We start from the raw sequence: 288358 nt of genomic DNA on the forward strand, positions 1-288358 counted from the left end.
GGCAAGTCTTAAGAGGTATCCTCACACTAAAACAAGTGAGCAGAGAATGAGAGACACTCCGATTTCTATTTCTGTACAAAACTATTTCTGTTTTCCATTCAAAGTTGTAGGCCAATGGTTTTCCATACAGATTTTCATACTGAGTTCTGCAGTGTCATTCAGTACCATCATGACAGTACGCCCATGGCACGTCAACACGACTTCCTCTTCTCAGTCAGATGGAACAGTGAAATTGTTGTCTGACATGAATAACGCAAACCAGAGTCAAAGCAGAGTTACTAATACAGGTCCTAATAGGGATATAAAAAAACAGGGACCACCCTATAATATAGTTCAACACTGGGTAAGGTTTATCTGTACACACTGTTGACGACAAGTCTAAAGGATGGCAGAAGAGCTGCATTATTCTTCCGTGGTTTTCAAGAATCCCATCGTTTCTTCGCCGAAAGGTGGGTCTTGGCCTTTCTTTCTCATCTCTTCATCAATGTCACTGTCTTCTTTTAGTTCATTTCTATCGGTTTACAAAAATGTTATAGACGGAAGACTATAACAACCACAATTATTTGCGAAAATTCAAATTGGAGGGTGCTTAAAGAAAGTGAGCCAGATATGGCAGCTATTTATGCTGAATCACGTTCATGTTTTTTTTGTCTTTGTTGGCAAATCTACTCTGCCATTATGTGTTAATCAAATATCTTTGATTAAATCAAGTAAAAAAAACGATTTCATCCATTTTAGATTGAGGCTGTAAAGTAACAAAACGTGGTTAAAGTCAAGAGGTCTGAAAACTTCCAGAATGTACTGTATAAACTGAATTAGCGTAATAACTGAACAAATATTTAATGTCATTGTCTCTTGCACAATGATATTTCTTCGTATAGGTATTTGGGCTGAGATGCATGTAGATCTGGAATGGAATGGAAGAATGACGCCAGAGGGGATGGCTGATGTTTTCCTGTGTGTTTTTTCGCATCGTAGCTTATTTTGTACCTAATGTTGATGCTACCGTCTCTAATGACCAAAAGAGCTTCTGGATATCAGAACAGAGATTACTCACCACGAACTGGATGAAGAGTTTTCTTTAATGAGTCTGACGCAAAAGATATAATGCTGCTCCCGGACAAGGCCCAAATCCCCGTCATTCGCATGAAGGGAATAAGGAAATACAGGGGGTGCGGACCAAGGTGCCTTGTGAGAATTCGCTTGCGAGTGGGTAACCGGCCTCTACCATCCGTTCTATTGGCCAACGTTTAATCACTGGAGAATAAACTGGATGAGCCCAGTTCAAGACTATCCTACCGACAGGACATTAAAAACTGTAATATCTCATGTTTCACTGTGTCGTGGCTGAACGACACAGATAATATACAGTTGGCTGGGTTTTCTGTGCATTGGCAGGACAGAACGGCTATGTCCGGGAAGACGAGGTGGGGGTGGGGGTGAGGGTGTGTGTCTATTTGTCAATAACAGCTAGTGAGCGATGTCTAATAGAGAGTAGCTCATGAGTACCTCATGATAAACTACCTACCAAGAGAGTTTTCATCTACATTTTTCATAGCTGTTTATTTACCACCACAAACCGACGCTGGCACTAAGGCGGCACTCAACAAGCTGTAAAAGGCTGTAAGCAAAAAAGAAAATGCTCATCCAGAATTGTCGCTCCTAGTAGCCATGGACTTTAATGAAGGCAAACCTATATCTGTTTTACCTCATTTCTACCAGCATGTCATATGTGCAACCAGAGGAAAAAACTCTAGACCACCTTTACTCCACAAACAGAGACGTGTACAAAGCTCTCCCTCGTCCTCCATTTGGCAAATCTGACCATAATTCCATCCTCCAAATTCCTGCTTACAAGCAAAAACTAAAGCAGGAAGTACCAGTGACTCGCTCAATACGGAAGTGGTCAGATGACACGAATGCTACGGGACTGTTTTGCTACCATAGACTGGAATATGTTCCGGGATTCATCCAATGGCATTGAGGAGTATACCACCTCAGTCACCATCTTCATCAATAAGTGTATCGACGACGTCATCGCCACAGGTATCGTATGTACATATCCCAACCAGAAGCCACGCAACATCTGCACCGAGCTAAAGGCTAGAGTCATCAGACTCTGATGTTCGTCTGATGTGGCAGGGCTTGCAAACTATTGCGGACTACAAAGGGAAACCCAGCCACAAGCTGCCCAGTGACACGAGCCTACCAGATGGGATAAATGCCTTTTATGCTCGCTTTGAGGCAAGCAACACTGAAGCATGCACGAGAGCACCAGCTGTTCTGGACGACTGTGTGATCACGCTTTCCGTTGACTCACTTCATCCACGACTACGTGGCCAAGCACAACTCCAACACCATCATTAAGTTTGCTGACGACACAACGGTGTCGTCAGCAAAAAGAGTCCTAGAAGTGTGGTGCCAGGACAACAACCTCTCCCTCAACGTGAGAAAAACAAAGGAGATGATCGTGGACTACAGGAAAAGGAGGGCCAAACACACCCCCATTCACATCGATGGGGCTATAGTGGAGCGAGTCGAGAGCTTCAAGCTCCTTGGTGTTCACATCACGAACAAACTATCATTGTCCAAACACACCAAGAAAGTCATGAAGAGGGCCTTTTCCTACTCAGAAGACTGAAGAGATTTGCCATGGGTCCCCAGATTCTCAAAAAGTTATACAGCTGCACCATTGAGAGCATCCTGACCAGTTGCATCACTGCCTGGTATGGCAACTGCTCGGCATCCCACCATAAGGCGCTACAGAGGGTAGTGCGTATGATCCAGTACATCACTGGGGCCAAGCTTCCTACCATCCAGGACCTATATACTAGCCAGTGTCAGAGGAAGGCCCAAAAATTTGTCCAGCCACCCAAGTCATAGACTGTTCTCTCTGCTACCGCAGAGCAAGCGGTACCGGAGCACCAAGTCTAGGTCCAAAAGGCTTCTTATCAGCTTCTACCCCCAAGCCATAAGACTGCTGAACAATTAATAAAATGGCCACCCGGACTATTTGCATTGACCCACCCCCCCTTTGTTTTTACACTGCTGCTACTCGCTGTTTATTGTCTATTCATAGTCACTTTACCCCTACCAGTGTTATACCACTGCACTGTGAGTTTATCTATGAAATGATTAAGTGATTACAGGTCAGAGGTCACATGACTAAGATATGCAAATAACAGGGTTGAGATGTGCAGCAAGTGGCTGGATATAGGTTACTGTTGGTGACTTGGGTTAATACAGGACTAGGCAAAGTGAGTAACAGGGCTGAGATAGTAAGGCTACAGGGATGAGGAGTTTTGGCAAAGAAACTGGGGTCTATGACTAACAAATAGGGCAATTAAGGCTAGGATATGGGTGTATCGGTAGTTGATTGTATGAATATTAGGGTACTGACATGTGTATGTTAGGGTTAGGGGATGGGGGTAACTGGGCTGGTGTGTGTGGGTAATTGGGTTTAGGTGTGTTGGTAAGTGGACTGAGGTACTGTATGTGTATTCCTTTCTATTCCCCACAGAGAAAAAAGAGGAAGAACCAGCATATGCTGAAGTAAAGGCTAAGGGAAGTGCAGTCACTCAACAAAATCCTGCCACAGCAGGTGTGTTTGAGAGAGAGAGCTAGATTAAATCCGGACTGTGGAAGATCTGAGTTATAGCATGATTAGTCTCTCTAGAGATCCAGGTTGCCTCCTACAATTTTCAAATGTTCCGGCTTAACACCGTCTGTCTGTACGTAATAGAACGTCAGTTTGGCATAGAGGAACTACGTCACTGCCTAGGTCACTACCTTATCCGCTTGAATAAAATACAAAATAGTAGCTAGCAAGATGGAGATCACAGAGGTTATTTTTAATGATAGCATTTTGCAAGTGGCTAGTCATTTGTTTCAAAGTGCAACGTTCTGACACGCCTGTCTCGTGATTTGTTGGGAGAGTTGTCTGTTTATCCTTTATTGAAATTGCTGAAAGATTCTGTCATTGACACCAGACCTTAGTCACTGCTGTTGCCAGACTTACGAGACTATAGTGCAATAGAAATATTAAGGTAATTTCTGAATGACCCGACATATGCAGCGTTTACTGTGAATGCAGTCTCCACAAATGTCTTTCAAATTTCAATCGCGCTATAGCACAAATCTTCCATGGTCCGGATTGAATCTACGCCATAATCAAATTATCCACCTTTTATTGTTCAATTATTAGATTTCATCAGCTGATGGAATAATGCTTACCATTAAATGTATATTCTTATGCTTTATGCTTTATCTTGGCCAGGTCGCAATTGTAAATGAGAACTTGTTCTCAACTTGCCTACCTGGTTAAATAAAGGTGAAATAAATAAATAAAAATGCTAACAGTATGGTTATAATAACATGACTCTTATCTTTGCTATTCCTAGTGGATGAGAAGTCTGCTCTCCACTCTCAACCATTTCGAGGAGCGGCAGTGTGTTTGGGGCTTCTTTGTGCCCTCTTAGTTTCAGCCATTATAGGCCTCTGTGTCTACTGTGAGTATGTGGATCATAAAGTATTATGGATTTTGGAGAGGTGTAGAATGACATCGTAGAGTAAACATGTCCTTCTCTCTCCATAGTCAGCACTGCTCTCTCAAAGCACAACAGAAAGTTAGTGGGGGAACTGGCGGCCAATCAGGACCTAATGAATCTCAATAGCAATCTGAGTACAGCCAATCACATTTTGCAGAGTGATTACACCAATGTCAGCACTACAAACCGACGTTTAGCGGCAGAGAAAGAACATGTGTCAAGAGAGAGGGATAGACTGAACTGGAATCTTCAGTTCATATTTCAGTTTGATGACTTTCCGGTCCAGAAATATTGTTCACAAAACGTTGGCACAGGAGGTAATCCCCTTTCTTGTACATTAAAATACATTGCTTATTAGATATTACACTTAAAATGAATATACAGTATTAACAAAACTAATTTTGTTTATATTGTAGCGTTAATACTGTAAATGTTTTATTGTTGTAGAGAGAGTGTGTAACTCTTGCCAAGATGGCTGGATTTTGTTCCAATCTAGTTGTTACCTGATTGTGCAATATGACACTCCATGGAAGACCTGGACGGAAAGCCAACAAAATTGCAAACAAGAGAAGGCTGATTTGCCCGTCATTGGCAGCCGAGCAGAACAGGTGGGACACTGGTGCAAACAAGAGTTTAGAGCAGTGGTGTAAAGTACTTAAGTAAAAAATACTTTACTGTACTACTTAAGTCGTTTACTTTACTTTGAGATTTACTTCACTACATTCCATTCGAGAATATTATACTTTTTACTCCATACATTTTCCTTGACACCCAAACGTACTCATTACATTTACATTTAGCAGGACAGGAAAATGGTCCAATTCACACACTTATCAACAGAACATCCCTGGTCATCCCTACTGCCTCTGATCCGGCGAACTCCCAAAGCACACATGCTTCGTTTGTAAATTATGTCTGAATGTTGGAGTGTGTCTTTGGCTAGCCGTAAATTTAAAAAAACAACAACAAAATGGTACCGTCTGGTTTGCTAAATAAGGAATTTGAAATGACTTCCACTTTTACTTTAACTTTTGATACTTAAATGTATTTTAGTAATTACATTTACTTTTGATACTTATGTATATTTTAAACCAAATACCTTTAGACTTTTAGTCAACTAGAATTTTACTGGGTGACTTTTACTTTTACTTGAGTCATTTTCTATTAAGGTGTTAGGTTGAAATGACCAGAGTAAGAACTCGACAGACAGTATGAAAGCTTAACCCAAGTTTATTCTTCCCAAAGGATGGAACAGCTGAATCGACAAAAACATGTCAACAATAGTAGTGGTATTTGTACCTCGCTTTGGGTGGAGTCTCCTCCTTCTCGCTAAACATTGTATCTTTATTGCTAGGCAGGAAACTAAGTGATATGGGCAATAAACTTTTCTTTCTCCCTTAAAGTGACCTGACCTGACCTCGACCCCCTTCATCACTAATCCATGGCCCTCTCCCCTTATCAATGCCTGGCACATGTGATCACCTTCCCTACACTCAGTACATTCCAAGATTAAATGCACCCACCATATATATACCTTCCCCCTACTGCCCCTCGGCTATGGCACCCCTCAGGTATCTAGTATAACTAATGATAAATAACATTTCAAGTTCAGAAATCCAAACCCATCAAAGGTATCTTCACTTGTACTCAAGTATGATAATTGGGTACTTTTTCCACCACGGGTTTAGAGGGACAAATTCACTCAACCTTTAAGTCAATCAAACAAAGAAAATGAATGAAAAGTGAAATAGGAACTAGATTAAAATGTGTGATAGCTATGAGCTCAGGGTAAAGCAGTCATAACTAAAAGACAAAAGGACAAAGCCCATTACAATGCTACTTCCTGTTGTGCTCTTTGTTATTTCTCATTTGGACTTGATTACATTCATGAGATACAACATTTACACACTGCCTCCCGAAAATGTGGATATGACTATAAAATGTACCTTTTCCCTAACACTTCATTTGTGGTTTCACTCACTTCTCATTAAGGAATTCATTCATAGCCACACTAAAGAATACTATGATAAGTACCATGGGTATTGGATCGGTTTGACGGACAAAGCTGAAGACGGCAAATGGCTCTGGGTTAATGGAGGTCATCAGAATCTGACTGATGGGTAAGGACGTTTTATTCAGTGTAAACACAACAAAGAAACCTTGTTAAATCATTATTTGACTCTGTAATTTGTTTTCATTAATGGGGGTGTTCTTTTTTCACAGGTTTTGGAACAGTCAAACTGGGGGTGATTGCGTGTTAACTGTCCCAAACAATGCACCATTGGCTAATTGGAATGCTGTACGGTGTGATATGCAGAACAGTTGGATCTGTGAGAGTAGAGCATTAATATGGTCAGATTAAATTGCAGGGACACTCTCTTCAGAGGTATTCTCACATACTGAGCTCATATATTATTGCATCTTCCTTTGAGAATTCAATTAAGTTGTATTCTTCTCATTGAAGGACCCCTGCATCTGCTTGTTGGGGTCAAATCAGATTCACTCAATTCAGGAATTGATTTTAATATAGAATTCACAAAGGAAAACCTTAATTGGCTGACGCAAACACAGGTCTGTTTTGTACGTTTTTGAAATGTTAACAATCAACGATCTGTTTTAATGTAGCTTTGGTGAATTGAAAAAATAATGTTTAGTTTTGAGCTCTCATATAAATCAGGCACATTTTCTTTCACATCAATTACTTCATTATGACAATGAATTAGTGCTCTTATATTGTCTTATTGTATTATGTTTTATACAGTTGTTTCTATGTTCACAATCAAAGATCAACTGTATGTATAGTAGTGTTTTAGAATAACATTTGTTTTGGCCTTTCATAGATCAGAAATCATATAATATTCAGTTTACAAAGTAAAGCTGGACTTGCCATCCAAGATTTTCTTCCTTCAATTTTTAAACTTCTTAGCATAAGAAGTACAAGTTTATGATGATGCTGTCACCACCATACTCCACCGTAGGGATGGTGCCAGGTTTCCTCCAGACGTGACTCTTGGCATTCAGGTCAAACAGTTCAATCTTGGTTTCATCAGACCAGAGAATCTTGTTTCGCATGGTCTGTGAGTCCTTTTGGCAAACTCCAAGCTTGCTGTCATGTGCCTTTTATTGAGGAGTGGCTTCTGTCTGGCCACTCTACCATAAAGGCCTGATTGGTGGAGTGCTGCAGAGATGTTTGTCCTGGAAGTTCTTCCATCTCAACAGAGGAAATGTTAAGCTTTGTCAGATTGACCATCGCATTATTGGTCACCTCCCTGACCAAGGCCCTTCTCCCCCGACTGCTCTGTTTGGCCGGGTGGCCAGCTCTCTGTCTTGGTGGTTCCAAACTTCTTCCATTTCAGATTGATGGAGGCCACTGTATTCTTGGGGACCTTCAATGCTGCAGACATTTTTGGTACCCTTCCCCAGATTTGTGCCTCGACACAGTCCTGTCTCGGAGCTCTACGGACAATTCCTTCGACCTCATGGCCTGGTTTTTGCTCTGACAAGCACTGTCAACTGTGGGACCTTATATACACAGGTGTGTGCCTTTCCAAATCATGTCCAATCAATTGAATTTATGACAAGTGGACTGCAATCAAGTTGTAGAAGCATCTCAAGGATGATCAATGGAAACAGGATGCACCTGAGCTCAATTTCGGGCCTCATAGCAATACTGAATACTTATGTAAATATGGTATTTCAAATTTATTTATAAAGTCCTTCTTACATCAGCTGATATCTCAAAGTGCTGTACAGAAACCCATCCTAAAACCCCAAACAGCAAGCAATGCAGGTGTAGAAGCACGGTGGCTAGGAAAAACTACCTAGAATGGCCAAAACCTAGGATGAAACCTAGAGAGGAACCAGGCTATGTGGGGTGGCCAGTCCTCTTCTGGCTGTGCCGGGTGGAGATTATTACAGAACATGGCCAAGATGTTCAAATGTTCATAGATGACCAACAGGGTCAAATAATAATAATCACAGTGGTTGTCGAGGGTGCAACAGGTCAGCACCTCAGGAGTAAATGTCAGTTGGCTTTTCATAGCCGATCATTCAGAGTATCTCTACCGCTCCTGCTGTCTCTACAGAGTTGAAAACAGCAGGTCTGGGACAGGGAGCACGTCCGGTGAACAGGTCAGGGTTCCATAGCCGCAGGCAGAAAAGTTGAAACTGGAGCAGCAGCACGGCCAGGTGGACTGGGGACAGCAAGGAGTCAACAAGCCAGGCATGGTCCTAGGGCTCAGGTCCTCCGAGAGAGAGAAAGAAATAAAGAATTAGAGAGAGCATACTTAAATTCACACAGGACACCGGATAAGACAGGAGAAATACTCCAGATATAACAGACTGACCCTAGCCCCCCGACACATAAACTACTGCAGCATAAATACTGGAGGCTAAGAAAAGAGGGGTCGGGAGACACTGTGGCCCTTTCCGATGATACCCCCGGACAGGCCCAAACAGGCCCTTTAGGTTATTTATGTTTCTTATTTTTAATACATTTGCTTGGGGGGATTTGTGTGTAGATTGATGAAAAAAATACATATAAATCCAAAATGTGGAAGAAGTCAAGGGGTCTGAATGCTTTCCGAATGCACTGTATAAGTTATATTCTTCAAGAATCAATGGGTACATATCATTAATTTATAAGTCCAAAAAATGATGCCCCTTTAAGCATCATGCAAATGTCTGACATCACAGAGTGTAGTAGGGAAAGCTCATTGAGCAAAAAATACATGGACATTACTGTGCTCATATCTAGCAACCTCATATATATTGATATCACATTGTTTAAAACATCCATGTTGAGAATATCAACAATACAGAACACTGTACAATAATCGGCATATAAACACCAGTTTAAAAAAGGATTTCTAATATCAATTCCACTATAAACCTCTATTGTTGAATTGTCTATTGTCTATTGAGTCTATTGTTGACAGGAAACAAAACGCCCTTTTTTTCATGGTTTTGCAAAAATTTCAGTTGAGTCCAGATGAAATGTACCGTATTTAATTTGATGGTTTCATTTGTGTATGTGATGAACTGAACATTGGAGCTCTGCCACAAGCTCATCAATGGCTGATCTCTTTGCCTCTCCAACAATCTTGGGCAAGTCCTCATCAATCTTGTTCCAAATTATTATTTTTTTTTTTAGAGGTATGGACTCAATGTGTAACCTGTCCTCTACTGTCTGCTTGTCCTCTTTGCATTTGTTTTGTATCTTTTATTTTAGGTTCCTCCTACACTGTTCTCCCTTCCTTTCTCTTCTCTATTGCTGCATCCTGTTTCGTTTTTATTTTTTGGAGGAGAGTCCTCCACAGTTTCTGATTGGTTGGTTTCTTGACATTAGTGTGTTCCATCTCCACTGGATCCTCCTCTTTGTTCTAGGATGACTTCTTCTTTTTGATATTGGTGTCTGAGTCAGTCACTTGGAGAAACTCACGATTTGACTGACATTAATGTTTTGTAGAAGATGGTCTCTGCAAATACATTTGCAATTATTTTAGTAAATGTGTACACAATGTTTTTAGTTTATCTGATACACACATATCATGAGACTATTTTGTGTACAAAGTAAACAGATCAAATTCATCTTATTGGATAATTGATGGACTGAATAAAGGTTTGGTAATAACAAGTTGTGTAGCTATTTTCTCTGATCCATTATGACCTCACTACTACCCTCTGGTGACAGTATTTCAACATTACAGCAGCCCACATCCACATTGTAGCAACCCTGCATCCATTCAATCTCTTAGTGTTCGCTCAATAGTGTACTGAAGATCTATTGCATTCATATGGGAGATTAAGGGAGATTCACACAGCCTTCACACAGCCTTTAAATGGTTACTCAAGCAATACAAATGTACAAAAAGTGAAATAGGAACCATATTAAAATATGTGATACAGTTGAAGTCAGAAGTTTACATGCACCTTAGCCAAATACATTTAAACTCAGTTTTTCACAGTTCCTGACATTTAATCCCAGTAACAATTCCATTTTAGGTCAGTTAGGATCACCACATTATTTTAAGAATGTGAAATGTCAGAATAATAGTAGAGAGTGATTTAGTTCAGCTTTTATTTCTTTCATAACATTCCCAGTGGGTCAGAAGTTCACATACACTCAATTAGTATTTGGTAGCATTGCCTTTCAATTGTTTAACTTGGGTCAAACGTTTCGGGTAGCCTTCCACAAGCTTCCCACAATAAGAATTTTGTCCCATTCCTCCTGACAGAGCTGGTGTAACAGTCAGGTTGGTAGGCCTCCTTGCTCGCACACGCTTTTTCAGTTCTGTCCACACATTTTCTATGGGATTGAGGTCAGGACCTTCTGATGGCCACTCCAATACCTTGACTTTGTTGTCCTTAAGCCATGTTGCCACAAAATTGCAAGTATGCTTGGGGTCAATGTCCATTTGGAAGACCCATTTGCGACCAAGCTTTAACTTCCTGACTGATGTCTTGAGATGTTGCTTCAATATATCCGCATAATTTTCCACCCTCATGATGCCATCTATTTTGTGAAGTGCATCAGTCCCTCCTGCAGCAAAGCACCTCCACAACATGATGCTGCCATCCTGTGCTTCACGGTTGGGATTTTGTTCTTTGGCTTGCAAGCCTACCCCGTTTTCCTCCAAACATAACGATGGTCATTATGGCCTAATAGTTCTATTTTTGTTTCATCGGGCCAGAGAACATTTCTCCAAAAAGTACGATCTTTGTCCCCATGTGCAGTTGCAAACCACAGTCTGGCTTTTTAATGGAGTATTTGGAGCAGTGGCTTCTTCCTTGCTGAGCGGCCTTTCAGGTTATGTCGATTTAGTACTCGTTTTACTGTGGATATAGATACTTTTGTACCTGTTTCCTCCAGCATTTTCACAAGGTCCTTTGCGGTTGTTCTGAGATTGATTTGCACTTTTCGCACCAAAGTACGTTCATCTCTAGGAGACAGAACGCTTCTCCTTCCTGAGCGGTATGACGGCTGCGTGGTCGCATGATGTTTATACTTGCGTACTATTGTTTATACAGATGAACGTGGTACCTTCAGGTGTTTGAAAATTTCTCCCAAGGATGAATCAGACTTGTGGAGGTCTACAATTTTTTTTTCTGAGGTCTTGGCTTATTTATTTTGATTTCCCCATGATGTCAAGTAAAGAGGCAGTGAGTTTGAAGGTAGGCCTTGAAATACATCCACAGGTACACCTCCAATTGACTCAAATGATGTCAATGAGCTTATCAGAAGCTTCTAAAGCCATGACATAATTTTCTGGAATTTTCCAAGCTGTTTAAAGGCACAGTCAACAGAGTGTATGTAAACTTCTGACCCACTGGAATTGTGATACAGTGAATTATAAGTGAAATAATCTGTCTGTAAACAATTGTTGGAAAAATTACTTGTGTCATGCACAAAGTAGGTGTCCTAACCCACTTGCCAAAACTATAATTTGATAATAAGAGATTTGTGGAGTGGTTGAAAAACGAGTTTTAATGACTCCAACCTAAGTTTATGTAAACTTCCGACTTCAACTGTTTATAGCTACTGTATGTTCAAGGAAACTCCCTCACAACAAGACATTCATTAACACTGCTACATCTGTGCTCTTTGTTATACAGTATGAAAGTGGTACTTCCTGTTGTCTCGTTTTGTAGGCTAAGAATGGGCTTCAAATAAGACCTTTCTAACTTTCGGCGATGTGTCTTACTTCTTGAGTGTCAAATATGTTGATAAAAGGAATCGGGTATGAGCAAATCAATACACGAATACGAATAGAATTGTATATATATCTTATACACTGAGTGTACAAAACATTAGGAACCTCAGTTTGTCAGGGTGTGGACTCTACAAGGTGTTCGAAGGTGTACCACAGGGATGCTGGCCCCATGTTGACAATGCTTCCCACAGTTGTGTCAAGTTGTCTGGATGTCCTTTGGTTGGTGGACCATTCTTGATACACACAGGAAGCTGTTGAGTATTCAAAAAAGAAGCAGCTTTGCAGTTCTTGACACACTCAAGCTGGTGCACCTGGCACCTACTACCATATCCCATTCAAAGGCACTTCAAAAAATAATGTCTCGCCCATTCACCCTCTGAATGGCACTCACTGTCCATGACTCAAAGCTCAACATCCTTCTTTAACCTGTCTCCTCCCCTTCATCTAAAGTGGATTTACCAAGTGACATCAATAAGTGATCATAGCTTTCACCTGGTCAGTCTGTCATGGAAAGAGCATGTGTTCCTAATGTTGTGTACACTCAGTGCAGAACTGCCTTTTCATTAATTTGATTATGTAAACTTGAAGCACATTCAAAAAAAGTAGGGGACTGACTACAGGAAGTAGGAAGTACTTTCATACCGTAATCTCTTTCATTTGGACCAGATAAAATGCATATATCCATAACGTTTAGACACTGTCACGCTGGCTCACAGAACTGCGGCTAACTGTTAAATGTAGCCTATTTACTCATTTGTATCGACTTGGGGTTTCTTAATTTCTCATTCAGGAATTCATTCTCAACTCTCAAACCTACTATGACGATCATGGGTACTGGATTGGCCCGACTGACATAGCGGAAGACAGTTAATGGCTTTGGGTTGATGGACGTAATCAGAATCTGACTGATGTGTAAGGACATTCCAATCTGTATAAATACAACAAAGAAGCATGTTGCCTACAACTCTCCACCAAGGGCTGGATTCAATCGGTACCGTCGAAGGTCTCCATGGTAGCTCGATGGAAATTTAAAATCAGTGTTCCCACGTTCGCAGACTGCATTCACGGTAAACGCTGCATGCCGGACCAATCGGAAACCATTACCTTCAAATCTTAACGTGGATCTTCCTCGACAGATTGAATTCAGCCCCAAATCATTCTTTTATTCAGTTTTTTCATTCATTGTATTCTTTTCATAGGTTTTGGATGCATCAACCTGTGGGGTCATGATTGTGCTTTAACTAACCCAAACAATGCACCTTCGGCTAATTGGAATGCTGAATCATATGGTCAGGGTAAATTAAGCCACGTTCACACAGTCAAAGATCTATTATAAAGAGTATATAAAAAAATAAACACTCATTTGTGTAGGGCTTTCATAGGTTCCGCTTTTAATAAAATCACTGTTTTATAAACAATGTAATACTTCTAAATCTGCAGCTTTAATTGGCACTTGTACCTCATCACACAAAGTAGTAAGGAAAGTTTGAGAAAAGAAAATACATTACTGTGCTCATACATAGCAACCTCATATCTGATGTTGATATCACATTGTTTAAAACATCCATGTTGAGAATATGAACAATACAAGACCACCATACAAGAAGCTGTATAAAAACACTAGTTGACGACTAAACATATATTTTCTTAATAGTCTGTAGTTGAATCTTTCCATACAAATAAATATGTTGACAAGAAACAAAACATCCTTTTTGCATGGTGTTGCAATAAGCGTTAATTAAAAATATACTGCATTTCATTCGATGGTTTCATGTGTCTATAAGATGTATTAGAGCGCTGACCCAAATCCCTGACCTGTTTCCTTTCCAACAAGGCAACCACGAGTCCTCATCAAACTGGTTCCTGTTGTTTAGCTTTCTTCTTTTTCTTTTTTAGAGGTATGGAGTCTAATACATCGTGCAAACTGTCCTCTACGGTCTGCTTGACCACTTTGCATTTATTTTTTTTACCTTTTATTTTAGGTTCCTCCTCCACTGTTCTCTCTATTGCTCCATCCCGTTTCTTTTTCTTTTTTGGAGGGGAGTCCTCCACAGTTTCTGATTGGTTAGTTTCTCTATCTTTAGAGTGTTCCATCTCCTCAGCCACCTTTTTGTTCTTGGAGGACTTCTTCTTCTTGGTAGTAGTGTAGGAGTCCGTCTGTTGCCGAGTGGCACATTCTCCCTCCGAAGCGTCTTCACAGCCTCCTCCGGCTTCACTCTCTATAGAAATGATATCAGTTTCACACGCCTCTCCATTTAGATGACAGCTCTCGCCCTCTTCCAACACCTTCCTCTGTTTTGAACGTTTCCTCTTGGTTGGCTGAGCATTGTCTGCTGTATTATTGTCCTCCTCTACAGGAACCACCGCCACCGCCCCAGTGTTCTCCTTTAAACTTTCCTTCTTTTTCTTCTTTTTCACCTTTATTTTCATGTTGGTACTTCTGGAGACAACAGCAGAATCAGCGTTCTCTTCAGCCACATTCTCACGGGTATCCTCTGAGTGATTCTTCCTCTTTTTCTTTTTGGTCTTCTTCCCCGGGGTCTCATGGGTCAGTTCATCCTCAGGGATCTGGGCAGCTGGCTGGGTAGTGACGCTATCTGGTGTTGCAGCCGCTAGTTGGTTTTTCTTGCCATACTTTGCCATGAACTCTTGCTCCTGCTGCTCCAGTCTGGCTAGCTTGGCACTCATGGTAAGGCCGTGTCTGGCTCCTCTGTTGTGAACAGGAATAGGGACAAACGATGTTTAGCTTCCTAATTAAGACCAGGTTCAAGCCCTTCACCAACAGCATGCACCAAGATAGAACACACATTCATGTTTATGGTTTATTACAAAAGTATTGGTGACAAGCAACTTACTTGTGGGCGGTGCGTCCTCCACAAGCCTTCACCAGGTCAGCGTCTGATAGCCTATACAAAGGGAGAGGGAAACAGCATTTATTATTTAAACCTATGAGTACATAAAACCACTGTCATTAACAATGTTTGGGTTTAATCTTCACATTGACATGAAAACAAAATAACCTTCACAAACTGATATCAATCCCTGCATGTTGGTGGATGGTATTGGGCAGTGAGGTTCTTACTTGGTGGTGCTGGAGAGGTCCAGTCTCTGGTCCTCATCGTCAGAGCTGCTGCTGCTGTCATCTGTACTGGAGGACGTCTGCTCTGGCTGCTCCAGTCCTGCCAGGAGGGTGGCAGACTATGAGGAAGAGAAATAAAACCGTTCCAGTCCAACCAGTCTGCGTAAGTGCAGTATCTTTCTGTACTATCAAGAGTGGTCATTGGTACAAATATGGGTGTGTTCCATTTGAATTTGTTTTTCTGTACCTTCACAAAGCATCCATAAAGTTTGTCTCTTCCCAACATGGCTTTCGTTGGCTTCTTGTTGGAGATCATTCCTTCCTCTTCCTCCTCCACCAACTTCTTCACCTGCACACCATTCTAGAACAGAAAGGTGGAGATGTAGCCTAGGCCCAATGTAAGTGTGTGAATGTGTGCATGCGTGTGTGGCCTAGTGGTAAAATAATCTTTCATTTCACCCCCCTCTGAGGACTTACCTCGCCAGATTCCACTTCCAGGCTAGAAGATGCTTTGTTGAAGACATGGTCCCACCAATGGAAGGTGAACTGCTCCCCTTGACGATGTCCCACTCCTCCCTTGTCACATTTCACTTTGACTTTGATAGCCTCAGATATACCATTCTCCTGCCGACCAAGACCTTTACCTGTGAACAGTGAGGGGTCTTCTATTAGTGGTAGACTAAGAACATTAGATCTAGTTACCATTCATAAAACTACAGAATTAGTTACAACTGGCAACTACTACTAGTAGGGACATCAAACATTCAGGCTGCTGCACAGACACTACGGAGGCTCTAGTCTAGAGCACCCGGTTAAATTGTGTTTGAGGGCATTTTTTACACTCTAAATCGTTAAATTAGTGAGAAATAGATGTCATTGTTGCAATAGTTTGTGAGTGGGCAACATAGACAATCATCTTAAATTGGCATGTTTAATTATTTTGCCATATTGAATTGAATATAGCGCTAATTTCACTAATGTGGACAGTTACTCACAAGCTTGCATTTTCAAACCATAACATTTTGTGGAATTACATATCCTTTAACCTCAGATTGGTGATGTTAGTATAAAAGAATAGTCATCACGATGACATAAGATTTATTGCTCAAAACAGATCAATATCTTTGGTTTTGGACCGTTGATTGTCACACATGCTGGGATGTGCAGAACACGGCGTTAATGAAATGGCACAAAAAAAGTTGGGTCAGTCTCTCTTTAAAAGTTGCTGGCCGGCCTCTCGGGTGGCGCAGTGGTTTAGAGCACGGCACTGCAACGCTAGCTGTGCCACCAGAGACTCTGGGTTCACGCCCAGGCTCTGACGCAGCCGACCTTTTGGCTTATTTCTTTTGATTTCCCCATGATGTCAAGTAAAGAGGCAGTGAGTTTGAAGGTAGGCCTTGAAATACATCCACAGGTACACCTCCAATTGACTCAAATGATGTCAATGAGCTTATCAGAAGCTTCTAAAGCCATGACATAATTTTCTGGAATTTTCCAAGCTGTTTAAAGGCACAGTCAACAGAGTGTATGTAAACTTCTGACCCACTGGAATTGTGATACAGTGAATTATAAGTGAAATAATCTGTCTGTAAACAATTGTTGGAAAAATTACTTGTGTCATGCACAAAGTAGGTGTCCTAACCCACTTGCCAAAACTATAATTTGATAATAAGAGATTTGTGGAGTGGTTGAAAAACGAGTTTTAATGACTCCAACCTAAGTTTATGTAAACTTCCGACTTCAACTGTTTATAGCTACTGTATGTTCAAGGAAACTCCCTCACAACAAGACATTCATTAACACTGCTACATCTGTGCTCTTTGTTATACAGTATGAAAGTGGTACTTCCTGTTGTCTCGTTTTGTAGGCTAAGAATGGGCTTCAAATAAGACCTTTCTAACTTTCGGCGATGTGTCTTACTTCTTGAGTGTCAAATATGTTGATAAAAGGAATCGGGTATGAGCAAATCAATACACGAATACGAATAGAATTGTATATATATATCTTATACACTGAGTGTACAAAACATTAGGAACCTCAGTTTGTCAGGGTGTGGACTCTACAAGGTGTTCGAAGGTGTACCACAGGAATGCTGGCCCCATGTTGACAATGCTTCCCACAGTTGTGTCAAGTTGTCTGGATGTCCTTTGGTTGGTGGACCATTCTTGATACACACAGGAAGCTGTTGAGTATTCAAAAAAGAAGCAGCTTTGCAGTTCTTGACACACTCAAGCTGGTGCACCTGGCACCTACTACCATATCCCATTCAAAGGCACTTCAAAAAATAATGTCTCGCCCATTCACCCTCTGAATGGCACTCACTGTCCATGACTCAAAGCTCAACATCCTTCTTTAACCTGTCTCCTCCCCTTCATCTAAAGTGGATTTACCAAGTGACATCAATAAGTGATCATAGCTTTCACCTGGTCAGTCTGTCATGGAAAGAGCATGTGTTCCTAATGTTGTGTACACTCAGTGCAGAACTGCCTTTTCATTAATTTGATTATGTAAACTTGAAGCACATTCAAAAAAAGTAGGGGACTGACTACAGGAAGTAGGAAGTACTTTCATACCGTAATCTCTTTCATTTGGACCAGATAAAATGCATATATCCATAACGTTTAGACACTGTCACGCTGGCTCACAGAACTGCGGCTAACTGTTAAATGTAGCCTATTTACTCATTTGTATCGACTTGGGGTTTCTTAATTTCTCATTCAGGAATTCATTCTCAACTCTCAAACCTACTATGACGATCATGGGTACTGGATTGGCCCGACTGACATAGCGGAAGACAGTTAATGGCTTTGGGTTGATGGACGTAATCAGAATCTGACTGATGTGTAAGGACATTCCAATCTGTATAAATACAACAAAGAAGCATGTTGCCTACAACTCTCCACCAAGGGCTGGATTCAATCGGTACCGTCGAAGGTCTCCATGGTAGCTCGATGGAAATTTAAAATCAGTGTTCCCACGTTCGCAGACTGCATTCACGGTAAACGCTGCATGCCGGACCAATCGGAAACCATTACCTTCAAATCTTAACGTGGATCTTCCTCGACAGATTGAATTCAGCCCCAAATCATTCTTTTATTCAGTTTTTTCATTCATTGTATTCTTTTCATAGGTTTTGGATGCATCAACCTGTGGGGTCATGATTGTGCTTTAACTAACCCAAACAATGCACCTTCGGCTAATTGGAATGCTGAATCATATGGTCAGGGTAAATTAAGCCACGTTCACACAGTCAAAGATCTATTATAAAGAGTATATAAAAAAATAAACACTCATTTGTGTAGGGCTTTCATAGGTTCCGCTTTTAATAAAATCACTGTTTTATAAACAATGTAATACTTCTAAATCTGCAGCTTTAATTGGCACTTGTACCTCATCACACAAAGTAGTAAGGAAAGTTTGAGAAAAGAAAATACATTACTGTGCTCATACATAGCAACCTCATATCTGATGTTGATATCACATTGTTTAAAACATCCATGTTGAGAATATGAACAATACAAGACCACCATACAAGAAGCTGTATAAAAACACTAGTTGACGACTAAACATATATTTTCTTAATAGTCTGTAGTTGAATCTTTCCATACAAATAAATATGTTGACAAGAAACAAAACATCCTTTTTGCATGGTGTTGCAATAAGCGTTAATTAAAAATATACTGCATTTCATTCGATGGTTTCATGTGTCTATAAGATGTATTAGAGCGCTGACCCAAATCCCTGACCTGTTTCCTTTCCAACAAGGCAACCACGAGTCCTCATCAAACTGGTTCCTGTTGTTTAGCTTTCTTCTTTTTCTTTTTTAGAGGTATGGAGTCTAATACATCGTGCAAACTGTCCTCTACGGTCTGCTTGACCACTTTGCATTTATTTTTTTTACCTTTTATTTTAGGTTCCTCCTCCACTGTTCTCTCTATTGCTCCATCCCGTTTCTTTTTCTTTTTTGGAGGGGAGTCCTCCACAGTTTCTGATTGGTTAGTTTCTCTATCTTTAGAGTGTTCCATCTCCTCAGCCACCTTTTTGTTCTTGGAGGACTTCTTCTTCTTGGTAGTAGTGTAGGAGTCCGTCTGTTGCCGAGTGGCACATTCTCCCTCCGAAGCGTCTTCACAGCCTCCTCCGGCTTCACTCTCTATAGAAATGATATCAGTTTCACACGCCTCTCCATTTAGATGACAGCTCTCGCCCTCTTCCAACACCTTCCTCTGTTTTGAACGTTTCCTCTTGGTTGGCTGAGCATTGTCTGCTGTATTATTGTCCTCCTCTACAGGAACCACCGCCACCGCCCCAGTGTTCTCCTTTAAACTTTCCTTCTTTTTCTTCTTTTTCACCTTTATTTTCATGTTGGTACTTCTGGAGACAACAGCAGAATCAGCGTTCTCTTCAGCCACATTCTCACGGGTATCCTCTGAGTGATTCTTCCTCTTTTTCTTTTTGGTCTTCTTCCCCGGGGTCTCATGGGTCAGTTCATCCTCAGGGATCTGGGCAGCTGGCTGGGTAGTGACGCTATCTGGTGTTGCAGCCGCTAGTTGGTTTTTCTTGCCATACTTTGCCATGAACTCTTGCTCCTGCTGCTCCAGTCTGGCTAGCTTGGCACTCATGGTAAGGCCGTGTCTGGCTCCTCTGTTGTGAACAGGAATAGGGACAAACAATGTTTAGCTTCCTAATTAAGACCAGGTTCAAGCCCTTCACCAACAGCATGCACCAAGATAGAACACACATTCATGTTTATGGTTTATTACAAAAGTATTGGTGACAAGCAACTTACTTGTGGGCGGTGCGTCCTCCACAAGCCTTCACCAGGTCAGCGTCTGATAGCCTATACAAAGGGAGAGGGAAACAGCATTTATTATTTAAACCTGTGAGTACATAAAACCACTGTCATTAACAATGTATGGGTTTAATCTTCACATTGACATGAAAACAAAATAACCTTCACAAACTGATATCAATCCCTGCATGTTGGTGGATGGTATTGGGCAGTGAGGTTCTTACTTGGTGGTGCTGGAGAGGTCCAGTCTCTGGTCCTCATCGTCAGAGCTGCTGCTGCTGTCATCTGTACTGGAGGACTTCTGCTCTGGCTGCTCCAGTCCTGCCAGGAGGGTGGCAGACTATGAGGAAGAGAAATAAAACCGTTCCAGTCCATCCAGTCTGCGTAAGTGCAGTATCTTTCTGTACTATCAAGAGCGCTCATTGGTACAGATATGGGTGTGTTCCATTTGAATTTGTTTTTCTGTACCTTCACAAAGCATCCATAAAGTTTGTCTCTTCCCAACATGGCTTTCGTTGGCTTCTTGTTGGAGATCATTCCTTCCTCTTCCTCCTCCACCAACTTCTTCACCTGCACACCATTCTAGAACAGAAAGGTGGAGATGTAGCCTAGGCCCAATGTAAGTGTGTGAATGTGTGCATGCGTGTGTGGCCTAGTGGTAAAATAATCTTTCATTTCACCCCCCCTCTGAGGACTTACCTCGCCAGATTCCACTTCCAGGCTAGAAGATGCTTTGTTGAAGACATGGTCCCACCAATGGAAGGTGAACTGCTCCCCTTGACGATGTCCCACTCCTCCCTTGTCACATTTCACTTTGACTTTGATAGCCTCAGATATACCATTCTCCTGCCGACCAAGACCTTTACCTGTGAACAGTGAGGGGTCTTCTATTAGTGGTAGACTAAGAACATTAGATCTAGTTACCATTCATAAAATCACAGAATTAGTTACAACTGGCAACTACTACTAGTAGGGACATCAAACATTCAGGCTGCTGCACAGACACTACGGAGGCTCTAGTCTAGAGCGCCCGGTTAAATTGTGTTTGAGGGCATTTTTTACACTCTAAATCGTTCAATTAATAAGAAATAGATGTCATTGTTGCAAAATTGACATGTTTAATTATTTTGCCATATTGAATTGAATATAGCGCTAATTTCACTAATGTGGACAGTTTGTTACTACCTTACTCACAAGCTTGCATTTTCAAACCATAACATTTTGTGGAATTACATATCCTTTAACCTCAGATTGGTGATGTTAGTATAAAAGAATAGTCATCACGATGACATAAGATTTATTGCTCAAAACAGATCAATATCTTTGGTTTTGGACCGTTGATTGTCACACATGCTGGGATGTGCAGAACACGGCGTTAATGAAATGGCACAAAAAAAGTTGGGTCAGTCTCTCTTTAAAAGTTGCTGGCCGGCCTCTCGGGTGGCGCAGTGGTTTAGAGCACGGCACTGCAACGCTAGCTGTGCCACCAGAGACTCTGGGTTCACGCCCAGGCTCTGACGCAGCCAACCACGACCGGGAGGTCCGTGGGGTGATGCAGAATTGGCCTAGCGTCGTCCGGGTTAGGGAGGTTTTGGCCGGTAGGGATATCCTCGCGCACCAGCGACTCCTGTGGCGGGCCGGGCGCAGTGCACGCTAACCAAGGTTGCCAGGTGCACGGTGTTTCCTCCGACACATTGGTGCAGCTTCCGGGTTGGATGCGCAGTGCGGCTTGGTTGGTTTGTGTTTCAGAGGAAGCATGACTTTTGACCTTCGTCTCTCCCGAGCCCGTACAGCATCATTTAACACAAGTTTCAGGAATACAAATTGAACTTTCAACATTCATTTCCAATGGTATGTAAAAACTGCTGAATGAGTCCAAAAACATGCTCTGATGGATTTAAATCACCAAAACTGGTTTGCCCTGCCTACTAATGTAATTTACAAGCAAGTTCAAGCTGACATATGTATAACGTTACACTTGCTATATAAACTCCTGCCTGTAATCTTAAAATGTTCATTAGCTAGCATATTGCCCATCATTAAATGACTATGCTGTTACTAAATACCTTTCTGAAAATCTAACATTAACTTTACCTTGTTCCCAGCCATGACGCAGTAGCTGTTGCTCTGCAAACTTCAGTCCACGGCTCTTTTCCTGAACAGTTTCTGCCATTTTTTTCTAAAGAAATGAACATGTTAGCTAGCTAACGTTAGCTATATTACACTGCATTTGACAGGTCTTCAGTATCAGATGTCAATATTTATGTATTAGATAGTTTAACAGTAATGCACAAAGAACACTATTTTCTCAAATATAATATACAAATTCTGTTTTAAAAGTCCGCAAAAAAAAGACTGCTCAGTCAAAGTTCAGTTTGGGTTTAGCTAACAAGCTAGCTAGCTAGTTTTAAGAGAACATTTACACTTCAATGCAAGTCATTGCTGTGCTAATAAGGGCTGGCTATAAAATAATAAACAACGACCGGGGTAATAGTACTAATTATTTTACCTCATCTGGTTATCTAGACTCACATTGTTGTTCAAAAGGGATAAATAAAAACGGTTCACAGTTCGACTGGAACCATGAGGTAAATTCAGCAGGCTGACACAGCACCGGAAAAGACTACGCTTCTTATTCTTCTTCGATGAAGTTTAACGGCGGTTGGCATCCAATAAATTTTGCATTACCGCCACCTACTAGACTGGAGTATAACTCCCTTATACTTTGCTTGTAATTACAAAATGTTTTTAAAAAATCACCAAATACCCTACCATCTAACCCTACACTCACCACCCTATTCCACTATTTAAATATATCTAGGCCTACCTAGGGGTGGCAGGGTAGCCTAGTGGTTAGAGCATTGGACTAACCGGAAGGTTGTAAGTTCAAATCCCCGAGCTGACAAGGTCGTTCTGCCCCTGAACAGGCAGTTAACCCACTGTTCCTAGGCCGTCATTGAAAATAAGAATTTGTTCTTAACTGACTTGCCTAGTTAAATAAAGGTTAAAAAAAATAAGAATAAAAAATATAGGTTGGCCTAGTCACCACAACACACCCTGTAACTCTTCTGACGTTAAGTCTCATACACCCAAATACCTCTCTGTAGCGTCCACCACAACCTTAATTTTCTGTAGTACCGTTGAAAACCATTGCTATAAATGCAAAAAATCCATACAGTACCAGTCGAAAGTTTGGACACACCTACTCATTCAAGGGTTTTTATTTGTACTATTCTCTACATCATAGAATAATAGTGAAGAAATCAAAACTATGAAATTACACATATTTTTTTATTTATTTTTTATTTTACCTTTATTTAACCAGGTAGGCAAGTTGAGAACAAGTTCTCATTTACAATTGCGACCTGGCCAAGATAAAGCAAAGCAGTTCGACAGATACAACAACACAGAGTTACACATGGAGTAAAACAAACATACAGTCAATAATAAAGTATAAACAAGTCTATATACAATGTGAGCAAATGAGGTGAGAAGGGAGGTAAAGGCAAAAAAGGCCTTGGTGGCAAGGTAAATACAATATAGCAAGTAAAACACTGGAATGGTAGTTTTGCAATGGAAGAATGTGCAAAGTAGAAATACAAATAATGGGGTGCAAAGGAGCAAAATAAATAAATAAATGAAATACAGTTGGGAAGAGGTAGTTGATAGGGCTAAATTATAGTTGGGCTATGTACAGGTGCAGTAATCTGTGAGCTGCTCTGACAGTTGGTGCTTAAAGCTAGTGAGGGAGATAAGTGTTTCCAGTTTCAGAGATTTTTGTAGTTCGTTCCAGTCATTGGCAGCAGAGAACTGGAAAGAGAGGCGGCCAAAGAAAGAATTGGTTTTGGGGGTGACTAGAGAGATATACCTGCTGGAGCGTGTGCTACAGGTGGGAGATGCTATGGTGACCAGCGAGCTGAGATAAGGGGGAACTTTACCTAGCAGGGTCTTGTAGATGACATGGAGCCAGTGGGTTTGGCGACGAGTATGAAGCGAGGGCCAGCCAACGAGAGCGTACAGGTCGCAATGGTGGGTAGTATATGGGGCTTTGGTGACAAAACGGATTGCACTGTGATAGACTGCATCCAATTTGTTGAGTAGGGTATTGGAGGCTATTTTGTAAATTACATCGCCAAAGTCGAGGATTGGTAGGATGGTCAGTTTTACAAGGGTATGTTTGGCAGCATGAGTGAAGGATGCTTTGTTGCGAAATAGGAAGCCAATTCTAGATTTAACTTTGGACTGGAGATGTTTGATATGGGTCTGGAAGGAGAGTTTACAGTCTAACCAGACACCTAAGTATTTGTAGTTGTCCACGTATTCTAAGTCAGAGCCGTCCAGAGTAGTGATGTTGGACAGGCGGGTAGGTGCAGGTAGCGATCGGTTGAAGAGCATGCATTTAGTTTTACTTGTATTTAAGAGCAATTGGAGGCCACGGAAGGAGAGTTGTATGGCATTGAAGCTTGCCTGGAGGGTTGTTAACACAGTGTCCAAAGAAGGGCCGGAAGTATACAGAATGGTGTCGTCTGCATAGAGGTGGATCAGAGACTCACCAGCAGCAAGAGCGACCTCATTGATGTATACAGAGAAATGAAGAAATATGGAATCATGTAGTAACCAAAAGAGTGTTAAACAAATCAAAATGTATTTTATATTTGAGATTCTTCAAAGTAGCCACCCTTTGCCTTGACAACTTTGCACACCCTTGGCATTCTCTCAACCAGCTTCACCTGGAATGCTTTTTCAACAGTCTTGAAAGAGTTACCACATACGCTGAGCACTTGTTGGCTGCTTTTTCTTCACTCTGCGGTCCAACTCATCCCAAACCATCTCAATTGGGTTGAGGTTGGGTGATTGTGGAGGCCAGGTCATCTGATGCAGCACTCTATCACTCTTGTTATTTGTGGTCAAATAGCCCTCACACAGCCTGGAGGTATGTTGGGTCATTGTTCTGTTGAAAAACAAATGATAGTCCCACTAAGCGCAAACCAGATGGGATTGAGTATCACTGCAGAAAGCTGTGGTAGCCATGCTGGTTAAGTGTGCCTTGAATTCTAAATAAATCACTGACAATGTCACCAGCAAAGCACCCCAACACCATCACACCTCCTCCATGCTTCACGGTGGGAACCACACATGCAGAGATCATTCGTTCACCTGCTCTGTGTCTAACAAAAACACGGCTGTTGGAACCAAAAATCTAAAAATTCAGACTCATCAGACCAAAGGACATATTTCCACCAGTCTAATGTCCATTGCTCGTGTTTATTGGCCCAAGCAAGTCTTTTCTTATTATTGGTATCCTTTAGAAGTGGTTTCTTTGCATCAATTCGACCATGAAGGCCTGTTTCATGCAGTCTCCTCTGAACAGTTGATGTTGAGATGTGTCTGTTACAAGAACTTTGTGAAGCATTTATTTGGGCTGCAATCTCTGAGGTGCAGTTAACTCTAATTAATTTATCCTCTGCAGTAGAGGTAACTTTGGGTCTTTCTTTCCTGTGGCAGTCCTCACGAGTGCCAGTTTCATCATAGTGCTAGATGGTTTTTGCAACTGCACTTGAAGAAACTGGAATTTTCCCGGATTGACTGACCATGACTTAAAGTAATGATGGACTGTCATTTCTCTTTGCTTATTTGAGCTGTTCTTGCCATAATATGGACTTGGTCTTTTACCAAATAGGGTTATCTTCTGTATACCAGCCCTACCTTGTCACAACACAACTAATTGATTCAAACGCATTAAAGGAGGAAATAAATTCCACAAAATAGCTTTTAACAAGGCACACCTGTTAATTGAAATGCATTCCAGATGACTACCACATGAAGCTGGTTGAGAGAATGCCAAGATTGTGAAAAGCTGTCACCAAGGCAATGAGTGGCTATTTTGAAGAATCTCAAATATATTCGGATTAGTTTGACACTTTTTTGATTACTACATGATTCCATATGTGTTATTTCATAGTGTTGATGTCTTCACTATTATTCTACAATGTAGAAAATAGTAAAAAAAAAAATATTAAAAACTGGAATGAGTAGGTGTATCCAAACTGGTACTGTATATCACTTGTTGGCCTATCCCTGTGTACTGGTACAGATCTACTACAGTACTCACACCACTCCTCTCACAGTCCCTCCCCCTTGACCCATCTTCCTCTACTTTCCTCACTGCCTCAGAATATGATAACTTCTGCACTACTCTAGCCCTGAAAAGCTCAACCTGCCTCTTCTGCACTGGACATTTCTGATCCACAGTCCCATGGGCACCCCTATAATTAACACAGATCCTGTGGTGTAAAGTACTTCAGTAAAAATACTTGAAAGTACTACTTTAGACGTTTTTCGGGGTATCTGTACTTTACTTTACTATTTTTGACAACTTTTACTTCACTACATTCCTAAAGAAAAGAGTGTACTTTTTACTCCATACATTTTCCTTGACACCCAAAAGTACTTGTTACATTTTGAATGCTTAGCAGGACAGGAACATTGTCTAATTCACACACTTATCAAGAGAACACCCCTGGTCACCCTACTGCCTCTGATCTGGCGGACTCACTAAACACACATGCTTCGTCTGTAAATTATGTCAGTGTTGGAGTGTGTCACTGGCTATCCGTACATTAAAATAACAAGAAAATTGTGCCGTCCGGTTTGCTTAATATAAGGAATTTGACATTTTAATTTACCTTTTGATACAAATGTATATTTTAGCAATTACATTTAGTTTTGATACTTAAGTATATTTTAAACCAAATACTTTTAGACTTTTACCCAAGTAGTATTAAACTGGATAACTTTCACTTTTACTTGAGTCATTTTCTATTAAGGTATCTTTACTTTTGCTCAAGTTTGACAATTGGATAATTTTTCCACCACTGCACATATCCCTACTTTCCCCAATGCTACACATGCCTTTGTCTCATGCCCGTATGCACACTTCTCACACAAACACCGTGAATCTCCCCCTTCATTTGAAGTGACTAAACACTGGGGTGTATTTTTTGTCATGTATTGTCATGTTGTGTCTTGTTTCTGTCCTTTCCCTTCACCCTGTCTCCCTCTGCTGGTCGTTATTAGGTTACCTTTTCTCCCCCTCTTTCCCCCAGCTGTTCCTTGTCTCCTCCTAACTACCTCGTCACCCCTTTTCCCACCTGTTCCCTTTTTCCCTCTGATTAGTCCTCTATATCGCATACTTGTTTTTGTTCCTGTCTTTGTCGGATTCTTGTTTGTGTTTTTCATGCCTGAACCAGACTATCGTCATGTTTGCTGCAACCTTGTCCTGTCCTGTCGGAATCTGCCGGTCCATCTGAGCCTACCTATGTTTTGTTATTAAAGAAGTTCTGTTTACGTTAATTCGCTTTTGGGTCCTCATTCACGCACCGTGACAGAAGAATCCGACCAAGAATGGACCCAGCGACTTCGGATCCTCTCCACTCTGCCGTCGAGATCCAGGGAGCGATGCTAGGCAGACACGAGCAGGAAGTGTCTGCTGCTCGACATGCCGTTGAGACCCTGGCCGCCCAAGTCTCCAACCTCACAGAACAGGTTCACCATCTCCGCCTCGATCCACCGGCCACTTCCAGGGCTTTCGAATCTCCGGAGCCCAGAATCAATAACCCGCCGTGTTACTCTGGGAAGCCCACTGAATGCCGCTCGTTCCTCACCCAGTGTGATATTGTGTTTTCTCTCCAGCCCAACACTTACTCCAGGAGCACAGCTCGTATCGCCTACGTCATATCTCTCCTTACTGGACGGGCTCGTGAGTGGGGCACGGCAATCTGGGAGGCAAGGGCTGAGTGTACTAACCAGTATCAGGACTTTAAGGAGGAGATGATACGGGTTTTTGATCGTTCTGTTTTTGGGGAGGAAGCTTCCAGGGTCCTGTCTTCCCTATGTCAAGGTAATCGATCCATAACAGACTACTCTATTGAGTTTCGCACTCTTGCTGCCTCCAGTGACTGGAACGAGCCGGCTTTGCTCGCTCGTTTTCTGGAGGGTCTCCGCGCGGAGGTAAAGGATGAGATTCTCTCCCGGGAGGTTCCTTCCAGCGTGGATTCCTTGATTGAACTCGCTATTCGCATAGAGCGACGGGTTGATCTTCGTCACCGAGCTCGTGGAAAGGAGCTCACGTTCTCCGTTGCCCCCCTCTCCGCATCACTACCATCTTCCTCTGCCGGCTCGGGTGCTGAGCCTATGCAGCTGGGAGGTATCCGCATCTCGACTAAGGAGAGGGAACGGAGAATCACCAACCGCCTCTGTCTCTATTGCGGTTCCGCTGGTCATTTTGTCACTTCATGTCCAGTAAAAGCCAAGAGCTCATCAGTAAGCGGAGGGCTACTGGTGAGCGCTACTACTCCTGTCTCTCCTTCAAGATCCTGCACTACCTTGTCGGTCCATCTACGCTGGACCGGTTCGTCAGCTTCCTGCAGTGCCTTAATAGACTCTGGGGCGGAGGGCTGTTTTATGGACGAGACCTGGGCTCGGGAACATAACATTCCTCTCAGACAGTTAAGGGAGCCCACGGCCTTGTTCGCTTTGGATGGTAGTCCTCTCCCCAGGATTCAGCGTGAGACGCTACCTTTAACCCTCACTGTCTCTGGTAATCATAGCGAAACCATTTCTTTTTAAATTTTTCGTTCACCTTTTACACCTGTTGTTTTGGGCCATCCCTGGCTAGTTTGTCATAATCCTTCTATTAATTGGTCTAGTAATTCTATCCTCTCCTGGAACGTCTCTTGTCATGTGAAATGTTTAATGTCTGCTATCCCTCCTGTTTCCTCTGTCTCTTCTTCACAGGAGGAGCCTGGTGATTTGACAGGGGTGCCGGAGGAATATCACGATCTGCGCACGGTGTTCAGTCGGTCCAGGGCCACCTCTCTTCCTCCACACCGGTCGTATGATTGTAGTATTGATCTCCTTCCGGGAACCACTCCCCCCCGGGGTAGACTATACTCTCTGTCGGCTCCCGAACGTAAGGCTCTCGAAGATTATTTGTCTGTAGCTCTTGACGCCGGTACCATAGTCCCCTCCTCCTCTCCCGCCGGAGCGGGGGTTTTTTTTGTCAAGAAGAAGGACGGGTCTCTGCGCCCCTGCATAGATTATCGAGGGCTGAATGACATAACAGTGAAGAATCGTTATCCGCTTCCTCTTATGTCTTCAGCCTTCGAGATCCTGCAGGGAGCCAGGTTTTTCACTAAGTTGGACCTTCGTAACGCTTACCATCTCGTGCGCATCAGGGAGGGGGACGAGTGGAAGACGGCGTTTAACACTCCGTTAGGGCACTTTGAATACCGGGTTCTTCCTTTCGGCCTCGCTAACGCTCCAGCTGTCTTTCAGGCATTAGTCAATGATGTCCTGAGAGACATGCTGAACATCTTTGTTTTCGTTTACCTTGACGATATCCTGATTTTTTCACCGTCACTCCAGATTCATGTTCAGCACGTTCGACGTGTCCTCCAGCGCCTCTTAGAGAATTGTCTTTTTGTGAAGGCTGAGAAGTGCACTTTTCATGCCTCCTCCGTCACATTTCTCGGTTCTGTTATTTCCGCTGAAGGCATTAAGATGGATCCCGCTAAGGTCCAAGCTGTCATTGATTGGCCCGTCCCTAAGTCACGCGTCGAGCTGCAGCGCTTTCTCGGCTTCGCGAACTTCTATCGTCGTTTCATCCGTAATTTCGGTCAGGTGGCAGCTCCTCTCACAGCCCTTACTTCTGTCAAGACGTGCTTTAAGTGGTCCGTTTCCGCCCAGGGAGCTTTTGATCTCCTCAAGAATCGTTTTACATCCGCTCCTATCCTTGTTACACCTGACGTCTCTAGACAGTTCGTTGTCGAGGTTGACGCGTCAGAGGTGGGCGTGGGAGCCATTCTTTCTCAGCGCTCCTTCTCTGACGACAAGGTCCACCCATGCGCGTATTTTTCTCATCGCCTGTCGCCGTCGGAACGTAACTATGATGTGGGAAACCGCGAACTGCTCGCCATCCGCTTAGCCCTAGGCGAATGGCGACAGTGGTTGGAGGGGGCGACCGTTCCTTTTGTCGTTTGGACTGACCATAGGAACCTTGAGTACATCCGTTCTGCCAAACGACTTAATGCGCGTCAGGCGCGTTGGGCGCTGTTTTTCGCTCGTTTCGAGTTCGTGATTTCTTATCGTCCGGGCTCTAAGAACACCAAGCCTGATGCTTTATCTCGTCTCTTCAGTTCTTCAGTAGCCTCCACTGACCCCGAGGGGATTCTCCCTGAGGGGCGTGTTGTCGGGTTGACTGTCTGGGGAATTGAGAGGCAGGTAAAGCAAGCACTCACTCACACTCTGTCGCCGCGCGCTTGTCCTAGGAACCTTCTTTTCGTTCCCGTTCCTACTCGTCTGGCCGTTCTTCAGTGGGCTCACTCTGCCAAGTTAGCCGGCCACCCTGGCGTTCGGGGTACGCTTGCTTCCATTCGCCAGCGTTTTTGGTGGCCCACCCGGGAGCATGACACGCGTCGTTTCGTGGCTGCTTGTTCGGTCTGCGCGCAGACTAAGTCCGGTAACTCCCCTCCTGCCGGCCGTCTCAGGCCGCTTCCCATTCCCTCTCGACCGTGGTCTCACATCGCCTTAGATTTTGTCACCGGACTGCCTTCGTCAGCGGGGAAGACTGTTATTCTTACGGTTGTCGACAGGTTCTCTAAGGCGGCTCATTTTATTCCCCTTGCTAAGCTTCCTTCTGCTAAAGAGACGGCACAAATCATCATCGAGAATGTTTTCAGAATTCATGGCCTTCCGTCAGACGTCGTTTCGGACAGAGGTCCGCAATTCACGTCTCAATTTTGGAGGGAGTTTTGCCGTTTGATTGGGGCTTCCGTCAGTCTCTCTTCCGGCTTTCACCCCCAGTCTAACGGTCAAGCAGAACGGGCCAATCAGACTATTGGTCGCATCTTACGCAGTCTTTCTTTTCGCAACCCTGCGTCTTGGTCAGAACAGCTCCCCTGGGCAGAATACGCCCACAACTCGCTTCCTTCGTCTGCGACCGGGCTATCTCCTTTTCAGAGTAGCCTCGGGTACCAGCCTCCGCTGTTCTCATCTCAGTTCGCCGAGTCCAGCGTCCCCTCCGCTCAGGCTTTTGTCCAACGTTGCGAGCGCACCTGGAAGAGGGTCAGGTCTGCACTTTGCCGTCATAGGGGGCAGACTGTGAGAGCTGCTAATAAGCGTAGAACTAAGAGTCCTAGATATTGTCGCGGTCAGAGAGTTTGGCTCTCCACTCAGAACCTTCCCCTTAAGACCGCTTCTCGCAAGTTGACCCCGCGGTTCATTGGTCCGTTCCGTATTTCTCGGATCATTAATCCTGTCGCAGTGCGACTTCTTCTTCCGCGATATCTTCGTCGCGTCCACCCGGTCTTCCATGTCTCCTGTGTCAAGCCCGTTCTTCGCGCCCCCGCTCGTCTTCCCCCCCCCCCCCATCCTTGTCGAGGGCGCACCCATCTACAGGGTCCGTAGGATTTTGGACATGCGTCCTCGGGGCCGTGGTCATCAGTACCTAGTAGATTGGGAGGGGTACGGTCCTGAGGAGAGGAGTTGGGTTCCCTCTCGGGACGTGCTGGACCGTGCGCTGATCGATGATTTCCTCCGTTGCCGCCAGGTTTCCTCCTCGAGTGCGCCAGGAGGCGCTCGGTGAGTGGGGGGGTACTGTCATGTATTGTCATGTTGTGTCTTGTTTCTGTCCTTTCCCTTCACCCTGTCTCCCTCTGCTGGTCGTTATTAGGTTACCTTTTCTCCCCCTCTTTCCCCCAGCTGTTCCTTGTCTCCTCCTAACTACCTCGTCACCCCTTTTCCCACCTGTTCCCTTTTTCCCTCTGATTAGTCCTCTATATCGCTCTCTGTTTTTGTTCCTGTCTTTGTCGGATTCTTGTTTGTGTTTTTCATGCCTGAACCAGACTATCGTCATGTTTGCTGCAACCTTGTCCTGTCCTGTCGGAATCTGCCGGTCCATCTGAGCCTACCTATGTTTTGTTATTAAAGAAGTTCTGTTTACGTTAATTCGCTTTTGGGTCCTCATTCACGCACCGTGACATTTTTTATGTTTCTTAAACAGAAACAAACTGAACGAAACGGGGAGGGACCTAGTGGAATTTGTCCAATTGTAACTCTCGTTTGGTGGCACGTTGGTGGCACCTTAATTGGGGTGGACGGTCTCGTGGTAATGGTTGGAGTGGAATTAGTGGAATGGTATCAAATACATCAAACACATGGTTTCCATGTGTTTGATGCCATTGTATTTACTTCCTTCCAGACATTATTATGAGCCGTCCTTCCCTCAGCAGTCTCCACTGGTTTGGACAAATGATTACACCCCCTACGAGCACAATCGGCAACGTTCTGAACTTGTTTTCAGTTTTAGTTGATTAGAAGTGGTTTTGAATTTGCAAATAATCCTTAATTGCTAAATGTTGTACTTGCGAGCCAAACTGAACATTGCCATTGTCATTCCAATACCAACCCTTACCCAATACATACGTGAAAGTCCGCAGAAGGCTGTTGAGGGAAGGACGGATCATAATAACGGCTGGAATGGACCTAATGTAATGGCTTGAAACACATGGAAACCATGTGTTTGATACCATTCCACCTATTCTGCTCCAATCAAGGTACCACAAACCTCCTGTGTTGAAACTACAGTAATTTGAAACAAATGTGCCCTATATCCTTCCAATAGTGGACTCTTGATTAGCCTGTCACAGTTCTGACAGTGGGCCTACCTGCCCCCTTGTTCTTGCAAACCTGCCTCCTAGGGTCCCAATGGAGAATCCCAATGTTGGGGCCCCAGAGAAAATTGCATTGTGATAACGTTTTCATCAACAGCTGTTTCCCCAATCTTTCCAACTTATACCCATCCTGTTTGTAACATTTTTACACGTTTCATTATAATTATGGAGCCTATGGGAAGCTATCTAGACATTGTAATTGTTTTACTTATCATGCTTTGAAAATGTCAATGATTCATAATTAATATCGTATTTTATCACAATATGTTTATATTTTAAAGCAGCAGCTTGCCACATGAGTAAAGCTTTCATAATCCACCAGGGGTCATATGAGATAGAGAGAGAGCAATCTGCAAATCAACAGATGGGCCAGGGTCAAGCACATCTTTACATAATATGTAATTAGTCTTATTCCATGATTTTCTGCAGCTCAATTGATTTTAACTTTGCTTTTGAGTTTGTGTAGAGACATAGGCTACAGTTCCATTCTAACTGCATCCCCAGGCTCAATTAGCGCATGGCAGGCAGGTGGACAGGATTAGTTCCACCAGTCAGGCTTTGTCTCAGAGGACCCTGGTAGGGCACTCTAGCCTACAGGAAACCATTTTATGTTTTCTGTGGGCTCTTGGTTTCCTCATGACAAGGATGTGTGTGCCATTAACCCACCATGCAGGGCTGTTTATCTGTGTAAACACTCAGCGGGCAGGAAAAACACACGTCCTGAAGTCCCCAGTTATCATCACCAGCCTACTGTTTACCAGGAAACTCTTCTCTTGTTGCTGCCTTACAGTCCCTATAAACCACCCAGACACACAGTTATCACAGCAGTCACAATATATATTGTGAGCCAGAAATAACCAGAAATAAGCCTATACAACACCAGGCCTACTATGTTGAATTATTGGTTCTGTACAGTGGTGAAAAATGATTTAAACATTGCATCTACATGATGTCACTGATGCACTAGGTATGTCTACCTGCACTGAAGGCCTAATCTAGCATGCAATGAGTTCTTCTGTTTTCCATCAAGTAGTCATTGCCGATTGGTCCTTATTTCTTACAATCTGAACCACAAATTCCTGACCATATCTCCCCATCCACTTCTTCAGATCTTAAACTAGGCTACTGTAATGGATAGCGATCATGTATGACAACGAGTTGATAAAAACGTGCACTTTGACATCACCTATTAGTTCAATCCCACTTAAACTGTATCAACCATATACTTCAGGCCTCCGACAAGATAATACATACATTTGACAATTTAGTTTTTGTTTATTGTGAAAAGTCTAATTATAATCAAATGTTTACTATTATATAATTATATATCTCACTCTCTCCGCCCCCCCCCCCTCTCTCTCTCTCTCTCTCTCTATCTCTCTCTCGTTCTCCTTTCCTGTTAATTTTTCAATTCGCTACTTGCCTCTCCTCCTCTCAATCCACAATCTGCGACTAACAGACCCTCCCCCCGATGGATGCGGCAGAAACCAATGCACTGAAATTGTGAAGTTATACAACTGCTCTTTCTTCACTGACTTCATCTGGAAATAATTTTCCACCGCTGGAAATTTGTTATAATATCGTGAGGTAGTTTACTTGGAGATTTTTCGTCGCATAAATAGACTATCGCCGCAAATATAGTGGATTAACAACAAATGCTTTTCACCCAGGTGAGTGCAGAAAACGTATGCGTTTAGAAAACAAACGATAAAGTCTCTATTGTAAAATGATTATGCCTGATTATTCGCAGATTATTCAAACTGTAACCGCCATATTTAGATCTGTATGTCTTTTATTTGATTCTCTCCCATACTGTTGTCTTGCTCTTTTCTCTGAAGTACAGCACATACAGTAAGTAGTACATCCTGACATGCCTGCATATTACCATATATATCAGTAGATAGAAAATAACACGTGAATACTGAACATTTGTATTTGGAATGCTGTTTTTGTGAGTATTTCTTGTAATGAGTGTTTTCTGGGGCATAGCCATATCCTAAATCTTCATAACTAAACTGGGTCAATTCATATTTTTCTAGAAGGATTAGTCTACAGTCTTGATATGCAAAACATGATCTGGCTATCGTAGAGTGCCATCTTAATGTGTATTGTTTGTTCAAGCTTGCAGTTGTTTAGGTTTAGGGTTCAAGTCTTTCAAAGATGCTTCCACTTGCCTGCCCCCCCCCCCCCCCCCCCTCCATCTGAAGTCAGGAGGACTGCAAGATGTCATCCACGCAAAAGTGCCTCACTCATGTGAACCTCAACCTGCATATTGTTACAAATATATAACGTTTTTCATCTTTATTACTGATGTTTATTTTCATCACATCGAGTATAGTAACTGTAATTATATTAGCAATAAAGAATATAGGTGCATTAATGTTACTGTATCTTAACTAGGCCTAGGTGTTTGTTTTTTCAAGACTTACTCTTAAATATCTAGGTACGGTATAATGACTGTAATGACAAAACAGTAGAACTCAACTCATAGTAGAGATGTGGGCTAGAACACACTCATTTCTGGGCCTCCAGATTGGTTTATTGACTAGTCATAACTAGGACAGCTCTTGTCTAAGGCTGCTGTCCTGCTATCTGTGACACACAAACCTTTGATGTACAGGCGGTATGTCCTCCATTAGAGAATGTAGAGCAGAGGAAGTCAGTGGGAGTAGGTCGGTTGGGAGTAGGTCTGCTGTTGTTTCCTTACGCCAAACGGCCAGCCTCCGCCTCTGTTGTCTTTTCATTTTATTAAGCACCTCTTGGGTATTCCAAGATCTTAATTGACCTGGAGGCCTATGTTGTGGCAAGGCAAGATTCATGACTAATGGCAACGAAGCGTGGGGATGAGGTGGCTGTCACCTCTAGCAGTGTGCGACACATTGTGACACGGTCTGAGTGACTGAGTCAACTTTCATAACTTCAAGTTGAAAACATACCAAATGGGACAATCATATTGAGTCCTCTGGTGGATCTGACACACCCAGTGGTTTTCATATCTATGTGTAGCTCATTTCCTCTTTGGATGACACATATACTCTTTCTATGGCTATTTCTTATTGTTTTCACCCAGCTTTACCTTAGGACTGCAAACTGGTCTAAAATCCTCTAGTATAGTACCCAAAGAGAACTTGCGAATGGAGGCTCTTGGGAGAACCTGGTGCTGTTGCACATAGAAACACTTTAGCACTCAACACCTGGAAAGGAAAGATAGGATATGTGATTTACACAGTAAGCCGCTGCCAGCTGGACCTGACAGCACCTAAACTCCCATCTACTGTGCTCTCCAAGACAGCTCACCAAAATCCTCAGGAAAACACATTGATATCCGTCTGTAGTCAGCTGACCTCTTTACAAAAGTAGATACCCACTGGGCACAGACGTGAATTCAACATCTATTCCAAGTTAGTTCAATGTAATTTAATTGAAATAATGTGGAAACATCATTAATTCAACCAGCGTGTGCCCAGTGGGTAAATCGAGATTCCGTGTGGATTTTTCTGTCTAAGGTCCATACATACTGCTCTGCACATCTACAGTACACCTCTTGGATATGTGTCTGTTCGTCTACAGACTGTTACTGCCATCAGTGAGTACTGTATGCCGATTTGGGGATCTCTTTTCTGCCTGTGGTCTAACTACAGATTCCTCTCTTAAACCAAACAGCTGGAGTTTATCCATTGCTCTCCTCTGACTGGCCTTCTACGACCGTCTGTTTCTCCATCCACGAGGTGAAGTATGGAGGTCTGGTGAGCCATCGGACATGTTTTGGTTTGGGATGACACTGGCCAGACACACCAGAGCCGAGGTAGAAATAGAACGAGTAGAGATGATGTAAATGTAGTTACAGTATATTAGCTTCATTTTGTCTTCCAAATGGCAGACACCCTCTGTTTATAAAGGTTTATTGTAATGCCACATAGTACACCCGGTCTCTATGGGTTTTCTTTTGAAAGCCATGGCTTTTCATGAAAGGTTTATACCAGGTCACAGACAATTTGTGTGTTGTTATTGAGTTTAGATCGTAGTTGTGGATCCTTGCTTGTTTTCTATCCAAACATGTCACTTTATGGACTCAGAACATTGTTTATATAGAAGGTGGATTAATGGTTATGCTATTCAGAGGGTGTGAGAGGTTCTTACGAGGTTTTTTGACATCGTAGTCTGGCAAATGTAGTGTTGTCAAATCTACAAAGCAATCTCCCAATTGATACAAAATATTTAAAAAAATCCCCAGCCAAAGTGATTGTCAATATTAAAATGAATACTTGAATGATTCGATGATTGGTCAATCTCGTCTTTTCAGTCTTTTGTGCAGATAAATCATCGTAATGGAAAACAGCAAAGAGCAATGGCACGTTCAAAAGAAGGTGACAGAGATGTAATATTCCTGCCACATGCTTGTATAATTCTCTCAACCCCATATGCTCTGCAGCCGTGCAGATCATTTGGAGCAGATACGACTGCAGCCGTGCAGATCATTTGGAGCAGATATGACTGCAGCCGTGCAGATCATTTGGAGCAGATACGACTGCAGCCGTGTGAGACGTGGGTTTGGACCGGTTCTGCTGTGGGACATGGACAGTTACTATAGGCTCGGGCTCAGATAAACCTTCATAAAGAACAACTGGTTTGGATAGAGGATCGGGGGGGAGGGGACTGGAAGGGGTTAATGGAGTGACCACAAAGTACTTGTACTGTGATAAGTGTCTTTGGAGCTGCTTGTGTTGATGGTTGTTTGGATGGGTGGGTGAAGTTGGGTAGGAAGGGTGGTATTGTGGGGGCGTGGTGGAGACATGTGTAATTAAGATTTGGGGTCCTGTTCTGGTGCCTCTCGTTTCATGCGGTGTTTATAGAGGAAGGCTGTAACAAACAGAAACCTGAGCTGTAGAGGGAGGAAATGTATCCCCTTTAATGTCTCATTGCTTTCTCAGGCCGTCTTGAGAAAATGGTTGTTTTTTCCACTCTTCGTTGCTTTCAGCAGCTGGTGTGAGGTCATTTATGTAAATGAAGCAAGAGCCATTTATATTCTCAAATGTTGGATAAGATGTCATATTTACAATATAATGGGAATTCTGAATGTTAAAATAAATAACTGTTATGTCATGCTTGGCACCCCCATTGACATGTATTGGTAGAGCCCCACTTGATGTTTTTCCCAGTTCCCAACCTACAGCCAAACCAGTCGTCCACCAGCTGTGTGGAGCAGTGATTCCATTGCTCTCCATCATGCATTTTATGAGATCCCCTCCCCTCACAAACATTTCCATTATTCAGGTTAGGTAATAAAAGGGAGAGTTAGTCACAGAGAAATGCAGAATGAGAGAGTATCCCTCGTCACCATCATCGTTATTCAAAACAACAGTCTATGTTAGCATCCCAATGGATTTGCTCTTGGAAACTCTGGGTACAGCAATGCCAGGATGGGTATGATGGTGTTGGTAGAGGATCGTTTTTATTTTACCCGCCAGAATCCCTCCTCAATTGTGTTTACTTGTCAGAGGAAGGGAAGGTTGGGATGCAGACCTGGGTTTACAGGCAAGATGTTTCCTATCCGCTTCCTATTGTTTGTCCTAGTTCTGTCTCCCTGCGCTCCACAGCGATGAGCGAGGGGAAGAGCTAGGAGAATGTGGACTTGTGGGGGTTTGGGAGACTGGGATGTTTTAACTTAGTTTTCTTTTTGCACCATGGGAGATAAACAGAGAAGTAAACTATCAAAATAAAGAAAGTCGCACACTCCGTGTCCGTGTATAAACTCCCAGCAATTTAATGGGTATTTACCATCGTTTTGGCATCACCGTGCCTTCCTCGGGGTCCTTCCTCACCATGAGGAAGGCTCAGGGATGCCGAAATGTTGGTAAATACCCATTAAATTGCTGGGAGATTATTCATGGACTGTGCGACTTTCTTTATTTTGATAGTTTATAGTTTATTCGCCGTTAGTCAGCACCTCCACACAAACTATTATTCTGCGTGTGCGCCAGCTCATGTTCTTTATCAGATAAACAGAGCAGAACAAACAAACTATTTGGGTCAAGAGACAGCTTGGCCCCTGTGTTTTATAAGAAGTGAGCGAGCACATGAGTTAGTAGAGTCCATATTGAGCCATCTTTTTTAAATGGTAGAATGACCCATATGATCAAGATGACCCCATTTAAAGGATGCTTTTGGAGTGGTGCTGAAGGAAAGGAAGAAGCATTAACACTCACTTTTACAGTGTGTTAACTACAAGGAAATTACTGACTACCTACTCACAGCTATAGCAATTTATAGTTATTAGTTGTGAGGCTACCATTAGAGAACGCCGAATTTCCACTCCAACTTATTTTTTATTTTTTTTTACATCAGTTCAGATCTCTGGTTCCCACTTTGCACACAGAAAAATAAAATGTTACATTCATTTGCCATTTCCTTGATTGGCGAAGATCATACCCAAAGAGGAAGGGATGCTCCTGGCCCCTCTCCTTCCTCGCCTGCCCCCCGTGTTATTTGCCCAGGACGTCCTGTGTGGTGGCGGTGGTGTGCATCTGGCCCTTGTCTCCAGTTGCCCCCTGCCTTCCTGTTCTGTCGAGCAGACCTGCAGGTGTGACACCAAACATTTGTTTTACCATATCTTTACATTTGGCATGCATAACGCCCACACGGCTGCCACCTATAGGTCTCAAAATAGGTTACAGCACCACTGCTGTGAAAGCACAGTCGCAAAGACAAAGCATAGGAACATTTCTAAGGGTTCACCTTCAGGGTAGCACACGTGGCTCAAGTTCTAAAGTGAGAAAAAAAAAGGAGTTTGGTCTTTAACTTCCAAATGCTCAGAACCAGGCCCATCTGGAAAGGGAGATATTTTGGTTCTGTGAAGAAAAAGCTGCGATAAAGGATCACATTAATAAGGAGCAGATTTCCTCCTCGCCCTCCAAAGGCAGCGCACTGAAGGCCAGAGGCAGGCCAGTAAATCAATTGGGTTTAACTGAGAGGAATTTACTGGCCCAGACTGAACTTCCTGGAAAAACAGAGAGGTAGTAGAGATAGAGAAAGAAAGAGACAAATACCTTATGATACACATCCCCCTCTTAGTTCTACCCCTGGTTACTGTCCCATTGAGTTATTTTTGCTAGCATGTCACAGAACCTTTCTAATGTGCAGTCATTCATCCATAATACAGAGGGACGAGTCTCTAGATGCACATCTGCCTGCACGTGTTTAGGTCTATGTTTCTTCATGCATTGTGCATAATGACCTAACCACATACCCTGCAGGCTTTTTACATTTAGGGAGGTACATGAGGTAAATAAATGCCCAGATGGGACACCATTATTACTCCCCAAACAGGAAATGATGCCCAGAACTCATCCTGTAAATTTAAAGAAGATGAACAACAACAACAACAACAGAGAAAATATATACCAACAGCTACCCAAATGGGTTCACCTCGAGCCTATCTCACTGACTGCAAATAAACTGGCCAGCTAGTTACATTAGAAGGCATGTCTTAATCGAAAGCAGATGCTGCATGGTCGTAGTCTGTTATCGTAATTTGCTCTCAGTTTCATAGAACTGTGAAGTAAAAAACAATGTAAAGGCCCAGTGCAGTCAAAATTCAGTTTTTCCTGTGTTTTGTATCATGTAATACAACAGCTGATGAAACTAACACTGTAAAAGTATGAACAAATGTGAGCTGGTTGAAAATACAATATACACAGGACCTTATAATCAGCAGATTTGCATGGGAGGGAGTTTTGGTGTTCCATGGTGACATGGGGTAAATTGGTTAATAGACGAATAACAAACAGCGTTCCAAACCTCTCTGCCAATAACAGCTAGTTTTCAGTTTTTCCCTTCCCACTCAGACCACTCCCAGACAGTCCTAGCAATTTTTTTATTTGAGAGATATAATTTTTTGATAAAACGCAATTTTTGCCCATTTGAATGGAAATCTATTCCAGTAAGGTACTTAATTGTTACCAAGAAATGTGATATTGATGTAAAAACGGCTTCATTGGGCATTGGCATTCATTGGGCCCATGGCATGAAATGTCTGGTGCTTGAACCATGTGTTATTGAAGAAGACACTGAATCAGATACTCATTCACGGGATACTGAAGGATTGGTGTATGAATGTACATGTTACACTAAATGTGGAAAATCTTTGTTTATTCCTTGGGTTGTCTTTAGTCTTTCTAAAAGTTTTGCATTGTACCGAAACCTATATATTAGGAATGATCATGCCTGTATTGGAGAAATACTTCAACTAAGGTATACTGTAACATCCAAATCTGTGTTACTGTAACCTATCAGGACCGCTGTGGGTCCTGTTGAGACCATGGTTCCGTTAGCCTTCGTGTTAGCCAAGGCAGAGGGGGTTTGACACCACACCCTGCCGCTGGAGAGGGGACTGCAGCTAACATCTGGGACTACAGTAGTACGCAATATGCATGGGATTCAGCCAAGGGAAAGGGGATAGTGGCTAGAGATGGAAAGTGTGAGTGCACACGCTTGTTGTGGGGGAGGGCATGTGAGGCCTCAATGAAGTCACTGTAGGTCTCTGTATGTGCCCATCTGTGTTTATGTGGATGTGTGATGGAAGTTTTTTTAGATGACCAGGCAATTTTTGCTGTCCACATCAGTTCAGCATTTCCTTTTGTTAGAGTACATTCTGCTTGGCTGTTTCCCTTAGTGAGAAAATACAGAACAAAACATTATTGGAATACTGTACTAGTGCTGCTCTACGGCCGATGATTAATTGGGTAATGATTGACAGACCGCAAAATTGAGGAAGTACGAGAGGCAGAGAGTGTTTTTGAATTTGCCACCGCCAGTGTAGTAAATCCAGATGTGCACAGTGCACAGACTACAGTGTGGTCATAAAACAGGCATGGCTTTTCTAGACTTGGATGATCATAAGGAGGAGGATTGATTTCGTAACAAAAGTGAAGTGCCTATAGAAAAACCAAACGTCATTTGAGGACCATAGAAGCAGGTCAAGATAACATTATTACTCTCTTTTGGTCTTTTTATCTTTTGACATAAAGGTTGAATTAGTGGCCAGTTGATGAACTTAGACACAAGTGCTGTTGTCAGTTGTTAGTCATTGGTCAAAGTGTTTAGCTGGGTTTTTTTGTATTCTGATGGTCCACTAAAGATTTAAAAGGCTTGTGACCTCTTGGCCTTGTTGTGTATGTTGGAAGAACCCAGAGGAAAACAATCATGGATGAAAAGCTGAGTTTTGTGTCTGGTAGTGTCATGAGAAAATCAGCCGAGGACGATACACATCATCTAGAATAATTCACTAGAGGTTCCCACAATACTCTGGGCCGCTGAAAAGGACAGAGAAGTTGAGTGAAAGTGACAGCATGAAGGAAAAGAGCACGGAGAACAAAATCAGGGTTGAGGAAATTAGATTGACGTTGTTGTGGTGGAAATGATGGAAAAATAGATACGATGTGGGACAGACTGGTAGAGGACATTTTCGAGGAATATTGAAAGACTGCAATCTGCAGTGTCTAGCTCAAATTGGCAATGGTCATGGTAGCTATATTATTGTGGTCACTGGCTGTCCATCCAGTGTGTTTGTGTAAGTACGCTAAGCTGTTCTTTGTCTGTGCTTGACGTCCGGCCTTGTGCGACGGTCACTTGTGTTTAGAAAGTACCATACACATTATGATGTTATTTATATATATTTATGATGAAGTCCACTTTTGTTCATAGAATTATGTACATTTACATGTGAAGTGTGACATCATGAGGAGGGTGATGTGTTGAGGTGTGACTGGTGTCTTGAGTTTATAACCCCTCTTTCTTGTACACAAACAACCTTGACACCTTACAGACTCATATCTCTTCACTGTCACGCGCCAAGGCCCTTTTCTAACTTTCCTCCCAATGACTTGGACGAGCATCATGATCATGGCATCATGTGTGAAGTGATTCAAGGGGTAGTATAACAATAGAATTGTGGGGTCCAGGGCAGCACAGGGTGACTCACAGAGACCTTCAGACTATAGGGAACTTCCTGTTGTAATGCCACCACCCTATTGTAGTAGGAGAGGTGATTTCACTACAGGGTATGACAGGAAGAGCAAAGGAAGGGGTAGTTCTGAACAAACAAGCTTCTGATGATGATTCATACTACAACACCAGAACAATCAACATTCCTGTGAATGTTTCAATGGTCATGGTTATCAGGATGTCTAGAAAGTCATAACACAAATTGTGTAATTGTGAAATTCTCAAATGATGTAGTCATTTATCGTTTCAATATTCAAGACCTGTATGTCAGGATGTTACAGTATTTATTGAGGATAATTATGGTAAATATTAATCTACAGCTGAGGATTCGGTTATAATGATGGGGTTATAGGATTAGTGGATTGTTCTTTTATACCAACTAAACTGTACTAAACAGCTTGTCTCCAGCATGGAGGTACATTCACTATGAAAGCTCACTGTACACGCATGTGGTCTCTAGAATAATACCACTTGAGTCTATGGTAATTACATATCCAGAATCCTGAACTGTTGCTGGAGCCATCTCTGCGATGGTCTCACAATAATGCTAATGGTGTGGTCTGTCGACCGTGTTCTTGCTGTGTGCGTTTACAATCAAGCCTGTGTTTTCTGGTTATGGTTTGTGGAAAGCCTCTCTTTTTTTATAACAAGAAGCGTATGTGTCTCCGCACACATTATGATCCCCAGGACATTACGGCACATATAATTACTGCTCTGTATGGTCATGTCCCTCCAAAACCTCAGCCAGGGCCTCCATTTTAGGTTTTCCACCATTTCATATAGTTAAGCTTGCATAAAAAAATACTATTAAGACCCAAACTATGCTTTTTAATCTGAGGTGAGTGTTTTGGGGTGTACTGTACATATGTATGTGTTTTTATTCTGGCTAGAGTACTCCGGAGTGTTTGTGTTTGTGAGGACCCCTACACTTTCCCTGACCGACGAAACCACAGTCACTCTGCCTGTGGTTATGGTCTGGAGTGTGCCGGCCCTAGAGGTAGTTTACACTGTGTGGCTAGCTGGTTGCAGACGAGAACACACAAGCCCTCACTGTGGAGCGACGCAACTTGGAGAGAGAGGCCTCAACTTGGCCAAACGCCCAACACAACAAGAGAGAATGTGTTCCCAGAGTGTCAGTACAACACGTTTCAGTTGGCCAGGCATTCATACCGACCTCATCATATGGATATATTAGGTCTGAATGACCGTGCATGAACTAGCTTCAAGTATTACCTTAACAACACCATAGGGCACATATTCCATGGCTGACTGTTCGGCCATGTGTAGAGCTCATGTTGATGTTCTCATAAGGCCCAAAACAACAGCATTACCATGGTACCCTTATCAACCCTACCTCCGTTATCTATTTCAGTCTGTTCAGTGTCACCCTATTGACAGTGCCTATGACATAAGCTTCCTACACCAGAACCACATGACCAACATCACAGGGATAGAGTCTAACACATACACCCCAACTCTGGTTTATCAGACTGCTAGAGCTGCTCTCTAGGAGTAGAGGAAAAGGTGTGACCATCATGTAGACCTCCTGACCCAATCATCTGGTATTTGGGGGCCCCTCGACCTCCAGGTCTGGGGCCCGTCAACCTTTTTCTTTTTGGGGGGTTGGGCCCCCCTGGATGTTGGGGACCCCCACATAGCATATGTTAGCAAAATATGTACCCTGCATGCCCGTTCGGTAATCTGTCCCTGCTCACACACAGGCCCTGGACCACAAAAGAATAGGGTGCGTGTTCCTCATTTCCCCCAGATAGCATATGATAGCAACATGTGTAGAATTGCTGTAAATTAGCTGTAAATTAGCTGCAAAATGTTCTCTCAGACTCATGACAAAATGTTTAGAATAGTATTATAAAACTGCACATTTTTCTCTCTGAACCGTGGCTCATTTCCCCTGGAGGACGGTGGCCCGGGGCCCCAAATGCGGTAGTCCGGCCCTGTGTGTTAGGCAGAAGAAGAGAAGAGGTGTGAGGTAATAGAGTTGACATACAGACATACTGAAGGTTATTTTTATTTTTCCATAGCAACTACCCTGATTTAATGAAGTGTTAGAGAAGTATTTTATGACTCAAACCGTAGCATAGATTGGCAGACACCATTAAGCGTACAGCATGTCACTGTATTGAAGAGGCTGTTGCTGAGAAGGGTTGTGTTGAATCGAGTTCAAAATCTTGACCGCATCAAACCGATTCCCTGAGGTTCAATAACATTTTTAAAGAAACAGACATCCAAAAGTGATATATCAAAAGTTAAAAACAGGTCAAGTTCAATAAATTACTTTTCGTCTTTTATTTTTTGACATAAAAGTTGAACTAGTGGCCAGTTGATAAACTTTGACCAGGGATGGGCAACTTTGATTGGGGTGGGGGCCACCAAAAATCTGAACTCAATGTGAGGGGTCGCAGTGGCTCGCGGTTCTGCGTACCCACATCCATACTCACACGTGCAGTCAGAGCCAGCCCTAGCCTTTTGGGGAGCCCTAAGTGACATTTTGTTGGGGCCCTAAGGGACATTTTGTTGGGGCCCTAAGTGACATTTTTTTGCCTTAGGGTGGAGACAAATGTTTGCAGTTTTTAATATAATATCAGAGTGAGAGTGACTAATACCATCAATGGGGGCTCCCCGGGTCTGTAATTCGACCATGATTACTACTAGTTTAGATAACTGGCTAGACTAATTTACCAATCTAATAGTTTTTAGATGACATGGGCTAAATGAGTGACTGTCAGTGACTGACTGGCATCAAATGATGCGCGCCGAAATCGAAACGTGGTGATTTCTACGATTCTACTCATTCTCAACAGTAAGTTGAGACCCCGACTGAGTTTAAAATATATATTTTTTTAGGTTGGTCCATGGGCCTACAAAAACGGGCCTCTAGTTGCCCATCCCTGACTTAGACACGAGTGCTTTTGTCAGTTGTTAATCATTGGTCATCAAAGTGTTTAGCTGGGGTTGTTTTTGTTTTCTGATGATCCACTAAAGATTTCAAAGGCTTGTGACCTCTCGGCCTTGTTGTGTATGTGTAAAAGCTGAGTGTAGGGCCTCCCGGGTGGCACAGTGGTTAAGGGCGCTGGGTTCGCGCCCAGACTCTGTCGTAACCGGCCGCGACCGGGAGGTCCGTGGGGCGACGCACAATTGGCCTAGCGTCGTCCGGGTTAGGGAGGGTTTGGCGGGTAGGGAAATCTTTGTTTCAATGCGCACCAGCGACTCCTGTGGCGGGCCGGGCGCAGTGCGCGCTAACCAAGGTTGCCAGGTGCACGGTGTCCGACGCATTGGTGCGGCTGGCTTCCGGGTTGGATGGCGCTGTGTTAAGAAGCAGTGCGGCTTGGTTGGGTTGTGTATCGGAGGACGCATGACTTTCAACCTTCGTCTCTCCCGAGCCCGTACGGGAGTTGTAGCGATGAGACAAGATAGTAGCTACTAAACAATTGGATACCACGAAATTGGGGAGAAAAATGGGTAAAATAAATAAAAAATAAGTAAATAAATAAATAAATAAATAAAAATAAATAAAATAAAAAATAAGCTGAGTGTTATGTCTGGTAGTGTCATGAGAAGATCAGCTGAGGACGATACACATCATCTAGAATACTTCATTCAAGTAGAGGTTCCCACAATAATCTGATCCCAAAGCAAGACAGAAGTTGAGTTAAAGAGCCAACATGAATAAAATAAGAAAAGAGCATGAAGTACAACATTATGATTGAGGAAATTAGACATAGGGATGACATACAATTGACATAGGGACCATTTGATTTGTTTTTCCATAGCAACTACCCTGATTTAACAAAGTATTAGAGAGATGTTCTATGACTCAAACTCTAGCATAGATTGGCGGACACCATTAAGCATATGTCACTGAATTGAAGAGGCTGTGTTGAATTGCATCCAAAATGTTTACGTCTGTGCTTTTCCGAGAACATTCAGTAAAACGAAAGCATCAAACAGATCTGCTGAGATACAATAACACATTTAACTTGTCTGCAAACGGAAGACAAAAGAAGCAGGCACCCAAAAGTTAAAGGTGTCTTTTTTTCTCTCAGGTCAAAGGTCAAAGTTCAAGAACTCATAGTTCATTCGCATGAATCCTACAGAAGACAGCACACCCTGCAGCTCCAAGCTCACTCAGCAAAATACAGCCTTCCGAGAAGTAACTCTCCAAAAGACGAACCCCTCCTCATCCCGTTGTCACGCAAATCCTACGACAGCCATCAACAGCATATGAGCTGCCAAGACTTCCACTCAGAATGTTCCAGTGTGTGGGGGATGAGACTTGTGGTCCGGTACCACCCTTAATGTACAAAGCCTCACTGTAAACACCCGCAAAATGTGTCATGTTCAAGAAACAATAAAAGATGTTATGGATAAATCTGAGAAATTTACCAAATCAACAGTTACACACCACATATATTTCTGATTTGCAAAAAAACATTAATGTTTCTGAAAGTATGAATTTGAAAGATTGGGTGTGGGGTGGTGTGTAGTTCTTCCATCAAGTTCCTATTCTCCCAAAGGGTTGCTGATGGTGCCTACTCCCTTTGCCCCCACACCCATCCATCCAACATGTGGCATTACAGCGTCTAAGGGAGTGTGTGCCAGCCTAGCTGTGGTCGAAGGAGCCAAATCTCTCATGCGCACCATGAAGAAATCCCAGATGCAAAGGATTATGGGTTTTAAATCCAGTTTACAGTAACTGTGTTTTAATGGAGGGTAGAGGGGCTGGGGGCTAATGCTGCAGAGTCTGGGCTATAGGCTGTGGTTAGAGTGACACATCAAGCTCTCCATTTTATTCACTCCAGCTGGCAATCCTTGTCAAATTGAGAGCACTTTTATGGATTTGTTATTCTTAAAGTTCATATGTAAATTGATGACACAAAGTCTAAAGTTTGAAATGGTTATATTTTTCCTAAAAAGGCTCTTGATATCACTAATCAGGGGAATTGATCATCAGAAGCGCTCAGCCAGTTATATCGCGTTGACAAGTTTTGGTTGTTACATTACCTAAGTGATATGCATTGAAAATCATATACTGTACCTGTATGATTTAGCTGATGCTTTTTTAAATCATATTTTCTGAATAATGTTCAACTACAATCTATCATGAAAACAGTGCAGCTGGTGACATTGACCTTTGATTGGTTGTTGTTACCTTCTAAGTATCATAGAATCATATATAGGAGTTGGCTGTTGAATGGATATTGCCCTCATTACAAAGTGTTGACGCTTAACCCATCGTTTTTGCACAGTGCACACGTGGCGAATGCAATACTGAAGTGAGTAAACTGTTTTCCTGTGTTATTTTTCTCTCTTTGGCTTCAATAATTTGGAACATTTGGACATTTAGAAATGATATTCATATTATTGATCATGTAACACTGTTATAGCATTTTACACTGCCAGGAGATTCCCAGGAGAAACTTTGAGAAATTACTATGAACTTGAGACTTCATATTGTGTAGCTTAGTGTCTTAGTCTGGTTTAGATATTGCACCCCTCTACATGAAAATCAAGTTGTCCTTGGCATCCCTCTCTCTCTCTCTCTCTCTCTCTCTTTCTCTCTCTCTCTCTCTCTCTCTCTCTCTCTCTCTCTCTCTCTCTCTCTCTCTCTCTCTCTCTCTCTCCCTCTGTCTTTCTCTCTCTCTCTCTCTCTCTCTCTTTCTCTCTCTCTCTCTCTCTCTCTCTCTCTCTCTCTCTCTCTTTCTCTCTCTCTCTGTCTCTTTTCTCCTTTTCTATTTTCTCTTTCTCTCTCTCGTTCTGTCATCAATCCACACCAATGTGTTTTTCTCTCAATTTTATTTTCCTTTACAACGCTCCGTTCCAAAGAGTGACTAATATTTTCTACCTCAATTAACAGTTCAACCCCAAAGAGAGAGGAGTAGAGGGGAGGGAAACAGGCAAGCAGCATTTAAATAGTGCCATGTGCAGTGTCTAGAATTTCACCATTTACTGACAGAATGAAAAAAAGTCTCTACTCTTATTTAAGAAGCTTGTTATCCAATATTGACCGTTAAGACCCCATGCCACTCAAGACTGGATTGTCTTGGAAGACAAGAAGCTTTAGGATACTCAGTAAATGTGAATGAATCGCTATAGCATGCATATTGCATGGTTCAAATGAAATAATAAAGATGAAATAATAATAATAATAATAATAATAATAATAAAGGACGAGCATGGAGTTTCAGTAAATATATGTGAGTAGCCTCCAGAGCTGTCATTAAATGAAAACTGAATGCAATGGTTTCAGATGTGTGAAACCAAATCAAATGTTTTTCCTTAGTCTCATTTCTGAGTCTTTTGCAAGACTGAAATTGAATGGTAACAACATGCATAAGAGTGTCTCGGTTTTGCAAGATTAATGTGACACGAGTACATCTGTTTTCATTTGGGCCTTGTTTTCATTGAAATCCCTGTGCAGTTCTAGAAAGAGCATTGTGGGGCCCTTTTAAACATTAGGGCATTCTCCAGTTGGTACGATCTGCACACGCCTGGGCCACTTGTTCAGTTCTGGGGCGCTTGACATTGTGAGCCAAGACAAGTCCAATGAATTAGCGAATATACTCAGATACTATGAATTGTTTCTCTGTACTCGTTTCAACGTGTGGGACTCATTTTGTGCATAGAACGTTTTAAGAACATGAAAAACAAATGAGCTATCGATGAAAGTATTAGAAAGTGTGTGTGTGTGTGTGTGTGTGTGTGTGTGTGTGTGTGTGTGTGTGTGTGTGTGCGCGTGTGTGTGTTGGGCTGCATGAAAGTCCAGTTGAGATGGTCTGCTTTGCTCATTGAAACTAACCCAAAAGCCTTCTAGTGCAGGCAGCAGCGTTAGAGGTCCAGAACCATCTCTGTACCATTCAAGGCACATACTGTAGAGAGGTACAGTAGCTCTGGTACAGAATACACCCTGGACCAGAGCTAAAATATATGTAGAGCCAAATCTGGTGCCCATCTGCACTTATCACTTGTAACATCATAAATATATTTTGTCATCTGTGTGTGTTTTTATTTTATGTTGGTTGCATAAAGCAACACAGAAGAAGAATCTTGATTTTTATAAAGATTATAGAAAAAAGATGATAAGTTAAAAGATAATAAACTGTAGGTTGAGATTAATAAGAGTGTACTCTCAGCAGCAAAGGCTTGGGCAGGATTCTATAATCAACCCACATGTATGGGTGGAGTAGAGAATAAAAGCCTACTTTTGGTGGAGAGAGGACCTGAACCCCTTGATCTCCCTGAGCAGGGGTATGCTACCTACGTACCAGTTGAATCTACCGACCTACCGTTCAATTTAAAGGTAACCCAAACATGTAATGTGAACTGCCGCTGAAATTCATTTCAAGGCAGAGCTTTCTCTCTTCAGGTCTGCACCCATTAAACCTACACTCTCTTTCTCAGCACTTAAGAATTCCCATGCGGTTTCAATACTTTGTCTAATGAAGCTCAATTAAAAATAAAAAAGCAAGTGAAAAATATTTACTCCAGTCCAATGAAGTGGCTGCTAAAGTCGATTGCTCCTCTTAATAAAAACCATATGCCTTTTCTTATAAAATCCTGTTTTTGTGGTGCAGCTTTTTAAGGCGTTAGAGTGTGTGCCAGAATGTGTATTATCTCCTGACACAGAGAACAGGAGGGTTGTGAGGGGTGATATATCAAAAGCAGCAGATCGTGAATGTACTTGATTTATGTTACAGGGAGCATTGTGCCAAATCAACTCATAACTACAGCTGTAGATTTAGGTTTAGTGTGACTGCTGGGCTGTGGCTGCAGTTTGTTTGTTACTCTGATTAGGAAAATGCTTAGGCTGAAGCCCCTAAAAGGGATCCTAACATGGCATTATTGAAAAACCACAACCTTACGTTGTAAGGGGAGGAGGAAACCTTGTGATGGGCTAGACCTAGACTTAGTTAAGTGCCTTGTTGTTCCTCTCTTTGCTTGACTGAAATAAATGCTGAATATCTCCTTTGGAATAGTCATAGAAATAGTTTAATACCCCAAGCTCTTTAATTCATCCTCGTTGGTGACCTGAGAAGCAGCACACTAACTTTGTCAGGGGGACTTATTAGAAAAACAGAAGGGAATAAATAGCCTTGACCAATATTATGTCAACATGAGTCCATCCTCCAAAGACTGTCCCTTTCCCACGATGAGGGGAATGGCCCTTCAGTCGACCCATGCTATAGTGTTGCTGAACTTACCAAAATGTCCATGGGAGTTTTGGGGGAAAAAGACCACTTTCTCTGCCGCTCCCTGAGAGCCTGCTCTGGTCCTCATCACTGGGCGTTCCCCTGGGTCTGCGTTTTGATTGGATCCAGATGGTGTGAGTGTGGAAGGGGACATGGCGGAAGAGTGTGGAGTTTTCTCTCCTGCTCTGATTGATAATAGCTAGGATGGTAGCTGGAGTCGCATTCCTCCCCCCAATCCATTTCTGTCTCGCTCGCTCGCTATTTCTCGCTCTCTCAGATTCAGTGGTGGAAAAAAGTACCCAATTGTCACACTTGAGAGTAAGAGTAAAGATACCTTCATAGAAAATGACTATAGAAAAAGTGAAAGTCACCCAGTAAAATACTACTTGAGTAAAAGTCTAAATATATTTGATTTTAAATATGCTTAAGTATCTTTTTTTTTTTTTACGGATAGCCAGGGCACCCTCCAACACTCAGACATAATTTATAAACGTAGCATTTGTGTTTAGTGAGTCCGCCAGATCAGAGGCAGTAGGGATGACCAGGGATCTTGATAAGTGTGTGAATTGGACCATTTTCCTGTCCTGCAAAGCATTCAAAATGTAAGTAGTTTTGGGTGTCAGGGAAAATGTACGGAGAAAAGTACATACTTTTCTTTAGGAAGGTAGTGAAGTAAAAGTAAAAGTTGTCAAAAATATAAATAGTATAGTACAGATACCTCAAAAAACGACTTAAGTAGGACCTTAAAGTATTTTTACTTTACACCACCGTTCAGATTCCTCTGTTCTAAGTTGCCATATGGGGAGAGTAGGGAGCGCGACGGGGAGGGTTTGGGTAAACGGCTCAATGCTGGCCCGCTGCCTTACCTCTGCTTAGTGTTTAATGAACTCTTTTACAAGGGGTGATACTGCTTTAAACTACAGGAAGGTTTCAGATAAATGTTCATATTCTTTACATTGTGAAGTGTTTGATATCTTTGTAACTCAGATGGCGGGCTAAAAGCAGTGCCAAACAAAAAACTGACAAGTATCAGTTTAACATAGACAGTATGATTTGATGTGCTGTTTAATGAGAATAGAAAAAAGATAGGTATTTGATTATCCCCTTTCCTGCTCATAACCTGATCCTTAATAACTAACCCTCTCCTCAAATGTTGGTCCTCATGCTTTCAATGTGTAGCCTATTATCACTGCCATTGCTCCCATGGATAGGCATTATAAATATCCTCCACAACCTTTTTCCTCCCTTTCTCTCCTCAGGACCATGCAGTCACTGCAGACCTGTACCGTCCTGCTGGTTCTGAGCGTTCTGATTGGCCAGTCCTGGTCTCTGAACCCCAGGGACCCCAACGTGTGTAGCGTATGGGAGAGGTAAGTCAGTGTAGCTCATCTCATTTCATAGTACCAGAATAGAAGAGAGCACATTTTAATGTGTGAGAAAGAAATAGAAGTAGCAGCAGGTTTAATTGTAGCTAACTTATTGTTTGTTGTTGCACTTATCATTGAAGATGTAACACTTGGCTCAAAATATGAACTTCACGTTGTCTCAACTCTAGACCACGATGGGTTCGTTCTGTCAGTGTATTATCATGTCTGAGTCCATTTTGTCCTTTCATACAGCTTCCCAACCTCAGTGAAGGAGTCGTATGCCCACCCTTATGACCAGGTGACAGAGGAACCTTGCTCTGAGCCACGCACCTCCTACAGATGCACCCATCACAGGTAACACAGCCTGCCGACTCACTTCCTGTTTACTTCCTGGTTGTGTCCATAAGGTCAGAGGGTAACAGGAAGTATTCTCTATTTGACTTTGTGTTGGCCAGGATCACCTATAAGACAGCATACAGACAGGCGGTGAAGATGGACTACCGCCGGAGGTACCAGTGTTGCCCTGGCTACTACGAGAGCAGAGACAACTGTGTCCGTAAGTTTAACGTCATGGCTTTTCTTTATTAGCATATCAAAACAAACGTAGAAGATTCACTTGGATTCATCAGTAGCATTTCAATGAATTACATTTCTACATATTTTACCATCGATTTCTAGAATTCATCCAATTTTGTTCTTGGTTGCTGAGTTGGTTACATTCTGGAGAGTTGACATGCATGCGTTACATAATATATATATAATATCTCCACCAACCTTCTAGTCTACTTAAGAGTGTGTTTGTGTGTGTTTTTCATCACTAGCCCGCTGTACTAAGGAGTGTGTCCATGGGAGATGTGTTGCTCCAGACCGCTGCCAGTGTGAGGGAGGCTGGCGTGGCGACGACTGTTCCAGTGGTGCGTTACATCAACATACACACACACACACACACACACACACACACACACACACACTCTGCAGGAAATGACAAGTGACCATTATTCAAAAACTGATCCTCACACACAACACTCAATCACACATAGGGCTTTCCAATGGAAACAGCAAGGGACCAAATAAACAATTATGCATCATTGAAGTAAGCCACAGTCCAGAAAACAGTTTATTAGACCAGGAGGACACTATGTCTATCCCCTTCCTGGCACTTGACATTTTATGCTACATCAAGTATGTAACATCCCCAAAGCTCCCCAACCTATACTGCATGCTTAGACCCAGGGCCCGGGATGGAAATCCATATTTTCCGTATTTTGCAAGTATACACTTTTGGAATCATATGCTAAAAAATGTATAGTTTGCATATGAATTCAAATAGCTCCATCTCAGCACAGGATTAATGTTTGACATTTTATTTATCCCAGAAACTCCTAGTTAATCAATGCCAGTGTTATTCTGAACTCAACCAGGTCCCTAGTACAGTGCTGAATGGAGGGCTTAACATAAGCTGGTGGAGTATGATGCCTTCAGAGGGGATGATGGGAAGGGGAAATGGAAAATGTTACCCCTTTCCCACTTTGTCTCTCTCTCCTTCTCTCTCTGGGCAAACGAGTGCTGGCCTCGGGCCCCATACTGCTGAGTCCTATAATAAAGCCCACTGGCAGAATGAGAGCTGACACTTTCTGGAATAGATACCTGTGTTTTGAGCTAGCTGTGGGAAATGAGAGAGAGAGGCTGAGGTTTAGCACTGAGAGCTGAGAGAAAGACCGAGGAAGAGGGAGAGAGAGAGAAGGACCAAGAGAGAGGGGGAGAAGGGGGGCCAGAGGCAGCGAGAGAGAGAAGTGGACAGAGAGAATGAGAGAGGAAGAAAGAGAGAAATAAATACATGTATGTTAATAAGAGACTGTTGGGGAAGAGAGATTGTGATGGAATAATTCATATTGGGTGAGGTTGGGGGGGTTGGGTACAGAAAAGAAGACTGGTTGAGTTTTGATACTTAAGAATAGAGTGATATACTCTAGAAGGGTGTGTGAGAAAGAAGGGTATGGGGGAGAGAAGGATGTGGTTCAGTTAGATATGTGGGAGATAATGCTGTGGTTGGATGTAGACGAGATCTCCACCACCACTCGGACAATACACTTGGGGAAAGAGAGGAATTTTCCCACCATATCTTAATGCATTCCATTTACAGTACAATGGAGACTTGCCGTTTTTTAAAGAGCGCATCAATTGAAAAAATGTAACTTTTGAACCCTGATCAGATGTAAACAAACATATGGACAATTTATGTGAGAACAGGTCTGGGTTCTGTTATAAATTGGGTAAGTGCAGAGGCTTGGGCACAGCCAGCTGGTCCTAGCACAGCTCTTCAAAGCCTATGTGTCCAATCCATCACGTTCACCTGCCCACACTCATGGCTAGCCTTGTCAGGCCTGGACGATGATAGCAGATAGTAGAAGGCTTAGTACCCTGCAGGTCCTTCACTAAATCTCCATTGGCGTCCTGGAGAACGCCTGTGTAAACATTATTGCTGCTCCAGCTGAGCTTCCCATAACTCAATGTGACACACGCTCCAACTGCAGTCTCTCAGCATCTCTCGCATGCCCACACAGGGAATGAGTAAACGTTTGATTCATTTAAACAAAGAAAAGAGAAAAAGGTCCTGTTCGGAGTTAGATTAATAAACATTTCTAAGCTATGTGGTAGTTTTCGCTCCAAACCCTAATTTGGCCATTCTGTACCCTCCATTTAACATGTCAAATAAGTTCTGCTTGAAACTGTGACACAGTACATACTGTATGTGACTGAAGGAAAGAGAGGTGGGTGGAAGACCTCATTATAAACTACATAGAAAAGGAACAGTTGCGGTAGAAAATGCGTGTGCTTCAGCTGTCTAGAAGTATTTTTCTCATCGTGGAAGAACTAGTAGTTTTTACTGCAGTAGTAGTTGTGACTGAAGCAAGCACAACTAGAGTCCATATAGAACAGTAGGATTTGTTTGTGATCATTCACACTGTATGTCATTCCCCACAAACCTCAATGAGACAAGTATAAATCCATCATTGAATGGTTGTCATCATGATAGTTAGTGAGATCATCACTTGTGTGCAAAGCATCAGTTACGTCACCTGTATTGGGATATCTTTTTTTCCTTTGAATAGGGTTTGTGCCCCAGTCAGTCTGCGTTATTGATGAGACATTGGAGGAGTCAGTGTGTGTCCATGTGGGATCCTGGTTCGCATGGAATCCGGAATGATCCCCCTGACGCTCCTTAACTCTGTTTGAAATCCAAACCCTGTGCGAATCACCGGTTGGCGGTAACTGCCAGAGCCATCCCGAAAGGCCGCTGTAAAATTCCCAATTTTAACCTCATCCATTTTGTTGGCTCCATGCAAATCGCCCTGTCAATCGTAAATCACAAGTCAGTAACATTGGATTCTGGAGCTATTAGGGCTAGAGTTGGACATAGACTATGTCTCTTTTTGTTGGAAATTCATGACTATACATGGATAGATGTATTGTCCCTGGGGGAGTGATCTTTACCATTGTCTTCTACTAAGGTTATTGTGCTGTTGTTGTTGTTGTTGTTGTTGGGTTGAAACATGACGGTCCCAGTGACATCACGTATAGTATACGGTGTAACACCATACAACTACATCAGGTTAAGTTAATAGAAAGAAAACCCTTTCAGAGATATCAGATGGAAAACGTTGTACACTGGTCCACTAGTCCACTGGTTTATGCACATATTTATATGATTACATATATTTTGTTGTATGGGGTTTATTTTTTTATGTGTCTGTAATCATCTGTCTGTGTGCGTCTTCCAGCCTGCGATGACAAACACTGGGGTCCAGGTTGTGGTCAGCTGTGTAAGTGTGCGAACGGTGGCCTGTGCAATCCTGTGACCGGTACCTGCCAGTGTCCTCCAGGCTACATTGGGCACCGCTGCGAGGACCCCTGCCCACCAGTCACCTTTGGCAAGGGCTGTCTTCAGAAGTGCCAGTGTGGAACTGGGGGTTCCTGCAATAAAGTGACCGGAGAGTGCCTGTGTCGAGAAAATTTCACTGGTACATTGTGAGTAGTAGAAGTAACACTCTCTCAAATAGGCCTACAGCTATATGTATCAATATAAAGTAAATAGTATGTTAAGGTTGGAAAGACAAAATGGAGAGGCAGTACACTAATTGTTCTACCATATCCTATGGCCTTATTCCATCCTACCAATGCAGCAAAAGAGCCCCTCTTGAAACACTAGGTTAGAGCATGAGTCATTAGTTACACCCTGTGTTTTAGATGCCTCTGAGGATGAGTAGAGAACCACTAGGAATTAGTGGAAAGTCTTTATATGAGGCAACTGCCAATGTCAGAAAACAGCACAGCACTCTAATAGCCCAAGGGCCAACCACAAAGCATATGTTGATCCATGACCCAGGAAACAAACGGCAAAATGTCAACAACTAGGTAGATAATGATATGAATATGAATACTGTGTGGTTCAAAACTTGTAAAAGTTGCATGTTAATTTGTTATTTTTAGTACAAGTTACGTCTTTAGCATCAGAATCATAGCGCATCTTGGATAATATCCCTAGCAACGCTCCGACATTGCTATGTTTCACATTGGTTACTTTTATTGCACACTGGCCCACAGAACTATTTGTGCGTTCGGTGTTTGTCCACGCATAAGCTCAAGCAACACGTTACCGGTCCTTCACTGATCCAGATGAACCCGTACAGGATGTTTTGTCAGCTTTATTTAGCCATCATTGCCTTTGCGTTCTAGCCAAACTAAAGACAGCACAACATTTGCTAGCTAACACAGATATGAAAACATTCCAAGGTCCCGACAACTACATAATGCGCTGTTCGGGCATCTGAGAGAGAATCTATTTAGGACCTTTCAACAGCTTCTTATCTCGAAATAGTCCATGATTTCTCCGGTCCGGTACATAAGTTGCTTTCTGCAAGCATGGACAACGGAAAGTGTGTTACAAATGTAACCGAGGTGAAACATGCCAACCTTATTATGTTGCTAGGGGAAATTACCCAAAATGCTATCTTTGATTCATAATATTTAAGCAATGCGCAACTTTTACAAGTTTTGAACCACACAGTGTTCATACAATTATCTACATAATGATGTTGAAACCTTGCAATTTTGTTTCCTGGGTCATGGAAGGCCTTTTCTGAAGCCTTTTTTGGTGGGTGGCCCTTTGACTATAAGCACCAGTAGGCAATGTACCACTAGTAGGCAATGTGCCACTATTGATGAATTCTACTGTGTACAGTTGAGTATTTGTTGCAAGTGCAATCATTTTATTTGTCCTTAAACAACTTTTCCTGTATGTTTATGCACTGAATAACAAAGAGATTCCACTAAATTGAAAAAGATAGGAACTCGTGAACTTGTACCCTACATTTCAATCTCTACACAATCTGAGTCGAGCTGCCACTCAGAGTTCTTTCCTCCATGTTCCTCAGCTGTGAGAAGGCATGCCCAAAGATTCGATGCCCGCCGCGATGCTCGTGCCAGAACGGGGGCATTTGCCAAGGGAAAGGAATCTGTGCGTGCCCCCCTGGGTGGACGGTACGTTTCCTGAATCTTACACTGACTCAAACACAGCATCAGGGGGTCAACATGGGAAATCTTTGTATTTTGAGGTTATCAATCCCCAATTGTGTTTTATTGTCGTCGTACCATGTACGCTTTCTTTCTCTCTCTCTCTCCACTTTTTTTCTCTCTCTATTTCTCTCTATCTTTCTCTCTCTCCCTCAGGGTGAGGTGTGTACAGAGCGCTGTGCAGAGGGCAGGTTTGGTCCTAACTGTGCCCAAGAGTGTGTATGTCACAACCGGGGCCACTGCAACCCTGAGACAGGCCAGTGCGATTGTGCTGAAGGCTTCACTGGAAACAGGTGTGTGTTTGTCAAACTACCTGCAGTGGAGACAGATACTGTACATGTGCCATATACTCAACCTGCACCCATGGTTGGGTAGAAGTTGTTTATATCATACAGTTCATGTATCTTTCATACAGGATATTAAATAGGATACATAAAGTTGAAGTCAGACGTTTACATACACCTTAGCCAAATACATTTAAACTCAGTTTTTCACAATTCCTGACATTTATTCCAAGTAACAATTGCCTGTCTTAGGTCAGGTAGGATCACCACTTTATTTAAAAAATGTGAAATGTCAGAATAATAGTAGAGAGAATGATTTATTTCAGCTTTTATTTATTTCATCACATTCCCAGTGGGTCAGAAGTTAACATACACTCATTTAGTATTTGGTAGCATTGCCTTTAAATAGTTTAACTTGGGTCAAAAATGTTGGGTAGCCTTCCACAAGCTTCCCACAATAAGTTGGGTGAATTTTGACCCATTCCTCCTGGCAGAGCTGGTGTAACTGAGTCAGGTTTGTAGGCCTCCTTGCTGGCACATGCTTTTTCAGTTCTGCCCACAAATGTTCTATAGGATTGAGGTCAGGGCTTTGTGATGGCCACTCCAATACCTTGACTTTGTTGTCCTTAAGCCATTTTGCCACAACTTTGGAAGTATGCTTGGGGTCATTGTCCATTTGGAAGACCCATTTGTGACCAAGCTTTAACTTCCTGACGGATGTCTTGATGTTGCTTCAATATATCCCCATAATTTTCCCATAATGATGCCATCTATTTTGTTAAGTGCACCAGTCCCTCCTGCAGCAAAGCACCCCCACAATATGATGCTGCCACCCCCGTGCTTCACGTTTGGGAAGCACAGCCTCCCTCACACTGCTCTCGGCTTGCAAGCCTCCCCTTTTTCCTTCAAACATAATGGTCATTATGGCCAAACAGTTCTATTTTTGTTTCATCAGACCAGAGGATATTTCTCCAAAAAGTACGATCTTTGTCCCCATGTGCAGTTGCAAACCGTAGTCTGGCTTTTTTATGGCGGTTTTGGAACAGTGGCTTCTTCCTTGCTGAGCAGCCTTTCAGGTTTTTTCGATATAGGACTCGTTTTAATGTGGATATAGATAGATACTTTTGTCCTTTCCTGTTGTTCTGTGATTTGCACTTTTTGCACCAAAGTACATCTCATCTCTATTGTACTATTGTTTGTACAGATGAATGTGGTACCTTCAGGTGTTTGGAAATTGCTCCCAAGGATGAACCAGATGTGTGGAGGTCTACAATGTTTTTTCTTAGGTCTTGGCTGATTTATTTTGATTTCCCTTTGATATCAAGCAAAGAGGCACTGAGTTTGAAAGTAGGCCTTGAAATACATCCACAGGTACACCTCCAATTGACTCAAATGATGTCAATTAGCCTATCAGAAGCTTCTAAAGCCATGACATCATTTTCTGGAATTTTCCAAGCTGTTTAAAGGCACAGTCAACTTAGTGTATGTGAACTTCTAACCCACTGGAATTGTGTTTCAGTGAATTATAAGTGAAATAGCCAGTCTGTAAACAATTGTTGGAAAAATGACTTGTGAAAGGCACAAAGTAGATGTCCTAACTGACTTGCCAAAACTATAGTTTGTTAACAAGAAATTTGTGGAATGGTTGAAAAACGAGTTTTAATGACTCCAACCTAAGTGTTTGTAAACCTCCGACTTCAAGAATAGTTTCTGATTCAGAGATATGTTATTCCACTTTGGTTGTGGAGCATGTCCTGATTTGTGTGTATGTGTTGTATCTCCACAGGTGCAGCGAGGAGTGTCAGGTGGGTAGTTATGGTCGGGACTGTAAGGGTGTGTGCGACTGTGCCAACGGGGCTCGCTGCTTTAACATCGACGGAGGCTGTCTGTGTGAGCCTGGCTTCAGTGGACCCCAGTGCAGAGAGAGAATGTGTAGGCACGGCACCTACGGCCTTCACTGTGAACACACCTGCCTCTGCCACGACACACACACACTCAGGTATGGATCAACAAAGGGTACACACACATACTGCCACACATTACAATTCACACACACACAGGCCCATAATAGTTTTTAAATTATTCTGTTGTTTATAACTCTTAGATTTGTTTAATTGTGCTCACCCATGTGACCATGTTCTCCTCTGTCCATTGGCTAGCTGTCACCCACTGAAAGGCGAGTGCACGTGCCAGCCTGGCTGGGCGGGGCTTTACTGCAACGAGACCTGCGCCCGTGGTTACTACGGCCATGGTTGCCTGGAGCCCTGCCTGTGTGTCAACGGAGGGGTGTGTGACAGTGTGAGCGGGCGCTGCCACTGTGCCCCTGGGTACACGGTGAGTGATTAGGACAGACAGCACTGAATGGGGCACAGGATGGCACTGACAATAACTAAAATATAATTTATTTGGGTTATTTACTTAAGATAATAAACATGCATGCAAAAATGTATACTCATATTTCATATATTCTGTTTTTCTGCTGTTGTGAACTGTTATAACCTGCTTATGTCTGTTGCGTAGGGTGCTCACTGTGAGAGTCCCTGTAAGAGTGGTACCTATGGGATGGACTGTTCTCTGGAGTGCTCCTGTTCCAACTCAGTGGACTGCTCTCCCATTGATGGGACCTGCTTCTGCAAAGAGGGTGAGTCACTGATAAGAGACAGTCTGACTGAGAGAGAATAGTCATAATATCTCTACTCCGATGGGACAAGCAGACACGCAGACGTTGCTCAGCGCTGTGAGTGTGTCTGTGAACAAGTCAGTTAGGGCGCGATTCCATCGGTGTCGCTGAAGCGTTACAGATTGCGCTATCTGACAGGATAGGAAACAGGATTTCCTATTGAGCCGACATGTGCAGCGTTTACCGTGAATGCAGTCACCGCTAACGCGGGAACATTGCCTTTACATTTCAATCATGCTGTAACGCTGAACTTCAGCGATACAGATTGAATCAAGTCATAGGTCTCAGAAGCATACCTGTATTTTGTTCCAAAATGGCTGCTCCTCTTTACAGAAAGACGTTTAGACAAACATACAGACTGACAGACACAGACATGTATGATTCCTTTACAAAATGTCCTTCTCTGTCTCTCTCCAGGCTGGCGAGGGCGGTACTGCTCCATACCCTGTTCTAAGGACACCTGGGGCCTGGGTTGCAACGCCACGTGCCAGTGTGCCAATGTGGCTTTGTGTAACCCAGCAGACGGATCCTGCACTTGCTCTCCAGGCTGGCAGGGGCCCCTGTGCGACCAACCATGCCCCGTAAGTGCCAGTATAATACTGTAGCTATAACATTTGTTAAAAGGTAACATAATCTTAACGTAACATAGGCCTGATGTGATTTTTAATAGATTAGAAATGTTACTCATACTATAATCACCATCTTTATCTCTCTACTGTAGCTCATTCTGTGCATCCATAAGCCTATATTCTGGACTTCCCCTTATCTTCAGTCCTCCTTTTCCTCAATAATGCTAATCTGCCAACTATGATGTATTTACAGTGTATCTTGCCAAAGTACAGTTTGCTTGACTCTGACTGTGCTGGCCAAATGGTTCAGGGATTCCCTTGACGATGCTTTCGCTGTTGGCATGTGTTTACTGTACAGATGGGCACGTTCGGGCCAGGCTGCCTGAAGAGGTGTGACTGCCTCAACGCAGACAGCTGCCAGGGTGCCAGCGGGCAGTGCCAGTGTCTGCCAGGGTGGACTGGTAAGCACCGACGCCCCCGTTGAGTTTGTGTCAGCTTGGATGTGGTCCTGGAAATTAGTCAGTCCAATGTGATCTACAGGTTTTAACCTCTCTATGTGTCTCTCTCTCTCTGTGTCTCTCTGTCTCTCTGTCTCTGTGTCTCTCTGTCTCTGTGTCTCTCTGTCTCTCTCTGCCTCTGTGTCTCTGTGTCTCTCTCTCTGTATCTCTCTGTCTCTGTGTCTCTCTGTCTCTGTGTCTCTCTCTCTTGGTTTCTCTCTCTCTCGCTCCCTCTGTGTCTCTCTGTCTCTGTGTCTCTCTGTCTCTGTCTCTCTCTCTCTGTGTCTCTCTCTCTCTGTGTCTCTCTCTTTCTGTGTGTCTCTCTGTCTTGTGTGTGCTTCTCTCTCCTAGGTGCTCGCTGTGCCCAGACATGCCCAGAGGGTACATGGGGACGTCACTGTAACCAGAGCTGCTTCTGTCAGAACAGCGCCACCTGTCTGCCACACAGCGGTGCCTGCGTTTGTCGCCAAGGTTACTGGGGACCCACCTGTCAGCATAGTGAGTACAGAAAATGCTTGATATTGATGCCTATATAAATAAGTAGAAAATGTCACTATCACCATCAGTCTTATTCGTATGCAAAATTGTATGTCTTGCTAAATTGTTATGCATCATCATCAATCTCTCTTTCAGTGTGCAGTGCGGGTGTGTATGGTGACCAGTGCAGTATAACATGCCCGTCCTGTGCCCACTCCTCCTCCTGCCACCATGTCACAGGCCAGTGTGTGTGTACCCTCGGGTACACTGGAGTCCTTTGTGAACAAGGTCAGCACTAACCCATATCTTACCTATAGTCAAACTAGCATATATATATATAGAAAACCCGCAGCATCTTGGCATACTTTAATGCTTGACATGTTGAATATTTTATGTGTGTATTATATTTGACCTTGACGTGTGTTTTGGTGTAATTCCTAGCCTGTCCAGTGGGTTTCTATGGTAAGCAGTGTACTGGAGTGTGTAGATGTGCCCACAACTCAACGTGCAACCATCAAGATGGGTCCTGCCTCTGCCCCCCAGGATGGACAGGCCCTGACTGTACTTCACGTAAGTCTGGCTCAATGAATTTTTAAAATAAAATATACTGTATCACACATGCCTTTACTGATTGAAATCAATTACATTTTTTTTTTATAAAGAGTTCAAATACATGAGTCATACTTTGAATCTCACCCTGTGCCTCTAGAATGCCGTCCTGGGATGTTTGGCCTTAACTGTGCCCAAGTCTGCTCCTGCCCACCCAACTTCTACTGTGACCCACAGACAGGGGAGTGTGTGTGTGAATCAGGACCAGGGATCGACTGCAAAAAAGGTATGGTATGGTCTCTCCTTTACCCAATGAACAGTTACGAACCACACATCTGTTTACAAGCTAGTCATGACATATTGTTGCCCATAGCTACCAGACTATAATTGTTGTCTATTGAATCTGCTACAATCCAGTTAAATGAGACGGTAATGAAACTTTGGTTATTGTCTACCTAAGGCCATTCAGCATTGTTACAGTGATGACTGGAGGGCCTGTGACGGTGATGACCCTTGTTCTCTGTGCTCCACAGAACGCTTTGTGAGCATGATGGTGCCCGTGTCCCCGGGGGAGAGGGACTCCTGGGGGGCCATCGTGGGTATCGTGGTGCTGGTCATCCTGGTGGTGCTGCTGCTGGCCCTGCTACTGCTCTACCGCCGCCGGCAGAAAGACAAGCAAGCCAACACACCGACAGTCTCCTTCTCCACCTCACGCACCGTCAACTCCGAATACGCAATACCAGGTACTGTATTGATACAGCATTGTTTTAAAAGATGTTAAAGAACAAATGTTTGCGAACAGTTTGACCACGTAATGTATCCATACTATAGCGGTTATAATTTTTGGTTATTATTCATACACAGTCATGTATTTTATATACAGTGCTGGTTATTGATGTCATGTCCCTTCTTGCTCCTCAGATGTACCTCACAGCTACCACCACTACTACAACCCCAGCTACCACACACTGACTGGGGGCAGACCCCCTCTACCACACGTTCCCAACAACCAGGACCGCGCCATCAAGGCAAGTGTCATTACCGTCACCTCGAGTCAACTCTGTTACACCCCTGTGTCCTTTATACTGGATATACTTGTTTGAGAGGAGCTGCATGATGTCCGATTGGTTAATATTGGTGTCTTTCAAACAGAACACCAATAACCAGCTCTTCTGTAACGTGAAGAACATGGAGAGGGAGAGAGGGCGAGGCCTGTTTGGGGTGGAGAGCAATGCCACTTTGCCTGCAGATTGGAAACACCATGAGGCTGGCAAAGAACCAGGTCTGTCTTTATTACTGCCTGTTTCAAACTGCCCGTTCTTCACCAACTTTCATCTTCAGCCATTTCATCACCTGGTATTGATTTAATACCAAGACAGGCTATTTGTCGTTTATGAGTTTGCTATAAATAAAATAGATTATACCAAATGTGTGTTTAATGTTTACAGGAGCTTTTGGCATTGACCGCAGTTATAGCTACAGTGCCAGCCTTTATTACAACAAAGGTAGTTTTCCATGCTTCCTATATCCCTTTTCTCCTTCATTTCCAGCAACTCCAAGTTAACATGAAATATGCTTGCTTTTCTCTAGAACTACTCTAGGCAACATTTCCATCAATCCATTTTCACACCTGCCTTCCTTTTGTGGCATATTTAACATAAATAATGCCTGAACTGTCAACCCATCACCAGATTACAAGCTACATGTGACCTGGCTGACCCAGAGCCAGTCAGCTCCTCTGTTAACTTTTTACGCTCTGCCCCTTGTTTGTGACAGAGCTGAAGGACACTGTGGTGGCAGCTAGCAGCAGTTCTCTGAACAGTGAGAACCCCTACGCCACCATTAAAGACCTGCCCGGCCTGCCCTTCGGCCCTCCTGAGAGCAGCTACATGGAGATGAGGACGACCGTGCCCCATGAGAGGTCCTACACGGAGATCAGCCCTCCACCATTCAGCACAGCAACATTACGCAGAGGTGGGTTACTCTACTGTTGTTCAGGACCCTTCCAATTTAAATCGGTAGTATACATGCAATATCTGGCTATGCTAGCATGTAAAACAGCAAAACAACAGACAATTCTCTATCACTATGTAAAACGTTTAGGTTTCACATAGCATACTCAAGAGAAAATGAATAAACGTTAGCCTGTGCAAATAGACAAGGGTTTGTGGGCTGGGTTGACAAATGAGATGGATGGGTTTCCGTAACACATGGTTGACTGAGCAGAACTGTTTTCATGGAAATGAAACAGAGGTCATGTGAGGAAAGGGAGAGGGGAGGAAACCACAGGAGTGGATTGGAAAGTCTCAGTATGAGGGCTGGAGAATGGATTGACCATAGCAATAACCTCATTCCTATGCCAGGGGAATCATACGGTATATTTTTTTAGTATGATCCTGAATTTAGCATTCACATTATTTTAGTAAACACAAGACAATCAGAAATATAAACTCCAGTAGATGGGTAATTACAATATGATTATTTCACATTTTTCAGAGCGCAGTTCCCTTGGCCAGGTCCCAGAGCAGGAGCCCCAGAATCACTATGACCTACCTGTGAACAGCCACATCCCAGGACACTATGACCTGCCACCTGTCCGACGCCCACCCTCTCCCACATGCAGGAGACTGCCCCAATGACACCAGCCCTACTCTGAACATCACAATCAGAAGAAAAACTTTACTGCCATTCAAAAACTTTGGTAGGAAATTGTCTTGGGGTTATTCAAGGCTACAAAACAGTCAGTTGCACCAGTGACAGTCAGGGCAACCTGACAAAGTGGGTTTACATAGTAACACTGTCCTCTGGTGGATTAAAGTGGCATTTTCTCCACCGTTAAACACTTGTGATCCAGACTCGAGGGCCAAGGCATGCAGGGATAGGCTTTGAGGATGCCAATATCACAGTCTGAGGGCATACATTTGAATTTGACCAAACTTGGGATTCCTTCAAATGTTATTGTCACACTGCAGATGAAGGGACTTGGCTTGGAGCACATGCTTTGGCATACAAGCCTTTTAACCAGAATGACAAACTGGGACAGCAATCGAAATACATTTTTATATCTCCATGATGTCAGTAGTTCAGTACAATGTCCTCTCAAACCCCTTTCCCCTCCCCTATATTCCATAGAATGTCAGCTTCCAATTTGGGGAAATCCAGAGCACGTTTGTACAGCTAGCTCCTCAATGTTTTTCAATGTAATCATGCAATATGTTGTATATAATGTACATAAAATGGCAGAACATTGTATACACTTGTTTATAAGTATTTTGTACTCAAGTAGCTACTTGAAATCTAATATCACACATCAATCCACGGATACAATTTTATTAAGAAGTCAACCACAAGACAGCATGTGTTGGGAAAATAAGTTTACTGGTCTCGAACATAAAAGGCAAAACATTGTAAATCACTACTACATTCTACCTGGATTGCATGGATTTTCCATATTAGGCATAATCATTTCTTACAAATTCAATTGAGCATTATGTACCAGGACAATTTCCGTACAAATATGCAAGTATAGCCAACATACTCTGTAAATCTATCATTTCCATTGTCTTTAAAGACAATAACGCATATCTTTGGAATTGACACTTCATAGTGCAAAAAGAATACAATTTTCAATGATCACTAGCCGGTATCAATAAGGCACTTGAGACATGATGAGAAAAGAAATAATCATTTTTTACTTGGACAGTTTGAGCTTCTCTAAGGTTTTTCGGTTAACAGTGAGAATAAGCACCTTTTCTCCTATTTGGTAGTGATAGAAATGTGTATGAAGTACAAAAAAAACACAATGTTGCAAAAACTATCAAGTATTCTCAGAAAATCTTTACTGCTTATACATTCTATAAAAAAGGCTGCCAGACTAGTACATGCCTCTAATATGAAGTGGATAAAGCTTTGTAGATGATTATAGCTCATTTTTGACATAGTTGTAAAGAAATAAGAAGCCCCCCCCACCCCCCCAAAAAATACCCAAAAGCAAAGCCACTAAGCTCAGAAAAACACAGCCATTATAATCCTTTAGTGGGAGAGAGGACAATAGTCTCAAGACTACAATACAAGAATACAGAGGATTGGCATCATATCATGAGGAATTGATGTTAAGTCTCATTTAGGTTTCCTTCTCAAGTAAATACTCTTTCTGACCTTGTCAAAGCGAGTTCTTATGCACCATTTAAATGTAAACACAGTAATTGATTACACTGAAAATATGGCACCAACATACTGTGTAGTTCATTAATAAAGTAAACTTTTGGCCAGATAATACCATATAGTCCAACTACCCCTATGGGCCATTCAGGCTCATGCTTACTATCTTTAACTATCTGTACCCATTCTTTCTGACACTACACCTGATACAAAAGGTACAGAATGTACACATTGTTGCAATGCTGTCCTGAGAAGGTAAGCATTGTACTTTCATTTAAATCAACACACTTCCAACTCAGACAAGTTCTGTCTTTAGAGTCTGACAAACCAGAACATCTATTTCTCAAGCTGCCACATTCCCTCAACCCTAAAAATGCAAAACCATAATAGAATGTTACAGTAACATTACTATAATCCATCTGGCAAAGAAATCATATGTGTGTCTAGATCTGATGAGTTGCCCTACAGTAACTGTTGTTTTTTCATACAAGACAAAAGGTGAGGTCAGAGGTCAAGTCAGACAACGTTAGAGGTAATCCTCTAAGAGGAAACTATTTCTAGAGGTCAGTCATGTCAAGACCTTACAATACAGTACTACTTTGTCTTCCCCATATCTGTGTGCTCATCTCGTTTTGGTATCCTTTCTTTAACAACTACATACCTCTTTCAAGCCTGAGAAAACAAGTCACAATTTGGAACCTATATCCATATCACCATAGTAGTCTGACTGATTCATGAGTAATAATTTACATGTCATTCCACAAAAAACTACTGTCTTGTGTTCAGAAATATAAACACCTTGATGACAGTGTCAAGTTTGAGCTCCTCTTTGTAACTATGGCTTTAGAATGACCAATCCCATCGCTCAGTCTAATACAAACCCCCATAATCCTCCAGGAGTCAGAGGGGGTTAACTCCATCTCTATTTAGTGACATTTAGGACATTCTATGGTAGTGTATGTGGAATACCAGGGCAGAGAACCCTGATTCCAGCCCTCATGTCCACAGATTCATAGCAGGATTTGCGGCTGTGCGTGTTTACGGTTGACAGCTTAGACATGAGACGTGAAAGCCCACTATGGATCAAAGTCCACTGTAATGGTAAAGGTGCTTTCTGGTCCTCTCTCCCTAGATATGGCCCAAGACAGTGGAAGTATCTGCCCAGTCCACATGCAATATACCTAGAATATACAAGCTCATATATCTGAAGTGAATAGGCAGCTCCTAAGCCCTTCGCCAAACACCAAAGTCAATCTAACCTGCCGATTATGGCATACAAAATAAGACGGATCATATATGAAACAAAGCAAATAAAGAGTAAGAAAGTATCTCCCATCCATGTGTGGGAGGTTGATGTCTTAGGTAAGGTGGTGCCTGTCTGGCTTTACATGATGGAGCAGTTCTCCGGTCTGGGACCTCCCTGAGAAAGACAGGAAGTGACATAGGGGGGGTTAGAGGAAGTGAAGGAGCCGGGAAGGGGATGTTGTCATAACAGCAGGAGAAACAGGAAAACTGGGATAAGTGTTGCTGTGTGCATGATTCAGAGTCAGAGAATGAGGGGTGTTTGTGCTTTGACACAGAAAGAGTGTGTGTTAAGGGTCTTAAAATGTGTGTTAAAACGATATACATGATACATGATCAAAAAGATGGAGTCCTACAGTACCTGTCTGGGTGAGTTGCTGCCCATTATGAAGAGAGGAGACATCAGGCCCTCAGGCAGACCTCCTCCACTGCTGACGGAGCAGGAGCCGCTGGACACCCCTGAGGTGGCACAGCTCTTATCAGACGGCTGGCCACACGAGCCACAGACCACCGTGCGGCTCCGCAGGTTGTACTCACTGTCCACACCGCACGCACTGTGGTTGCCCTGCAGAGGGAGACAGAACAGAAGGTTCCAACATTACTGGTAAATACCAACTGTAGCCACTGTGGCTCCTACAAGTTTTGAGCTCTGGGACCAAGTGAAGTTAAATAAAAGTCTTTCCATTTTTCTTGTCCCTTTAGAGAAGGTTTTAAGTGTCGCACACCCCTGGCCTTGTTCGGTGACTAAATAAGTACTCTGCATTAACATATTTTCATCTGAAACAGGGGATCATGAACAACATTTTGGCTCAATAGCCTTCCTCACAGTGCAAGTATATTATGAGTACTTTATTTATCCTGAGCCTGCGGCTTTCATAAACAGTGAGACTCACGTCATCGTCATCATCTTCCTGGAACAGGGTGCGTGTAACCTTCCTCTGTGCCATTTCCTGTGGGAAAGAGGCGCAGAACAGTCCATTTGTCAACCGGCTATGCCGTGAGTAAGGTAATTTACCTAATCTCACATGCATTCAAATATGTAGGAAGTGGGATGATGTTGCCAAGAGCAAAACTGAACAGTCAAAGGGACAATGGGAAGGTACAACTACAAACATGTGACGCGTGTGTGTGTGTGTGTGTGTGTGTGTGCCTCACCTCCCCATTGGCGCTGATCAGGGTGGTTTGGAACAGGTCTCCGCTGCCCCATGAGTTCTGGGTCTTCCACACCAGGTCTGAGGGGGGGTTGTGGGTGCCACCTGCTCCTGAAGCCCAAATCTACAGAGGGAAGAGGTACAGGACTGTCTGTTATAACCTGATCACATACTATAGATACTTTACACAGTGGCCCACATTGTGACAAACATGCTGATCACTGTTAGAATACACACTTCTCTCAACATGGTGACTAAAAACTGAACACAAACATAGTTGATGACAGTGCAGACATGACGAAGGTTTTACTCACTGTGACAGTCTGTCCTGCCTTGAGGTTGAACTTGGGGGGGAACTTGTAGACAATGGGAGTGCTGCTGCCCACCTGTCTCTTCACCTGCCAGTGGCCCAGGAGCTGGTCCTGAAGGAAAACAGATAAGCATCGTCTGTTTCAGCCAACTAAAATCACTAAGTAGAAAAGAGATATTGTCCTTTTACAACATCACCCAACATGGTGTTTTTACGACAGTAGCTTCCTTACAAAACCTGTGCATTTGATCATAACAGAAAGCCTGCGACGCATCGTAGCAGAAAGCACCCATTGTATGTCAAGCTGACAGATGAACTTCATACCTCGTTGGCCTTGTTGCTGAGGCGGACAAACTTCCCCTCCAGGTCCACCTCGTCCACGGTGACGCGGCCGCTCGCGGAGGCCTGCTGGGCGATGCGTGTACGCGTCACGGCACCCCCCGCCAGGCTGGAGGTCTCACTGTCGTTGTCATTGAGACGCCTCTTCTTGGCGCTGGCCGTGCCTGAGGAGTTGCGGCTGCCACTGGTGGACTGGATCATGCGACCGCTGTGGCTGTGTCCTGAGCCCGAGGTACGGGTGGTAAGTGTGTGTCCTGAGCCCGAGGTACGGGTGGTAAGTGTGTGTCCTGAGCCCGAGCCGGTGGTACGGGACACGGTGACTCGGGTTTGGGGAGGGCTGGGGGACAGACGCAGTCTGGGGGGGCAGAGAATAAGATTGTTGATACTAATCTAGTGAGGTTGTGTAGGTTACATGAGTTCATTTAGTTCAGTCTGTGAGTGGCTTTCAGTGTGTGTGTACACATGATGTGCATTGTGCATATCTGTCATGTCTCCTCACCTCTCCTCCTCTCCCTCCAGCAGTTTACGGTAGGCGCTGATCTCCATGTCCAGGGCCAGTTTGATGTCCAGCAGCTCCTGGTATTCATCCAGCTGTTGCTGCATCCGCATGCGCATGTCCCCCATCTCCCTCTCCTTGTCCTCCAGGCGCCGGCGCATCATGTCCCGCTCCCGGGCCAGAGACTCCTCCAGCTCACGCACCCTGGCCTCACTCGCCGCCAGCTAACACACAGAGGGTTGATACGTGGGTTAGACCAATCAAAGGGCCATATTTGATGAGATGAACTGTGCTAATACGTTGTATTAGAGCCAACACTAGAGCTAAGATTACAGCTGTCAGAGCTCCACAGTATGGAGATACACGGTAAGAGGATTCTGTGATTGACAGGTGGACAGGGTGCAGCCGTACCCGTTTCTGCAGCTGGCTGAGCTGAGAGGACATGCCCTCCATCCGCACGCGAGTCTGCTGCAGCTCCTCGTGGGCCGCCCCCACCAGGGTACTGTTCCTGTCTGCAGAGTGACGGGCGTTCTCCAGCTGAGACACACACAGGGTCAGAACGAAACCATATGCGGTATGTGTCTGTGCTAGTTTGGCACTGGGCCAGTGAAAAGATATTGAATGATGCATGGACAGTACTACCGATTTCAACTGGATGGACAGCTTAGTGAAATGAAATAACACTACCGTTTTGAACTGATTTACTTCTAGTCCACGTTTGAGCTGGCAGTGTGGACCCGTGGGTTGTGCTCCCTACCTTGGAGGTGTAGGTCTTCTCGATCTCCTCCTTGTAGATGCGGACCTGCTCCTCGTGCTGGGCTCTCAGCTCTATCAGGGCCTCGGCCAGCTTACTCTCGTAATCCTGCTTTGTTCCTGCACTGTCAATCTCCACCATGCGAGACTCGTGCCTGCGCTTGGACTCCCTCAGCTCCTGCAGGGAGATAGATGGTACAGGCATACTTGAGCTATGGAAGAGGGGGTGAAGGAGTAACCTCATAAAACAGACTGATCTCGGGGTTCCATCAGTCTGGTTTACAAGGCTAGTGAAGAGGACAGAAGAGGAAACAAAAGAAGGGAGAGAAAAAGAGTGAGATAGATGAGGAGCAGATCAGAGGGAAAAAAGGAAAAGAGACTAAATAAAGTCTGAGGTAAAAAGAGAGAGTGAAGGGTCAAGGGAGAAAAGGAGAGATAAAAGAGGGAGTGTCTCACCTCTCCGTAGATGTTCTTCTGGAACTGCAGTTCCTCCTTGATGGTCTGCAGGCGGTTCTCAGCGTCCACTCTCCTCAGCATCTCATCCTGAAGCTGCTTCTTAGCGTCGCTCAGACCGGTCTCCAGCTAAAGGGACAGAGTTTAAAGTTTGATGTTTAACTTTGGGGTTCTGTTAGATTAGATCAAATGTGACTAATTTGTTGATCTGAAATCAACTGTCTAGTTATCAAAATTGCTTTGGCGAGGAGGAATAGAGGAGCTGCATGTAACATGTCAATACATGACTGGGTGAAACTATAGTTCACCGATGTGCCCAGAAGGTGGCGTAGGAATATTATTCATTGAGAACGATCCACGGTGATGCACTGACCCTGACCCAGCACTAGCCCCAAAAGTCATATTCACAATTGACAGTTCTTTAAAAGTAAGTCAATATTTTTTCTTTATATACACTGGATATTTTGTATATTTTTTTTAGCAATCATATGCAGTTTGAACCCTGTACCTGAGGAGAGAGTACACAGTATGTGTAGGTTTCAGAGTTGTCAACGCTATCCATTAGGCCTGGTCTCTTACCTTGGCTAGCTGGGCCTTCAGGTCCCTGACCTCAGCATCTAGAGAGCGTTTCTCCCCCAGGGCGGTGGACAGAGAGGCATCTTTAGAGTTCAACAGAGCCTCTAGATCCCTCAGCCGGGCCAGAGCTGCCTCCAGGTCCGACTCCTTCTTCCCATTTCTGTTCAGACAGGTAGGCAAATACATCAGTTTCCTGTTTCACTAACACGGTCCGTGTTTGAGCAACTTATGTCTAAAGCAGTATGATTAACATTAAAGCTATTATGCATTTAGGCTCTTACAAAAAAAAAGTCAAACTGTTTAGTAACCTCTGTACATAAACTTCCCATTGACAAACATTATCCACATAGGTTCCGATTCTGGGATAACATACTCACTACCTGTGAAAGACTCATGAATAACTTGAGCTGTCCTTAACTGAACTCCCATCATATTGAATAAATTCATTGACAGGAACAAAATTGAATCAAGCTCACCGTGTTCTAAATTAAGGCCAACATAGGCACTCCTGAGGGAATCTCAGTTAAATCAAACACTGGCTGCAGATCCAACTTTTTCCTGGACTAAAAAGTCCTGAAGCTTCAGCGCATGCGTTTCTTTACTCACACATGTTTGTGGTCTCCTTCCCTTCACATGATAATTCTGATAAGTGTTAATGGTGAAACGCCCATGCAGCATCTGCATTCCAACCATGAGCTCAATCAGTTACATTTGAGTCATTTAGCAGACACTCTTGTCCAGAGTGATTTACAGGAGCATTTAGGGTTAAGTGCCTTGCTCAAAGGCACATCAACAGATTTTTCACCTATTCAGCTCAGGGATTTCAACCAGCTACCTTTCGGTTACCTGGCCCAATGCCCTTAACCGCTAGGCTACCCTCCCATTTCAAGGGGATATGCAATTAGATCTTGAGTTACGAAGTTGTCTACAGTGTTGTTTTGAATGATAAACAGTGAGCAGATTTGAGAGCAGATGGTGTTAAACTGTAGCATAGCCTGCTTGTGTATTGCTCACGTTTAGGCCACGAGAGAAAACTGCGGTGGTGTTTTGTCCTTACAGTAACGTTATACTATGCTATTATATTCAGTTATGTTGAATACTATCATTATGTGATCTTGCAGACATTGATTCAGCTTTGATCTAACTTTATTAAAACGAGCACAAGTCGCTGGAGTAGTCGGACCGCAGCCACGGCCTAAATCAAAAACGTTCACATTTGTTTGCAGTTGCGTGTTTTTTGTGTCGGACCTCTAAAGCAGCCATCAATTTGCAGTAGAGGTAAAAAAAAAACTGAAACTTGGACGCGGACCGGGAAAAACTATATAGCCAAACAGAAGAGGATGGGGAAGTGGTAGCTTGAGCTTCATACCAGTTTGGCTAGCGCTCAGTGAAAGCCGAGCAGGAAATAGATTCCCCGTTATTACATTTGGCCGCTGCAGTTCAATGTTCATGGTCACTAATGACGCCCATCTGCTTGGGAGACGGCTTCCAGACCACTAACCCACCACTCAGCCCTCATGCTCCCCCAGCCACTGCCAGCCTACAACAACCCTCTCTACTTCCAAATGTATGCATGAATTCAATAAAAAGACACACACAAAATCGGGACCATATGTACACGCCCTACACCCGCACCAGAACACACAGTCTACAATGGAGTAGAAATATGCTCTGGCACACGCTGAGTAGCCCTCGTCCCATCTCAGATTTCACAAAGGCCCAGAGAGCACTCCTGTTCAGCAGGGTGAGTGATTGACGGACTAATAGGTGCCATCCAACCGTATTTACCGGCACCATCACGGCCACCCACACTTGCATAAAAACAAAGACCCAACACATCATCCTTCGTGCACAGGAACACAAACACCCACACGATATTACAGTGATAATGGACAAGATCCAGCAATTAAAGTGTACAGAGGCATTAGTCTGTAGATAAGGGTCCATTAAAAACATTGTCTGCATTTTTAAATCAAAATTAGCTTAGCAATATATGTGGCAGTAGGACTGCCTAGTCTGATCTGAATTAATTCAACCAGTATCCTTGATTTGTAGAGGCTTAAGGAAACTCTACTCCTGTCTAGATTTGATTGGGCTCTACTCATTAGACTTTGACAGACACCGGGGTCATAATTAGCGTATTTTCCACCTGTGTGGATGGAGAGGATCAGTCTAACAGCTTGTACTGATAAGCCTGACTGACAGCGACACACAGGAGAGCTCAGTGGGATGTGAACAAGGAGTCATGTGAGGAATGTGCTGGTACTGTAGCCGGACACGGCCAGGCAGGGAGAGATGGAAGGTTGTTTTTTTTCCTGGAGAGTGGGCTAAGAAGAAAGGAATTATTTCCGGTCGGCTCCTGTGCTGAAATATTTCCACTGAACTGCAACAAGAGTCACTGTTTTAGCTAGGCTTAGCTCTTATGTCCCAGACGCGCACACATACACAGGCCCAGGTACTTGGAGGGCATGAGACAAGGTAGTGTGAAGACATGTCCCACTAAATAGCAACCTCTCAACCAAAAACAAGCTAATCAAGAAGGACAGCTTTAGTGACTGGGAGCAAATGAAACAGCAGTTATTGTACTGTTGTCATTTTTACAACTATGTTCAACAATATTTGTTACGTTTAACTGTGCCTCTAATGAAGTTCTCACTGTTCCAGTGGTTGGGAGGGTGCTGTTTGTGTGGAATATTTTATAATAGTCATTCAAATATAATAGACATAGGAGAACCCAGAATAACCCAACGTAGGGCTGATAGTCCTGTGTTATGAGGTATGAGTGTGTCTGCATGCACACAGAGTTGGAACAGTAAAGCACTTGACATTCAGACATCCAGACATTCAGTGTTTAAATAAGACATGGAAACATTTCGTGCTGGGGCTACATTAATACCTCCAGAACTGTAGCTTGTGTGTGGGTGGTGGGCCACTTATTATGACTAAATGGGCTATGTGGATCAGCTCTGGTACTGAATCTATGGTGATATAGAATGTAAATAATAAGCATGTATGTGATATTATCTCATGTGAATTAGAGGTTGACCGATTAATCAGCACGGCCGATTATAAGTTGTCATAACAATCGGTAATCGACATTTTTGGATGCCAATTATGGCCGATTACATTGCATTCCACGAGGAAACTGCTTGGCAAGCTGACCACCTGATACGCGAGTACAGCAAGGAGCCAAGGTAAGTTGTTAGCTAGCATTATCTTTAAAAAAACAATCTTAACATAATCAATATTTAACTACACATATTTGATTATATTACTAGGTTAACTAGCTTGTCCTGCGTTGCATATAATCAATGCGGTGCCTGTTAATTTATCATCAAATCACAGCCTACTTCGCTAAACGGGTGATGATTTAACAAAGGCGCACTTGCAAAAAAAGCACAATCGTTCCACCAATGTACCCAACCATAAACATCTTTTGCCTTTCTTAAAATCAATACACAAGTATATATTTTTTAAACCTGCATATTTAGTTGAAAGAAATTCATGTTAGCAGGCAATAATAACTAGGAAAATTGTGTCACTTCTCTTGCATTCATTGCACGCAGAGTCACGGTATATGCAACAGTTTGGCTCATTGCGAACTAATTTGTCAGAATTTTACATAATTATGACATAACATTGAAGGTTGTGCAATGTAACAGGAATATTTAGACAGATGGATGCCACCCGTTCGATAAAGTACAGAACGATCCGTATTTCACTGAAAGAATAAACGTTTTGTTTTCAAAATGATAGTTTCCAGATTTGACCATATTAATGACTAAAGGCTCGTATTTGTGTTTATTATATTATAATTAAGTCTATGATTTGATATTTGATAGAGCAGTCTGACTGAGTGGTGGTAGGCAGCAGCAGGCTCATAAGCATTCATTCAAACTTTACTGTGTTTGCCAGCAGCTCTTAGCAATGCTTGATCACAGGGCTGTTTATGACTTCAAGCCTATCAACTCCTGAGATTAGGCTGGCAATACTAAAGTGCCTATTAGAACATCCAATAGTCAAAGGTATATGAAATACAAATGGTATAGAGAGAAATAGTCAACACGTCATAATTCCTATAATACCTGCAACCTAATATTTCTTTACTGGGAATATTGAAGAACTGGGAATATTGAACCACCAGCTTTCACATGTTCTGAGCAACCTGCAACCTAATATTTCTTTACTGGGAATATTGAAGAACTGGGAATATTGAACCACGTTCTGAGCAAGGAACTTAAATGTTCGCTTTTTTACATGGCACATATTGCACTTTTACTTTCTTCTCCAACACAGTTTTTGCATTAATTAAACCAAATTGAGCATGTTTCATTATTTATTTGAGACTAAATAGATTTTATTTCTGTATTATATTAAGCTAAAATAAAAGTGTTCATTGAGTATTGTTGTAATTGTCATATAAATAAAATAAAACATTTTTTTTTTTAAATCAGCTGATTAATCAGTATCGGCTTTTTTTGGTCCTCCAATAAATCGGTATCGGCGTTGAAAAATCATAATCGGTCGATCTCTAATGTGAATGGCTGGTCGCTCCAGAGTGGAGCAGCGGTCTAAGGCACTGCATCTCAGCGCTAGAGGCTTCACTACAGACTCTGGTTCAATTCCAGGCTGTATCACAACCGGCCGTGATTGGGAGTCCTATAGTGCAGCGAACAATTGGCCCAGTATCGTCCGGGTTATGGCCGTCAGTATAAATACGAATTTGTTCTTAACGGACTTGCCTAGTTAAATAAAAAAAAATAATCTAATAGCTTTAAGAAGACGATATAGGTCATAGTAATACAGGAGGCCTGGCTGTGATGACATAGAATGTGAATGACCTGAGTATGGCAATATTGGATGTGATGTGTGTCAGTAACTTTGTTCATCAGCTGTAGTGCTGAGGATATAGGTGATAATGAATGGCATTGTTGATCTGCCAGTAAGCCTGCAATGCGTTTGTTTGCTCCAGGATGTCAACCTAATGGAATTGCATGCCCTGTAAACAATGGGAGGACATGGCAGAACATCATGCCTGAGCGTGAATGGGCGAGAATGTGTGTGTGCAAACTAAATACATTTGTAGAGCAAAATGAACTTTGAGTTAAGTTTACATTTGAATCCATGCAAACTTGGACCACACCTCAGAAACCGGTGTGGATGGAAGTCTGTTTTGATAAACAGCATGTGTTGGATGTGGACAGTTTATACAACAGAATTTTAGGAGATAAAGAACCAAACCAGTGAACTGTATTTATAGCATATAGGGTGTGATGTGTTCCATTTTCACAATTACTCATAGGCCATTGATCCAGGCATCTAGATACCATGTAAAGAAAAGGAGTTAAGGAAGCCTACAGTTAACAGTCTGATTTAGATAAGCGATGATGCTTCGAACACACTGCAGCCCGACTTTCTCCTGTGCACATTCATTTTGTGATCATCTCGGTTACCCAGAAGTAAAATTGTCTTTCGTAAGTCTGTCAATTACTTTCTAACATCTGGAGGGAATGGCGTTAACAAATGTGATTACCTTTGTGCAAAGGAAGCAAAAGCTCCTCCCTCGGAAACTCTTGGCCAAACCCCTCCCTTCTAATTTCCATAGTGTTTCTCATGGCCAAAATGCACATTTTAGTTTAGATTATTTTTAATTACAGACAATTTTGACTTTTGTAGCTGTAGAATCTAGTGGAAACTATTTATCATCCGCACATGGGCTTGAAAGGCGACCGCACCAGTTTAAGCACCGCCTTCACCCAATCCTGATTCGTCCAAGTAATCAACGATGAATACCTAAAACCAGTAACTACTGCTGCTGGTAATCAAATAATTATGTGATCCTTGACAGATCCACGCCGTTTCATCTGTCCACCAGAATTTGTCTACGAGAGATTGTTGTTGTGACAACAGTGTTATATCAAAGCCCACACAACTGTAAAAAGGGCAACAAGCTCTGTCTCTAAATGTTTTCCAGTATACATAGAGAGCAGCAGAGCTACTCCCGAAAGAGTTTGGTGAGAGAGTGTGTGTGTGTGTGTGTGTGTGTGTGTGTGTGTGTGTGTGTGTTTGAGAGAGAGAGCAAGAGAGAGTGAGGGGAGGAATTATAAAACAGAGGAATGTGTTGGTTCAGCCTCCACTGACTCACTGCTATCTTTGTCCCCGTCATTGACGAGAATTGAGCTAGCCCGCCTAAATTTTTTTTTAAAAAAACACGGAATCGACGGAAAACCCACAATCCTGGCTGTTTTGCTGTGCCGTTGCTATGACAACAGAGGCCTACTCATCAGGCCTAAAGTATGGCATTTCCCCACATTTTGGATGGAATGGATAAACACACAGAATTTTCACTGCCAATGCTTACTTTGAGCATATTTTCCTTTATAGGCCTATTTGGAAAAGCTTTCCTGCTAGGCTCCTGGTGGAAAATCTAGCCTATAATTACTACAACATGACAGATGCATCATGCAGAATACCCCCAAAGTCTTAAAGGCTGTTTCCCATGAAGTTGATGTTAAACAGATCATTCATTGTATGCACCTGATACCATATTTTAAAAACGTAGACGCTTCATTGGAAACTAACAATACTAGACACTTTACTTTAACCAGGGATACATATAGTTCACATCCAAATGACTTTTTACACATAACTACTACAGCGGCATGAATATAGACAGCTATGAACGCTCCTATACTGTGTGTTTGTGTGTGCGCGTGCACCCATCCTCTGGTCCTCTCACTATATTACCACACCCACTTTGACTCTTTATTTTACCTTTATTTAACTAGGCAAGTCAGCTAAAGAACAAATTCTTATTTTCAATGACGGCCTAGGAACAGCCTTGTTCAGGGGCAGAACAACAGATTTTTACCTTGTCAGCTCGGGGATTCGATCTTGCAACATTTCGGTTACAAGTCCAACACTCCACTCTCACTCTTTTACGCACAGTAAATTACTTTCCCCAGTTCCCCCACCTTGTAAACACAGCCATTTCCCTATCAGTGCACCGTAGTGAAGCGGTCAATGCTAAATCACCCCACGAATGGGAAAGGACAAATCACAATGGAGTCGCACAGTCAATCAGGCAGTGCAAAAAGCCCTCTGGCCTCTCTGTGCTATTAGGGGGTCTGTTAGGAATGAGAACGTAATCACCCCCTCCGGTGTTACTACAGTCTTCCACTCCACAGAGTTGTAATTGTTGATTGATCTGTTACGGTGAGCTACTAAGGAGCGAAACCCCGCCCGTCTGGCTGACATGTGTGAACACGTGTGGGTGGGGTTCCTTGGAAGTTGGAAATTACCGGGGGGGTCCTCCGTCCCTAAAGCCCATCTTTGGGCTCCCATCTCTATTAATAGCTATCCTTTCCAATCCCATTTTCCCAATCCCAAAGTGGTAAGTTTATGATACAGAGAACACAGAGGGGGAAAATGAAGGCTGTTGAATAATGGGGTCTTAGTGCAAACAAGGTCCATAAATAGCAGTAGAGAGTTTTTCCAAGACCAACAGCCAGACTATAGAATGTGTCAGAGTTTCATGAGAACTCTGAAAACAGCATTGATTAAAATGAAAAATGTACGTTTCGCATTTAAAGTTCAGTATTCAGACCATGGATTGGTTCAACTGTTACTTCTGTATTGATTCAACTAAATGCTTAAGTATGTCATGGTATTCTTTCAACTAAAAAGTTTGTTTATGTGCACATCATTTAGAAGCACTGTTAAGAGAACATGGAGATCTGACATTCAAATAAAAATAATACAAAATAGAAAGTACAGGCTGGCACATGATCAGGTCTCTTCTGGGATCAAAAACACACTGGAAGGGATTGTTTTCATTCCGTGTGTGTGTGTGTGTGAGAAAGAGAGATAATTCACAAGGGGAAAACAACCCAGCCATAGCCAGAAGCCACCCACTCACCATCTCCATATGGTGCAGATGGGAAAAGAATTCCTAGTATTTCACCACCAACATCATGGTGCTCAAGACTGCTATCTTCCTTTGTGTTTCAAATAGACAAGCAGCGAGAGGGGGGATATGGAGAGGAGGCCATTTCGTGTCACATAAACATCCTACACATGGGTCGTGCTCAGTAGGTACAAAATGTTTAGAAACAGAAAAATACCCCCCCCCCATTTCAAAATGTTTTTTTCCCCCTTGTCATGTCCATTGAACATGTCCCTGCTTGTGCCTCCCATAATATCCCAATTCAAACACATGGCCAGCAATGAGGAAAAGAAAGCATCTCTCCCACAGATAAGGCCTTCTTTGTAGCACTGGCTCTGTGTGTAAGTGACACAGGCCTGGTTCCACTTTTTATGATTAATTAGTGATTCACCATGACATGAGTCAGAAGCCTGCTGCCCTTTCATTCAGCATGTTAGCTATTGTTGTTTGATTATCTCGCCCTGATAAGGTAGATTACTAGAGGACACAGGTTAGCCAGTTTGTTTTTTTACCACTCGTTTTAGAATTCTTCAACTGTCAGGAGTGTTACGTACACAGAAAATGATGTAGCTATGTTTATCAATTCTTACACCTCTAAAGGTCTTTTAAAAACATGTAGTCTGTGTCACGTGTTTCAGTCAAGTTTCAGTAGGTAGAACTCTATGCTCCATGTAGATGAACAACAAAAAGTGTGTAACCGGTTTTGACAGAGCAAACAGAGCCAGCAGTGTGCACCCCCCCACCCCCCCCCTGAAATCTGGTTGGCCACCCCAATTGCCCCCCCCCAGAAATTCTGAGATCTGATAGGTCTTCTCTGAATATATTGATATGACACACACCGAGCATATCACGGGAAACAGCACCCCTCTGCCAAAAAGAGTATGACATGTCCAGACAGCATCAGATACATGGGTTACAGATAATGAGACAGAGGGGCGCTGTTCGCTATCATAATTATTATTATTATTTTTTACATGTAAAAAAAATATTCAGGTTCAAAATGGTATGGTCCCCCTAAACTGGGTCTGTGTCCAACCTTGGCCACTCCATTCAAAATGTTCTGGAAATGCCACTGAACAGAATCAGAGCTTAACTGATCTGAGGCCTATTACCCCATGCAGCTGCATTGAGTTACAATGAAAGCTCTGCTGTGGTGCCATGTGAATAGACGGGGAGTGGTGCTAACGTTAGCATTATGGAACTAATACAGCAGACTGTGTGGCGCCTGAGGAGGAGCAGTGTTAGCTTTAACATTCCTGGTTGCTAAAATTCTAATAGTTTGCCAAATTTCAGTTTGTGACAAAACAAGCAAGTATAGTGTAGAGAATCATTGTCCATCTAAACCGCTGTGAAATATATTTTCTATAAACAAAAATATTGTATTTTCAGCTGTCTGAATCTGGTGTACAAACCTGAAAAGTAAAAGATTCAAAAACTAAACTTAACAGGGAGCATAGAAATATGCACATAGAACAGATCTATCACTTCTTAGACTTGCTTTCAATGAAAATGACAGATCTATAACCCACATTTCTATGTGAATTTGGTCAGGTCGACCAAAAAAAGTTACATAATCCAACTTTAATAGGTAAAGATTAGTTCCTTTCTGCTCTACGGTATGTAAACGTCCGTAAACATATCCCTAAGTGAGCACTTGCATTGAGGAGTAGTCTATAACAGTGCATCGGTCAACATTGGCCTGCATCTGGTTAAACATCACAATAATCCTTTTAAAGCTTGGATTGTATAGGCGCCAGTAAAGAAGAGTGATGGTTAGTGACACAAAATGCTAAACATCTGGAGGTATTCCTGAATGTTCAAAATGCTCCATGCAAACATCAAACTCTGTTGAATGAAACGAAAACGCTTCAGACATATTGATCATTTCAAATGTACTTTGAGCATTCAGAGTTGTGGTAATCCACATTACTGATCAGATTAGAACATTTGGGGTCGCACACACCTCATCCACTACCAAATGGGAACATCCCAGTGTGTTGAGTGTAACTTACTTTTGAGATGTGCGTTTCTGTGTGTGTTTTAATTTGCATTTGTGTACATGCAATGTGTGCAACTAAGTATGATGTGTGTTTGTGTGGTGTGAGCATGTGTGCAGAGGCCCAGTATCTTAAAGTGATTTACCTTGTTAGCGAGCGGATGACTCATTCAGCTTGGCTGGGTCTTGAAAAGAATCAAAGTGCCATGGAAACTCTCATACACTCATTCCAGCCCACCAATGTCTTCCCCGAACACAGCACTGGTCTACTGAAAAGGCCAAACACTCCTCTTTAATTCTAAAAACTCCATTTAGCCCAACAAAGAGAGCTCTTTTTAGCAGACATCACATTCACAGTCTTAGCACATCTGTTTTCCATTGCCATGTACTTTGTTAGGGCTAGTGGAGCGAGTAGCCACGCGACTAGGCTAGGTATACTCCCACTAGCCCCACTCACGCCTATGGAGAGCCCTAGAGCCTAGGGGACACTAAGTTGAAAGACAAAACAATGTATGAAAATAGCCATCAATTGTAGAACCTTCATAACAGACTTACTATTAACAACCTTTCATGTTGTATAACCGCATCCATTGGAACAGTCAGCCTTCAAGCTCCCTATGCATTACTGGTGAAAAAACGAGCTGCTGAACTAACTACTAATGACACAGTAAACACTCAAATGCTCTCAATGATAATCAACGACATGAAAACAAAGAGTACTGGTTGTTCACGAAGACAAACAACTTCGCTATAACACTCGCTCTGCGTATTTGAACAGCGCCGGTACATCATCGTTCATTGGCGGGGAGACCATGTTTGCTCTTGTCCAGTTTAGGACAGATTGACTTCATTCAAACACTTCGGACTTCAATGGGTTCCTCCTGTTGTCCGGCTGTGTGTCGGCCAGGCAGAACATTCACATGATTAAATGGAAGTAGAGTGCATTCATTACACGTCAAATAATTGTTTAGAGTTTCCCTGAGCTAAAAGTAGCAGTATAGTCCTTGGTTACTAGTGGAAACCAAACTGTGTTTAGAAAATATTTGGGCTGCCTTGGTAGCCTCCTTGTAATTACTATCCTTGTGGGTACTGTAAATCCCCAAAACAAGGAAAATTCTCCCCGCCAGGACAAAGGCTATTTGAAGTTTATGGGTTAGGTTTAGGGTTGCGGGTTAAGGTTAGGTTTAGAGAAAATAGGACTTTGAATGGAAATCTATTTTAGGTCCCCACAAAGATAGTAAAACATATGCTGTGTGTGAGCGAGCGCAGAAAAGAAAGGAACTTTCTTAATGAAGGAAATGTGTTTGTGCTATATGATAAGTGTACTTCCTGCCGTGTTCTCTGATAGCCCCAAAGTGCTACAAGTTGGCATGGCAGCCACTCCAACGCAAAACGACTTCACATCAGATTTCCATCATTCATGTCATCGGCATGAAATGACAAGGAAATATGTTGGAACACTTCACACTGTAACCATATTAATTCTAATGAACATTTACCCTGCATACCGTACCCTCAATAAACAGACAAAACATCATAGGCCTGCGTGTGTCAGAAGATCTTATCAAAATATCTATTGTCCTGTCCCACCCTTAGCCATCTGTTCTGTTACTCAGTGTCAACAGGTGTGGCACACAGCAACCTTGGAAAGGAGTCAGGATATACGGAAATGGGCACGGCTATTGACTTTTCAAATCCCTCAATTGTATAACCTATTCCGCCACCTTTGATCATGAATGCCTACAAATCTTGACAAAATCAGTTAATTGCTTTACAGTCTGCAATAGATTAGTGAACCATCTTTACTTCCAGGGAGTGAAGAAAAAGTCAAAAAGCAAAAGGTTTTAACAATATAATTCACATTGTAAACTGGACAGAATTTAAAGTGGCATTTTTTCAAATAGGTGAACCGACAATAAGATCTAGAGAGAACACCGTATCTGCAGAGTCGGCATGGGTCTCCCTGTATATTGTCAACACAAAGCAGTCTATTCATCCAGACGTCTATTCATCGTCTGGAGGGGTGACAGGGGGTTGTTCTGCCAATGACGACCAGCAGCAGGTTCCCCCACACATGCTCCTGTTTCACAGCCACTGGCACAGATGGAAGGCACTGTGGCACGAGACTAGCGTCCGCCGCCCCTCTTATATTCTAGAGGAGGAGAATCCACAGTGGATGACTAGACCTTGACGAATGTGGGAGTGTGGGCCAAGCCTTGGGGCTTATGTTGTAGCTCAGCAAATCATATTGCAGCGTCTTAGTTGAGCAGTCAATATTTTAGGCTAGCCCGATTGTGTTCTAGCATAGGGATTCTTACACTATCCAAACAGTGGAACATGCTTTAGCCAAACAAGGTTCGTTTTTACCCCCCCCCCCAGCAAATAATTTACAAGCTAGACTGGGTTGTAGACGAGCAGTTTACATCCTAGTAGCCCAATGGCGGCGGTCTGCCCTCAGGGGAGTTGCATGGGTCTGTTGCGACACAAAGACGAACGACTGTGTGGCGTGGCCCAATGGCATGTCTATGAACAGGTGTGTGTGTGTACATGTCTATGTCAAAGAACAGGTGTGTACAGTCACAGGCCAGGGTAAGTGACAGTTACATATGTTGCAGCACACATCAAAACAGGGCTAGAGGGCTTGGCACTGTATATTGTAGGGCCTACAGCAATGGGGTATTATAATATTTGAATGACTAAGAATATTGTTGAAAGGAATATGCACACTTTGTATTTATTTGTTGGGACAGTAATATGTATGTATATATGATAAGAAAGTTGTATTTACTTGCATTATTCTAGCAAGCCCTCACAGGGCACCAGCTAGTGGTAATAACATGGTGTTGATAGGGAACTAGCTGATACATATTAAATATTAATAAAGCTGCACTGCCGCAAAGGTCCAGACCTAAGGATAGGCCACAGCCACAGCCCCTTCCCTTTCCACAATCCCAGGGCCCTGAAAAACCTCTGAGTCACCACCCTGTCACACACCAATGCCAAGACTCCTTGGCTACCATGGCAACCAAACACTGGCAAACACTCCGGCTGCAGGGTAAGAGACCGAGCCTGCCCACGCAGGCCTGAGTGATACATTTCCACTACGCGTGTAACAAATGATTGGTTTCCTTTGGAAAACAATATAGTTATAGGCGATGTTGCTATTCTTCACTCAGCTAGGGACCTTACGGCACAATGGGAAAGAGAAGAGAAGTGAACTGTAAAATTCCATTCACTCACCAAATAGATTTGGTTTTTAAGAGTCACTACTCTCTGAAATGCATCTACTTCTTCAGACCGCCTAACTCACTCAACATCCTCAAGTCAAGATCCATAAGTCCACACCCTGACCAAGGCCGGCACTCATACACAAACCCACCGCAGAGCCACACCCTCACCTGCAACGTTGGGCACACCAGATACTGCACATTTTGTCTTGACGAATACACTGCAAACATGAATTGAAACATTAAGCCAGCAAAAACAACCAAGACTCCACCCTCACGTCTCTGTACAGACGCTGTTGCTTCAACATTGCAATTGCACGGTGTTGAAACTCACTGAGGCATGTCAATGAGAAGCTGTTGAAGACAGTGCTTGCAGTTGAAAATATTCCTATTCTCTGTTTGCTACTCCCTTCGGAGGGAAGCCCCATGCATAAACAAGGGTACATTAAAGAAACAAAGTAAAAAGAGTAAAATAACGAGTAAATACAACTAATTCTTTCAACCGTCTTTCATTTCCTCAGACGCACTCCAAACCGATTTGCACTTTGCCAAGACTTTCAAACATTCCTGTGGAGTCATTGCAGGCTGTTGCCTGCTAGTAGGAGAGAGTTGTGCCATTTTCTGTCTGTGGACACATTTACCGACTGAACTCTGGTAGACAGATCCCTTTAACATTCTCCCCAAGGTCTAAGCCTAACCTACCCAGCCAGTTCAGATTGCTCAGTTAGTTTGAGAATGATGCTTACAACACCAGAGTTTGGATTAAAGCATGTTTTATCTTAACCTGGAAACCCGCTTACAGGATTTGATTGAAAAGTGTTGTGTAACAACACATTGCATGCATGGGATCATGGGAGTGTTAACTTACGAGTGTAATGACACAGTCAAGCGAAAAAGGAGCGATCTGTTTGTCAGGGGTGTGGCCCCGTGGCTGGGCCCTTAGTAATGACATTGTGGGGGAATACAGTATTCCTACCCAACCTGCTGCAAACCACCAGGAATGTACTCAACTAATGTCTGGCATGTCGCTCTCCACACCTCTGTCTAAAGGATTTTAGAAGTCAGAGTTTAACTAATAGGTGGTGTGCATTCTGGTGTAAAATGGATGTTGCATCACCCAGATGTGGATTAGAAGCACTAGCACTCACACCCTCAGTGGCAAACTGCCTTGGAATTAAAGGTTGCAATGGGTTAAATTCAATTATTTATTACTAAAGGCTTATCTGATCAATGCTCTGACAAATGTGGCAGCATACTAGGTATCCAGTCCAGGGTGATAATGGTTCCAGGGTGAAAATGGTTTCAGGGCTGGTGTGCTTATGGTTTGGAAGAGAGAGCAAAACCTGCTGTAGTAGTGGAAATCTACTTCACTGAGAATGACCGTAGTGAAGGACTGGAGTAAGAGCAGACCTGCACTGGTTGATGAGTCAGAGCCACTACAGGGAAATAACACCACCACAAATGATGTGTAATGAAATGAGATGGTGTCTCGTACTCTGGTTTGAATATGCCCCTCCCTATCATGTAGGAGGTTGTAAGCAGGTACATTTGTGTCAGTGAGATTACATGCTGAAGCACAATCACTTCCATATTCAGGCTAAATTAATTAGTCCCTTGGCCAAAACCCAACATGTCCTGCAGTCAGAAACTTACAACAGGGAGCATGGCAATAGACTAACTTTATGACACCACATTCAGATACAGGATTACCCATAAACCTCCTGCCTTTCTGTCCCCATCCCAGCGTTTCCCCTAATAATACTCATGCCACCCAATCTTCTCAAGCTCTCTTGCCCCCCACCTAGAACATTTGGCCTCAATTCAATTGAACATTTGTGTTTGCAGCCTTTGCATGCTGCCTACGAAGAAATGACCTATAGAGGAAACACTGTCAACCCAATGTGTCCTACCTGACTTTGAGCTCCTTGTACTCCTCCTTGACTTTTCCTAGCTCCAGCTGCAGTCGGGCGCGCTCCTTGGCCACCGAGTCGAGGGTCTTTCGGGCGTCGGCAAGCTCCGTTTCATAGGCCGCCTTCATGCCCGTCACCTCACGGCTGATCTCGGTGTCGGACTCAGTGATGCGCATCCGCAGCCCAGCATTCTCTATCTCCAGCGAGCGCACCTTGTCGATGTAGACGGCCAGCCGGTCGTTGAGGTTGCACAGGTCGTCCTTCTCCTGCAGGCGGGAAATGCGAGTTGGGGTGAGCTGGGTGGTGGCTCCGCCGCGGCTGGTTCGTTTCTGACCCGTTTCCATAGTGGACATCCAGTAAGTGGTTCAGGTGGTTGGCTGAGAGACAGGCTGTGGAGGGAAGGATTAATTCATTAACATCAGATAGAGCAAATGTTAGAACAAGTATAGCGAAAGAATGATGGCACCATGTGACTTTACATGTGCCCAAATAGAAAATAGTAAAGGAGGTGGGGGGGTGGGGCTTAGGCGTGTAACAGCTATGCATCTCTCTCACTATTATAAGCCTTATTAAAATGCTGTTTGGGTGGTTAAGCAACTTTGACTCTCTCCTGAGCAAGTCAAATGACCACCGTCTGGCGTCTGCACAGTGAACAGGCAATTACGATAATATACAAAATATGTATTCAAGAACTACAGAAGCATACAAAACAATGGACAAACATTATACAAGTAAAGAATAGCTGCATCATCTCCCTTGTCGGCCAACTGCTTGTTGAGACAGAGTGAAGTATTAACAGCCTGCTAATTATGCCAGAGTCATTCATTTTGAGAAATCTGTCCAATGGTTGTCTCCCTCCACTTACATTCGTCTTGCCTAAACCTCAGTCATTATACCACGGCCTTGACTCACTACATAAATAAAACACAGCAGGATACCCTGATTAGGAGATGAAGAACCACTTTCTCAATGTTTAGAAGGGCAGAGGCAGCAGTGAAATGACTGTCAGAAAGTACTGGATAAAAGGCTTTCAAAGCCCAAAAAAACTAGCTGAGATTCCACTCTGGAACTTTGATATGCCAGTTGAGTATCTTATGTTTTCACAATATATTGACAATTAGCCATTTATATATTTTCTATATCCATAAATTCATGTAGAAAAAGAATATTGAAATCTAAATACTACAGAGCAAGCTGTGACGCTTCATGTGCCACCAATTTTTGCTTTGTAGCATCTACAGATGAAACACTGAGGTCTTATAGGAGGCCTTGGTAAGCCCAAAATGTCATAAATATGCCAACTTTGATTATTTCTCAATTATGCTTTTAGATACAAATTTCAAATACACACTGAATGTACCAAACATTAGGAGCACCTTCCTAATATTGAGTTGCAACCCCTTTTGTCCTCAGAACAGCCTCAATTCGTCAGGGCTCTACAAGGTGTTAAATGTTCCACAGGGATGCTAGGCCCATGTCGACTCCAATGCTTTCCACAGTTGTGTGAAGTTAGCTGGATGTCCTTTGGGTGGTGGGCCGTTCTTGATACACTTAGAAAACTTGAGCGTGAAAAACCCAGCAGCGTTGCAGTTTAACACACTCAAAACCGGTGCGCCTGGCACCTACTACCATACCCTGTTCAAAGGAACTTAAATATTTTGTCTTGCCCATTCAATTGTCACGAGGCTTAAAAATCCTTCTAACTAGTCTCCTCCCCTTCAACTACACTGATTGAAGATTTAACATGTGACATCAATAAGGGATCATAGCTGTCACCTGGTCAGTCTGTCATGGAAAGAGCAGGTGTTCCTAATGTTTTGTAAAATCTGTGTGGGTCAACAACCCTTCGTCCAAAGGACTATTGTATGGATTACATTTTGTGATAATCATGGTCTTTTTAGACTGGGTTTCGTGAGGAATCACTCAATAACGGATAGATGACATCTATTTCATTACTTGTGCAATAAAACAGTACATATGATAAATAAGTAACTGATAAATGTGAACATGTTAACACTCCATATAATGTATGTGTCAAGCCCTTTCCATAGATAACGAGGTACTTTTGGAAAGAGTAACTACTACATTACTTTCCCCAATAACCATACATTAAAGTAACTTACACTGAATGACATATACTTTAAAAGGTCACAGCCGAGTTGTTATCCCACGCCCTCAACTGGTCAACAACGAAAGTGAAATTGGAATGAAATGAAATTTGAACTGTACACTGTAGCCGTCAAGATCAAAGTACAAGCAGGAACCTACTCTCACATCTCTGTTAGTGTGGGCTGACATTCACAACAGTCAGTCAAAGTGCAACCAGAGCCAAAACGTCTTTATCTTACCTTAGTGAGAGTGTGAGGTTGTGAGTGGAAGCCTCCTGGTGGAGCAGTGCGTGTGTCTGCACAGCCGGACCTCTCTGGAAGTTCAGCTGCCGCTGTGTGTTGTAGATAGGTGTTCTTCTCTGGGTCTGGGGTGCCCCTGTGGAGTATAGGGAGGAGGATCAGTGCTGTCTGTGTGCCTTTGGCTCACGCTCTGGAATGGCTGCGTCACAGTCTCTCCCTGCACATGTATCGCTGAAGAGAGAAAGACAGCAGGAAGGAGGGAGAGGTAGGGACAGGGAGGAGCCAGGCTGGACTAGTACAGACAGAGCCCACACACAGCACACCAACTACTCAGCTCCCTGGTGTCTCGATCTTACTCTCTTTTCCTTTCTCTTTCATTCACAGTGGGCTCACAGACACAGTGATCCCAACTGCTTGCACGTGTGGCCTGTCAGTGAAAGCTCCACTTTCAAGTGCAAACAGACAGAGAAAAATGGTTGGATGGAAAATCCGCCCTGATCCATTCTTTAACTGTACGGAGCTGTACAAATTAGTCTGTAATTGCAAATCATCACCTTACTGTCAGCTCACAAAAAAAGATTGCGCTTGCACCATTTAAAAAAAATCTAAAGACCAAAAATCCCAAAGAAAAGTCTGTGTTACTCCTATATTTCCAATGAAGGGTACAGCACAGTACACCAATACAGTAATTCCCATGGGTCATCTTCAAGCTCCCAGGTCACTTTATCATCTCTGCTGGAAGATGGATCTTGTATTTATTGCCTCGGGGTGGAGTTAATGAAAGAACAGGTCCAATCAAGTCCAATGTCAGGAGAGGATGGTTATTCTGGGGTGTGTGTGCGTGCATGCGTCGTGGATGGAGAGTGTGGGCATGGCATTGGACAGGCCCAGTGGCTAAGGGAGTACCCTGGCGAGGCCCTAGCAGTGGAAAGGACCTGTAATTCTGTGGCCTTCTCTCTCTCTCTGAGTCACACATACCAGCACAAACAGCTCACTGTGTTCAGTGGTGCCCCCCTCTTATTTTACCCCTCCCTCTCTCCCTCCCGCTCACTGTTCTTGCTCCTTAGGCATTCCCTTAACAAGTGGTGGAAAAAGTACCTAATTGTCATACTTGAGTACTATTTAAATAGTAAAGTAAAGATACCACCCCCAAAAAACAACTTAAGTAGTACTTTAAAGTATTCTTATATAAGTACTTTACACCATTGCCCCTAACAAACAACAAGCTTGTTCCAAATGAAATATTTACCTCAAACTCTTATACTGGACATTGGACTATACTAACAAGCAGCAAATAGCCAAGTCTTTGACAGGACTGCATCTGTACCTGAACTATAAAGGACTAAAAAAAACTAGTCCTAAGAAGCCACTGGGTTTGCTTCAATTCATTTTGGTACACACACACACACACAAAGCACATAACCAAAGGATTTTATGGTTAACAATGGTAGGAACGGGACGATACCAGTATCGCGATACTCATTAGTATTGTGGCAAGGAAATCAAACACAAAGCGGATTTTACTTCTTTAGGAAAACAGCCCTAATTTTGGAAACAAACATTATGTCATCCAGAATCACATTTATTTATTTTCCAAACTATATTTTACATATATCAGGTTTTAAAGGACCAAAGACTTGTCTGCTTCGTGCTCTCATTTTTGCATTTGAAAAAAATATTATGATACCGGTATCCTCACAGCCGCAAACAATTAGAGATCGGACTTCATTTCAGGGTTTGGATGAAGGCAGTTGCTTGATGTAAAAGCAACACACAAAGTGGGTCCGCTGAAACCCAGGGCCAGGAGTGAATGCTCCAACTCTCTGAGGCACTCCTCCAGTCAACAGGCAGGATGCAACTTTACGAGACATAACAGGAAACAAAAGGCATGTTAACTCTGCAGTCAGCCCTTTCTTTTTCATCCTCTTTCACTATTTATTTCCATGCCCCTATAGCATTCCAAGAGGGCAGCAAAAAACCCAAGGCACTCTGTTGAGCAATTTTTTATTTTATTTATTTATTTTACAAATGAATGCTGTGGCACTACATACAATAATGAGGGTTAAGAATTTTGCCTTGAACAATTAATGGAAGAGGGGACTTGAAGGGTTTACAGGCAAGTATTCAAGACATCCCCTACAGTAACATTCCTGTTTCAAAACCAAAGAAACATAAAATGACTTCCTTTCCTCATCTCGTTTCCTTCATGGCCTCTCATTTAAGGGCTTGAGTAAATGCTGCAATAATTCTCATATCACAGCATAATCATTCAGAGACTATATTTGGCTGGGTATGGTACATTTACAGTTACTTTCATATCACAGTTGCTATGACCTGCAGGTATACTGTACTCACACCTGCTCTTGCTTTGTCCTTGTATCATTCTTAAAACGCTCTGTCAGACACTGGCCACCGTGTCAACTCTTTCAACAAAATGAACAGCCTTTGCACTATGGAGAATACAGCATGAACAATGGGCTGTTAAGTCATCAAATCGTTAATAAGCGACCTGTAGAGAATGCTGGGAAATCTACTGTACATGTTGTTCGTATCTTCTAAGGCCACAGTAAACCTGAAAATAGCAATCACATAGTATGGAATATTCACCCGAATCATGATTACAGTATCATTTGATGTTACCCTTAACAGTAGTATCACTTGTTACATTTCTCACTGCAAGGCATATCCTGCATGGCATATCCTAGTCTATTTCATAATTCCACCTAGGTTTATTTTGTTAGCTTGAAAAATGAACAAACAGCTATAGAGAATCATTTTTTTGACATGCAGTTGAAACAGGTTGCTGTAGGCTGTTTGCTTTGGTGTAGCCCATCTATCTGCCTCAGTTTATTGAGTGTGAATTGTGAATGTACTATTGAGCAACCAAAGCTGCAAACATATCCATCTCGCAAACCTTTTTAATCAAATGTGGTTTTGTGACCCAGATCAATCTCTACAAAGTTTTTTTTTTTTAATAATGTAACTTATTAAATATACATTAGCCTACATTGTATTAAAGTTGAGTGTATGCTAGGGTGGTTTATACTGCATGGTGTATGAATGGCGTTTGATGCATTGTCCGACTAGTATTGACTGTAAATCCTTTACCCTCGGGGGAAGAATGGCAGGCTTCACTTCAGATGCTCTACTCTTCTGCTCCTGATTTACAAAATGTATCAGCAGAGTACAGTAGGACTACATTGGCAGACGATGTGCTAACTTTGTCTTGTGCAGCATCCTCCCTTTGGGTGGGTCCAAAAGATACAGGACCACAAGGGACAAAGGATCAAGGCCCAAGGTCCTATTTAGCATAATTAGGAACATGATGTGATTGTGAAGTGTCCCATAGGAACAGACAAAGAGGGTTTAAGGCTCAAAAGGGAAAAGAGCTCCAATGTGCCCCCTCCTAATCCTAACCACTTGTTTATAAAGCTGACTGAATATCTAGCCAGTGACTACTGAGGCTGATGATGATGAGCAGGTCCAAATATGGGACGGGAATGTAATGTAATTCATCTCTCATCATTCCATTCGTTTGGAATTAACATGTTGGTAGGTAGTACTTGACGTTTGAGACACGCGTGGCCGCGCCCCTTCCTGCCTTCTGTTATCCATCCAGTCCAGACAATTATTCCTCCTTCAGTTAACAGAGGCAGAAACAAAGGAATATAGGCGCCACCCACCGGCCAACTGTTAATGAGAACGCTGACTGACGTGAAGTGCAGGAATTACATTTGAGGAAACATATTATAGAAAGAAACTTGACGGAACAATGCTGATTGAAAACAGCAAACCATTTCACCTGAAAATAAGTGGTAACCTATATATTTGCGGATAAACAAACTCACCTCAGACATATGGCCATATTGGCTTCTTTGATAAAAACTTACCAAAACCAGGTGGGGACTTTTTGGTTTGTTTACAGATTAAAGAAAGCCACTTCAAAATCCTACGCATTTGTCATCCGGATGTTAAATTTAAGTAGCCTACAATTTGTTTGAAACACTGATGTAAACTACATGGCATATAATGTTACAGCCATCTGGAAATTGGATCAATTACATTGCTGCGCCCGCCAACGTCTTCTTCTTTGGTATCATGGCGTTCGCTCATTTTGTTTGAGCATGCCGCCACCTACTGTGCGGTAGTATGTTGTCAGTCAGGTTATATTAATTTTGTGACACAAAAATAAAAAAGTTACGGGGAAAAGGGAAAAAATGGCAGGACTAACCGTACACCTAGATACAGGTGTATAGAACTGAGGAAGCTTTTTAATTTTGAGAATACACGGGAAAATAATTCCTATAAATTCCTGAATCAATTACATTCAATTACCACAAAAATTCCATGAAAAATGATAGAATGACAAACCAAATAGAGCCCCACAGTGGTGGTGTCATAATACCCATCGAATCCTGCGTTAAAAAGGGAAATAGTTCCAATCGTTTTTTCAGCGTAAATTTTTATCATGGGGAATTTTAGAAACACTTCAAATAAGGGCTGTGTGTTCTGTAGGCTTACCCTGGTGTGAATTTTTGATAACCATGTAAATCTCTCTCAGACAAGGTGATGTTTACCAATATTTTAAGCTCTATTTACTCTCATATTTTAAAATCCTAATTCCAGGTGCATCCTGGAAACAGGATGCACCTTAGCCTCATAGTGAAGAGTCTGAATACTTATGTAAATCAGGTATTTTTAATACATTTGCGAAACATTTTAAAAAGTGTTTTTGCTTTGTCATTATGGGGTATTGTGTGTAGATTGATAAGAAAAACATTTTTTAAATCCATTTTAGAATAAGACTGTAACGTAACAAAATGTGGAAAAAGGGAAGGGGTACATCATGCAAGACTACAAAAATGTGCATGGTTATCAAAACTGCTGAAAAACATCCCCACAGCATGATGCTGCCACCACCTTGCTTCACCGTAGGGATGGTGCCAGGTTCCCTCCAGACATATTGCTTGACATTCAGGCCAAAGAATCTTGTTTCTCATGGCTTGAGAGTCCTTTAGGTGCCTTTTGGCAAACTCCAAGTGGGCTGTCATGTGCCTTTTACTGAGGAGTGGCTTCCGTCTGGCCACTCTACCAAAAGGCCTGATTGGTGAGTGATGCAGAGTTGGTTGTCCTTCTGGAAGGTTCTCCCATCTCCACAGAGGAACTCTGGAGCTCTCTGACCAAGGCCTTTCTCCCACAATTGCTCAGTTTGGCCAGGCAGCCAGCTCTAGGAAGAACCTTGGTGGTTCTAAACTTCTTCCATTTAAGAATGATGGAGGCCACTGTGTTCTTTGGGACCTTCAATGCTGCAGACATTGTTTGGTACCCTTCCCCAGATCTGTGCCTTGACACAATCCTGTCTCGGAGCTCTACGGACAATTCCTTCAACCTCATGGCTTGGTTTTTGCTCTGACATGTGGGACCTTATATAGACAGGTGTGTGCCTTTCCAAATCTTGTGAAATTCATTGAATTTACCACAGGTGTACTCCAATTAAGTTGTTGAAACATCTCAAGGATAATCAATGGAAACAGGATGCACCTGAGCTCAATTTTGAGTCTCATAGCAAAGGGTCTGAATACTTATGTAAATCAGGTATTTCTGTTTGTTATTTTTAATACATTTGCGAAAACTTAAAAAAATAATAATAATAATCGCTTTGTCATTATGGGGTATTCCATGTAGATTGATTAGAAAAACATATTTTAAATCCATTTTAGAATAAGGCTGTAATGTAACAACATATGGAAAAAGGGAAGGGGTCTGAATACTTTCTGAATGCGCTGTAAATATGTAGGCTACAGCAGCCTATAGGTAGGTAGTGTAAATTATGGTTTCTTCCCTGTCTTCTCTCTGGCGTTGGTGAGAATGATGAAGAACTGTAGGCTACATGTGTGCACTGCGAAGGCCCGTTGGAGGCTTGAAAACTTTGGCCAATCAGAACGTTGAAAAAAAAAATGAAATTCACCTTGATGTTCATACAACTCCGATCCCCTCTTGCGCAGTGGAACACAGAACAACCTGGTTACGGCGACACCATTCTGCTGAGGACACCTGAACCAGAGTCGCTACCACAAATCACAAGAGCCTGACCCTCTCTGGAAGTTCCTTTAGCCCTGCTAGGGATATTTAGCCTATATTGGCTATTGGTTGAGACATAGGGCCCGTTATAGCTTGGTATGTCAGGTTGGGAAATTGGAAATTTGAATGGAGGTAATAATGCATTTAGATTATAGTTAATTGAGATGCATGACTAGGCTACAACACACCAAAAATTTGATTTTTAAAACAAATTGCCTGCAATTTATGTTCACTACTTTGTGTTCACTATTTATGTTCACTACTTTGTGTTCACTATTTATGTTCACTACTTGGTCAATTTATTTGATGATTAAATATATGCAAATACATTCTATGAATTGATAGTTCACCTCTGTTTTCTTTTATTCTATAATAGGGTATATTGTAACCATGTGTTCAAGCTAATTAAATCAAAGTTAATTTAGCGCTGTCCCTTTAGAACTACCAAGGGCGCTCCAATTGTTTAAAAGAACACTCATCACGATCTGTTGGCTGTATTTAATAGTCCTACTCATCACTTATTATATTATTACAAGTGGCAGATTATCACTTCTCACAATGGTGCTCATTTAGTAAAGTTAGTTCAAAGCTGAATCAATGTCTCACAAGATCACATGACAGAACCGAATATAACAGCATAGCATGTCTACCGTTGCAACAATAACACCTCCTAATTTCTAACTAGATTTTTAGGATGGTTAGCTAAAGCTGAATAGTATAACAACAACAAATCTCAAAAGACAAACCTCAACAGAGCCACAAGGAAGAATATATGCTTTCATTGAAACAAAATACAAGAAAGGCTAATAGTTTGATGACACCATCTGCTCTAATTCGCTCACGAAACAGTAATTCAAGAAGATCGAAATGCATAGGCTATTCCCATGAAACTGATTGAGATCAATCAAATGATTGACGTGCAGATGCAGTTTCACCAGTAAAATGTGAAGAATAATCATCTAACTGATCCTACACCAGGCCAATGGCCCGGGAGGACGGGACTCTTACGTTCAACAAACCTTGCAACTCTTCTGCAGTAAAACATTGTGCACTCAATGACTGCTCTGCAGGTGCCACCACAACATCTATTTTCTGCGATTTGTGTTCCATTTCTGCGGTATAGTTGATAACCATGGCAATGAACTCTAAGAACCAAACCTTACTGAAGCACAAATTCATATCACTCTGTATTGACCCTAGGCCTACTTCTCACCCTTGACCCATCATCCACTTCTCTTTTCACTGTCTCAGCATACAACACTTTCTGTTCTACTCTAACCCTGGAAACCTCAACCTGTCTCTCTCGCACCTGGTACTCCTGATCCCCAGCAACATGGGCACCCCGACAATTGGCACACACAGTTTTTTACACCGATACTACACATTCCTTCGTCCCATGCCCTCCTACACACTTCTCACATCTTGGATTCTCCCTCCTACACACTGCTGCAACATGATCATACGTTTGGCATCTCTAACACCTTAATGTGTTTGGCACAAAAGCTCTCACTGGATAACTGCATATCTTTACATGACTTGATCAGGTCTGCTTCAAAACTCAAAAGGACAGACAATGTAATGTCTTCTCAGTTTCACCTCATTTGCCACAAGGACTGCGTCGCACCAAACGGCGGGCTTCACAGAAATGGGCTTCCATTTCAGTTGCCTAATCTCAACATTTAATGCCACTCCAGTCAAAGGTGCCCTGCTCCGGAGAGCAAAGCAAGTCACAGGTCTTGTCCCTAGTCATTTGATGTGACGCGTCTGCTTCCTCTGAACCTGTCACCATGATTACGTGCATCAGCGCATCATGGGACTCACCTGGACTCTATTACTTTATTGATTGCCTCCCCTATATGTCACTTCCTCAGTTTCTTCCCCGTGTCTGCATTAATGTCGTTTTGTTCTCCCTGTCCAGATGTTGGTTTTGTTTTGTTATATGTCTGTTTATCCATTTAATCGTCACTCCCTGTACTTGCTTCTTGTTTCCCAGTGTCTGTCTTCACAGAATGCAGACACCAATATTGGAAGGATCAGCAAGTTTCTTTGCTTTTTTCTTGGGGTTTGGTGACGTCGGCTCCAGGTGCTGAAGGAACCGGGGGTGCCTCAGCTGGCTCGTCGGGCTACCATGCCTTAGCTGGCTCTAAAGGTTTTCTTGCCTCAATTGGTTCAACAGGCTCCCATCCCAAGTCATGCCTCAGCTGGCTAGTCGGGCTCCCACGCCTCAGCCGGCTCCCACGCCCCAGCCGGCTCGTCCGGCCCCCATGCCTCAGCTGGCCCTTCAGGCTCTCCCAAGTGGGATGCCGGGTGGCGCCCCTAGAGGGGCTGTACTGTAACGCCTGCTCCCGCTCCCCCTCTCTGGCACTCGAGTGCGCCATGCGGCCCATCATTACACAGACCTGTCACCATCATTACGCGCATCAGCGCTTCATGGGACTCACCTGGACTCTATTACTTTATTGATTGCCTCCCCTATATGTCACTTCCTCAGTTTCTTCCCCGTGTCTGCATTAAAGTCGTTTTGTTCTCCCTGTCCAGATGCTGGTTTTGTTTCGTTATATGTCCGTTTATCCATTAAATCTTCACTCCCTGTACTTGCTTCTCATCTCCCAGCGTCTGTCCTCACACCTTCACCTATTTAACAGTACCCAACTTCTTTTCTACTCAGCTTAAGACTACATGTAGATCAGCCAAAAGGCAGGGATCCACTTTCTCCACAAACTTCACTCCCATTGTGCCCGAATCATCCTTTGCATGTCCATCGGGGTGAGGCTCGGACTCAGGGGTCTTCACTATACCTGCCATCCCAGGTAATTCATCCCCACTGTAGTCAGGTAACATTTCTGTGCCATCAGAGACAGTGGAATACGGTTTGTACTTGGTACCATTCTTCCTCATCACACATCTTCACACTGTACTTGGCCCTTCTTCCTCGCTGTCCATAACCACGTCTATCTGTTCACCTCACTTTTGCTGTGTCTTCATCCATTGTATTGCTTGCAGAGCACGCAATGATGGCATTTCTCCAAAACCCAACTTCTGTTCCTTGGCCCAATTAACAAGTCTGGTTATCTCTGGCGCGCCCGCCACCTGTCGACCATTGCTGTAATTAATGCTGGTGTGTGCGAGAAACGTTCCCCTAGGATTCGTGAAGTGGCAGGTAGGAGGTTGCATAAAAATACTTAAATATTTTCATTAAATATGAAATATTCCAATTCAAGAGGCGAGCACCCTTACTGAATTGTCGATATTTTCACAGTAGAACAGTTTTTTTTTAAATAGAAAATGGGGCTAAATATGAGGCAAATTATCTGTAAGTTGACACATTTCTTAAATGATCAGCCAACGTAGTAGGCTGTGATCTGGGCCCGAAATCCCATGGTAGATCTGGGCCCAGTTTCTGAAGAGCATCTTAAGGCTAAGTTCATCGTTAGAACCATAATATCCTATGGTTCTAAGATGAATTTAGCCTTAAGATGCCCATCTACCATGGGTTAGATGACATTTTCACTTTTTCCCATTGCACTGATCAATTTGCATACAGTATAACAGCATTTGGTGTCATCAGATTTCCATAAAATGCAATAATTGAAATCTATCGATAATGTTGTTTGTTACAAGGGTCTGGATTTAATATACCTATTCTAATTGCTAGAAAATAATGACTATGCTCATAGAATTGAAATAAAAAATGTGTAAATACAGAATCTGCATTAACATTGATACTGGAGGCTACACTGACTACTTTATTACCTACATTTATCTGTGGTTCTCTTTTGTTTTCAAAACGGGTCGCCAAACAACCTATGGGAACATCACACGATGTGTAATATGTGTAGGGTCACAAAGCCAAGCCTTGGCACACATGGGGCGGCAGGGTAGCCTAGTGGTTAGAGCGTTGGACTAGTAACCGGAAGGTTGCGAGTTCAAACCCCCGAGCTGACAAGGTACAAATCTGTCGTTCTGCCCCTGAACAGGCAGTTAACCCACTGTTCCCAGGCCGTCATTGAAAATAAGAATTTGTTCTTAACTGACTTGCCTGGTTAAATAAAGGTAAAAAAAAAAAAAAAAAAAAAAAAAAAAAAATCCATGGTCTCACATCACCTCTGAGTTGGGACTCAATTAACTTGAAAAATAGTTATCTGGTCCCCACTCAATGTGCACATTCTGGGCTTGACATTGGACAACCAAATCATGCGAGGAATACTCTCCAGAAAGAGTGGTATCTTTGACAAATTGTCTTTCGACATTCAAACTGAGAAAACAGGTGACAGCGCTAGAGACCCAGAGACTCCTAGGACACCTAGCTGCTGCAGTCCATTTTGTACCATTAGGCTTGCTCCACATGCGGCCAATACAGCGCTGGTATAACAGAAGGGACAAACACAAAAAGATGACCATTTCAATTAGTTGCTGGAGAGAAATACAGTGGTGACCCCTAGCACTTCAAACTCCCAGTGGAGTTCTCCTAGCCACAGTTCACAACCAGGTGTGACGAAGACGCAGGAAGTCAGGAAGCAGGTGCAGTCGGTGAGTTTCATCAGAATGAACATAGAGCGAATACAAAAACAGGAGTAGCATCTGAAGATGAAAACAGAAACAATACTGCCTGATGGGTGATACATCAGAGTGCTAGATAAAGGGGAAGTAATAAGGGTAGTGATGAAGTCCAGGTGTGCCTAATGATGGGGCACAGGTGTGCGTAATGATGAGTTGCCAGGACTGGTATACCAGCGATGTCACGAGCCGGTGCAGGAGTAGACGTGAAACCCGGGTGACTTTGACCCCAGATGCCTTCCTACAGGGATGGGGAGCGGTCTTGAACCAGTCAGTGGTCCATGGTGTATGGTCAGCACCATGGACAATGGCTACATAAACGTACTGGAGCGCCAGGAGGTTCACCTTGCACTCTGGCACTTCCTCCCAGTACTGAGAGGACAACATGTACTGATAAGGACACGGCACACCCTGTCAACCCAGATAAGTGAGCGTACTGTGAATTTTGTACTTATCAACCATCAGTGAGATGGACGTAAATAGTGACCTTCCACTCATGATGCTGTTGCACCCAATTGAAGCCTCATGTTGTAGGTTCTAGCTTTCAGCTTGCTTGTGTATACAGTTGTACGCCACAGTTGAAATATTGTGTTACCCTGTTGAGTAATTATATTATGTTGCATCCTGTGGTGGAAATAAGGACATCCCAGGGACTCATCTGGAATAAGTTAAATGGTGAGTTATCCCACTCTGTTGTCTGAAAGACAGCCTTTCCCATGGGTCGTTTGGTGGCCAGTTACGAAAATGAAAGAAAACGTTGGATTATGGATGTAACCTTGGTTCTCTGAGTAGAGTAATGGGTCGCCAAGTTTTCATGTCGTTCCTCCACCTCCGTGGAGTTCAAGTGAATTAATAGACAGTAGGTCATGCCACACCGCCTTTTATAGTGACAGGTCATGTAGGTACAGTAAGGGTGTGGCGTGACTGTATACATCTTTGCTATTAAGTATCATCACGTGAAGGGGAAGGAGTTCCCATAAGTAATTTGGCGGCCCCTTACTCTACTCAGAGAACCATGGTTACGTCTGTAACCCAACGTTCTATGTATGTACACTGCTTTGTTAAGCATTATGACTTTGTTCACCTAGAATAAACACACAAAAAGACCAGAAAAAGTACAAGAGATTGAAGTAACTGTCAGTGGTGTAAAGTACTTAAGTAAAAATACTTTAAAGTACCATTTAAGTAGTTTTTTTGGGTATCTGTACTTCACTATTTATATTTTTGACTACTTTTACTTTTACTTCACTACATTCCTTAAGAAATATTGTACTTTTTATTCCGTACATTTTCCTTGACACCCAAAAGTACTCGTTACATTTTGAATGCTTAGCAGGACAGGAAAATAGTCCAATTCACGCACTTATCTACCAAACATCCCATGTCATCCCTACTGCCTCTGATCTAGCGGACTCACTAAACCAACATGCTTTGTTTGTAGATTATGTCTGTGTTACGCCCTGATTTGTTTCACCTGTCTTTGTGCTTGTCTCCATCCCCCTCCAGGTGTCGCCCATCTTCCCCATTATCCCCTGCGTACTTATACCTACCTGTGTTTTCTGTTTGTCTGTTGCCAGTTCTCTTGTTTGTCAAGCTTACCAGCGTTTGTCCTGTCAGCGCCTGTCTTTTCCCAGCCTCTCCTTTTCCTGTCCTCCTGGTTATTGACTCTGCCCGTCCCTGAGCCTGCCTGCCGTCCTGTACCTTTGCTCCTACTCTGGATTATCGACCCCTGTCTATCTTGACCTGTCGTTTGCCTGCCCCTGTGGTTATTATAAACATTGTTACTTCACACATTCTACACTCGGGTCTTACGTTGATCCCTGATGGTCTGAGTGTTGGAGTGTGACCCTGGCTTTCCGTAAATTAAAAAAAACAAGATAATGGTGCCATCTGGTTTGCTTAATTTAAGGAATTTGAAATGATTTCTACTTTAAGAATATTTTAAACCAAATACTTTTACTTTTACATGAGTCATTTTCTATTAAATGATATTTTACTCAAGTATGACAGTTGGGTACTTTTTCCACCACTGGTAACTGTCTAGGGAAAGTCTAAGTTTTAAAAGTTTATATTCTGTTAACACATATCCCAAATAATGGAAAAAAAACACTTGTATCTCAAACAGACCACTTCAAAAAATGCTTGCTAGTTCCCCATAGAGGATGATGAGCTGGCCAATCAGCGGTCTACTATCATTAATATTTTTAATGATCGGTATACGCCCACACCATTCTGTTGGGGTACTCCCAAAATGTTCCCAATCTAATCCAATTGTATTTGTCACAAGCGCCGAATACAACGGGTGTAGACTTTACTGTGAAAGGCTTATTTAAGAGTCATGCAGCGTTAAAATGTACGAAAAAATGTATAAATAATAATTCACTAAAAATGTAATAAAACAAGAAATAGTAACACAATAAAATAACGAGGCTATATACCAGTACAGAGTCAATGTGCAGGGGTATGAGGTAATTAAGGTAATATGTACATATAGGTAGGAATAAAAGTGACTAGGCAATCAGGATATATAATAAACAGAGTAGCAGCAGCGCATGTGAAGTGTGTGAAAGAGTATAAAAAAGTGTGTGTGTGTGTTTGGCGTGTATGTGTGTGTTGGAGTGGTGCCATCTGTAGTGTGTATGGGTATAGTCTAGTGAGTGTGCATAGAGCCAGTGGAATTTTAAAAATAAATAAATAAAACAGAAAAGCTGCTTTTTAACATACTTCATTACCATTTTTTTAAATGAAAACTATTTTACACTTAGTAATTAATTATAGGCCATATTTGATAGAAATCTAGAAACACTGGACAGTTACTTTAAGGCTGAAGCTTGACTTCAGTATCTTATGGGTGATATCATCAGAGTGGGAAACATGAGGTGAGGTGAACCGTACTCATCACTAGGTGTGTCACTACCTGCTGAGCATCGATGTGATCAGTTTGCTCAGAGAGGGGGGGGGATGACCTAATACCCGAGAAAAGCGATGAAGTCATAGCCACCTGACTCATATTCCCAGCTGAGACTAGCTTTGTGTGTGTGTGTGTGTGCACAAGAGAGAAAGTGAGTGAGTGTATGCCTGTCCAGGGAGTTGTTGGGGAGGATCATGCCTTTAATAGCAAAAGAGGGTGTTGAATAAACCTTGGTGTGGATATGTTTGTCACACCAATCCTACCACTCTCCTGTTAAACACATTCCCTCACATACAGTAAATGGAGCTTGCCTTGTAGTGAGAGAAACACATTAACAGCCTCACTTACAGAGAAGTTTTATGGGGCTGTATTTATGGATTGCCGTTCATTGAGAAAATGCTGCCGTTTCATTGACAACTTCTACCGTGTTCAGTGAACAAACACAATCAATTGGAGAAAGTCAGAGACAAATAAAACCAGCAAAGACCCGGTTTAAGTGAATAACATGATAAGTGTCATGTTTGTCTGAGTCAAGCTAACTGATTATGGTTTATGTGAAATAATCTGCAATATTAAACTGATCCTCTTACCGAGGATTCTATTGCCGTCTTGTCTGCGCAAAGATGTTGCAACGCAGGGCTTTTTAGGCTATAGTCGGCTTAGAATGAGATATTAGTGCATGATATGACATGGTGACATCATATGCAGGACGTGTTACGTCATCCACAAGTGCTGGTTCACTGTATGACATCAGCATGAGGCGCCAGGCCAACATCTCCATTGTGCTCATAGCATCATTCAGGCGACAGCAGGGGAACCAAACATGTCATGAAAGGACATCTGGACATGAAAGTCAAAGGGATGCCCCTTGGGGGTTTCTTAAAGACGTCTTTACACTCCATTAAGTCCACTTTGAAAGACAGACACTGTCCATAGGTGGATACGGTGTTTGCATGGGTTGTTGGACAAAGAGATTGGTGTCTGTCTCTGTGGCACAGTAAACCAAAGCACGTCCCTACAGATGCAGCTTCCCTTTCAGAGGATGCAGAAGGGAGACAGGCCTAATCAAACAGCCAGATGGTCAAGATCCTTGAGAGTTTTTTATGTGGGCATGTAACATGACCTCAGCACTCTGGGTTTTATCAAGCATCCTCCATACACGCACAGCTGATGAGTTCGTACACTCAAACTACTAGCTAATAACGTCTGGATGTAAACCAGGCCTGCTGTGTCTGAACTTTTAGCAGCATACTGAGTGAAACTTGTACTGGGGGTGGGGTCAGATCCGGGTCTCTAAATGTAGGTTTAAAGAGAGAAATAAAGTAAGGAACACAGTATTATCACAAACAGGCCCATAACCCAGACAGACTGGGATGGGGGGAGGGATTATCCCTGATCAGTCCTCATTATTGATTGGGCCTTGGGCTCCCTGCAGACCCCATTAATGGAGGCAGATGACCTCTTGGACAACACCGGCTCTGTGTGTCACTGAGAAACTGTCCCTTCTCCAGTGTCTGCCCCAGAGCCTCTCCCCCCATCCTCACACTCTCCCCAGTTCTCAAGCCTCTCCGCTGGGTTAGGGGATACATACCCCCCAGTCCTTTATTCATCCCCAACAATCAGGCTGTTGGTGCTGTTGTTGTCATAGTTGCATTGGGGTTAGGTGGACTAATACAGAGTTTTGAAATCCTGTATTCCTTTGTACATATTAGTTCCCCTCTCCTCATGGGCCAGCCTTGGGAGAGTTTAGACTCTCTACTATGATTATGCACAGGTGCACCTGAACTGACCTTTGTTGTGACAATGTCTTTCAACACATGACATAGCCTACTCATCTGTAGTGACTCAGTCAGTGTCTCATGTGAACAGAAGAGAACGTTTGGGGATTTCAATCAAATGTCTTTACAAGGGATTCATTTAACTATTTACTAATTACAGAGATTATGGATGAAAAAATGTGCTAATCTGCAAACTCTGGCACATTTACAGTACATTGATGTGAACACTGAAATGTTTACTGATACATGCAAACTGTCCCTGCTAAATAAATGGCATATAACTATATAATTAAATTATTCAACAATTATTCATTCAGTAATTGTTTCTCAGTTTCAAACATACTCAGATTGTAATGGTTGTAAAAACAATTATGGCATAAACATCATCATGGTTATAAATGAGTGTTTTTATCAATGTATTAGGCTAAACATTCATTATGAACACGTATTCCTGCTCTATTACCACATTATTAGGTATAGTTATTGTATAGGGAATTGTGCCCATGAAATGAGTGGCAGACTGTCTTGATCACATACCCAGTCTGTCACATCCCAAACGAAGGAGAGTTGTTGTTGTTATCAGTAGTGTAATGCATGACAAGGCCACATACAGTATATGGTGACAAGTGATTAATTGAACTCACTCAGTGGGGTTCAAGTCCTCAGATAATCTGTCTAAACCAGTCCAGCCAAACCATATCCCCCCATGAGAATACAAAGAGACCATCAAATCGTCCGATGATATTCATAAACGGTTAGGCTAACTATAGTTTTGTCAGTGCTGAACATATCACCCATTTGAGGGTGGCTTTTGTGACAAACGTCAAGGTTTCCACAGTTAGTTCGAAGGACACCAGAAACAGGAAGATAACATAATTGCTTATGCGAGATGCACAGTCAGAAGTAATGGAAACAGTCAATTACCGATCAAATGAACCGTATCATCGTTGGTAAGAGAGCAAGCACAGTGATTACCCCCACAGTTTGCCACAGCCCTGCCATGCGCACCCACACTGCGCCCGCGACAGGCACTATAGGCTACATTAAAGATAGGATACTGTTCCGTTCCATTTCACTATTGAGAGTTATTGAGAGTTTGTTTTGCTCACTTGTGAAATGAGACGTTGGCGACCGTTTAAATTAAAACACTGGAGATGAATTAATTAATTAATTGTACTATTATTTGTATTATTATTATTACTACTAAGCACATGTGTCTTTGTGTTATTATACAACCATGCCGCCAGGCGTGGCTTCTCTAGAGGACATTTTGGTATGTAGATTTCGCGAGGCAAACGCGGTTCTTTGTTCGCGCCAGGCAAGCAATGCTGCAAGCAAGAGCTCTGCTTACGGGAAATATGTAAGGACCTTATTTAAGATCCCTGCTGCACAGGGTCTGCAACGCCTGTCTGACAACTCCCTTTCTCCTCTCCTCTCCTCTCCTCCTCACCCCCTCCTCCTACGTTACAGCCCCCATGCGCAACGGCGCCCGAGACAACAACGCGGTGACCTGCCGCAACCCACGACGAGTGGGGTGGGCGGACCCCCGAAATGTCACTTAACTCTTTCATTCACGATAGTAAGAATAACGCAAATCCTACCCATACGGTGAACGAAGTCGTTAAGATTCCACAAATAAACTCCATCCAAAGTCCATCCATCCCTCCATAGGCTACTGCTGTGCGTCCCACCATAGACAATACAACATTGGAAATATACCAAAACAGTACACTCTGGTGCCCAAATAGTCACTTGAATCGGGAAACAATCCTAAATGGATCCACTTTTGACATGTTATTGAGGGGCAATTGTTAGGCTATAGTCCATGCATCCTTGTGTAAGTAGCATACAGTACAAAGACCGTTGCGGTCTTGCATTGCAGGGATGGGGAATGAGTAGCGTGGCTTGGATCGAACGCATGGCTGATATGGACAAAGAAAAGGTGGAGGAGATATTTTTATAGTTTTTTCTATACGTGGGGAAAAACGCGGGGGTTGGTTTCTGAGATGCCACAGGCTTGGGAACCTGAGACGGAATGGTATAACGGGAGGACGGCTCTTTTTGTCTCAGCAAGGAGGGGACTGTATACCAGACGGGGTGGAGTGATACATTGCCTAGCCCCTCTCGGTGCAGACGGCCTTGTGTCCCGTTTGCCTAGAGCTGGGAGAATACTGTATCGCAAGTAGGCCTATAGCAGGCAGAGAGAGGGGCCGGTCTATGGGAGGGACTAGCGCAGAGGGAGAATTGGAAGAAGGAGGGGGCGGGGAGGCGGCACGGGTGCTGTTTCTCCAGTCTCTTTCCCCTGTCTTTGTCTCACACTCTTTTGTTAGCCATGCCTAGCCTGCTGGTTCTAGCAGGGATCATGGAGAAAAATGGGGGCTACGGCGGGGATCTAGCCGGCTCCGGGTTCGGAAGCGAAGGTCTCCTAGTGCCACCCGACGAGGAAGAAGACGACTCCCGTGCCCTGAGGGTCGCGCTGGGCCAGCTGTCTCTACTGGGGCTTGGTGAAGGCGAGGACGGTGGCGGGGCTCCTGGAACGGGAGTACAGGATCGGAGTAACAATAACAATAACCATCACAACCATACCAATAATATTGGCGGAGGTGGTGGTGACACAGGGCTTTTGCAAGGGAAGAACAAGTTATGTGTCCTGTACGAGGGTTCAAGTGAGACGAAAGGACGAGGCTGCAACATAACAGAATGCGTCCCCGTGCCCAGCTCAGAACATGTGGCCGAAATAGTGGGGAGACAAGGTAAAGATTCCAACCAAATGTTCCTATTGAAAGTTATGTTGCTGTTCTGAGCTAAATGTGTCTCCCAGTAGTTTGTAGGGTGTTTTGATAATGCTCTAACTGTTACGTTAGCTGGTGTTATTGATATAGAAAAGGGAGTGGTGTTATTTTTTGTTGTATTCTACCACTCTTTGACCATGGTAACAAATCTGTTTCAAGTTAACATACAGTGGCAGAAACTGCAACATTGTTGCAACTAGGCTCGGTTCTATTGTCCGTCTAGTAAATTTCAAATGTGTGGAGACACAAAGCAGGACTGTAACCGTTACCTCATGGGCGCATTATTCTACATCCAGCCATCAATGTCAGCTCACAGACGCACACTTCAGGCAGGGATAGCACTTGCTTCCTTTGTCGTCTGAACGCGCGAGACTGTTAAAAAAAACCGCAACGTGCTACGGGTAACGGAGGAATCTCGTTCGTCCTGAAATGTTTACAAATGATTTATTCTCTTTATTGTGAATATAACTTGTATTTGAGTAACGATTGGCGTTTTCAAGCTGTTGTTTTCGGTTTCGTAAATTCTAATTATGTTCATTGTTTTTGTTGCTGACTGCCCCAGTGACACAATTAGACAATGGCAAAAGTGTTTCTGTTTTCTATTTTCTTGAGCAGTTTAAAAGTGAATTCCCAGATTTAAGATGGATATATCTGTGTATTGAGTAATTGTCGAAGACCTCAACATGAACTTGAATGACAGCAGCTGTCAAACAAAGGTGTGAAAGTGAGAGGGGGGTGAGGGGAGGGGTACATTATTAGGCAGTGTTATTCCTATGATCATAGGAATCGAAGCGTGACTCAGCCAGAAGTTGAACCAACGTGTCGAGTTGAATGTTGTGTGGTTCTTCTATTTTCTGATATAAGATAAGAACAAATAATAACAAAATATGTGGCCTTTTTAAAACCTATTGCCCATATTGTTATTGTGATCAACTCAAAATGGCTATTTATCAGACTGTAAATATATTGATTCTCCAGATTGCTTGTAACCTGTCCAACTCTCAGAACCAGCAGCTCAAGGTTGTTGATTTTTATTTAGTTATTTGTGCTACGTTGGTTTTTTGTTTGACTGCACCTATTGTTGAGTGGCTCTGTTGTGATGAGTCCAAAAGATACAGAGGGGTTGGTTAGACAAGCAAGGATAAATGGGTGGGTCAGAGGCACTGGGCACTGAAAGGGAGTCACACCCAGACACCCAAACCAAGGGCCCCCTTACCTAATGGGAGGGGAGGGGAGGGGGGGGGGGGGGTGGTAGGTAAGGGAAACCAATTCAGCCAGTGAATCCTAATTCATGTTTTTGGGGTTACACAAATTAACAGGTCCCCACAATGTCAAGTGGGTCCAAGGCAACAGAGACCATTTGCTTCAACTCCATTTTTCCACAGAGGTGGGGATCTGGTTTTTGTAGTGCCGTTAAGTGCCCTCATCTTCCTGTGCGTCTCCTGTCGTTACTCTGAAGTGTTTTAATAGGGTAACTGAAGACAGCCGGAGGGTGGATCCACTGAGCACAAGTGAAGCAGAGGGCTTTGTGTTGACTGAGAAGTGCTGATTTGGGGGATTTGGGATGAGCTCCTTTTGATTCAGGGTCTCGTTAGTTAGTTCACATTTAACGCCCTCTTTCCCAGGGTCGACTACTGCCTGGTGAATCTGGCAAGTTAATGTCCTGTCCTGGAGAGGCAAATATTAGCGTTTTGTCCTTTGTCAAAGTCATTTGAATTGATTCTGGAGGATGATTTTGTGTCGTCTAGGGCTGTATCATTACGACTTTAGGTCAAGGGTGGGTTTGCTGTGCATGCGCCACTAACAATGCACACAGTACTGGAAAGCATGCTCTCCAAATGACAGACATGGCATACAGTTGTGGAATGATCTAGAATGCTCTTTGTCATTTGCCTGAAGGAAATTGTAAAGGTTCCAGTGGAGTACTTTTCTTTGTCTCCTCTGTTCATAGTTGTAAGTTTTACGTCGCCTATTGGTCTCAACTTAACTTACGTCGCCTATTGGTCTCAACTTAACTATCTATTCACCTTCCTGCTACAAAGGATCACAGAAACGTACATCTATCCTAAGTTAACACATGGTTTAATATAATAACGTTGTGGTTATTACATGAGTTATAACCATCATACTTATTATAAAGCTTGAGTGTTCCATCTAACACCATCATGCTTGAACCCCGACTAGTATCATCACCGCCATCGTCCTCAATAAATAAATAATACATGTAGTTTGAACTCTTCGGCCCTTAGAGCCTCACTGAGTCACTCAGTCAGTGCCATCCAGGCTTCGGAAAGTTAGTGCCCTAGTAAGTGGGGCTATTTAGTAGCATTAGGGGAGCACATTTCCCTCGGTTAGAGGTGATCATGACATTTGATCCACACTGCTAAAGTCCCTGCCCAGGGACTGCAGTTGAAAATAAGCAGGTTGACTAAAACTGGCACTTTTACAGTAATGTTGATTAATGTGCACTGTCCCTGGTAAAACAACATTTAATAAAGTAAGTCAAGTAAAGTGCATTTAGGCTACTGATGTAATGGTGTGCTGTGATTTGTAGTGCTACTCAGAAAGACGAGCTGAGACCTGACCATTGAATAAATTGATAGTTATTGTTACCAGACCACGGACATACATACGCCTCTTAAAGACCCTGCTAAGGGGAGACACTCAGGGATTCTTAGGGGTGGAACATTAACTTGCATTTCAGAATGAGAACGGTAGCTGCACACCTGCGTGTATATGTCACCACAGGCTGCCGTAGTGGGGCGTTACGTACCGTTTCCTGTTGGGTGTAATATACAGAGTACGGCTGTGTTTACCATATCCCTCTTGACCTCAAGTGCTCTTAACAACCCTACTCTACAATTACATTTTTTTTTATTCCCCTCTTTGTATTATTACAACGTCTCAGTATTAGAGACTTAAGGTAATTTGACACGAAATAGCATTCACCTGTACTCGCTCAGATCTAGGATCTCGCTAAAAGCACTTAATATAGTCAGCCTTTACACACTGATCAAAAACAGAGCAAATGCACTGCAATAAACGACCCAAAAATGATGTATGGGTGAGCCGGAGGTACCAGACTTGTCAGTTCAAGGGGAGGGGCTTGTTGTTCGTGGCAACACTGTTGAATGCATCCATAACTGTAGCCATAGCACAGAATAGTTCTGATGTCCTTTGGAAACAGGTACAATATCTCATCTGTTTATCAATGTTTGTACATAGGAAATCAAATAAAGGGGTATTCTAAAAATACTTTGACGTCTACAGTCTCTTCAATTATTTCAGATTGTACAGCCGATTGAGACTTGATGCCATGTGAAAACATGCGACTTAGTAATGATAATCAATGCAGAAATGGAAAAAAAAAAGTGTAATACTGTAAAATGTTGTAAAGGGGATAAAGACTGGTGACCATTTCTGGACTGTCTAAAAACTCTGAAGTTGCGAGCATTTTAGACCAAAATTTGCCATCTTTTAAAAAGGTATGTCAAAGGTCAACTATCAATTCTGTCTTTGTTTCCATAGAAGAGGAAAACATAAAAAAAGCTTTGTATTACCAAGTAGTAGTAACAATCTCAGCTATTTCAAATTCCTTATATTTGAAAATTGAACAGAAAATTGAATTCATTGTGACCTTGGCCATTTTCAAACTTTGCCTTTTTGTTTCTGCAGGTTGCAAGATCAAAGCCTTGCGGGCCAAGACCAACACCTACATCAAGACCCCTGTGAGGGGCGAGGAGCCTGTGTTTCTCATCACGGGCCGAAAGGAGGATGTGGCCCTGGCCCGGCGCGAGATCATCTCTGCCGCCGAGCACTTCTCCATGCTCCGAGCGTCTCGCAACAAGCTTGGCGTGTCCTTCAGCGGTTCCCCGCCTGCGCCCCTGCCGGGCCAGACCACCATCCAGGTGAGGGTGCCCTACCGCGTGGTGGGGCTGGTGGTGGGGCCCAAGGGTTCCACCATCAAACGCATCCAACAGCAAACCTGCACCTACATCGTCACCCCTAGCCGAGACCGTGACCCTGTCTTCGAGATCACGGGATCACCCAGCAACGCCGAGAGGGCCCGTGAGGAGATCGAGGCGCACATCGCATTCCGAACGGGAGGTCTGCATGACCACAACAATGAGAATGACTGCTTGGGGCCGGATGGCAGCAGCCCAGTAGGCTCCGGGGGTCTGGAGAGCCGCCTGCAGCAGGTGTGGGGTCTGCAGGGAGACCAGCGCAAGCCATTGACCAGTAGCTTCCGCCAGAACTTCTCAGATGCCATGGTTGGAGGAGGGGAAGGAGGTGGGGTAATCTTTAGCAAGGGCAACTTCAACAGCCCTGGAGAGAAGCCCTGCTCCTACTTTGGCTCGGAGGGCACCCAGAGTTGGGGAGACCCAGACTACCCAAAACAGGTGGCCTTCTATGCCCAGCAGCGCTCCAAGAGCTTTGGAGGCCTGCCCCTGCCCCTGACCAGACTCTCTCCAGGCCTTTCTGACCCCTGTGGAGGGAACAACGGCAACTCCTCGGGCACCAGCATCACTATTCTGTCTGGCTCGCCTCATGCCCAGGCCCGCCGTGCCCACAGCGAGCCAACCTCGGGCGTGGGGTTCCCTGGACGCCTCCCTGTACCGGACTCGCCACCGGCAATCCTCCGGGACTGCATGACCTGCTTCGAGAGCAAAGTGACGGCTGCCCTGGTGCCCTGCGGCCACAACCTCTTCTGCATGGAGTGTGCCATCCGCATCTGTGAGCTCAACCATCCAGAGTGCCCGGTGTGCCACACCCTGGTCTCTCAGGCTATCCGAATATTCTCCTAAAAAACACCACGTCAGTTTTTATCATTCGTTTTATCACAGTGTTTGTTTGACAATTATTTACTATTATTATTATTATTATTATACTTTTCTCAGAAAATTTTAAACAAACAAGCAGATATTTTAGAAGGCACTGCTTGCTTTACTAAAAAGTATAAGAAATATTTTGACTTTTTTCTTTTATATATATATATATATACATATATATTTTATAAAAGTTTTGTTTATAAGAAAAGTATAGTACCTAGCATTTTTTCTGTTTTTTTTTACTGCTGCTGTTTTCATTCACGAATCACAGTGTGGGCGGAGTAGTAGGAACGTGAACAGTTTACGATTCAGATTTATTTTACCATGAAGTTGTTTTATATGGAGGAAAGGAAGGAGGTGATCATTGAGGTTCAGTTTAACTCCCTGGTATCTTATCTGTAACTGAATGATATAGGAAGTCAAAATCAAACAGAAGGAAAAATATTTAATCTTTCATTGCACCTTACAATCGTCTTAGTTTCGGATAGTCAGATTAATGATTGTCAATCATCCAGAAAAATGACGTAGCTGATGAAAAGGTAAATCCCCCAATGTGGCAACAACAAAAAATGGAACAAACTGTGATATTGTCATTGAAAGTCTAAATTTGTTCCAATCGAAAGACAGACTATTCCATCATTGTCACCTTTCTGACATTTGTATCCCTTTACAAGCTCGTTGTTATACCTGGTAGTCCTCCCTAAACACCTGTAAGAATGGTAACAATATAGGACAGAATAGCAGACAAACGCCTTTCTTCATGCACATATGTTTTATAGATTTCGTTTTTCACAAAGAGGTGAATGAATGCTACACATTGTATTGCTGAAATGTTCACTTCTGTTACACCTTGAATATCACTGCAGTTTGGTGAAAAGTTTCAGCGATGCCTGTTCCTCGTGGCACTTGAAAAGCATGTTTATTTCGCCGGTGTTAAGCACTGATTTCATTTGTGAGGCCAAAAGCCTTGGAATTCTTCCAGTTGGCTAATTTGGGAGAATCGTCTCCCCGACGGACTAGTTTCAAAGCCAACTAATACCCACTTTATTGTCTTATGTGGTAATTTAGCTGTTATCTGAACGATGTAGGACAAAAACGAGAGCCACTTTTGACAGGCATCTCTCTGAGGTTTGCGCAGTTAGAGCGTCAGCCATTAGAGTGGACAGAAGCTGAGGAAAACACTGAGCTGTTCTCTGAATTGGTAATAGAGTGTGCCTAAATGGGCGAAAAGCTCCTAGAATACAGTACCACCATCCACAGAGCTCCCTCGCCACCCCCGTCCAGCAGCTTTGTATTTTAGCTCAGAGGCCTATAATTATCAGAGCTGTGCAGGAGCAGGTGTTTAATAGCGCACTGTGGATGTGACCTCAACTTTGAGGTCTTTTTTAGCCCCCTCTTTTTCTATTTTCTTTGGGAGTCCCCCCCCCCCCCCTGCTTACTGTTCGATCGCTGGCTATTGAAGGTAGTAATGACTGCAGCCGACCCACAATGCATTGCTTCCCTGTGTGGGGCGTATTGTCTATGCCCAGTGGTGGCGTGGGCCCGGAGTGCTTGGACACGGCCCGGAGAGACTCATTGATAATTAGGCAAATTGTCCGGTCCAGGTGCGGACTGTGCGGGGGAACCTGGTGCTGACCGCCCCATCCCTCTGTCACAGGCACAGAAGGTCCAGTCTGGGTGCAGCTGGGCGAATGGGACCCCTCCTTCCATATCCCCCTCCCTCTTTCCTTCTCTGCTGCTCTGAGCTATCCCTACTGGGGAGAGGGGCCTCCTTTGTCCCAACACTCAGGAAAAAAGCAGCATATTTCAGGCTGCCAGCTCTGAAATGAGAGTGAGGGGACTGGAGAAAGAAAGGATATCAACAGTGTCAGTAGATACAGTAATTACCTAGTGTAAATTCTGCCACACAGATCCAATTCTTTGACATTTCCCACTGAACTAGATGTCTCCATGTGTTCTCAATAAGATAAGGGTTTGAAAGCATGCAGACATATATCATTTAAGAGTACGAGGAGTCTGATCACTTGGAGTTCATCACCCCACCCCAATTTGGATGGAGGCCTTTGTGACAGAGAGCGAGCGCAGATCGAAGTTTCCATAGAGAGCCCCCCCCCTTTATCTCCCGTCTGTATGGGACATCCTGCAGCTGCCCACTCACCACAATCACACAGGCTTAGCCAATGGCAGGCTAGCACTGGGCCTTCAGAATGAAATCAGACGATTGTAATTGACAGGAAAGCGGAGGAAACGCCCCATTTAGCCACCACTCATGCTGAATCAAATTACACACCCTTTGCCTCTGCCTTAGCCCCAGCCTGGGGATTTCAGAGGGAGGGAGGGGGGATTAGAGCCGTTGGAGGATAAGAGGGGGGCTTTTGGGGGTGGAGAGAGAGATGGCTGCTCCCAAAAAAAAGAGAACCTGCAGATCTAGTCTTTGTGAGAGGGGTCATTTCTGTGTCTTCAGTGAAGGGGTAGTTAGAAGGCTGCTGCCTCATGTTTGCTGGTGGTGGCAGGTGAACAAGGTGATTCAGCTGCTCTCCCACTAACACTGCATCAGATCGCTCTATTGCGTTATTTCAGGAGAACACTTTTGCTCAACTTCTGTCCATCAAAATATGGTGAATAGTTACGATAGACTGTTGTCCCTAGTCTAGGCCGCAACAGAGCCCACTTTTCCCCCATTGTATTGTCAGCAGACCACTCCTGTTGTCCGTGGACTGTGAAGAAATTGTACTTTCAGAGTATCTAAATTCTATGACATATATAGAAATTAATTTAATATTTATGAATGGGGAGAACTGCACAGTGGTTTGGTCTGAACTTTCAATGACAATTTCAAGGCAGTATAACGCTGTTAAATGAATATAGTATTTTCTATTCTTTTTTATTTTGTTTTAAGCCTTAATATTTTGTATTAAAATATTAATATTGCTTTCACTTTGGCATGAAAGTTTAGTGACATACAGTAGGCCTTCAATAGTATTGCCCCTTAAAAAAAACTTTAACGTAACTATTTGTCAGAAAAGAATGTGAATCAACCGGGTTGGGTGGGATTAAATGGAATTGGGAAATTAGGCTCATAAAGACTTTACATTAAAATATAGAGTAAAGCACCTTATGAGAAAACACATAATTAATACCAAACTGACCGCTGATGGTGAATATTTCTTCATAGATTTTGAAAGCCATGCACATACTGTAAGGTTTCCCTTTCATGTTTTTCTAATATAATTATTGTTATTCCTTGTAGTAGTGGTATTATGGGAGACCTCTCATCCATTCAGTCAGTACTGATGACTTGGTTGAGTTTGCACTGGTTTAATGAGGGCTTTTTAGAGAGTCTCACTGTTTTAGAGGCTGTGGGAGAAATTTGCATTGTGCTTTATGAGAAAGGATTCTGCGCATCTGTGTATATATATATCAGTAATTTACGTCCAGTCAAATGCCTGCTATATAAGTGGGATTTTGATTATTTTTACAAGGTGAAAATATCATTTTGAATTTGTTTGTTTATGGACTTTGAAGATTACTTTGATTTATATATATATATATATATATATATATATATATATATATATATATATATATATATATATATAATGTCCCCTCATCCTTAAACATAAATACGTATATTGATAGGCTACTTATATGTATGGATCTAATACACTTAAGCATTTCATCAAGTCAAATATATAGATAAGAATACCACATACTGTAATGATGAATACAGGGCTGTATTGATGTTTCCACTGACATATACCGATACATTCTCTCAAATATGTAAAGACATGTGTTCTAAAATATTCCTAGATCCTTTTGGATGAATCAGGTTTTATGTACATTAGGATGAAAAGCAATAATGTCAATACTGCAACAGTAAACAAAAGAGCCAGTTTAGTAAGTTCAAAGAATTCAGCGCCATCCATAACACAACCTTGATTCATTTGGATATTATTCCATTTTTGTCTATCTTCTAAAAACGCTGGATTTATGCCAATTTAGGATGAGAAATGTAATTAATTAGTATCGGTTTCAGGCACAAAGCATGTTTTTGTTGCTTTCCTACGTCTTGCTTTTAGTAATTTTTGACTGCTTAATCCCGTCTTTTTAACATTGAATATTAATAAGACTGCAAGCATACCTCAAATACAGGGTGTGCCAACACCAGTGCAACCTCAAGAGTTCCTCTTAGTATCTGTGGAATTTTGAGAACACAATACCTATTATTTGGAAGAAACCAATTGCATTGTAAAAGTAAGCTTTTCAGTGTACATACAATGCTTTTCAGGAACATAACATGAACAATTGAGGCATTTCCTGTCTGTCAAAAGCAGGAACTCATAACTCCTATGGTGATAGATTGGTGTTTAAGTGACAACTTAAATCACACACTAAAGTAGACGCAATGGTAAGACAGAAGGTTGGATTATTTGCATAGGATCTGTCTAAGACCTCTTCCATATGAACGTATACTGATGCCCAATGCATTGAGCCAAACATTTTCATCACTTGACAAAGTAGCATTTATTTAACATGTATTACTCTGTATTTATTCATGTTTAGGGAGAAACATTTATAGTTACCATAAGCATATTTTGAGAATATATTTCAGTTTTTAGATTGGTTCCAAAACATGTTTTGTAACTGATTTGATGGCACAATTTAATTATTTCTTTATGCTGTCTGTTATAAGTAGTTGTCATTATCCAGCTTTTAGCTGATTTAAAATAAAAGGTCAAAAGGTAGCCAAAGAACAAAACCTTGGGAGAGGTTCGAGGACATCGATTGGAATTATATTGCTGATCATAAGCTTACAATTCTACGAATGTTAACACATTTCACCCTTATCATAGTTTGGATTTATTGATGAAGGTGGCTGAGGTCAATACAATAATAATCAGCGTTTGTTTTTAATAACCCACTAGTGATAGTTTTGTCAAAAGTCGTACAGCATACAAGCTTCAGTCAATATCTGTGAAATGGAGCTTGTCTCAATAAAGACATCCTGTTTCAGTTTGGTCTTGTTTTATGCTACAGTAGCTTCAGTGATCAACTACCCAATCACTGCCCAAAGACACCAATCTTAATGCGTCACCCTCTTACGTTGTATTTATATTGGTATTATTGCCAACTTAGATTTATAAATAATTATGTCAATAAGTTTTGTTTCATCATCACAGCTGTTAATGTGAAAAGGCTAAACTTGTCTTGGAAAGTTGATGTTTCTTCAGAATGGGGCAGGAAAACATACTAAATTAGAAAAGGAAGGGGTAGAGATATGTATTTGTTTACAATTCTGTTCAAATTCATGTTGAATTGCAGCTGAAGGGCTAGATTCGTCTCAAAGACCCCAGACTGAACAATAGTTGAATAATGCATAAGAAAGTTGTTAAGATTACACAAATACCCTGCAGTAGCTTTGTTAGAGTTTAAAAAAACAATACTGTGGTTTTCATTTAATATTGTTTATAGTTAACTTTATTCACCATGTCAAAGTATGATAGTTGAAGTTCAGTACAGTACATAAGAGTAACAGTAAAATTAAGATCCCATGGCATTAACATATTTCATCAACATAACCACAAGGTGTATAAATAGCTTTAAAGAAATTAAGATGGACATATATTTAATTCCATATATTTACCTTGAGGTGTAATTGATATAGAAATTCAAATAATGACTGTCTTATAAGATGAGGTATAGCTTGATATATGCACCCACTCTACCAGAATATGAAGTACTCCACTTCCTTTAGTGGAGAAACAAAGATGGCGGTGAGATAACTCTTAGGGGGATGTCTATTTCATTAACCATTTTTTTCAATTGTTAGTGTTCTTTACAATATATTAAAGTAACCATAGAAACTCTGAACAGTTTTCTTCTCTTTAACAAATGTACAACTCTTTATGCATTATGTATAACAATAATAGCACCCCTTTCAAGGAGTGATAGGAAATCCTTTAAATTGATGCACTTAAGCAATTATTCCGACCTATCATAATCACAAGATGAGCAAGTAATGCATTTGAATGTAAAATAAATTACCAGTGCACTCCTTTTACCTATTGGTTTATACATTTTAAGTGAGCTGAAAATAAATTGTGAGAAGGTTTCATCGCAGTCTATATTTGAGTTCATCCACATACATTTATAGAAAGCAACTTAAAAATAATAATACTATTACAGTTTCTTAAATCTATTTTGCTAACATGGGTTATTATTTCATAGAAAGACGGGGAATAAGTCAGTTTCTGGATGTTATTTATGAAAATCTTAAAATGAAGAAAACATATGAGTAACCTCAAGAAATGTGTTTTTTAGTTAAAAATTCAAAAAGTTAATATATTTCTAAACACAGGAAAGTTGGTTTCTGCTAACGGTAAAGAAAAAAAAAGTTTTATTTATGAAAGTTATGGACTTGCCTCCACTATATTTCATTGTAAATGAAATAAGAGTTGATGTGGGTTCCCCATAGCTTATATTTTAACTTCCGATATGCACTATTTCAAAGAACACCAGTGCATTCACAGTGGAATTATGACAGAAAATAATATAATATTTTTTAGGATTTGGAGGTATTTTAGTCACTGAGCATCAATTCCATGCCTCAATTACACCTTTTTTTCTTGCATCAGCACTCGTTCTCTATGCTGCCTGCTTACCTTTTCCCCTTTGACTAACCCCATACTGACTGGCCCCATTACACATTTCCTCTGGAGTCTTAACTTGCTTTTATTAATCTCTAACTTTTTATGCTAACACAGCTTCAGTTGTGAATACAATGCTGAGAACGAGTGATTAAGGTGTCCCGCAGGGGCACATGTAACGTATACAGATACACACACATTCATATGTCTACTACTTGGGACCCTTTGTGATTGGTAAGGCAAGAGAGGACATCATCAAAGCCTTAATGAAGGATTACCTAAACATTTGGGCTCAAATTTCTTCATGAAAACATGACAGGGTGGGAACTGAGCTGAGTGATCAATAGATTAGCACATAGGCACACTGTGTAGTAGATCTATGGTAACCAGCCACACACACACCAACACATTCATATCCGTACTAGTTTGCATGTATCTTGTATGGTCACTTAGACTGGATAAACACCACAGATGCTATGTGTTTGGTTTTAACACAAGGGGTCTGGGGCTGGTTGTTCCTTGTAGATTTTCATAGTTGGCGCCCCTTCAGAAACAGAAAAAAAGGACAAGTGTTTCAGGTGAAGCAAAGAGAGACCGTTTCAGTCCCCATGTGACACTCAGTATTTTGTCCTTTTCATTTTCTCATCACAGTTCTATAAAAGGGGAGGAAAGCTTGGTTGTCATTCCTTCACATATGGATGAACCTAAAATGTATTTATTTAAATCTGAAAACTAGGTAGTTAAAAGTGAACATTTGTCATTACAATTCAACATGCCAGGACGGTATATTTTCCGCCACCACTGACTGAAGCATGGGGACTGAAATGACCTTCCGGCCTTCACGTTGTCCTCTTCTGAAGGGGCCACTGCAGTCTGACAGTTTGTCTTTGGTAGTGTTTCTTCAGATTCTCCCGGCAACGTAGAAGTGTTTCATACCGGTCTTATAGTGGTCTTTGTGCATTAGTTTTGGGTCAGCATCTCCTGGCTTTAGTTTCTGGTTTCTCTGTGATCAGTGAGAGAGGGTTTGCCATGTGGCTGGCCATCACTTTGATAAAATAAAAAAAGTCTTCTTTGAACTGTTACAGTGTGTCATGCCCGCAAGAGGCATGTGATATTGCAGGTTTATTTCTTAGCACATGTTGTGAATCATTTTTGACATTTTATTATTGTATCTGCGCCATATTAGTTTTGGTTTCTGTTATTTTTTCAACGATTCAAGATGTATTGTAAATGTTTCTAATAAAACAAAAATGAAATTGTTTCCGATGGATGCTCTTTGCTTTGTCTTGAATATTTAAAAAAGTTGCAGTTGTGAAATGGCAAACAAGTACCATAAGTGAATTACCATACAGTAACTCCACAGTATGTAATTTTTCATTGAAAAGTAGGCACAAATAAGAAGCAAGACTTAAGAAATTACATTTATTTATACATGTGCAATCTAAAATGTACACATGAGAATTAACATTTTAAAAACCTAACCTTTACATCCCAATTTACTACTGGGAATGCCACAAGGGAAAAAAAAACTCAGCAGGATAATGACTGTTTACACTGTTGACCTTCGGCTGTGGTAATGGCACCCTCAAACTTTCCCCACACCTCCCCTCTTTTGCCAAACTAGCAGATCTATAAGGGCTAGTATCCTCCCTAGTGCTTACTCTTACCAACAGAACTACACACACCCAGAAAAAAGAGAAAATATAACCATACAAAGAGACCTGGGAAACTCTTAAGGGATATCCCAGAAGGCATGATACGGTTCCAGTTACATACAGTGGAGGAGTTCATTTACAGTAAAACAAGCCATCTTGTGTACATCAGAGACGCAGCAGGGCTGAGTGCCCTTACTACCCATCTCTTGCAACATGAGCTGTCCATCCATCTAGGACAGCAGGCCGCAGGGAGGGCTCCACTCAGACCATGGTATATGACCACCACTCCAACCAATATCCCCTCATCACCCTCACATATCTCCACAGTCACGGAGAAAGAGACAGCAATTCAGTTAAACCGGAAAAGGATGGTTCACGGTGATAAAAGGATAACACCCAAAAGAGCTAGACTGTCTTTTTTGCTAACAAAGAATAGGCCTATGTGAGAAATATTGCTGTGCAAAGTACTTTGTAATGAGTTTCAACAGGGAGGAAAATGTTGATCACAAAAAAATCTGAAGAGCAAACTTTATTTTGTGTAAAGACTAAAAGGGAAGTCGAAGAGCACTGATAAAATGGACATGAAAAGTTCTCCACGGACCCCCATTTTGTGCAGTTTAGATTGGCCTGACATTCGACCAGGAACATTTGGGATAAGATGGCTTAACTCCTCGGTTCCCCATTAGCCAAGAGTAGTTACATTTAATAACTATATCATAAAAGGATTTGATTACCAGTGAAATCAAGAACAAAAAGAGGACACCCGTCATATATAGTAAGCAGCTTCAGATCAAACCCACCCAGTGTTGCATGTTAGCACAAACCCTTTGGTCAAACAAGACCTCAATATAGTGTGAAATAAATATAATTGGGACAAACTGAAATATGTTTGGGAGGAGCTGCCTGACAATGGAGAGGTGGGGGTTACATTTCAGTGAAATCAGGTCTTCACTGCCGAATCTTATTGCCCCTTCTCTGTGCTGGGGAATTGGGTGCGTTCACAGGCTTATTAAATTGATCTGACAATAGTGGGGGGGGGGGGGGGGTCAGTTCACAATGAGTGAGACAAACTGTGGAAAGATATGGAGGACCATATCCAAACATGCTAAATTTCTCAATTCATGTAAATTAATTCATGTCCTCTTTCATATTTAAAACCAATCAAGCCAAGGCATAACCATAAAGCTTATTTAATTAGATGGGGACAGACTTCTCAGAGGAAACAATGCATAGAGGCTATGGAAACACTTGGTTGCCCCCTTGGTCTCCCTGTCCTTCTGTCTCCCTGTGTATCTCTCCACTTGTTTCTGTCTGCCTGTATCCTTGTCTCTAGGTTTCTCCTCCTTGTCTCCCAGTCCTCCCTCTCCGTCTACTCGTCTGTCCCTGACGGTGGTGAGGCCTCAGTTGTTCTGGCAGCAGGCACTCGACTTGGCAGCGTTCTGCGTGGGCTGCACTGTGATCGGCACCACATTGGAGTTGGGCGAGAAGTCGGCGTCGCTGCGGCCCGTCATTTGCCTCTGGGACACAATGTTGTAGATGGCTGCAGGAGACGGACAGACAGACAGGTGAGGACACAACAGTTGCTGTTGGGTTGTTGGATGATGAGAAAGGGAGAGTTTCGTCAAAGACTACAGTGGATACAAAACTGAGAACAAGATGGTCATGCAATTGGGACCTAACAGCATTTTACTTTCCAGGGTTGTGTAAATAAATAACAAAAACATGAAATGGAGACAAGCTATCATAGAAACCAGCAGCACCCCGTGGCTCCTGGGGATTGAACTTCTGCACCTTCCCTAGGATTACTCGAGTCTGGCACGCAAAACTAACTTCAGACTGACTCATACATGCCACTGACTGGCGGGTAAATCAGCAAGAGATTGAAAACGAGCAGACAAGACGACCTCAACTAACCCTTGAACTGGTATTTCAACCACTAGCTACAGTCAACATGCTTCCCAGGTCAGGGAGTCTCTAGTTCAATTCCTGTGCTTGAGCACTGCTATGCACTCTGTTGTTCCCTCTTAAATGAGCTAATTAGAACTTTCTATGAATAACACATTTGTTTAAGAGTAGAATTACTAAATATTAAACTTCAGGCAGCGGGAATTGTATGTGGAGGAGGAAAGCAGAACACATAGCAGGGAGCATGCTGACAGCCCTATATCAATTGATTTGAAGGCCTCACTCAGTGATGCTTGTTCCTCAGACACTCTTGGGTTTGAGTCGGCCGTTCCCCATTTTTTATTTTATAGCGGCCATGTATTAACAAGGGCCTTTCTAAGGTGTGGCTAATACGTCAATGCCTCTCAGTAAGTTGTTCTTGTAGAGGTACTTAATGTGAGTTGTGCTGGGTATGAGGGACTAAATTGTGTCTTTGTAAAACGATGAGACTTCTGGAAAGAACCGCTAAACTACTTCTATACTCGAGTCGAGGCAAATTACACTGAACCATGCATGAGAGCACCAGCTGTTCCGGACAACTGTGTGATCACGGTCTCCGCAGCCAATGTGAGTAAGATCTTAAAACAGATCAACATTCACAAGGTCGCAGGCCCAGACGGATTACCAGGACATGTACTGCGAGCATGCACTGAACAACTGGCAAGTGTCTTCACTGACATTTTCAACCTCTCCCTGTCTAATACCAACATGTTTTAAGCAGACCACCATAGTGTTCTTGGGCACAGGGACTAAGGTTACCTTCCTAAATGACTACCAACCCATAGCCTTCACGTCTGTAGCCATGAAGTGTTTTGAAAGGCTGGTCATGACTCACAACACCATTATCCCAGAAACCCTAGACACAGTTCAATTTTCATACCGCCTTAACAGTTCCACAGATGATGCAATCTCTATTGCACTCCACACTGCCCTTTCCAACCTGGACAAAAGGAACACCTATGTGAGAATGCTATTCATTGACTACAGCTCAGCGTTCAACACCATAGTGCCCTCAAAGCTCACCAAAGGACCCTGGCACGAAACACCTCCCTCTGCAACTGGATCCTGAACTTCCTGACAGCCCCCAGGTGGTAAGGATAGGTAACAAGACATGCGCCAAGCTGATCCTCAACACAGGGGCCCCTCAGGGGTGTGTGCTCAGTCCCCTCCTGTATGCCCTGTTCACTCATGACTGCACGACCAGGCACAACTCCAGCACCATCATTAAGTTTGGCAATGACAACAGAGGTAGGCCTGAACAACGACAAGACAGCCTATAGGGAGGTCAGAGACCTGACCATGTGGTGCCAGGACAACAACCTCTCCCTCAACATGATCAAGACAAAGGAGATGATTGTGGACTACAGGAAAAAGCAGACCGAGCTCGCCCCCATTCTCATCGATGGGGCTGTAGTGGAGCAGGTTGAGAGCTTCAAATTCCTTGGTGTCCACATCAACAAACTAACATGGTCCAAGCACATCAAGACAGTCGTGAAGAGGGCCCGACAAAACCTATTCTCCCCTCAGGAGACAGAAGATTTGTCATGGGTCCTCAGATCCTCAAAATGTTATACAGCTGCACCATTGAGGGCATCCTCACTGGTTGCATCACTGCCTGGTATGGCAACTGCTCGGCATCCCACCGTAAGGAACTACAGAGGGTAGTGCGTACAGCCCAGTACATCACTGGGGCCAAGCTTCCTGCCACCCAGGACCTCTATACCCGGTGGTGTCAGAGGAAGTCCCTAAAAATGGTCAAAGACTCCAGCCACCCTAGTCATAGACTGTTCTCTCTGCTACCGCACAGCAAGCAGTACCAGATCGCCAAGTCTAGGTACAAGAGGCTTCTAAACAGCTTCTATCCCCAAGCCATAAGACTCCTGAACATCCAATCAAATGGATACCCAGACCATTTGCATTGACCCCCCCCCCCCCTCTCTCTCTCTCTTTTACACCACTGCTACTCTCTATTATTATCTAAGCATAGTCACTACAATAACTTTACCTACATATTACCTCGACTAACCGGTGCCCCCACACATCAACTCTGTACCGGTAGCCCCTGTATATAGTCTCGCTATTGTTATTTTACTGCTGCTCTTTAACTACTTGTTACTTTTATTTAACTGCATTGTTGGTTAGGGGCTTGTAAGTAAGCATTTCACTGTAAGGTCTACACCTGTTGTATTCGGCGCATGTAACTAATAACATTTGATAGCTCACACTTGTATTTCAATGTACATATTGCGACCTGGCCCCCAAAAAATGCTTTAGTCATTTCCTGGCAAACAGCAGATCTGATTGAGGCTCACACAAAGTGTCATTGTCTGAGTGTGCCAATTACAGATGCTTTTGACCTTAAAAAATGTCAGGTACTGTTCAATTTACTGCAGAGTAATCTTACAGTAGGGGCCTCGTAATAACCTGAAATTTGCTGCCATCTATTGGCGGAAGATGAGCCACCACTGAACAAATGGACTACAAAGCTCTGAGTACAAATCATTTACATATATATAATATATAAACTAAAGAAACGTTTGGTATGGCCATTAATAAGATGTGTGAAGAGGAGACCTTTACTTGGACTAGCAACTCTTTAAGTTAGAGTAGGCCAGCTCTTTCACAAGATGGCATGATTCTGTGTGCACTACAGGGTGAACACAAGTTGCTTTGGGGCAATTTCACTTAAAAAATGTTTACCAAACAAAAACCATAGATTTTTTTATGCATAGAACACTATGCATAGACTAATTTTAACTATTTCCACAGAAAATATGACAAACATATTTACAGGAAGGACTGCACAGATACAAAGTTTGGTAATAATAAAAACAGATTTAACTGTAATTCTGCAGTTTCCAATAAATGTTATTTTATAATTTACTGTATAAATTGTTAAATGTAGTTACTGTGCATAGAATTGTATGGTTTGTTAAACTTTTTAAAATCAATGGTTTTTGTTTAGCATACATTTAAAAGTAAAAATTGGAGTCGGGGCAATTCCATCGTTACCGAATTACATTGTTAAAAACCACAAGCAGTCCCAGTGTATATGGTAGGCAGCGTAGCATGGTATATTTAAGCAATAAGGCCCGAGCGGGTGTGGGATCTGGCCAATATATCACGGCTAAGGGCTGTTCTTAAGCACGACACAATGCAGAGTGCCTGGACACAGCCCTTAGCCGTGGCATACTGGCCAGATACAATCTGCAGTCAGGGCTAAACCTCCTAGTTCATAATGTACACTAACCTGTGAGAATAGTCTGGAAAGCCAGCTCCACATTAGAGGAGTCTAACGCCGAGGTCTCCAGGAAAGACAGTCCATGCTTTTCTGTGAAAGTGGAGAGAGGAAAAAAAGCAGAAAAAAAACTCACAGGTCATATTCATTGTCCATACTAGTAGGCACTTCATAAAACAGCCACCCAGTCATCATACATCAGCAATGATGCTATTTGCAACAGCCACCACAGTGTAGACTAACTGATAGAGCAAATATAAAAATGGCATGTCATCGGTGACCCTTTGTAGTCGTGCTGCATGAGCCAACCCTAGTAACAAATCGAAAGCAGAAATTGAACGAGAGCCTGTGGTTTCACATGGCATGCTTGTTTACTCTACACAATGACATCTTCTAGAACAATTCCATTCATTCATTTATATATATCAGGCACTCTTATCTAGAGCAATTTACAAGTCAAAGTGTATTCCATGCATGAAATAAGACTCAAGGTCGTAAGTAAACACTTGAAACATTATGCAGAGCTACAAGGGAGAAGTGTGATAAGCTGGAAATGTCACATTGGAGTGTGGAGAGAAGCTAAAAATCACAGTGGAGTCAACTTGACTGGCTTTTTTTCTATTGCTGGGGATGTGAATTCAGTACCATGGGCTGTTAACCACTGACAGAGGCAGCCTGATGGGAGCTCTGTTGTCTCCACATCAAAGAGCAGCCCCCAAGGGGAAAGTGGACAGTGAAAGGCATTCCCTTGTCCACTGCGAGGCTCGGGTGCATCACTTTCCGCAAACATTTTTGAAATGTGTTTAAAGTTCCCTTATTCCAATTTTGAAAGAGAGATTATGGCCATATTTATGAAAACATTGGTATTGTGTTCAGATTGCCGTATCGCTTTGTCTACTGCTATTGCGAATGAAAAAGCTAAAATTATTGAGGGAGAAACAACTCTCCTGTACTGACCCCTTGGTTTGTAATGCTTTGGAAGAATCAGCACAAACAGATTAACAAGATGGCTATAAAAAAAAAACTAGTTGATGTGAGGATACCTGCCAAGGCCTTGGCCTCATCCGTGGGCACAGCCCTGAGGTGGCGCAGGTCACTCTTGTTGCCCACCAGCATGATGACGATGTTGCTGTCAGCATGGTCCTGCAGCTCCTTCAGCCAGCGTTCAGCGTTTTCATACGTCAGGTGCTTGGCGATGTCGTACACCAGCAGAGCCCCCACTGCCCCACGGTAGTACCTACACAGAGGACAGGAGGAGGGAAATAAGTTTTACTGGGAGCAGTGGTGAACAGAACAGCTGAGCATTGGCTGAGTCAATGGAGTGGTAGATTTAGTTTGTCGTTCCCTACATGAAATGCTATTGCATACATCATAAGCAAAGGACTCAGTTGTCAACAAGATGAGAACATTTGAAAATTAGCAGAAGTAGGCTGGAATGTTCTGTACGCACAAATATCCTCAATGGCTGAGTTTACACAGGAAGCCCAAGTCTGATATTTTTTCCATTGATTGGTCATTTGACCAATCCCATCAGCCCTTTACACATCAGATCTTTCAGAGCTCATTTGTGAAAAGGATCTGAGGGTATTGGTCAAATGACCAATTAGTTAAATAAAGATCAGAATTGGGCTGCTTATCTAAACACTGCAAATATGTCAAAAGGTGCCTGACAGACACAAAAACAAATCTCTATGCGTGTGAGCTGTGTTAATACTCACGCTGAGGTGATGGCTCTGTAGCGCTCCTGTCCTGCCGTGTCCCAGATCTGGGCCTTGACAGTCTTGCCTTCCACGTGGATGCTGCGCGTGGCAAACTCCACCCCAATGGTGCTCTTGCTCTCCAGGTTGAACTCGTTGCGGGTGAAGCGGGACAGCAGGTTACTCTTCCCCACTCCAGAGTCCCCAATCAGCACCACTGGAGCACAGAGAGAGGATCGAAGGGATGAGTCAGACAGACACCACCAGAATAACAATACATTACACTACCCACTGTACAGGGGTCTACAAGCAACTTGTTTTCTACGATGTAGGAACAGGGACACTCAGTAGGGGTAAGACAGGCCTGACAAAAAAAATTGTGGTAGAAGATACGACAGCTCCTGATTGGGTCACACCATGTGTCTGCTGTTCTGTTAGTGATTAACGATCTACTGAGAGGGTCTGACTATACTTGACTGTAGTTCAATAAACAATATTTGTGTTTTATTTCTATAGACAAAGCCCCATGACGTGAAGTTTTGACCTTTGTGAGGTAGCACCTAGGCTAAGTATTGTCATGAATGACTGAAGTTTGATTTAATTGACCAAGATGATGCCTTGTGTAGTTCAGCCTATTCACATAGCACCACCACTGAACCCTGCCCTTATGGAGCAATTAAACATTTGGCACCTGTTCCCGTTGACACCCATTCATTTCCAAACACAAGGCGGGGTGTTGGGAAAGAGAATTTTACAATGACTGAAATCCAGGTGAGTCAGGAGGAAAATCCTAACTCAAACTCACCACCCTGTTATTAGGAAATAGGAACTGCTTGTGTGTTTATGAGGCCTTATTGACAAATGTCCTACTCCCACGGAATGTAGGCTATCATACAAGCTAAGCATGGAACCTCATAACATGAAAATGCTACAGTGGGCCAACAGACAGTTAGAAACCTGCCTACCAATTGGCGATTGTGCCGACTGACTCAAGCTAGGAAAACCTAACAAACGTTCACTTGTTCCACAGGAAATCCATTGGCAACTCTTCACATCAGCTAGTAACGTGAGAACTGGGACTATGTAGTTCCAAGAACATCCTTGTCATTTGCAAGAAGGACTCTGAACTACAATTCCATTAGACTAGCCTATCTGGTAACAGTGATAATACGGTGGCAGAGGAACTAACAGCAGCATTATGCAACTTTCAGTGTACCTGTCACCAGAAACATAACATCCCCAATTTAGGCTAAGGTATTGTGTAGGCTGCATTCCAGAGTTCTAAAGATACAACCATTCTACAATAATTGTTATATTCTTGAACGCCATCACTACATAGCATAGGCCTAAACAGTGTAGTCTAGCTTCCTTAAAAATCCTAATTCTATTTCCCAATACAGTATAAGGAAGTTATTTTAAGAAGGCCTATCTTATCTGGAAGTCGAATCAACAAGAGAGCATATGTTATTTGTAAAGAGCACACTCAGTAGGAGTCCTTTAAACAAGAAAGCTGGTCAACTTGCTGTGCAACACTTACAAGCGCCTAGTCGGGAGTAGTGATTCAACCACTCACCTGACTGACTCATGCCTAAACACTGAGGGTGCAGTAAAGAAAGCAATTAAAAGCAGGAAACTGGAGGGGGAGGAACCTACTGGTTATGTGGCCTACTGACAGTCCTCACTTTAGGCTCTATGGGGCAGTGCATTCTAGCTGTGTAATCTAATCTATCTTCACTACGATCAGAGGCCTTCTGTATAGGGACAGACAAACACACACACACTCACTTGATTCATGCAGGTCTTTCCAGTTTGATAACACATGCTTGTTTGCGGTTCTACATTTGAACAAAGGACCCTGTGCACTTTATTTTCCTTGGTCCAGGACAAAACAACCCACGAGGGAAGTAGTTAGTGTAAGTAAGTACAGGTGAGCAGTAAGTATCCACTATTATTGTAACATACCAACTGTTGTTGTATTCTTACAAATGTAGGCCTACACATTCTCATATGTAGGCCTAACAATAGGCTACAGTGCATGCGCACAGAAAAGTCTGGGAAAGGTACGACTAAACAACATAGAACATAAGGTTCAACAAGTTATGTTGAGTAGGGGCCAATAAGCTTTCACTCTGTGCTATCTGTTAGATGAATTAGGCCAAGGTCATCTTCATTCATATGTGAACAGATCGTGGAGATGACTGCCTTCTCTAAACCTAGAGTGACCCACCACTAAACCAGGTCAATGGAATCCCTACAAACAGAATGGTGCTTAAAGGCTAAACCATGTGGACACTGGTCACATTAGGGCAATCCGTTTGAGTAAATGTAGTATTTTGAGGTGTCATCCTGCCATTGTCAGTGGGCTATATGACTCCTGTTGACCAATACTTCCTCTCCTGATGATTGCGTCATAGGCCCACCACAAGATGACTAAACAGATGCCACTTAATGGATAGTTACTTGGTGCTTATTAACTGAGTGTTTAGTGCTGTTGCAATCAATTAGCCTACTACACAGTTGTAGCCATATTTCTACTGCATGGAAACAATAGTTTCAGCAATTGGGTGAAGTTGTTACTGTAACTGGTACCGCTACGCATTTCCTCGTGTCATTGAGAACTGATTTTGGCAGCGCTCGTTACATATTTGAGTACAGTCCGAATAATTTTGACAGGGCGGAAGCGGGGACAAATGAAATGTATTACATTGAAAGCGGTGTGGCGCTGAACCAACTGTAGGTCGAAATTACTACACTCAAAAAAGTGACAATGTCATAGTAAAGTATCGTAAAAACACTCACCTTTGAAAAGATAGTCATATTCGTCTTCTCTATTCGTCATTTCTTCAACGTTTCTACCTATGGAAATGTGAAATGTTCAAACCCTCCCGTGGTCGTTTCTGTTCAATTCGACAAAACTTCTTGACCATTTATCTCGCGACCGACCGCTTCCTTAGAACGAACAACAGAGTCAAAAAGGTACATTCGCACTATATCAACACCTGTAATATATTATTCGATTATATGTATCCTATTTGACTGTGAAATTTTGAAAGACAAAAAACTATCTTTCACAAACTTTCGACTCCTCTTCCCGACCACTTGTAATGTGCCATTTCCGAGCGACGTAACGTCGAGTCTCTAGCCCCGCCCTTTACCCAGTTTCGACTGGCCAATCGAAGACTGATACCTGTCACTGACTTTCCTGTGATTGGTCTACATTGTTGTCATTCATGATTTGCCTCCACTGATCCTACTCATCGCTTCTTGGGTGACGTCTTCAGTCTCAAGCCTTCCCAGGTATGCTGATGCCGCGTTCAAAACACCTGGGACCTTGGATCTCGGTAATCTCCGACTTCGGACTTCAGTGCGTTCAAGACAACTGGGAACTACTGCACACAGCTCGGACACCCATGCATACCCCACAAGACATGCCACCAGAGGTCTCTTCACAGTCCCCAAGTCCAAAACAGACTATGGGAGGCGCACAGCACTACCTAGAGCCATCACTACATGGAACTCTATTCCACATCAAGTACTCATGCCAGCAGTAAAGTTAGATTTAAAAAACAGCAAAAATACATCTTATGGAACAGCATGTGAAGCAACACATACATAGACACATGCATACAAACACACGATAACATACAAACCCTACACACATGTACACATGGATTTTGTGTTATATATATATATATATATATATATATATGGTAGTAGAGGCGGAACACACTTAATATGTTATGAATGTATTGTAATGTTTTTAAAATGTATTACTATCTTAATTTTGCTGGACCCCAGCAGCAGCTAATGTGGATCCATACTAAATACAAATACAAAACTCGGAAAAAACGAGTTCCGACTGGGAAAAATATTTTTGAACGGTCATCCAACTCGGAATTCCAGGTCGGGAACTCGGGCCTCTTTTTACAGCTCCGACTTTCGACCTGAAGATCACTGACGTCAGGATTTGAACACGTTTTTTTCTTCCCGGTTCCCAGTTGTCTTGAAAGCACCATGAGCCTCAGGTTTAATTGATCATTGGCACGGTATCATAATGACGTCACAGCACTGCAGCACGTGAACTGTAGGCTACGCTTATGCAACTAAATATGTGCAATTAATATATACTTCTTTGTCAATCTGGATGTAGGCCTATCAGCCTATTTATTGTATTTTTTTGCACCTTGGGTCTGAAAAAAAGCACTAAATTAAATGTATTATTATAGGTTTAGCCAAGGGCTACTTATGAGATCAATATGGTCAATGTCTGATCATTAATGGGATAACTTCATTAGATTCAAAAGTGATCCTCACAGATGGAAAATGTAGGCTATTCCATCAATCAGTTGCTGTTTGTGTATTATACTTATTGGCATATGCATTTTTAGATGTATTATAATGGAATGTGTGTATGATGGATTGGCTATTATTGTGAAGGAAATCAAATGTAAAAAGTTATAAGTAAAAAGGCAAGCAATAATGCACCTGGCACTTGAGTGCAAAAAATATTCCTGTATTGTTGTAAAATCACCTCACAATAAGAATAAGCCGTTTTGGAACAATTTAAGCATAACATAAAACAATTACATGTTACTGTACATTAAGTAAACAGAGCACAAACAACAGTGACAGCAAGTTTAATTAATCAAGTTTTGTGTAAAATTATTAACATGGTTCTGGCACCTGTTGTCCAACCTCAGTCACTAAAAATACAAATATTCTGTACATCAGTTGACCACCTTTAAAAAAAAAAAAAAATGTATCCTTCCAAACAAAGTTGAATCTTAAAAGTTAACACAATCTTTGTTTGAGACATTTTTTATATCCAAATGATTTCTGGATTCTTTGGGGAAATGTACCATGTACTCCAGCCATGTACTTACATCTTTAGGAATGGAAAACTCATTCTGTCTGCCACCATGTAACTGTGTCACATCAGAGGTCTTGCTCAGCATCATTCTTTTGCAGAATGATGCCCACACTGGGTGGTTTGTCCCATCAGAGGTTCCTACAGCAGGGCTTCTTCTCTTCAGGGTCGCCTGCAGCTCTGTGGACAGGGCTGGCCAGAGACACGGCACTAATGGACCCCCGGGTCACCTCTTTACTGCTCACCTTCCTGTGGATCTCTGATGGAATAGGCACAGGGATACAGTATGAAATGTGGTGCAACAAACAGTGACAAAAAACATTGACCACAAACTGCCAGTGACACAACTGCCATTTTGTTCTGCAATGCCAACTTTCCACTCAGTTTTCCGGATGAATTACTGAGCATTGATTGCGCTACTATTACACCAAAAAAACAAGGTTAGCTAGAGAGCTAAAAACAAACAAATTGATAATAGGGTTGGTACTGTAAATATATAAAGTAAATTACCTCCAAGGACATTTTGGAATGCTGTCTCAACATTTGTGGACTCCAAGGCTGATGTCTCTAAGAACAATAGGCCGTTCTTTTCTGCAAAGAGCAAGAGAGGTAGTGTTAGAGTATTTTGTCATAATTTAGGTTTGTCAAATTTGGGGTGAACTAGTGACTCAAGCCCAGTGCTTGACATGGACTAAAATAGACTCTGGTACTCATTTTGGGTGCCGGTACTGTTTATATTTACAGTAGGTGCAGGAGCTCAACAATACCTTTGAGCTAATATTCTATTTGAGGAACAGGAGCTCAACAATACCTTTGAGCTAATATTCTATTTGAGGAACAGGAGCTCAAGCAGTAGAATATTTGAGGTGCCGGTACTCAGCTCCCAAGTCAAGCACTGCTCAAGCCTTGGACCAATAAGTTTTGACCAATAAAGTAGATTGGCCGATTGGCTGTTGTGAATATTAGTATATTAGCAATGCAAAACCACAATTCACTATATAAGGGAACAACATTTTGAAGTTAAATGCTTTGTGTTTATCCTAGGATATATTAATTGTGCCTGGCAGCTGTACCTGCAAAGTCCTTCGCCTCCTCAGTGGGCACTGATCGCTCTGACCCCAGATCAGTTTTGTTGCCCACAAGCATGACTACGATGTGAGGGTCTGCATGATCATAGAGCTCCTTAAGCCAGCGCTCCACACTCTCATAGGTCAGATGCTTGGTGATGTCATAGACCAGTAGCGCTCCGACAGCTCCTCTATAATAACTAGGTAGAACATATGAAAGCAAAAGAGGTGATGAGAAAAGTCAACACCTTACCAATAACCTGATGTTTTTATTCATATTGATACAGTATGTGATGGGTGATGCCTCTGAGTATCCATATCCCATTTTTCTCTTGAAATGCCATGTAGGCCTCCATAGTATGATACATGATTGAACTGACAAAAGATTTATAATATTCTAATAGACTTGTTTTTGATTACAGAAAGACATTTCTAGGGAAGCAAATATACATGAGGGAATTATTCAGTAAAGTAATTACTAAACTCTGGACAGAGAAGAACTAATCCTGCAGTGGTATACCATATCCTCAGATTTGTCTTGTCATTAAATTGAATGAACACAGTTTTATTGTTTTGAAACGTGTTTCCATGCCATTAACCCTTCCAGAGTCTTTATAAAATAACAAGTCAGGAATTTCTTAAGTCAGAGAAGAAACATGTTTGAGTCTGGATGTTTTTTGAGTATGTCCAGCCAAATGGATATTTACACCAAAATGTACAAGTAGTAAATGACTGGAACAGTGAACCTACTGTTTATTCCTCCAGGCTATCTGGGAAAAATGTGAAACCAGTGCCTCTCCACGTGGAGTGTTTGGGCCTATAATACCACCCAAGATGCCCACACAATAGTGAGGAATTGTCCCTTTGTGTTTGTGTGTGTGTGTGTGTGTGTGTGTGTGTGTGTGTGTGTGTGTACGTGGGTCCACAGTTTCACCCAGAGTACTCACGCGGAGGTGATGGCCCTGTACCGCTCCAGCCCAGCCGTGTCCCAGATTTGAGCCTTGATGATGAGACTTTTCAGTTGAATTGTGCGTGTGCTGAACTCCACCCCGATGGTGGTGCGGCTGTCGTGGTTGAACTCGTTCTTGGTGAAGCGGGAGAGCAGGTTACTCTTGCCAACGCCGGACTCACCTATCAGAACCACTGGAGAAGAAAGAAGGGAGAGAGGAGGGTATGAGTTCTAGTGCACCAGAAATAGGTTTTAATATGTGCTTTACATCCCCAGTGAGTCCCCATTATGTGAATGAATGGTATGTCTATCATCTAGAAAGGGGACTAGGCGTGTTTCATCCTACACATAGAACACTTTATTTTGCCATAGTGCAGATGCACAACAGTATCAGGCGTAGAACCTCAAGGTGCCATTTCAGGGCACAACACATATGGAATTACAATAATGAGAGTAAGTAATGGTTTTTACACACAAAACAACAATTCTTCAATGTATCTTTTCTTTACTGTTATAATCTCACTCATGTCATCCCATTGATTAATACCAACTCATAACTACAATAAGGCTGCTCCCTGAACTTTATGCACATAGTGTAACTCTTAGGTGAGGCCTAGGTGTGTCCTCAAACAGCCCACTCAATTTCACTAACCCTACCCTAAATCCTCAGTCTTAGTCTGCTGCTCATTGTTCCCATGATATCATTGGGACTCTCTTCACAATGGTGTTCTATGACAGAAACAGCACCACACCTGTGCAAATGGTTAATTGGCTAATTATGTTAAGTGAGGAATGTAGAACAAACCATCTGAGAAGTAGCATCAAAATCATGGCTCAGGTGTCTTTAAAATTAATTATCATGCTTGTTCATGTTAATTATAATCCAGCAAATGGGAGCTAATATGTTATTATTACGCTGTGTAGGTTAATTAAGAGATAAGAGGTATGTAGTATATACAGTGATGAGTGGTCAGTTGTTTAAGAGAACCAAAGGAGAACCAGAGAGGATGGGATTTATTGCATTGCTCTTGGGGAATTTCCTGTAATGAAACAGGCCTTCAAAAGAGGAAACAACAAAAAAAAATCTGGTGGTACAGTTTACGCTGATACTTCCCTATATCTATCTTGCTGTGAGCAATCAGTCTACTGAGTCCAAACAGAAGAGGTACAAGTAGCAATGAAGCCCCCTTGTATGTTGCAGTGACTCATGTCTTTGCTTATAGAGTGTGAGCAGCTGACTCAGAAAGCCAGCCTTGGCTTACTTGACAAACATATAGGAAAATATGACCACGTCACAATGACACCATGATTTCAACACAGCCGACTGAGCTGAGCCAAACACCAATTCCTGCTTTACTCTCAACCATGAGAATGTGAGCTGAACCAAGATAGACATCCAAGTTCCATGACGCACCAGCAAGGAAGATCTAAGAAATAAGTACCCAGGAAACCAAGAATGTGAAAAAGAGCAGTGTGCAGAAGGTTCATGTTCCCAGATTTACATTATAAAGCAACTATCCAGTTTCTGGTCTCCGAACCCAGGTTAGATTTAACCTGAGGTGTAAAGCAGCAGGAAAGAATGGTTATGATGTTCTACTTTGGTTTGTTTTGGGTAATTGTTCACTCCATTGGCAGATCATTGTTCTGCTTTTAGTAGGTGGGATGAAAATGTGGCCATTTCCCCTCCCATACTCAGTAACCTCTTATGCAAACAATACCCCTGGTTTCCATGGCAAATAGGACAAGAGGCCTTGAAGCACTCTACTGGCCTGGTTTGACTTTATTCTGAGGAAAAAGGGGATTAAGTAAATTGCAGAAAACTCCCCCTCATGTAATAATAATTCAGTTTACTTCAATTGATTTATGACTAAGCAGAGCAGGGAATCAGTTAGATTTTACTTCATGATGTCTGGATGGTTTCAAAAATAAAAAGTTATAGTAGAATTAGGCCTAGTCCTTCGTTCCAGAATGAATGGCAGAAACTTACATGTGGATCAGTGAAAACACACTAAATTTGACTTCGTCACCTTCCCCCTGGCCCAACCAACTGGGTTTTCTTGTTTCCCTACCGACAAATCACTTCACCTCATCATGCACAACATCACCTCCTCTACCAGGCCTGCAGCGTATAGGCCTTAGTAGGTCATTTAGTGTAACAGTACACATGTTTCTCTAGTGTGACTATAGACATAATGGAGTGATAGGCTCAAACATTCAGGAACATGTGTTTTCCTGGAATGACATTGACAAGCTTGTGAAACTCACCACAATAACAGTTGGAGGTCGAGAATGTATTCAGTTACAGAGAAATAGCATTCAAGTTCATAGAAATAACAACATTCTTGAAGTAGCACTGTACTGACTTGTAAAATACCAACAGTAGCTTATTAATGAACCTCAAGGTTAGAGGCATTCTTAAAAGTACTGGATAAAACTCCTAGACCTGGGCCTTTATCCACAAACTGTCCCAGAGGGAGTGCTGATCTAGGATCTGTCCATACAGGGTTATTCATCATGACCTAAAATGCTAAACCAATCCTAGATCAGCACTCCTACTCTGAGACGCCCTGCACAACAGGACTGGCGTAAACATAATTGCCAATATTTATTGAGTGCATGCACTAGGCAAGACAACTTGCTTCTGAAACAGGGTGTGTCCTAGAATTTTTCTGTAATTTCAACACAGGTGAGAGTGACCTGCATCCCATCTGTGTGGTAGATGTGTTACTAACAATCTACTGTGTGCTTTTGATACTGTGCTGGCACTTAACTTCTAGCCTTAGCATACACACACTAAGTGACAGAACCCAACGGTTGTCTGTACTGAACAACACTGCACTAGCTCTACTACAGAAAAAGTAGGTTTCAGAGTCACTCTGTTGACATATACACTATATCATTATTGTGGCTCAGTTAGTAGAGCATGGATCTTGCAATGCCAGTGTGAGGAGTTTGATTCCCATAGAGGACCAGTAAGCAAAAAAATCTGACAATGCATGCATTCACTACTGAATAAGAGTGTCTGCTACATTATGTAAATGTAAGACATCAATCTGTTAAATGTGAAAGAACATGACTCACCCTTAAAGACAAAGTTGTAGGCCTCATCTGATCCCATGATGTACCCCTTCAGTGGTGCCACAATGTGAAGCCTTGTCTTCAAGTCGAGCACTCAAAGTGTGAGGGGAGAAAGGAAAGATGACACTGGCCCAGAAGCCACTCACCCTAATCTTCAGATTTAAAAGAGCTGCACAAATACTTTGCAAGTCACCTGCCCCCCTCTATGTTTAATATAAACTTAGATTGTTTACAAGGAACTTGCTCCGCTCTGTCATCAGGTAGTTCTGCTGAGGAATGATGGGGGTTGGGGGAGTGGCTTGGTGTAAGTCTTTGGCAGGTTGAACAGGTAGGACAACAGCATGAGCAACTGTATTAAAACAATTGCTACATGCCACCTGGTGGACAAACCAAATGAGTGTCTTCAGGAAATTACTGTTTCCCTATCCCTTTTTCATGGTGAGAGACAGATCATTGCTTCCTCTGAGGTGTATTCACTATGAACCAAACGGAAGCAAACGAAACAGGGAGGGACCTACCTGCCAAATAGAACCTAATTGTTGCAAAACTGTTTCCATTGCTAAATGTTTTGCTACAGTATGCAACTATGGAATTAACCAACCCCTGGTTCTGTTAATCCCGAACCAGGAACACAAAGCAACAGTAAAAGGGACCTAGAAACAGTGTTGATAAAGGTCTGAATTGTCAAACAGATAGATATATATATATCAGTAATAACAATACTGTCAAACAATGGGCAAGGTAATGCAATCTTACGTCTGTTCAGCAAACCTGTAATGCAAAAAAACAACTTGGTACCCCTGGAACAAAAAATCTAACGTATAAATCAAATACATAAAACCATTTATTTCATATCCCTGAAGATAATTTTTTTAATTGAATTTTCAATTGAAAAAAATAAAACTTAGCCTGTTACAAAGGGATATCATACATTTTATTGCGTGACAGGAACAGACAACTGTAAGATTCTGACTAGGGTAAACAGTGAATGCCTTAACGTTAATGTGTCAGCATTTTCAGCAGTCCTCTTGAATCTCAAAGATTTACCTAGCCAGCCTTACACAAAGTATGAGCTTGACGTTTGAACTGCATGCCACAAAAGGCCAAATTACTAAAAACTCAAGCATTAAGTTAGAGCATATTGAGTATAAATATAGTAATCAGAAGATAAATACTCAGTTCATTGATACACAGACTGCAGTGGTTCATGAAGACCAGGTAAAGCATTCACATCAGCAATAAGAGTTCATGTATGTTCAGGGGAGACAAAATGGAAGACAACGCTCCAGCCAGACTTCCCCTATGATGCAGCAACTTGGGTTAAAGGTTCCTCCAGATAAAGCACCAGTGCTTCAGCCTAAAAATACCACACAGACAGGAGAAATATGCTTAGTATGGTATGCAGACATGATCTGTGCTCATGGCTTTTTAAATTACATACAGTTGAAGTCCGAAGTTTACATACACCTTAGCCAAATACTTTTAAACTCCACAATTCCTGACATTTAATCCCAGTAAAAATTCCCTGCCTTAGGTCAGTTAGGATCACCACTTTATTTTAAGAATGTGAAATGTCAGAATAATAGTAAAGATAATTATTTATTTCATCACATTCCCAGTGGGTCAGAACTTTACATACACTCAATTAGTATTTGGTAGCATTGCCTTTAAAATTGTTTAACTTGGGTCAAACGTTTTGGGTAGCCTTCCACAACCTTCCCACAATAAGTTGGGTGAATTTTGGCCCATTCCTCCTGACAGAGCTGGTGTAACTAAGTCAGGTTTCTAGGCTTCCTTGCTCACACACACGCCATCTCAGTTCTGTCCACACATTTTTATATAGGATTGAGTTCAGGGCTTTGTGATGGCCACTCCAATACCTTGACTTTGTTGTCCTTAAGCCATTTTGAAACAACTTTGGAAGTATGCTTAGAGGAAGACCCATTTGCGACCAATATTTATCTCAAGACATTAGTTTGGAAGTTGTCGCTTCAATATATCCACATAATTTTCCACCCTCATGATGCCATCAATTTTGTGAAGTGCACCAGTCTCTCCTGCAGCAAAGCACCCCCACAACACGATGCTGCCTCTCCCGTGCTTCACGGTTGGGATTGTGTTCTTTGGCTCGCAAGCCTCCCCCATACTGTGGATATGGATACATTTGTACCTGTTTCCTCCAGCATCTTCACACGGTCCTTTGCTGTTGTTCTGGGATTGATTTGCACTTTTTGCACCAAAGTACATTTATCTCTAGGACACAGAACGCGTCTCCTTTCTCAGCGGTATGACGGCTGCGTGGTCCCATATTGTTTATACTTGTTCATCTGTACAAACAATAGTACACATGGTACCTTCAGGCATTTGGAAATTGCTCCCAAGGATGAACCAGACTTGTGGAGGTCTACAAATTTTTTTCTGAGGTCTTGGCTGATTTCTTTTGATTTTCCCATGATGCCAAGCAAAGAAGCACCGAGTTTGAAGGTAGGCCTTGAAATACATCCACAGGTACACCTCCAATTGACTCAAATGATGTCAATTAGCCTATTAGAAGCTTCTAAAGCCATGACATAATTTTCTGGAATTTCCCAAGCTGTTTAAAGGCACAGTCAACTTAGTGTATGTAAACTTCTGACCCACTGGAATTGTGATACAGTGAATTATAAGTTAAATAATCTGTCTGTAAACAATTGTTGGAAAAATTACTTGTCATGCACAAAGCAGATGTCCTAACCGACTTGACAAAAACTATAGTTTGTTAACAAGAAATTTGTGGAGTGGTTGAAAAACAAGTTATGACTCCAACCTAAGTGTATGTAAACTTCCGACTTCAACTGTACATACTTGTTCTCTTCAGGAATAAGTCATTAGTGTTTTGTAATTTCAAATACAACACAATTCAAATACCAATGTTAACAATGTCATCCACACTCAAAGTATTCTTCCTCACCTTGGCTTTAAGCATTCCAAAGCCCACAGTCTCTTTGGCATACATGCACAACAGTAGGTTAGCTACCCGTGTAATGGCCACCCTGCCTTCCTGCAAAGAGAAGACAAGAAGGGAATAGATAAAAATGCATGCACATTGAATTTCAATTTACCTTTGATGGTGATTAGAGGTCAACCGATTAATCGGAATGGCCGATTAATTAGGGCGCTATTTCAAGTTTTCATAACAATCGGAAATCTGTATTTTTGGGTTAACTGCCTCGTTCAGGGGCAGAATGACAGATTTTTTTCCTTGTCAGCTCGGGGATTCAATCTTGCAACCTTACAGTTAAACTAGTTCAACGCTCTAACCACCTGATTACATTGCACTAAACGAGGAGCCTGCCTGTTACGCGAATGCAGTAAGCCAAAGTAAGTTGCTAGCTAGCATTAAACTTATCTTATAAAAAACAATCAATCAATCAATCCTAATCAATAGTTAACTACACATGGTTGATGATATTACTAGTTTATCTAGCGTGTCCAGCGTTGCATATAATTGATGCGGTGCGTACTCTCGTTGCTCCAATGTGTACCTAATCATAAACATCAATGCCTTTCTTAAAATCAATACACAGAAGTATATATTTTTAAACCTGCATATTTAGCTAAAAGAAATCCAGGTTAGCAGGCAATATTAACCAGGTGAAATGGTGTCACTTCTCTTGCGTTCATTGCATGCAGAGTCAGTGTATATGCAACAGTTTGGGCCGCCTAATTTGCCAGAATTTTACGTAATTATGACATAACATTGAAGGTTGTGCAATGTAACAGGAGTATTTAGACTTATGGATGCCACCCGTTAGATAAAATACGGAACGGTTCCGTATTTCACTGAAAGAATAAACGTCTTGTTTTCGAGATGATCGTTTCCGGATTCGACCATATTAATGACCTAAGGCTCGTATTTCTGTGTGTTATTATGTTATAATTAAGTCTATGATTTGATAGAGCAGTCTGACTGAGCGGTGGTAGGCACCAGCAGGCTCGTAAGCATTCATTCAAACAGCACTTTAGTGCATTTTGCCAGCAGCTCTTCGTTGTGCTTCAAGCATTGCGCTGTTTATGACTTCAAGCCTATCAACTCCCGAGATTAGGCTGGTGTAACCGATGTGAAATGGCTAACTAGTTAGCAGGGTGCGCGCTAATAGCGTTTCAAACGTCACTCGCTCTGAGACTTGGAGTCGTTGTTCCCCTTGCTCTGCATGGGTAACGCTGCTTCGAGGGTGGCTGTTGTCGATGTGTTCCTGGTTCGAGCGAGGAGAGGGACGGAAGCTATACTGTTACACTGGCAAAACTAAAATGCCTATAAGAACATCCAATAGTCAAAGGTTAATGAAATACAAATGGTAGAGAGAGAAATAGTCCTATAATTCCTACAATAACTACAACCTAAAACCTCTTACCTGGGACTATTGAAGACTCATGTTAAAAGGAACCACCAGTTTTCATATGTTCTCATGTTTTGAGCAAGGAACATAAACGTTAGCTTTCTTACATGGCACATATTGCACTTTTACTTTCTTCTCCAACACTTTGTTTTTGCATTATTTAATTTTTTTTTTAACATGTTTCATTATTTATTTGAGGCTAAATTGATTTTATTGATGTATTATATTAAGTTAAAATAAGTGTTCATTCAGTATTGTTATAATTCTCATTATTACTAATGTTTTAAAAATGTAAAAATTATTATTATTATTATTATATATATTTTTTTAAATCGGCTGATTAATCGGTATCGGCATTTTTTTGGTCCTCCAATAAATCGGTATCAGTATTGGAGTTGAAAAATCATAATCGGTCGACCTCTAATGGTTATACTACCTCCCAAGCTGCCAACTAGCCTAGGTCATCATTTTCTACCACTATTTAACTAACGTTATAGGGCATACAACAGATTTTCTCTGGAGCCTCTGACTGTGATACTCAATGGATAATCAAAGCAAGGCAGAATTATGGGGGGAAAAAAACATTTGGTTCATGCATAGTAACTAGACCATATAGTTCAAACTCTAACCATGCAATCCATCAGAATGAATTTGAGTTTATCTTCGTTAAAAGCTTGATGCCCATTCTTGTCATAGGCCGACCAGATGTTGCTTGCGATGGCAGCGGTCACTCGAGCGTCAGTGTCCCCATAGCCAGAGTAAGCCAAAAGAGACCCTTCATTGTTTAACAATCTGCGGGGAGAACATGTAAATACGTTAGCCAAGGAGAGTGTTAGCTAAGACTTACCTACATGTAGGTAGCTGTCGTTAAACGTCATCTTAAGAACAAATTATTAGCCAACTTAGCTAGATAGCAAAAAATAACGCTATATTCACGTGCCTCTGCCACTCAATACTTACAGTGTGCTTTGTACTCCGCTTGTATTTGCCTGGCTGAGAACTTGCGTCAATGCTTTTGGCCGCAACATGGTTGGAGTGAGCAATACTTTGCAGCAACTCGATTAATTTAGGCGAAATTATGATGAAATGTATATTATCACCCAGTTCAGTGACTTCTTCAATAACAATCCAGTCAGCTGACCCCTTCAACTTCCTGATACAAATCGTAATGCATTATGGGAATGACACGGTTTCAATCGTTCCAGACGATTGAAACCGGTCACTGGAATAATATATTCAAATGCACCAATTCAGCTGATCTGCCCCAATTATAGAATTTATATCCTTTTCATGTTGCTCCTGAGATGTTAAACACTTGTCCAAGTAAGGGGACTGGGGGAGAATCTGTATTAGAAGAACAGAGTTAGCTACAGTATGGGGCTAATTGCAGTTATTGAATAAAGAAACAATATGGTATATCAAGGGCACAAAATGGCATATATCCCCATCATATTTTCAGACATGAGATTCCGATCAGTTAAAAAATTATAATAGCTACCCCGAGTAACCTCTGCGGTGAGGCCGGATGAATCTAACAATTGCATTGCTCCCAACTTCACAGCCCAAGCATATTTGATGAGATTGAACTAGCCCCAGTCATTTGTTTATAATTTACACAGCTTTCCTTTAGCCACCATTTTAGACCAAGTGATATGAAATGATCATAAATTGAAGATCTAAGAAATCCATGCTTTTATACATTTTGTCATCATGGAGGAAAATAAACAAATCCAAGCTCCTCTCTGGTGAATGTTAAAACAGCTTAATGCTTAATTGCCATTAAGATATTTCAATGTTTATTTCAGTTCACAATTTATATTTTCAAGCTTGGTCCTTTTATGATCTACCAAATATGCATGGTCACCACTATAACTTTCCCACCTCTCAAACTACACACAATTCCCATACAAGTTGAACAAATCATCCATATCAAGTTCATATAATTTCATAACATACACAATGTAGACTAGTGTTAATCACACCTGGTCCTAGGGGGTTGCAGTCAGTGTGAACAGGCTAAGTCTGCAACATTAACTACTCATCAAGATCATGAATAGCTGAATCACATCTGTTTGCGCTGGGCTTGCACTCAATTCCAATTTCACTTTGCCAAAAGGGTGCGGATTGGCGTAAGCTTGGGCTAAATTAAGTTTCCACCACATTTCTCACTGCAGTCCAGTCCAGTGCTTTTAAATCTGAGGTGGGGTGAACAAGTGTGCATTTTGAGGATTGAGAATCTGAATTCAGCATAGGGTGCATCCCTCCAGGATCAGGAGTGAAGACTACTGGTGTAGACCATGCTTCTGAACTAAATGAATGACCACCACACACTTGATCATGTTTCTTGAAAGGTATTATTAGAATAGATAACAGAGTGACTCCAAGAAAAAGGCAGCGCTGAACAGATGTTCTTTAACTGTAGGTACTGCAACTAATATGTATGGGTTTAAGAAAAACTATTCTCTATGCTATTAGTACACTTTGTCATTATAGATTTCACAAATTATTTTGGAATATATTGCTGAACCCAATACATACATTTTTATCAGGCACTAAACCGCTGCTTGTATGAAAATACACAAAATGGTTAACGTAAAAGGTGTCTGCATTTTTATCATTGCTCAGATTAAAACATTGAGGTCTTATCACAACCCATAATCAGAGCCTAAACGGTTGAATAATTTACACTCAATAGCATTCATTGACTCAATGTAGCATTAACTACAGAGCTCACCAAGCTACCTTGCCTGACCTTCCAACCTGAAAATCATCCCTTCCAAAAAAGCTGAAAGTGTAAGCAAACAGCTGAACCAGGGGCGCTATAGTGCTCAAACAGAGAATCCAACAGCCAGGATCAGTTTTGAAGGATGTCAAGAAATGATTAAAGCAGAAGGTAAACTGAAGGTGAGTGGTAAAGAAAAGAGAAGGTAACTTCTACAGCTCCTGTAATAAATACTAGTCAATCAGGCATGATAGAGTGAAATTAAGTAAAAACAAGCAGGTTCTCATGACAATGAAAGAATGAGTGATTCCTCTGACCTATGATTTCAACACTCATATTCCTCCAAATTTCAACTCGTTACCGGCTAAACACAATCCATTAAGATGGGTTAAGTCGGCAACCTCATGCATGTCCAGCAAATGGGCAGTCATTTCAGAAATAATCTCCCATAGTCAACAGAGGAAGTAGTCATGTTAGTGGTGGCGTCATTTTGCAGCGATGTCATCATTCCACAGGGTTGATATGAGATCTCTCCAATAGAAACTTGAATCTGAACACCCACTTCCTGCCCCCATATCTTTCCTACTTTTCACAGATCAGCCAAAGAGATGAATAGTAATTGGAATTCAGTTGAGTCTATCTGAGGGGCTTGTCAGACTGTGATGAAGGACTGTGTTCATTTGTAAACTCCCACTCCAGCCCTCACCACCCCTACCTAACCCCTCTCTCCCAGTAATCTCAGGGGGCTAAGAGAGTTAGGAGGGCTGGGAGCCCAGCAGTCTCTCAATGGCAGCGTTGATGTCTCCCCCCGTGGCGATGAGGGCCTGCAGGTTGGCCTCACGGTTGATGAAGCCCATGGCGCTGAGCTGGTCCAGCTGCTGCTGAAACCGCACCTCCGGGGTTACGGTCTGGGTCTGCGAAGGGGAGCATAACCAAAGTCAATTTTTATATGAGCCTACATGGAAAATGTTGCTGGGGTCCTATTTGAGTGACTGTTAGGAGACAAGTCTCAGTACCAGTATTAATTGGTTTTAGGCCAATGAGGCCAGTAGAAACACAAAGCTAATGCTAACTCACTGGATAATACCAAAGTATAGTTACCAAGTAGAAACTATGTTTGCAGCTCAATGACATACCGATGAGCCGCCTCCTCCTCCAGCAAACATCTGTAACATCTGCTGCATGAGCTGCTGCTGCTGTTGGGATGGGTTAGTGGCAGCAGTGGGATTTGAGCCCTGTGTTGGGGGAGGAAGATTTTCTGGGGCCACACTGCCTCCTGTGGTTGGAGGAATCACTGGGATCCCACCAGGAGCCAAACTAGGAGAAGAACCATAGTTTAAGTGGCATCATCAATAAAATCAAATGTAAGCACGAGTCTGTCCAGTAAACATCTACTGGATAATAGATGGTACAGTACCTGGGCATGAGTCCTGGGGCTTCCGTCTGTAGGGTCTGCAGGCCCTGCTGGATCTGCATGAGAGCCTGCATGGCCCGGGGGTTAGTCATCACAGACAGTGACTCAGGATTCTGCATCTGTAAAATAACCATTTAGTTGGTCAACCCAAATGATGTTCCATTTAGTCAGTCAGAAACTCAGCACCTTCCATAACACTCTGTTGTCTTTTTTGTTGTTGTTGTCAGTATATGGAACTAAAGTGTATAACTGGAGACAGAAATCTGACCTGTTGGAGAAAGACCGGCATCTGATGTCTCAACTGTTCCTGTAACTGGGGGTTTCCGGCAAAGAGGGGGTTGTTCAGCATTGCCTGAGGGAATTAATAAAGAATTAAGCAATGATTCTACTCTTCACACAAAATAGCCTAGAATATTCATCAGGACTTCTGAATCCTACTGCAGAGAGGGCTGAAGTTGTGCAGACCTGCGAGGCGAGGTCAGGGTTCTGCGCCAGCGACTGCATCATACTGCGCATGTAGGGCGCAGACAGCATGTTCTGCATGAGCTGGGGGTTCTCAGAGATCTGCTGCATCAGACTCTGCATGCCAGGGCTACCGAACACACCTGGACAGGGTGTGGAGTGAGAGATACAGACGGATCAGCTAAGCAGCAAAACAAGGGTTATACTCAAATGTGGTATGTTAATACAGGTGTAAGGGGAAATATAGTTTTGCAGATTGACTAAAAGGTAAAAGTGCTTCTTCTGATGTAGTGGTGTTACCGTTGCCCAGCCCAGAGGCATTGATGCCCAGGGGGTTGGAGGCACTGGGTGCAGTCCCGCCAGCGGAGGTTGTTGTTGTTGTGGAGGCACCAGTCCCCCTGATCTCTGAGGGGGTCGTTCCAGGGGGTCCCCAGGGGTTTGGTAAGGGCTCCCTGTTCTCTGTTCTGGAGGGCTGCACGCCAGAGTCCAAGTTGCCCCCCAAAGCAGAGAAGGGATTGTTTCCAAACTATGGATGGGAAAAAAGTGGACTAAGTCACACAACCGGACTTGATTCAAGACAATTAGATGTCTACATATGGTATTTGCAGGAATAATCGCTACCTGCTCTCTAGCGGCACTGAACATAGGCTCCTGGATGTCTGTGTACATCCTCCGGAGGGCGTTGTAGCCCCCAGGGATGCTCTCCAGGTTGCTAAGCGCCCGGTCCTGGTTACGCATCATCTCTTGCATCATGGCTGGGTTCCTTGCCAACTCCATGGTCTGAAGAGAGGAAGGGAGTTAACATTATGCATCTGTGCATGATCCTCCTCACATCCATTCCTCCCATCGTTCTGGGAGTGGTGCGGTCTAGTTTAAGGGTTTGGGCCTATGTAAATTGCACTGTTACATAGACCCCTTTTTACATTTCAACTACATTGTAAGCTAACTACATAAAGAAGCAAAATGGTTTGAGTAATATGCTCTTCGAGCCTAGGTTCTTAAGAGAGATTCAAATAAAGCCAAGACACACTGTGATTCCCCAAAACCAATTATATGACACCTTGAACAAAGGACCCATCTGAGCTCCAGACTTAACCTGTCTCATAAGTTCAGGGTTGTTGAGCATGTGGGAGATCTCAGGGTTGCGCTCCATCAGCTGCTGCATCTGAGGGTTTGTCACAATCATCTGCCTCATCAGGTCTGGGTTGGACATCATGTTCTGCACCAAAGGGTTGTCCATGATCTGAGACAGCATCTCCGGGTTGGACATCAGCTGTCTCTGCATCTGCTGCTGCATCTCCATGAAGTTGGCCGAGCCCATGCCCAGGCCTGACAGGCTAGATAGGTCACCAAACCCACCTATGCAGACACAAGGGGGCGGTGGATTACTGGAAGGATATAGGTTAGTGCCTAGTTGTGTGGATGTTGAGTAGTTGTATGGCGATATGGTCGTCTTTCTGTGAGATGGTTTGGTGGGGACTGGGTCACTAACTCAGTAAGTTGGGTGGCTGTGTGGAGGTTGGGGTAGGCCCAGTGCCTGGTGTTGTGCTGTCATTGGGCGCTGCGCTGGGGTTAACGCTGCTGTTGGCCTGGGGGGTCCCAGAGCTGGATGCCGAGGACTGGGATGTGCCACCAACTGTAGCCCTGGAGAAAAAGTGAGGTCATTATCAACCTAAATGTTCCCATTATCTCACACACAAAATCGTGTCACTAGAAGTGGGCAAGAAAATCTTCTTACTTGGGAGCAGTCTTGATGACTAGGTGAACAGTGAGTCCGTCCTTGATGCCGTGTTGGTTCAGTGTGTCTCCATCCTTTAAGATTTTTCCAGCAAAAATCAACACCAGCTGGTCCTGCTTGGCATTAAACCTTTTGGATATCTCCTCTTTAAACTGTATGCACGAGACAGAATGAAGTGCCCGGTGAAGACAAATGGGAACAAAGAGGATAGGTACACACCCAAATCATTCAGTGTTGGTAAAAAAAAAACAAGTTATCTTGGCTTAGCTAGCTAACGTTAGCTAACGATGTGAATCTGCGAGCTGTCCTTTTAGTTTTATAAAGAACAATGAGGTCAAATATGAATGGTTTAGGGAATCACCAAATACAACATTAACCATGTCGCCAGCCGTGAACTTAACGATCAGTTTCATGAGTGTGGGTATAATTTGTGGGACGTTCCAACAGGAATCTGTTCCAAAAACTTCGTAAATAACAAGGTTGCCAACAAACAACGCATACAAAGTTGTATAGCGGCAGAATAAGATACCGGGTAAGGAGCGGGCTATTTCATAAAAAATGTCACTCACCACGTTTATTCCGAAAAATGTCTGTCCTCACTTTGGTAGCCTACGGACAAACATTAAGAATAAGCTACGTGGTGAGTGGATGCCTATTCGGCAGCTAGGTGAATTGATCCTGCTACTTTGTATGCGTTGTTTGTTGGCAACCTTGTACTCTACGAAGTTTTTGGAACAGATTCCTGTTGGAACGTTAAACAAATTATACCCACCCGTTTCCCGATCGGCTTTCGCAATGGCCGGAGCCTCCGTTGGCTAGCCGGTTATCAGCTAACCTGATCGCAGCTAAAGTTAGCTAGCTAGATGAGCCTGACAGAGACGTAGCTGGCTAGCTTACTCACAAGCTAACGTTAGCTAGTTGCGTAGTTAGCTAGCTCATGCTTGCTATACATGTCTTTACACAGTGCCGATTGTGCAAAACACGAGTAAAACTACTATTAGGAACCGACTTAAGGAAATGGACAAGTTGAAAATAAATATTACTAGTCAGGAAAATGAGACTATTCTTCCCAATTAACATCGTAAACCTGCTAGGTAATAGTTGTCTAGCTAACTTCGATTTATGCTTATTAGCCACAGCATGACTTGCATAACTGACTGTGTAAATAAATGCGAATACCTGTGCGACAGAAGAATCTTCCGATATCGCGATCTCCTCTTTATCTTTCGGAGTTTTTACCGTGACCACAATCATGGTCCCGTCTGAGGCAGCATTTTCAACAACGTTGGAATCCACAGTGGGATCTGTGCCGCTGTTCTCCGCCATCTTTACTCCTCTTCAAATTCACTACATCCAGAGAGGAAGAGGTGAAGCGAGAGGTTTTACTCAGCCCAAAATCTGTCCACGAAAATACGATTTGTTTGTATGGTCATTAAGTGTCGAATTTGGTCAACAAAAATGTGTATATTTTATTTGCTATGTGAGGATTATTTGATCAAATAGAAGTTTCGTAATGGTGTACCAGACGTGGCATTTCGCCAACTTTGAAAAAACGACTTTATCGGAGTTGTGCAGGTTGTCATAGAGGTAGATAGAGGACTCATCATATAACACGTTCAAGCATGGACATTGTCATTGAGGGCTTCTACCGTTAAAGCGGTCAACTAGGTGGGGATTCCTATGAGTTGGGAGTTTTCAACCGATAAAGAAGAAAATCATGTACTACTTTAAATGGAGTTAGCCTTAAATGTGCTGCCAATGCTGTTACAAACGCTATAATATCACATACACAAAGATGAGTCCTCTATCTATCTCTATGGCCTGTTGTTGACACTCGTATCGGCCCCCTCATTGGCTTGAATGGTGCCACGTGCTCTCGCATCGCCCGCCTTCCATCTTTGAGGACATGTATTTCCATTGTTATAGCGGTCACTTTACTATCTCGTCAATATAATAATCTTTGCTACGTCACAAAACTAGCAAACAAAATTCTCAAGCTGAGATGAAAGCAGTATTACCTTAGGTTTTTGCAACGTTGAAGTCTAGTGGTGTGGGGGTGTCATTGCATTTGGCCAAAATGTATGTGTACTACTCAATTATGTATATAAACCCAGTTCTAAATCACTGTCAAATCTAAAATTCTAATGCTGAGAAAAAAAGTGGGCAAATACTTTATATATTAAATATTATATTTAAAGGGGCAATCTGCTGTTGCTACGTACATTTTTGGACCCCTAAATTGATTATTGAAGAATATAATTTATGCCTTAGTTCAACTGTCACACCCTATCAAACCCAAAATATAAGATTGTTTTACTCCAATGTTTGTAAACAATGTAAATGTAAACAAACACTGCATCCTAAAAACTTGGTTAAAAATAAAATGTTAATATCATGGATGGTCAGTCCTTACACCATTATGTTTATGAATGTGAGAGTGGTTTACATTTTTCCAGGCCCAACCCTCAACTTTTTACCACACCATAACATAGTTGGGGTGTATACCTTGTTATTGTTTAAACTGCAGATTGTCCCTTTAAAGTATTGTAGTTGTTTTGTGCGGTAATGAGCATAAAATCCCACATGCATTCATTTAATTCTTTAATGACATGAAAATTTGGGTTTGAAGGTGAATAACAGCCTATCATGCCTAATAACTCAATCAAAGCACTGCACGACCTAATGCATTTTTCCTAAAGTAATATCATATTAAAAATATAATTGAAAGCTGTGACGGAAACAGGACGTTTCGGTAGGCTTTCATTTTATAAATGCCAACAGATAATTTGTTCATTGGACATAGTGGGATCTTTTTGTGTCGGTAAAATTAATTACGCGAGAAATGGCGGCGCATGGAAAACGCCTTCATGCGCAAATATTGATTGGATATAATAATTGTCATATAAAAGTACATTTGGATGTGGCGTGCGCGCAGTGGGTCATGAGTTAAAAAGTTTGGGATCCCCTGTAGATAATAATTGTAGGCCTACCATCTTAACCAGGGGTGTCAAACTCATTCCATGAATGGCAGTGTCTGCAGGCATTCGTTTTTTTCTTTCAATAAAGACCTAGACAACCAGGTGAGGGGAGTTTCATACTAACTACTAACTTTAATTAGTCAATGGAGTACATGGGTGGAGCGAAAGTCTGGCGAGAATCTGCCCTCGGTGGAATGAGTTTGACACGTGATCTAAACTGCTATGAAATACATTTTCCAAAACCAAAAATATAGAATTTTCAGCTGTTTGAAGCTGGTGTAGCCTACAAAACCGAAAGTAAAAGACGCAAAAACTTACCTTAAAACCGGGAGCCATAGCCCACATAAAACAAGTCTACCGCTTATTTATATGAAAAGAATGCACTCACTACTATAAATCGATCAAATATGTAAAACATCTTAGACTTACTTTCAATGAGAATGACAGTAGCAAGTTACCTATTGCAGCTTTAAGCGAAAAAGTACATTTTGTGTACACTACATCCTCACGCGTGGACTTTCATCCGCAACAAGTTTGTTTGGTGGGAAAATACTTTTTCTTTATGTGGATTTTAGAATATTCGCATGACAGTCTGTATCCAACTGGCTGGAAACCTACCGACGTGGGAAAATGTGCATCTTTTACTTTATGTGGATTTGAGAATGTCCATATGAAAATCTGTCGCCAATTGGCTGGAAACCAAGCTAATGACATTCTTAACGAGGCTCCTCTCACATTTGTGACTGTAGATCAAGGCTGAGAATGTACCATTTGATTTTTTTTTTTTTTTAATGTGTGATTAACCTTTGTCAAAGACGAAGGAAAAACACTAGGTTAACACTATTAGACCAGCCTATCCTTTATCAGTATGCTATAATTTAGTTGCCAATCTGCAGAGGTCAGACCACCAGCACTTGTGTGAAACTCCTTAGGCCGGAGCTGTATGTGATTATCCTGGTCTTTAGCCAGGTGAAACATTTTATTTCAGTCTTGGTAGAGGAAAGCCATCTAGAAAAGATAGGCTATATAGAAAATCAGGAGTATGATTTTTGGATTTGCATTATATTATTCATATTTTTTGGGGCAGGTTGTTGCATGTTTTCCTCCTTTAACGTGACCATGAGGACCACTGAGAAAGGTCTGTTGTGCCACCTCTACAGTACATGTTACTGCTTTTTGTGTAACTATGGCTACAGGTATAAGTCCCCATTAATTCCAGAACAGATATTATAGCGGTGATCTGTTTGTTATTCGATGCAAATGCAGTACGCCAGAAGATGTTTTTGTGCTGGTCAAAGGCAGTCAGGTCTGGAGTGAACCAAGGGCTATATCTGTTCCTGGTTCTGTATTTTTTTTTATGGGCCATGCTTATTTAAGATGATGAGGAAAGCACTTTTAAAGAATAACCAGGCATCCTCTACTGACTGAATGAGGTCAATATCCTTCCAGGATACCCGGGCCAGGTTGATTAAAAAGGCCTGTGTTTTAGGGACCGTTTGACAGTGATGAGGGGTGGTCGTTTGACCGCAGACCCATTACAGACGCAGGCAATGAGGCAGTGATCGCTGAGATCCTGGTTGAAGACAGCAGAGGTGTATTTAGAGGGGAGGTTTGTCAGGATGATATCTATAAGGGTGCCCGTGTTTACAGATTCGGGGTTGTACCTGGTAAGTTCATTGATCATTTGTGTGAGATTGAGGGAATCTAGTTTAGGTTGTAGGATGGCCGGGGTGTTAAGCATGTCCCAGTTTAGGTCACCTAACAGTATGAGATCTGAAGATAGATTTGGGGCAATCAATTCACATATGATGTCCAGGGCACAGTTGGGGGCAGAAGGTGGTCTATAACAAGCAGCAACAGTGAGAGACTTGTTTCTGGAAAGATGGATTTTTAGAAGTAGAAGCTCATTGTTTTGGCACAGACCTGGATAATATGACAGAACTCTGCAGGCTATCTCTGCAGCAGATTGCAACTCCGCCACCTTTGGCAGTTCCATCTTGTTGGAAAATGTTATAGTTAGGGATGGAAATGTCAGGATTTTTGGTGGTCTTCCTAAGCCAGGATTCAGACACGGCTAGAACATCCGGGTTGGCAGAGTGCTAAAGCAGTGAGTAAAACAAACTTAGAGAGGAGGCTTCTAATGTTAACATGCATGAAACCAAGGCTTTTACAGTTACAGAAATCAACAAATGAGAGTGCCTGGGGAATGGGAGTGGAGCTAGGCGCTGCAGGGTCTGGATTAACCTCTACGTCAACAGAGGAGGAGTAGGATAAGGGTACGGCTAAAGGCTATAAGGACTGGTTGTCTATTGCGTTTGGAACAGAGAGTAAAATGAACAGGTTTCTGGGTGTGGAAGAATAGATTCAAGGCATAATGTGCAGACAAGGGTATGGTAGGATGTGAATACAGTGGACGTAAACCTAGGCATTGCGTGGCGATGAGAGGTTTTGTCTCTCGAGACATCATTTAGACCAAGTGAGGTCACCGCATGTGTGGGAGGTGACACAAAAGGGCTAGCTAAGGCATAGTCTCTACATTGAAATAAGACAATAATCACTAACCAAAACAGAAGTGGACAAGGCATATTGACATTAGGGAGAGGCATGCGTAGCTGAGTGATCATAGGGACCAGTGGGAGGTTCGGCGAGCTGGAGACACGGCAATCCAGACAGCTAGCAGGCTGGGAATAGCAGAAGGGCCTTAGGGGGGAATGTTGAGGAGCTGGTTGGAAAAATGATAAAGATGTATGGGTGAAGTCTGACCTGCCAACTATGGCTGAGGCAAGAGGAAAGATGATATTTGTACAGAAATCCAGCTTTAAGCTGGGCATTCCTCTCTTGGAAACAGACAGCCAGGGTTCTTCAGTTTGTCAGGAAATGACAGGAATTCATTGTATGTTTATTATTCATTGAGGGAAGGGTTAACCTCTCAGTTCCTCTAAACTGAGGAGGTACTGTTGGGAACTAGCTGAGACTGGTTGAGCCCTTCCTATCAGCTACTTCCCTGTAAGGAAACCAAACTGTGCATCAAGCAGACTGGTCTACCACTGATCACATAGGACCTATAGAGGTGTCCATCTCAATTGCCAGGAATGGAGGAGCTCACTTTCTCTAAAATATGCATTTGTTGTTGAATAATACATTTTGAGTGAATTTAAATGGGTGTGTAGTTTCATGCTCTCAAAAAGAAATGTAATCAAATGTAATTACAAAATAGTAAATAAATAGATTATATTGAACAGTTCATACTGCAAATTGAAGCTCAACAGTTATAAAATCTATGCAGACATTTGTCATGGTTTACATTCTCTCGTGATTCAGCGGGAGGGATCTGAGTGTTTCAGAACACCCAATGGTTGAGTTCGTTTTGCATGGCCGGATGCGCCTGGTAGGCAGAGTATGCTCATTTTAGACCATTCCATTGGTCCTTAAGTGAAATCTCCAACCACCCGGGGCACCGGGACATGCAAAATGAACTCCACCACTGACAGATGCATATGTAACTCCTGGATAGTAGTTTATTTTACAGTACTGTTTTAGCTGTTTTACTGGGACATTATATGGTATGGGTACTTTCTGCTGCTAACTAAAAATAATTAAACACTATTTGTACGTACGTGTAGCCTACTTGGTACAAAATGGGTGGAGCACTTTCTAATGCAAAATGGCTGCCATTGATGGCATCGCCCAGTTGGGTGCTATACATTGTATGTGAGTTTCCCCCACATATCTAAGTAAACAATCGGTAGCCTAAATTCTTTACCGTAAAGTGCTGCAGAAATTTGAGCTGTACTGAATTGATTGAATTCATAAGTTATTTGAGCAACATGGTCATACAATTGCTGTTTCAAGTAATTTCCCAGAAGAGGGGGTTTTATGATGTGCACTTCCTGCTCAGGCATAGCAGAGGCTCTACACCCACTCATCACCACACTTTATGACATGCCCTATCATCTTTCAATGAGGCAAGAGATTACCGCAATGAAGGAAAGCAAAGCAACAAAAATAATGGGTAGATTAACTTTAATGTTGTCTACATGGGATGGAACCTGTTTGCCACTATGACCCAATTAACACTGTAGCAGTAACAACAAGAGTGCCCTTATTTAGGGCAGATTCAGAGCTGTACAATGCCAGAAATTCTCTAACAAAATGAATAGTTAGTCCTTTAAAAAAAGGTGTGTCCTACAGATGCAACACAGACATTATCAGATGTTATTGGAATGAATGTGCACCTTTTAACATGATTACTTATACGGGATACACACCTATTTTAACATTACGATTATTGTTCTGCCTTTCTGTTGATTTAGAGCTGTGTAACCAAGAGTGGCCAGCATGTCAGTGACCGTGACCAATGGCAAAGGGGTGGCTGTATTTACTGTGAATGCTAAAGAAGGAAGCAGTTGGCCCCTGCTGTGTCAAATACTTGGGACCCTGTGCTACAGCCCAGCAAGCTCTGTGTCCCAGGGACCTTGGAGGCTCCAAGCAAATTCCCAGTCAGCTCTGGGGGTGGGTGAACTAAAATACACATACACACACACACACACACACACACACACACACACACACACACACACACACACACACACACACACACACACACACACACACACACACACACACACACACACACACACACACACACACACACACACACCACACCACAACATGCATGTCTATCACCACTGGGTCACAATTGTCATCAGAAGTGAGAGGGAGTTATCTAAAATTATTATTTTTTTATTTCACAGACTATACAGATCATGGTGGGAGTACTCAACATTGGCTTGGGAGCGATCCTTGTTAGCACTGATTATTACACAGGCAGGGTGTAGGGTTCCTTATTGGCTTGGTGGTGTGGTAAGCTTACTTTATTTTGTTATCGTTTACCATGTTATCATGTTTAGTATGAAAGCACATGATTTCACTTGGAGTTATAACCACAGTAAACAAACCAGGAAATATACAGTGCCTTGCGAAAGTATTCGGCCCCCTTGAACTTTGCGACCTTTTGCCACATTTCAGGCTTCAAATATAAAGATATAAAACTGTATTTTTTTGTGAAGAATCAACAACAAGTGGGACACAATCATGAAGTGGAACGACATTTATTGGATATTTCAAACCTTTTTAACAAATCAAAAACTGAAAAATTGGGCGTGCAAAATTATTCAGCCCCTTTACTTTCAGTGCAGCAAACTCTCTCCAGAAGTTCAGTGAGGATCTCTGAATGATCCAATGTTGACCTAAATGACTAATGATGATAAATACAATCCACCTGTGTGTAATCAAGTCTCCGTATAAATGCACCTGCACTGTGATAGTCTCAGAGGTCCGTTAAAAGCGCAGAGAGCATCATGAAGAACAAGGAACACACCAGGCAGGTCCGAGATACTGTTGTGAAGAAGTTTAAAGCCGGATTTGGATACAAAAAGATTTCCCAAGCTTTAAACATCCCAATGAGCACTGTGCAAGCGATAATATTGAAATGGAAGGAGTATCAGACCACTGCAAATCTACCAAGACCTGGCCGTCCCTCTAAACTTTCAGCTCATACAAGGAGAAGACTGATCAGAGATGCAGCCAAGAGGCCCATGATCACTCTGGATGAACTGCAGAGATCTACAGCTGAGGTGGGAGACTCTGTCCATAGGACAACAATCAGTTGTATATTGCACAAATCTGGCCTTTATGGAAGAGTGGCAAGAAAGCCATTTCTTAAAGATATCCATAAAAAGTGTCGTTTAAAGTTTGCCACAAGCCACCTGGGAGACACACCAAACATGTGGAAGAAGGTGCTCTGGTCAGATGAAACCAAAATCGAACTTTCTGGCAACAATGCAAAACGTTATGTTTGGCGTAAAAGCAACACAGCTGAACACACCATCCCCACTGTCAAACATGGTGGTGGCAACATCATGGTTTGGGCCTGCTTTTCTTCAGCAGGGAGAGGGAAGATGGTTAAAATTGATGGGAAGATGGATGGAGCCAAATACAGGACCATTCTGGAAGAAAACCTGATGGAGTCTGCAAAAGACCTGAGACTGGGACGGAGATTTGTCTTCCAACAAGACAATGATCCAAAACATAAAGCAAAATCTACAATGGAATGGTTAAAAAATAAACATATCCAGGTGTTAGAATGGCCAAGTCAAAGTCCAGACCTGAATCCAATCGAGAATCTGTGGAAAGAACTGAAAACTGCTGTTCACAAATGCTCTCCATCCAACCTCACTGAGCTCGAGCTGTTTTGCAACGAGGAATGGGAAAAAATTTCACTCTCGATGTGCAAAACTGAGAGACATACCCCAAGCGACTTACAGCTGTAATCGCAGCAAAAGGTGGCGCTACAAAGTATTAACTTAAGGGGGCTGAATAATTTTGCACGCCCAATTTTTCAGTTTTTGATTTGTTAAAAAAGTTTGAAATATCCAATAAATGTCGTTCCACTTCATGATTGTGTCCCACTTGTTGTTGATTCTTCACAAAAAAATACAGTTCTATATCTTTATGTTTGAAGCCTGAAATGTGGCAAAAGGTCGCAAAGTTCAAGGGGGCCGAATACTTTCGCAAGGCACTGTATATAAGTAACTTTATTTATTTTTACATTTTGGCCTGCCTACTTAAGAAGTATTTATTTTTAAAGAAAATGAAGGGTTGAAGTCAAATGTCTGTATTTTCTTGTGAGTTTTTTTGTTATTTTTGTCAGGACAAATAATGTGTTGATTGTGTAGGTTGTGCGCATTTGATTTTGATATTTCGGTGCCTTCTTATTTTATAGCAGTTGGCATCATGTGTATATTGGCTGAGAAGTTCCCCAGTCCCTGCTTGGTGAGTTGTTCATTGACCTTAACTCTTTCCTGTCAATCCTTAGCCTCATTTCCGTCCTCCATTGAACAATCATTCAATCTGATTCAGTTGAATTATAATCATCAACTGAATATTTGAGACAACTAGTACTCAGTGGTTTACTCAATTGAGTCAAACTGGTTTTATATTCCCTGATTGTGTTTTAGGTGGGCATCAATATGTTGACGAACCTGTCAGGTGCTTCTCTGGCCATTGCTGGAAATGTGCTGGCAAACTGCCATTTCTGGTGGAGTTGCAATGATGACGACTACATCTGGCAAGATGACTACTATGGCGGCCAGGTGAGACAACTACCAAGTCATCCGCAGAGGGATAGACTATTGGTGAAATGCAACGATGCCAAGCAGGTTTCACTGGTGAGTGCTTTTGAATGACGTTTTTTAATGATATCCATCATGTGAGTCGATAGTTGTCATGTCCCTTCTCTGTTCTAAGTAAAATATATTAACATTTTTTACATGGATCAAACTGCTTAATTTAGTAATGAATATGTGTGTTCTTAAACAGAGATGGTGGGTTCCATGTTTTAAAGCACATTCTAATAGCTGGTATGCCAGTCTGTTTCTGTATTTTCCAGTGTTCACCAACACCGCTATTTAGGTAAACATTCCGGTCAACTGTCAATATGTTCAAATCCTCCTCCATGTGTCTGTTCTACCATTAGATGTTGACGAATGCCTTGGACATCGTGCCTGCAGTCCTTCAGCTTTGTGTCACCATCAGCTCTGCGGTGTTGGGTCTCAAGGCTTTGTACAAGGATGAAAAGGAGGGAAAAGAGCGAATACAACGGCCATACAAATGGAAGTAGAATACGGATTTGTAGACACACACACACACACACACACAACCAAGTAGTGTTTGTTGTGTCCTCCCAAGTAATGTGTAACTTAGCTCTATGTTGCAGAACATCCAGGACCTGGAGCAGCATAAGCCTCTGCTGGAGGAGGTCACCACTAACCCTGCAGCTTAAAGAGCACAAATCTGATATACTTTATTGTCCACAAGGGTAAATTTTGTCATGGACGATTTAGTGGTGCTGCTTCCACATGAAATACATAGAATCAAATGTATTCTACATCAATGGAACATCATCATCATACACACCCCCACACATTTTCTGTTTCATACATACAGTATGTAGTACATATAGTTAACATACAACCAGTGTCAAGTCACAGTAAATTAAGTATGTCTTCATGCAGTTTGAGTCATGTTTTTTGTATTTGTCATTTTTACAAAACTGAAAGGACAGATAAAGGGGAATATATCAAGTTAATTACTGAATTGATTGTTGTGTATATATATATATTTTTTGTATTTTGATATTTTCCTACTGTATTACCCCCCCCCCCCCCCCCCCGAAGCCGTTTTCCTCAACATTGCCATCAGGTGGCAGTCATTCCCATACAAACATACAACATTGGTTGCTCATAGGTTATCTTGGAGGCAAATACGGGTAACAAAAACGGCAACATAAAGTGTCTTCAGGTCTTAGCCCATAAGGTCGCAATATCTACTAAATTAAGATATGGAATTGTTTTCAGATGGTCATAAAATTGCTAAGTTTGCCATTTGAGTACCCCTGTAGGTATATACATTTTTTATATATTTATATGCATATATTTGATGAAACATTGAATTTGGCCTTTACTGCTATAACCCATAGAAACAAATTGATTAACACATTTGTATATGGCAAAACAGACAGTCCAAATATAAATTGTAAGGAATAAGGTTTTGAAGTGTCTGTCCTATACACTGGCGTAACGCAGTTTCTCTGGACCCCCGCAAGGTTGGAGTGGGGCCCCCACTCCCTAAAATAAACACAATGTGTCAGCCAGAGAGTCACTCACAAAGTTTAGACTACCAACCACTGTCCATGGTGCTGAAATTAGGACATATCTATGCGGCTGCCTATCGGATCGATGATAGGCTTTCTGTGGCGACAGGGCATGTAGCCAATAGCTTTGCTTTAGCAAACGGATACATGTTTATTGGTAGGCCTATTTGGTCGTCATTTTCACATGTTAAGCTTAACATTTCACGAAGCTGTACACAAGTCTGCCATCATTAAAATGATGTCTGGTGGCAATAATATAATCACTGGTTCAGTAATTAAAGTTGGAAATTTGAACATTGCAGATTGTAAAATGTATTTTCGATACAACAGAATACTAATCTGCAACCAATTTATAAAAAAATAAAAAAACACCACTGTCTTGTGTAGCCTACCTGAGCCTTCATGCCCATGATCAGTCATCGTGCTCTCTCCCAGCTTGGATAGAAAGTTGTTGGGCGTAAAACCAGTCTATTAATGCCAAATAAGTCAGTCCACCCTCAAAGCACTAGTTTACTATGGATTGTTTCATTTTGCAGTGTACGCTACTATCTATAGCTATATGCATTATTTGGCTGCCATTTCGCTGCTATTATAAACTTTTTATAAAAAATTACACATCAAATAGCCCAACAATGAGGAAAAAAGTATTCAGCTCGAGGATAAATGTAGTCATTATTTATTGTTGAACTCTTTGTCTGGCTAATAGCATACACAAATGAGCTGCAATCAAAGTCAATTAGATGAAATCCAACTTGAGAGGCTCCTCTGGTCTTCAAAATTCTTCCTGAGATGTTGTGCATTATACTGTATGTCCATTGCGCTGCACACAATTGAAACTTGGTCTTGAATGATGCATGTATCACAATTCCAGTAGGTCAGAAGTTTACATACACTAAGTTGACTGTGCCTTTAAACAGCTTGGAAAACAGCTTGGAAAATTCCAGAAAATGATGTCATGGCTTTAGAAGCTTCTGATAGGCTATTTGACATTATTTGAATCAATTGGATGTGTACCTGTGGATGTATTTCAAGGCCTACCTTCAAACGCAGTGCCTCTTTGCTTGACATCATGGGAAAATCAAAAGAAATCAGCCAAGACCTCAGAAAAAAAATGTAAGACCTCCACACGTCTGTTTCACCATTGGGAGCAATTTCCAAACGCCTGAAGGTACCACGTTCATCTGTACAAACAATAGTACACAAGTATAAACACCGTGGGATGAAAGTATTTTGGTGTGAAAAGTGCAAATCAATTCCAGAACAACAGCAAAGGACCCTGTGAAGATGCTGGAGGAAACAGGCACAAAAGTATCTATATCCACAGTAAAACGAGTCCTATATCGACATAACCTGAAAGGCTGTTCAGCAAAGAAGAAGCCACTGCTCCAAAACCGCCATAAAAAAGCCAGACTATGGTTTGCAACTGCACATGGGGACAAAGATTGTACTTTTTGAAGAAATGTCCTCTGGTCTGTTGGCCATAATGACCATTGTTATGTTTGGAGGAAAAAGGGGGAGGCTTGCAAGCCGAAGAACACCATCCCAACCGTGAAGCACTGGGGTGGCAGCATCATGTTGTGGGGGTGCTTTTCTGCAGGAGGGACTGGTTTACTTCACAAAATTGATGGCATCATGAGGGAGGATTTTTTTGGGGGGATATATTGAAGCAACATCTCAAGACATTAGTCAGGAAGTTAAAGCTTGGTCGCAAATGGGTCTTCCAAATGAACAATGACCCTAAGAACACCTCCAAAGTTGTGCCAAAATGGCTTAAGGACAACAAAGTCAAGCTATTGGAGTGGCCATCACAAAGCCCTGACCTCAATCCCATAGAAAATATGTGGGCAGAACTGAAAAAAGCGTGCGCGAGCAAGGAGGGCTACAAACCTGACTCGGTTACACCAACTCTGTCAGGAGGATTGGGCGAAAATTCACCCAACTTATTGTGGGAAGCTTGTGGAAGACTACCCAAAACGTTTGACCCAAGTTAAACAATTTAAAGTCAATGTTACCAAATACTAATTGAGTGTATGTAAACTTCTGACCCACTGGGAACGTGGTGAAAGAAATAAAAGCTGAAAAAAATCATTCTCTCTACTATTTTTCAGACATTGCACATTCTTAAAATAAAGTGGTGATCCTAACTGACCTAAAACAGGGATTTTTTTTTACTCTGATTAAATGTCAGGAATTGTGAAAAACTTAGTTTAAATGTATTTGGCTAAGGTGTATGTAAACTTCCGACTTTAACTGTATATGTCAATAAAAATAAATAATGTGCCGTTTGCTTAATATAAGGAATTTTAAATTATTTATACTTTCACTTTTTATACTTAAGTACATTTTAGCAATTCCATTTACTTTTGATACCTACGTATATTTAAAACCAAATACTTTTACTCAAGCAATATTTTACTGGGTATTTCATGTGAAATATCATCACATGTGAAGTGTTCCAAAATCACATGGTTCAACATGATTTCACAAGTGAAATAAAATGTTACATGTGCAAATCATAACACTCAAACTCTGAAGATCTTCAATCCTTTTCAACTCAGGTGTGCAGAGTTAAATCACATTTTAAGTTTGATGACAACAACAGTTGCAAGCCTGAAAATGTATGGACCTTGTGCAGAAAACATGCTGCACTTCATTTTGCCCCCAACAATCTTACTACCTCAAAGAAGCATTGGCAGAAAAAGAGAGCGAAAAAAAGACCCCAATCAATGAAGGATTGGAGGAAAATGACTCTATATTCTGCAAGCATGTTGTAATGTTCAAAGGATAGACTGTAACTTAGGTAAACTTACATTTAAATCAGTTCCCTTTGAAGCTTCTCAGAGGGATTATCTGTATTCCTCCTTACATAAAGAGACTGTCAGGTTCCTCATAATTAAAATTCAATATATTCTCTGCAAAGTGTTTAAACTTGGCTGTACTTAGTCTCATAACCTTCATAACTCCGCAAAGCGGAGTGCCTGGACACAGCCCACAGTGCCTGGACACAGCCCCCATGGTATATTGGCCATATACCACCAACCCTTGAGGTGCCTTATTGCTATTATAAACTGGTTCTCAATGTAATTAGAGCAGTAAAGATGAAGAAGTGTCTTCAGGTCTTAGCCCATAAGGTCGCAATATCTACTAAATTAAGATATGGAATTGTTTTCAGATGGTCATAAAATTGCTAAGTTTGCCATTTGAGTACCCCTGTAGGTATATACATTTTTTATATATTTATATGCATATATTTGATGAAACATTGAATTTGGCCTTTACTGCTATAACCCATAGAAACAAATTGATTAACACATTTGTATATGGCAAAACAGACAGTCCAAATATAAATTGTAAGGAATAAGGTTTTGAAGTGTCTGTCCTATACACTGGCGTAACGCAGTTTCTCTGGACCCCCGCAAGGTTGGAGTGGGGCCCCCACTCCCTAAAATAAACACAATGTGTCAGCCAGAGAGTCACTCACAAAGTTTAGACTACCAACCACTGTCCATGGTGCTGAAATTAGGACATATCTATGCGGCTGCCTATCGGATCGATGATAGGCTTTCTGTGGCGACAGGGCATGTAGCCAATAGCTTTGCTTTAGCAAACGGATACATGTTTATTGGTAGGCCTATTTGGTCGTCATTTTCACATGTTAAGCTTAACATTTCACGAAGCTGTACACAAGTCTGCCATCATTAAAATGATGTCTGGTGGCAATAATATAATCACTGGTTCAGTAATTAAAGTTGGAAATTTGAACATTGCAGATTGTAAAATGTATTTTCGATACAACAGAATACTAATCTGCAACCAATTTATACAAAAATAAAAAAACACCACTGTCTTGTGTAGCCTACCTGAGCCTTCATGCCCATGATCAGTCATCGTGCTCTCTCCCAGCTTGGATAGAAAGTTGTTGGGCGTAAAACCAGTCTATTAATGCCAAATAAGTCAGTCCACCCTCAAAGCACTAGTTTACTATGGATTGTTTCATTTTGCAGTGTACGCTACTATCTATAGCTATATGCATTATTTGGCTGCCATTTCGCTGCTATTATAAACTTTTTATAAAAAATTACACATCAAATAGCCCAACAATGAGGAAAAAAGTATTCAGCTCGAGGATAAATGTAGTCATTATTTATTGTTGAACTCTTTGTCTGGCTAATAGCATACACAAATGAGCTGCAATCAAAGTCAATTAGATGAAATCCAACTTGAGAGGCTCCTCTGGTCTTCAAAATTCTTCCTGAGATGTTGTGCATTATACTGTATGTCCATTGCGCTGCACACAATTGAAACTTGGTCTTGAATGATGCATGTATCACAATTCCAGTAGGTCAGAAGTTTACATACACTAAGTTGACTGTGCCTTTAAACAGCTTGGAAAACAGCTTGGAAAATTCCAGAAAATGATGTCATGGCTTTAGAAGCTTCTGATAGGCTATTTGACATTATTTGAATCAATTGGATGTGTACCTGTGGATGTATTTCAAGGCCTACCTTCAAACGCAGTGCCTCTTTGCTTGACATCATGGGAAAATCAAAAGAAATCAGCCAAGACCTCAGAAAAAAAATGTAAGACCTCCACACGTCTGTTTCACCATTGGGAGCAATTTCCAAACGCCTGAAGGTACCACGTTCATCTGTACAAACAATAGTACACAAGTATAAACACCGTGGGATGAAAGTATTTTGGTGTGAAAAGTGCAAATCAATTCCAGAACAACAGCAAAGGACCCTGTGAAGATGCTGGAGGAAACAGGCACAAAAGTATCTATATCCACAGTAAAACGAGTCCTATATCGACATAACCTGAAAGGCTGTTCAGCAAAGAAGAAGCCACTGCTCCAAAACCGCCATAAAAAAGCCAGACTATGGTTTGCAACTGCACATGGGGACAAAGATTGTACTTTTTGAAGAAATGTCCTCTGGTCTGTTGGCCATAATGACCATTGTTATGTTTGGAGGAAAAAGGGGGAGGCTTGCAAGCCGAAGAACACCATCCCAACCGTGAAGCACTGGGGTGGCAGCATCATGTTGTGGGGGTGCTTTTCTGCAGGAGGGACTGGTTTACTTCACAAAATTGATGGCATCATGAGGGAGGATTTTTTTGGGGGGATATATTGAAGCAACATCTCAAGACATTAGTCAGGAAGTTAAAGCTTGGTCGCAAATGGGTCTTCCAAATGAACAATGACCCTAAGAACACCTCCAAAGTTGTGCCAAAATGGCTTAAGGACAACAAAGTCAAGCTATTGGAGTGGCCATCACAAAGCCCTGACCTCAATCCCATAGAAAATATGTGGGCAGAACTGAAAAAAGCGTGCGCGAGCAAGGAGGGCTACAAACCTGACTCGGTTACACCAACTCTGTCAGGAGGATTGGGCGAAAATTCACCCAACTTATTGTGGGAAGCTTGTGGAAGACTACCCAAAACGTTTGACCCAAGTTAAACAATTTAAAGTCAATGTTACCAAATACTAATTGAGTGTATGTAAACTTCTGACCCACTGGGAACGTGGTGAAAGAAATAAAAGCTGAAAAAAATCATTCTCTCTACTATTTTTCAGACATTGCACATTCTTAAAATAAAGTGGTGATCCTAACTGACCTAAAACAGGGATTTTTTTTTACTCTGATTAAATGTCAGGAATTGTGAAAAACTTAGTTTAAATGTATTTGGCTAAGGTGTATGTAAACTTCCGACTTTAACTGTATATGTCAATAAAAATAAATAATGTGCCGTTTGCTTAATATAAGGAATTTTAAATTATTTATACTTTCACTTTTTATACTTAAGTACATTTTAGCAATTCCATTTACTTTTGATACCTACGTATATTTAAAACCAAATACTTTTACTCAAGCAATATTTTACTGGGTATTTCATGTGAAATATCATCACATGTGAAGTGTTCCAAAATCACATGGTTCAACATGATTTCACAAGTGAAATAAAATGTTACATGTGCAAATCATAACACTCAAACTCTGAAGATCTTCAATCCTTTTCAACTCAGGTGTGCAGAGTTAAATCACATTTTAAGTTTGATGACAACAACAGTTGCAAGCCTGAAAATGTATGGACCTTGTGCAGAAAACATGCTGCACTTCATTTTGCCCCCAACAATCTTACTACCTCAAAGAAGCATTGGCAGAAAAAGAGAGCGAAAAAAAGACCCCAATCAATGAAGGATTGGAGGAAAATGACTCTATATTCTGCAAGCATGTTGTAATGTTCAAAGGATAGACTGTAACTTAGGTAAACTTACATTTAAATCAGTTCCCTTTGAAGCTTCTCAGAGGGATTATCTGTATTCCTCCTTACATAAAGAGACTGTCAGGTTCCTCATAATTAAAATTCAATATATTCTCTGCAAAGTGTTTAAACTTGGCTGTACTTAGTCTCATAACCTTGTGATATATCTCAGAAAGCCTTAACTTCCTAGTTTCTCTATGCAGTACCTCTGTGAGGGCCTTGTGATGCTGCCAGTGAATTTCTAGAGCCCACCATCTGATAACCATTCAGTTATTTCCAAGGAGACAAGATTAAACAAGAGACAGGGTGACGTTAAGGTGATAAGTGCCAGCACAATGTATCCCTGCATGGCGTACACATGTTTTCGTTGCCTCGTGATGTTTTTCTGCGTTCCTGAGGTCACCTGATGGGACGGCTCAATTATGGACTGTGTGGACAAATCATATTAATGGAAGAGTAATTTTGGTCTGATTGAAAGCATCTCTCAGCCTATTCACCAGTCTAGCATGGTCAGCCCCCTCTTGAGTATAGACAAAGTCTAGCCTGAGAGTGGAGCCATCCCATGAATGCAGAGGCCACTTTGTGTTAGGTCAGGGATGAGCAACTCCAGACCTCAGGGGCCTGATCGGTGTCAGACTTTTGACCCAGCTAACACACCTGACTCCAATAATCAGCTAATCATGATATTCAGTTTAGAATGCAATTAGTTTAATCAGTTGTGTTTGCTAGGGACGGGGGAAAAATGCATCACCCCCGAGGACTGGAGTTGCCCATCCCATTGTTACTTAAAGAATTTAAACCAAAAAGAAATGCAGATGTCCGCAGAATATTGCGTCACAATTAAATTCTGATTGTTCAAAAAGTTGTTGAAGAAGCGATGACCATGGTGTCACAATATGGACACTGAAATCAAAAGGCAGGCATTAAGTCAGTCTAATCAACACTGTTCTCGATTTCAGATGGTTTATGACAAGAAGAAATGAACAATGAGTCTAGAGGTAGACACAAAACGGTCTCTAGACTGCTAGGACAAAAAGTCAAGTCTGATCAATAGAGAATAGTCAAAATTACTTAACAGGTAAAAGATAAATTAACCAGGATTCAGAGGGGAAAGAGATGGGCCTTCAACAGAACCCTGAGGTGCTCCAGAATCTCCATCATGATATTATTACATTAAACAAATAATGATCATTCTGCACAATTCCCCCCATTTAGACAGGCCCACTGGCTTAAGATGGACCAGCCCATTTGGCATTTACCCAAACTGTCAGGTTCTGACACATACCTAACAAATAATTTAATGACCTAATGTCTTAATATGTGTTCATTATTAGCCTGTCTGCAAGTCTGTCTCTGATTTGGCCAATATCTTGCCAAAAATGTCAATGATGCTGTGAAGCATTGTTGAATTTTAGAGACTATTTATACCCATGCTTAATCATTGAAATGTTTTACTGAAAAGAAACTTCACAGCAAGGTTATTATAGTTTTGTGATTTACTATGAGTTTTAAAAAATATATTAGAAATTCAGTTTCAGTTGGTTTTCAGACTTGGATTTATTAGTTTTTATTTAGTTTGAGTTTAATAAAATAATTTCTATTTTGTTATTTATTATTTATTTTCAGTTTTAGTGTTAGGGACAGAAAATAACCTTATGTGTGGGAGGTTAGGAGCCATTCATGTGTCGTAGGCCTATAGTTTGTGTTTTCTGGGGATGTCACTTCTTGCCACTGGGGATCAATAATACACAAGGTCAAGGCATAGGTTTGATTATGTGTAAATTATGAATCAATCTTAATATGACGTGGATTTAAAATGATAATTGTCGTTTCTCCACTCAGATTCAAACATTTCTGTTGCGCAGTTCAAAGCTATTGCTAGCTCTGGTTGATGTTGGTCATGGGTATTCTCTTGCCTGTTCTGTAACAGCTTGATAGCCTTGACTATGTTTGCCACGTGATCTTCTCTTCTTGTATGTCCTATGCGTCCATTTGCAAAGCAATCAACCCATTCACTCTAGCAACGACAGGAGTTTTACATTTGGGATCAAGTGATTGGTTGAATTTTCTGAAGGCTGGTTCATCGCACAGTCTCGTGGACTTGCCAGACTGGATGAATAAATTAACCAGTGCTGCCTCTCTTTTTTTTTTACTCAATTAAATTAGGTTGCCATATTTCTGCTCTTTTCATGCAAACCGCTAAAGTTGGTTGTCCTAGCAATGCCGTTGACGTGCATCTACTAATAACTGGTGGCTGTCTCACCTTGTCTTTATCCTGAAATTGTTTGTATGATTCTTTGTGGCCGCTGTTCAGGTGAACTTTGAGGTTGGTTGGGTTTTCCAATTTATCTCTGTTCCACACATGCTGCTGACACTACAATACATTTGCTTTTGTCTTTTTCTGCAATGAACTCAAAACAATCTCATACAGGGCTTTACCTTTTGCTGCCACCATTGTTCAGGCTCACAGTCAGCGATCGCCCTAGGATTTCTTCCCTGTTAGCTACTGATAGCTAGTGATAGTGATGCACAAGCTAGGCCTATTTGAAACATCGCCATCTACTGGCAGCATTTATCAGCCAGATTCAGAAGCTTGAAAACCCCATCAGAAAAAAATTTGGATGACCCCATTTGAGAAGGAAAACAATTACAGCTAAACATAATTGATGATGGTTTGTACTTTATTTTTTATTTGTCTTGCAGTTAAAGATAAGTTTCACTAAAGTTTAAGTTTTTCAAATGTTTTTCTTAATTATTTTATTTCAGTTTACTAAATTGTTTTTTCCAATTGTTGTTTTTATTTTAGTTTCAGTTTTAATTTACTTTAACAACCTTGCTTCACAGGTTTTTCAAATATTAAACATAGAAAGTAAAACATATTTGATGTGAGTTGGTTATTGCACTATAGATATAGTAGTTTATGTAACATAACAGTTTATGATACATTCGTTTCATAGTTATGCTAGGAAGATGTGAACTAGCTAGCTGGTGTGCTAGTAGTAGCCACTGTGCAATAACTTCACATCCCCTGAGACCTGAAGTGGTGTTGCTTCCAGTCTACCACAACCGTGGGTTGAGTGTACAAAACATTAGGAACACCTTCCTAATATTGAGTTGCACCCCCTTTTCCCCTCAGAACAGCCTTAATTCATCGCAGCATGGACTACAAGGCGTCAAAAGCGTTCCACAAGGATGCTGGCCCATGTTGACTCCAATGCTTCCCACAGTTGTGTCAAGTTGTCTGGATGTCATTTGGGTGGTGGACCATCCTTGATACACATGGATAACTGTCATGCATGAAAACCCCAGCAGCGTTGCAGTTTTTGACACACTCAAACCGGTGCGCCTGGCACCTACTACCATACCCTATTCAAAGGCACTTAAATATTTTGTCTTGCCCATTCACCCACTGAATGGCACACAAACAATCCATGTCTCAATTGTCTCGACGCTTACAAATCGTTCTTTAACCTGTCTTCTCCCCTTCGTCTACACTGACAGACGTGGAATTAACAGGTGACATCAATATGGGATCATAGCTTTCACCTGGAGACACCTGGTCAGTTTATGTTATGGAAAGAGGTTGTGTTCCTAATGTTTTATACAGTCACTGTAGATTTGAGAGTACAAATTGTGGTGTGAGCTTGGTCAAACAGAAGAAAACTCCAATACAGTTTCCTAAATATATAGTCTAATTTTCATGTAGAACACATCATTTGTATCAACAAAACAGAAACATTTCTATCAGTTTATTCATCGTGAGAATAGTTTTGACCCTGCTCTTTCCAAAGAGGGGATGTGCAAGTTCTGTGCCTAAGATATTAAAGCCACATGGCTTACAGAGCACGTTGGGTGTTTTCAAACTATAATGGCATGGCCACAGCTTCTGTCCCTCAGATAGCTCTACCCTGTGACTCTGATTGTTTTGCTATGATGTCATTGAATATATATATATAACATTGAGTACAATTAATTTTTCCGATCTGTAACTCCTCACCTTACATGCAGATTGAAGCAATCCTCCAGTGCAGTATCAGCCCTTTCCTCAAACATACTATACTGTGGTGACCAAAGACAGCAAACCAAATAAATCAAGATCATTTATTTTAACATAGTAATACCCATCTTTGTTTTTATTTGACAGTAATTTGTGTGATAAAAGTAAGGCATATTGATAGAGATACTAGAACAAAATAATTCCTTTTAGATCAGAGAAAACATCTTGAACATGTTACTCCCCTCATTATCTAAAGAAAACCACACAAACATGCTACTCTGTATGATGTGATGATAGTGCCTTGTAGATTAATTATATTATCATTTGTGTTGTTTAGGGCTCAGATACTCATATGTTGACAAAGTAATATAGACATGGCTTAAAATTATGCAATAAGGCCCGAGGGGGTGCAGTATATGGCCAATATACCACAGCTAAGGGCTGTTTTTATGCATGAGGCAAAGCGGAGTGCCTGGACACAGCCCACAGTGCCTGGACACAGCCCCCATGGTATATTGGCCATATACCACCAACCCTTGAGGTGCCTTATTGCTATTATAAACTGGTTCTCAATGTAATTAGAGCAGTAAAGATGTATGTTTTGTCATACCCGTGGTATACTGTCTGATATGCTATAGCTGTCAGCCAATCAGCATTCAGGGCACAAACCACCCAGTTTATAATGTTGAATATGTAGTCCTTATTACTTAGTTTAAGGGGGTGCAATGAATTGTGTTCTTTTCATCCCCTTTAAAAGGGTTTAAGTTATTGCCAATGGCTAGTTTGTAATACGCAGGCCATAGACGTCAAACCACCACTTCATAATCATTAATTTATTGCATTTACAGTACCAGTCAAAACTGGTACTGTATATAGCCCCTTTCCAGATGCTCCAAGCGCTGTAAGGAGGGTGTGTGTGTTTACGATGACAACAACTCACCTCATCCACCACCAATGTGAAGCACCCATAAAAGTATTAAAATCCCTCAGAAAATAAAAGTTGCAAACTACAGTGAATGCATGGAAAGTGGAATGGGTTAAACATTATGATACTAAATGTAAATAGTTCATAGGGTTGTGGAACTATGGACTGAGTCGAGATGACCTGTGATACCAACATTTCTGTTGCACATCACAACAGGTAAAGATGTGACGAGCGTATCTATGCTAGGCATTCATGAGCACATCTTCACAGCAATAATATGTCTTAACATGCCTTTGTAGTGGGTTGATTGATCCAATCACATGGAATGGGAGCAGGTTCACTGAAGCAGTGTGTCCCAAAATAACAGAGACAGGAATAACAAAACACAATGTCAGTTGAGTTGTTGTCATATCACAGGAGGTTGGTGGCACCTTAATTGGGGAAAACAGAATGGTGGTAATGGCTGGAATGGAATATTCCGTTCGCGCCGTTCCAGCCCTTTCTATGAGACGTCATCCCCTCGGCAGCCTCTACTGTGTCATATGAATGTAAATTGCAGCAGCTGAAAATGAGTCAAAGGTGTTTTTTTTTACATATAAAAAGAGGGAAAATGCAATTCTAGTTATGCAAACTTGAGGGATTTCTTTTTTACAAACATTAGGCTTTTATATGTACACACTTCATAAACATTATGTGATTTGGTCAATATAGAACATGTATCAAGACACAAAGATTAATTTAGATTCTCAGAGGCATAGATCATGACTATCACAGTTATTATGTGTGGTTTATTTGAAAATGTCAAGCAGATTTTATTTACACTATTTTAGTAGGGGGCATACATAAAATAAAAACATTACAAAGAATAGATTAACAGGTAAAACAGTCTTTGGTAAGTATCATGCCTTATAATAAATGTTAGCCTATGTTCCTCCTCATTAGTATATCTGGGGATCAGAACTCAACTGAGAAAGAGAGAAAGTACTTGGCAATGTCAGTCTTAGTGTAAAGATCAAATTGGACTGAATATAACATTGGGAGCTAAGGCTAATTATTAATTCATTTTTAAGTAAGAAAAAGTCAATTGTAGTGAACACAAACATAGAAGTTCTTGTGCTCCTCCCAGTAGTGTAGCTCTTCGGCAAAGCTCCAGACACAGGCCAGGTCTTTGCAAGTCTTGACCGTGTGGACTGCACATGGACCTGGCAACTGCTCAAACAGGAGCTCAGCTGTACCCACTACGGTGAGTTTCTTCTGACCCTGGATCAGCTGCTGGATGTGGGCCTTGTTCAGAGGCTCGGGCGAGGCACTGTAGGAGACCATGACGTTCAGCTTCTCGTCTGTCGCTGGCACCTGAAAGCGATTTTTTCCTGTGGGGCACTGGATGTCTTTTTTGTTGGAGAACAGGCCCGAAGGGGAGCTGAATATACGGACAGACCAGCACACCCAGTCATACTTTCTTTTCAGCTTCTCCAAAATGGCGTCTGCCAGCTGCTGGTTGCTCAGGTCAGAGTGGTCCCTAACCAACCTCCGGGAATCCAGTTCAGACTGCTTGGGGAAGCTGGTGATGCAGTCCTCAATGACAGCATTCATTTTCACCTGTACATCCTTCATCTTTTCACCCCAGTCTTGAAGAAGCTTCTCTTCGTCATCACAGTCCTTTAGTGCGGTGTAGCCCATCAGAGCGATGAGGCCTATGCAAAAGAGTTTCTTCAACCTGGCACAGAAGTCTTCCATTGCGCGTCGACTTTTCTCTTCATAGTTAAGAGTAATTTCCAACACTGACTCTCCAGAGAAGTTGTCTCCCGTCACGGCACTATAGAGGGTGTGTAGGTTTTTGTCGCCACCTGTTTTGACAAAATGCTCCATGAAAAGCTTCTTCTTGACCTCACGAAACTTGGGTTTGGCATTGAGGATGTCCATGTACTTGCGGAACTGGTTGGAGATGTTCTCCTCTACAGAAAAGTAGGCAGCGTCCGCTCCGCTCTTCTTGATCTCCTCGTTAATACGCTGCATCTCCTCTGAAACCACCTCCAGGCGTTCACGAACTTTCTGGAACTGCTCCTTCATGAACGCAGCTTCCTTGCTCTCCACATTGTCCAGGGCCAATTTCACGATGGGAGCAGCGATGGCGAAAACAGGGAAGAGGTCACCTGCGATACTGGCCACCACCTCAGCTCCCTGTTCAAACACTTCCATTACAGTCTCTACCACGTTCTTCTTCTCTGCTACGATCTTCTGTAGCTGGCCGGCCATCTTTGCTGGTATTGTTATTATTCAGTGCACAACAAATAACAGTATAACATCTGAAAATAAAAGAGCATAAGGACATGGTCAAAAGGATGTTTGAACTCTTTTATTTACATTAGACATGATAAAGTCTACAGAATGACTCGACTAAACTGACACTTAATAATAGCAGAGTTTACCAAAGTCAGTCCTGGGGCAGCACTGAGTTTGTGAAACGCTGGTCTATAGAATGACTCTTGACAAAGACAGAAACCTTTCTACTGACACTTAACTAAAGCATTATTGAAGATCCATTTAAAATATAGACAACCAATCATCCCCCAGTCCAAGCCCTTAGTTAAAATGGAGGAAATGTTCAACAGCAATACCAAAGTCTTAACAATTAGGCCCATATAGTTGATTACCTACCTCCCTATAGAATATTAGTATCTGAACTTACGTAGAGCTGTTCAGGTATTGTTGGACGGTGGCCTGCTTCCTTGCTCACACTCTCAACTAGAGTGAATCCCTGCTGGCCTCACAGTGAGAACTGATAAAGAAAGAGAGAGAGGGAGCAGTGTAAATTGCAGTACACAAGCAAAGCCTGCTGGGATTACAGCTGGACAATCAAAGTGAGCAATGAGGGAACAATGCAAAGAGAATTCACAAGTGAGGGAAGACACGTAGGGGTAGATACTCTATGGAGTTTGAAATGTGTACTTCAAGGCAGTGTTTTAATGGTTTTATGGTATAGAAATGTTTTAAGTATTTACCGTTTACTGTCTGCATTATACACTCAATTCAAGTGTGTTGTATATCACATCAACAAAGTGCCAAATTAGGAAAAAACAACCAACCAATGAAGATCTGAAATACGGTTTGAAGTATGCACAGCAAGCAGGAAGCCAATTAGTAACTTCAAACACTATGATGCACTAGAGCAGACTATGACTGAAGGGGTGGTGGATTGTAAGTGTACATTTGAAGAAATCACATGCAGTATCTAGCATTGGAATAACATTGGAGGCCATTTTAGATTAAATACTATCATTGTTTGTTACAGAAGTAGTGACAGAACATTTATTATGCCGCATTTAAAAATAAAAAAGTAATATACTGTATAACGTATACACCTCTGCTGCAATAAATCATTGCAAATTGTATTTGACAACTGGCATGAAATTACTTTCAGGTCAAAGTACAATGTTATAAGCTCACAGTTTAAAAATAAAAACCTAATCCATTCTCCTTTGGCCCTTCAACTACCACCACCATCCCCACCACGGTTGCTCGCTCAGCCAGTCCAGTCAATGCCATGGAGAGTTTGGGAGTGATAAACTGTCTGTTGGAGATTAAACTTGCTGAGCAGGAGTGCATTTTCCACAAAAATGCAAGTAACCACAGCAACTAGACAACGGAAACTATTCTGTCAGCGTCTCAGTCTGCCTTTCTCTGCTGCTGAGGTCTGGCCCAAGGGGGTTTACACTGCAAAAGATCAGGGAAGATGTCACCCTCATTTCTCAACCTGATCTATCACCTACATCTACAGCTGTCAAGGGAGGCACAGTCTTTATGGCCGTAGACAACGGCGACTACTAAAACAGATTGGTCTAAGAAAATCCAAGAACTCTAGAACAATCTCAATACAGCCAAAGCTGACAACTCTCACGCATTTGACCCTCTTCTCACACCACACATCTCGCATTGAAAAGTACAGATTTTATTTTTTAAATTAGTTAGTGCGCTAACATTTCAACTGTGCTACAAATTGTTTTGAAATTGGAGAATCTGTGCCACTGAGGTATAATAAGAACTGAAGAATGTGTCCAAGATGTCCGACCGTTGTTTTCAAGATAAACCTACTCAAGTTCACATACGTCGATTCATGGACCGTTAATATCGAGGTGGCATCCCGTTTATACGGACAAACATCACATGCGCACAGGGAGCAGTGTCGACGTCATACAAACCCATGGCAGACATTGGATGAATATAAAAATGTTCATAACTTCGGCTGAGTAAAAAATAAATAATAATAATTGGCCTCAGCAAAAAAAATTGAATAATTTAATGGATGTTTTGTGTACAATGGTGATGGCACAGCTGTCTAAGGCACTGCATCGCAGTGTTTGAGGCATCACTACAGACCCTGGTTCGATACTGGGCGGTATCACATCCCGGCCGTGATAGAGTCCCATAGGGCGGCACACAATTGGCCCAGCGCTATCCGGATTAGGGGAGGGTTTAGCCGGGGTAGGCCGTCATTGTAAATAAGAATTTGTTCTTAACTGACTTGCCTGGTTAAATAAAATACAAAAAACAAAAAAATGTGGCAGTGTATGGAAAATTGTCTTTCTGGGCTGGGTATCAGCTAAACTACAGTACCGAAGCAAAACTGTAGGAGCAGTAGAAACCATGCGTCTAAATTTAACATCACAAGAGGAACCTCTATCATTGAGGGGATTCATCTCGCCTGGGTGCGCAGGTAGCCGTGTTTTGCATAGGCTGAAAGTTGATTGCATTTGGAATCAGGATGCCTTCCGGGCTTGGGACAGGTGCCCCGTTCAAAGCCCAGGGTTAAGTCGGCTCAAAATGAATTAAGCACGTGTAGTAATTAGTAGGGTCCTGTGTTTTCCCATGCAAAAGTGATTGCTTTTGATAAACAAAAGGCTTTATCTGCCTTCCCAATGAAAAATATTTGAACATTTTCTGACATTTATTTTATGGAAAAGAGATTTCTAGATGAGGCACCATGCTGTCTTGTCGACAAAACGACAGAGCGCCACAGATTATTCTTTGATTTGAGAATGGCGCTCCTCCTTCCCCGCTTTCGCCCGATGGCGTGACGGCTCAGCATAATCGAATCCGTCCATTGTCTTGCCATAGCACTGTGAGCTGCGGCACATTGAAGCCTTTGATGGGTCTTGTTATGTAAAGGATCAAGGGGACTGGATGAGCATTTTAAAGAAACGCTCCTCAAGATGAGAGCGGAGTTGAAAGGAGAGAGAGAAAGTTCTCAGCTGAGTTTATAAAACTGTAAAAAGAGCAGCACGGTAGCGCTGTTTTATGTACAATGTTGCCAATAAAATGAGGCTTTGTTTGGGCTCCCGATTTGTGCAGCGGTCTAACGCACTGCATCCCAGTGCTAGAGGCATTACTACAGACTCTGGTGCGATTCCAGGCTGTATCACAACCGGACGTGATTGGGAGTCCCATAGGGCGGCCCACAATTGACCCAGCGTCGTCCGGGTTAGGCTGGGGTAGGTCGTCATTGTAAATAAGAATTTGTTCTTAACTGACATGCCTAGTTAAATTTAAAAAATATAAAATGTTGCTGTTATTCCCATCCCTATAGAGAGAAATAGTAATGCTGTATTTTTGTGGGCACTCCGCCATGGTTAGTTGGACAAAGCCTATGGGAAAGATGAATGAAGTTTTTATAGGGTTTTTGTAGAAATGCCAAAAATAAGGTCTGTGGTAAACAAAGACTGAGGAGACCTTACACGTTTTGTTCTATGAGATAATGTTCCTCAGCTAACGTCACTTTTTGAGAATTTTTAACAAATTAATTCATAAAAAGGTCATGTCAACTGACTGCTATTATCTCATAAGACAAAACGTATAAGATCTCATCTCATAAGCCTGTGTTAACCTCAGACCTTATTTGGGGCGTTTATTCAAAACTACATTTTTTCCCCCCATAGCTGAACGAACTAGAGGTAACTAATTTCCGGGTTTTAGGACTATAAACTGGCGAGCTCTATTGCAGAATGCAGCCGTTTGACAGCACATACTAAAGTAGATGTAATCCGCACTTGCAAAAGTCCCCTTGTTTTAGCAGGGAAGTTTGGTAGGGTGACCTTTTTGGTCAGATTGTGAACTCAAAAGTTTGATTCAAGAAAAGGGGGGGGGGGGGGGGGGGGCAATAAATATACCAATTATTTGATTAGGGAGGGTGTAGGGGCAGATTTATGTAATCTTGTATTCAGGAGATTTTATCTATTTAATTTAGCCTAATCAGTGGAATAATTGTAATTCTTAACAATGGGGTAAAATATAAGGTAATTAGTGTGCTTGTCAACAATGACACTTATTCCCCATGCTTATTTTTATTATTCCACTTCTTCCAATTTTGACAGTGTAATCACACATTTGAAATCTGATATGCCTATGTCTGAAAATTAATGATGAGGCTATGTATTTTTGCAGCCATTAATGGACAGTTTTGAATAAGTCACAAATAAGCATTGGATGTTAAATACTCCAGGCCTCAAATATAATTTTTCACATTTTACTATTGTGCAGTCAATAACACAAAATAAAATCTGTATATAGTGTGTGGAAATGAATTAATGAGGTAAGGCAATAAATAGGCCATGGTGGCAAAGTAATTACAATTTAGCAATTAACACTGGAGTGATAGATGTGCAGATGAGGATGTGCAAGTATAAATACTGATATAAATACTGGTGTGCAAAAGAGCAGGGAAAAAAAAGAAAAAAATATGGGGATGAGGTAGGTAGTTGGTTGGATGGGCTATTTACAGATGGGCTGTGTACAGCTGCAGCGACCGGAAAGCTGCTCTGACAAGCCGATGCTTGTAGTTAGTGAGGGAGATAAGTCTACAACATCAGTGATTTTTGAAATTTGTTTCAGTCATTGGCAGCAGAGAACTGGAAGGAAAGGCGGCCATATAGGTATTGGCTTTGGGGATGACCAGTGAAATATACCTGCTGGGGCGTGTGCTACGTGTGGGTGTTGCTATGGTGACCAGTGAGCTAAGATAAAGCGGCGCTTTACCTAGCAAAGACTTATAGATGACCTGGAGCCTGTGGGTTTGGCGACGAATATGTAGCGAGGACCAACCAACGAGAGCATACAGGTCGCAATGGTGGGTAGTATATGGGACTTTGGTGACAAAACGGATGGCACTGTGATAGCAAATTGGATGCAGTCTGAGTAGAGTGTTGGAGGCTATTTTGTAAATGACATCGCCGAAGTCAAGGATCGGCAGGATACAGTTTTACGAGGGTATGTTTGGCAGCAGGAGAGAAGGAGGCTTTGTTGCGAAATAGGAAGCCGCTTCTAACTTTGGATTGGAGATGCTTAATGCAAGTCTTCAAGGAGAGGTAACAGTCTAGCCAGACACCTAGGTATTTATAGTTGTCCACATATTGTAAGTCAGAACCGTCCAGAGTAGTGATACTAGGCGGGCGGGCAGCGATCGGTTGAAGTGCATGCATTTAGTTTTACTAGCGTTTAAGAGCAGTTGGAGGCCACGGAATGAGTGTTGTATGGCATTGAAGCTCTTTTGCAGGTTTGTTAACACAGTGTCCAAAGAAGGGCCAGATGTATACAAAATGGTGTCGTCTGCATAGAGGTGGATCAGAGAATCACCCACAGCAAGAGTGACATCATTGATATATACAGAGAAAAGAGTCGCCGAGAATTAAACCCTGTGGCATAGAGACTGCCAGAGGTCCGGACAACAGTTAGGTCACCTAACAGTATGAACTATGAAGATAAATGGGGGTCAATCAATTCACATATGGAGTCCAGGGCACAGCTGGGAGCTGAGGGGCGTCTATAACAAGCGGCAACAGTGAGAGACTTATTTCTGGAGAGATGGATTTTTAAAAGTAGTAGCTCAAACTGTTTGGGCATAGATCTGGATAGTAGGACAGAACTCTGCAGGCTAACCCCCCCCCCCCCCCCCCCTTAGCAGTTCTATCTTGACGGAAAATGTTGTAATTGGGGTTGGAAATTTCAGAATTATTGGTGGCCTTCCTAAACCACGATTCAGACAAGGCTAGGACATCAGGGTTGGCGGTGTGATCTAAAGCAGTGAACAAAGCAAACTGAGGAGGCTTCGGATGTTAACATGCATGAACCCAAGGCGTTTCCGGTTACAGAAGTCAACAAATGAGAGCGCCTGGGGACACACAGGGCCTGGGTTAACCTCTACATCACCAGAGGAACAGAGGAGGAGTAGGATAAGGCTAAAGGCTATAAGAACTGGTCGTCTAGTGCATTCGGAACAGAGAGTAAAAGGAGCAGAACTCTGGGCGTGGTAGGATAGATTCAGGGCATAATGCACAGACAAGGGCATGGCAGGGTGCGAGTACAGTGGAGGTAAACCTAGGCATTGAGTGACGATGAGACAGGCTGTTATGGCTGCGATCCCCAGTGAAATATACCTGCTGGACCAACATCAGGGGGAATTTCAGAGTGACAACTAAAAATACAACTTCGTAACATTAAACATTCTTGAAAATGCAAGTGTCTTACACCCTTCAAAAGATTAGAATCTTGGTAATCAAACTACGTTTTCCAATTTAAAATAGCTATTACAGAGAACAAATCCCATGCTTTTGTTTGAGAAAAGCAATCAAGAACAGAAACATTTTCCGCCATGACAGTTTTTACACATTCACATCTGAAGGTAAAATTATGACTTTACATTCTGATATCTTGCTCTTATTTCTCTTCCTGAGTGTCCCATTGATCAAATGAAGTGCCGTTTCTTTGATAAAATCCATTTTTATAGCCTAAATCGAAACATTTTGTAAAACGATTGTGGCGTGAATTCCATCTCTAACAATTTTTTACGGAGCATTGGGCGTGATTCGCCCCTGTAAACAATCGTTTATCTAGTCATGGTGGGTTTCAGTGCATTCCTCTGGATGTTTGCAACACAGCCAAACGTCATTGTTTTTTTTGTTTGAGGAATCTTGGAGTGTTATGATTCAAACGAACTGAGGAGCTGTTTATGCAAGGACAGGACGTACTTCTGGACGGGTAAGTGCTAATGCCGTTTTATGAAATATAAAAATATATATATATTATATATAAAAAATATTATTTTTTTTTGCAATGAAATGTGTAGTTTGTTTGTGTGTGTGTTGGTTTGTTTGGGTGTGTGTGTGTATATATATATATATATATATACATACAACAATGGCCAGAGTTGAATGGAACTCCTTAGTGACTGTTCCCTCTGCTCTATACAATACATATCTGTTTATTTTATGTGATGATAAAAGGCTCATACAATACAAATATTTTTTTTATGTTTTCTTTCACAGTGATAGCGACTCCGACTGGGAGCCCCCGGTGCCAAGCTGCCCGCTCTACCTCTGCCCCCAGTGGTGTTCATATGCCACAGTTCATTACTGCAGGCATGACTGTGCCTCAGCGCCAAAAGGGCACAGCATGGCGGTGTCGTTGTGTTCTGTGTCACATGAAATGCACCACTTGTTCAGTTTGCCTCTGCTTTACATCAGAAAGAGACTGCTATGGGACATGGCACAGGCAGCAAAATATTATGACGAGGACTTCCAAGGGGTGTACTGTTTTTTTTTAAAATATTTATTTTCTAATCTTTTTTTGATTTTTTTTTTTCTGTGTGTGTGTTAGAATTTAGAATGTTTTATATGTTGTATATAGTTATTTGCACTGCTGTATATAGTTATAGGTCATTTCACCAATTCGGCCACTTGGGTACATTTGGGCAACTTGTGTGGGACACCTGGGTGACTTCATGCTAAATGTCATGTAGCTCACCCATTCCTGAAGTTATCAGTCTGAAACTTTGCACACCTACAGTTGCCCTCTTGTGTTATCCATCAAAAGATGATACTACAACAATAAAAACAGAAAACGTATGCTCTTTCTTTCTCTTTTCTTCCACCAGATCTACTGTGTTATATTCTCCTACATTCAATTAACATTTCCACAAACTTCAGAATGTTTCCATTCAAATGATACCAATAATATGCATATCCTTGCCTCTGGGGCTGAGCTACAGGCAGTTAGATTTGGATATGTCTTCAGGCGGAAATTGAGAACAAAGGGATGCAGCCATAACAGGTTAAACTAGGTGCAGTCTCCGCATGTCTGGGGGGTGGGGCAAGGGAGCTAACCGAGGCATGTAGAGCGGAACTTGGGGCTCTGCAGTAAAACAAAATAAGAGCTACCCTAAACAACAGTATACAAGGCATATTTACATTGACATAGGTAGAGTAAGATTGTGGCAATGATCGTCAACTAGTAGGGTTAAACCACCTGAATATTGATATCTATTAGATTTTTCTTAAAGGTTGGTTGACTGAGAAATGAATTGTTATAACAAGAACATTCTCAAACACCCAACACTTGGGAAACATAGATCAGGAGTTGCCAACCCTCCTAGAGTGCAAGCAGGATTTTCTTCCAGCCCTATTTGAAAGAGTTCACCCAAATGACAAAATCCAAAATGGTTGTGTCTTTAACTAGACTGCAATCTATGATTTGGTTTCACACTGCCTTCAACCATTAATATTAGAATTTCTTGTGCAGAGCATTTGTGTTGTGGTAACACTCCCATCACGTGTCACATACAACTTTCCACCTGGGAACAGGTATCAATCCCTGCTTCCAACCTTCCCACTGTTTTTCCCAATGTGCCTGTCTCCCAATCTCATTTCATTACCGTCTGAATAAAGTGTCAAACTACCCCAAAAATCTAAAAGTAACAAAGTCGTTGAATTTTGAGTGTTCATTTAATGTTCAAAGATTCCGGAATACACCTGACCTGTGGTTTTCATTTTTAAAAATGTTCTACTCTTAGGCCTAAGCCATGTCAAAATATGTAGAATTGCAGGAAATGGGCTTTAAAACAGTACAATTTTCATGGGGGAGGACCCCCAGACCCCACGGCTAGGGCTTGTGTTAGGGGACAATGAAATTCACATAGCAAAATGTCTTCAAAGGTTGGCAGCCCTGTCAATGTAATTGATTAGAATGTATAATCAAGCATACTAAATATAAACAGATGGTCTGATACTATTAGATCAGCAGCTATCATAAAACAGATGGGGCAAATGGCTTTGAAAAAGACACAGCTCTCATTGATACAACATTTGCATTAGAAGCCAGTTTAATGATGGAAGCGGAATGTCATGCATTAGGATAGAAAAACATCCATCTAATTTGATGTAGCCATCCACACTGCCATGCTAAAAAAAACTAGACATTTCAGCTCTCCATTAAAACCTTAACTCCCAGGGGTTGTCTCATTGTCTGAGTGTATGTGAAGTATCTCTACTTCACTAAAGCAGACAAGTTATCCAGGGTAAAGTGATGGTACATTTTCAGATGTGCAAGAATTAGGCTTAGACACTAGCCAACACATAGGTTGAATCATAGTCGTTTACACATCATTTAAATTAAATTACGTTGAACCAACGTGGAATAGACGTTGAATTTACAGCTGTGCCCAGTGGGTACAGACTCAAAAGTGCTATAGCTGTAGCTCTACAAGGGAGGCATATCTCAGGCCAAATAATTCACCAAATAACAAGCAGGCCAGTCAACCTTAAAATGTACATTAACTGATGTCCACTGAGGAGCAGTTAGGCCTACTGAATTAATAATTGTCAACATCATAACTGATCCATTTGTATATTAATATCTGGCCATCAAGATAGACATTTTATAGTGTCTTCTTTTCATGGTTCGAGTCCTAAATGAAATACAAATCATTGAAAGCTGCAATAATAAATAGCAACATTTGAGTTGCCCAAACAATCAGTAAGCTACAGTATCTTTGTCGATTGAGGACTAGTTGAGGGAGGTGGCCAAATCATCCTGTGAAGCTTGCCCACATATACACTGACCAGACATGACTGGCTGCATTTAACAAATGGACATAGCTCTTTGCAAGCCGAGAAGAGAAAATCATATTACACTTGTTGTTGTTAAAAGCTGTTCATGTGGCCTCTTAATGGGAAATGCATCGATTAGCTCGTTCAACAAGGGCTCTAATTGCTTTATTTCAGTACCTTGTTTAACTCCCTATATAGTCTGTATACCTCGTGGATTAATATGATAAGGCCTTGCAACAATATGTCAATTGATTAAATTCAGCACTGTTGCCACCGCAGTAGTACTTGTATCGTGACAATATATAATTATGGCCACGAGAAACACTTCCTGGAGAAGGCCTGCACATTATGTCACCGATTCTAGGCTACCAACGCCCAACCACTGTTTTGACAGAAGTTGTGCACATAGTTACATTGTGTGTTTTGCGCAACTTACAGTAAAACATAAGCTATTATTTAAATGCGCACATTACATGATAAAGTAATGTTTTCAAAGATATCGTAGGATCTCAAAAAGTCATGACCAATTTGACCAGTCTCGTCGTTAAAGAACTGCGCAACTAATGAAAACAGCTGCGATAACTTTTGGAAAATATAGACAGAACTGTGTAAGCCTATTGAAGACACTTTTAAATACTCATATGCAATTACGGTTGCCTAAAAACTCACCTTTTCATTCGCTTTAGTTTGAGGAAGAAAAGCAAATGATTTAGCCGATCTGTTTTTCTCTTCCTATTGGTCTCATATTACAGTTAAAGTGACACACCCATCGACAGAAGCTAAACTTGGGTGGTGGTTAGACAAGTTGTTGAACAAATGATAGCATATTTTCCTGGTCAACATAGAAACTATAATAAATTACACTCCTTTGACAAATAACTGACACAAGTATTTTACCAAGACTATTATAACATTTGCTGAGGATAATTGTGTTTATATTGTGTGAGCTGATGACTGTTTAGGGGGTAATGTAAATAAACTGTCATATATTATCAGTATCAATGTTTATGACTACATGTACCTACCTCTGCTTAAACGTTTTAACATACAGTACCCTCATGTTTTTTACATTTCTTCAGCTGCAGATAGAAATAGAACATAATCGTCCTAATTTACTATTGCATAAAATTCCTAATGTACTCTTGCATAATGATGACCAGCGATAACAATGTCCTTTATATTGTGGTTTATTATGAATAAAGAAGACCATAAACATGAGAAATTATAAGGATATCAAATGTGTGAATATAGACAGAGATGTAATGTTGTAAGGATATAGATTTGGACAGTGTGATGCATCTATCAACAGCATTTTCCAACAGAGCTTGAGTAAGTCCTCAGTACATTGATGAGGAGAAATGGTTGTTTGCTGAAAGCTTACATAACACATTATTACGCTGGCTGGTGTGCTAATTTACAGTATGGTCATCATGAAATACTGGAATGCAGGTAAAATAAGGTATCTTACTATTCTCTTTGGTAGGAAGAAGTACTAAGTTCTCATATGTTGGCATTGTTGTTGAGTAGATAGCCACAGCCTGGCATAAAATGTCTCATATATGTCCATTCATACACATATACAAATCCTGATAGTTTAAACCAGGTGTGCCAAACTCATTTTGCCCAAGGGGCCGCATTCAGTCTTCAAAGAGATAGAGGCGCCGTACTAAAAATTGGTTATATTTCTTTGCCGTGAAATTTGCATAAGACAGTCCACTGTCCATTGTTTCCCCCCAAAAAATCTGGCCCCTGCAGGCCATGTGTTTGACACCCCTGGATTAAATTATCACAAACTACACAAAAATTTATAAGGCCAATAAACAAATAAAAATGTTGCAGTCTGTAACAAGAGATTACATTTTACACAACCACTAGCTAAAGCATCAGCTAGGTTTGCGATATCAATAAAAACACCTCTAAACTCAGTTATAAACATTCATGAATTGTATTTGTAGTTTTCCCCATTATAACTACTCTATGTTCCATTGCACTGTGTAACAAAAGGCTACTCAGGATGAACACATAGGTAAGCTTTTTTGTGTTTTCCATAGTAATAACAATCCTCTTGGAAGTTGTTGGACTCCACCACTTCCTTATAGTGGCTGACAGCATGCACCAAGCAGTTGGGGAGACTTCTGCTGAGGACCTGAGCCACATTCATCATGTTCCCCTTCAGTTTCTGCCCCTCAATCTCTTGCTGGATCTGACCCTTGTTGATAGGCTTAGGCTGAACACTGAACGAGATCACCACTTTGATGTTGTTCTTGGTCAACACATCAAAGTAATTAGCTCCTCCTCTACTTCCATGGTACTTCTTTCCAGCTAGCCAGTTGAAAAAGAAAATGCGCTCCTTGTCATTGAAGACCCTGATAGACCAGCTCACCCAGTCAAATTTCTTAATAAGGGTGTCTAATAGGGATTTGGTGAAGTCAAGGTCAACACTGCCAGGTTTCTCCTGAAGATGATGTTCCATGTCCAGTTTGGCCTGATCCGCAAAGTTTTCAGTGCAATCGTCCACCGCTGCTTTCATGCGGTTCTCAACATCTTCCATACGCTCCTGCCACTTCTTCACCATCTCATCCCCCACAACCCCTTCCTTGAGGCTGGCGTAACCCATGACAGCAATGATGCCCACCACAAAGAGCTTCTTAAGCCTGGCGCAGAAATCTTCTACCGCCCTTCTACTCCTTTGTTCTGTGGAAACCACTGTCTCCAACATGGGGTCACCTGAGGTATTGTCCCCGGTAACGGCATTATAGAGCGCGTCCAGGTTCAAGTCCGTGTCCGTGTTCTCATAATGGCTGAGGAACTTCTCCATCTTCTTCTCTTTGAACTTGGGCTTGGCGTTGACAAAGTCCTGGAACTTTTCGTACTGGCTGAGCATTTGTGCCTCACGGTCAAAGTTCTGCTTATTCAAGGAGGTCCTCTGCAGCTCCAGGGCGATTTGTTCGATCTCAGCCTGGATGCCTTCCAGTTTCTGGTTGACCATGCTGAACTGCTCAGTCAGGTAGCGGGCATCCTGCCCTTCAGGGTTGCTGAGGATCTCAGAGGAGGCTACGAACACAGCCTCAAGGACGGGATGGAGCTGGCCCACAGTGGCTGCCAGGACTGCGGAGGCCTGTCCCATGATCTCCACTCCCTTCTCGATCTTGCCTCTGTTCTGCACGAGCCATTCTGCCACACTGGTCATTTTGAGGGGTCTATCACAAAGTAACAATGGCCAACAAGGTCTTCAAAGATTCTCCAACTATGTTGATGTCTGAAAGAGAAACAAGAGGAACAAACCATAAAGCTCTTGTGGAGGTTTGTTGAGGTGAAATAATACATTTGTTAAGGCAGCAATATCCGATTTTGTGTATTTTTTTCTTCTTCTAAGGATTAGCTAGCTATTAGTTTGAAAAAGTTTGTGTTGGAGATGACTCGATCATCATCACCTCCAGTGGTGTAAAGTACTTAAGTAAAAATACTTGAATGTCATTTTTGGGGGTATTTGTACTCTACTATTTATATTTTTGACAACGTTTACTTTTGCTGTACTACATTCCTAAATAACATAATGTCCTTTTTATTCAATACATTTTCTCTGACACCCAAAAGTATTCGTTACATTTTGAATGCAGGACAGGAAATTGGTCATAGAACATCCCTGGTCATCCCTACGGCCTCTGATCTGGCGGACTCACTAAACACACATGCTGCATTTGTAAATGATGTCTGATAAAAACAAGTTAAATGCTGCCGTCTGGCTTGCTTAATACAAGGAATTTGAAATGATTTATACTTTTACTTTTGATACTTAAGTGTATTTTAGCAATTACATTTACTTTTGATACTTACATATTTTTTAAAAACCAAATACTTAGACTTTTACTCAAGTTGTATTTTACTAGGTGACTTTCACTTTTACTTGAGTCATTTTCTATTAAGGTATCTTTACTTTTACTTAAGTATGAAAATTGGGTAGTTTTTCCACCACTGATTGTATCCAACACAGAAAACAAGAACAGCGTCTAACACAGATTACATCAGACAGTTGGAGTCAAATAGAACAAGCTACTCTCAGCAAAAAAACTAATGGAGAACATGTTGGGACATGCAAGAGTCTAGTTTCATGCCACACCCAGAGTCTCAGGTATATGACAGGACTCGATCACAGCTTCGGTGGCACTGACTCACTTCAAAACATGATTTAAAATAAACATACTGAATGTTTATGGCAACTCAGAGCAAACATCAAAAGCGTGTACTCTCGCTTTATGACGTGGAGAGTTGCGCAACATTGCAGTGCTGGCTTTTTGGAGTTGAATTGACAAGCCTAACAATAGCCAAGACCCAAATCAAACACAGATGTCCACAACCTGGGAAAAAAGGGGATTTTTCTTTGTGAACATGTGATTTTCAATGTAAAATACACAAAAGAGATGAGCTCACACACATCTCATTCCCCTGAGACAATATCCACTACAGAAAAAAGGCACACCCAGAAGGAAAAAAAATCCCCACTGCACTTGTTCTGTAATGAAAAACACACTTTTCTCCCACACACTAAAATATAAGTTAATTGAAATGCAATTGGGTCATTGAATTCACAGCAACTCCATGTACAATGTAGCATCAGTCATTTACATTTTCATGAAAAACACAAAATACAGATTCATATGTACACCCATAGACCATGGGCTTACCAGTAATTGCTGGATTGCAAGATGAATGGTGTCATTTTACATGCTTTCCCAAGGTCTACCACTGTACTAATTACGTCAGTCCTATTAAATAAGCTAACATCACCAGTTATTGCTATCCCATTTTAAAATGACACAATGTCCAAAAAAATGGTGTTAAGAGTATATTAAATCATTGGAATTTTGATGTAATTTGTAGAATTCACTTGTGACTCATCACCACATTGAACTGAAAGCATTTTAATAACAAATAATAGTGAAGGAAAATACTTACTGAGAAATTGTCCTGGTTTAGGATATGTCAAGTCTTCACTTGTAAAACAAAAACAGTTGACTGTGAGAATGCTAATCCAAGGGTACAATTAAGAGGAAGAAAAAGGCGAGCCCCAAACTATTTTTGTAACCAACAGGAGGTATTTTGCCTTCTTTTCAATATCACTCAACTTCTCTCAAATCCTTTGAACATAGGAGTGCTGAATAAAATCTTATTTCTACCGATTATTTTCCATTCTACTGGGGGAAGAAACAAGCCTAAAGAACTCTTATTGAGACCACATCCTTGAGTGATGAGATACCAGCAAGACCACATCCGTTAACAATGGTATCCCAGCATCTCAAATTGCACTTGAATTTCACCTGTTTGCCTTGTCAGTGCACAAACAAAGTGGATCTTTCAAAACCAGTTCCTCACTTTTTCATATGTCTCAGAGGTAGCCTATACTTCTCAAACAAGTTCAGTTTGTCAAATGATAGAAAATCTGGGTAAATAAAAGTTGACACCCTTGATGCAAATTCAAACTGCCCAGATAGTTAAACAAAATGGAGCACGATAAAGAAAAGAGGAAGAAACTCACCTCTGATAGTCCAATAAAGTATACAGGGGGGTGCAGTCTAGTTATCCAACAGTCCAACTGTGCCTCTGAGCACCAGCCTCCTAGTGTTGGGATGTATATGTAGTCTCTCTCTCTCTTCTCTGTCTCTCTCTCTGTCTCTCTCCCTCGTCACTCCCCCGTTGGAACTCCTCCATCCCCTCTCTGCATTCCAACAGGAACCCACTCTGAGGGATGAGGGGCAGGCACTGAGACAGATAACATCCTGTAAACATAGCCCATGCAAGGACACCACTGCCATTCACACAGGGTGTGAAGGATTGTGTGTGTGTCTGTGTGTGGGTGCATGTGTATGTCCAAGCGTTCAAGTGAGCAAGAGAGCCACAAACAAAACCCTGCTTGTTGTGTCTCCATTGAGGTTGCTATGGCCACTGCTTCTTGCCTCTTTTAACAGTGTGCCTGCTAAATGCCACTGAGTTCTGTAAAGTAAGCATGATGTTTTACAGATAAGCAATTGCAGTTCCCTAAACAGAGGCAGTTCTCAGTATTTTCAAAATAGCTCACATAAGGGACATCAGAGCTAAAACATGTGTAGTTTTGAACTCTTTTAACCTTGAAAATGCATTATCACTGAAGGCAAGCTATTGGACATTTGGATTGAGGCGTAGTAATTTGGAATACACCCTGTATAAGTTGGAATACACCCTGGAGCTGCAGTGCTCTCAGAGTCACTCCGTCACAGTGCTGAGCAGAGCAGTGAAAGGACCTTTGTGTCTTTGCATCCACACCATGGGAGACAGAGCTCACCCACTGTCTTTGTGCTTCAGCTCTGACCGTAACACACACCGTCTGATATGACCAATCAGTCCAGTTAACACTGGAGAGAAGAAAGAGGCAGAGATAGAAGAAGAGGAGAAGGGGTTATGTGTCGTGAAGTCAGGACGGTCAGTCATATTGAAGAGGATTTGGTACCCCTCAGTGTTTTTTGGGTCTCCCTGTATCGTCCCGCTGTCAGATGTCGCACTATGCTAACTCATTACTATCGGAAAGGGGAGGATATGCTTCGCAGGGACTCAACGGTATGTGGCGTGATGGGTGGTATTGACTGACGCTGGGAAACATGCTGACTAGGAGGTGTCAGTGTGATGAAGCAAAGCTTACTTCCTGAATCCTACTTCCCAAATATTCCACATTACGTAATTTGAGATGTCCCCTATCCTGTCAAAAATTACAGTTCACTATCCAGTGTGCTAAAATCCTAAATCATTCATCCATTACCCATTTACCAGCCGGTTTTGTGGTTCATTTTTGAAGAAAAGAGAACTGAAAACTATCGAATGGAAACTTCAGAAAGATTCCATCTCACGTAAAATCTTTTCAATGGAAAATAGGGCCTCATTTAAATAAACATGGCATTTGAAGGGGATTTAAGCATACAAGGTGGAACAATTGTAAAGTCATTAAAATAATGACAACTAGGTGAACAAGGTGTGCCAGATAGGTCAATATATTTTTAGCTGATGTTTTGTCTGGTTTTACTCAGCTAATAGCCATAACAGCTTAATAATCCTGTTCAACAACATTAATGTTAATAAACAGGTGGAATAAGCATTGTTTCTCTTGTTATTTTATGTGCATAGTGAATCTGCAGACATTATGGCACACTTTGAACCTCTTTGTCTTTTCTTTTATGATCCTTGTATGCCGGTTTAGTCGGTTTAGGTTTATAACTAAAATCTCAACAGAATCTCATGATTGATGGTGAGGCACAGAGGCACATGTCCAAATGCTTATGCTGCTATCCCTAATAATTCCAGACTTGATTAGGATGTACAGTATATTTCCTCAAATGAAAGTGTAAGGGAAATGTTAATGTTTGTGCTATTTCTGTGTTCTATTCATGTGCTGTTCTAAATAACACATTTCTGTGTTCATGCAAGTGGCTGATTGTACAAATCCTCACTATTAGTAGCTGCAATTTGGCAGTACGCCCAGATCTTGTTTTGAGAACGAACAAGAAATCTCAGTTTCAAGGTCTCAGCTTAGAGAGAAAGAAGCCTCGTGAGGTATTGGTCTGTCACATGTAATGAACCAGTATTGTTCTGTCACATGGATGAAACAAAACGGTAATGATGAATTAATTATGTTAAATTATGCAAATATAACTTGTCTGTGTATAGCCGTATAGAAGACAACTGCTGGGTCTGCCCAGGCAGAGTTCCTGATTGACATGTTTACTATGGTTCATTGAGTTGGTTGGAACCTCTCCAGCGCTCTGACAATAAACAATGATTCATTAAGATAGACTTTGAGTGCCCCTATGTAAGAATTTCCACGACAAAAGGTTATAGAAGAAGAGGGGGTAAAGATAATGGAAGGCTGTGTTTGGGCAATAAATATACATATTTTTGCATAATGGGGATAGACATGATGTCCTTGGTCTATAATTTGTTAATGTTAAGAGAGGACTTAGCACCCGTCATTCCTGGATTTGAGCAACTCCCATGGGAAAATAAATGTGGGTTGGAATGACAGTTTACTAGAAAAAGGGTTGAGCAACAAAAATGAAAGTGCTTCTCAGGCATAGTGGGTGCTATGAGACGTGAGATACAGCTGGAGGCTCCAAGGTTGGGTCACAGCCAGATACTGTAGGTGCATCAACATCATATATCTGTATCATCAACATATGTGAGTGCTAATATGAGCATAAAATGTGATACCACAATATAATATCACTTCATGGCATTGTATACTGCTTAGTTATTAGGTCACTTATGTCATGTACAGGTGTGGTATCTCTTAATTTGATCACTCTGTTGTCGCTAAGAATTTTCCGGCACTGCATTCAAATGAGCCTCGTGATTTACATAAATTCACTGAAAACCCACAGTTTTCCTTCTCTCTCATCGATCAAATGCTAAAGCACCAGACAGAAATAATGTCCTACTACTGTAGATCCTACGACTGCAACATTGAAAAGTACAAAAATGTATCCGAAATGCAGCCATACACAATAACAACCATCGTTTTATATAGCTTAATAAGACAAGATAGATATTGGTCTCCACTACATACAAGTATATCTGAAATGCAGCTGTAAGCTACACCTAAACTATAGCCTAATGTAGCATATTAAAACTAATTTCCTGTTACAAATCATCATTTCCTGCAGCAGGATTATTTTATACCTGAGATGGAACTGGACAAATTAAGATCCTACATCCCACTGGGCACAACTTGTTGAATCAACGTTGCTTGAAGGTAATTTGTCAAGGTATTGTGACATGGAAATTTCAACCACAGGATTATGTCAACATGGTAACCAAATTCCAACATAGACAAATATGTTGAATTTGTATCTTACTGTATATCCGCCATCAGAAAAAAAACACAATAAACTGGTCAGCAGCTACTGGAGAATTGATCTACTTACAGATATTAATTTGGTCTCCCATCCAAGATTATAACCAAGCCCTGCTTATGTTTGTCACTGACTATTACCAATGTGTTATCCGTGTGAATGATTATTGAGAGATCTCTTAATAACTAAATAGATTCCCTGTTGCTATCAGAGTCATTTCAAAGGGGTAGGTTTAACAGAGCAAATTAAATGTAACCAGATATCATCAATATTTAGGCCTATATAGCATTTGCGAAGTCATCAACAGCTATTGTTTCAATTCAACCCAGGGTTCAACAAAAAGATAGACAACAGGCTACATACACTGAGTATAACAAACATTAGGAACACCTTCCTAATATTGAGAGGTGTGTGGACTTGATTAGCATGTACAGTCTATTTCCTTAAATGAAAGGTTATCAAAGACGCTTGTGTCTTATCATGTTGAATGGCTGTGGAAATAGAAGATGACCTCAATGCTATTGACTTTACTTGATCTTTCTGACCTTGGCCTCTAGCTCTAGTGTTTCCTCTTTGCCACAAGATGTCACTTTAGTTCACTGGAAAGCCCCCCAGTGTCTCATCCAAGACAGAATGTACCACTTTGCAGGAGAGGGGGTAAAATTGATGCAGGGTGGTTGTTTGGGCAATAAATATACACTTTTTTTGCATAATGTAGACATGATGTACTTGTTCTATAAATAGTTTGTACTGAATATGGTTGGGTGAGTCTTTCACGTCATGATGAGAGGTGTGTGGATTTCACACTACCCCCTGAATGACACAATAGTCTAGTTTGTGGATTATTGTTGCCACTGACTTCACTGGTATTTCATTTGCAGGCAGTTTAGAAAGATTATACAGTCATTTACTATGACTTATCAGCCTTTGACAAACACATGAAAATACTGTTACAGGTCAAAACCGTTTGCTGTTTATATAAAAAGAAACCATCCTTTATTCCGCATGACCACAGTTGTGTTACTTGGAATGAGGGATTGCTATGCCAACAAAAAGTTGTTACTTTTAAGAGAGGATTTAGCACCCGTCATCCCGGATTTGAGCAACTCCCATGGGAAAACAAATGTGGGTTGGAATGACAGTCCGTTAGAAAAATGGTTGAGCAACAGACATGAAAGTGCTTCTCAGGCATAGCGAGTGCTATGAGATGTGAGACACAGCCGGAGGCTCCAAGGTTGGGCCGCAGCCAGATACTGTAGCTGCATCAACTGTGTCATCAACATACATTACCTTCAGAAAGTATTTCACACCCCTTGACGTTGTCCACATTTTGTTGTGTCACAGCCTGAATTTAAAATGGATTCAATTTAGATTTTTTTGGTCACTGGCCTAAACATGTCAAAGTGAAATTATGTTTTTAGATTTTTTAAAACTAATTAATACAAAATTAAAAAGCTGAAATGTCTTGAGTCAATAAGTATTCAACCACTTATTTATGGCAAGCCTAAATAAGTTCCGGAGTAAAAATTTGCTTAACAAGTCACACAATGGACTCTGTACCCCACACATACAATTATCTATAAGGTCCCTCAGTCGAGCAGTGAATTTCAAATACAGATTCAACCATAAAAACCAGGGAGGTTTTCCAATGCCTCGCAAAGAAGGGCACCTATTGATAGATGGTAAAAAAAAAAGCATAATTGAATATCCATTTGAGCATGGTGAAGTTATTAATTACATTTTGGATGGTGTATCAATACACACAGTCACTACAAAGATACAGGCATCCTTCCTAACTCAGTTGCTGGAGAGGAAGCAAAAAGCTCAGGGATTTCACCATGATGCCAATCATGACTTTAAGAGTTTAATGACTGTGATAGGAGAGAACTGATAATGGGTCAACAACATTATAGTTAGATACAGTTATACTTGTACCAGAGTTGTGTTCCAGAATGTTAATTTGTTTTACAGACAGACAATCTTACACCATACAAGTTGCAAAGGTGGAACTTGCAATGATATCATTCTCAAAGGACAAGGTAAGAAACTGAAACAATTTGACGGATCTATATTATATTTTATCACTGCTAAAGTTCTGGAGTGACTGGTTGTACATACAGCATGTAAGAGAGTGAGAGGTGAGTGTGTGTGGGGTGAGTGAGAGTAAATAGAGAGAGAGAGAGAGAGAGAGAGAGCTAAAGTGAGAAAAAAGAGAAAAAGAGAGAACAGAGAGAGCGAACCGAGAGAGCACATATCAATATACAGATTACAACTTTAATTTGCTAATGGTTTTATGGACAGACAAATAAAAGGAAGCCCGGGGGACTGTTTATAGTCCTGCTACAGGGAACCACCCAGACTGAGGTTGAAGCTGGTTCGCTACTGTACATGTGACAATTTTCCTGAAAGTCTACCGTCTAATTAGGAAGCCACACAGCCAGTTATGACGTGGATTGTTTAGATGGGGATTCTATGTAGATTCAAAACTATTACTTCCCGTGTGTTGATGATCATAGATCGCTGCTGTGTGATTTCCTGATTTCCCTTCCTCCATTTCCTCTTTCTCATGCTTTCTCTCACACTCCCTACACTCCCCGGGGGGAAGGCCTCTTAGCACAAAAGTGGAACTACTCTGTGTGTAGTTTGGGGAGGAGGGTAAGTGTGGGGGAGGAGAGAAAACAAGAAGTTCTGGCTCTTATCGCCTAGAGAGAGAGAGAGATTGGGGAGGAGGGTAGTGGGGGAGGAGAGCAAACAAGAAGCTCTGGCTAATATCTCCTAGAGAGAGAGAAAGAGAGAACCTTTGTGAGTGTAATGTTAATTGTTCTATTTAACTTGCTTTGGCAATGTAAACATGTGTTTACAATAGAGCCAATTGAATTGAATTGAGAGTGAGCGAGTGAGTGAGAGAGAGAGAGAGGGAGAGAGAGAGAGAGAGAGAGAGAGAGAGAGAGAGAGAGAGAGAGAGAGAGCACACAAAATGAGGTGGAAACTGAGCACTTCCTAACCTCCTGCCAAATGTATGACCATATTAGAGACACATATTTCCCTCGGATTACACAGATCAACAAAGAATTCGAAAACAAACCCAATTTTGATAAACTCCCAAATCTACTGGGTGAAATACCACAGTGTGCCATCACAGCAGCAAGATTTGTGACCTGTTGCCACAAGAACCAACCAGGGAAGAACAAACACCATTGTAAATACAACCCATATTTATGTTCACTTATTTTCTCTTTTGAACTTTAACTATTTGAACATCGTTACAACACTGTATTATTAGACATTATATGACATTTGAAATGTGTTTATTCTTTTGGAACGTCTGTGAGTGTAATGTTTACTGTTAATTTGAATTGTTTATTTCACTTTTTTTTGTTTACTACTTCACTTGCTTTGGCAATGTCAACATATGTTTCCCATGACAATAATGCCCTTGAATTGAATTGAGAGAGAGAGAGAGAGAGAGAGAGAGAGAGAGAATATAGAGACAGCGATGACACAGACAAATCTGCTGAGATTCTTGGCTGCTAACGTGATGCATGAACCGCTATGAGGAGAGGAATTTGTCTGGGGGAAGTCGAGGCTATACTACTATCACACACTTCATGGGGCCTTGAGGGGAGAGCATTGAGGGCTCGAGGGGAGACCGGAAGTGTTGCCCAACATGAGGGAACTGTTTGAGGCAGTGCAGATGGTGAAAACACATGTTTTGTATACCCTGGACGCACTTTCTCTTTGGTATTTCACCATAAATATGAGTTCTACAGACATTCCATTCACTATTTCATAGAGTCCCATATACCACTAGTCCTAGAGAAGTGCGTAGCTGAACACTCACAAGACTTCAGCCCCAACCTCTAAATGCAGATCCTCCAGCCAGGAGAGAGACCTTTTAGAGAGTCGATCCTGAGTGCTGGGCTGGACCTGCTGCTGTGTGTCACTGAACAAATGTTTTAATGCTTGTTACGAGATTAGCCCACTTAAAGAGCAGCGGGCTGGTCGATGGTCCACACCGATGGGTAATAACATTATCCTGGCTGGGATTGGCAGAGACAGCCAGGCAGAGCCATTCTGCCATTGATCCAGACCCTACAGGGCCACTCTGATGCTGCCCTCCATCAAATCATTAATTTGTTTATGAAATATTGATATTGGCTGCGATCTCTACACAGGCATTTGGACCTACCAGATAGAGTATATTAGAATGTCTAAGCATGTTAAAATATTAAGTCTAACAAACCTGTTGCTGATTGTTCGTTAATGTCTCCTAACATTCTAGGGCTCAGCCATTCTGTGGAAACAACATGATGGATTTTGTTTCCTGTCTACTCAATGCTGATTGCCACAGAGTGGAAGTATAATAGGCATAGATTCCAATGGAAATGTCAGCCGTCACTTCTTTTCTATTTCATCCGTATCTAGGGGAAATTTGGAGATGGAAGACAGGGACCACTGCTTACATCAGCTACATGCGGTCCTGTTGAATTATGTGAATCTTCTAATTCTTTATGAAAGTGAAAATAAATATCAAGCATTTTCAGGTTTGGAAAGGTTTAACATTTTACCACATATTGCAAATCATCTGGTATTAAAAGTCAAACATAGTCATGCACAATATATGCTAAATAGTCTCAAATTGTAATCGCTAACTACTTTGAGACGGCTGTAGATTGTGGAGAATCACCATGCAAAACCTGTAACTCTGAGAGTCTTAGAGAAGACTGTTGATCTGTTTGTTGATAGCGCCCTCTGTCGTCAGAGTAGCACTTCTCATTCATGATGGAGAAATCCAGATAATCTTTTTAAACAGATGAACAAGGTAACCTTGGCTCCTTCACCACAACACAGATTCCCTCAATAGAGCAGCCTAGCAAACAGAAGCTTTTGTCGTTCCATAGTGGCAGTTGGAATTCACGTGCTTTCAAAGGGAAAGCTCTTCATGCAGTAGTAGAGCTCCATGGATCAATGGATGTTACCCAGGAAAGCACACAGAACCACTAATGAAAACAAGAGGTACCATGGGCTTAAGCTGTATGGTTTCTGCAATAACACCTGAACTAACCACCAACCTACAGTAGAGACAATCCTGTATTAAAAAAACGTCAACAAAAAAACACAAAATCAAATAACCTATGAATTGAGAAGTTGCAATTATTTCAATACTTGCCTTCGGAAAGTATTCAGACCTCTTGATTTTTTCCACATTTTGTTATGTTGCAGCCTTATTCTAAAATGCATTAAATTGTTTGTTTTCCTCATCAATCTACACACAATACCCCATAATGACAAAACAAAAACAGTGAAATATCACATTTACATAAGTATTCAGTCACTTTAATCAGTACTTTGTTGAAGCACCTTTGGCAGCGATTACGGCCTTGAGTCTTCTTGGGTGTGACGCTACATGCTTGGCACACCTGTATTTGGGGAGTTTCTCCCATACTTCTCTGCAGATCCTCTTAAGCTCTGTCAGGTTGGATGGGGAGCATTGCTGCAAAGCTATTTTCAGATCTCTACAGAGTTGTTAGATCAGGTTCAAGTCAGGGCTCTGGCTGGCCTACTCACGGACATTCAGAGACTTGTCCTTAAGCCACTCATGCGTTATCTTGGCTGTGTGCTTAGGGTTCGCCCTAGTCAGAGGTCCTGAGCGCTCTGGAGCAGGTTTTCATCAAGGATCTCTGTGTACTTTGCTCTGTTCTTTGCCTTGATCCTGACTAGTCTCCCAGTCCCTGCCTCTGAAAAACATCCCCACAGCATGATGCTGCCACCACCATGCTTCACCGTAAGGATGGTGCCAGGTTTCCTCCAGACGTGTCGCTTGGAATTCAGGCCAAAGAGTCCAATCTAAGTTTCATCAGACGAGATAAAATATTATCTTATGGTCTGAGAGTCTTTAGGTGCCTTTTGGCAAACTCAAAGTGGACTGTCATCTGCCTTTTACTGAGGAGTGGCTTCCGTCTGGCCACTATACCATAAAAGCCTGATTGGTGGAGTGCTGCAGTTACAGCCTTATTGGTCTGCAGGTTGTCCTTTTGGAAGGTTCTCCCATCTCCACAGAGGAACTCTGGAGCTCTGTCAGGGTGACCATCTGGTTCTTGGTAACCTCCTGACCAAGGCCCTTCTCCCCCGATTGCTCAGTTTGGCCGGACGTACAGCTCTAGCAAGAGTCTTGGTGGTTCCAAACTTCTTCCATTTAAGAATGATGGAGGCCACTGTGTTCTTGGGGACCTTAAATGCTGCAGAAATGTTTTGGTACCCTTCCCCAGATCTGTGCCTCGGCACAATCCTGTCCCGGAACTCTACGGACAATTCCGTGAACTCGTGGCTTGGTGTTTGCTCTGACATGCAGTGTCAACTATGGGACCTTATATATATATATATATAGGTGTGTGCCTTTCAAAATCATGTCCAATCATTTGAATTCAAGTTGTAGAAACAACTCAAGGATGATCAATGGAAACAGGATGCACCTGAGCTCAATTTCGAGTCCAGTAGTAAAGTGTCTGAATACTTATGTAAAGAAGGTATTTCTAAAAAACTGTTTTCACTGTGTCATTATGGGGTATTTTGAGTAGATTGCTGAGGATTTTTTTTATTTAATCCATTTTAGAATAAGGCTGTAATAACGTAAAAAAATGTGGAAAAAGTCAAGGGGTCTGAATACTTTCCGAAGGCACTGTATATATTATAGCAAGCTATGCTAGGCTGCATGAAGAGCACAATTACGTCCAGGGATGCCATGTTTACCCCAACTTCCCTGAGGAAAAGTTGGTAATGTAATTAAACTTTTTTGCATTGCATTTCACCAGTAGTCTCCAGGACAGGTTTGTGGTGTGTTTGAAGAGAAGTGCTCTTTCATTGTGACTATTTAACATACCCATTGGTCTGCAGCTTTTGATCTCTTTTCAACACCACCTGTTTTTCAATGGTGGTAAATGTATGATGAATGAGACCCTTCTTATGAAACTCATACCCTTGACTATGAAACTCAACCGTCAGAGAGTAGCAATGTTATCCCATAAAGCCACCCTAGTAAACAACAAGAAAGATCCTAACCCCTGTTGTCCTCACACATCCCATACACACATTAAGAGAGGCTGCATGGAAGATAAGGGGATGATTAAAATATATATCTTTCCTACTGCACTGTATATTACAGACTGTACTCAATGAATTTTGACAGGCTTGATTAACGATAGCGTAGCACTGAGGCTAAAGCCCTGGCAGAAACCTATAGCTACTCCACCGACCCAGAACTGCTGGCCGTCTCCACCACTCTCCACCACTCTCCACCTCCAACACGGCTAATGAGTGATTCCATCATGCTGATCCAAGCATTTTGGAGCTCGTCTTCAGCATATTAGCGCAGCAAAAGGTTATTCATAGACTATAAAACCAAAGCTGTGGGCAGGAAATGCTGACTTGTGTGTAAATATCAATTCAATTAGTAAGGGCCCCGGTGAGTGCAGGTGCACTAGCTTGTGTTAATGGCAATAGACATCAACATGTATAAACAAGACAGGCAAGACACACTCATATATACATCCAATAACAGCTGATGTGTTGCCGTTTATTGTCACGAAGCATAATGACAGATGTAGAATTTAGATGATGTTTTTATTATGACTGAATTAGTACGAATTAGAAAGATTAGTCAATTCAACATCACTTCACATCCACGATCCATTGAGTTAAGCTATTGAACTATGAGAGAGTATTGAGTAACATCTGGTCATAAGCTATGGTAGGAGTTAGTCAATTATAATAAAATGCATATACAGTTAATTAAATACTCTGCAAACACTGGGCTATGTAACACGGCCTCAAATTAGCAATACATTCAGATTTCAATACAGTGAATCTAATTGCAACCAAAGTTTCTTGCTAGGACAAACTGCATGGTATATTCACAAAACCTCATCACAATTTTACCATAATTCCCCACACATCCTCTTTAAGGTGGTCAATTCAGAATTTAGAATAACCCCTCAGGTTGATAACATAATGATCCCTGTTTGTCTGACTTGTTGCACCTCTATCAGCGTCACTATGAGTGTACACACAGCGCCACATTCTTGTGCCTCTCCCAGTAGTGGCAGTCCTCCGGGAAGCTCCAGTTGGCCTAACTCTTTTTGTGGTTACTGACAGCATGCACCACGAACCTCACCATCTGCTTCCCCAAGACCTCCATCATGGCCTGGGCACCGCCCTTCTTCTCTGGCCCCTCCATCAGTTGTCGGATGCAGTCGCGTGGCACCGTTTGGGGACCGGTGCTGTAGGAAACCACCAGGTAAGGTATCATTCACCTGCAGCCCCTCAAACAAGTTCTGACCGGCCATTTGTTGGAAGTGGTCCCTGGCACGCCAGTTTCAATAGTTGCTGCCAGAGTGGTTGACCAGTCGGACCGACCAGCTCACCCAGTTGTATTTCCTGGTGAGGAATTCCTGTACTTCCTGAGCCGTGTCCTGAAGATTGCGTTCCTCTTTTTCCTGGAGAATATGCTGGGCATCAAGGCAAGCCTGTTCAGGGAAGGCTGCTACGCAGGCCCCGATGCATGCCTTCATCTTTGATTCCACCTCCCTGATTTTGGTGCTCCAGTGATGGATGGTTTCCTGTTCCTCATCTGGTCTCCTGGTGAGGGCACAGTGGCCCGGCAGGGCAAGTAGGCCCAGGTAGAGGATCTCCTTCATCCTCACATAGAAGTCCTCCAGTAGGCGCCTGTTTCTCGCCTCATACCTGAGACATATGGAGAACCAACCACTAAACTGTTGTTAATAACAATAAAAGTAAGCATCCTATTTTCCATAATCACAAGTGAACAGTTCAAATTCATGCCAAGTGTTCTGAAACTAAAATACTCAACAAAGCCATGCTCCACCGGTGCATAAAGGCTCATTTAGCATGGTTAAGAACACTTTACCTCTCCACCACCTCCAAGATGGACTCCCCAAAGCTGTTGGTGCCCATCAGAGCATCATACAGCACATACAGGTTCATCTCCCCACCGGTGCTCCAGAAACAGCCTCTTCTTGACCTCCTGAAACTGTGGCTTGGCCTCCAGAATGTCCATGTAATTCCGGAACTGGTTCCTGATGCTCTCCTCCACCGAGAAGTACTGGGAATCCAGCCGGCCCTTCCTAATCACACAGTCATTATCCTCCAGCTGGGTGAACAGTACGTCCAGCTTGTTCCTCACCGCCAGGAACTGCTCTTTGACATAGCAGACCTCTTTGCTCTTCACGTTGTCCAGGGCTAGTCGTAGGACAGGGGCGGCTGCCTCACACCTCAGCCCCTCACCTCAAAACTCTCCATCACAGCCTCGATGGCGTTTTTCTTCTGGGCCACCATCTTCTCCAGAGGACTTGCCATGCTCTGGAGGGAGAATCAATATGAAAGTTGAACTATGTGTCAATGCTTGTTGAGGTGTACCGGTCTTCAGAAATCATGCTCAAAATCAGGACGGAAAAGCTGCACATTGTTCTCAAGTAAAGTGGTTGAGTGCCCTTTAATAACAATTGACATTCAACCCCTTATGGGGGCTCAGTCTGTGAGTTTCCCTGCAGAGTAACACAGATAAAATGATCAATTCAGATATCACTATTGGACATTTTCAAATAAGATTGATAACCTTGTTACAGACCAAAACACACATTTATGTGCCATATCACTGTTACATCTTAAAGGGGCAATCAGCAGTTCCGACATACATTTTTGTTGGACTTATAAAGTAATGATATGTACCCATTGATTAAAGAATATAACTTATAAATGCCTCATAAGCTAAGTTCAACTGTTGTACACCATCAGAACCTAAAATATAAGCTTGTTTTACTTCAATGTTTTTCAACAAAGTAAATGCAAACAAGCCTCAAAACTTGGTTAAATTATAATTATTATACAATGGATGGTCATTCTTTATATTCATATCTCTGTTTATGATTTTTATTTTCACGTTACATTTCTCCAGCCCCATCCCTCAGCTTTTTACCAAAACAGCAGTGGGGAGGGTGTTTTGTAATTGTCACTCCCTGATCTGTTTCACTTGTCCTGGTTGTTGTCTCCACCCCCTCCAGGTGTCGCTTGTTTCCACCAGTGTATTTATCCCTGTGTTTCCCGTCTCTCTGTAGCAGTGTATTTACCCCTGTGTTTCCCATCTCTCTGTACCAGTGTATTTACCCCTGTGTTTCCTGTCTCTGTGCCAGATCGTCTTGTATGTTCCATGTCAATGTTCCATTCTCCTTTTTCTAGTCCACCTGGTTTTGACCCTTGCCTGTTCTGGACTCTGTACCCACCTGCCTGACCATTCTGCCTGCCTTGACCTCGAGCCTGTCTGCCACTTTGTACCTCCTGGACTCTGGACTGGTTTTGACCTTTTGCCTGTCCACGACCATTCTCTTTCCTACTTATTTTTGGATTATTTAACATCTTCAACTGCAACCATCTGCCTCCTGTGTCTGCATCTGGGTCTTGCCTGTCATATTAGTAATAGTTTCTACTGCTGATTGCCCCTTTACTGATTGACAGTCAGTGAAAAGAAAAACATTGCATTTCATAATTTAATCAATAAAGTGCAGTAGTCAGGCAGCAAGTATAATCACTGGCCTGGAATGTTACTATACCGCTATTTACAGACACGTTTTAGAGATGCTTGTATACAAGAGCTACATTTTTATATCTGATATTGTCAAGGTCAAAGCTAAAAATCTGTATAATATTGAATGAGATGCAACATTTGCATGTAAAACAAATGTCAATCTAAAGCCAAATGGGGATAATACATTTATCATGACATAAAATGACTGAAATAGACAGAGGTGTGAACAGCCCTTCACTGGGTCTGTTTATGCCTCATTTGGTTTCAGAACCGACCAAGCCCAAGCAATATACATAAAAAAACCTCCTTTCATCCCTTGTCTGCAAACTCTAATAGGCTAAATTATTACGTCCTTGATCAGTCCACAATCCGTAAAAGATGGACGATCATACAGACACTGTGCCACTTTCAAATACATGACGTCCAATTAACCAAGCCTTAATAAATAAACACCAATTAGATGTGTTTTATTTGAATATCTTGGATTATATTTTTACCAACAGTCTGTGTTGTATTTCCCAATGTTTAAAAAAAAAAAATGTATAGCAAATTTTGAAACTATATTTTACTTTTACATTTGTATTACTCCAACAGCAATTAATAACTATTGCAGTTGGGTAGGTCGAATAATATAATAATTCAGTGTTTTCATTCATGCCCATGTTTGATGGAGACGCACTGTATCCGTACATTTACCCATGCATTTAGCTAAGTCCCATGAGAAACATTGGACACATCTTGCAGTATTTACCCCTGTCTTGTTGTTAGAGAAACCCATTCGTCTTACAACAGCACATCGTTTATTTACCTGGCAGTGGCTCGTCCTTTACGCCCGATCAGCCCCAACAGCTGCAGTTAAGATTTTTTTTCTCACATTTTCTCAAATACTCCCAAGGCTCTTCGCTGTGTTGTTGAGGATAGATCCTAAAAGAGAGGAGGAATCACGGCCACTCATTTAACATCTGCAGTTTGGCATGTAGAGAGAAAGAGAGAGAGGGGGAGAGAGAGAGCGAGAGAGAGAGGGAGAGAGATACAACCCATATTTATGTTCATTTATTTTCCTTTTTATACTTTAACTATTTGCACATCGTTACAACACTGTATATAGCCATAATATGACATCTGATATGACTCTATTTCTTTGGAATTTTTGTGAGTGTAATGTTTATTGTTCATTTTTTATTGTTTAGTATACAATTTGGGGATGTGCATGACTGTTACATATTTTAAAAAAAATCACTAAATCTCTTGACCTCATAATCAAAATAATATTGTGCCTCTAATATTGTATAGGCTTTTATGACAGTTAAATTACATTGATAATATTAGTCCATTTTTACAGTTTTGTTTTACAATGAATTGAAAAACCTACCTAGTGTCTAAAACAATTAATTGTATCAGTTTTAATATCTCTGTCTCTATCTCTCTCTCCCCAAGTGCCAGCCATAGACTCATGAGCTACTCCCCATCCCCTTATGATCAGAAACCATTATTTATAAATCCTCATAATCTGATTATAGATCTGGAGAATGCACAATTACACATTGTTTATTCACTGAAATGTTATGAAATTGATTACACAACACAATAGGATTTTACGGCATTTATTTGCAGTTTAATAAAACAAATATCCTATTTGTCGGTGTATTTGAAGCATGCAGCAGCCAGTCTCGAAGGATGACTTCTGACTGATGCATTAAGTTGTGGGAGCTGCACATGTAGTCCAACTGCACATGAAACAAGTGAATCCGACACGTCATGAAGTTATGCAGGTAAGACAATATCTTATGTCTCAAACAGTTGACCTACTTTTCTTAATAGATTTCAGTTTTGGTTCACCGACTCAGGGGAGGGGGTTGTGGGGGGAAACCTGGTTATCTGGCGGGCATGAGGACTACCACAGAGGTGAAGCCTATATCTGTGTGTGCTGTATAGATGTCTCCTCTTTAACAGTGCAGTGGCCTAAAAACAAAAGCAGAAATTTTAAGTAAGCCTACTCTCATAGTAACATATTTAACCAAATAATGTATTTTTCATTTAGGCCCACCATGAGGCTTATCAAAACAGCCCGTAGGCCTATACATTGATTTACTAATACAGTGAGGTAAACACCAGGCCCTCTGGTGGAAATATACACTCTTAGAAAAAAGGGTTCCAAAAGGGTTCTTCGGTTGTCCCCATAGAAGAACCCTTTTTGGTTCCATGTAGAACCCTCTGTAGAAACGGTTTTACCTGGAAACAATAAATGGTTCTTCAAATGGTTCTCCTACTGCATGGGGACAGCCGAAGAACCCTTTAAGATTATAGATAGCACCATTTTTCTTCAAAAAGTGCAGGCACAGCATCTTCACAGTATTACATTCACTTATATGACATCATGTGTGGGTGCCTACAGTAGCACAGTATTACCAAATGTTTACTTATCAGTATTCCACATCTATTCTGACACCTAGAGGTATGAAATAATACTACAGCAGGGGTCTCCAACCCTGTTCCTGGAGAACTGCCCTCCTGTAGGTTTTCGCTCCAACCCCAGTTGTAACTTATCAGCTTATCAACCTGCTAATTATTAGAATCAGGTGTGCTAGAGTTGGAGTGAAAACCTGCAGGAAGGTAGCTCTCCAGGAACAGAGATGGAGAGCCATGTACTACAGCCACTACCTGATTGGCTTTATTCAACACATGTTCCCAATCCCAAAAGGACCCCTAGACCCTACACCCTATGCACTTGTGGAGATCTGATCATATTAGACATCTGCAATCAAATATGGTAATAGCTCTACCTTATCCTCTGATAGGCTATGTGGATGTTCCACCATATTGCTTATCAGCCTTATACGAATCAAATCATCTCAGATCTCAGCAAGTGCATAGGGGTCCATTTTGGAAAAATGAAAGGAGCAAAGCCCAGGTAAAAAGTTAGATGAAAACCCGCCTCAGTCTTCTGAAAACCTAACCCTGGGATAGAGTTCTATTTTTCTGCGAGACAATTACACACATTTTAATGCCAAAGGCACGCCAGAATGGCTTCCAAGAGGTGTTGCTGAGTGGTCTAGTCTGTCTCAGAACTTGAGCAATTTTGACAAAAACACTGGATATATGTTGCTGCAAGGGTTGTGCAAAGTTGGTGTTTCCTCCAAGTATTAACTAAGGGGGTGGAGACTTACCCTGTCACGACTTCTGCCGAAGTCGTTGCCTCTCCTTGTTCGGGCGGTGCTCGGCGTTCGATGTCACCGGTCTTCTAGCCATCATCGATCCATTTTTCATTTTCCATTGGTTTTGTCTTGTCTTCCCACACACCAGTTTTCAATCCCATTCATTACCTGTTGTGTATTTAACCCTCTGTTTCCCCTCATGTCTTTGTCAGAGATTGTTTATTGTCAGTGTAGTGTTTTTGTTGTATAGGTGCGCGACGGGTCTTCGTACCCGTATTTGTTTATGTTCTTTTCCTGTTTAGTGTTATGGAGCATGTTTTTATGACATTTTTAAAAGACTCCATTTTACACTCCGTTTGACTCTCCTGCGCCTGACTTCCCTGCCACCTATACACATATGCCTGACACCCAGTTATGATATTTCTGTTTATTTTGTATTTGTTTTGAAACATTTCTATAATTTTTTTCACTTTGAAAATGTGGAGTAGGTTGTGTAGATGTGTAGGGGGAATAATCAGATGTGCAGAATACTGGAAATCTGAATAGTGGGGTTAATAGCACAGAAGAGATCAAATCAAGCTGCAGTGCTTTAGAGAACAAGAACAAATGAAGTAGAGAACGTAACTTTGTGAACCGTTTCTTAGGCAAAGACACAGTAAGGGGACACGGACCGTGGACCACACGTTGATGAGAGGAGACTAATCAAAATCTAATTATTATGGCAAATTAAGATACCACGCCGCGCATTGGTCCTCCGATCCTTCTCGCTTCTCCTCCTCAGAAGAGGAGGAGGAATGCCGTTACATGCATATAAATAAAAAGACAGCACCTCCAAACTATGATCTTACATTCATGCAGCAGAAGGAGCCTGTTCTCTCTATCTAAATCACCAGTCCTCCACTCGTTACCTGTATTAATGGCACCTGTTTGAACTTATCAGTATAAAAGACACATGTCCACAACCTCAAACAGTCACACTCCAAACTCCACTATGGCCAAGACCAAAGAGCTGTCAAAGGACACCAGAAACAAAATTGTAGACCTGCACCAGGCTGGGAAGACTGAATCTGCAATAGGTAAGCAGCTTGGTTTGAAGAAATCAACTGTAGGAGCAATTATTAGGAAATGGAAGACATACAAGACCACTGATAATCTCCCTCGATCTGGGGCTCCACGCAAGATCTCACCCCGTGGGGTCAAAATGATCCCAAGAACGGTGAGCAAAAATTCCAGAACCACACGGGGGGACCTAGTGAATGACCTGCAGAGAGCTGGGACCAAAGTAACAAAGCCTACCATCAGTAACACACTACGCCGCCAGTGACTCAAATCCTGCAGTGCCAGACGTGTCCCCCTGCTTAAGCCAGTACATGTCCAGGCCCATCTGAAGTTTGCTAGAGAGCATTTGGATGATCCAGAAGAAGATTGGGAGAATGTCATATGGTCAGATGAAAACAAAATATAACTTTTTGGTAAAAACTCAACTCGTCATGTTTGGAGGACAAAGAATGCTGAGTTGCATCCAAAGAACACCATACCTACTGTGAAGCATGGGGGTGGAAACATCATGCTTTGGGGCTGTTTTTCTGCAAAGGGACCAGGACGACTGATCCGTGTAAAGGAAAGAATGAATGGGGCCATGTATCGTGAGATTTTGAGTGAAAACCTCCTTCCATCAGCAAGGGCATTGAAGATGAAACGTGGCTGGGTCTTTCAGCATGACAATGATCCCAAACACACCGCCCGGGCAACGAAGGAGTGGCTTCGTAAGAAGCATTTCAATGTCCTGGAGTTGCCTAGCCAGTCTCCAGATCTCAACCCCATAGAAAATCTTTGGAGGGAGTTGAAAGTCTGTGTTGCTCTGCAAATCTCTGCAAGGCAATCAAACAAACAAAATGTCAGTATAGGGACAAAATGGAGTCACAATTCAATGCCCGGACACAAAAAGTATGTGGCAGGGTCTACAGGCAATTACGGAATACAAAAAACATTAGCCATGTCACGGACACTGACGTCTTGCTTCCAGACAAGCTAAACACCTTCTCTGCCTGCTTTGAGGATAATACAGTGACATCGTCGCGGCCAGCTACCAAGTACCGTGGGACCCCCCTGTCCTTCTCCGTGGCCGAAGTGAGTAAGACATTTAAACGTGTTAACCCTCGCAAGGCTGCTGGACCAGACGGAATCCCCAGCCGTGTCCTCAGAGCATGCGCAGACAAGCTGGCTGGTGTGTTTACGGACATATTCAATCACTCCCTATTCCAGTCTGCTGTCCCCACATGCTTCAAGATGGCCACCATTGTTCCTGTACCGAAGAAGGCAAAGATAACTTCACTAAATGACTATTGCCCTGTAGTACACACTTATGTCATCATGAAGTGCTTGAGAGACTTGTCAAGGATCATATCACCTCCACCTTACCTGCCACCCTAGACCCACTTCAGTTTGCATACGGCACCAACAGGTCCACAGACAATGCAATCGCCATCACACTGCACACTGCCCTGTCCCATCTGGACAAGAGGAATACCTATTTAAGAATGCTGTTCATTGACTACAGCTCAGCATTCAACACCATAGTACCCTCCAAGCTCATCATTAAGCTTAAGGCCCTGGGTCTCAACCCCACCCTGTGCAATTGTGTCCTGGGCTTTCTGACGGGCCGGTGAAGGTAGGAAACAACATCTCCACTTGGCTGATCCTCAACACTGGGGCCCTACAAGAGCGCCTGCTGAGCCCCCTCCTGTACTCTCTGTTCACCCATGACTGCGTGGCCATGCACGCCTCCAACTCAATCATGAAGTTTGCAGACGACACAACAGTAGTGGGCTTGATTACCAACAACGATGAGACAACCTACAAGGAGGAGGTGACCGGCCAGCAACCAAAACCTGTGGACTCTCCTTCACTGCAGACATGAGGAACACATTTAAATGTGTTAACCCTCGCAAGGCTGCAGGCCCAGACGGCATCCCCAGCCGCGTCCTCAGAGCATGCGCAGACCAGCTGGCTGGTGTGTTTACGGACATATTCAATCAATCATTATCCCAGTCTGCTGTTCCCACATGCTTCAAGATGGCTGTTCCCAAGAAAGCTAAGGTAACTGAGCTAAACAACTACTGCACCGTAGCACTCACTTCCGTCATCATGAAGTGCTTTGAGAGACTAGTCAAGGACCATATCACCTCCACCCTACCTGACACCCTAGACCCACTCCAATTTGCTTACCGCCCAAATAGGTCCACAGACGATGCAATCTCAACCACACTGCACACTGTCCTAACCCATCTGAACAAGAGGAATACCTATGTGAGAATGCTGTTCATCGACTACAGCTCAGCATTTAACACCATAGTACCCTCCAAACTCGTCATCAAGCTCGAGACCCTGGGTCTCGACCCCGCCCTGTGCAACTAGGTACTGGACTTCCTGACGGGCCGCCCCCAGGTGGTGAGGGTAGGTATCAACATCTCCACCCCGCTGATCCTCAACACTGGGGCCCCACAAGGGTGCTTTCTGAGCCCTCTCCTGTACTCCCTGTTCACCCATGACTGCGTGGCCATGCACGCCTCCAACTCAATCATCAAGTTTGCGGACAACACTACAGTGGTAGGCTTGATTACCAACAACGACGAGATGGCCTAGAGGGAGGAGGTGACGGCCTTCGGAGTGTGGTGTCAGAAAAATAACCTCACACTCAACGTCAACAAAACAAAGGAGATGATTTTGGACTTCAGGAAACAGCAGAGGGAGCAACCCCCTATCCACATCGATGGGACAGTAGTGGAGAGGGTAGTAAGTTTTAAGTTCCTCGGCGTACACATCACGGACAAACTGAATTGATCCACCCACACAGATGTTGAAGAAATTAGGCTTGTCACCAAAAGCACTCACAAACTTCTACAGATGCACAATCGAGAGCATCCTGTCGGGCTGTATCACCACCTGGTACGGCAACTGCTCCGCCCACAACCGTAAGGCTCTCCAGAGGGCAGTGAGGTCTGCACAACGCATCACCGGGGGCAAACTACCTGCCCTCCAGGACACCTACACCACCCGATGTCAACGGAAGGCCATAAAGACCATCAAGCCACTGCCTGTTCACCCCGCTATCATCCAGAAGGCTATCATCCTATGCCGCACAGCCAACCAGGCAGTGCTTGGTTGGGGAGGATGGTAGATTCTAACACAAAGATAGGAGCCTGAGAGAATGAGAGAGTAGAGCAATGTACTGACAAGTTCTTAACATGTTTTTATTAGACACAGCAAAATCACAAGTTGAAGTGTTAAACTCTAGTGTTAAATGTAACATTCACTATATTGTCCCATACCCCACGTAGTTAATGTTACACTTTTGAAGGTGTTGGCTTTTTAACAATTTCACAGAGTTTCTGTAATTTTGTTAATACACTGACCAAAAATATAAATGCAACATGTAAAGTTTTGGTCCCATGTTTCATGAGCTGAAAGATCCCAGAAATGTTCCATTCGGACAAAAAACGTATTTCTCTCAAATTATGTGCACTCCTTTCTTTACATCCCTGTTAGTGAGCATTTCTCCTTTGCCAAGATATTCCATTCACCTGACAGATGTGGCAAATCAAGAAGCTGATTAAACAGCAGGATCATTACAGAGGCCCACCTTGTGCTGGAGACAATAAAAGGCCACTCTAAAATGTAGTTGGGCCAATATGGTTTCTGTCTGAACGTTTGAGGGCACCCCTTTCTCCTCCATAGCAGTTGCTAAGCAGTAGTTGACACTTCCACATTGTTCTGTTCATTTCGGAAAGTTTTCAAAACCTATGAAGCAATTTTTTTGACACAACACAGTACAGTGTACTGTATATGTCTCTGTAGTGAACTACCTTTTAACATCATTGGTCCCATTTACATTCAATCTAAGAGCTTAAAGAATTAATAACAACACACCATATAAAATCAAATTTCAATTCAAATGTATTTATATAGCCCTTCGTACATCAGCTGATATCTCAAAGTGCTGTACAGAAACCCAGCCTAAAACCCCAAACAGCAAGCAATGCAGGTGTAGAAGCACGGTGGCTAGGAAAAACTCCCTAGAAAGGCCAAATCAATATGTGATAATGTATTTTTTAAATTAAGTGCAAAAAAGCATTTACTTAGAAAAAAAACATTTCATTCAAGGAAGAAAAACCAAGGATACTGTATATAAGGTTATCATAATGCATCCATTCAGACTCATTTCTGAATGTAAACTTGAGTTGGCAGTGGAAAATAGAAAACATAAGAACTGAATTGCAACACTGCTCATAGCAAAATAGTCTAAAATCTAGATTTAATCCATTCCATTCATTGACAAAGGAACTGCCCACCACCCAAAAGGAAATTACTATTATTTTAAAATTGAAAGAAGAGTACTAGTAGTCTCCAAAAACCTTTAACCTTAAAGCCCTCATGCCCACCTGACCCTGGGAGTGAATGAGGATCAGTTCCCTTCACACTGGGCCAGCGCCTCAATCTTCTTGGCCTGAACACCCCTTTCTCCATCATGGGGGCCCATTTCTCCCTGACTTCATTCTCATCTTCCTCTATGACCACTGTATATGCCATTAGTGTCATCAGGCCCATGTGAAAGACATTAGCCAGTTGGGAACACTTTTCCTCCATGATGTCTTGGTTTTGCTTGTAGTGCTCTAGGTACACCTTCAGCAAACCTCTTTGTTAAAAAGTTTTCTCTTCTTCTATGACACTGTCATAGTACATTTATAGAGGAAGGTCACTCTGGTCTCTCTCATAGACCCTCTTGAACTCTGCCATGTACCCCTCACTTCCCTCAGGGTTGTTTTCGATCTGTTCCACCATGGTGTTGAGGGCGGTATACTGGTGCTTGATATACTCTTCATACTTTCTGTACTTCTCATTGACCTCGTTCAGGTGAATCTGCTTCAGAATCTGCTGGTTTGTCTTGGAGATGCTTTCCAGCTTGGCGTGGATGTGGCCGAATTCGTCGGCATCGTGGTCTTGGGTGAGGTCTTTTGCGACCAGGTCCTTTGTCACCTTCACCACTGCGGTGACATGTCGAAGAGTGGGTTGATTGTGGCGATGAAGGAGAAGACATTCTCCGTGCCGTTTAGGATTGTGACCAATGTCTCCTTGCCCATGGCTTCTGCTTCACTTACAGTATGACTTCACTGTCGTCCTGGAGAGTGAAGAGACAGTCATTTAGTATGTACACTGCATCACTCATATCTGCAAGTAGTGCCAACTTAATCGAATTTGAATTACAGCATGTGGGGTCATATGCTTGAACTTTTATTCAGAATATTCACAAAGCAGCCTTATGAATCATTGACAACCTTTTTAGTGTTTGTTCACATTCTGAAAATGCATCTGGAATTTAGCTGGATAATAATATAATCTTGTCATGACGATGAAGGACAGATTACAGTCTGCGTTGTGCTCTTTGAACATTGTGGTGGTTAATTTCTTTACTATCAAATGAGGAGAGACAAACTTATCACACGTCAGAGTTATACTTAAACTAAATCTTTAATCACTTATTAATAAGGGAGCAGGTCAATACAATGCACACATACAGTGCCTTGCAAAAGTATTCGGCCCCCTTGAACTTTGCGACCTTTTGCCACATTTCAGGCTTCAAACATAAAGATATAAAACTGTATTTTTTTGTGAAGAATCAACAACAAGTGGGACACAATCATGAAGTGGAACGACATTTATTGGATATTTCAAACTTTTCTAACAAATCAAAAACTGAAAAATTGGGCGTGCAAAATTATTCAGCCCCTTTACTTTCAGTGCAGCAAACTCTCTCCAGAAGTTCAGTGAGGATCTCTGAATGATCCAATGTTGACCTAAATGACTAATGATGATAAATACAATCCACCTGTGTGTAATCAAGTCTCCGTATAAATGCACCTGCACTGTGATAGTCTCAGAGGTCCGTTAAAAGCGCAGAGAGCATCATGAAGAACAAGGAACACACCAGGCAGGTCCGAGATACTGTTGTGAAGAAGTTTAAAGCCGGATTTGGATACAAAAATATTTCCCAAGCTTTAAACATCCCAAGGAGCACTGTGCAAGCGATAATATTGAAATGGAAGGAGTATCAGACCACTGCAAATCTACCAAGACCTGGCCGTCCCTCTAAACTTTCAGCTCATACAAGGAGAAGACTGATCAGAGATGCAGCCAAGAGGCCCATGATCACTCTGGATGAACTGCAGAGATCTACAGCTGAGGTGGGAGACTCTGTCCATAGGACAACAATCAGTCGTATATTGCACAAATCTGGCCTTTATGGAAGAGTGGCAAGAAGAAAGCCATTTCTTAAAGATATCCATAAAAAGTGTTGTTTAAGGTTTGCCACAAGCCACCTGGGAGACACACCAAACATGTGGAAGAAGGTGCTCTGGTCAGATGAAACCAAAATTGAACTTTTTGGCAACAATGCAAAACGTTATGTTTGGCGTAAAAGCAACACAGCTGAACACACCATCCCCACTGTCAAACATGGTGGTGGCAGCATCATGGTTTGGGCCTGCTTTTCTTCAGCAGGGACAGGGAAGATGGTTAAAATTGATGGGAAGATGGATGGAGCCAAATACAGGACCATTCTGGAAGAAAACCTGATGGAGTCTGCAAAAGACCTGAGACTGGGACGGAGATTTGTCTTCCAACAAGACAATGATCCAAAACATAAAGCAAAATCTACAATGGAATGGTTCAAAAATAAACATATCCAGGTGTTAGAATGGCCAAGTCAAAGTCCAGACATGAATCCAATCGAGAATCTGTGGAAAGAACTGAAAACTGCTGTTCACAAATGCTCTCCATCCAACCTCACTGAGCTCGAGCTGTTTTGCAAGGAGGAATGGGAAAAAATTTCAGTCTCTCGATGTGCAAAACTGATAGAGACATACCCCAAGCGACTTACAGCTGTAATCGCAGCAAAAGGTGGCGCTACAAAGTATTAACTTAAGGGGGCTGAATAATTTTGCACGCCCAATTTTTCAGTTTTTGATTTGTTAAAAAAGTTTGAAATATCCAATAAATGTCGTTCCACTTCATGATTGTGTCCCACTTGTTGCTGATTCTTCACAAAAAAATACAGTTTTATATCTTTATGTTTGAAGCCTGAAATGTGGCAAAAGGTCGCAAAGTTCAAGGGGGCCGAATACTTTCGCAAGGCACTGTATAAAGTGAATCGATTGAGTGCGCTACAATATTGATGGCTGGTCATGGCTGGTCGACGATTCACGCTCAGATGATTCGTTGAGAGCCCCGAGAAAAAAGTACAAAGGTATTCTATAGCCAAGATACACCCCTTTCAACCTACATGATGAACAGCAGATATATAGAATGGGTCACAAGGTTAAGATTTGTATAAAAGATAACTATAATACATAGGAGACATGTCAACAGTTTTCATTGTGTAGAGACCAGTGTCTGGCCCCGTATAGAACAGAAACATTAACTCATGCTCTGGAATGCTCTTTAGTTTTATCACCCAAAAGACATTGTAAATCTCCTGTCAGTGTTATCTCCCAGAAGTCCATCCTCAGTAGAACACAAACACAATAGTTAAGAATACTCTATTCTGTTGCAAAAAACAACCATTTGATAACATCAGCTAACTCGCAAAACAATATTATACCTGTTATTTTTAACAAGAAGGAAAATATACCTATTTTACTGTAGGCCAGGCCTGGGCAACTCCAGTCCCTGGGGGGCCTGATTGGTGTCACACTTTTTCCCCAGCTAACACACCTGACTTCAATAATAAACCAATCATGATCTTCAGGAAAAAATGCAATTAGTTTAAATCAGGTGTGTTTGCTAGGGATGTGGGAAAAGTGTGACACCAATCAGGCCTCCGAGGACTGGAATTGCCCAGGCCTGCTGTAGGCAATGGCAAATGGTTGCTGTCCAGACCTGAAACTGGAGTGTAAAGTACCGTATATGCCACACATTAGTTAATTAAATAAATACTCAGTAAGGAAAGTCAACTCCTCAGTAAGGAAAGTAGCTATTGGCTGTCCTAAAAGTCGCTAAATTACATCATCACCTAATTTGCATAATTGGCCATGTGCATGTAATTGTGATGGACGCTGTAGGAGAGAGGAATAACGTTGTGGGAGAGACAAAAAGTGAGTAAAAAACACCATAAATACGTTTAGAACTACAAATGAACTTTCTTTTGTCGATTCATGTTTTTTTAATGTCACAATTCCAACCCTCCTCCTTTATCCGGGCTTGGGACCGGCAGAAGTGACCCAAAAGAGACATTCTGAGTGACTTATTTTTAAAAACAATTTTTTAGTTTCGTTTTCTTCATTTGTTTTGGTTTTTAACCTTATGGTCCACTTAGGAGCCTACAACAAGTAACAGTAAAACATGAACATTTTTAACCATAACATTTTTAACATTTTTTGTATACAATCTACATTAACAATCTAAATGGACCAAAAATAGACAGTAGAAAAAACTGTCAATAGAAAATGATGCTAACTAGTCTGGCCCTAATTCAGGTTAATTGTTGTAATTAATATAAGCCAGGGCAGGATCAGCCAGCGGTGGCTTCCCGCATGCGCAATTCATTTGCAGTCTGGAGGTGTAGGAGTGAACATCTCCTGCTCGGACTGCAGTTGGGAGGGACTGCTGCGTGAGAACTGCGCCTGTGAGTGCTTTGGGACAGAGGTGTGGCCCCCGGCAGCACCCGCTGCTCGTTGAGAAGAGTAAGAACCATATGTGCTTTCACGTCATAGTCTCCAAAAACACCAGAAAAAGTCGCTAGATTTGTCTCTAGTCGATTTTTTGAAAATGTGTCACCAGAGGTGACAAATTCGCTAAGTTGGAAACACTGCCCCCCCAACACTGCCCCCTGTCCGGTTAAGTTTAGGGTTCATTTTAAAATCACATTTTAAGACTATAAATGTTTTTAATGCTGTGTTAACATTTTTCTCTGTCAAAATAAAAAGTGTAATTTAGACAGAGAAATGTAGAAAATGTGTAACTAATTGTCAAATTGATGGAAATTCAGGTCAATTGATGGTTAAAGTAATTCATCCATCTTAAAATGCATTGTTAAATGATTTAACAATTTAAAGTATTGGTTGATGTGTATTGTGAGGATTCTGTGTTATGCACTATAGCCTGTTACCATATATGTGATTTAATATTATCTGCTGTTGGCTTGTGTGGATGTATGTGTTATGCAACATAGCTGACTTGAGACATTGTTAACAGTTTCAGGGCCATGGGCCTTTCTCATGATGGAAAAAATACAGAATAACATGAAGGCAGGAACTGTGCAATGAGTTGTGGGGGCACATTCAGAACGTGTTGCGTGTTGCGAGAACAAACACCCTTTCTGTGTTTGTTCATAAAAATGGAGGTGTGTCTGGCCTCTGGCTGATGATGCGTTCTCTGGGAGAGGGTGGGGCTTTACAGGAGTGCTGGTCATCCTGAGCGGTCTGATTGTGGGAGCCATATTCCTGATACACCATGGGCCACCCGAGAAGGCTAAAGAGGGTAACCTGACCCATAGTTTAGACGATGAGGATTTTATATTAACCAAGCATGTGGGATCACTTAATCTGGATAAACAGGAAAGAAATTGAGATATTTGTGTTTGGTTTTAACACCTGTGTATAGGAGGGTGTCAGTGTACCTGTGTAATGGGGGAGGGTGTCCGTATGGGGATTACATGATAACCAATTTAGGACAGTTTTGGGATTGGAGAAGAGGGTATCCTTATAGCATAGGGGTTCCCACATAGGTGGATAGGTTTTCCATGATATGGGGAAAACTTGGGAGCACTGTTGAACTCTGTAAAGGTGATGAAATCCTACTAACCATTAGGTCCATTAAGCTTTCTGATGCAGGAACCTATACCCTCGGTCTGGAAAGGGATGGGGCTGACACAATGGGTGTGTTCTCTGTAAAAGTGCTGCCGAGGCCACAGCGGTCCCAGATGAACCAGAGCCAGACCCAGACACACTCCTCCACCACTCCAAGCCCAACCCTGCCTCCACCAACCAAAATACCAAACCCTATCCAGGAAATGAATGTTAAGGATATCATAGATAGCGACCAATTGGGTACTGAAACTGGGTATGACGGTAGGGAAATTATGTGGTTGGCATACATGCGATATACTGCCAAGACATTATAAAGGAAGGACTGTGTTATTTGTGGCCATACTAGGCCTGTATTGGCTACTCATCCATTTGCCTTGGGAAAGGGGGAAGGATGGAGGTGTATACTGGAAAGTTTTTACCATGTTAAACCCAACTCCAACCTTTGTAAGACTTTGTAAGTTCCCGGAAGTCCCTCCTCAAAAGGCACCATGGGGTGTTACGGCGTACGGAGGTAACTACAGTTGCATCACTGGTACAGGTAGGGGTTTTGACTATGGGCGGTTGCCTGCAGCAGATTGTAATAGTAACATAACCATTAATGCCACCTGGCCAGTGAAAGGCTTGAATCAAACTAAGGGTGTTGCTGTATGGTGGATATGTGGCCCAAACAGGCATTTAACACCTGTCCTTAGAGGTGACTGGCAGGGTACGTGTGCTTTAGCCAGTCTGATAATACCACTAACCATTATTGAAGTTACAGCTAATCAGCTCCTGGGATTTACTAGAAAAGCACCTAATGATGTTCACCCATACTCAAGATATAAGCGTGAGACACCTTGGTCTGAGGAAACAGATAATATACATTTCAACCTACTAGGTGTGCCAGTAGGTGTTCCTCAAGAATTCCAGGCCCTAAACAGGAATGATGGTTTATGGTATCTACTACCAATTCTTGGCCCCGCTATTGTGGATGCCAAACAGACCTCATGGATAAATTAATAATACTATAATCAACAACATTTTGTTAACTATACCTGCTCTGCCCTCACTGGTATGGCCGAGCAATTGACAGGCAGAATAGATTGACTTTAGATATGATCCTGGCCAGTCAGGGAGGAGTTTGCAAAATGTTTGGTGAACAATGATGTACATTTATATCTAATAATACCAGTGCTGATGGGAGTATATCAAAAGCATTGGTTGGGTTGGACGAGCTTTCGGCAGAAATGAAGGGCGTGGCTGGGGTGGAGGAGTCTGGCTGGATGTCTTGGATGGGGGTGTGGCTTGGTGAGTATACATCACTGGTGGTTACTGGATTTCTGACCCTAATTCTTGTATTTTTATTTTTGATGTGTTGTGCTGCTTGCATCATACCTTGTTTGAAGAAGTATGTTACAGATGTGGTACAGGCTTCAGGTATGATGCCCTTGCTTGATGCTCCTGAAGGAGATGCAGATACGGAATCTAACTTCCGGAGACAGATGGGGCTGACTGAGGATGACCCCTGGTTTGCTGTGGGTGAGGTCGTTGAATGATAACTTCTTAAATACAAAACGTGTACAATATAACTTGTCCTCTCTTATGTGAAGGTTTAGAGTCCCTGGGTGGCAAGGACCTGGTACAGGATAGGAGTAGCTGAGAGGACCAGATGGTTTATAACAATGCTTTGCTTTGCTTTACTCTGTTTTCCATGACCAAAAGTTTTATCCCATATCTAACATGTCAATAAACAATGAAGTTTTATCCTATTTTTGGTAAGAGACACCCTTGGGGGTGTCAAAAGGGGGAGTCGAAAAGCATATATAATTTGTTGATTTTTTTCTGTTTTTCTGTACAAAAATAAAAAAATAAAGTAAAAACCTTTTTATTATTTTCATGAAATGCTATTAACATATTACTATGTTGGGACAGCTGAAATAAAGGATAATGAGTGACAAGGATAGTGGGTGTCAAAAGGGGGAATCAAAAACTCCAGTTTATATATATGTTAATCAACAAAGGGACGTGCATCACTTCATGTATTCACAAAATAAAGATTTAATGTTCCTGGGTTCATCAGCAACCTAGTATATCGGATGGTGTGGTTACACCCCTCGGGGTGTAAAAAGGGGGATTGTGAGGATTCTGTGTTATGCACTATAGCCCGTTACCATATATGTGATTGAATATTATCTGCTGTTGGCTTATGTGGATGTATAAGTTATGCAACATAGCTGACTTGAGACATTGTTAACAGTTTCAGAGCCATGGTTCTTTCCCATGATGGAAAAATACAGAATAACATGAAGACAGGAACTGTGCAATTAGTTGTGGGAGCACATTCAGAACGTAGTGTTGCGAGAACAAACGGTCTTTTGTTAGATAACAGGAGCCAGGTGCGTGATAACTGTATCGAGCATGGGTGCATAGATATTCTACACAACTACAACGGCTGACCGCTGAAGCGTCTAGGGGGCTGGGACCAGCTCGGGCGCCAACAATCAACGATAGGCTGAGTGAGTTTAAACCACGCCCAGTCTCTACTCTGACAGGCCGGCTCGGAAGCAGGAACTACTTCTGTCAGAGTATGTTATAATAATTTTGTCAGGAACAAGGCAGTTCTCTGTTTGCCCTGCGAGGTGTGACAGAGAGCCCGTATATATACGAAAATTGCATTTCCCACTTATTGCTTAGCTAATAAAAAATACATAGCATACAATCGGTGACTCAGAGTCATACTTATCCTGATACCAGATTCGAGTGACGCAACCCTAACAGTACCTGTTTTTGCAATTAGCCCTGGGCATCAGAGTCCAGAGCCTTTTATTGCAGAGTTGTGTCAATGAGGTTGTCAGCTTTTAATTGGCTAACACTTATCACCTGGTTTGTGCAGGTTGAGTTGGAATGCTATTGGAAACTTTAAACATTTGTAACAAGCTAGGTAACAAGCACAGACCCGTGTAATTACAAACTATAATTACCACCGGTATTACATGTTGTTTTTACAGTGTAACTATGAATTATTACAATGAATTACAATACTTGTTCCATGCAGTATGTAATTACACTGTAATAGGGGCCCCTTAGAATGAAGTGTTACTAAAACATATATTTAATTAATAACTATTTTGGATGCATTCCTTTGACAAATAACTGAAAAAAGTATAATACTATTATAATATTTGCTGATGATAAAAAGTGTTTCATATTGCATGAGCTGATGATTTTTTTAGGGAGGAATGTGTTACATCTGCGCCTGCCATGCCCTCTACTGCTCATCCTGTGTCTCCCTAACCTGCCGCCACTCTCCCAGTGCTCTCTCCCTCTTTCTCTCTGTGTGAGTGTGTGACTGTGTGGGCGGAGACAGGTGTGCGGCAGGCAGAGCAGATCCCCACCAGCTGCAACCTGTTCCATAATCAAGACCTCTACAAATACTTAGCCCTGCCACTTCCATCCTGACAGATTGTAACCTCTGCTCAGTCAGACTGCGGTTTTAGCCGTTTGTTCCTGCATAGATCCTGTTTTCGTGTTGTGCCTGTCTTCCCTTGCCTGACGCTGTTTTCCTCTCTGCTACAATTCTGTCCTCTCTGACTCTGGTCCCTGTCTCCAGTCCCATGTCTCGTCAGTCCTGCTACCCTGTCCTGGTCCCCCCACTCTACCGCTTTCTTGGATTCCTCTTCGGACCTGCTTATCCAGCCCCAACTCCCCTCGCTCTAGCCTCAGCCTCAGCACCTGGCTCCCTGCAACCCGTCCAAGCTTCGCTTCCTAACCCATCTTCCCTCTGTTTTGTAATACATACCTAGGTTACCTTATTCCAGTCTCCTCGTCTGAGTCTGCTCTTGGGTTAACCTGCTCTGCTCCGCGTAACAGAATGTAAGCAATAAACTGTCACATAGTATCAGTATTAATGTTGATGACTGCATGTACCAGCTGCGTAGTAATAGAACACAAAAGTCCTATTTTACAACAGTGTAATAATGTCCTTTATATTGTGATTTATGAATGAAGACAATAAAAATGACAAATGATAGCTGTAAAAAGGAATGTATGACTATAGACAGAGATGTAATGTTTTAAGGCTCTTTTAATAGTCTTTGCTTTAGATCTGCACAGTGTGGTGGATCTATAAACTGCAATTTCAAAATAAGCTTGATTAGGTCCTCAGTACACATTATTACACTGGTTGGTGTGCTAATTTATAGTATGGTCATAATGAAATACTGGAATGCAGGTAAAATAAGGTATTTTACTATTCTCTTTGGTAGAAGGAAGTATCACATTCTCATACTTTGTCACTGTTCAGTAGATACCCACAGCCTGACATAAAATGACTCATATCCATTCTTATACAGATACAAATCCTGATAGTTTAAACTATCACAAACTACACAAACCTACAAAACAAATAAACAAGAGAGTACATTTCCCACAATCACCAGCTAAACCATCAGCTATGTTTTAGATATCAATACAAACACCTAAACTTAATGATTTTATTTGTAGTTTTAATCATTATAACTACTCTCATTATAACTGCCCTGTGAAACAAAAGCCTAAACAGCATGAATGTATAGGTGCACGTTTTGGTGTTTTCCATAGTAGAAACAATCCTTTTGGAAGTTGTTGGACTCCACCACTTCCTTATAGTAGCTGACAGCATGCACCTGGTAGTTGGGGAGACTTCTGCTGAGGACCTGAGCCACATCCATCATGTTCCTTTTCAGCTTCTGCCCCTCAATCTCTTGCTGGATCTGAACCTCGTTGATAGGCTTAGGCTGAACACTAAAAGAGATCATCACTTTGATGTTGTTCTTGGTCATCACTTCAAAGTAATTAGCTCCTCCCTCACTGCCATGGTACTTCTTTCCAACTAGCCAGTTGAAACAGAAAAGGCGCTCCTTGTCATTGAAGACCCTGACAGACCAGCTCACCCAGTAATATTTCTCTTTAAGGGTTTTCAATATCGATTTAGTGAAGTCAAGGTCAACACTGCCAGGTTTCTCCTTAAGCTGGTCGTCCATATCCTTTTTGGCTCTTTTGTGTAAATTTACAGTGTAATCATCCAACACTGCTTTCACGCGGTTCTCAACATCTTCCCAACGCTCCAGCCATTTCTTCACTATCTCATCCACCATAAACCCTTTCTTGAGGCTGGCGTAACCAATGACAGCAATGATGCCCACCACAAAGAGCTTCTTAAGCCTGGCACAGAACGTTTCTACTGCCTTTCTACTCCATTGTTCTGTGGAAACCAGCATGGGCTTACCTGAGATATTGTCCCCAGTAAGATCATTGTAGAGGGCGTCCAGGTTCAAGTCTGCGTCCGTGTTCTCATAATGGCTGAGGAACTTCTCCATCTTCTTCTCTTTTGACTCTGGTTTGGCGTTGACAATGTCCTGGTACTTCTCATGCTGGCTGAGAATTTTAGCCTCACGGTCAAAGTTCTGCTTATTCATGGAGATATTCTCTAGCTCCACAGCGATTTGGTTGTTCTCAGCCTGGATGCCTTCCAGTTTCTGGTTGACCATGCTGAACTGTTTAGTCAGATAGCGGGCGTCCTCTCCTTCTGGGTTGCTGAAGATCACATTGGATACTAAGAATACAGCCTCCAGGATGGGATGGAGCTGGCCCACAGTGGCTGCCAGGATCGCAGAGGCCTGTCCCATGATCTCCACCGCCTTCTCAATCTTGTCCTTGTTCTGCATGAGCAATTCTGCCATACTGGTAATTTTGAGGGCTCTGTCACAGACTAACGTCCAACTAGGTCTTCAAAGAATCTTGAAATATGTTAATGTCTGAAAGAGAAAGAAGAACAAACTTTAAAACCAAACACCTGTAGACACCTGGCCCTCCATGGAATGAGTTTGACACCCCTGGTGTAGAAAATTGTACTGTCTAAACCGCTGTGAAATATATTTTCCATAACCCAAAATATGATATATTCAGCTGTTTGAAGCAGGTGTTCAAAACTGGAAGTAAAAGATGCAAAAAAGAAACTTCAGAACGTGAAGCATAGAAATAGCACACAAATAACAGATATACCGCTTCTTAGACTTGCTTTCAATGGGAAAGATCTTTAACTCACATTTCAATGTGAATTTGGTCACCTTAAAAAGTTACATATTGTAGCTTTAAGAATACATTAAATCATTGGAATTTGTAGAAGTGTTTTGTAAATTTTATAAAAATGTTGTAGATTTTTATTAGATTTTTTAGACAGCTTAACATTTCACAGAACTAGACATAACGTTGGCTGCGACTTAATGCCCAATCTTCAACAATTTCAACAAACATGAATGACATCATACTTTCTCATACCTACAGTGCTTTCAGAAAGTATTCATCGCCCTGAACTCAAAATGGATTAAGTATTTTATTTTCTCACCCATCTCCACACAATACCCCATAATGACAAAGTGAATGACAGCTGAGCCTTTCTGGGTAAGTCTAAGAGCTTTGCCCATGTGGATTGTACATGTGGATTGCAACTCCAGTGTATATTTGGCCTTACGTTTTAGGTTATTGACCTGCTAAAAGGTGAACTTGTATCCCAGTGTCTGTTGGAAAGCAGACTGAACTGGGTTTTCCTCTAGGATTTAGCATGTGTACTTATCTGTAACCCATTTATTTTAACCCTAGTCCTTGCCGATGACAACCATACCTATAAAGTGATAGAGCCACCACCATGCTTAAAAATATGAGTGGTACTTCATGATGTATTGTGTTGGATCTGCCCCAAATATGACACTTTGTATTCAGGATCAAAAAGTTAATTGCTTTGTCAATTATTTTTCAGTATTACAAAATGCATGTTTTGGAATAGTTATATTCTGTACAGGTTTCCTTCTTTTCACTCTGTCAACTAGGTTAGTGTTGTGGAGTAACTACAATGTTGTTGATCCATCCTCAGTTTCTCTTATCACAGCCATTAAACTCTGTAACTGTTGTAAAGTCACCATTGGCCTCATGGTGAAATCCCTGAGTGGTTTGCTTTCATCTCTGGCATCTGAGTAAGGAAGAACGCCTGTATCTTTGTAGTGACTGGGTGTATTGATACACCATCCATAGTGTAATTAATAACCTCATCATGCTAAAAGGGATATTCATTGTTATAGTTTTTCGACACCACACAACACTCCACAAAGCAAGCCCTGCAGGGTCAAATCGGTCTTATGTTGCAAAATGTGATATTGTTTTTTTTACATTGGATAAAAGTACAGACTCAGAACTACAAAATGGTACTTCATACACTACAGTTGAGAAACAATGGGAAAGTCATTTTGCTTTGAAAGATGAAACTTGTAAACTCACTTTTGAGAAAATGGCCTTTGAAGTTTTGGTACTACTAATGGTGAGCCCATCTTTGTCTACACCCATTCAGCAACGTTCACACCCTCTTAAGCTTTAGCCCCACCCATCTCTTTAAGGGTTGATCCGAATGTACTAACAACAGCAGTCAAGCACCCAGGCTAACTTGCTATCTACTTCCAGACATCTAAGTGAGAGAGAACAGCTCACTAAACATTACTCTCCCTAGCGGAGCTGGTTAGGTTGTTATGTTATCCAGAGCGTTGATGACTGCAAATGTGCTTTCAGATTGTCCAGTCATAAATTCAGAGCGTTTCGCTTTCAGAGCGCACAGCGGACGCTCGGACCGATGGGTTTACTGGTTTGCTGACACCAGCTATATTCAACTTGTGTTGACCTTTTGTAAATTCATCAGTTATTCTGCGCTCTCTGGCACACTCAGATGAGAGTGCTCTGAAATCGGAGTAGATGGCCAGACTGAATTCACGACCGCACCCGAAATGGTTACTTGCATAATGGAGTCCTTTGTTAAGACATGTAGCTAGCTAAGAAAATAGCTCTGAGGTACAAATAATAAGGTCATACACGTAACGTTAGCTAGCGAGCCAGCCAGCTAACATTAATTAGCTAGATAGGTAAACAATGAACCATAATCACAACTCATGACGTTACTAACCTGCATGAATCTGTAGATAGCTAACCAACCAGGTTCAATGTTAGCTAGCTAACATTAGGCTATAGCTAGCCAAGTAAATGGCTATTTCTGTCAAAATTAGAAACATGTAATATCGGATAATGTAGCTAGCCAGACTATCTTACCCGTAACTTATACATCATTCATGGTTGGACGCATCTCCTATCGGATGCCATGGTTGCCCTTAGTTTGAAGATGTAATCCGGAAGCTATCATACTCAAATTCCACTGATTTCAAAAGTCAGTCCTCCAGAAAGTGGAGAGCAACACTTATGCAGTTTTAATACATGGTACAATTTAAATAAAAATATATACTGTCCAGCTCAAATAGACAGAAACCTGCTATATGACAGACCAATCCAAACTCATCTCTCGGCATGTCCAGCCCACTCATTATCTCAGCCAAACATGGCTAGCAGGAAGGTTGCCTGCTTTTGCTTTGGCTAAACCAACTAGGCTCGTAATTTAACAATTTTATTTGTATTTACAGATGGCATACAAGTTTGTTATTATGGCACATTAAAGTTCATATGTCCAAAAAACACATTTTGATTATTTAATTTTTTACATAACTGTTCTCCTGCGAAGTAGTGAACCACGACATACGCCTAATTTCCTGAAACTGGTCACTTTAATAAAGGACCTAGTTAAGCTGCACCTGGCCCAGAACAGAGTGGAACGTTTTCCTCTTCATTGTAATCAGAGGGCTAATATCAATACTATGCATGCCAGTCTCTCTTGGCTAAGAGTTGAGGGAAGACTGACTGCATCACTTCTTGTTTTTATAAGAAACAATGTATTGAAAATTCCAAATAGTTTGCATAGTCAACATACACTGTCACGCCCTGACCATAGAGAGCCCTTGTTTCTCTATGGTGTAGTAGGTCAGGGCGTGACTGGGGGTATTCTAGTTTATTATTCTATGTGGTGTTCCAGTTTATTTTTCTATGTTAGTGATTTGTATGATTCCCAATTAGAGGCAGCTGATAACCGTTGTCTCTCATTGGGGATCATATTTAGGTAGCATTTTTCCCACCTGTGTTTGTGGGATATTATTTTGTGTTTTGTGTATGTGCACCACGTAGTAAAGTTTCGTTGTTAATTTAATAATTTATTGTTTTTGTTTTTGCTAAGTTTCACTTTATAATAATTATGTGGAACTCAACATCCGCTGCGCCTTGGTCGGTTTCTCCTCACGAACGTGACAGAATATCCCACCAACAAAGGACCAAGCAGCATGAAAAGGAGGTAAGGAAGTTTTGTACTTGGGAGGACATGAGAGGACACGAGTCCCTTCCTTGGTGGGAGTCGCCAAGGAGCATGGAGGGACAGCGACGACGCCACAGAAACCCCCAAATTTTGGGGGGGAGGGGGCACATGGAGCTGGCGGCTGAGCAGAGGGAAGAGTCAGAGACCACCTGGGAGGAGATAGAGAGGTGGTCGGTCGACCCAAGGAGAGTAACAGAGCCCGCCTGGGATTCGATGGAACAGAGTGAGTAGGGATATCGGAGAATGGAGCTGGCTAGGAGTATGCGGCAACGCAGGCGTTTGGAGGAGTGTGTCATCTGTCCGGTGAAACCTGGGCCGGCTCCACGTATCTGGCCTCCAGTGCGCCTCCTCAGTCCGGTATGTCCTGTGTCTCCTCCTCGCACTCTCCCTGAAGTGCGTGTCTCCAGTCCGGTACATTCTGTGCCTGCTTCCTGCTCTCGCCCTGAAGTGCCAGAGACTGTCTGTGAGGCATTGGGGAGGTGAGGAGAGAGAGAAATGAGAGAGATGTTGTGCAAGTGTGTTCTGCTCAACATCCGACCAGGGGATCCGGTTAGCAGTCTGGTGCAACTTGGGCTGGCTCCACCCTTCTGGTCTCCAGTGCGCCTTCCCAGTCCGGTACGTCCTGTGTCTCCTCCTCGCACTTGCCCTGAAGTGTGTGTTACCAGTCCGGTACCACCTGTGCCGGCTCCACGCACTAAGCCTCCAGTGCGCCCACCCAGTCCGGTACATCCTGTGTCTCCTCCTCGCACTTGCCCTGAAGTGTGTTTTACCAGTCTGGTACCACCTGTGTCGGCTCCACGCACCAGGCCTCCAGTGGGCTTTCCCAGTCCGCTACGTCCTGTGCCTGCTCCTCGCACTCGCCCCAAAGTGCGTGTCACCAGTCCTGTGCCACCTGTACTGGCTCCACGCACTAGGCCACCATTGCGCCTGTCCAGTCCGGTATGTCCTTTGCCTGCACCTCGCACTCAAGTGCATGTCACCAGTCCAGTGCCACCTGTGCCGGCTCCACGCGCCAGGCTTCCGGCGACGGTCCCCAGTCCAGAGCTTCCGGCAACGGTCCCCAGTCCAGAGCTTTTGGCGAGGGTCCCCAGTCCAGAGCTTCCGGCGACAGTCCCCAGTTCAGAGCTTCCGGCTATGGTCCCCAGTCCAGAGCTTCCGGCGACGGTTCACAGTCCAGAGCTTCCGGCGAAGGTTCACAGTCCGAAACCTCCTGCGACGGTCCACAGCCCGGAAACTCCTGCGACGGTCCAAAGTCCGGAACCTTAGAAAACCCTTTTTCAATTATGTTATCACAGCTGAAACGGTTGTGCTGATTGCTACTCCATTCACAGAATAGCGCAAACTGGCTCTAACCAGAGTAGAAAGAGGAGTGGGAGGCCCTGGTGTAAAACTGAGCAAGAGGACAAGTACATTAGATTGTCTAGTTTGAGAAACCGATGCCTCACAAGTCCTCAACTGGCATCTTCATTAAAATAGTACCCTCAAAATACCTGTCTTAACGTCAACAGGGAAGAGGCGACTCCGGGATGCTGGCCTTCTAGGCAGAGTTGCAAAGAAAAAGCCACCTTAGACTGGCCAATAAAAATACAATATTAAGTTGGGCAAAAGAACACAGACACTGGACAGAGGAACTCTGCCTAGAAGGCCAGCATCCCAGAGTTGCCTCTTCACTGTTGACGTTGAGACTGGTGTTTTGTGGGTACTATTTAAGGAAGCTGCCAGTTGAGGACTTGTGAGGCGTCTTTTAAGACTAGCTTTCGCTATTGTCGTTGGCTAATGGGGATCTTAATAAAATAAAATACCAATAGGTGCCCTTCTTTGCGAGGCATTGGAAAACTTGCCTGGTCTTTGTAGTTGAATCTGTGGTTGAAATTCCCTGCTAGATTGAAGGACCTTACTGATAATTGTATGTTTGGTGTATAGAGGTAGTCATTAAAAAATCATGTTAAATCACTATTATTGCAGGCTGTGTCGCAGCCGGCCGCAACCGGAAAACCCATGAGGCGGCGCACAATTGGCCCAGCGTTGTCCGGGTTAGGGGAGGGTTTGGCCGGACGGGTTGTCCTTGTCCCACACTCTAGTGACTCCTGTGGTGGGCCGGGCGCAATGCACGCTGACATGGTCGCCAGGTGTACGGTGTTTCCTCCGACACATTGCTGAGGCTGGGTTAAGCGAGCATTGTGTCAAAAAGCAGTGCGGCACGGCTTTCGACCTTCACCTCTACCGAGTCCATACGGGAGTTGCAGCAATGGGACAAGACTAACTACCAAATGGATATCACAACATTGGGGAGAAGGGGTGAAAAAATATAATAATGATAAATTAATACAAATAAATATTATTGCACACAGTGAGACCATGTAATGTATTATGGGACCTTTTCAAGCAGAGTTTTACTCTTTAACTTCTTTAGGCTTGCCACAACAAAATAATTTAATACTTATTGACTCCATTTTTTAGTAATGTTCAGAGACAGCCTTGAAAATGTTTAGGCGGGGGGGGGGGGGGGGGGGGCGCGACATGACCCCCTCCTTCCTTAGTGCTATCTGGCAAAACGCCCAGAATATGTTCTATAAGGTAAAATTGGAGACAGTGCCAGACACATGCCGGAACCAACCCTATGCACTATGACTATGTAATGTGTCTGTAACCAGTATAAAAGAGATCTAACGGGACTGCCCCAAAAGGAGCTCAATTCAGACTGGTACTTTAGGCATCTAAGTTTGACTTTGACCACCACTGCAGCATGCTGTTCATAAACAATGATTCATTGAAGATTGACTTCGAGTGTCCCTATGTAGACTATCAGGAGTTCATCAGCAAATGAGCTTAGTTTATATTCATGTTTACCAAACCTGTTATGTTTAGGTCCTGTGTAATTATTTCTGCAAGTGGTTAAATTGCCAGTGCCAACAGGAGTATGGAGAGAGGACATCCCTGTCTTCTGCCCCTTTATAAAGCAAATTCATCAGATACTGTATTTCTATTCTTAGTGATTATTTTTTTGTCTGCTGATAGTTGTTTCAGTGTTGTTGAGTCTAAGGCTTTAGGATCTGTCCAATTGTTGTTTAATTCTGATTTATATAGATTTTTATAGAAGCTTTTCAAATTGTCATTAATAGTGTTGTTGTTTCTAATGAAAGCATTTGTATCCTTATCTTTTAAAATGATAACTGGTTTGGTGTGTATTCGTTTTGTGAGAGCTGTGAGGTGTTTACCAGGTTTATATGCCATGAAATAATATGCTTTATTTAGTAGAATTCACTTGTTAGTCATCACAACATTTAACTGAATAATAAAACTTCTTTTTTTTAACTTACTGAGAAATTGTCCTGGTTTGGGATATGTGAAGTCTTCACCTGTAAAACAAAAACAGTTGACTCTGAGAATCATAATCAAAGGGTACAATTAAGAGAAGGAAAAAGGCTAGCCAAAAATTATTTTTGTAACCTACAAGAGGTGTTTTGTCTTATTGGATCTTTCAATATCAGTTCCTCATGTTTTCATATAGGTCTCAGATGTACCCTATACTTCTCAAACAAGATCAGTTCATCAAAGAATAGAAAATCTGGGTAAATAAAAGTTGACACCCTTGATGCAAATTCAAACTGCCCAGATAGTTAAACAAAATGGAGCACGATAAAGAAAAGAGGAAGAAACTCACCTCTGATAGTCCAATAAAGCATCCAGGGGGGTGCAGTCCAGTTATCCAACAGTCCAACTGTGCCTCTGAGCACCAGCCTCCTAGTGTTGGGATGTATATGTAGTCTGAGGTGCAGGCACTGAGACAGATAACATCCTATAAACACCGCCCATGCAAGGACACCACACTGCCATTCCCACAGGGTCTGGAGGGTTGTGTGTGTGTGTGTGTGTGTGTGTGTGTGTGTGTGTGTGTGTGTGTGTGTGTGTGTGTGTGTGTGTGTGTGTGTGTGTGTGTGTGTGTGTGTGTGTGTGTGTGTGTGTGTGTTGTGTGTGTGTGTGTCTGTGTGCGTGCGTGCGTGTGCATGCCTGCAAGAGAGCAAAAACAGGGAAAGTCAAGCAGCCCTTTACCACAAACAGTACATTTGGAAAGTATAAAGACCCCTTGACTTTTTCCACATTTTGTTACGTTACAGCCTTATTCTAAAATGGATTACATAGTTTTTCCCCCTCATCAATCTACGCACAATACCCCATAATGACAAAGCAAACACTTTTTAAATGTTTGCATATTTGTAATATATATTTTTTAAATATCACATTTACATAAGAATTCAGACCCTTTACTCAGTACTTCTTTGAAGCACCTTTGGCAGTGATTACAGATTCGAGTCTTCTTGGGTATGACGCTACAAGCTTGGCACAACTGTATTTGGGGAGTTTCTCCCATTCTTCTCTGCAGATCCTCTCAAGCTTGGTTGGAGAGCTTTGTTGCACAGCCATTTTCAGGTCTCTCCAGTGATGTTAGATCAGGTTCAAGTCCGGGCTCCAGCTGTGCCACTCAACAACATTCAGAGACTTGTCCCAAAGCCACTTCTGTGTTGTCTTGGCTGTGTGCCTAGGGTCATTGTCCTGTTGGACCCTCACCCCAGTCTGAGGTCCTGAGCCCTCTGGAGCAGGTTTTCATCAAGGATCTCTCTGTACTTTGCTCCGTTAACCTTTCCCTCGATCCTGACAGGTCTCCCAGTCCCTGCCGCTGAAAAACATCCCCACAGCATGATGCTTCCACCGCCATGCTTCACCGTAGGGATGGTGCCAGGTTTTCTCCAGATGTGACGATTGGCATTCAGGCCAAAGAGTACAATCTTGGTTTCATCTGGCCAGAAAATCTTGTTTCTCATGGTCTGAGAGTCTTAAGGTCCATTTTGGGAAACTCCAAGCGGACTGTCATGTGACTTTTACTGAGTAGTGTCTTTCGTCTGGCCACTCTACCATGAAGTCCTTATTTGTGGAGTTCTGCAGAGATGGTTGTCCTTCTGGAAGGTTCTCTCATCTCCACTGAGGAACTCTGGAGCTCTTTCAGAGTGACCATTGGGTTCTTGGTCACCTCCCTGACCAAGGCCCTTCTCCCCCAATTTCTCAGTTTGGCCTGGCGGCCAGCTCTAGTAAGAGTCTTGGTGGTTCCAATCTTCTTCCATTTAAGAATGATGGAGGCAACTGTGTTCTTGGGGACCTTCAATGCTGCATAATTTTTTTGGTACCCGTTCCCAGATATGTGCCTCGACACAATCCTGTCTCTGAGCTCTAAAGACAATTCCTTAGACCTCTTCATTTGGCTTTTGCTCTAACATGCACTGTAAACTGTGGGACCTTATATAGGCAGGTGTGTGCCTTTCCAAATTATGTCAAATCAATTGAATTTACCACAGGTGGACTCCAATCAAGTTGTAGAAACATCTCAAGGATGATCAATGGGAAAAAAGATACACCTGAGCTCAATTTCTCATAGTAAAGGGTCTGAATACTTATGTAAATAAGGTAATTATTTTATATTTTTAAATAAATAAATCTTAACCTGTTTTCGCTTTGTCATTATGGGTTATTGTGTGTAGATTGATGAGGAACATTTTTTACTTAATCCATTTTAGAATAAGGCTGTAACGTAACAAAATGTGAAAAAGTCAAGGGTCTGAATACTTTCCGAATACACTGTACAAGGGACATCAGAGATAAAGACTATGTGACACTTCTAATAACAACTGGGCGCGTGCGTGTGTGCCACCGTGAGCCATCGTGCGCAAATTGATTTTGTCCCCCACACCAAACACGATCACGACACGCAGGTTAAAATATCAAAACAAACTCTGAACCAATTATATTAATTTGGGGACAGGTCGAAAAGCCTTAAACATTTATGGCAATTTAGCTAGCTAGCTTGCACTTGCTAGCTATTTTTTCCTATTTAGCTAGCTTGCTGTTGCTAGCTAATTTGTCCAGGAATATAAACATTGAGTTGTTATTTTACCTGAAATGCACAAGGTCCTCTACTCCGACAATTAATCCACACATAACGCGGTCAAGCGAATCGTTTCTAGTCATCTCTCCTTCCAAGCTTTTTCTTGTTTGAATTTATATGGTAATTGGTATCTAAACTTTCATAGTATTACCACGACGACCGACAACACAGTTCGTCTTTCATTCACTCACGTGGGTATAACCAATGAGGAGATGCCATGTGGGTATCTGCTTCTATTAACCAATGAGGAGATGGGAGAGGCAGGACTTGCAGCGCAATCATTGTCACAAATAGAACTGACTTCTATTTTAGCCCTTGGCAACGCAGACACTCGTTGACCCGCCGCGAGCAGCGTGGGTGCAATAATTGAATAATATAGATTTCAAAATGTATTTTGTAATGCTCGTGCACGCGACGTGAGCGGTTGTTACGACTTCTACCGAAGTCGTTGCCTCTCCTTGTTCGGGCGGTGCTCGGCGGTCGACGTCACCGGTCTTCTAGCCATCATTGATGCATTTTTCATTTTCCATTGGTTTTGTCTTGTCTTCCCACACAACTGGTTTCAATCCCATTCATTACCTGTTGTGTATTTAACCCTCTGTTTCCCCTCATGTCTTTGTCAGAGAGTGTTTTATGTCAATGTTGTTTTATTGTTGTATAGGTGCGCGACGGGTCCTTGTACCCATGTTTATTTATGCATGTACATATTAGTGTTTGGAGCATGTTAAGTGGGCACTTATTAAAAGACTCCCTTCACACTCCATTTGACTCCTGCGCCTGACTTCCCTGCCACCTATACACACGACTCTGACAGAATCTCTGACCAAAAATATGAAGTCAGCAGGACAAGACACTTCGCTCATGGAGGTGGAGGAACGCGTCATGGAACAAGCGGAGGAGATTGACAGTCTGAACCGCTGGGAGAGACAGGGAGTTTCTCCAGCACCTCCACCACCACAACCGGGATCTCCCTTGAACGCTTTTTCTCCTCCTGAACCTAACAAGATCCATTTATCCCTACCCAGGGGATACAAAGGAGATACTGCCGGCTGCCAGGGTTTTCTCCTTAAACTGAACTTGTATCTGGCCAAGGTCTCCCCAGTACCATCGGACCGTGAGAAGAGTTGCGCCCTCATCTCATGCCTCACTGGGAAAGCCCTGGAGTGGGCCAGTGCTTTGTGTAGAGAGGAGGATGCGGCGTTGGACCATTTTGAGGAGTTCACCCGCGGGTGAGCGCCTCTATCATCTGAGGCAGGAGTTTGCAGGAGATCTTCAGGGACCTGCACGGGCAGAGTGTAGTGGTGTATATCGATGATATCCTGATATACTCCCCTACACGCGCCAAGCATGTGTCCCTGGTGCGCAGGGTGCTTGGTCGCCTGTTGGAGCATGATCTATATGTCAAGGCTGAGAAATGCTTGTTCTTCCAACAATACATCTCCTTCCTAGGGCATCGGATTTCCACATGAGGAGTGGAAATGGAGAGAGACCGTATTGCAGCCTTGCGTAATTGGCCGACTCCAACCACGGTAAAGGAGGTGTAGCGTTTTTTAGGGTTTGCCAATTACTACCGGAGGTTTATCCAGGGTTTTGGTCAGGTTGCTGCTCCCATTACCTCACTGCTGAGGCGAACAGGGCTTTTGGGCACCTGAAGACCTGTTTACCTCGGTACCTGTGTTGGCTCATCCAGATCCCTCTTTGCCTTTCAGAGTGGAGGTGGACGCATCCGAAGCTGGGATAGGAGCAGTGCTCTCTCAGCGTTCGGGTGCGCCACTGGAGCTTCGCCCCTGTGCTTTCTTTTCGAAGAAGCTCAGCCCGGTGGAGCGAAACTATGATGTGGGGGACCGGGAGCTGTTAGCTGTCGTAAAAGCCTTGAAGGCGTGGAGGCATTGGCTTGAGGGGGCTAAACACCATTTTCTCATCTGGACTGACCACCACAATCTGGAGTACATCCGGGAGACGAAAAGACTGAATCCTCGCCAGGCAAGGTGGGCCATGTTTTTCACTCGTTTTGTGTTTACTCTTTCTTACAGACCAGGCTCCCAGAACGTTAAGGAAGACGCATTGTCTCGGCTGTATGACACAGAGAAGCGGTCCATGTATCCCATTCCCATACTCCCAGCTTCGTGTTTGGTGGCGCCAGTAGTGTGGGAACTGGACGCGGACATTGAGCGGGCGTCACGTGCAGAGCCCTCTCCCCCTGAGTGTCCAGCTGGTCGTCTGTACATTCCGTCTGCTGTCCGCGACCGATTGATCTATTGGGCTCACACGTCACCCTCCTCTGGTCATCCTGGGATAGGTCAGACGATGCGTTGTCTTAATGGGAGGTACTGGTGGCCCACTTTAGCTAAAGACGTGAGGATGTATGTTTCCTCCTGCTCAGTGTGCGCCCAGTGCAAGGCTCCTAGACACCTGCCCAGAGGTAAGCTACAACCTTTACCCGTTCCACAACGGCCGTGGTCTTACCTGTCGGTGGATTTTTTTGACTGATCTTCCACCTTCACAGGGTTACACCACGATCCTGGTCGTTGTGGATCGGTTTTTGAAGTCCTGTCGTCTCCTCCCTTTGCCCGGTCTCCCTACGGCCTTACAAACTGCAGAGGCCCTGTTTACACACGTTTTCCGGCACTATGTTGTGCCTGAGGACATAGTGTCTGATCGGGGTCCCCAGTTCACATCAAGGGTCTGGAAGGTGTTCATGGAACGTCGGGGGTCTCGGTTAGTCTTACCTCAGGTTTTCACACCGAGAGTAATGGGCAGGTGGAGAGAGTTAACCAGGATGTGGGTAGGTTTCTGCAGTCTTATTGCCAGGACCGTCCAGAGGAGTGGAAGAAGTTCGTGCCCTGGGCAGAGATGGCCCAGAACTCGCTACATCACTCCTCCACTAACCTTACTCCCTTTCAATGTGTATTGGGGTATCAGCCCTTGGCTCCTTGGCTCCTGCGGTGGACAATTGGTTTCGGCGTGCTGAGGAATCCTGGGAGGCAGCCCACGTCCACCTTCAGCATGCCATAAGGCGCCAGAAAATTGGCGCAGACCGTCGCCGCAGTGAGGCCCCAGTGTTCGCACCAGGGGACAGGATCTGGCTCTCAACCCGAAACCTGCCCCTCCGCCTGCTCTGCCGGAAGCTGGGTCCGCGGTTTGTGAGGCCGTTTAAAGTCCTGAGGAGAGTGAACGAGGTATGTTATAGGTTACAACTGCCCGCTAATTACCATATTAACCACTCGTTCCATGTGTCTCTCCTCAGGCCGGTGGTGGCTGGCCCGCTCCAGGAGGCGGGCCATTTTCCATTGGTTTTGTCTTGTCTTCCCACACAACTGGTTTCAATCCCATTCATTACCTGTTGTGTATTTAACCCTCTGTTTCCCCTCATGTCTTTGTCAGAGATTGTTTAATGTCAGTGTTGTTTTATGGTTGTATAGGTGCGTGACGGGTCCTCGTACCCATGTTTATTTATGTATGTACATATTAGTGTTTGGAGCATGTTAAGTGGGCATTTATTAAAAGACTCCATTTACACTCTGTTTGACTCTCCTGCGCCTGACTTCCCTGCCACCTATACACACGACTCTGACAGCAGTCTAGTCAGGGTGTAACTCTTTTAACATTTGAAATGCATTATCGTGGAAGGCAAGCTTTCTAACATTTAGATTGAGGTGTATTAATGGGGGTGAAATACACCCTGGAGCTGCAGTGACCAGTGCAGTGAAAAGACCTCTGTGTATCTGCATCCACACCATCGGAGACAGAGCTCACCCACTTGTCTTTGTGCTTCATCTCTGACCATGGCACACACTGTCTGATATTACCAATCAGTCCAGTTAACACTGAAGAGAAGAAAGAGGAGGAGATAGAGTATGATATACACTCTTTGAAAAAAAATATGTTATCTAGAACCTAAAAGGGTTCTTCGGCGGTTTCCATAATACCTTTTTGGGTTCTTGGGTAAAACCAGGGTTTTACATCAAACCCAACATTTCTCTACATGGAACTAAAAACGGTTCTACCTGGAACCAAAAAGGTTTATCCTATAGGGACAGCCCCAAAAAACTTTTGGAACACTTTTTTAAGAGTGTAGAGGAAGAGGATGAGGGGATATCCATAGTGAATTGGAATTGGCGAGCCTGCCTGGTACCCCAAAGTTTTTGGGGGTCTCCCTGTATCATCCCGCTGTCACATGTCGCACTATGCTAACTACTTACTACTTACTGAAAACACTCCCACTTGCTGGCCAACAGATTTTCATTAAACAGGATTTTTATTAAACAGTGATTTTAGAACATTAATCTTAAGCCATCCCATACAGTGTATCTTTAATCATGATTTTTTTGACAGACTAACAGACTCAGAAAATTGGAATCAATGAAAGAAAGATGAAATATATTCATATTAATCTCAGTTTCAATATTAGTTTAAATTCAACACAACACAAAACTGGTTTAGATGCTTTTATGCTTCGAATATATTGATGAATCAAAAATACAGTGGTTTGATTCATTCTGAAAATTGCCATATTCAGTTATTTAACCCACGGTAATGTTGGAAGATTAGTGTACATAGAATTATAATAGGGAGAATAGTGTACAATAGTAGGCTATATCCTCCTCTATTTCCTGCAATAACCATGGAACTCTGTGATGACACATCCAAATATGACGCCATGCGTTGAGTTCAAACTGCTATGGCTTGATCTGCGCTCTGCTCCATAACGATTTAATTAGCCTAAATGTCTTTTTCTGAATATTATCAACTGTTACTAATGATTCACAGCAACAACCACATGGCTGTGACAGCCTTTACAAGGGAAGCAAATGAAGGTGAACAAAACAATGTAATTAAATGGAATGATAATGTAGGCTATACCAACTAAAGGGAACTAACAGTAAGTTAACAGTTGAATATGTGTTGTTATTAGGCCTTATGACGGTCGATACCGATAATGGCTAATGTTTAATATGATAAAAATAGGAAACATAGAAAGTTGCGGTAGCCTATAATTAATACCTTTGAGAATGCCCATCCCTGCAAGTTAAAAGGCTGTACAATTGAACTTCTGCATAATGGCACAGCAATTTATAAACTTTACTTTGGGGAAAGTTGATATGTTGACATGCCTCCATTTGCTGCCATATGCAGTAGCGGTGCGTGGGTAAAATCACTGGGGAAGACAATACAGTCATACAGTACTCACTTAAAATTTTTGTTGTCCTCGGATACCTGGCTAAAATGCTTGCGCGCTAGCCTAACTTCCATTCTTGGGCAACGTTAGCTAGTTAACATTAGCCTTCTACATCTCGCTACATATTGAATTTCCATCCTCTCAGGCCAGGGGCACAACAATGTATGAATTAATGGTTGGATCAGAATCACCATTACAATCATTGGCTAGTACGGAGAATTAAGTAAAACCAGAAGTCCAAATCCATATCTCCAACCATGGCTAATTTAGGAAAGGCCCAATTTTAGCTAGGTAGCTAGCTAGCCATCAGAGGACAACAACACATCAACATGCAACAATTCAAGTTTTTCAGTCAATGACGTATGCTTTCAATGGGATTTAATGGGAGGGGATGCAAAAATCCAAGCTGGCCTCCTTTGTCACTTTTTTTGGGGGCGCCAGGACCATTCACAGTTGAGCTCGCCCAGTTTTGCCCCATGATGATTGGCACATTTTTTATACTTTTTTTTATTATGGGAGGCCAAATGCTCGCTGGCTTCCCCCTACGGACGGAAACATTGTCATACTCATTTGGACCAGACAGCATCAGATAGATTGCCTACAAGTAAAGAGAGAGAGGGGTGCTATTTCGCTTTCTTGGATGTTTTCTCCTGTGAGAGACATTCAGCCTCTTGTAAATTGAAGGTAAGTTATTAAACACAAAGAGACAAAAGAGAACAATTCTTATGATATATTTTTATATTATTTAGTACATTTTTTGGGGAAGCCTTGGCATCCATGAATACATGCCACTGGCCATATTACTGGTTTCATAATTTCTCTCTTGTCACACCTGGATCTGTTTCACCTGTCTTTGTGCTTGTTTTCACCCCCTCCAGGCGTCACCCATCTTCCTCATTATCCACAGTGTATTTATACCTGTGTTCTCTGTTTGTCTGTTACCATGCTTTCTCAAGTTTCCAAGTTTCCCCAGTTCTGACCATTCTGCCTGCCTTGACCCCGAGACTGCCTGCTGTTTGTACCTGCTTGACTGACCTGATTATGAACCTCTGCCTGTCCTGACCCTGAGCCTGCCTGCTGTTCTGTACCTTATTGACTCTGCCCTGGTTTACGGACCTCTGCCTGCCTTTGACCTGTCTTGGTCAATAAACATCTGTGACTCTAGCTGTCTGCATCTGGGTCTTATCCTGAGTTTTGACAGTACGAACTGGCCATGACTGACCCAGCACAGACAGCAGCTCTATAATGCTGTCTCCCTGCAAGGAGCCACCAATGGAAGACACAAGGAGTTACTGCAATGTCTTATGGAGGGACTCCATACCCTGGCAGAACGCAATGACCTGGCATTCGATACATTGCTGGAGCAATGTCTTCTTTTTGATGATCCTTGTACACCGGTTTAGTCAATATAATTAAACACTCAACAGAATTAGAGCACGATCGATAAATTGGTTGACCGACATCAACAACCGATATTAGCCTTCCACAGAAATATTGTATTGGTCTTTATTCCAACAATAAAGCACCGCTATTATATGTATATACCACCAATAAAGCAAAATGGAACAATTTCAAAGATTCATTAGGCCCTAATCTATAGGTTTCACATGACTGGGAATACAGATATGCATCTCTTGGTCACAGCTACCTTAAAAAGAGGGGTGTGGATCAGAAATTGTGGTCTGTGAAACTTTGTTCCACTCCTCTTCAATGGCTGTGCAATGTTGCAGGAACAATAATGGCAGGAACTGGAAAACACTTTCATACACGTAGATCAAGAGCATCTCAAACATGCTCAATGGGTGACAGGTCTGGTGGGTATGCAGGCCAAGGAAGAACTAGAACATTTTCAGCTTCAAAGAATTGAGTACAGATCCTTGCGACATGAGGCCGTGCACTATCATGTTAAAACATGAGGTGATGGTGTCGGATGAATGGCACGACCAAAATGCAATTATATTTATTGTCCAATGCTTATGTCTGCCCAATACATAACCCCACCGCCACCATGGGGCACTCTGATCACAGTGTGGACATAAACAAACCGCTCGCCCACACGACACCATATATGTGGTCTTCGGTTGTGAGGCCTGCTGGACGTACTGCCAAATTCTCAAAAATGACATTGGAGGTGACTCATGGTAGAGAAATTAACATTCAATTATCTTGCAACCCGTCTGGTGTATATTCATGCAGTCGGCATGCAAATTGCACACTCCCTCAAAACTTTTGTGACAAAACTGCACATTTTAGAGTGGTCTTTCAATGTCCCCAGCACAAGGTGCACCTGTGTAATGATCATGTTGTTTATTCAGCTTATTGATGTGCCACACCTATCAGGTGGATGGATTATCTTGGCAAAAGAGAATACTCACTAACCAGATGTAAACAAATGTGTGCAACAAATTTGAGAGAAATAAACCAATTTCTGGGATTATTTTTTTCAACTCATGAAACAAGTGACCAACACTTTACATATTGCGTTAAAATATTTGTTCAGCATTGTTAGACTCTATATTGTCAGCAAGGTAGTTAGCCTAGCAGCTAGCTAGCAAGCAATCTGTGCTACATTTTTCAGGACCCTGTCTTTCAAAGATAATTCGTAAAAATCCAAATAACTTCACATATCTTCATTGTAAAGGGTTTAAACACTGTTTCCCATGCTTATTCAACAGGTACAGGATGTCAACAACAGCTCCCGAGATACACCAGGAATGCACAATCCCTCCATCAGTGCTCAGACTGTCCGCAATAGGCTGAGAGAGGCTGGACTGAGGGTTTGTAGGCCTGTTGTAAGGCAGGTCCTCACCAGACATCACCGGCAACAACGTCGCCTATGGGCACAAACCCACCGTCGCTGGACCAGACAGGACTGTCAAAAAGTGCTCTTCACTGACGAGTCATGATTTTGTCTCACCCGGGGTGATGGTCGGATTTGCATTTATCGTCGAAGGAATGAGCGTTACACCTGTTGGGGTTCGTTTCCTTGTTCCTTGTCAATCATTGGCTCGTCTGTGAAATTAGCATTATGACAATATCTTTAACTAAATCATTCAAAAACCTTGATTAATGCAATTGCAGACAGAAGTTGACAACAGGAACATAATACATGTTTCCGAGTAAGTTCTGCATCAAAGAAAAGGTTCCATGTTATTTTATTAAACCTGATGTCCAGCCCTAGTGAAGTCACTGCCTATGTCATTATCTTTTACTTATGAGACCTAAACCATGCTTACTCTACACTAAACCTCTCGTTTCTATAGCTATCTAAAAGCTTAGCAGTAAATGTCCACGTTGATTTATAGTGGAATGTCTGACTAAGCTCTTACACTCCCCTACAGAGTTCTATCTTCACAGTCACACATTTCTCAGAGGGGTCTCTTTATGAGAGAAAAGAGACCAGAAAACAACTGTGGAACAATACTAAACTTCTATAATGAATACATATTGTTAATCTGTAGTCTAGGACCCTATACATGTAAGGAGGGCGGGGTCTTATAACCCCCCCCCCCCCTTCTATTAATACAACATAAGCATAATCAATTATTATAATACATCAAACATTTGGTACAGCCCCTATCATGACCCCTAGATGAACCTCTAACACACCGAGGCCTGTACTCTGGAGCGGGAACGATTTGGAGGTGGAGGGTCCATCATGGTCTGGGGCGGTGTGTCACAGCATCATCGGGCTGAGCTTGTTGTCATTGCAGGCAATCTCAATGCTTCTTGGTGGCTCATCCTGACATGACCCTCCAGCATGACAATGCCATCAGCCATACTGCTCAATCCGTGTGTGATTTCCTGCAAGACAGGAATGTCAGTGTTCTGCCATGGCCAGCGAAGAGCCCGGATCTCAATCCCATTGAGCGCGTCTGGGACCTGTTGGATTGGAGGTTGAGGGCTAAGGCCATTGCCCTCAAGAAATTTCCGGGAACTTGCACGTGCCTTGGTGGAAGAGGGGGTAACATCTCACAGCAAGAACTGGCAAATCTGGTGCAGTCCATGAGGAGGAGATGCACTGCAGTACTTAATGCAGCTGGTGGCCACACCAGAGACTGACTGTTACTTTTGATTTTGACCCCCACTTTGTTCATGGACACATTATTCCATTTCTGTTAGTCACATGTCTGTGGAACTTGTTCAGTTTATGTCTCAGGTGCTGAATCGGGTTATGGTCATACAACTATTTACACATGTTAAGTTTGCTGAATATAAACGCAGTTGACAGCAAGAGGACGTTTTTTGTTGTTGCTGAGTTTATGTGCAAACACTGGACTGGTGCTGAAGTCAACACTGACTCATCCTTCATAGAAAAATAACACTGTTACTGTCTGGACCTATTATGTTAGTGTGCTTATTTAGTTACTTGGTGAAAAACTATCATTTCGACCATATGCTTCATTAATGATGTGATAAGATTGTTAGCTAGCTAGCTAAATTAGAATGTCTGACTAAAACCAGAGCAGGAAGCATTTTCCTAATTTAATGTTTTTAGTCATCAGCACCTGCCATTTGCAGTTGAAATATATAGCCAATATATTTAGCACTGAAAAACAGTGTAATTTATCTTACGATTTCAGTAATAAAACATTTTTGTAAAAAAACAGCTAGTTTGTGCTTGTCATAACAACAGTACATTATGTGACAACAAGCCAGAGATAGAGAAAAGAGGAGATAGGAATCCCATTTGGGCAATGAATGGAGGAACGTATGTGCACGCAACTTAGAAAGATAATACAATAATTTACTAAAGGACAAAGACCAAAAAAAGGGCATTTGACAAAGAAATTAAAATGTAGTTACAGGTCAAAACTGTTTGCTGTTAATATCAAATCAAACCATCCTTTATTCCACATGACCACAGGGTATTGTCGTGTTACTTGGAATGAGGGATGGTTATACAAACAAAAAGTTATTTTTATGAGGACTTTGCACCCGTCATCCCGGATGTGAGCAATTCCCATTGTAAAACAGATGTTGGTTAGAACGACAGTTGTCTAGCAATAAGGTTGAACCAAATAAATAAAACTGCTTCTTAGGTATTGTGGTCTACATGAGATGTGAGATACAGCCGGAGGCTCCTGGGTTGGGTCACAGCCAGATACTGTAGGTGCATCAACAACATATGTGAGTGCTAATATGAGCATAAACTGTGATACCACAATATAATATCACTTCATGGCATTGTATACTGAGAGCTGCATCGTTTTTAGGTCACTTCTGCCACAAGAAAAATAATATATATTCTTTGCATATCCCACACCCCTGAGACACCCTCAGAGTATATTTGCATGCATGTATATTTCCTTCAGTAAAAGGGTGTCTTAACATTTTAAAGGTCAGAAATATTAAATCTGGTCAATAGCATTGAGGAAGTCTTGGTCTTGGTCTCTAGCTACAGTGCTTTCAGAAAGTATTCACCCCTTAACCTTTCCACATTTTGATGTGTCACAGCCTGAATTGAAATGGACTCAACTTAGATTGTGTCACTGATCTATACACAATACCTCCTTAGATTTGTTTTATTAATACACATTTTACAGCTAAAATGATATTGAGTCAATACGCATTCATTCCCATTGTTATGGCATGCCTAAATAAGTTGAGGAGTAACATATCACATGGACTCTTTCTCAATCGAGGAGTGAATTTCAAATGCAGATTCAACCACAAAGACCATAGGCGGCAGGTAGTCTAGCGGTTAGAGTGTTGGGCCAGTAACCGCAAAGGTTGCTGGATCGAATCCCAGAGCTGACAAGGTAAATACCTGCTGTTTTGCTCCCGAGCAAGGTAGAAATCTCAGATGACGTTGGGATCTAGAATCTTGTCCACCAGAACCAAACTGCTCCTCATACCCCTCCCAGTCGGGAGTCCAGGAGGTATCTGACAGCAAAGGCAGGGTTTCCCTCAATCTCCAGGGGATGTGGAGGGGTGTCGTGGGGGACGACATCAGCCAGGGGACCAGGAACCACCGGCCTGAGGAGTGAAACGTGAAAAGAGGGTGAGATCCGGTAGTTAGTGGGAAGCTGTAATCAGTATGTTACATCATTGACCCTCCAGATGACTGGAATGGCACCACATGAATGGCACCACAAACTGGGGGCTCAGTTTCCGGCAGGGCAGGCGGAGCGGGAGGTTACTGGTGGAGAGCCACACTTTTCATCCAGACGTCAAAATATTGCCCCTAATCCAAAGAGGTTAACAGGAGTGCCTTGTTAACAGTTAATTTGTGGAATTTCTTTCCTTCTTAATGTGTTTGAGCCAATCAGTTGTGGTGTGACAAGGTAGGGGTGCTATACAGAAGATAGCCCTATTTGGTAAAAGACCAAGTCCATATTATGACAAGAACAGCTCAAATAAGCAAAGAGAAACGACAGTCCATCATTACTTTAAGACATGAATGTCAGTCAATGCGGTAAATTTCAATAACTTTTAAAGTTTCTTCAAGTGCAGTCGCAAAAACCATCAAACGCTATGATGAAACTGGCTCTCATGAGGACTGCCACAGGAAAGGAAGACCCAGAGTTACCACTGCTGCAGAGGATAAAAGTTAATTAGAGTTACCAGCCACAGAAATTGCAGCCCAAATAAATACTTCAGAGTTCAAGTAACAGACACATCTCAACATCAACTTCAGACAGCGTGAATCAGGCCTTCGTGGTCGAATCGCTGCAAAGGAACAACTACTAATGGACACCAATAATAAGAGGAGACGTGCTTGGGCCAAGAAACACGAGTAATGGACATTAGACTGGTGGAAATCTGTCCTTTTGTCTGATGAATCCAAATTTGAGATTTTTGGTTCCAACCGCCGTGTCTTTGTGAGATGCAGAGTAGGTGAACGGATTATCTCCCACACGAAGCATGGAGGAGTGATGGTGTGGGGGTGCTTGGCTGGGATTTATTATTTAGAATTCATGGCACACTTAACCAGCATGGCTACCACAGCATTCTGCAGCAATATGCCATCCCATCTGGTTTGCGCTTAGTGGGACTATCATTTGTTTTTCAACAGGACAATAACCCAAAACACACCTCCAGGCTGTGTAAGGGCTACTTGAACAAGGAGAGTGGAGTGCTGCATCAGATGACCTGGCCTCCACAATCACCTGACATCAACCCAATTGAGATAGTTTGGGATGAGTTGGACCGCAGAGTGAACGAAAAGCAACAAGTGCTTAGTATATGTGGGAACTCCTTCAAGACGGTTGGAAAAGCATTAGTCATGAAATTGGTTGAGAGAATGCCAAGAGTGTACGAAGCTATCTTCAAGGCAAAGGGTGGCTACATTGAAGAATCTCATATGTAAACTATGTTTTGATTTAACACTTTTTAGATTCATGCGTATTGTTAGATATTACTGCACTGTTGGAGCAAGGAAAACAAGCGTTTCGCTACACCCGCAACAACATCTGCTAAATATGTCTATGCGACCAATACAATTTCATTTGATTGTGATTTGAGATCTCGACTTGCATTTTGAGTCAGAAAGTGACCTTGGTTGGTGAAAACTGGTCTAGAGAGTCTGCTAAAAGACGACAGAATATATTAGAATCCCAAAGCTCACAGCAACCGTCCTGTAGAGTCTTCTCCCTGAACCCTTAGGTCCTGAGGAGATAGATACACAGTGATGTGAGAACACACATGCATACACGCACACGTGTACAAGAGGGTGGGGGTGTGACATAATCAGCTACAAGAGGATTGTTTCTCACAGCGGTTTTAGTGGGAATTAATGTATCGATATGACATGTGAAAAGCACATCATTATATTAAAGGGGAAATCTGCTATTGCGACATATTTTTAAAAACGTTTTAATATACAGCACCCATCGATTCGTGAAGCTTGAGCTTATGAGCTTAGTTCAACTGTCGTATCAGAACCCAAAATATGCACCTTTTTTACTCTATTGTTCGTAAACAGTGTAATTGTAAACAAAAGCTTTATAGCCTCAAAACATGGGGCTCTATTCCCATGTCATCGCGGAAGTTCAGCATTACAGCGTGATTGAAATTTAAAGGCAATGTTTTCATATTAGCGGAGACGGTTAACTCTGCATATGTCGGCTCAATCGGAAAATATCTTACAGATTGAATAGAGCCCATGATTTAAAATGTAATTTTAATCTTATGAATGGTCAGTCTTTGCACCCAGAGTCCAGCCCCATTCCTCAGCTTTTAACCAAATCAGTGTTGGGGTGTCTGCTTTCTTTGTTTGAATAGCAGATTACCCCTTTAATATCTCTGAATACAGTTAAAACATACATTTATTTGCACATGAAAATGTAGGGTAAAATCTTTTATTATGATATTTATTTTACTGGGACTTGCTATGAATTCGTATTGTTCTGTGTTTTTGTGTCATGCGTTTGTGTAAGTACTTGTCAGTGTCTTTGTCAGTGTGTGTGTGATAGTTCTTAACTGACCGATGGCGTCTCAGTCTTCACTCTCCTTGTTGGTCTGTTCTCGTTTTCTTCAACAACATTTTTAAATTCAAGAACCTGTTGGGTGACATAGTCATCCATCTTAACTAACTGTATGATTACCTTTCTAACTGACTTGTAATGGTAATATCTACTGTATGATTCTTCACTGACAAGTCGTTGGTCTGATGTGCGTCTCCAAGTGACTCTTTGTTCTCTGTCTGTGGTTTTAAGCCAATCACCTTCAAGCGGGAAGTTGGTAGATCTGACAGAAAAATCTAAATAGAGCGATATAACATAATAGCTGGATGACAACAAATAGTGAGGAGTGAAGCCTTTCACTTTGCCTGGCCTGTTTGTGGCTTCCTCAGCCTCCAAACAGAGATCACGTTATGGCTTGCACTCTATACAGATGGCCATACAGGGGCCTTTAAAAAAAATCTATGCTGTGTGTGACATCAGTGTAAGGAATTATTCGGAGTTGCGTGTAGGAAATCTATGTCTACATCTTTCTCAGAGGTTTAATAGTGGTAATTTACATGCGTGTGGGTGCGTGCGTATCTTAAGTCATTTCCTGTATGTCTGTATGTCAGTACACTATTGAGCCAACCCTACGAGATAGAAGTGGGGTTGCTGCAATGTTGAAATACTTTTGGGGGGTCAAAACGTATCAGAGAATATGGCTACACCACTTGTTTATTCAAGATGGTGTCCAATACTTTATTCAGTCTATCAATTATACAATAATGAATTTGTTCAGATGTTTTGTACACAGAAAAGTCTCACAATATCTGTGTATCAGATCAACTAAAAACCACTGTTTAAATATTTCATCAAATAATTACAAATGTAAGGCAGCAATAGAGGAGATGGAGTATGGCAGTATGGAGGAATGGAGAACTGTGGAGGAGGAACCTCAAAGATGAAAAATAACAAATGCAAAGAGGACAGACAGACAGACAGTAGGGGACAGGTTGTATGATGAGTTCATATATCTAAAAAATAACAGAATATGTAACAATATTGATGAGGACTTTAATGGTTGCCTAAGATCGTTGGAGTGGCAAAGAGGTTTAGGAGCTTGTGGTCAGAGCTCCAATGTTCAGTTCATTTCATAGACAAATAAGATGGCGTAGCAGTGCAGACGTGGTTTGTTGTCCTCTCGTTTACTTTTTGTATTTTTCATATTTTTTGTATATATTCCAATTTATTTTTCAATCTCTTTTTCCATTTTTAAATTAAATATACATTCCGGTAACCCGCCTCACTCAATGTGACACAGATCCGCTATATTTTTTAAACCTTATAGCCAAAACTTTCATCAGAAGCTAGCCAGCTAATTAGCTACTAGCTATTTAGTCATTGTTAGTCACTGCTAGCGGCCTTTACCCTCTGCTCAGGCACCAGCTGTTTTTTTAGCCTGGATAATACCTGTTTCTGTATGATATGTTGGATAAAGGAATAAAGACGGACACCAATGTCAAGTTCAATAGCCTTGTTCAAGCATTGTACAAATCCCTACACGTGGAGTCCGGGGAACAGTCCGGCTAGTCGAATACCTATCAACTAGACTCATCTAACATCATCCTTTTCAATAGAAAGTGCAATCATAAAGGCATAACATGATGTGAATTGAAAAAGCATGACATTTTCTTTTTACTTCAGTTGTCATCTTCCTTTTAATTTAATTTAAAAAAAATGTTTTTTAAATTAACAGAGGACAAGTTAACAGAATCCCCTCCTCTCGAACGGGACAAAGGGAACTTTAAAAGTTCATTCTGACCCCCCTAGCACATACACAGGACACACAACACAACTGAATTAACTTTTGCCCCCTCAACATTATCGATCACCACTTAGCTGACAGTTCTAATTAACAGAAAACTTAGGAATGCACTCACTGCCTTATCTAAAACACCCCAGAGCTAAGTTTCGTCGGTTCAACCATAGGTTAACTACCTTATCTGTTTACTTAATCCACAAACCATTCCTTTCTTCCTAATTGGAATGGTGTTCATTAACTTTAATTACTCCTTGTCCGTGTCACACAATCCCTTCTTATGAACTCATATTGTTAATCAGATATAATAATACAGAGTATAAGTTTACTTAATTACAGTTCCATTTAAAATGAGGATATTGTTTATTAATTTATTCATAACATTTCTAAAAGAAAACCAGTCAACATCCTCTCCTCTCAGGCTCTACATGCGAATGCCTGGGACTGATGCAGTTCACTGTACCAAATGACCTGAACATTGTGGATCATGTACAGCATGAACCCCGGTCCAAAGAACAACTACTCAATAGATATGACGATGTATTCAACATGCCCTTTGAATCAGTGCCTGGGGAGGTACACTTTGAAGTGGACGAGAGCATCACTCCAGTCCAGTGTGCTCCTCGCAATGTTCCCATTGCAATGAAAGTGGCTGTGAAGGCCCAGCTGGACAAGTATGAGGCCGAAGGCCACGTGACATCTGTGACTGAACCAACTGACTGGATCAGCAATATGGACATAGTGAAAAAAACAGAGAAGCTGAGGGTCTGCATCGACCCAAAGCATCTGAAAGAAGCACTGAAACGATCCTACTACGTCATGCCGAGGATGTCCTCTATAAGCTTCCCAAGGCCAGGATTTTCACCTTGGTGGATGCCCGAGATGCATTCCTTCAATGCAAGCTGGATGAAGAAAGCAGCTTCATGAATACCTTCTGGACCCCCTGGAGTCGGAAACGCTGGCTCAAGCTCCCGTTTGGTGTCTCAGTGGCGCCTGAGGTATATCACGCAAGCAGCACGAGTTACTGGCTGTGCTCAAGGGCATTGAACCCATCGCCGATGATGTCCTGATCGTAGCCTGTGGTGACACAGACGAAGAAGCAGAACGCGACCACGATGTGAAGCTCCTGGCACTGATGGAGCGCTGCCGATCAGTTAAGCTTCGCCTTGGCCTGAAGAAGCTGCAGTTCAAGGTGAAAGACGTCCACTTTCATGGCCACATTCTCTCGGCAAAAGGCCTGAAGCCGGACCCAGACGAGGTCTGAGCGATCCTCGACATGCCAAACCCATCTGATGCAAAAGGAGTACAGCATCTCATCGGTTTTGCAAACTATCTTGCAAAGTTCATGCCACACCTATCAGCAGTCTGTGAGCCTCTGCGCCGGTTGTTGGACAAAGACACACCATGGCACTGGCTACCCAAGCACGAGGCCGCAGTGCAGGAGATGAAATCTCTGGCTTCATCCATGCCAGTGTTGCGCTACTACGACGTCACGAAGCCTGTCACAATCCAGAGCGACTCCAGCCAAAAGGGACTTGGATGCTGCCTTATGCAGGAAGGCCAGCCTGTTGCGTTTGCCTCGAGAGTGCTCACCCCCACCGAACAAAACTATGCACATATTGAGAAAGAGTGCCTCAGCATCATCTTCTCCTGCATGCACCTATATGGTCGAGAGCTAGTCACCGCTGAAACCGACCACAAACAACTCATTGCCATATTCAGTAAACCTCTCCTCAACGCGCACAAGAGGCTTCAAAGCATGCTCCTGACTCTGCAAAACTACAGCCTGAAGGTCATTTACAAGCCAGGACCAGAGATGTACATCAGCGACACACTGAGCAGGGCAACAGCACAATGTACAGGCAGAGGCACTGTCTATCAGCGGCAGGCCATCTGTTCGCTACAGCAGGAACAACAAGATGTTCAACAGATTAATCAGGCAGACTACTTAAACATCACAGATCACCGCCTAGCCCAGATCAGGCAACACACTGACAAGGACGTACACCTACAATCAATGAAGTCCATGGCTCTCGCAGGTTGGCCATACCTGAAAGAGGAGACACCTTTCACAGTGAGAGAATACTGGACCTTTCGAGATGATATCAGCGTGCAAAATGGCGTCTTGTTCAGAGGTCAGAAGGTCATTATTTCCAAATCACTAGGTCCAGAGATGCTTACCCGCATACACTCCAGTCACGTTGGAGGTGACGCATGCTACCGCCAGGCTCGTGAAACATTATACTGGCCAAACATGCAAGCAGAAATTAAAGACTTTGTCAGCAACTGTACCACATGCAACGAGTACACTCATGAACAGCAAATGGAAACCATGATGTCACACGAACTGCCCACAAGGGCCTGGCAAATTGTCAGCATTGACTTGTTCAGCCACAGACAAAGGACAATCTTCTCATCGTTGATCACTACTCTGACTTTTGGGAAATTGAAATGCTCCCTGACTTGTCTGCAGAGACGGTTATAAAGCCATGCAAGGCGCAGTCTGCAAGGCAAGGTCAGCCTGACAAGGTAATCATGGACTATGGCCCACAATTCACTGCACAGTTCAAGCGTTTCGCCTCAGAATGGGAGTTTGACCACGTGACCTCCTCTCCAAGACACCCAAAAGCAAATGGCAAGGCAGAATCAGCTGTCAAGATTGCAAAAAACCTGTTAAGCAGGGCCTTACACGACAGCAACGACCCATGGAAAGCGATCTTACAGTGGAGGAACATACCCACCGAAAACATGGACAGCAGCCCAGCACAACCTTCTGTCCAGACGTCTGAAGACTACCATCCAGTCGTCTGAAGCTACTTGAGCCCTGCATCATGGTTGGCGTCACGGACAAACTGCGTCACAGAAAGCAACTCGCTAAGTGCTTCTACGACCGGACTGCTCGAGACCTACCAGAGCTGGAGGTGGGTGAAACGATAAGGATGAAACCGCTGCCGGGAGACCACACAGGACTTTGGAGGCTGGGCACATTGCTGCAGAGAGTTGCACCACGTTCTTACCTGGTGGATGTTGGTGGCTCCCTCTATCGTCGCAATCGGGTGGATCTGCGCGAAGCAGAGCAGACCAACCAGAACACGCCATACACTCACCTAGATGAGCTGGATCACAGTCCAGGCCTAAGGGCAAGGGGCGCAGAATTTAAACATGAGCCAACTGAAGGTGAGGCTTCTACCTCACCAAGCTCTCCAGCTCATGGCCCTAATCCTACCCCTGTCAGAGCCAATAATTACTCACGCGTGGGTCGGCTGTGCAAGCCACCGGACAGGCTTACTCTGTAAGCAAGAGACTGTTAATATACTGGATTGGAACCATGTTGTCCCTGTCCATGGTTTGTTTATCACTGTAGGTTGGTGCTTAGTTCAGCTCTTACTGCAGAAACCATACAGCATAAACCCATGGAACCTCTTGTATTCCATGGAGCTCTACTCCAGCATGAAGAGCTTTCCCTGTGATAGCATGTCAATTCCAACTGCCAATATGGAACAACCAAAGCTTCTGTTTGCCAGCCTGATCTCTTGAGGGAATCTGCGTTGTGGGAAAGGAGCCAAGGTTACTTTATTCATCTGGTTAAAAGTATTATCTGGATTTCTCCATAATGAATGAGAAAGGTTGTATGGTGACATGGAGCCAGTGCTACTCTGAAGACAGATGGCTCTATCAACAAACAGGTCAACAGGCTTCTCAATGGTTTTCCCCAAGACTCCCTCAGAACGATAGATTTTGCATTCTCCACAATATACAGCTGTCTCAAAGTAGTTAGGGATTAACATGTGAGGCTATTTACCATATATTGTGCATGACCATGTTAGATTTTCATACAAGATTATTTGCAATATGTGGTAAAATGTTAAACCTTACCAAACTAGAAAATAAACATATTCAGATTTTTTTCCCCAAACTGCTTGATTTTTACTTTCACTTTCATAAAGGATTCAAAGATTCACATAATTCAACAGGACCACATGTAGCTGATGTAAGCCGTGGCAATATTGAATGTCAGAGTATTGATCCCTGTCTTGCATCTCCAAATCGCATGTTATTTTCCTACCAGACACATTTACCTGTCTTCAGGAAGAGATCGCAGCCAATATAAATATTTCATGAACAAATGAGTGATTTGATGGAGGGCAGCGTCAGAGTGGCCCTGGAGGGTCTGGATCAATGGCAGAATGGCACTGCCTGGCTGTCTCTGCCAATCCCAGCCCAGGATAATGTTATTACCCATCAGTCCGAGTGGACCATCGACCAGCCCGCTGCGGCCTAAGGCACTGCATCTCAGTGCAAGAGGTGTCACTATAGTACCGGGTTCGAATCCAGGCTGTATCACTTCCGGCTGTGATTGGGAGTCTCATAGGGCAGTGCACAAATGGCCCAGTGTCGCTGGAGTAGGCAGGCATTGTAAATAAGAATTTGTTCTTAACTGACTTGCCTATAGTTAATAAATAGTATTGTCAGTGTTCTACTATACTAGGAGTAGTTGTATAATATGGGACACTATGAAATAGTGTGTGGAATGTCAGTAGAACACATCTTTATGGTGTTACGCCATAGAGAAAGTGTGTCCAGTGAATGCAAAACATGTGTTTTTGCCATCTGTACTTCCTCAAACAGTTCCCTCATGTTGGGTAACACTTCCAGTCTCCCCTCATGCCCTCAGTTCTCTAACCTCAAGGCCCCATGAAGTTTGTGTTAGCAGTATAGACTAGACTTCCCCCAGACAAATTCCTCTCCTCATAGGGGTTCATCAAATCAAATCAGATTTTATTGGTCGCATTACATGGTTAGCGGTTGTTACTGTGAGTGTAGCTAAATGCTTGTGCTTCTCGTTCCAACAGTAGAGCAATATCTAACATGTAATCTAACAACAACTACCTAATACACACAAATCTAAGTAAAGGAATGGAATAAGAATATATACATATTAATATATGGATGAGCAATAACAGAGCGGCATAGGTAAGATGCAATATATGGTATAAAATACAGTATATACAGTACATATGAGATGAGTAATGCAAAATATGTAAACATTATTAAAGTGACTAGTGATCCATTTATTAAAATGGCAAATTATTTCAAGTCTGTATGTAGTTAGCAGCCTCTCTGTGTTAGTGATGGCTGTTGAACAGTCTGATGGCATTGAGATAGAAGCTGTTTTTCAGACTCTCAGTCCCAGCTTTGATGCACCTGTACTGACCTCGCCTTCTGGATGGTTGCAGGGTGAACAGGCAATGGCTTTGGTGGTTGTTGTCCATGATGATCTTTTTGGCCTTCCTGTGACATCAGGTGCTGTAGGTTTCCTGCAGGGCAGGTAGTTTGCCCTCAGTGATGCGTTGTGCAGATCTCACCACCCTCTGGATAACCTTGCTGCTGTGGGAGCAAGGTTATGTGCATCTGCTGTGTGGGAGCTGCTGTGGGAGCAAGGTTATGTGCATTTGTTAAAGTTTGTGAGGGTTTTAGGTGACAAGTCAAATTTCTTCAGCCTCCTGAGGTTGAAGAGGCGCTGTTGTGCCTTCTTCACCACATGTCTGTGTGGGTGGACCATTTCAGTTTGTCCATGATGTGTACACCAAGGAACTTAAAACTTGACATCTTCTCAACTGCTGTCCCGTCGATGTGGATGGGGGTGTGCCCTCTGCTGTTTCCTGAAGTCTCCTTTGTTTTGTTGTTGTTGAGTGAGAGGGTGTTTTGCTGACACCACACTCTGAGTGCCCTCATTTCCTCCCTGTAGGGAGATTTCTCACTCACTCTCACTCACTCACTCAATCAAATAACATTTTATTGGTCACATGCACATATATATCAGATGTTATTGCGTGCGGGTGTAGCGAAATACTTGTGTTCCTAGCTCCAACAGTGCAGTAATATCTAACAATTCACAACAATAAACACAATCTAACAAGTTTCTCTCTAGGAGATAAGAGCCAGCAGTTCTTGTTTGCTCTCCTCCCCCACAATGACCCAGTCTTTATGACCACAGAGAACAGCGACTACTAAGAGAGATGTCAAAGAAAATCTAAGAACTCTAGAACAGTCTGAACAACGCCACCATAAAAGATTTTCACTCTGTATTTGTATTTTTTTATGGATCCTCATTAACTGCTGCCAAGGCAAAAATGAAGGCAGTTATACAATTTGAAAAACCTCATAATACATCCACAAAATATTGCACATAACATAAAGTGTGTGCCCACAGGCCACTACTCTACAACCACATATAGTTGAAGTCGAAAGTTTACATACACCTTAGCCAAATACATTTAAACTCAGTTTTTCACAATCCCTGATATTTAACCCGAGTAAAGATTCCCTATCTTAGGACAGTTAGGATCACCACTTTATTTTAAGAATGTGAAATGTCAGAATAATAGTAGAGAGAATGATTTAGTTCAGCTTTTATTTCTTTCATCACATTCCCAGTGGGTCAGGAGTGTACATACACTCAATTAGTATTTGGTAGCATTGCCTCTAAATTGTTTCACTTGGGTCAAATGTTTTGGGTAGCTTTCCACAAGCTTCCCATAATAAGTTGGGTGTATTTTGACCCATTCCTCCTGACAGAGCTTGTGTAACTGAGTCAGGTTTGTAGGCCTCTTTGCTCGCACTCGCTTTTTCAGTTCTGCCCAGACATGTTCTATAGGATTGAGGTCAGGGCTTTGTGATGGCCACTCCAATACCTTGACGTTAATATCCTTAAGCCATTTTGTCACAACTTTGGGAGTATGCTTGGGGTCATTGTCCATTTGGAAGATCCATTTGTGACCAAGCTTTAACTTCCTGACTGATGTCTTGAGATGTTGCTTCAATATATCCACTTATTTTTCCACACCATCCACTTATCTATTTTGTGAAGTGCACCAGTCCCTTCTGCAGCAAAGCACCCCCACAACATGATGCTGCCACCCCCGTGCTTCACTGTTGGGATGGTGTTCTTCGGTTTGCAAGGCTCCCCCTTTATCCTCCAAACATAACGATGATCATTATGGCCAAACAGTTCCATTTTTGTTTCATCAGACCAGAGGACATATCTCTAAAAAGTCCGATCTTTGTCCGCTTGTGCAGTTGCAAACTGTAGTCTGGCTTTTTTTATGGCGGTTTTGGAGCAGTGGCTTCTTCCTTGCTGAGCGGACTTTCAGGTTATGTCGATTTTGGACTCGTTTCACTGTGGATATAGATGCTCTAGGAAACAGGTACAAAGTATCTTCACAAGGTCCTTTGCTGTTGTTCTGGGATTGATTTGCACTTTTTGCATTTTTATTTTATTTAACCAGGTAGGCTAGTTGAGAATAAGTTCTCATTTGCAACTGCAACCTGGCCAAGATAAAGCATAGCAGTGTGAACAGACAACACAGAGTTACACATGGAGTAAACAATTAACAAGTCAATAACACAGCAGAAAAAAAAGAGAGTCTATATACAATGTGTGCAAAAGGCATGAGGAGGTAGGCAAATAATTACAATTTTGCAGATTAACACTGGAGTGATAAATGATCAGATGGTCATGTACAGGTAGAGATATTGGTGTGCAAAAGAGCATAAAAGTAAATAAATAAAAACAGTATGGGGATGAGGTAGGTAAAAATGGGTGGGCTATTTACCGATAGACTATGTACAGCTGCAGCGATCAGTTAGCTGCTCAGATAGCAGATGTTTGAAGTTGGTGAGGGAGATAAAAGTCTCCAACTTCAGCGATTTTTGCAATTCGTTCCAGTCACAGGCAGCAGAGAACTGGAACGAAAGGCGGCCAAATGAGGTGTTGGCTTTAGGGATGATCAGTGAGATACACCTGCTGGAGCGCGTGCTACGGGTGGGTGTTGCCATCGTGACCAGTGAACTGAGATAAGGCGGAGCAACACCTAGCATGGACTTGTAGATGACCTGGAGCCAGTGGGTCTGGCGACGAATATGTAGCGAGGACCAGCCGACTAGAGCATACAGTTCGCAGTGGTGGGTGGTATAAGGTGCTTTAGTGACAAAACGGATGGCACTGTGATAAACTGCATCCAGTTTGCTGAGTAGAGTGTTGGAAGCAATTTTGTAGATGACATCACCGAAGTCGAGGATCGGTAGGATAGTCAGTTTTACTAGGGTAAGTTTGGCGGCGTGAGTGAAGGAGGCTTTGTTGCGGAATAGAAAGCCGACTCTAGATTTGATTTTCGATTGGAGATGTTTGATATGAGTCTGGAAGGAGAGTTTACAGTCTAGCCAGACACCTAGGTACTTATAGATGTCCACATATTCAAGGTCGGAACCATCCAGGGTGGTGATGCTAGTCAGGCGTGCGGGTGCAGACAGCGAACGGTTGAAAAGTATGCATTTGGTTTTACTAGCGTTTAGGAGCAGTTGGAGACCACGGAAGGAGTGTTGTATGGCATTGGCATCAAAGCACGTTCATCTCTAGGTGACAGAACGTGTCTACATTCTGAGCGGTATGATGGCTGTGTGGTCCCATTGTGTTTGGAAATTGCTCCCAAGGATGAACCAGACTTGTGGAGGTCTACAATTTTTTTCTGAAGTCTTGGCTGATTTCTTTTGATTTTCCCACGATGTCAAGCAAAGATGCGCTGAGTTTGAAGGTTGGCCTTGAAATAAATCGACAGGTACACCTCCAATTGACTCAAATTATGTCAATTAGCCTATCAGAAACTTATAAAACCATGACATAATTTTCTGGAATTTTCCAAGCTGTTTAAAGGCACAGTCTACTTTGTGTATGTAAACTTCTGACCCACTGGAATCGTGATACAGGGAATTATAACTCTAGCGATAGAGTGACCATCGGGCTATTGGTCACCTCTGACCAAGGCCCTTCTCCCCTGAATGCACAGTTTTAGCCAGGCGGCCAGCTCTAGGAAGAGTCTTGGTGGATCCAAACTTCTTCCATTTAAGAATGATGGAGGCCACTATGTTCTTGGGAACCTTCAATGCTGCAGACATTTTTTGTTACCCTTCCCAGATTTCACACAATCCTGTCTCGGAGCTCTATGGACAATTCCTTCAACCTCATGGCTTGGTTTTTACTCTGACATGCACTGTCAACTGTGGGACCTTACATAGACAGGTGTGTTTCTTTCCAAATCATGTCCAATCAATTGGATTTACCACAAGTGGACTCCAATCAAGTTGTAGAAACATGTCAAGAATGGTCAATCGAAACAGGATGCAGGAGCTCGATTTCGAGTCTTGTAGCAAAGGGTCTGAATACTTATGTAACTAAGGTATTTATGTTTTTTTTTTTTATACATTTGCTAAAAATTCTAAAAACATATTTTTGCTTTGTCATTATGGGGTATTGTGTGTTGATTGATGAGGATATTCATTTATTGAATCCATTTTAGAACAAGGCTGTAACGTAACAAAATGTGGAAAAAGTCAAGGGGTCTGAATATTTTCTGAATGCGCTGTCTCATCAATATTTAGGCCTATATAGCATTTGCGATGTATTGTTTCAATTCAACCACGGGTTCAACAAAAAATGTCAATAAGCTACATTCTGTATATTATCCAAATGTCCACTTTTAAATTATTTGGTGTGCCGAGTGGGACCTGTACACATTTTTTTAATGAGAAAGTTTCAATTATAGGTTGAAGTTGAAATTGTTGAAGTGTACTACTCTGTCTTCAGCTGCAAGGATAGCTTCTCTGTCCTGTAGATGTTTTCAGGTCACAGAGAAAACATGTAATATGATGACAGATGACTTAAATGCAGGCGATTCAACACCACTCAGCTGATTTGAGGCAGTCGAGGGAGATGGAACAGAATGAATTGACGTCCTCTGCTGGATGAGGGAGGTCACACAGGAAATGAAATGACGTCCTCTGCTGGATGAGGGAGGTCACACAGGAAATGAAATGACGTCCTCTGCTGGATGAGGGAGGTCACACAGGAAATTAAAAGACGTCCTCTGCTGGATGAGGGAGGTCACACAGGAAATGAAATTACGTCCTCTGCTGGATGAGGGAGGTCACACAGGAAATTAAATGACGTCCTCTGCTGGATGAGGGAGGTCACACAGGAAATTAAAAGACGTCCTCTGCTGGATGAGGGAGGTCACACAGGAAATTAAATGACGTCCTCTGCTGGATGAGGGAGGTCCCACAGGAAATGAAAGGACGTCCTCTGCTGGATGAACACATCAACCAGGCTGAGCACGTCAATGTTACTGACCAGCGCCTTGTACAAATCAGACAGCACACAGACAGGGACGAGCACCTTCAGGTCTGTGATTCTAACTGGAAGAAACAGCTCTAGTCACCATAGAATGTTTGCCAGTCAAAGAGGAGCCCGGTATTCCAAATGGAGCAATATTCAAGGGTCAGAGAGTTGTTATTCCCCGGTCCCTGCTCCCTGAGATGTTGGCACGTATCCACTCAAGTCACATTGGAGGTGAGGCCTGTTACAGACAAGCAAGCGACACACCGTATTGGCCAGGAATGCAGAGTGAAATAAAATACTATGTAAATAAATGCACAATCTGCAATGAATATGCCATTGAGCAACAAAGAGAGATGATGTCCCACGAGCTACCAATGCGCCCCTGACAGATAGAAAGTCTAGATCTCTTCTAGCACAGTGGCAAAGACCTTCTTCTGTTAGTCGATCATTACTCAGACTTCTGGGAGACTGACCTCCTCCCCGACCTCTCACAGAGACAACAATCAAACGCAGCAAGGCTCAGTTTGCCCGCTATGTCCAGCCAGATAGGGTAATTCTGCATTGAGTTCAGGAAATTTGCTGCAGAATGGGAATTTAAGCACTTCACTGCATTGCCACAACACCAGAAAAGCAGCCAACAGTCTCATGGAGCCCTGTGTGGTGACAGATGTACTGGAGAAGCTTTGTCACAGAAAATAGGTGTCCAAGTTCATCTATGACAAATCAGCAAAGGATTTACCTGAGCTCAGGGTAGGTGAAGCGGTGTGGATGAAGCCACAACCAGGGGACCGGATGGGCCTCCAGAGACTTGGAGCTTGTGTGCAGAAAGTTGCACCACTCTCTTACTTGGTCGAATTGAATGTATTACTGTACCACCTACTCAGAACACTGATGGTCATAGGGGTCGCGTGACAAAGGACGGAAGCCCAGCAAGTCACTTCGGGCCTGAGACACTGGGTGAAGAGCCAGGGTATCACAGGACGCCTGCTCCCTTGTCCATCAATAGTCCCCACTGACAGTCAGGTGACACGCCAGTGCGTGATCCCACAGTCCTCACAGAAAAGCCTCCTGTCTTTTCACACTGCAGGCAGCTGTCCCAGCCACCTAAAGACTTAATCTGTAGGTTTCCTGTTTTGCATTGCTGACAGAGGTTTTTAAAAATAAAGTGAAGAGACTAAAATGTGTTGTTTATTTTTTCTATCTGAAAAAAACCTCAACTGTTCATGTTGGATATTATTGCTAGGTTTGTTTTGTTGGTGAATTGACATCTCCTGTCCTATTTTATAAAAGGGAAGATGTTATGGGTGTAAGATGGCACGTTAATGCCATCTGTTGGTAATTGTTCATTGCTGCAACACCAGTGTTTTTTACCAGTGTGCTTGATATACCCAGATGTATTACAATGTGCTGAACAAGACTGGTTGCTCGCATCAATGACTCCTTCTCGTCATTTAACATCCAAACAAATGCTGGCAATGAACTATTTGATAATGATTAACGTCACTAACAAATACACATTTTCACTCTCCCTTTCCCTCTTTGTCATGTGTTATGTACAGCTGACAAACCATCCATAAATGCTGTGCTCTAACTGAACTTTGACCCATCTGAGTCATAACCCACTGGGCACACACTGGTTGAATCCACGTTGTTTCCACGTCATTTCAACAAAATTATGTTGAACTAATGTGGAATAGACGTTAAATTGACATCAGTGTCCAGTGGGAAGCCACTGATCTGTATGCACACAGCCACCCTGGTGGTGAGGGATGCTTGTCTGTGTCTCCGTCACAGAGACAGGCCCAAACCATCAGTCACTCCCATGGATCCATACAAACTCAGACTACATCAGAGGAAACAGATAAAGGTTCAGAGGCTGGGATAGGTCAGCTTACTGATTGCAGACAAATTCACCCCAGAGGTCATCCTTGCCTCTACAAACCAAGTGAAACTTTATGCAAATTAAAAACGTAATTACTCTGACTGTCGTGAATCTTGTTCAAGCATATGTTTTTACTCCCTAATTTCAGGATTGCCTTTTACTGTAAGTTTCAGCAGAGTCGCTCATACATTAAAATGTCTCTGATGCAAGTGTAGCAGTGTGATGTTGTTCCCCTAGATTATGCACCGAGTTGCACACAAGGACCAATTCAAATAGGCCAGGTCAAGAGGGGATGTTAATAATTTGATCATAATAATAAGAATTCAGTGTATTTTTTTAAATATATATAATTACAGCTGCATAGCTAATGTTTATCTTTGGTGTATGTTACGAATCCCTTTTGGCCCGACAGACTAGGGGGATGGTAATGAGACCCGTAACATAACTCATGCAAATTATAATAGTGACAAAGTAAAAAAAGTGTGAACGAAATAACCAGGACAACTGATATCTACCGTCAAACTCGGGGTTTATTGGAAAACACACGGTAATAGGGGGGAGCAGGAAAAGGGGCTGAGCTGGACCCAAGGAAAGAAACAATAAGTATTCAAAAACACCCCTAAGCTAGACTAGCCTACTTTAACAACAGCTAACTAACTAACCAAAAATACAGTGGGTGGTCCGCCCACTGAAAAAAAAAACAATACTCACAGGGGATGACAAAGTGCTATGGAGGTGCTCAAACAAAAGATAGATTAATACACAACGAGAGAGTGAAACACAGAGACCTACAGACATGACATTTACAGAGCGATTGAGCTCTAGAGCAAACAACTGATGGGGTTTTTAAACCAAGGGAAAGGAACTGTGATAGGGTAGGAAACAGGAGGAGGTGTGTCTTCTGATTGATGATTGGATTGGTGACTGATTGGGGAGTGATGATTTTCACCTGTGAGGGGAGAAGGAGAGAAAACACAGGACACACACACACACAGGATACACACAGGATAATGGTATCCGTAACAGTGTACAAACACTTTTCAATATCAATATTGTACATACATGTGATTGTAAAAGTTTTGTATATTTTGGTTTGGTCCATCGCATTATCTGTATTTCCGTACCCCCTTATTGTTCTCTTTTGCCTGACCTTCGGCTAGCAAGGTGCCTGAGAGCTAGGACTGCGCCAAGGGTTAACATAATGTGTGTTGTCTCTTCGTGTGCAGGGCAATTAAAAATAATTCAACTAGCAGACCTTCAGTTGTGGCAGCGTCCTAATTAAAAGTACACAACGCAGAACGAACCATGAAAAAACATGCAGGTAGGAGCAATGTTAGAAAATGTGGACAACAGCTACATTCCAATAATCTGTTTAATTGTAACCAGATTATACTGTCAATTGTGTCTCAAATTATATTCTGAGGTCTATTTGATTGATGAGTTGCTCACAACCCAGTGAGGCTGTGTAGCTCTCTTTAGAAGCTGGCCTCATCAGTATTTGAGTGGGGTAGGTGGTCAGCTAGACAGTCACGTGATTCTTTCACATGCCTCATTGCTCCAGTATCATTGGTCACGGCCCCCTGTTGTGGACCCCAGTCTACCACACACAGGCCCATGATTTTCCAGCCAACAACTAATACCATTCACAGGAAGAGAGGAGTGCCACATATGGTAACCATGAGTGTCCACCAAAGTATGCTAATTAGTTAGATACAGTAATACTTGTACAGTGGCTTGCGAAAGTATTCACCCCCTTGGTATTTTTCCTATTTTGTTGCCTTACAACCTGGAATTAAAATAGATTTTTGGGGAGGGTTTGCATCATTTGATTTGCACAACATGCCTACCACTTTGAAGATGCAGAATATGTTTTATAGTGAAACAAATAAGAAATAAGACAAAAAAACAGACCTTGAGCGTGCATAATTATTAACCCTCCCAAGTCAATACTTTGTAGAGTCACCTTTTGAAACATTTACCACTGCAAGTCTCTTGGGGTAAGTCTCTATAAGCTTGGCACATGTAGCCCCTGGGATGTTTGCCCATTCTTCAAGGAAAACTGCTCCAGCTCCTTCAAGTTGGATGGGTTCCGCTGGTGTACAGCAATCTTTAAGTCATACTACAGATTCTCAATTGGATTGAGGTCTGGGCTTTGACTAGGCCATTCCAAGACATTTAAATGTTTCCCCTTAAACCACTTGAGTGTTGTTTTAGCAGTATGCTTAGTGTCATTGTCCTGCTGGAAGGTGAACCTCCGTCCCAGTCTGAAATCTGTGGAAGACTGAAACAGGTTTCCCTCAAAAATTTCCCTGTATTTAGCGCCATCCATCATTCCTTCAATTCTGACCAGTTTACCAGTCCCTGCCGATGAAAAACATCCCCCCAGCATGATGCTGCCACCACCGTGCTTCAATGTGGGGATGGTATTCTCGGGGTGATGAGAGGTGTTGGGTTTGCGCCACACATAGCGTTTTCCCTGATGGCCAAAAAGCTACATTTTTGTCTCATCTGACCAGAGTACCTTCTCATATGTTTGGGGAGTCTCCCACAAGCTTGTTGGTGAACACCAAACATGTTTGCGTATGTTCTTCTTAAGCAATGTATTTTTTTCTGGCCACTCTTCTGTAAAGCCCAGCCCAGTTTGGGATATTTTTTTATAACCCAACCCTGATCTGTACTTCTCCACAATTTTGTCCCTGACCTGTTTGGAGAGGTCCTTGGTCTTCATAGTGCCGCTTACTTGGTGGTGGCCCTTGCTTAGTGGTGTGCAGACTCTGGGACCTTTCAGAACAGGTGTATATATATATTGAGATCATGTGACTGATCATGTGACACTTAAATAAAGTCCACCTGTGTGCAATCTAACTAATTGTGTGACTTCTGAAGGTAATTGGTTGCACAATATCTTATTTAGGGGCAACATAGCAACGAGGGTGAATGCATATGCAGGCACCACTTTTCCGTTTTTTTTTTTCTTGAAACAAGTCGTTTTTTTTCCATTTTACTTCACCAATTTGGACTATTTTGTGTATGTCTATTACACGATATCCAAATAAAAATCCCTTTAAATTACAGGTTGTAATGCAACAAAATAGGAAAAACGCCAGGGGGGATGAATACTTTTGCAAGACACTGTACCAGTGTTGTGATCCAGAATGTTGATTTGTCTTACAGACAGACAATTTTACACCATTCAATTTGCACACATGGAACTTCCTATGGTGTAAGTCTCAAAGGACAAAGTAAGAAATTCTAACTATTTTAAGAATACGTATTGTATTTTATCAATGCTGAAGTTCTGGAGTGACAGATTGTACATACAGTATACTGCATGTGTATGTAAGAGAGTGAGGAGAGAGAGCAAGAGTACAGAGGGAGCACATGTTTTACAGAGCGCACTGGGTTGTTCAGATCAATATAGAGATTACAACTTAAATTCGCTAATGGTTTGTGGACAGACAAATAACAGCAAGCCTGGGGGACTATTTACTGTCTAATGAAGAACCCACACAGCCAGTTATGATGTGGATTGTTTAGATGGGAATTCTATGTAGAGTTCAAACTATTACTCCTGTGAATTGATGATCATAGATTGCTGCTGTGTGGTTTTCTGATATCCCTTCCTCCATATCCTCTTTCCCATGCCCCCCCCCCCCCCCCCCCCACACACACACACTCTGTAGCCCCTAACACCAACTCATACAAGGCTACAGTAGATGAGTCATCTAACTGAATTGGTTGATGTGCTGGACAGTATAAAAGAGGAACTACTCTGTGTGTAGTTTGGGTGTGGGGGAGGAGAGCAAACAAGAACTCCTGGCTCTTATCTCCTAGAGAGAGAATTGTTAGATTGTGTTTATTGTTGTGAATTGTTAGACATTACTGCACTGTTGGAGCTAGGAACACAAGTATTTCGCTACACACGCAACATTGCATTACATAATATTGCTATATACAGTGGGGCAAAAAAGTATTTAGTCAGCCACAAATTCTGCAAGTTCTCCCACTTAAAAAGATGAGAGAGGCCTGTAATTTTCATCATAGGTACACTTCAACTATGACAGTCAAAATGAAAAAAAAAATAATCCAGAAAATCACATTATAGGATTTTTAATGCATTTATTTACAAATTATGGTGGAAAATAAGTATTTGGTCACCTACAAACAAGCAAGATTTCTGGCTCTCACAGACCTGTAACTTCTTCTTTAAGAGGCTCCTCTGTCCTCCACTCGTTACCTGTATTAATGGCACCTGTTTGAACTTGTTATTAGTATAAAAAACACCTGTCCACAACCTCAAACAGTCACACTCCAAACTCCACTATGGCTAAGACCAAAGAGCTGTCAAAGGACACCAGAAACAAAAGTGTAGACCTGCACCAGGCTGGGAAGACTGAATCTGCAATAGGTAAGCAGCTTGGTTTGAAGAAATCAACTGTGGGAGCAATTATTAGGAAATAGAAGACATAAGAGACCACTGATAATCTCCCTCGACCTGGGGCTCCACGCAAGATCTCACCTCGTGGGGTCAAAATGATCACAAGAACGGTGAGCAAAAATCCCAGAACCACACGGGGGGACCTAGTGAATGACCTGCAGAGAGCTGGGACCAAAGTAACAAAGCCTACCATCAGTAACACACTACGCCGCCAGGGACTCAAATCCTGCAGTGCCAGACGTGTCCCCCTGCTTAAGCCAGTACATGTCCAGGCCCATCTGAAGTTTGCTAGAGAGCATTTGGATGATCCAGAAGAAGATTGGGAGAATGTCATATGGTCAGATGAAACCAAAATATAACTTTTTGGTAAAACTCAACTCGTCGTGTTTGGAGGACAAAGAATGCTGAGTTGCATCCAAAGAACACCATATCTACTTTGAAGCATGGGGGTGGAAACATCATGCTTTGGGGCTGTTTTTCTGCAAAGGGACCGGGACAACTGATCCGTGTAAAGGAAAGAATGAATGGGGCCATGTATCGTGAGATTTTGAGTGAAAAGGGCATTCAATGCAAGGGCATTGAAGATGAAACGTGGCTTGGTCTTTCAGCATGACAATGATCCCAAACACACCGCCTGGGCAACGAAGGAGTTGCTTCGTAAGAAGCATTTCAAGGTCCTGGAGTGGCCTAGCCAGTCTCCAGATCTCAACCCCATAGAAAATCTTTGGAGGGAGTTGAAAGTCCGTGTTGCCAAGGCAACAGCCCCAAAACATCACTGCTCTAGAGGAGATCTGCATGGAGGAATGGGCCAAAATACCAGCAACAGTGTGTGAAAACCTTGTGAAGACTTACAGAAAACATTTGACCTCTGTCATTGCCAAAAAAGGGTATATAACAAAGTATTGAGATAAACTTTTGTTATTGACCAAATACTTTTTTTCCACCATAATTTGCAAATAAATTCATTAAAAATCCTACAATGTGATTTTCTTCCTTATTTTGTCTGTCATAGTTTAAGTGTACCTATGATGAAAATTACAGGCCTCTCTCGTCTTTTTAAGTGGGAGAACTTGCAGAATTGGTGGCTGACTAAATACTTTTTTGCCCCACTGTATATGCATGTGACCAATAAAATTTGATTTGATTGAGTGAGTGAGTGCGAGAAATCTCCTTCAGGGAGGAGGTGAGGGCACTCAATGTGGTGTCAGCAAAACACCCTCTCACTCAACAACAACAAAACAAAGGAGATGATCGTGGACTTCAGGAAACAGCAGAGGGCGCACCCCCATCCACATCGACTGGACAGTAGTTGAGAAGATGTCAAGTTTTAAGTTCCTTGGTTTATACATCATGGACAAAATGAAATGGTCCACCCACACAGACAGTGTGGTAAAGAAGGCACAACAGCGCCTCTTCAACCTCAGGAGGCTGAAGAAATTTGGCTTGTCACCTAAAAGCATCACCGCCTGGTATGGCAACTGCACCTCACACAACCGCAGGCTCTCCAGAGGGTGGTGAGATCTGCACAACGCATCACCTGGGGCAAACTACCTGCCCTCCAGGACACCTACAGCACCCGATGTCACAGGAAGGCCAAAAAGATCATCGAGGACAACAACCACCCAAGCCACTGCCTGTTCACCCTGCAACCATCCAGAAGGCGAGGTCAGTACAAGTGCATCAAAGCTGGGACCGAGATACTGAAAAACAGCATCTATATCAAAGCCATTAGACTGTTCAACAGCCATCACTAACACAGAGAGGCTGCTAACTACATACAGACTTGAAATAATTTGCCATTTTAATAAATGGATCACTAGTCACTTTAATTAATAATGTTTACATATCTTGCATTACCCACCTCATATGTATATACTGTATTTTATACCATCTATTGCATCTTACCTATGCCGCTCTGTTATTGCTCATCCATATATTAATATGTATATATTCTTATTCAATTCCTTTACTTAGATTTGTGTGTATTAGGTAGTTGTTGTGGAATTGTTAGATTACGTGTTAGATATTGCTCTACTGTTGGAACTAGAAGCACAAGCATTTAGCTACACTCACAGTAACAACTGCTAACCATGTATATGCGACCAATAAAATCTGATTTGATTTGATGAACCACTATGAGCAGAGGAATTTGTCTGGGGGATGTCTAGTCTATACTGCTAACACAAACTTCATGGGGCCTTGAGGTTAGAGCACTGAGGGCATGAGGGGAGACTGGAAGTGTTACCCAACATGAGGGAACTGTTTGAGGAAGTGCAGATGGCAAAACACATGTTTTGTATTCACTGGACACACTTTCTCTATGGCGTAACACCATAAAGATGTGTTCGACTGACATTCCATTCACTATTTCATAGTGTCCCATATTATACAACTACTCCTAGTGTAGTAGAACACTCAAAAGACTATTTATTAACTATAGGCAAGTCAGTTAAGAACAAATTCTTATTTACAAGGACCGCCTACTCCAGCGACACTGGGCCATTTGTGCGCTGCCCTATGGGACTCTCAATCACAGCCCGATGTGACAGCCTGGATTCGAACCAGGTACTATAGTGACACCTCTTGCACTGAGTGCCTTAGGCCGCTGCTCCACTTAAAGAGCAGCGGGCTGGTCGATGGTTCACTCGAACCGATGGGTAATAACATTATCCTGTGCTGGGATTTGCAGAGACAGCCAGGCCGTGCCATTCTGCCATTGATTAAGACCTTCCAGGTCCACTCTGACGCTGCCCTCCATCAAATCACTCATTTGTTCATGAAATATTGATATTGGCTGCAATCTCTTCCTGAAGACAGGGAAATGTGGCTGGTAGGAAAATAACATGTCTTTAAACAGGCCTTTGGCTCTACTAGATAGGGTTTTTTAGATTGTCTACAGTAAGCAGGTTCAAATATTAAGTCCAACAAACCTGTTGCTGATTGTTCATTAAAGGGACATTCAGCACCTGCTTTTAAAATGTTTACACATCGAGCCTTTGCAAGGCATTGAAACCTCACTAGTCTTCGTGGTTGAATCTGCACTTGAAATTCACAACTCAAATGAGGGACTTTGAGTTAATTGTATGTGTTTGGTACAGAGATGGGGTAGTCATTAACAAATCATGTTAACCACTATGAACTCCACTATGAATTCCATGCAACTTAATATGCGATTTGTTAAGCTCATTTTTACTCCTGAACTCTTTTAGGCTTGCCAAAACAACTATAATGAATACTTATTGACTCAAGACATTTTAGCATGAACATTTTCATTAATTAAAAGATATATACCAAAAGTACTGTGTGTAGATCAGTGACACAAAATCTAAATTCAGTCCTTTTTTGAAATCAGGCTGCAACACAACAAAATGTGAAAAAATTAAAGGGATATGAATACGTTCTGTAGGTATTGTAAATAGAGGCCAAAGTCAGAAATCAAGTGTGTTCAATAGCTTTGAGACTTCCTCAATGCCATTTACCACATTTAATCTTTCTGACCTTTCAAATGTTGAAACATTGACTACATTTAGATTCCGTGTCACTGATCTACACACTGTATTGTTTGTATGTATTTCTTTTTAACTCATGAAAATCTAAAAAAATTGATAACCTTAAAGAAATATACAGTCAGGTCCATACATATTTGGACATTGACCAAGTTTATTATTATTTTAGCTGTCTACCACAGTATTTTGGAGTTCAAATATAAATATTTACATACAAATTAGGTGAACGGTGTAGTAATTACAGCTCTTTTTTGTGGTTTACCCCTTTTTAAGGGACCAAAAGTAATTGGACAATTTGCTGCTCAGCTGTTCCATGGTCAGGTGTGTGTTATTCCCTCATTAGTTAATTTACAAGTAAGCAGATAAAAGGTATAGAGTTGCTTTCAATTGTGGCATTTGCATTCTGTTGCTGTTACCCCTCAGTATGAAGTCCAAAGATCTGTCACTGTCATTGAAGCAAGCCATCATTAGCCTGAAAAATCTAAACAAATTCATCAGAGATAGCAAAAACATTAGATGTGGCCAAATCAACTATTTGGTACATTCTTAAAAATAAAGAACACTTGTGAGCTCAGGAACACAAAAAGGCCCAGAAGACCACAGAAAACAACTGGTGAAGAAAAACACCAGATCAAAAACACCCTCCAGGAGGTAGGCATATCTGTGTCAAAGTCAACATTCAAGAGAAGACTTCACCAGAGTAAATACAGATGGTTTACCACAAGATGTAAACGATTGATAAGCCTCAAAAACAGGAAGACAGACTAGAGTTTGCCAAACATCATCAAACAAATATCTGTACAGTTCTGGAACAACATCCTATGGACAAGATCAACTTGTACCAGAATGATGGGAAGAGAAGAGTATGGCGCAGGGAAGGAACTGCTCATGATCTGAAGCATACCACCTCATCTGTGAAGCATGGTGGAGGTAGTGTTATGGCGTGGGCATGCATGGCTGCCAATGGAACTGGTTCCCTTGTATTTATTGATGTAACCGCTGACAAAAGCAGCAGATTAATTGTGAAGTGGTTAGGGCTATATATTATCTGCTCAGATTCAGCCAAATGCTTCAAAACTCATTGGACGGTGCATCACAGTGCAGATAGACAAAGACCCGAAGCATAGTGCGAAAGAAACCCAATTTAAGGCAAAGAAGTGGAATGTTCTGCAATGGCCGAGTCAATCACCTGACTTGAAACCAATTGAGCATGGATTTCACTTACTGAAGGCAAAACTGAAGGCAAAACACCCCAAGAACAAGCAGGAACTGAAGACAGCTGCAGTAAAGGCCTGGCAGAGCATCAGCAGGGAAGAAACCCAGCATCTAGTTATGTCTATGGGTTCCAGACTTCAGGCAGCCATTGACCACAAAGTGAAACCAAGTATTAAAACTCAAGTATTAACCAAGTATTAAAACACACAATTTAATGTATGATTATGTTAGTTTGTTCAATTCATTTTGAGCTCCTAAAATTGAGGGGGACCACATCTGAAAAGTGCACTTTCAGTCATCCATTGTGGTGTCGCACAGAGCCAAAAATAATAATAACTTGGCCAATGTCCAAATATTTATGTACCTGACTGTGCATGCCATATCTCCGAGGGTGTCTCAGGGGAGTGGAATATGCAAAACAATATATACTTTCGTGTGGCATAAGTGACCTAATAATGAAGCAGCTCTCAGTATACCATGCCATGAAGTAATATTCAATTGTTATATCACAGTATATGCTCATATTAGAACTCATATGATGTTGATGCACCTACAGTATCTGGCTGTGACCCAACCTAGAAGCCTCCTGCTGTATCTCAAGTCTCATATAACCCACAATGCATAAGAAGCACTTATCTTTCTGTGACTCAACCCTATTTCTAGGGAACTGTCATTCCAACCCACATATGTTTTCCAATGGGAGTTGCTCAAGTCCAGGATGAAGTGCTCTTAACAGTAACAACTTTTTGTTTGCATAACCATCCCTCATTCCAAGTAACTCAACAATACACTATGGTCATGTGGATTAAAGGATGGTTTGATTTTTTTATATATATATATAAACAGCAAACAGTTATTATCTATAACTATATTTTCATGTGTTTGTCAAATGGCAGTTTTTTTGTTGGTTTTAGTGTTTTAGTATATTACTGTATAATATTTCTAAATTGTGTGCATATACATTCCTCCATCCATTTCCCAATGGCATTCATATCTCCTCTTCTCTATTTCTGGCATAATGTACTGTCTGTTGTTATGACAAGAACACGCTAGCTGCTCATTATGAAAATGTTTTATGACTGAAACTATAAGGTAAATTACACTGTTATTCAATGCAAAATGTATTGGCTATATATTTCAACTGCAAAAGGCAAGCGCTGATTACTTAAAATGTTAAAGCAGGAACATGCTTTCCTCTCTGGTTTTAGTCACGCATTCAAATCTAATTAACAATCTTATCTCATCATGAATGAAGCACATGGCCTAAATTATTGATCTGCACCAACTAACTAAATAAGCACACTAGCATAATATGTCCAAGTCTGTTACAGTGTTGACTTTGGTGCCAGTCCAGTGTTCGCAGATATGTAGCACAGATTGCTTGCAACTATCTTGCTGGCTAGATAAAGTCTATGCTGAACAATGTATGATTATGTTAGATTATACTCTTCTCTCTGCTACCGCACAGCAAGCGGTACCGGAGCGCCAAGTCTAGGTCCAAGAGGTTTCTAAACAGCTTCTACCCGCAAGCCATAAGACTCCTGAACATGTAGTCAAATGGCTACCCAGACTATTTGCATTGCACCCCCCCCCCCCCCACTCTCTGTTGTCATCTATGCATAGTCACTCTACCTACATGTACATTTTACCTCAACTAACCGGCACATTGTCTCTGTATCGGCACGCCCCTGTATATATTGTCATTTTTTACTGCTGCTCTTTAATTACTTGTTACTTTCATCTCTTATTCTTATCCATATTCTTTTTTTAAAACTGCACTGTTGGTTAGAGGCTTGTAAGTAAGCATTTCCTTATAAGTTCTCTGTTGTATTCGGCGCATGTGACTAGTAACATTTAATTTTTTTGATTGGACTATTTGAGTGGCGCTGAAGATAGATAACTAATGTAAAATATACTTGTCTGTAAAATATATCAAGGTTCAGAACTTTTGTGAAACAGTACAGTTAAAAATATTTTGCAAATAAGAAATCAAAATGAATGGTCTTCAGAAATAGATTGGAGTGGTTGAGGGTAGTTTATTTTCCCCCAACAATAGACACCCCCTAACTTCGGACACTCTCTAGCGGTTCGAGGACACTAAATCACCTGGAGCTAAATGCACTCTAAATGCACTCTTCTAGCTAGCTGACCACTGATTTTCATTGCATTTTCAAAAAAGTAAAATTGTAAAATTCGACTTCACGGCCGTCGTAGGGAGGAGACCAAGGCGCAGCGTGATAAGCGTACATACTTATTTATTTAAAGAATGAACACTGAACAAAACGAACAAAATAACAAAACGAACCGTGACGCTAATATGGCTAGTGCAGTCAGGCAACTTGAGAATAAGAACCCACAAATGCCCAAGGGAAAATGGCAACCAAAATGTGATCCCCAATCAGAGACAACGATAAACAGCTGCCTCTGATAGGGAACCAATTCAGGCCACCATAGCCCTACATATGCCTAGACTTACAAACACCCCTAGACATACAAAACCCTTGACAATACGAAACAAGCATAGCCACCCTCGTCACACCCTGACCTAACCAAAATAATAAAGAAAACATAGATAACTAAGGTCAGGGCGTGGCAGCAACAGACCACACATCCTTTAATATCCAACTTTTTACCTCTTAAATATAGCTTGGCTACGGATTGGCTAATGATGCTAGCTTAGATGCTAAATGTTGAAATAACTGCTAAGTAACCAAAAAGTAAAGAAATTGTACGTGTTGGATAATACATATCACGAAAACAGCTGAATGTTGTCAAGCTTTATCTGCAAACATCTATTTTAAACTTTGAACCATTGTCTTTTTGACTCCTATAACTGTAGGCTATATTTAATCTTACAACAGCTACATCGAGGCAGTTTTTAGTCAAATGTTAAAATGTATGCATCAATATTAACCTAATTGTTACACCAATTTTCATTACAGACAAACAAAAAATGTGGGTACACTTTCAGTTATTGTGAAAACTTTAATCATCACCTTTCAATGCCTTCGCTTTGAATTGTAAATGTTTTAACATATTCAGATGGAGTTATCTTTCAAAAAATGTGTACAGTACATGGATTTCCCACCACAGCATGGAGAAAGTGCAAAAGAAGCAGTGGAGTGAGGTGGACATGTTCCATCCCATGGAGGACTGAGGGCAGGGATGGCCACCAGGCTGCGAAGGTTAGGTGTGAGGATCGACGCTGGATACGAGAAGCAAGTACAGGGAGTGAACATTTACTGGAAATCAGACATCAAACCAAACCAAGAACAGCGTCTGGACACGGGGAACAAAATTACATATTGACAATAATGCTGACAGGGGAACCAACTGAAGAATAGACAGGTGAGTCCAATATTGCAGGGCAGCCTGGTGCCCTCGAGCTCCAGAGAGGGGGAGGGGCAGCGGGAGCAGGCGTGACAATTAGGTAACTTTTGTTTTTAGGAGATTACCACGTGCATGTGAATTTTATCTGCTAATAACATTTTCCCTTATCTTATTGAACAAGGTGCATGGTGTACCTCGGCAGACCTCTGGCGGACAGGCTGAACAGCCGGGTGACCCATAATTGTCGCTATGGACAACTCACATTGCTTGCACCAGAGGATGAAAATTATATGGTGCAGTACTGTATCTACTGCGCCAGCCATGGTTTCCCCTTCACCAGACAGAGGCTGATGAAATATGGTGAACAAATATGCAGGGATTTCGTGTTCTATGTGTTTATGAACAGTAGAAGTCGTAGATTTACATACACCTTAGCCAAAAACGTACAATTAGACTCAGTTTTTCACAATTCCTGGCATTTAATCTGAATAAAAAATAATTGTCTTAGGTCAGTTAGGATCACCACTTTATTTTAAGAATGTGAAATGTCAGAATAATAGCAGAGTGATTTATTTCAGCTTTTATTTCTTTCATGACATTCCCAGTGGGTCAGAAGTTTACATACACTCACTTATTATTAAGTAGCATTGCCTTTAAATTGTTTAACTTGGGTCAAACGTTTCGGGTAGCCTTCCACAAGCTTCCCACAATAAGTGTGTAAGGTGTAATAGGATAGCAGTAATGGGATAGCATGACTAATTACAGTTGAAGTCGGAAGTTTAGATAAACTAGTTTTAATGACTCCAACCTAAGTGTTTCAACCACTCAACAAATTTCTTGTTAACAAACTTTAGTTTTGCCAAGTCGGTTAGGACATCTACTTTGTGCATGACACAAGTCATTTTTCCAACAATTGTTTACAGACAGATTATTTCACTTATAATTCACTGAATCACAATTCCAGTGGGTCAGAAGTTTACATACACTAAGTTGACTGTGCCTTTAAACAGCTTGGAAAATTCCAGAAAATGATAGCATGGCTTTAGAAGCTTCTGATAGGCTAATTGACACAATTTGAGTCAATTGGAGGTGTACCTGTGGATGTATTTCAAAGCCTACCTTCAAACTCAGTGCCTCTTTGCTTGACATCATGGGAAAATCAAAAGAAGTCAGCTAAGACCTCAGAAAAAATTGTAGACCTCCACAAGTCTGGTTCATTCTTGGGAGCAATTTCCAAACGCCTAGAGGTACCACGTTCTGTACAAAAAAAATAGTACGCAAGTATAAACACCATGGGACCCTGCAGTTGTCATACCGCTCAGGAAGGAGACACAGTCTCCTAGAGATGAATTTTTGCAAATGTATAGAACTCCCCCTGAAATATCACATTTACATAAGTATTCAGACCATTTACTCAGACCCTTTGCTTTGTTATAGAACCTTTGGGAGCGATTACAGCCTTGAGTCTTCTTTGGTTTGATGCTACAAGCCTGGCACACCTGCATTTGGGAAGTTTCTCCCATTCTTCTCTACAGATCCTCTCAAGCTCTGTCAGGTTGGATGGGGTGCGTCACTGCATAGCTCTTTTCAGGTCTCTCCAGAGATGTTTGATTGGGTTCAAGTCTTTGCTCTGGCTGGGCCACTTAAGCACATTCAGAGACTCGTTCCGAAGCCACTCCTGCGTTTTCTTGGATGTGTGCTTTGGGTCGTTGTCCTGTTGGTAGATGAACCTTCACCCCAGTGTAAGAACCTGCTCCAGAGCGCTCAGGACTTCATCAAGGATCTCTCCGTTCTTTGCTCTGTTCATCTTTCCCTCTATCCTAACTAGTCTCCCAGTCCCTGCTGCTGAAAAACATACCCACAGCGTGAATCTGCCATCACCATGCTTTACCTTAGGGATTGTGCCAGGTTTCCTCCAGACTTGACACTTGGCATTCAGGCCAAAGAGTTCAATCTTGGTTTCATCCATCCAGAGAATCTTGTTTCTCTTGGTCTGAGAGTCTTTGGCAAACTCCAAGCGGGCGGTCATGTGCCTTTTACAGAGGAGTGGTGTCACAACTTCCGCCTAAGTCGGTCCGTCGACGTCACCGGCCTTCTAGCCATCGCCGATCCACTTTTCATTTTCCATTTGTTTTGTCCTTGTCTTACACACCTGGTTTCAATCCCTAAATGACTTGTTCATTATTTAACCCTCTGTTCCCCCATGGTTGTTTGTGAGTGATTGTTTATTGTATTGCGGTCCGTTATTTGTGGCCTTGGATTTATTTGACGTGTATTGTGATTATTGTTGAGTAAAATTGCGTACATTACTCATATCTGCTGTCCGGCGCCTGACTCATCTTCACCAGCTACACACAGACGCATAACAAGTGGCTTCCGTCTGGCCACTCTACCATAAAGATCTGATTGGTAGAGTGCTGCAGTGATGGTTATCCTTCTGGAAGGTTCTCCCATATCCTTAGAGGAGCTCTGTCAGAGTGACCATTGGTCACCTCTTGGTCACCTCCCTGACCAATGCCCTTCTCCCCGATGTCTCAGTTTGACCGAGCAGAGAGCTTCAGGAAGAGTCTTGGTGGTTCCAAACTTCTTCCATTTAATCTATTCTTTGTAATGTGTTTTATGTATCCCCCTACTAAAATTGAGTAACTAAAATGTATTTTCTGCAGAAATGTTGTATTTTCAGATAAACCACACATAAAAACTGTCATAGTCATGATCTATGCCTTTGAGAATAGAATATTAATATTTTTGATACATATTCTGTGTTGACCAAATCATATACTTTTCATGAAGTGTGTAAATATAAATGCCTAATGTTTGTATAATCTGTAAAAAAAAAAAAAAAATCCCTCAACATTTTGCATAATAGCATTTTTCAAAAAAATGTATATACTGAACGAAAATATAAACACAACATGCAACAGTTTTACTGGAAATCTGTCTGGAATTGTCACGTTCTGGTCCTCACCTTCTTCCACCGACGACAGCCGTTACAGAACCACCCACCACAAAAGCCGGTGCGCTACATCCCAGCTCCCCGTATCGGCCGGGCTAGAGTTGGCATCGAGCCAGGTGCCATGAAGCCGGCTCTGCGCATCTGGTCTCCAGTGCATCTCCTCGGGCAGGGGTACATGGCACCAGCCTTAAGCATGGTGTCCCCGGTTCGCCAGCACAGCCCAGTGCGGGCTATTTCACCTCGCCGCACTGGCCTGGCTACGGGGAGCATTCAACCAGGTAAGGTTGGGCAGGCTCGGTGCTCAAGAGCTCCAGTGCGCCTTCAGGGTCCGATCTATACGGTGCCACCTCCACGCACCAGCCCTCCGGTGGCAGCCCCCCGCACCAGGCTGTCTCTCCGTCTCCTTCCTACAGGTACTCCCGTCTGTCCAGAGCTGCCAGAGTCTCCCGTCTGTCCGGAGCTGCCAGAGTCTCCCGTCTGTCCGGAGCTGCCAGAGTCTCCCGTCTGTCCGCCAGGAGCTGCCAGAGTCTCCCGTCTGTCCGCCAGGAGCTGCCAGAGTCTCCCGTCTGTCCGCCAGGAGCTGCCAGAGTCTCCCGTCTGTCCGCCAGGAGCTGCCAGAGTCTCCCGTCTGTCCGCCTGGAGCTGCCAGAGTCTCCCGTCTGTCCGCCAGGAGCTGCCAGAGTCTCCCGTCTGTCCGCCTGGAGCTGCCAAAGTCTCCCGTCTGTCCGCCAGGAGCTGCCAGAGTCTCCCGTCTGTCCGCCAGGAGCTGCCAGAGTCTCCCGTCTGTCCGCCAGGAGCTGCCAGAGTCTCCCGTCTGTCACACCGACGATGCCGGAATCGCCCTTCACTCCGGAGCTGCCAGAGTCTCCCGCATGTCCGGCGCTGCCGGAATCTCCCATTGCTAGGGTCCCCAGTTTGAGGTCGGCGGCGAGGGTCGCCGCTCGAAAGAGGCCACGGAGGCGGTTGTGGAGGCAGACAAAGACTATGGTGGAGTGGGGTCCACGTCCCGCGCCAGAGCCGCCACCGCGGACAGACACCCACCCACCCAGACCCTCCCCTATAGGTTCAGGTTTTGCGGCCGGATTCCGCACCTTTTGGGGGGGGGGGGGTACTGTCACGTTCTGACCTTAGTTCCTTTGTTTTGTCTTGGCTTTAGTATGGTCAGGGCGTGAGTTGGGTGGGTTGTCTATGTTAGTTTTTCTATGATTTTCTATTTCTGTGTTTGGCCTGGTATGGTTCTCAATCAGAGGCAGCTGTCAATCGTTGTCCCTGATTGAGAACCATATTTAGGTAGCCTGTTTTCAATTGTGTTTTGTGGGTGGTTATTTTCAGTCTTATGTGTGTCTGCACCAGACAGAACTGTTTCGGTTGTTTCTTTGTTTTGTTACTCAGTGTTCAGTTTCCTTTATTAAAAATCATGAACACTTACCACGCTGCACCTTGGTCCTCACCTTCTTCCACCGACGAGAGCCGTTACAGGAATAAACTGGAATAAATTCTTCAGGATCTAATCTATGGATTTCACAGGGGCACAGCCGTGGGTGGGCCTGGGAGGGCATATGCTCACCCACTTGGGAACCAGGTCCAGCCAATCAGAATGAGATTTTCCCACAAAGGGCTTTATTACAGACAAAAAGACTCCTCAGTTTCATCGGTTGCCTGGGTGGCTGGTCCCAGACGACCCCGCGGGGAAGAACTCGGATGTGGAGGTCCTGGGCTGGCGGGGTTACAAGTGGTCTGCGGTTGAGAGGCCGGTTGGATGTACTGCTAATTTCTCTAAAACGACATCGGCTTATGGTAGAGAAATTACCATGACATTTTCTAGCAACAGCTCTGGTGGAGATTCCTGCAGTCAGCATGCCTATTGCGAGCTCCCTCAAAACTTGAGGAATCTGTGGCATGTTGTTGTGTGAAGAAACTGCACATTTTAGAGTTTTTTTTATTGTCCCCAGCACAAGGTGCACCTGTGTAATGATCATGCTGTTTAATCAGCTTTTTGATATGTCACACCTGTCAGGTGGATGGATTATCTTGGCAAATGATAAATGCTCACTAACAGGGATGTACACAAATGTATGCACAGCATTTTAGAGAAATAAGCTCTTTGTGTGTATGTAACATTTCTGGGATCTTTTATTTCAGTTCATGAAACATGGGACCAAGACTTTACATGTTTCTTTGTTCAGTATATAAACAAGCACCTAAGAACGAACTATCACTTTTCAGCTGCTGCAATTACACTTTTCATACTGTATGATGACAACTCAATTGACACTGTGCATTCGTGTCTCTCATATTTTGGCACACACTGATTTACTGAACCTGCTCCCATTCCTTGTGATTTGATCAACCCACAACACGGGCATGCTATGACATTTTATTGCTGTGGAGGAAGAGGTGCTTGTTTACTCATTGCCTAGCATAGATATGCTCATCACATCTTTACTTATTGTGTTGTGCAACAGAAATGGTGGTATCACAGGTCATCTTGACTCAGTCTAGAAAAGTCCAGAGTTCCACAATGCCACAACCCTATGAAGTCTGCTTACATTTAGTATCATAATGTTTAACCCATTCCACTTTCCTTGCATTCATCTTTATTTTCTGAGGAATTTTACTAGTTTTATGTATTTTCTTCTTCAAAACATGATCTGAAGTGGGTGCTTCACATTGGTGTAGGATGAGACTATCACTATGAAAGTCTGATTGACTTTTATGTTTTGTTGATACAAATTATGTTTACAGCCTAATTCTAAAATTGATTCAATTGTTTTTCCCCCTCATTAATCTACACAACACCCCATAATGGCAAGGCAAAACCAGGTTTAGAAATTCTTATATAAACTGAAATATTGCATTTAATAAGTATTCAGAATCTTTACTCAGTACTTTGTTGAAGCAGATTTGGCAGTGATTGCTGCCTTGAGTCTTCTTGGGTATGACGCTACAAGCTTGGCACACCAGTATTTGGGGAGTTTCTCCCATTCTTCTATGCAGATCCTCTCAAGCTCAATCAGGCTGGATGGGGAGTGTCGCTGCACAGCTATTTTCAGGTTTCTCCAGAGATGTTCGATCGGGTCAAGTCTGAGCTTTGGCTGGGCCACTAAAGGACATTCAGAGACTTGTTATGAAGCCACTCCTGTATGGTCTTGGCTGGGTGTGTGCTTAAGGTCGATATCCTGTTGGAAGTGAACCTTCACCCCAGTCTGAGGTCCTGAGCACTCCGAAGCAGGTTTTTTATCAAGGATCTCTCGGTACTTTGCTCCATTCATCTTTCCTTCGATCCTGACTAGTCTCCAAGTTCCTGCAGCTGAAAAACATCCCATCAGCATGATGCTGCACCACCATGCTTCACCGAAGGGATGGTGCCAGGTTTCCTCCAGATGTGTCGCTTGGCGTTCAGGCCAAAGAGTTCAATCTTGTTTCTCATGGTCTGAGAGTCTTTAGGTGCCTTTTGGCAAACTCCAAGCGTGCTGTAACATGCCTTATACTGAGGAGTGGTTTCCCTTTGGTCACTCTACCAGAAAGGCCTGATTGGTGGAGTGTTGCAGAGATGGTTTTCTTTCTGGAAGGCTCTCCCATCACCACAGAGGAACTCTGGAGCTCTGTCAATGTGACCCTCAGGTTCTTGGTCACCTCCCTGACCAAGGGCCTTCTCCACCAATTGCTCAGTTTGACCGGGCGGCTAGCTCTAAGAGTCTTGGTGGTTTCTAACTTCTTCCATGTAAGGATGATGGAGGCCACTGTGCAATGACAGAAGTCAATTTTTTTCTGTAAGTCTTCACAAGGTTTTCACACACTGTTGCTGGTATTTTGGCCCATTCCTCCATGCAGATCTCCTCTAGAGCAGTGATGTTTTGGGGCTGTTTCTGGGAAACACGGACTTTCAACTCCCTCCAAAGATTTTCTATGGGGTTGAGATCTGGAGACTGGCTAGGCCACTCCAGGACCTTGAAATGCTTCTTACGAAGCCACTCCTTCGTTGCCCGGGCGGTGTGTTTGGGATCATTGTCATACTGAAAGACCCAGCCACGTTTCATCTTCAATGCCCTTGCTGATGGAAGGAGGTTTTCACTCAAAATCTCACGATACATGGCCCCATTCATTCTTTCCTTTACACGAATCAGTCGTCCTGGTCCCTTTGCAGAAAAACAGCCCCAAAGCATGATGTTTCCACCCCCATGCTTTACAGTAGGTATGGTGTTCTTTGGATGCAACTCAGCATTCTTTGTCCTCCAAACACGACGAGTTGAGTTTTTACCAAAAAGTTATATTTTGGCTTTTATCTGACCATATGACATTCTCCCAATCTTCTTCTGGATCATCCAAATGCTCTCTAGAAAACTTCAGACGGGCCTGGACATGTACTGGCTTAAGCAGGAGGACACGTCTGGCACTGCAGGATTTGAGTCCCTGGCGGCGTAGGGTGTTACTGATGGTAGGCTTTGTTACTTTGGTCCCAGCTCTCTGCAGGTCATTCACTAGGTCCTCCCGTGTGGTTCTGGGATTTTTGCTCACCGTTCTTGTGATCATTTTCACCCCACGGGGCGAGATCTTGCGTGGAGCCCCAGATCGAGGGAGATTATCAGTGGTCTTGTATGTCTTCCATTTCCTAATAATTGCTCCCACAGTTGATTTCTTCAAACCAAGCTGCTTACCTATTGCAGATTCAGTCTTCCCAGCCTGGTGCAGGTCTACAATTTTGTTTCTGGTGTCCTTTGACAGCTCTTTGGTCTTGGCCATAGTGGAGTTTGGAGTGTGACTGTTTGAGGTTGTGGACAGGGGTCTTTTATACTGGTAACAAGTTCAAACAGGTGCCATTAATACAGGTAACGAGTGGAGGACAGAGGAGACTCTTAAAGAAGAAGTTACAGGTCTGTGAGAGCCAGAAATCATGCTTGTTTGTAGGTGACAAAATACTTATTTTCCACCATAATTTGCAAATAAATTCATTAAAAATCCTACAATGTGATTTTCTGGATTTTTTTTCTCTCATTTTGTCTCTCATAGTTGAAGTGTACCTATGATGAAAATTACAGGCCTCTCTCATCTTTTTAAGTGGCAGAACTTGCACAATTGGTGGCTGACTAAATACTTTTTAGCCTCACTGTATTTTGCTTCCGCTGGTTCTGGGGCCCTTGTTAAGGTCAACGGCATCATGAACTTTAAACACTACCAGGACATTTCAGCCCAAAACTTGGTTGCCTCTGTCAGGAGGCTGAGACATGGACGCAAGGGGATATTTCAGCAAGACAATAACCCCCAGTATACATAAAAATCCACAAAGAAATGGTTGTTTGACCACAACATCAACATTTTGCAATGGCCATCAGTCCCCTGATGGACTGAACAGTATAGTCCATATTCGCAGGCAAAGAATATCAAGGTTCTGGAAAGATTCTGTTTGGGGGAATGGTCTAAGATCCCTCCCAATGCACTCTCCAGTCTCATAAATAATTGTATAAAAAGGCTCAGTGCCGTTATCCTCACAAGGTGTGATATTGAAAGGTTTTGAAATCAGGGGTGGCAATTATTTTGACCCCTATCTTTTTGAGAATTAAAAATATGATTTATTGTTAACTTCTTGGTGACAGGGGGGCAGTATTGAGTAGCTTGGATGAATAAGGTGCCCAGAGTAAACTACCTGCTACTCTGTCCCAGATGCTAATATATGCATAATATTAGTATTATTGGATATAAAACACTCTGAAGTTTCTAAAACTGTTTGAATGATGTCTGTCAGTATAACAGAACTCATATGGCAGGTGAAAACCTGAGACAAATCCAACCAGGAAGTGGGAAATCTGAGGTTTGTAGTTTCATTTAAGTGATTGCTTATCCAATATGCTGTGTCTATGTTGCACTTCCCAAGGCTTCCAGCAGATGTCAACAGTCTTTAGAAAGTTGTGTGAGGCTTCTATTGTGGAAGGGTGTCGAATAAGAGCTGTTTCAACAAGTGGACTAGGCTGTGGCCAATCAGTTGTTTACTGCGCGGTCATGTTCCTTCTTTTTCCTCTGTAATGAATACGCTATTGTCCGGAGGGAATATTATTGAGAATTTATTATAAAAATACCCTAATGTTTGATTGTAAACATTGTTTGACATGTTTCTACAAACTGTAATGGAACTCTTAACTTTTCATCTGGATTTTGCGCTCGCGCATTGTGCCTTTGGATTAGTGAACTAAACGCGCGAACAAAACGGAGGTATTTGAACGTAAATTTGGATGTAATCGAACAAAACGAAAATTTCTTGTGGAAGTGGGAGTCCTGGCAATGCATTCCGATCAGCAAAGGTAAGTGAAGATTTATAATGCTATTTATGACTTTTGTTGACTATTTGGCGGGTAACTGTATGGCTTGCTTTTGTGGCTGAACGCTGTTCTTAGATTATTGAATATTGTGCTTTTGCCGTAAAGCTTTTTTGAAATCTGACACAGTGGTTGCATTAAGAACAAGTTTATCTTTAATTATATGTAAAACATGTATCTTTCATCAAAGTTTATGATGAGTATTTCTGTTATTTGATGTGGCTCTCTGCAATTTCTCCGGATGTTTTGGAGGCATTTCTGAACATGGCGCCAATGTAAACTGAGGTTTTTGGATATAAATATGAACTCGATCGAACTAAACATACATGTATTGTGTAACATTGTGTCCTGGGAGTGTCATCTGATGAAGATCGTCAAAGGTTAGTGATTCATTTTATCTATATTTCTGCTTTTTGTGACACCTCTCTTTGGTTGGAAAATTGCTTTCTGTGACTAGTTGCTGACCTAACATAATGATATGTTCTGCTTTCGCCGAAAAGCCTTTTTGAAATCGGACACTGTGGTTTGATTAACGAGAAGTGTATCTTTAAAATGGTGTAAAATACTTGTATGGTTGAGGAATTTTAAGTATGAGATTTCTGTTGTTTTGAATTTGGCTCCCTGCAATTTCGCTGGCTGTTGGCGAGGTGGGACGCTAGCGTTCCGAACGATCCCAGAGAGGTTAAACAAAATCTCCTTGTATTAGTATAAATTCATTTAAATGTTCTTTTTTTTTTCTCTATACAATATAGCTCAGTATTTGTATTCTTCTGTAGAACATTAATGAAAGATTTCCATGAAAGTTGGCATCACTCAGAAAAAGTTTGTTTGCTGCTATGTTCTACACTGCAACCGTGGGATTGTAAGCCAATCAACATGTATGTAATAGTAGCCTTTTCCCGGTAACCCAATCAGCATCGTGTATGCATGAGTCACTTCCACACTGCCCTTAGATGGCACGGAGGACTGAACATGGTCTACAGATGGATATAAAGGCTGCTAGTTCAGAGACAACATAACCACAACTACAAATACTTTTACTACTACTACTACTACTACGGAACCACAAGGTACGATTGTATTACTTATAATTATTTTAAATTAACTCAATGGACATTGAATCTGTCTAAGAAAACATCTATTTTTTGCCACAATTTTAGACAGAATAATGCTAGCTGTAGATTGGACTGTAATCCCTTCCAATGATTGCACAAGAAACTGTAAATGCATCAATAGTCTTGGAAGAGTATATTTAATTAGCATCTCCATCTAATGTGTGGCATGTACGGTACTTTACACTCCAGTTTCAGGGCTGGACAGCAACCATCTGCCATTGCCTACGGCAATTTTTTTTTAACAATTTTCTTATTATTAAAAATAAGATGTATTATATTGTGTTCTAACATTGTTGCGAGTCAGCTGATGTTCAAAGAGCACAACGCATCCTGTAATCTGTCATTCAGCTTTATGACAACATATTATTATTCAGATAAATTCCAGATGCAGAATGTGAACAAACACTAAAAAGTTTGTCAAATATTAATAAGGATGCTTTGTGAATATTCTGAATACAAGTTCAAACAAATGATCTGCATGCTGTAATTCAAATTCATTAAAGTTGGCACTAACAGCAGACATGAGCGATGAGGTGTACTAAAAGACTGTCTCTTCACTCTCCAGGACTACAGTGAAGTTATACTGTAAGTGAAGCAGCAGCCATGGACAAGGAGACATTTGTCACAATCCTAAACGGCATGGAGAAAGTCTCCTCCTTCGCCGCCAACATCAACCCACTCTTCAACATAGTCACCGCAGTGGTGAAGGTGACAATGAACGTGGTCGCCAAAGACCTCACCCAAGACCAGGATGCCACCAACTTTGGCCAAATCCACGCCGAGCTGGAAAAGATCTCACAGAAAAACCAGAAGTTTCTGAAGCAGATTCACCTGGACGAGGTCAATGAGAAGTACGGCAAGTATGAAGAGTATATCAGGCACCAGTACACCGCCTTCAACACCATGGTGGAACAGATCCAAAAAGACCCTGAGGGAAGAGAGCACTACATGAAAGATTTCCAGGAAGTCTATGAGAGAGACAAGTGTGACCTTGCTCTGAACACCTACTACGACAGTGTCATCGAAGAGAATAAAGCTTTCGAACAAAGAGGTTTGCTGGAGGTGTACCTAGAGCACTACAAAGAAGACCAAAACGCCATGGAGATAAAGTGTTCCCAACTGGCTAATATCTTTCGCATGGGCCTGATGACACGAATGGCGTATAAGGTGGTCAAAGGGCATAATGTGGATGATTTCAGGGTGGAATGGGACCTCAAGGTGAAAAAGATTCAGGAAAAGATGGTCAAGGCATTGAAATTGTGTGAAGGGAACTGATCCTCATTCACTCCCAGAGTCAGGTGGGCATGAGGGATTTAAGGTTAAAGGTTTTTTGGTGGCTTCTACAGTAGTACTCTCACTTCATTTAAAAAATAATAGTCATTTATTTTTGGGTGGTGGGAAGTTATTTTGTCAATGAATTTAGATTTTATATCTTGCTATGACCAGTGTGTTCCACTTCAGCCCTCATGTTTTCTATTTTCCACTGCCAACTAACTCCGTCAAGTTTATTTTCAGAATGAGTCTGAATGCATGCTTTATAATAACCTTGTATAAGTAAATGCTTTTTTTGCACTTAATTAAACATGTTTTTATCACATGTCGTGTTGTTATTCATCCTTTATGTTCTTAGATGGAATGTAAACCAATGATGTAGTTCACTACAGAGCCATATATAGTATACTGTCCTGTGTTGTGGTGTCATTGCTTCATAGGTTTTGAAAGCTTTCAGAAATTAACAGCACAACATTGAAGTGTCAAGTATCACTTAGCAATGGCTATGGAGGAGAAAGTGACACACTCAGAACGTTCAGACAGCAACTGCATTGTCCCGACTCTCTATATCAGTGTTTCCCAACTCCAGTCATGAAGTACCACCAAGAGTACATATTTTTGTTGTGGCCCCCGACATGCACACCAGATTCTACTTGTCAACTAATTATCAAGCTCTTGACAAGTTGAATCAGGTGTTTCTGTCCGGGGCAACAAAAAAATGTGTGCAGTTGGCGGTACTCAAGGACCAGAGTTGGGAAAACTGCTCTCTATATATAACTCCCTTCCAAAGCCATATATATAGAACGTTTGAAATGTTGATAATGTAACAATACGAGAGTGGCTCTGACAACTCCTTATGAAAAGACCCGCTGTAAGGGAGTGATTGTTATTTATATTGAGGGATACCAGGAGGTAATCAGACGTCTTTGAAATTAAAATGGATGACCCTCCACCAAGCGGTTGAAATAAGGGCCATGTTTCTGTGGGTTTCAGCGTTGTGTGAGCAGTGGCGGTTCTAGACCATTTCAACTGGGGGGGCCAAGCTGGGGCCAGTTGTACTGTTAGAGGAGTCAATTAAATTAGACGTTATTGTTGTCATATTGTTTTCTTCACTGCATTGCAGGCATTCGCAGGCAAAAGACCATGTTCATAATCATAGTGTTCCGCGTTACCACTGTCTAATAACGGATGTAAAAAAAGAACGATGGCACAAAAATGTGTTATGTAAAAATTATTTCATACTCCACATTTAGGGGGGCCACAAGGGGGTCCAAAATTGTTGTCACAGGGGCACTGGCCCCCCCTGACCCCCCCAGAACCGCCACTGGAGTAGAGGGGGATCTTTCAATCTTCAAGTAGCCTAATACATTGAGCATTTGCATCCATGATGGGGAAGGGATCATCTTCTGATTTCATTCCAGCTAATGTAATAATGCATCAGCTTCATAATAAGGTCACATACAGGTCTTTAAAACCTTTTGTGACTAGGGGGCAGTATTTTCATTTTTGGAAAAATAACGTTCCCGTAGTAAACGGGATATTTGTCAGGACAAGATGCTAGAATATGCATATAATTGACAGCTTAGGATAGAAAACACTAAAGTTTCCAAAACTGTACAAATATTGTCTGTGAGTATAACAGAACTGATGTTGCAGGCGAAAGCCTGAGAAAAATCCAATCCGGAAGTGCCTCATGTTTTGAAAGCCGGGACAATTCGTTTTTCAGTAGGACCGATTGGAATAATGGCTACCTCTGTATTTTACGTGAGAGTCACTCTGGGAGCCATCAGGTGACCACTTGCGCAATGTAGCCGCTTACGGGTATTCTTCAACATAAATGCGTAAAACTACGTCACAATGCTGTAGACACCTTGGGGAATACAGAGAAAAATAATCTGGTTGATAGCACATTCACTGCTCAATAGGGACGCATTGGAACGTTCCAATGCGTCCCTATTGAGCAGTGAATGTGCTATCAACCAGATTACTTCGTTCCAATGCGTCCCTATTGAGCAGTGAATGTGCTATCATCCAGATTACTTTTTCTCTGTATTCCCCAAGGTGTCTACAGCATTGTGACGTACGCATTTATGTTGAAGAATACCCGTAAGCGGCTACATTGCGCAAGTGGTCACCTGATGGCTCCCAGAGTGACTCTCAGTAAAATACAGAGGTAGCCATTATTCCAATCGGTCCTACTGAAAAACGAATTGTCCTGGTGGATATATTATCGAATAGAAATTTGAAAAACACCTTGAGGATTGATTATAAACAACGTTTGCCATGTTTCTGTCGATATTATGGAGCTAATTTGGAATATTTTTCAGCGTTTTCATGACTGCAATTTCCGGGCGTTTTCTCAGCCAAACTTGAAGAACAAACGGAGCTATTTCGCCTACAAAAATAATATTTTTGGAAAAAAGGAACATTTGCTATCTAACTGGGAGTCTCGTGAGTGAAAACATCTGAAGTTCATCAAAGGTAAACAATTTAATTTTATTGCTTTTCTGATTTCCGTGACCAAGTTAACTGCTGCTAGCTGGACAAAATGCTATGCTAGGCTATCGATAAACTTACACGAATGCTTGTTTAGCTTTGGCTATTAGACAAATGCTTGTCTAGCTCTAGCTATTTTGAAAATCTGAGATGGCAGGGTGATTAACAAAAGGCTAAGCTGTGTCTCAATATATTTCATTTGTGATTTTCATGAATAGGAATATTTTCTAGGAATATTTATGTCCGTTGCGTTATGCTCATTAGTGTCAGTCGATGATTACGCTCCCGCATGCGGGATGGGGAGTCACTAGAGGATTTATTAACAATCAAATCATCAAATATTTATTTTCATCACATTTTATTTGTCACATGCTTTGTGAACAACAGGTGTAGACTAACAGTGAAATTCTTACTTTCTTACTTTCCTGCCGCCCCCCCCCCCCCCCACCCCCAGAACCGCTCCTGTGTGTGAGTCAGTGCTGTGTGTAAGTTGGCTATGCAAACAATTTCAAATTTTCAACACTTCTAAAAACAGAAAGTGATGCAGTCAGTCTCTTCTTTACTTTAAGTCAAGAGACTAACCAGGCCGTGGCTGTATGGTACTCCATGTATATGCTGTCCGGTCCTCTGGCAGTCTCTATGGGGGTGCCACAGGGTTCAATTCTCGGGCCGACTCTTTTCTCTGTATATATCAATGATGTTGCTCTTGCTGCGGGCGATTCCCTGATCCACCTCTACGCAGACGACACCATTCTATATACTTCCGGCCCGTCCTTGGACACTGTGCTATCTAACCTCCAAACGAGCTTCAATGCCATACAACACTCCTTCCGTGGCCTCCAACTGCTCTTAAACGCTAGTAAAACCAAATGCATGCTTTTCAACCGTTTGCTGCCTGCACCCGCATGCCTGACTAGCATCACCACCCTGGATGATTCCGACCTTGAATATGTGGACATCTATAAGTACCTAGGTGTCTGGCTAGACTGTAAACTCTCCTTCCAGACTCATATCAAACATCTCCAATCGAAAATCAAATCTAGAGTCGGCTTTCTATTCCGCAACAAAGCCTCCTTCACTCACGCCGCCAAACTTACCCTAGTAAAACTGACTATCCTACCGATCCTCGACTTCGGCGATGTCACAAAATTGCTTCCAACACTCTACTCAGCAAACTGGATGCAGTTTATCACAGTGCCATCCGTTTTGTCACTAAAGCACCTTATACCACCCACCACTGCGACCTATATGCTCTAGTCGGCTGGCCCTCGCTACATATTCGTCGCCAGACCCACTGGCTCCAGGTCATCTACAAGTCCATGCTAGGTAAAGCTCCGCCTTATCTCAGTTCACTGGTCACGATGGCAACAACCACCCGTAACACGCGCTCCAGCAGGTGTATCTCACTGATCATCCATAAAGCCAACACCTCATTTGGCCGCCTTTCGTTCCAGTTCTCTGCTGCCTGTGACTGGAACGAATTGCAAAAATCGATGAAGTTGGAGACTTTTATCTCCCTCGCCAACTTCAAACATCTGCTATCTGAGCAGCTAACCGATCGCTGCAGCTGTACATAGTCTATCGGTAAATAGCCCACCCATTTTTACCTACCTCATCCCCATACTGTTTTTATTTATTTTATTTTCTGCTCTTTTGCACACCAATATCTCTACCTGTACATGACCATCTGATCATTTATCACTCCAGTGTCAATCTGCAAAATTGTAATTATTCGCCTACCTCCTCATGCCTTTTGCACACAATGTACAGTGCCTTGCGAAAGTATTCGGCCCCCTTGAACTTTGCGACCTTTTGCCACATTTCAGGCTTCAAACATAAAGATATAAAACTGTATTTTTTGTGAAGAATCAACAACAAGTGGGACACAATCATGAAGTGGAACGACATTTATTGGATATTTCAAACTTTTTTAACAAATCAAAAACTGAAAAATTGGGCGTGCAAAATTATTCAGCCCCTTTAAGTTCATACTTTGTGGCGCCACCTTTTGCTGCG

The 288358-nt window shown here is 42.3% G+C and overlaps 15 protein-coding genes and 2 pseudogenes across 24 annotated transcripts; 5 read left to right on the forward strand and 12 right to left on the reverse strand.

Moving 5' to 3' along the window:
• The first annotated feature begins 274 nt into the window (after nucleotides 1-274).
• Nucleotides 275-10179, forward strand: LOC110505138 (uncharacterized). The gene is made up of 7 exons (XM_090230699.1): nucleotides 275-449; nucleotides 3521-3601; nucleotides 4401-4508; nucleotides 4595-4864; nucleotides 4995-5155; nucleotides 6540-6667; nucleotides 6771-10179. The coding sequence occupies exons 1-7, from the start codon at nucleotides 386-388 to the stop codon at nucleotides 6907-6909; spliced, it is 951 nt and encodes a 316-aa protein (XP_090086825.1). The 5' UTR covers nucleotides 275-385; the 3' UTR covers nucleotides 6910-10179.
• A 3448-nt stretch (nucleotides 10180-13627) lies between these two features.
• LOC149984518 (uncharacterized) lies at nucleotides 13628-16458 on the reverse strand. The gene is made up of 5 exons (XM_090229079.1): nucleotides 15816-16458; nucleotides 15586-15699; nucleotides 15342-15457; nucleotides 15115-15165; nucleotides 13628-14969 (listed from the first exon to the last, which is right to left on the reverse strand). Exons 1-5 carry the CDS (start codon nucleotides 16041-16043, stop codon nucleotides 14111-14113), a joined length of 1368 nt encoding a protein of 455 aa, XP_090085205.1. The 5' UTR covers nucleotides 16044-16458; the 3' UTR covers nucleotides 13628-14110.
• Nucleotides 16459-18637: 2179 nt separating this feature from the next.
• Nucleotides 18638-22751, reverse strand: LOC110514842 (G patch domain containing 4). 2 transcript variants are annotated; one of them, XM_090229081.1, is made up of 7 exons: nucleotides 22660-22751; nucleotides 22222-22305; nucleotides 20827-20993; nucleotides 20596-20709; nucleotides 20352-20467; nucleotides 20125-20175; nucleotides 18638-19979 (listed from the first exon to the last, which is right to left on the reverse strand). In XM_090229081.1, the coding sequence occupies exons 2-7, from the start codon at nucleotides 22298-22300 to the stop codon at nucleotides 19121-19123; spliced, it is 1386 nt and encodes a 461-aa protein (XP_090085207.1). In that variant the 5' UTR covers nucleotides 22301-22305; nucleotides 22660-22751; the 3' UTR covers nucleotides 18638-19120. The 2 variants fall into 2 exon arrangements, with proteins under 2 accessions (XP_090085207.1, XP_090085206.1); XM_090229080.1 differs by having other exon boundaries at nucleotides 22637-22751.
• An 11481-nt stretch (nucleotides 22752-34232) lies between these two features.
• LOC110514864 (platelet endothelial aggregation receptor 1) lies at nucleotides 34233-66316 on the forward strand. 4 transcript variants are annotated; one of them, XM_036972869.2, is made up of 24 exons: nucleotides 34260-34528; nucleotides 36522-36689; nucleotides 52327-52437; nucleotides 52687-52788; nucleotides 52890-52990; nucleotides 53256-53348; nucleotides 56217-56463; nucleotides 57870-57975; nucleotides 58165-58301; nucleotides 60079-60291; nucleotides 60452-60626; nucleotides 60813-60933; nucleotides 61390-61553; nucleotides 61900-62002; nucleotides 62390-62536; nucleotides 62672-62803; nucleotides 62957-63085; nucleotides 63225-63350; nucleotides 63598-63807; nucleotides 63986-64092; nucleotides 64217-64346; nucleotides 64513-64569; nucleotides 64841-65038; nucleotides 65561-66316. In XM_036972869.2, the coding sequence occupies exons 2-24, from the start codon at nucleotides 36619-36621 to the stop codon at nucleotides 65701-65703; spliced, it is 3123 nt and encodes a 1040-aa protein (XP_036828764.2). In that variant the 5' UTR covers nucleotides 34260-34528; nucleotides 36522-36618; the 3' UTR covers nucleotides 65704-66316. The 4 variants fall into 4 exon arrangements, with proteins under 4 accessions (XP_090085208.1, XP_036828764.2, XP_036828772.2 ...); XM_036972877.2 differs by lacking the exon at nucleotides 64513-64569; XM_021594024.3 differs by lacking the exon at nucleotides 36522-36689.
• Nucleotides 66317-66423: 107 nt separating this feature from the next.
• Nucleotides 66424-90866, reverse strand: LOC110514890 (lamin-A). Of its 2 annotated transcripts, XM_090229083.1 has the most exons (14): nucleotides 90032-90866; nucleotides 87684-88072; nucleotides 72609-72765; nucleotides 72033-72158; nucleotides 71581-71754; nucleotides 71235-71360; nucleotides 70827-71047; nucleotides 70593-70682; nucleotides 70313-70559; nucleotides 69993-70100; nucleotides 69683-69802; nucleotides 69421-69477; nucleotides 68889-69092; nucleotides 66424-68645 (listed from the first exon to the last, which is right to left on the reverse strand). In XM_090229083.1, exons 2-14 carry the CDS (start codon nucleotides 88034-88036, stop codon nucleotides 68610-68612), a joined length of 2019 nt encoding a protein of 672 aa, XP_090085209.1. In that variant the 5' UTR covers nucleotides 88037-88072; nucleotides 90032-90866; the 3' UTR covers nucleotides 66424-68609. The 2 variants fall into 2 exon arrangements, with proteins under 2 accessions (XP_090085209.1, XP_021449714.3); XM_021594039.3 differs by having other exon boundaries at nucleotides 70313-70682.
• Nucleotides 90867-107593: 16727 nt separating this feature from the next.
• On the forward strand, nucleotides 107594-118850 carry LOC110514930 (RNA-binding protein MEX3A). The gene is made up of 2 exons (XM_021594059.3): nucleotides 107594-108111; nucleotides 111826-118850. Exons 1-2 carry the CDS (start codon nucleotides 107691-107693, stop codon nucleotides 112953-112955), a joined length of 1551 nt encoding a protein of 516 aa, XP_021449734.1. The 5' UTR covers nucleotides 107594-107690; the 3' UTR covers nucleotides 112956-118850.
• A 2184-nt stretch (nucleotides 118851-121034) lies between these two features.
• LOC110514944 (ras-related protein Rab-11A) lies at nucleotides 121035-131272 on the reverse strand. Its single transcript, XM_021594060.3, has 5 exons — nucleotides 130960-131272; nucleotides 128182-128377; nucleotides 127507-127700; nucleotides 126476-126556; nucleotides 121035-122821 (listed from the first exon to the last, which is right to left on the reverse strand). Exons 1-5 carry the CDS (start codon nucleotides 130997-130999, stop codon nucleotides 122682-122684), a joined length of 651 nt encoding a protein of 216 aa, XP_021449735.1. The 5' UTR covers nucleotides 131000-131272; the 3' UTR covers nucleotides 121035-122681.
• Nucleotides 131273-132657: 1385 nt separating this feature from the next.
• On the reverse strand, nucleotides 132658-138620 carry LOC110514960 (ras-related protein Rab-25). The gene is made up of 5 exons (XM_021594062.3): nucleotides 138125-138620; nucleotides 135042-135237; nucleotides 134101-134294; nucleotides 133538-133618; nucleotides 132658-133286 (listed from the first exon to the last, which is right to left on the reverse strand). The coding sequence occupies exons 1-5, from the start codon at nucleotides 138159-138161 to the stop codon at nucleotides 133159-133161; spliced, it is 636 nt and encodes a 211-aa protein (XP_021449737.2). The 5' UTR covers nucleotides 138162-138620; the 3' UTR covers nucleotides 132658-133158.
• Nucleotides 138621-139036: 416 nt separating this feature from the next.
• On the reverse strand, nucleotides 139037-143654 carry mapip (Mitogen-activated protein-binding protein-interacting protein). Its single transcript, NM_001160633.2, is given in 4 exon segments — nucleotides 139037-139478; nucleotides 141072-141161; nucleotides 143130-143292; nucleotides 143461-143654. Coding segments are annotated over 4 exon segments (378 nt in total). The 5' UTR covers nucleotides 143529-143654; the 3' UTR covers nucleotides 139037-139421.
• Nucleotides 143655-144241: 587 nt separating this feature from the next.
• Nucleotides 144242-150438, reverse strand: LOC110514914 (ubiquilin-4). Its single transcript, XM_021594051.3, has 11 exons — nucleotides 150016-150438; nucleotides 148837-148988; nucleotides 148591-148742; nucleotides 148195-148457; nucleotides 147720-147878; nucleotides 147399-147624; nucleotides 147102-147241; nucleotides 146905-146988; nucleotides 146640-146755; nucleotides 146359-146539; nucleotides 144242-146136 (listed from the first exon to the last, which is right to left on the reverse strand). Exons 1-11 carry the CDS (start codon nucleotides 150160-150162, stop codon nucleotides 145978-145980), a joined length of 1779 nt encoding a protein of 592 aa, XP_021449726.3. The 5' UTR covers nucleotides 150163-150438; the 3' UTR covers nucleotides 144242-145977.
• Nucleotides 150439-156131: 5693 nt separating this feature from the next.
• On the forward strand, nucleotides 156132-159778 carry LOC118947812 (uncharacterized). The gene is made up of 6 exons (XM_090230576.1): nucleotides 156132-156326; nucleotides 156569-156648; nucleotides 158552-158648; nucleotides 158834-159043; nucleotides 159352-159455; nucleotides 159588-159778. Exons 1-6 carry the CDS (start codon nucleotides 156153-156155, stop codon nucleotides 159655-159657), a joined length of 735 nt encoding a protein of 244 aa, XP_090086702.1. The 5' UTR covers nucleotides 156132-156152; the 3' UTR covers nucleotides 159658-159778.
• Nucleotides 159779-172473: 12695 nt separating this feature from the next.
• On the reverse strand, nucleotides 172474-189190 carry LOC110514995 (protein rapunzel). Of its 2 annotated transcripts, none has more exons than XM_036972913.2 (3): nucleotides 189124-189190; nucleotides 174404-174493; nucleotides 172474-174020 (listed from the first exon to the last, which is right to left on the reverse strand). In XM_036972913.2, exon 3 carries the CDS (start codon nucleotides 173968-173970, stop codon nucleotides 172795-172797), a length of 1176 nt encoding a protein of 391 aa, XP_036828808.1. In that variant the 5' UTR covers nucleotides 173971-174020; nucleotides 174404-174493; nucleotides 189124-189190; the 3' UTR covers nucleotides 172474-172794. The 2 variants fall into 2 exon arrangements, with proteins under 2 accessions (XP_036828808.1, XP_021449751.1); XM_021594076.3 differs by lacking the exon at nucleotides 189124-189190 and adding an exon at nucleotides 184257-184408.
• Nucleotides 184759-189190, reverse strand: LOC110514973 (protein rapunzel). Of its 3 annotated transcripts, none has more exons than XM_090229085.1 (3): nucleotides 189124-189190; nucleotides 188544-188576; nucleotides 184759-186846 (listed from the first exon to the last, which is right to left on the reverse strand). In XM_090229085.1, exon 3 carries the CDS (start codon nucleotides 186775-186777, stop codon nucleotides 185593-185595), a length of 1185 nt encoding a protein of 394 aa, XP_090085211.1. In that variant the 5' UTR covers nucleotides 186778-186846; nucleotides 188544-188576; nucleotides 189124-189190; the 3' UTR covers nucleotides 184759-185592. The 3 variants fall into 3 exon arrangements, with proteins under 3 accessions (XP_090085211.1, XP_021449746.1, XP_090085210.1); XM_021594071.3 differs by having other exon boundaries at nucleotides 188544-188581; XM_090229084.1 differs by lacking the exon at nucleotides 188544-188576.
• Nucleotides 189191-200005: 10815 nt separating this feature from the next.
• Nucleotides 200006-201832, reverse strand: LOC110515008 (uncharacterized; annotated as a pseudogene). Its single transcript, XR_016494593.1, has 2 exons — nucleotides 201384-201832; nucleotides 200006-201199 (listed from the first exon to the last, which is right to left on the reverse strand). The product of XR_016494593.1 is annotated as an uncharacterized LOC110515008 (transcript).
• A 9683-nt stretch (nucleotides 201833-211515) lies between these two features.
• Nucleotides 211516-212352, reverse strand: LOC149984519 (protein rapunzel-like; annotated as a pseudogene).
• Nucleotides 212353-221119: 8767 nt separating this feature from the next.
• Nucleotides 221120-230094, reverse strand: LOC110515020 (protein rapunzel). The gene is made up of 3 exons (XM_021594088.3): nucleotides 229989-230094; nucleotides 229645-229683; nucleotides 221120-222848 (listed from the first exon to the last, which is right to left on the reverse strand). The coding sequence occupies exon 3, from the start codon at nucleotides 222771-222773 to the stop codon at nucleotides 221607-221609; it is 1167 nt and encodes a 388-aa protein (XP_021449763.3). The 5' UTR covers nucleotides 222774-222848; nucleotides 229645-229683; nucleotides 229989-230094; the 3' UTR covers nucleotides 221120-221606.
• A 53083-nt stretch (nucleotides 230095-283177) lies between these two features.
• LOC149984520 (protein rapunzel-like) lies at nucleotides 283178-284024 on the forward strand. The gene has a single exon (XM_090230543.1). It carries the CDS (start codon nucleotides 283178-283180, stop codon nucleotides 283847-283849), a length of 672 nt encoding a protein of 223 aa, XP_090086669.1. The 3' UTR covers nucleotides 283850-284024.
• The last annotated feature ends 4334 nt before the right edge of the window (nucleotides 284025-288358 follow it).

The sequence above is a fragment of the Oncorhynchus mykiss genome, chromosome 3 (genome assembly GCF_057628025.1).
Source record: "Oncorhynchus mykiss isolate SJ-2025 chromosome 3, ASM5762802v1, whole genome shotgun sequence".
In the NCBI taxonomy this organism is placed as follows: Eukaryota; Metazoa; Chordata; class Actinopteri; order Salmoniformes; family Salmonidae; genus Oncorhynchus; species Oncorhynchus mykiss.

Bases quoted from the DNA above. Each gene is read 5' to 3' on its own strand.
- LOC110514914 (XM_021594051.3), bottom strand. From the start codon at position 150,162: ATGGCGGAGAACAGCGGCACAGATCCCACTGTGGATTCCAACGTTGTT. The intron at 148,458-148,590 runs GTTAGTGACCCA...GTGTCTGCATAG, and splicing joins ACAGCCACCCAACTTACTGA to GTGGGTTTGGTGACCTATCT. The intron at 147,625-147,719 runs GTAGCGATTATT...TCCCATCCATAG, and splicing joins TCAGTGCCGCTAGAGAGCAG to TTTGGAAACAATCCCTTCTC.
- LOC110514930 (XM_021594059.3), top strand. From the start codon at position 107,691: ATGCCTAGCCTGCTGGTTCTAGCAGGGATCATGGAGAAAAATGGGGGC. The intron at 108,112-111,825 runs GTAAAGATTCCA...TTGTTTCTGCAG, and splicing joins CGAAATAGTGGGGAGACAAG to GTTGCAAGATCAAAGCCTTG.
- LOC110514890 (XM_021594039.3), bottom strand. From the start codon at position 88,036: ATGTCCACTATGGAAACGGGTCAGAAACGAACCAGCCGCGGCGGAGCC. The intron at 71,755-72,032 runs GTGAGACACTCC...ATCTCCCTGCAG, and splicing joins AGAAGAACATCTACGGAGAG to GAGCTGAGGGAGTCCAAGCG. The intron at 71,361-71,580 runs GTAGGGAGCACA...TGTGTGTCTCAG, and splicing joins AGAAGACCTACACCTCCAAG to CTGGAGAACGCCCGTCACTC.
- LOC110514960 (XM_021594062.3), bottom strand. From the start codon at position 138,161: ATGGGATCAGATGAGGCCTACAACTTTGTCTTTAAGG. The intron at 135,238-138,124 runs GTGAGTCATGTT...TTTCTTCTCCAG, and splicing joins CTACAACTTTGTCTTTAAGG to TGGTTCTGATAGGTGAGTCC. The intron at 133,619-134,100 runs GTACAGCTGCCA...TGCTCTTTGCAG, and splicing joins GGAGGCGAAGGACTTTGCAG to AAAAGAACGGCCTATTGTTC.
- LOC149984518 (XM_090229079.1), bottom strand. From the start codon at position 16,043: ATGGTAACTAGATCTAATGTTCTTAGTCTACCACTAATAGAAGACCCC. The intron at 15,458-15,585 runs GTACAGAAAAAC...TCTTCCTCATAG, and splicing joins TTTATGGATGCTTTGTGAAG to TCTGCCACCCTCCTGGCAGG. The intron at 15,166-15,341 runs GTAAGAACCTCA...CCCTTTGTATAG, and splicing joins GACCTCTCCAGCACCACCAA to GCTATCAGACGCTGACCTGG.
- LOC110514864 (XM_036972869.2), top strand. From the start codon at position 36,619: ATGTTTTGGTTTGGGATGACACTGGCCAGACACACCAGAGCCGAGGTA. The intron at 58,302-60,078 runs GTGTGTGTTTGT...GTATCTCCACAG, and splicing joins GAAGGCTTCACTGGAAACAG to GTGCAGCGAGGAGTGTCAGG. The intron at 62,537-62,671 runs GTGAGTACAGAA...TCTCTCTTTCAG, and splicing joins GGGACCCACCTGTCAGCATA to TGTGCAGTGCGGGTGTGTAT.
- LOC110514944 (XM_021594060.3), bottom strand. From the start codon at position 130,999: ATGACGAATAGAGAAGACGAATATGACTATCTTTTCAAAG. The intron at 128,378-130,959 runs GTGAGTGTTTTT...TCTGTGCTCCAG, and splicing joins ATATGACTATCTTTTCAAAG to TGGTGCTGATTGGGGACTCT. The intron at 126,557-127,506 runs GTATCCTCACAT...CCACTTTCACAG, and splicing joins TGAGGCCAAGGCCTTGGCAG to AAAAGCATGGACTGTCTTTC.
- LOC110515020 (XM_021594088.3), bottom strand. From the start codon at position 222,773: ATGGCAGAATTGCTCATGCAGAACAAGGACAAGATTGAGAAGGCGGTG.
- LOC110514842 (XM_090229081.1), bottom strand. From the start codon at position 22,300: ATGGCAGAAACTGTTCAGGAAAAGAGCCGTGGACTGAAGTTTGCAGAG. The intron at 20,468-20,595 runs GTACAGAAAAAC...TCTTCCTCATAG, and splicing joins TTTATGGATGCTTTGTGAAG to TCTGCCACCCTCCTGGCAGG. The intron at 19,980-20,124 runs GTAAGTTGCTTG...TGTTCACAACAG, and splicing joins GGAGGACGCACCGCCCACAA to AGGAGCCAGACACGGCCTTA.
- LOC149984520 (XM_090230543.1), top strand. From the start codon at position 283,178: ATGGACAAGGAGACATTTGTCACAATCCTAAACGGCATGGAGAAAGTC.
- LOC110514995 (XM_036972913.2), bottom strand. From the start codon at position 173,970: ATGGCCGGCCAGCTACAGAAGATCGTAGCAGAGAAGAAGAACGTGGTA.
- LOC110505138 (XM_090230699.1), top strand. From the start codon at position 386: ATGGCAGAAGAGCTGCATTATTCTTCCGTGGTTTTCAAGAATCCCATC. The intron at 5,156-6,539 runs GTGGGACACTGG...CTTCTCATTAAG, and splicing joins TTGGCAGCCGAGCAGAACAG to GAATTCATTCATAGCCACAC. The intron at 6,668-6,770 runs GTAAGGACGTTT...CTTTTTTCACAG, and splicing joins CATCAGAATCTGACTGATGG to GTTTTGGAACAGTCAAACTG.
- LOC118947812 (XM_090230576.1), top strand. From the start codon at position 156,153: ATGTCAGTGACCGTGACCAATGGCAAAGGGGTGGCTGTATTTACTGTG. The intron at 159,044-159,351 runs GTGAGTGCTTTT...TTCTACCATTAG, and splicing joins ATGCCAAGCAGGTTTCACTG to ATGTTGACGAATGCCTTGGA. The intron at 159,456-159,587 runs GGGAAAAGAGCG...TAGCTCTATGTT, and splicing joins TTGTACAAGGATGAAAAGGA to GCAGAACATCCAGGACCTGG.
- LOC110514973 (XM_090229084.1), bottom strand. From the start codon at position 186,777: ATGACCAGTGTGGCAGAATGGCTCGTGCAGAACAGAGGCAAGATCGAG.